Source organism: Lipophrys pholis (genome assembly GCF_963383615.2).
Source record: "Lipophrys pholis genome assembly, chromosome: 19".
NCBI lineage: Eukaryota > Metazoa > Chordata > Actinopteri > Blenniiformes > Blenniidae > Lipophrys > Lipophrys pholis.
In genome coordinates this window covers 11,315,261-11,603,618 of record NC_137647.1, presented here as the reverse complement: position 1 = coordinate 11,603,618, position 288,358 = coordinate 11,315,261, and the positions used below count along the sequence as shown (strand labels likewise).

At 41.8% G+C, this 288,358-nt stretch overlaps 11 protein-coding genes across 20 annotated transcripts in view; 7 read left to right on the top strand and 4 right to left on the bottom strand.

The window, feature by feature from the left end:
• The first annotated feature begins 6,782 nt into the window (after nucleotides 1–6,782).
• On the top strand, nucleotides 6,783–80,453 carry LOC308124968 (protein kinase C beta type). The gene is made up of 17 exons (XM_080488396.1): nucleotides 6,783–7,244; nucleotides 8,752–8,783; nucleotides 31,977–32,059; nucleotides 42,797–42,908; nucleotides 43,169–43,297; nucleotides 49,965–50,121; nucleotides 50,769–50,903; nucleotides 52,787–52,883; nucleotides 56,048–56,191; nucleotides 64,743–64,916; nucleotides 66,632–66,723; nucleotides 67,779–67,841; nucleotides 68,867–69,005; nucleotides 69,116–69,196; nucleotides 69,601–69,708; nucleotides 74,386–74,526; nucleotides 78,137–80,453. Exons 1-17 carry the CDS (start codon nucleotides 7,066–7,068, stop codon nucleotides 78,311–78,313), a joined length of 2,043 nt encoding a protein of 680 aa, XP_080344522.1. The 5' UTR covers nucleotides 6,783–7,065; the 3' UTR covers nucleotides 78,314–80,453.
• Nucleotides 80,454–104,604: 24,151 nt separating this feature from the next.
• Nucleotides 104,605–127,805, top strand: cacng3b (calcium channel, voltage-dependent, gamma subunit 3b; the record flags this gene model as incomplete). Its single annotated transcript, XM_080487163.1, has 4 exons — nucleotides 104,605–104,821; nucleotides 122,580–122,663; nucleotides 125,217–125,357; nucleotides 127,300–127,805. 4 exons carry the CDS (start codon nucleotides 104,605–104,607, stop codon nucleotides 127,803–127,805), a joined length of 948 nt encoding a protein of 315 aa, XP_080343289.1.
• Nucleotides 127,806–144,008: 16,203 nt separating this feature from the next.
• Nucleotides 144,009–164,126, top strand: LOC308124316 (uncharacterized protein; the record flags this gene model as incomplete). Its single annotated transcript, XM_080487235.1, has 20 exons — nucleotides 144,009–144,505; nucleotides 146,471–146,573; nucleotides 148,457–148,505; nucleotides 151,155–151,199; nucleotides 151,337–151,419; nucleotides 151,538–151,631; nucleotides 152,937–153,079; nucleotides 153,294–153,457; nucleotides 154,162–154,265; nucleotides 154,401–154,553; nucleotides 154,782–154,933; nucleotides 155,336–155,405; nucleotides 155,492–155,555; nucleotides 155,673–155,712; nucleotides 155,798–156,058; nucleotides 156,323–156,457; nucleotides 156,804–158,843; nucleotides 159,506–159,629; nucleotides 159,759–160,518; nucleotides 164,092–164,126. Exons 1-20 carry the CDS (start codon nucleotides 144,340–144,342, stop codon nucleotides 164,124–164,126), a joined length of 4,785 nt encoding a protein of 1,594 aa, XP_080343361.1. The 5' UTR covers nucleotides 144,009–144,339.
• A 19,429-nt stretch (nucleotides 164,127–183,555) lies between these two features.
• On the top strand, nucleotides 183,556–212,449 carry LOC308124499 (trinucleotide repeat-containing gene 6A protein-like). 5 transcript variants are annotated; one of them, XM_080487518.1, is made up of 26 exons: nucleotides 183,570–183,737; nucleotides 185,157–185,208; nucleotides 190,360–190,462; nucleotides 197,575–197,880; nucleotides 198,501–198,548; nucleotides 199,965–201,932; nucleotides 202,045–202,237; nucleotides 202,343–202,815; nucleotides 202,910–203,041; nucleotides 203,161–203,301; nucleotides 204,953–205,141; nucleotides 205,279–205,445; nucleotides 205,544–205,621; nucleotides 205,735–205,902; nucleotides 207,041–207,160; nucleotides 207,431–207,568; nucleotides 207,732–207,806; nucleotides 207,898–208,072; nucleotides 208,212–208,358; nucleotides 208,497–208,667; nucleotides 208,761–208,901; nucleotides 209,312–209,419; nucleotides 209,669–209,899; nucleotides 210,298–210,377; nucleotides 210,478–210,617; nucleotides 210,838–212,449. In XM_080487518.1, the coding sequence occupies exons 5-26, from the start codon at nucleotides 198,503–198,505 to the stop codon at nucleotides 211,184–211,186; spliced, it is 5,430 nt and encodes a 1,809-aa protein (XP_080343644.1). In that variant the 5' UTR covers nucleotides 183,570–183,737; nucleotides 185,157–185,208; nucleotides 190,360–190,462; nucleotides 197,575–197,880; nucleotides 198,501–198,502; the 3' UTR covers nucleotides 211,187–212,449. The 5 variants fall into 5 exon arrangements, with proteins under 5 accessions (XP_080343647.1, XP_080343646.1, XP_080343648.1 ...); XM_080487519.1 differs by lacking the exon at nucleotides 183,570–183,737 and adding an exon at nucleotides 184,032–184,708; XM_080487521.1 differs by lacking the exon at nucleotides 198,501–198,548 and having other exon boundaries at nucleotides 183,556–183,737.
• Nucleotides 212,450–217,986: 5,537 nt separating this feature from the next.
• ndufab1b (NADH:ubiquinone oxidoreductase subunit AB1b) lies at nucleotides 217,987–229,076 on the bottom strand. Of its 2 annotated transcripts, XM_080487526.1 has the most exons (7): nucleotides 228,788–229,076; nucleotides 224,119–224,223; nucleotides 220,744–220,893; nucleotides 219,466–219,585; nucleotides 219,180–219,267; nucleotides 218,363–218,467; nucleotides 217,987–218,280 (listed from the first exon to the last, which is right to left on the bottom strand). In XM_080487526.1, the coding sequence occupies exons 2-6, from the start codon at nucleotides 224,182–224,184 to the stop codon at nucleotides 218,376–218,378; spliced, it is 516 nt and encodes a 171-aa protein (XP_080343652.1). In that variant the 5' UTR covers nucleotides 224,185–224,223; nucleotides 228,788–229,076; the 3' UTR covers nucleotides 217,987–218,280; nucleotides 218,363–218,375. The 2 variants fall into 2 exon arrangements, with proteins under 2 accessions (XP_080343652.1, XP_080343653.1); XM_080487527.1 differs by lacking the exons at nucleotides 224,119–224,223; nucleotides 228,788–229,076 and having other exon boundaries at nucleotides 220,744–220,999.
• On the top strand, nucleotides 222,932–225,854 carry dctn5 (dynactin 5). Its single transcript, XM_080487525.1, has 6 exons — nucleotides 222,932–223,092; nucleotides 223,271–223,339; nucleotides 223,412–223,530; nucleotides 224,143–224,254; nucleotides 225,033–225,135; nucleotides 225,226–225,854. Exons 1-6 carry the CDS (start codon nucleotides 223,045–223,047, stop codon nucleotides 225,321–225,323), a joined length of 549 nt encoding a protein of 182 aa, XP_080343651.1. The 5' UTR covers nucleotides 222,932–223,044; the 3' UTR covers nucleotides 225,324–225,854.
• Nucleotides 229,063–235,021, bottom strand: hapstr1a (HUWE1 associated protein modifying stress responses a). Of its 2 annotated transcripts, XM_080487524.1 has the most exons (6): nucleotides 234,936–234,997; nucleotides 234,616–234,851; nucleotides 233,420–233,500; nucleotides 232,734–232,801; nucleotides 232,089–232,299; nucleotides 229,063–229,439 (listed from the first exon to the last, which is right to left on the bottom strand). In XM_080487524.1, exons 2-6 carry the CDS (start codon nucleotides 234,809–234,811, stop codon nucleotides 229,123–229,125), a joined length of 873 nt encoding a protein of 290 aa, XP_080343650.1. In that variant the 5' UTR covers nucleotides 234,812–234,851; nucleotides 234,936–234,997; the 3' UTR covers nucleotides 229,063–229,122. The 2 variants fall into 2 exon arrangements, with proteins under 2 accessions (XP_080343650.1, XP_080343649.1); XM_080487523.1 differs by having other exon boundaries at nucleotides 234,616–235,021.
• A 1,457-nt stretch (nucleotides 235,022–236,478) lies between these two features.
• Nucleotides 236,479–259,246, top strand: usp7 (ubiquitin specific peptidase 7 (herpes virus-associated)). Of its 4 annotated transcripts, none has more exons than XM_080488026.1 (31): nucleotides 236,479–237,668; nucleotides 241,473–241,577; nucleotides 242,168–242,366; nucleotides 243,794–243,932; nucleotides 244,135–244,223; nucleotides 244,334–244,442; nucleotides 244,763–244,893; nucleotides 245,224–245,278; nucleotides 245,361–245,441; nucleotides 245,820–245,910; nucleotides 246,091–246,173; nucleotides 246,599–246,708; nucleotides 247,245–247,422; nucleotides 248,284–248,428; nucleotides 248,588–248,718; nucleotides 249,824–249,958; nucleotides 250,448–250,549; nucleotides 251,456–251,561; nucleotides 251,739–251,831; nucleotides 251,969–252,036; nucleotides 252,293–252,393; nucleotides 253,754–253,907; nucleotides 254,237–254,304; nucleotides 254,790–254,892; nucleotides 255,368–255,445; nucleotides 255,526–255,626; nucleotides 256,314–256,413; nucleotides 256,670–256,789; nucleotides 256,891–256,962; nucleotides 257,049–257,139; nucleotides 258,061–259,246. In XM_080488026.1, exons 1-31 carry the CDS (start codon nucleotides 237,584–237,586, stop codon nucleotides 258,165–258,167), a joined length of 3,330 nt encoding a protein of 1,109 aa, XP_080344152.1. In that variant the 5' UTR covers nucleotides 236,479–237,583; the 3' UTR covers nucleotides 258,168–259,246. The 4 variants fall into 4 exon arrangements, with proteins under 4 accessions (XP_080344152.1, XP_080344151.1, XP_080344154.1 ...); XM_080488025.1 differs by having other exon boundaries at nucleotides 254,784–254,892; XM_080488028.1 differs by lacking the exon at nucleotides 236,479–237,668 and adding an exon at nucleotides 238,977–239,258.
• Nucleotides 259,247–263,661: 4,415 nt separating this feature from the next.
• litafd (LITAF domain containing) lies at nucleotides 263,662–270,437 on the bottom strand. The gene is made up of 5 exons (XM_080488625.1): nucleotides 270,367–270,437; nucleotides 265,929–265,984; nucleotides 265,760–265,825; nucleotides 265,451–265,637; nucleotides 263,662–264,773 (listed from the first exon to the last, which is right to left on the bottom strand). The coding sequence occupies exons 2-5, from the start codon at nucleotides 265,978–265,980 to the stop codon at nucleotides 264,656–264,658; spliced, it is 423 nt and encodes a 140-aa protein (XP_080344751.1). The 5' UTR covers nucleotides 265,981–265,984; nucleotides 270,367–270,437; the 3' UTR covers nucleotides 263,662–264,655.
• Nucleotides 270,438–277,637: 7,200 nt separating this feature from the next.
• slc2a6 (solute carrier family 2 member 6) lies at nucleotides 277,638–283,438 on the bottom strand (the record flags this gene model as incomplete). The annotated part of the gene is made up of 8 exons (XM_080487234.1): nucleotides 277,638–277,960; nucleotides 279,019–279,314; nucleotides 279,456–279,631; nucleotides 279,738–279,931; nucleotides 280,151–280,250; nucleotides 281,054–281,150; nucleotides 281,843–282,114; nucleotides 283,385–283,438. 8 exons carry the CDS (start codon nucleotides 283,436–283,438, stop codon nucleotides 277,638–277,640), a joined length of 1,512 nt encoding a protein of 503 aa, XP_080343360.1.
• A 1,112-nt stretch (nucleotides 283,439–284,550) lies between these two features.
• The window catches only part of ptx4 (pentraxin 4, long), a 4,108-nt gene continuing 300 nt past the window's right edge, over nucleotides 284,551–288,358 (top strand). Inside the window, exons 1-4 of the mRNA XM_080486970.1 lie at nucleotides 284,551–284,727; nucleotides 285,705–285,883; nucleotides 286,454–287,343; nucleotides 287,478–288,358. The exon at nucleotides 287,478–288,358 is cut by the window's right edge and continues 300 nt beyond it. Of these exons, the coding sequence (XP_080343096.1) occupies nucleotides 284,602–284,727; nucleotides 285,705–285,883; nucleotides 286,454–287,343; nucleotides 287,478–288,181 (1,899 nt within the window). The 5' untranslated portion in view covers nucleotides 284,551–284,601 and the 3' untranslated portion in view covers nucleotides 288,182–288,358. The remainder of the gene's footprint in view (nucleotides 284,728–285,704; nucleotides 285,884–286,453; nucleotides 287,344–287,477) is intronic.

Sequence of the window (288,358 nt, the reverse complement as noted above, 5' to 3'; positions counted from 1 at the left end):
ACTGTGTTGACGGAACGAAAACAGAATAAATATTCTTCTTCTTTTGAATTCTGTAAACGCAGATCATGCCTCATGACCAATATGCTATTCAGTCTCCCAAAAAGAGGTTGCATAAAAAATGTTGTCAATGGGGTAAAAATAAATCAACTATAGTGTGAGAATTCATTCAACTATCTCTGAAAGGTACGGTTGCTTAAATCATGATTTCGGTGTCTAAGCAGAATGCATGTGCCTTATATAATCGTTGTCTCACTGGCACGCGCACACACACACACACGCACGCACGCACGCACACACCACACACACACACACACACACACACACACACACACACACACACACACACACACACACACACACAGACGGCAGCGTATTAAATTTGTCGGCAGCAGAATGAGGGAGAGAGACACACATAATGAAAGTCAGGCCACACTCACCCCTTTTACATTGTAAAATAGATAACTATTTACTTTAACACACACACACACACACACACACACACACACACACACACACACACACACACACACACACACACACACACACACACCAGAGCTGCTATGCTGCTGGAGGTGTCAAACATCAACACAACACACACCCAGGCACACACACACACTTGCACACATACAAATGACCGCAGAGAGAGAGAGAGAGAGAGAGAGAGAGAGAGAGAGAGAGAGAGAGAGAAGTGGAGATATGCAAATGCAGTGTGAAAGCAGAAGAATCCGCTCGCTGTGGTTTCACATCACTAATGTTTGAGCTGTATTTAACCACTCTTAAATTGAGAGAGGGAAAGAGGCGGCAGGAAGACAGGGGGTGATAACAGTGAAGACAGGAGATAGAGAGAGAGAGAGAGAGAGAGAGAGAGAGTGAAAGAGTGAAACAGAAAAGGATAAGGGGAACTTGGTAAGTAAACAGAGACATGCTAAAGTTACGTAAGTGAGGTAACAGGGCCTGCTGGTGTGGGTCGGCCACATGCTTACCTTCGGTGATAAACAACAAACGGTCCGGGCACGAGAGGAACATGTGACAGTACTGAATGAAGACAAGCACTGAAAGAACAAACAGAATCTGAAGCCTTGTGTCTTAAGCATAATGGTTAATGTGAGAGTGTATGTGCATGCATTAGTGTAAACTGCATCGCGGCGCGCTGTAGTTTGTTCGATGGCGAAGGAAACAAGAGGTTTATGTAACAACCCTCTTCTTTTGTTGAGGCAAAAGATGAGAAAAATAGGACCATGGAACGAGAGAGGAAAGATGCTCAGCGAGAGAAGGTATATATATGTATATACATATACATATTTATACACATGGTTTCATCTGCTGCACTATCTACCCTTATCATCAGGGATCTGGAAGCGGGTGGACATCCTGCATCCTACAGTAAAAAGCATCACAGTTAAAACAAAGGACCCACGGAGCCCTGTCACCATAAAACAACAACATGACAAACACGATGGATGCTGTGGTTATCGACATGTTTTGCATCTTGGCGCTGGTGATCGAGAAGATCTTAGTTCACCATAAAAAAGCATCTAGTACATTTTGCAGGTTGTTTTTTTTTTTTTCCTGCAGGGGAACAAATTAATTTCAAACCACACGACCGCCCCCGGGGCAATAATGCTGGTTTGAGTTACACGAAGTGACAATATAACCACTTTTAGATTAACAAACGAGATAGAAAAGCCTATATAGATTACTGGCGTGGTTATTTTGTAAGGCACAAGTAAGACAGATGGTAAACTAATCAACATGGCAGTGTGGTGGGTAGCACAGTGGCCACACAACAAAGTTCCATGTATGAACCTTCAGGACCTTTCATGCCGTTTGAAGTTTCTCCGTGAGCCTGTGTGGGTGTGCTCCGACACCTCAACTTCCTTCCAAAAACCTCAGGCCTGTTGGTTGAGTTCGTTGTTGACTGCAACTTCTCTACTAACGTCAAGGTTGTGCATACGTAGATGGTGAGTTGATTCTCTGTGGTCGGACTGCGTTAATCTGTTGATCCGTTCCAAATATACCAAACCGGTAGCCCGCTTTTGAATGGAGGAGGCTCCAGCATCGTGTGATTGTAGTTTCTGGAGGTGTAGAAGATGGGTGGATGCTATCGGGGGTGACCTTTTAATGGGAGGTGAAGAATGAGGAGCAACACGATGCAGAGAAAAATCATTTAAGCCATTTGTATATTTTGGTCTTTTATAGGTTTTTAAAAAAAAATAAAAATTTAAATAATACATTTATACAGTTTCTATTTAAGATGAAGTCAGAGTTATTTTTTTGAACACACTAAAAAAAAAATAAAAAAAAAATCCTTGTATATACGTCAGTTTCCGTGCACTGATGGAAATCAAACGTATCGGTGGTAACGGTATAAGTGAAATGATGAGTCACTGTCAGAGTCTGTAGCCTATATTCGCACCGACTAATTCAGGTACTTGTAGGTTATGATTATGTCACTATCAGAGTCTCTCGATGCCTGTCACCATTGCAAATTAATCCGTCCTAATCATCTTACAGTCTGCGGGCCATCGAGACAGAAAATTATGTAAAAAAGGTAGGTAGGAGTGCATCTCATGTCAAAGATTGTATGAATAACTAAGTGAGGTAATCGGGACCAAAAAAAAGATCTAACCAGCTGGGATTTCGAGCTGGTGGCTAAATCTACTGTAAAGCTTGTATCGATGAGGCCGGTCTAAACTGCACCCACTGTTATCTGTCCTGAAGCTAAATCAATCTCATCTAGGTCATTCACGACCAGCTGACTGTGTGTGGAAAGCACGGACCAGCTGGGACTTTGCTTGTCACTGTCCCCAAATCAGGCCTTCAATTCTGGTGGAAAAATACTCTAAAAGACAGATAATCTGTTGGCGATTCATTAAATTTCTGCAACGTATGTATGTGCAATGAAGGCTGCATGAGCCATGTCCATGTTGAACTCCTGCCTCACACTAACTATCACTCCCACCTTCACGTATTCGTCCCCGATTTTCCGTCTGAAGAACTGCAGGTGTTTCTCTCCACAGTTCCTGTCCACCAAAGTCCACATCCACCTATATCAAATGACTCAGGCAGTCATGTGATTAATGGGTTTTATTCCAGAATATATACTAAATATATCTCTGAGAACTTTCTGGCACAAACTCCATCCAACAATCACAGATGATGATCCTTCAAAATCCCTTTGAAAGCAAAAGTCTTAAGATGAGTCAGAGCTCAACAACTGTGCACACTTCCAATGCCAGCACTTCCACTCTCAGAGAGTCAGGTTTTTTTTCTTTCCTTTTCTCCACAGTTTCTATTTATTTTTCCAAATACCTTCATTTCAGACATCATTGTTTGTGTTTACTGTGGACCGTATATAGAACTGCACTTCCTTGGCGTTTCACACGCTCCACTTGCACAACCTGCTCCGAAAACTGAAAACTAAAATGAAATAGGTCCAATTATGGAACTCGAATTTCTCCTTGTGAACACAATGCTTGTATGAGATATTCAAAACCCCCACTGTTGTCAGCGAGCTGTGTGCCGACCTTCAGTGTTGAAAACATGTTGAAGGCAGAGCCACTAGTGATATCAAGTAAAGAATTAAATCCTCAGTATGCTTGTACTGTTGCAATGGACCTGGACGTCACAAATGGGCAGGACCGCATGACCGTACCGGAGTCTATGTGATTTTAAACACTACTGGAAAATCCATCCCTCTGCAGAGAATTGCTTTTACAAATGTTCAAATGTTTCTTAAAATGCGCAAACCGCTACACGTCTGTGTGGCCACACGAGCGCGTAGTGATTAAGAGTCTCTGTGGTTTGTGTGTCCGGGTTGGGCTGGCAGGAGCTTTCTTGGTGTGCGTGGGTTTTCTGTGGCTGCTGTGGCTTCCTCCTCCAGTCCAGAACAATTAATATGAATCTGAACGGGGACTTTGAACAGCCCATAGGTAACATGTGGAATTGTCTATCTTTTGGTTTTCTCCTGGTCAGGCGAGTGTCAACTGGGAGCAGCTCTGAGTTCTTTAAAGGAGACATATCATGCTTTTAAATCCTTCCTTTTTACATATAAATCATACAGTTGTGGTCTATATAAAGCGGAACTGCAATGCTTGGGTCTGAATTCCTCATCATTATAGCTCCACAGGCCCCTTTTCTACCCCTTTTCTGATGTGCTTCTGAGAGCAACTCGTTTTGGGGCGGTCTCTTCATACCCCGCCTCCTCTCCAGGTTGCAGAGGTGACACTCGGTTCAACGCCACCCTGTTCGGCCATCTTTGTAGTTTGATAGAACAGATACAATTATCTAGCGGCGCAGAAACTTTATATTCACACATTATTTACAAAATGTCAACAACGGAAGATTTGTCCATCCAGCCATACATGTTGGAGCCAGAGTCGGACCCGGCGGAGCGAGATGAAAATGACGACGATGCACCTGAAGAACAACGTCTTCATATGGATGTAACGCAATGGTGTGTTACTATATTTACACTAACTTCTCCATCCATGCCCATTACTACAATACTGCCTGTATTACAACGACTATTTAACACAGAAGTTACATTATAATCTAAAACGAGCACACAGCGCTAACATATGAAGACGGTGCAACTGCTAATGCTAACAAAACAATGACAGGGACGTCTTATCATCACACTTTTTAGCGTTATATACAGCTTACCGAAGTGCTCTGTTCGTCGTCTCCATAGATAGAAGGAACTGACCGCTCAATCAGACGAAGTCTTTCGGCAAATCCTTCTTTATACTGGCGGAGGTTGCTGAAGCAGTTGTCCTTAAAGTGATTCGCGCACACAAAAATGACCTTACCCACAGATGTGGGTACATTTCTGTGAAAAATAAAACTCAACCAGGCACTTCGAAAAGGTTCTGATGCTGGGAGACGGTGTAACGAAGCTTGTGGGTTACTACATCCAACAACCGAACATTTCGACTTATCCTCTCGTAACTTCGGCACCCTTAGGTTGGACTACAAAATCGCAGCGAGAAACAAAAATGGCGGATTGCTCGAAGTGTCGATGTCCTAATTTGGCAGTTCCGCCGGGAATACTGTGACGTAATAGTTCAAAAAACGTAATAGAGAATAGAAAAATCGAAACGGATAGCAAAATATGACCAAAACAGAATATAAAGATATCAACGGAGCACCTGAAGAGACTACTTTGAACTTTTCTGTACTTCTAAACACTCTAAATATACAACAACATGCATTTAAGGGCTAAAAAAGTGGATTTAGCATGATATGTCCCCTTTAAAGAAGCATAGAGGATGGACGGAAACAAGGAAAGGATGACGTGAAATGTCGAAATGAACATTGTAAAAGGTCAAAAGTGGATAAGATCACACCTACTGTCCGTACCAGACGTGTGACGTACAACTAACCCACAGAGGTCATATTGTACTTAGAAAACTTGACTTTAGTTAAAGTAATATCAGTCTATATTCAGTATGACACAACATGGTCCGACAAAGCGCACTGTATTGATACATTCTAATGTGATTTGTATGTTTCAAACCGGTAAAGTTTCAGTTTCAGTGGGCTTCAGCCAGTCCCAGCAGACTATGACTGAAGATATTGTACACCCTGAACATGTTGGCAGTTCCATCATATAGCAAGTAGAGATACGGTCACACTGACATTCAAACCTAGAGGTACTTTCAGAATCGAGTGCGTACTTTTTTAGATTGTGGGAAGAAACTTGAGTACCAAGAGAAAACTCACAAATGTACAAGGAAAAAATGCAAACACCACACAATAGGTGTTTTTTCCCCCCCGTCCTGAAAACATGGTGACGCAGCAATGCTTGGGTTATGTACTTCATCTGGATTACCTCCAAAATATCACACTGTGATGTATTTCATTACAGTTTTGAGTAAACGCATGACCCACACACACACACACACGCACACACATAGAATGAAATAACAAAGAAAATGTGAGTCCTTATCAGCTTTTCCATGAGTCGTTATTTGCATACCTCTAGAAACACGTTTAGTCTTTCTCTCTTCCTCTTCCTCGCCAACACAGTGAAAACGGTTGAAGTTATGCGGATAGGCTGCACACAGCACAACGTAGCCGCCTTCAAAACCAATGATAATTTGAAATAAATCGTATGAACCACTTTATCCAAGGCAGGGTTGCAGGGCCCTGGATGGTGATTCCAGTTGACTGGGTGAAGGCAGGGTGCAGGTTTCCAGTCTCTCACAAGACATCAGTGTTACTTTCACCAAGTAGCCTGCATGTGTTTGAACACCGAAAGGTCCATCAGCCCAGCCTGTGATCCAAACTGGGCTTCTTGCTATGACGCAAGACTGTGAACTCTCTCTGTTAACCACTCTGCATACATCTTCCACCATACCTCTTCATCCAGTTCAGCCAGGTTGTGTGTGGATATAACCGATCCTAGGGGGTACGCCAGGTTTCCAGATCATCACATGTCAAAGAGCCAGCACAGAGAGACAGACAGCCATTTCAAATAGCCAAGTGAAAGCATTCAAACCCATGCAGCAAAAGGAGAACATGCAAACTCAGCACACCAAAAAAAAAAAAAATGGCTGGACACATCAATTTGTATTCTTTTCTTAATTGACCTACAAAAGGGTCATAACCCGAGAGGAGGATATTTCTAATAAGTGTGTTTCTGGTTGCTATGACGAATATATGTGCATCACGCATACAATCAATGTGTGGATAAGGCTCTCTCTCTCTCTCTGTTTCTCTCTCTCTCTCTCGCTCTCTCTCTCTCCCTCTGTTTCTCTCTCTCTCTCTCGCTCGCTCTCAGAGAGAAAAGAGGAAGCGGGCGGAAGGCAGCGAGCGCAGCTCCGGCAGCAGCAGCAGCAGCTCATATAATCAACTGGCGGACAAGATCACCAAAAAACAACAACCACAAAACGCGCAACAAACTGCAGATAACTGACCACCCTCTCATCCCCGCGGTTTTAAAAAAGACTCCCCTGACTTCCCAGCACTCCACTGGAAGGCGTGCTTGATTCTGATTCCCTGGCTCCGACCGGCGCTCGCGTCCAGGTGAACACAGACGGCTGCACGGACAAGCGCGCGGCGATGGCAGACTCGGCGGCGAACAACAGCGACGGGGAGGACGGACCCAGTCAGCCCGTGCGGGGCTTCGCGCGCCAGGGAGCGCTCCGGCAGAAGAACGTGCACGAGGTGAAGGACCACAAATTCATCGCGCGCTTCTTCAAGCAGCCCACCTTCTGCAGCCACTGCACCGACTTCATCTGGTGAGGAACGGCGCGCACGCACGGCGCAACTGCTTTTAACTTCATCCTATATCTTACAGTCCTTTGCCTGTTGCAGCTTTAAGATAAAGTTATAGGAGGTTCAGAAAGCATAACCTACTTGGATAGGTCTTAAATGATTAAAAAAAAAAAACTAAACATAAGATCCGTGTATGTTCAAAGAAGCGTCTTCTTGTGATTGATAGGGTTACATCATTAAGTTACAGCAAGAATAAAGAAAGTGGGACGGGTCCACTGGTTGCACAGCTTTCTCAAAATAAATATCGATTTCAGGATTATTCAGGGAACTTGTTGATACTAAATAGGAAATGCAGGGCAGGAGGAAAGACAGGGAAATGTGTGGGCGGCCGGTTTAAGAAAAGAAACCGCTGAAGATCATTGTTTGGTGGTATTAGGTAGGCAGAGAAGCTGAGCGGCTGTTAAAATTAAACACGATGCCCAAAAGCCTTGCGAAGCAATGAAGCGCAGCCAGCGGAGATAACCCGAGTGGTAACACAAGTGTTTCAAACGCTGACACGGCGGCTGACACAACTTCCACCTCACGCCTCCTCTCCTTCCTCCTGCTCCTTCCTTCTCTCCTCCTGTACAGACATGTCACCACGGAGCCCATCAGGGTTTACTAGACAGTCTTACAGCCCCTGCGCCGAAGGTTCTAAAATGATTTTCCAGCTCCGGTTTGGCCTAATTGGTCGTGTGTATTATTATCATCTGCGCTGTGCACTATTCCCCAAGCGGCTGTTATTTAAGTCCTGCGACAAGCTTTTTAATTTCTGAATGGCTAAACGATGTGACCTAGAAGACTGTGTTCGTGGGAGTCTAATGGGATGGCAACCACTGTTTGTAAATACCCCTGAAAAGAGGAACACTCTGAGCCCTATGTAAGTTGTTTGACCTGTTTAGATTGGGAATCTATCAATCTATCTGGGTCAATAAGCATAATGAAAAAGAACAATGGGCGCACTGAGTGATTTCACTCCCTGACAGATTATCTATTTGCAGGCACAATATGAAAATGACCTTAGCTGAGTGTGTGCATGTGTGTATGTGTGTGTGTGTGTGTGTGCACCTGCAGGCAACTGAGCATTCCCCATGCCACTAGGTGTGGCTGTCCTTGTTGCCCCAGGGCAGCTGAAAGCCCCTCCCATCAGATCAGTCTGTGTGTGACTGTGGTTGTACACTTAAGCTGGCCTCGGCACATTGTGCATGTAATTATTGCGTGTCCCCTTCACTTGCATTCTTCTGTAGGCGTGTTTGTGTGTGTCTATGAGGGAACTACTGTTTTGAATTGAAAACTTTAGTGCCGCAATAAAAAAAATAGAAAAAAAAAAGGCAGACTGTGTTTAACAAATGCCAGAAATCTTACTTGAGGTGAAAAAGGAGAGTGAATATAGTTTAGCAAGTGTTCTCTGTGTGAATCCTGTCAGTCTGCATATTTCAGTATCTTTTCTTTCTTTTTCTTTTTTTTTAACTTCGTTTGTTCTCTCTGCAGGGGTTTTGGCAAGCAGGGATTTCAGTGTCAAGGTAGGCCACACACACACACACACACACACACACACACACACACACACTAGACGGTGTTGCTCCGTATCCCTTACTGATCGAGTGTCAACGTGGTAGCCTTACCTTGGCCTTACCTTCTCCTAATTGTTTTTCTTTCCAGTGCCACTTATTGCCACTCTGCCACTCCTCTCTTTGAAAATTAATTTCTAGTCCTCTTTCTTCTCAGCAGTCTTCCAGGTTCAAACTATCGCTTGCTTTACATAAATGTATAAAACATGATCATTAATGTGAATGTTTTTTTTTTTTTTTTAATGTATTCTATTATAATACTGACGACAGCCGCTAAAATGAGGACATACATGTTTATGCAACGGTATTTGTGATGGATGACAGTGTTGTAGGTTTTAATAAACAGAATATCTAAAGCTCAATAGAAGCCTAAAGCTTGACAAGCCACTCAGTCCGCCTGGCATCTGATTCATTCAAACAGTAGCAGCCAGGCAATTTGTGTTTGTTGGGAACAAATAACAACAGCATGAAGTCTTCTGAGAAAAATAAAAACTAATAATTTTGCAACATGGAGTACGTGGTTCTGGTTCAGTTTAAAAAACAAAACAAAAAAAAAAACCTTTTTGGTTCGCTTTGCGATGCTCAAATTGTTTGGATTTATCGCTTCTTGTCAGACGAGTAACACAATAAAGTGTTTTCATCTTCCTTTAAACATCAGTGGAGAGGGAAAGCTCATACTCCTCAAACAAATATGCTATTTTTAGATGCGCAGTCTCTCAGGTTGTGAAGTGGGCACTTCCTTTTTTTCACACATAACACCAAACAAAAGTTATTTGACTAGTCAAACCAGGAAAAGCTGAATTATCACTGATAACATCTGATCTGTTTGCAGTCTTTGTGACCGTAAACTATGCGTCATTTCCACGATCGGACGAGTCGCAATGTGTTTAAAAAAAACTGTTGAACCATTCTTCACATACATGCACCCCGAATGTAGGATACGGTTTGTCTTTGTTCATGCTTGAATATATGACGTCAGCATTTCCTGCAGCGTTAAACATTTCACAAATATCTCATTTGATCACATGCTCGGTACAAACCACTTGGTCTCATTAGGGTTTCTGGACATTTCCGTGCCAATATTAACACAAGCGTTGTTGCATGAGCTGATGGGAAGAACTGGAATAAAATAACGATTTAACTATATTCTCGGGGAAACCGTCTAAAGCAGTTCGCATCTTTGATGATTTACCTTTTCTTCGTTGTCTGCCCCCTTTCTAAATATTGCCCTCCATCTCCATACTGTGCAGTAGAGACAGATTGAGCACCCACTTTGCAGCCCTTGCCACAGGAAATGACATAAGCTGTCGCACAAGCATGACAGAGATTGTGAGGGTGATTTGTATTTTTTCCCTTTTTTTTTTTCAGATTGCTTGAAGTCTGTTTTTTTTTTTTCCCACTGTACTAACAACCAACAGGATATTCAAGGATTTTTACGTCTCCTAGCAACAGTGAAACATTCAGACACAACCGTCTATATGGTGTAGGATGGAAGGGAGCCTTCTCAACACAGCAGTGGGTTCGCTGGTAATTAGCCAATGTGTATACGTACCGGGTCAATAGGATCCTTTAGGGGCCACATCTCCTGCACTGCAGGGGTCTTCTGGAGACTAAAAGGTGTTCAGTAGGTGTTTGTTGGTGGCACCTATGCATCCTGATACCAGAATGTGAAGAGGGCTGATTGACAGATGAATCAATGACGGGGAAAAAAAAAATGAGTACTTGAGATGTAAAATTTCTGATCCCACTGCAAGTCAATGATAAAACGAGTGTGTTTGAGAGTATGAGGGACTGGCTGTGCTCAGCAACAGTTCACGCCTACCTTTTTCTATCAGGTGTGTGTGTATATGTTCATGTGTTTGTGTATCCTGAGGTTTTTTTATTTTTTATTATCTGGAACAGGGTGCCACTTCCCAGCAGCTCGGGGAGAAAGGGAGTTCCTCCCCAAGGTCATGCAGGCAGACATTTCTTTCTTTCTTTCGTTCTACCTTTGTGAGCACGAACACTGACTTCATGGATTCAATGTATTTGAACCCTAAACCCCAAACCTGCTACCCCATTTAAAATGGTTTGGATCAACTAGAAATCTCATTTAAGCTTTTGTAATTTAGTCCAGAGAAAAAACTGAAATTATATATTTTGCAATATCGTGTGACATCTGAGAAAAACACATCTTTAGAATTTGAAAAAGAAAAAATGCACATCTGACATCAGTGATTGATGGTTTTTCATCGTTCACATTGTTTCTCATATTTTCCATAGAGTTGGCTCTGACTTTTGCCTGAACGAGTTTTGACTTGGAAAAACTATCACTGACTTGTTCTGATGCAAATGTTGAGACCACGTAATGATAATAGTCAGACGTGATATTATCCCTGTCACCAAATCACGTGCCAGGCTGATGTGATAAAATGACCCATGAAAAAGTCTCGCTTCATTAACTTGTATTTTCATGGCTTCGTCTCGGTCTGAATGATTATATACTGTGTAATGCACGTGGTTATGAATTTACGAGTGTTTATCATAAAGATTGGACTTTGTAACTTTGTAACGAATTTTCTATTTCCACAACTTTTAAAGTCTGTTGATGTTTCTTATGAACATATTAAAAGTTATATTAACTTAGACACAATCAATGTAATTTTGGTCCATATGTATTGGTACGATTTTACCGATTTTTCAGATATAAATCCAGAAGTCTGTAAGCGGAAGATTCAGTGAATACTGTGGTTTATATTGTTAGAGTTTTCTCAAACACCATACTAGGTTGCTTCGGTTCGCTCATATTTTGATCTGAAGAATATCTTTGTCCTCGAGGAAAGAAGAGTGTGAAGCTCTCAGTTGAATTTGCTTGCTGCCTTTCTTAAAGGGGCCGTCGCGGCCAGTCATTGCAGCTTACACTGTAGACTAGTTTTGACCAACGGTCAAGACCTAATCTGATGATAAAACATTTATAGTACACACACAAAAATACTGCACAGTAAACAATTCAAGTTTTAAAACTCATAACACTTCCCCCGCAAATCAAATCCCCTTTTAGATCTTCTGTATTGGACTGCAGTCGATTGTAATTTTTATGATCAGTTACTCTTTCAGTAATTAACGGGTTGGTTTCTAGATTGGTTGTTGAGTTCAACTAATGCTGCTGATTGTTTTTCACATTTTATTACCGAGTGCATTATTGGAGTGGCTGAATATCAATGTTATTGTTGCTATAAACAATGGGCTCTAAATGCCTCAGTGAGGCCGCCTTGTCTTTCATGGAAAAAAAGTGTCGAACCCGAAGCGCGCTAGCAGCTTATATTATGTAATATGGTGTTTCTAAGAAATGTGTATATGCGTGTGCGAGTGGGGCATATTTCATACTTCTCGGCGTTAAGTCTCTGAGTGTACGCACGTGTTTCATGTCCCATTTATTGAGCGAGTGAGCACTTATTTCCTTAATGGCTGCTTGTGCAAAATTGTGTGCACTCTTCGGTGTCCACGTGATTGGTTTTGTGTGTGCTTTTATGCACGTGTTTCTAAATCCGTGTGGTAATAAGTTGGGTTTCAGTTTGCAACAGGCCGTTGAGTGTCCTCCACTGTCTCATTACAGACGTAATGGACAAATTATCCCTTCGCAGAGCTCAAGAGAGACGGAGATGTAGGGGACACTGAGTGGCAGGATGTGGGAGAAGCGCTGGAAATGGCAGAGTGAGGAGGGAAAGAAGTAGGATTGGGTGGAAAAAGAAAATCAGAATGAAACGGCATGAAAAGATGGAAAGGGAAGGTGATGAGATGAGAAGAAGGCTTGGAGGCAGAAGCACAAGAAGACATAATGAATTAGTGGGGGTGGAATTCATAGAGGGAAGAGAGAGAGAGAGAGAGACAAAAGGGGGAAATAGTGAGTGGGAAGCATGTAGGAAGGAGGGAAGGATTGCATGAGATATCCTTTAAGGTTTAAGTCGCTCTTTCTAAAGTGCAAAGAAAATACATAAGTATAAAAAATATGTTGTACGTCCAACCAAAAAATCTTCAGTGGTGTTATAATTGAACATTATGTAATATGAATGATATATTCTACAGTGTGCACTGAGAGAATACGTACGAGGAATTCATAAAGGTTGAGGTAGAACAATGCGGGGCCGTAATTGAGGTGATGCACGCCAAGTTTCTCCACCATGCGTTCAATCCACTTTTGTGTTCAGCTTCCTAAAGAGACTGACTTTATAATGTGATGTGTTTAATGATTCGGCGAAGTCTGTAGCCGCATGCACACAGCTATCACTGACGATGCCTGAGAGACAATCTTTTGTGTGTGTGTGAAACCAAATTGGTCCGCTACTGCACATGAAGTGTACTCCAAAAAATAGAATAAATTATACGACGCAGATAGTCACAAAAAAGTGAATAGGTATGCAAAAAGAGCACTTTAGCAGAGAGGCAGTGTAAGATAATGTACAGAGGAAAGAGGTGGAAAAGAGATTAGAGAAGGGAAAAGGTAATATCTTTAATTAGACCCCAATCGGTGTTGTCCAAAAGGGTAAAAAATGCGTACTTGCCTTCATATATACCTACAAATCAAGAGCTTTGTTCAGTCTTCCTTTTGCCTCATGCCATCTTTTGTGTTTGGGTTTAAGCGGGTGTCTCTGGCTTTCACCAGAACACATCAGGCTGCTGTTGGGCACAATGCCCACAGTTCCTCCGGATTCACACTCTGCCTTTTCATGAGTCTCTTCAGGTTCAAGTGAGTGAGTGAATATTTGCAAACACTGGTGTCTGTTGGCAATGCCGAATGAAGCTCAGGTGCTGCTGCGACTCCAACCTGTGTGGGTGGGAGGTCTTAGGATCTTAAAACCTGCCTCCTACACATCCAAACACACTGGCACATGCACATGCTCTCACACACCAAATGCATGCACAGAACAAAATGGACCGTCATGTATGAGCACATTGAACATGCAGGTAGGGGGCGGGGGGGGGCACTGATCTGATGTGTATGACTGAGATCCTGGAGCAAAGTGGGATGCTGAAAAACATTGGACTTCATCATCCTGTCTTTGATTTTTTTTTTTCCTTTTTCTAACTCTTTGCTTCTTCTGACCTGCTGGTCTCTCCTTTCTAACTTTTCCTTTCTCTTTCATCTTCTTGTTTTAACCCTTCTCATCTTTGTGTGTGTGTGTGTGGTTTCTCATCCGCCTGCTGCCTTTACTTGGCTCTGTGGACAGCATGCTCTTCTTGCCCTTTTCTGTTCGTCCCCTCCCCACGTTTTACCTCTGTTCGACTCCCTACATCCCTTTCTAACTTCTTTCTCTCTTCTCTCGCTTTACTTACAGCCCCCCCCCCCACACACACACCCACCCACACACACACCTCTCAGTCTCCCCCTCTTTCTCTCAAGTGGCCGTGTGCTAGAAGCTGTGGGCTTTGATGCTTTTATAAATAGCTAAAGTGTTCCACTGAGAGTAACACCGGACGGATGGGTGGATGGGTGGATGGATGGAAAGGGGGCAGGAACCGGAGGGAGGGCTGGGTGTGTAGGTGTGAAGGGTGAACATTAAAAATCATTAGGAATACAGATTGAGGTTACCAAGGCAGACGGAGGTATTCATCACGAAGAATCGGAAAGAATTAATTAGTAATTACTGGAATGAAGCTGTGAGGTTTTCAGTGCTGATGTTATTCAGGACAGGAGTGCTGGTTTTTTTGGACAAAAATATGCCATATATATATTCCAAATCTTTTTTATTTTATTTTACTTGCCTGTTGCTACAGTCAACATACAGCATGCCAACTTCTCACAACCTCGACAGTTTTTAATTCAAAAAGAAAGTACAGAAGTAACACTTTGTATGCAAGCACTAATCATTCTGGTGGCCCTGATGACCGTTAAACTATCCAGTCACAGAAAAGACTCATTAGCGTTGGACACATTTGCAACTTGCACGTTGAAAAACACAGTCATATTGGAAAAAACTGCCAGATATTGAAAGGTGAGGTTATCCTGTAAAGAAAGATGGAAGCAGTCTCTCATCGCACATTCTTGACTATTCTACAGTCATAAGATCAAAACTTATCCATGGAACTTAAATAAGTCATAAGAAGAAGCTTAATTCTAAAATGTGAAATTCTTCTTTGTTGTTATGTTGTTCAGAGTTTACAGTGTAATGTGGAAATAATGTTTTTCTATTCACACCTTTAATCACAATATTTAAAAATTAAAAGGCAAAATGTACAGTATGTTATTGGTGTTACACATAAAACTAAGAAATAGACCTGTTAGATGATGGGAATGAGTTTGTCATGTTCAGTGAAAGTTGAGCACTTCAGATGAGGGAAATATTCACTGATTGCTGATTTTATTAATACAATGGCTTGTATACATGAGTGATAATAGATGTAATTTTCTTCAACTATTTAAAGACACATTCCTCCTCAGAGCGTTATCCATAGGAAGCATCTCGCAATTGATGTCATTTCCTCCTGAGATAGGAAGTAACCATACGATGCCACAACTACCGTCTTCTGAGCTCTTGACTGTCTCTGCGAATGCACTATTTCTTTCTCAAATGATACAGACATAGCGTTTTCCAGAGTTTCTTGAACTGTTGACATTGTGGGTGTTAGACTGGAGCTTGGATTTGAGAGGCTGCTCCTCTGTTACATACACAGTTTGGCTGAGAGTCTTAAAGAAGTTTAATGTAACAGGTTTCATAAATTAAGCACTTGTGCAGTTTATCTTCTCCTCATTTGATTTAGAAAACGCCACAATCAGTGCCGGCTTTAAATAACACACACTTTGCATCGCAAACCCTCGCAGCAGCTTTGTAACCGGTGCTTAATGCGAGTTCTTTAAGTTCATCTCCTGATCATTGTCGGTGCGCCGCTGACCTCGTCCACACAGATTTTCAAGGACTTTATTTGCAGTGTTTCCAAGCGTTTGTGTTGTATAACACCATTCCGCGGTCTTGCATGCCGTGTTACTGCCGTGCGTACACCTCTGATTGTGAGCTCCAGTCTACATATTGATGGGTCCAAAAATATTGCGGCATTATAGTGTATCGATTTGTCTGTCCTTCCCGCGGTGCTTTTCAGACACAATAAACGCACATCTGAAGCAACTAATGCTCGTGGCACACAGCAAGCATGGCATGAATCATATGTCTTAGGCGCAGGTCTTGCTCCGATTGTTGTTAGAGGAGAAGAGAGCGCCGTCTTATTGAAATAGATTTTTTTCTCTACATCTGAAGCCTTGGACTGAAGCATTTGTGTCCCGCGTCAACGCAGATATTCATAGTCATCGTATCTAAATGAACACGACGTCTCACATGCAGGAATGGAAAGGGATTTGGATTGCAGATACAGACACACTCGTATGTTCACACAATTCACAAGTGAGATGCATGTTTTTGGACTGTCGAAGGAAACCGCACAGGGGAATACCCTCGCATGCTCGGGGAGAACATGCAAACTCCACACAGGAAGGGCCCGGCCGGTATTTCAACCCATGACATTCTCGCTATGTGGCACGAATGCTTACTGCCGCTGCAGCCCACCCACGATCGTCTCACTTATAATTATAGTCATATTTATTGAATTGTGTGGTAAATTCATGCTTGAGAAAAGAAAAAAAAAAAGAGCAAATTAGGTTATCCTTTACAAAATGTGTTACTGTCAGTAATTTCAGGCATCTTTAAAAAATTTAATTTAAAAAATAATTCTGAGAATTTTATTGCTTTACATTATTAACTCTATTACCCAGAGTACTCAAATATAAGTAAGTACAAAAAGGGATTTCAGTGCATTCAGTGGTAACAGACAACCACAAATATGACATAAAACCAGTTGATCTTTTTTTAGTTTTTCTGTTTTTCTTGTCAGTAATTTGTCAGGATTTATTTTTTTTTCTTTCTGTCAATCAGTTTGCAGTTACACCCAGCTTGTTGACTCCCATAATTGTTTCTTCTTCTCAGTCTAATAACTTGTGTGTTAAGGTGGCGTCTTGTGTGTGACAAATATAAATGCATGCACACAATCAATGTTAGTCTGTGTGACATGAATGTGCGTGAAAGTTTCCTCTACTCTCGGTACAGAAAAAAAAAAGGTCCAGATTAGAAGTTATTAGGTTCGGTTTTGTGTGAGTTTGTGTTCCTGTTGTTATTCTACAGGTGTGCTTTTCTTAGACTAAATCGAAACTGACTTGCCACCAAGGAGCAGCTCCTCTTGCACTGATCTACTTTCACACACCCAAAGAGTCTAAACGTGTGTGTGTGTGTGTGTGTGTGTGTGTGTGTGTGTGTGTGTGTGTGTGTGTGTGTGTGTGTGTGTGTGTGTGTGTGTGTGTGTGTGTGTGTGTGTGTGTGTGTGTGTGTGTGTGTGTGTGTGTGTGTGTGTGTGTGTGTGTGTGTGTGTGTGTGTGTGTGTGTGTGTGTGTGTGTGTGTGTGTGTGTGTGTGTGTGTGTGTGTGTGTGTGTGTGTGTGTTCGATTGACAGTGTCTCCTTCAGGGCTCGGCTGTCCTTGCTGTTGACATTTGTGGCAATAGTACACCCGCTACTACGGTGACACCTTGGAGACACATCAGGGCAGATCACAGAGCCAATGCGGGTCAAGCTTGTTTGACATCCAACTCGCATAAACACAAACAAAGAAACTGGACTGTGGCTATCGCTGCCTAAATGTACGTCTTACCACTTTAAATCACTTTAAATTCTACATACTGTACCTTAATTGGCATTAGGATTTGTTGAAAGTCAGATGTATCATAAACCAGTATTCATTAATTTAATAAACTTTCATGAAAAGTTTCATGAGGCTGTATTTAAAGTCTCTTGCATGTATAATTTTTCTACTGAAGTATAAATGTCAGTTTATCTGGTTGTAACTTTTCAGTTGTGAAAATTGGATTTTTTTTTTCCTGTGTCTTGAACTAATTTATTGTTTGGTCATCTGATGTGGTTTTCCATTGCCAGGATGTGAGTGTGCTTTATGATCACTACAGTGTCACTGGGACATCTGTCTGCATTTTATTGCTCCTGTTATTGAACAAGGTAATTGCCTGTGACGTCTTTGATGTTTGTCTATCATATAATCAGTGATCATTCATGTTTATCTTGATGTTTTAGACAATATCTTTTATCTTTACTGCCGTAATAACAAGGCTGTAAGGTATACGAATGAACTGACATAAACTGCGATTCAGTTTGTAGCAGGTGTTTCTTGGAAGCCCTATTGGCTGTTTAATATCAAAACTGAAACATGATCATTTGAGTGATAACAATCTGTGTGTACCTTTTTAGATGTTTTTCAATGCCAGTTTTGATGACACATGATGGCAGAAGAAAACGTGTGCGTGTGCTTTAATTTCCACTGTTCCAACACTGTTGGAGGGCGGTTGTTAGTTGTCTGTAGCGTAGGGGATCTTTGAATTGATCTCTAGCCTATGCAGTCATGCCAAATTGGTGCTGATGATGTGATGAGCTAAATGCCTACCACATGAGTCATGGCTTGTAGGTGTGAAGGCCCACCTGGATTACTAACTGTGCAGGAGAAAAGCCGCTGTGCTGCTGTTGCGGGTCTGAAGGTGTTCTTTGAAGAGAGATGCAATTGTGTGATGGGTACGGCTCCAAACAGATAAACGGTGATATAATTTGTAGGACACGAGGTCATCCAGCTTCTGGGTTGTTCAACGTTTCGCAGGTTATTGTTGCACAAGCGTTTCAGTTTGAGATGAACTCTCCCAACCTGGTTGTGAAGGTTCTGCTCATCTTCCTCGGGGGTGTTATCGACGGTTACGGACCTCAACCACACGCTACACGTACAGAATTTGTTTTATGAGCAACAGTCTGGTGATGAATGTTCTGTTGCTGTGAGCTTCGTGTGCTGGAAATGTCAAGCTGGTTATCAAATAATTTTTATGTCGTGCTTGTGGTGGGCGTATTGTTTCTCAGTGACCTTATTGTGTGTTTAACCTGCAAGTATGCCAGGTAATAAAACAAAAATGATCTTGTCACTACTCTTGAGTAGTGCATCGTCCAGGTTTTGGGTTTGTTATGTGGCAGTAATGGGGGGATTGTGCGCGCATGTTCAATATCAGAATCAAGCGCTAAATCGGGGGACATTCCGCTTTCGGTTACTTTGTGTGTGTTGCGCTCTGATGGAGACCGGCTAACTATGTCACTGTTGCTCCTTAGATACTTTAACCCATTCATCTGCAGATGGTAACCTAGCAACAGGGACACGAGCCGACAGGGGTGCAGTTATCCCAGACCTCTTTTTTTTTTTTTCATCTCCCTCCATCTTTCTGTTTCTTTATTTGACTTCCTCCTTTTGTGCCACTCTCCCTTCTGATCTGTCATTTGGTCCCTGACATCTCTCGTCGCTGTGTCTCTCTGTTTGAACTCCAGCTGTCAGTCTCTCCTCTTCTCTCTCTTTTAATTGTTCCAATCCTTCTCAGAGTTTGTAACGTCCCTTCCTCTGACCCTTTTAGAAAATACCATCCACCTAATTTGAACCGTATTGTTGTCCTTCTTGTACTTTATGTAAATGAATGTAAGCAGCTTCGAACAGTAACATTTTTCTTTTTGTAATACGATGAAAGTCCCACTCAAATTTCAGTGGAAAGCCACAGGCAGGCAGGACAACTGATATTCAAGTGCGGCATTGAGTTGTTTGTTTGTGGTCTTAACTGTCATTATTATTACAAGAAATCCGAGCTGTCTCAAAGTAAACAGTTTCTGTTTGTATATGAGGTTGGGTTTGTGTGCACATGTGGAAAGGGGAACTGCCAAGAGGTTTTTTTTTTTTTTTTTTAGCCACACGCAACAATACAATACGTACGCCTGCATGCTCTATCTTCATCGCTCATCAATTAGCTTCAAACTGTGGGAGGAACAAAATCCACGCACTGGGAGAACATGCAAACTCCACACATATATCCCAGAACTGGACTCAAACAAGGTTCTTGCTTCGATGCGAGAGCGTTAACCACAACACCACAACACATACAACGTGTTTATTTAGATGAGCTTAAGTCTTAACTCTTCCCATGGCGGTTTTGTCAAACCACAGGCCATCTCCATCCACAATTTGGCCTGATTAGTTGCATTGACTTTGAAGCTATTATCTGATTAGTGTCTCCTTCCAGGCAGTTTCCAGCATGAGAGATTGTTATCGTGTCTCGGAATTTTCCAGTGGATCGATAAACAAAAGCCAATCAGGAGCAGATTCTGCTGCTTTCCTTCCACCGGTTTGAGTATTTTGTTGCCTTAGATGAATAATAAGCTGAATATGACATAATTATTTGTACTTACGAGGGCTGCATGGCATTAGGTGAGCAAGCGAGCGAATATTCGCTAATGTTCAGCATTGTGATAACAATATGATGACTTAAGTGGATAATGTTGTTGACTTACAATTTTCTTCTTCCAAATACCGGTGCCTTTTCTCTTTATCCGGACGGTCAATCGAGTAACACGTTCTAATTAGTTAATCCCATTTTTATTTTATTTTTAATTGCTATTTTGGGGTTCCACAGTATGAAAGCACAGTGCTCGGAAACATAATTTATTACTGATATTGCAATGCAAATAAATTTGTGATACGTTGTGCAGGCGTCGTCCTGAATAAGCTGTGCAATGTTCACATGTTGAATAAACGTTGAATTTATTCTCTTTCTATGGCAGAGTGTTAAATTCTGGTTCTGGATTGATACCGTCCTGCATTGTTTTCAGGAGCACCATCGCATCTAGTTGTAATCAGTGCATGATAATCAGGCTTTCAGCAGAGCTCAGACATGATTTATTCTTCAGACTGAGGTGTGTTGGAGCAGGGGGACATTGGGAGGTATGCTTGAAAAAATGGCCACCATCTATCGGGACTCAACAAAACAGCCCCATGGAAAAGAGCAGTATTGTTTGTATTGTTAAAGAGATTTTGCATGTTTTAAAGGCTTGCTGAGGTAATGGGGAGGAGTTAAAAACAACACGTATCCCGTCTCTACTTATCAATCTGTATCAACTGAGGCAAATGAATAAAGACAAAGATAGCTAAGCTTTAAACCCATAAACTGAAAAAAATAAATCATACATGTATGATTTCATGAGGATTTTCAGGAATGTTCTATATAATCTTAGCACAATTCTAAGCGTCTATACCCCAATCTTTCTATCTGTCAGCCGTATATGAATGGCTGATGGCAAGAGAACTACTGTAATGTCTGGACTATAAGCTGATACTTTTTTCACACGCTTTGAACCCTGCGGCTTAAACACTGATGCGGCTAATGTATGGATTTTCACGGTAACAGGCTTCATGCCCCCAGATTCTACTTCCCCATTTAGATACATGCTGCTAATCCAAAAAGTGATATTTCTGCCCTCCGTGACCCCGTCTGGTGCTGCTTTCCGTGGTCCACAACTCCGGCAGCTGACGGCCGTGAGTGAGGCGTTCAGGTTTATCACGTAACGCTTTCACGTAACAGATTATTGATGCATCCTACAATATTATATAGTTTGAACGTTCCATTTGAATTTGCTTTTTTTTTTTTTTTTTGCATACAAGAATGTTTGTGAGTTTTCTTTTACACAATTTTTGTTTCATTTAAAAGCCCCTTTGTCAGTAGCTGCACCAGAAATGTAAAAATAAGCTTCTTTAAATTCATGTTTCACATGGTATTTGTTGCAAACACATTATGCTGACTTGTTATTGCGCTGCATCCATGCTGTGTATTGTTCTACAAGTCCTTAAAAAAAAATAAATCTGTTGTGCAGTTTTTTCCTATGTGATAAACGGTACCATATTTACAACTTGTACTGAGTCCATTGTTCGGTGTTCAAACCTGTTAGTCTCATCGACTCTCCTGTTAATATCTGCAGCTCTCCATTCTCACCCCTCTGTGCTCTCTCTCCCACTCTCTCTCACTCATCCTCTTCATACCACCTCTTTCCCTCTGAGTTAATGAGCAAATCAGCAAATTAGATAAAACTACATGTGGAGGATAATGACCACCCTTCTGTGGATTAAATACAGGGGACACTGATATAAAGTGTACAGACTGTAAACATATTGTACACAGTCAAGCTTTCCATTTACTTATTCTTCCCTCCCCTCAGTTATTTTCTTGCTGTCTGGCCCAAAACAGCAGGTATTGTTTGCGGGGGAGTTTACAGAGAGTGTGAGAGCGAGAGTGAAGGGTGGAGGGAGTCACAGATGAGGGCAGGAAAAGGGAAGAAAAGTTGATGATTACAGGGTGAGGTGTGCATGTGTGTGTGTCTGCGTGTGTTGGCTGGACATGTTCAGCAGTTGCGGAGGTAGATGTACTTCTGCTATGAGAGCGAATAAAGAGCTCTCCACGCAGGCACACAAAAAACGCGCGCACACTCACTGCCGGTGCAAAGATTAACTGTGTAAATGTCATTTTTGCTATTACTGCTGCCTGAGATGCTGCTGGAATGATCATTGTCGGTACATAAACTGATATTTACATTGTTCTGATATGCTGCCCGGCGATGTGGTTATTAGGATCGGCTCATGCATGTTGCATTTTGTTGGTGTTTGAGTATCGTTGTTCCATTTATAAGAAACATGTGGAACCATATGCTTCCCCATCCTAACAAGTTCTATCAAGGTGCCAAAGGCAAGACACCGAACACCCACACTGCAGCAGATTGGTTCAGTCACAGGCTGTCTCCCGTGTCCGCAAGTTTGCAGCTGTATGAATGGAGCAGGAGTACTATAAGAGAGTTTCAGTAGCCTGCATGTTCCAAAACTGTGGCAGGCTAAGGACAACATTCTTGAGATAGTTAACAAGAACATTCTCACCACCACGTGGTTCATACAGGTCTCCGGCCAGTGCTCCCCCCAACACTTAAGGTGAAGGAAGAGAGCGTCTTATAGGCGGGGGGGGCGGTCCTCCGTCTGGATACTTCCTGTAACACACTCCTCGTCCTCTCTGGGCCAATCACAGTGGAGGACTCCTGACCCCCCCAGTCATCCTCCCATCTTGAAGGCGGACTCAAACCGCCAGCCTCCCAGCTGTCGGTTGAAGTCACTTCCTGGGTCCATGTTTACATAACAAAAGCTGTTGTCTCTGAATCACTGAGGCCAACATGGTGGCAGAGCACATAGAACAAGCTTCAAGTGAGAACAGTTCAAGAACAATTTATAGTGCATTGAGATTATAAAGAGAAAGAAATGATAGGAAAATCAAAAGAAAGAAGAATCCAGATTACAGAAATGAGAAAAGGAGATGAAGTGAATGAAACTGAATGAGTGGAGAAAAAAAAAAAAAAGCCATGGACGCGGATGAGTTAGAGGTTGGAGGTGTTGGATGGACCACGTAAAATCATTGTGTGCCAGAACAGCGCTGGCACAGAGCTGAACATGAAATTGAGCGGGGCATTAAGCCAGCCAGAATTTAGTGTCTCCTGAAAAAAAATGAGTTATACTGTTTGGTCTGTCAGTTTTTTTCTTCTTCTTTTTTTTCTTTCTATAAATGTAAGTCAAACTATTTAAAGGTATAACATTTTGGTAAATTATGTGAAGAATGAAATGCTATGAAATATATTTTACTTTTGGTTGATAATAAATTTGACAGCACAGTCTCCAAAAAATATATTCACACATATGAAAATGCTTATTAATGTTTTTGAAACTGACATATTTGTTATTGTAATTCTGCATAGTGTCATAGTGCTGAGCACGCTACATATTTATTTAGTGAGTCTTTCCAGATATATTTCTGTATCTGGAGCAGACATTGAAGAATGAGTCTCCAGATTGTCTGCTGTGGCTACAAAGAAGAAAGTTTGAAATGTGGTGCTATTTATAAAAAAAAAAAAGATTAAAAAAAGGTTTTCATTTTAATGGGTCAAATCTGATTGGACAAACTAAACAACCGCATCATAGATTTATTCTTTTTTTCACATTTGACTGTTAAAAATTTCCAAACGTTTGTAATTATAAACTCACAAACACTTCCTAGTGCTGAGTTTTCTCCTTTTATAAGCTTTACTGCAGCCGCCTCTATTTGCTGCTTGTCTGTGGATCTTTCTGCCCTCAGTTTTGTCATCAAGTGAAAGCCTGCTCGTTTGGGTAAAGGTGAGGTGGCCGATTCAACCATTTAGAACATTTACTTTTCTTTTTGTAAACCTTTGGGTTGCTTTCATGGTGTGTTATGGGTCATGAGACACTGTCAAGCACCCTTTTCATGCTTTCGCGGCAGGATCCGAGCAGAAAGTATCTCTCGGTACACTTAAGCATTGACGTGGCTGCTTCTGTGCTTCTTCCTCATCGATAAACCCCTGTGACCCAGCGGCATCTTCTCTTAGAGCAGGGGACGATCATTCCAGAAAAGAAGTCTGATCTGGACCTTTTGTTGTAACTCAATTTAGTTATTGGAAAGATTGATTGATTATTGATTTTGAAAACGATTCAGTGTTGACCAGTGACTAGCATGACTAGTTTTTGGTGATGGAGAGATTGAATCTGAATCTGCATCATCACCGGGTGTGTCTGTAAGCTTTTCTGTCCTTTCGCTGTAACTCTGATTCATCCTCAGAGGTGGAGACGAGGAGCCAGTTTTAAGAATGTAAAGCGTAGGAATGTACGGACATTCAAATGTAGAAGGCAAAAGTAAAAATGTACTCAAAAATGAAAACCCAGGTAAAGTACAGATACTTAAAGAATTTACATTGAATTACCATGACCAAAAAACAAATACTTTGTCTTAAACTCACTGTAGAACAAAAACTACAGGTAACAGACGCCACCATGAGCCGAAAATGAATAAACTTATCGAGTTGTCCGTGTCAGCTATTGGTGACATGCAACACGTGCATTTTACAGAGTGTCCTGAGAGAAGTGAATTCAAATGGGTGTTTGTTGCGTTATGCTGAAGCGTGATCATCTAAACTAACAGTTTGAGAAGAACGCCGTGAATCTCCACAGTCTCATGTGCGTTTTGTCCTCATTAAGTTTTGACATGTTTGAACCTCAACGTGAAAAAGGGGGCTTCTTCGAAAGTGTAATTGATTGTTTTGTTTTGTTTACACCATTGTTTGTCTTGCGATCACCGCCAGCTGAAGGTCACAGATTCCCTGCCAAGTGAAAGCTCTGTGTTTTTGTGCAGCGGCGTGAAAACTGATAGAGGTAGAAAGATGGAGGAGGAGAAAAGACAAGAGGAAGAAGGGATGGATTGATAGAAAGGAGCGAGAGAAAGAGGAGGAGTGTTATGGGTGTGCTGACTCACTCTGACCCTTCTCCCTGCTCCACCAGCGGCATCGTGGGTATTTATACATTGGCGTGGGCTGATCTCCCCCTTATATAAGCCCTTACACACACATACACACACAGACACGAGGGGAGGTGCCCAAGGTGAATGGTGTGTTTTGTTCAGATTATCGACTTTCTTTTTCTCGCTTTCGCCTCCTTATCATGTCGCTCCTCTTTTTGTCTTCCTCCTGTTGCACCGGCCTTCTTCTTTGAGTCTTTCACCCGGCTCCTCGGGACGTCTCCTCCTCTCTGAGACAGTAGGAAGAGCAGGAAACAGCAACAGTCGTCTAGCTCGCCACGCTGTTTTTACACCCTGTGCCAGGTCTGCAGGCTGTGCTCAGGGAAAAGATGTGATGCAGGTGTTTTGGAGTTAAAAAGCAGCAAAGACAGGCAGTCAGTATAACGGTCAGCGTGGAAATCAGATTGTCACGGCTCATGATTAGCAAGGTAATCACAATATTCCACACATTCACCCACAATACCAAATGTTGAATTGTGGTATGAGCATTCAGGAGCCAAACCAGTAGGAGCCAAGACCTTCACCAGTAGATTACGAAAGGCTTACAGTCAGAGGTTTGTGTTCCTATTAGAAAACCAAAGCCAGACAAAAATATCTATCCATCTTTCATCAATACTGTTTTGTCCAACTTGGTCATGGGGTGCTGGAGCCGATCCCAGCTCACAAACGTACGGAGGTTGTGTACACTCTGGGCATGTCCATCACGGGGCAAACACACACTCACATTCACACCTGCAATTGAGAGACACCAATTCACAAAATATGTATGTATTTGGACGGTGACAGGCAAACCGAGTACTTAGAAAACCTCAGTCACCTCAGTTTGAACGGACACAAATCCATCGTGTGCCGTGCCGTGTACAGCAGACATTAGACCGTAAACCTCTATAGATTGATAAAGAGTAAGTGAAGGTATAGCTTTGTACAGTCGGAGCGTTGAACCTGCATGGCCACTATTTGCGACAGCATCTAAATCTGGGACTTTTCTGTGCATCAGTGATTCTCATATGCACAAAGACATGCAGAAGCACACACACATTGTCTGCTCATTAGAGGGAAAGGCTGTTTATGACATTCAGTGTCCTGCCAACATTTCAGAGGAGAGGAGACGAGAGGAGACGAGAGGGAAGCGAAACAAAACCATTGAATAGCTGACTGGAAGTAAAAGAATTAGAGGAAATGAAAAGAGAGAAGGAAAAGGGAAGTACCGACAAAAATATAGTAAAGTATCTACTAGATCCCAACTTAAGTTCTCTTTTTAGCCTTATTACCTATTTTTTGATGAATCGGCAACCGCTTCAGATTTTGTGTGACCAATATTTCTATCAAAGTTAACTGAACCTAACTCTCTGTGTATATTAATACAACGTTATTGTAATGTAAAAAGGGTGTGCATGCTCTTGAATTGAAGCCCTCTTATTGATACGCAGAGAGGCTGGTGGGAAGATCTTATTGATTTACAACAATTTGTTACATAACGACGTCATGTGACTGTTGGGGCGGAATTGGAGCAACACGGGACACTTCAGAGCGCGGTGGCAGTCACAGTGTGTGTCATTGTGTGTGAGAGGGTCCAAAAGGGAACTTTGCATTCTTTTTCTATCGAAAGCAGGAGGAAATTAGAAATCAAATCAAACCAGGCTTAGAAATTGCGTCGTCCAAATGTGACGTAAAAAGCGACAGGATTGTGAATAAATGAAGTGTGCGTGCAGTGGCATGCCCCGTCCTGAGGGGAAAAGGCCTAAGAAAATCCCGGCATTTGGGACAATGTCGGAACGTGTTGACACTTGTATGGCAGTAGCACATTTCACACAAGAAATCACTGTAAATAGAAAGGTTGACATACGCAAAGCACCCAGCACCGTGAAATTACTTTATTTCAAGGTGCAGCTTTGAAAACCTATGTGACATTGGTGAGCTCGCTATGCACTGACTGCAGTCGGTAACTTTATGCCCAGCCCAACTCCACAGGTGCTCTCGAGAGCTGTAACATAAGCTGCAGTGATGTAACAAACCGATGAGCGATGGCGACATGAAAAGAGCCAGAGTCAGGGAGAAGGAGGAGAAAACTGTGTGGAGTATGTACATCACGCTGTTTGTGTTTGTGTACCTGTGCTTGTGTGTTTTCCATGGATATTTGATGTATACACTAAATAATGAAGACGCATGGGCAGGGCGCCAGGTACACAAGTGTCAGGCTGCAATCAGTACACAGAGGGCACGAAGAGGACAGAGCGGGGCGGGAGGATAACGACCGGGATTGTGTGCTGCTGGATTAGCTGGTGCCAGTGTTGGACTCTGACTAGTAGGAGGGTGTTTCATTTGAATGCTCTGCTCGCTTTACTAAAGCTAAACGATCACTCTTGCTCTCACACTCTCTGTAAACTCCACCCCCTCCCTCCCCAAACTACAAGAAGTCTGAATCAATCTTTAATTTGAACTAGAACTGTGCCACAGCTGCCGACTGAATGCATGCACGTTTAAAACGCATGACACAGTTTTCAGGCTTCAGCAGCGTTTATTCTTGAAAAACCGGTTTGGCCTCCTGAGATAGGATCTCACGGTTTCTCTGCTTGAATCTATACAACTGCAAACACAGAAGCCGCCAAAATGTCAGAAATAGAATCACCACACAACTCAGGGTGGGACTTCTTTAGGGCGTCTCCAAATCTGCTTGTGGTATTTTAGCGGCGGATTATTATTTGTACCGAAACTTACTTCAAATGGGGTTGAAGTTAATCTCAGAATGAATCATAGCTGTCTTTCAGGCGTCACGCAAAGTAAAGCAGACAGATTGTCATTGCCTTATCACCGGAGGACAACCATTTTTCTAATAAAGACACCATTTCTGTGTGACACCATTTCCTCCTGAATTCTGACCCATCTTTGGTTGCTGTTTGGGATGATTCATCAGTTAACAGTGAGCTATTACTAACACGATGGGGACACACACTAAGAGTCTACTGCGCGTATTTAATACTCAGTGCAAATGCGGCTCCTAACAACTGATAGCGACGAGCACATATTCATCTCCTGATAAGATTTTGGCAGAAGCCTTGTGTGCAATAAGCAGAGATTACATGCTATGTGAGCCACCTGTCTGTGGTGGGATTGTATTATGCGCCCTAAAAATAACAAAAGAACACAGCAGCAGGGTTTTCAAACCTGTTTTTTAAATTGTTTTAAATTTTAGTTTATAGCACATTTACCTCGTATTTCTTGAAGATACCGATGAACTAAAAATGCATCTGACCACATCCACGAGCCCATGCGTGCGCGTACCTGCACAAATAGCTATTACGACAGTGTCGGTGCTGCACGGGAAAGTGACGACTGCTTCAGTGTGAAACTAGGGAAGACACTCGAGCTGTATTTGGCGCCGCTTTGCACCAGGTGTAAGATAGGACCTGGAAACGCATGCCATCTGTCCCTCACCTCCCAAACCATGAATTGTCCTTTGAATGCAGACCTTTTCAGAGGTGGATGCTATTAATCCACACATACACCTGTGTGGGGGCATGTGCATATTTCATCCTATTTCTCACCGTGTTTGTCACCTGCCTATAGATGCATAGTGTCGGCTAAATGCATGCGTTGACGGTTAATCAAAGCAGTTCGGCTCTGATGCTATTTTTGTAAAGAGGCATTATTCAATTTGGCCCAATTGTCTCGGTGTTTAAAAAAACTTATAGAACGTGTTTATGTGCGTGCACCTGTGCGTGTGTTTTGGTTGGAAATTTGGCTCTCTCGCAGTTTCTCCAAAAGAACAGTTGCCTTGAAGCAATATGTGCACACAGCTCACACAGTTTCTAGCTGTACTCCCTCCCTGTGTTTTCAATCTGTGATACCATTGGAATGAGTGGGTGGTGTGTGTGTGTGTGTGTGTGTGCGTGTGGTGGGGGGTTCAGTGTATCGTTGCAGTGAGTGGGTGGCGTAACCAAAGCGAGGAGATTGTGTGGGAACGAAGTACCATTGAGGTGCACGTGATTTATGTGTGAGTCGCAAAAAGTGTCTTTGTGGTGATCAGGGTTCATTTTCCATTCGTTCAGTTAGAATTACTATGTTTAGAAACGGACCCCTAAAGTGTAAATGAAAGAAGAAGAAGAAAAAAAAAAAGGTTTTCTTTGATCATTTTAATAATTGTATCCACTTCTTGGTAATCTGTGAACCCTGTTGCATTGTATTGAATTTCATTGATGAACATACGCCTCCACTTTTCCGCCTATGCTTACGTGACGGCCCCGTTATGAATATTAAATAAGTCAAATCAAATAACCAACATGCAAATGCAGCAAATATTCACAAAGTGGCTGGAGACCATTTGTGTTTTCCAGAATGGCAAACATTATATGAAGTATTATCACTCGAGTGCTCGTCGACTTATTTTTGGCTGCTACTCAGAGTACCTGTTTGCTTTTTGGAAAATCTTTGTATTCCTCAGTCAACGTACACACTATGTAAATATGCTCTGGCACACTCTAAAGACTGCGTGTGTGTCTGTGATTGTGGGATATTTTTAACTTCTCCTGCTGGTCTTGCCTGTCAGAGGAGCTGACATTGATCAGGGTGGAGATGACAGGCTCGCTGTGCATCAAAGCTTCCACATGTTTCTGCACCGCCGATGGTTTCCGACCTGAAGAGTGAAGCCATGTTCTGCTTTTCATCTCATTTAGACCCCTGAATGTATACACTGCCTTTAATCTTTACTCAATGTCGATGCGTCTACATGTTAAACCTTTACAAAAAGGCAACCGCTTTTGTATTGCACTTCAAGATTTTTTTTTTTTATTTATTCTTTATTACATTTGTTGACACAACAAACTTCATAAACAGAAAACATTTTGTCATTAAGAGGACTTCCTGCATTTATTTAGCTTGAATACGAGGTTACATTTTACATTACATTTAGAAGGTGGCGTTATCCAGAGTGGCTGATAATGAGTCAACAGTGCGAGAGTGACAATAAAAGAGAGTGGGTGTTAAGACAGAGGCACACAATCCCTCTGTGCGTTTACCGTTGCTAAAGATTTTCAGGGGTTAAATGAGTTCTGCTTCTAACGGAGACGGCAAAGTAACCGCGCTCACGCCGAGCCTTCTGGCGAGAGCCGTCTGTCATTCAGCCTGAGCTTAAATTACGCCATTTATGTGAAATCGAAAGTAGATTTCGTCACCTTTAAGAAATGTCCTTAATTAGCTGGCATACAGTGCGCTATTATAATTGACTGAAGATAATTGTCACCTTTGTTTTGTATTTTGTCTTGTTTGTATCTTCGTGGCTTATGGTTTCTTTGTGAGTTTCTTGAACGTCGGTCTCCTTGTCGTTCTCCAGGTGGTTTCTTCATTTCTAATCTGTGTCTGACCAATCAGGTTCGTCATTGTCTTGGCAGGTTTTTATCAGTTACCAATATACAGTATATATATCACGACATGTGATTGTATTTAATATCCTTGGACTGGTCCTGTCTGTTCACATCTAGGCTCATGCTCCTGGGTATGTCTGTATCTTCAGGTTCATGGTTCGTGTCGTAGCTGGTGTCCGTCATGTTCCTCCTGTTCAAACCAGATGAGGCTGCAGCCATTCATCACCACTGCAGTGATCTGAATGGTTCGTTGCCATTCTCGACGCGTCCCACCGGCCCGGTGCGCCGCTTTGTGAACAATACACATCAGGTTGATTCTCGATGGTAGCCACGTCAAGCTGCTTAGAAGTAACTGAGTCAGACTCCAAGTTCTCAAACGAAAGCCATCGGTATCTGGTCTATTTCAAAATAAAACATCTGAATATCGGATCATATTTCACTATTAGTTTAACATGGGGGCAATAGGCCAGTAGTCAGAGACTCAAAAGTAGCGATATCTTGGAAAAATGATGATGACATGAACTGGTGCTTCTGAAAGTCTGTTTGTGTGAATCACTGGAAACTTTTCCTCTGCTCTCCAATGTCTTGTTGGCTTGTTGTGTATGTCATGATTACCCACTTTCATTGTTTCCACTAGTGACAAGCCCCACTCTTTGCATATGTAAATAAATATGCTTAACGTGTCTGGAAAACCTTCGATGTTCCTACTATTGTCTCGTCAGTTCCGTTTTAGAACAGTTTTTTTATTTACGACTTTTTCTTTTTTTTTTAATTACACCTGTCTGGATGATGTTCATTTCAGCACTGATCATGTATGTCCTGGTATGATACCATACCATCAGAGATGCTGGGTCTTGAACTGTGTGTATCTTCTTTCATCTGCAGGACACAGCGTACATGGTTTCCAAAAAAGAATTTCAGATCCTGACGTTAGCTTTTTGAGCTTTAACCCAGTGAAGCAGTGTTGTGGTCTCATTTACATGATGAACTGTGTCCACAGACGGTGATTTCTGGAAGTGTTCCTGAGCTCATGCAGTGGTTCAGTACAGAAGCCTACCTGTTATTAAAAAGGAACATTTTGAACATCTAGATTGACCCGAAGCAGATATTTATCCAGATTCCTTAAAGCAACTGATGATATCATGTACTGGTCTCATAAAGGTTTTTTACCAATAATGCCTCCAGGAGCAATTTCATAAGTTTATTACATAATTTTCTCTACCGCTCTAAAATGAGCTTTCACTCAGTTCTGTTACTGAATTTGACCAATTAACTGATAAAATGCTACTTCAGTATTTTTTTATTTTTTTATTTATTGCATTGTTACCTTTCCTTTATTATTTAGTCTCCTTCTAACAACTTATTTTAAATCCTTGGTCTAAGTATTTTCCATTTGCCTGACATACAATAACTATACCGCATTTGGTGTTCAAAGTTCTCCATTGAAGTAGAGTTTTTTTTCAGTACGGCGTTAACGTTGAAATAATTTTCCTTCTTTGATCTTTTTTTCTTTTCAGTGTGTTGTTTTGTGGTCCACAAACGCTGCCATGAGTTCGTCACGTTCTCCTGTCCAGGTGCTGATAAAGGACCTGCCTCAGATGTAAGTACAAATAAAATGTGCTTGCTCTAATATGGGACGCTCACGTGTGAGGACGACAAAGAGCACGAGTAGAGCAGGACACGAGGAGAGCGAGAGACGGCGATTGCTCAGTTGTTTTCAGTTCATGAGCTCCCGCCACCTGTCAACATCGGGGCTACAGTTGAGCAGCCTCCCAGGTTTTATTCTTCTCACTTTCCTCTTCCTGTCTTGACAGCTTTACTGTAACGTGACACTCTCACGCACCACGTCGTCTTTAATATTTACATCTGTTAGACTCACTATAGGACGCGTGATACTGTGGTCAGAGACACTTGAAGTATCAGCCTGTCATCGATTTTCAGTAATAAAAACATTGATCTCTACCCGTTAAAAAAGAAAGTTCTCCGAGTTGGACCTGTGCATATTCTCAGCGTGAAACGAGAGTGCGACTCACTAAAGTCCAGTGATGTTAAGGCCTTTTTCAGTAGGACTCTCTTATTTTGAAAGCAAAGTGACATCTTAGCAGGCACAACTTCCTGTAGAGAGTTTGCATGTTCTCTCTTGGGTTTTACACAAGCTCTCGTTCAGCTATACCTCAAGGGACTTTTTGTTAGCTTTAATCTTCGTGTGGCACATTTTGACTGCACTTCGTCACACGCGGCACCATCTGAGGGTAAAAGTTCTGCCCACTTCATATCATTAATTACCCATAAATGTTCTCTTCACCTTTTTGTCAGCTTTAACAGCGCAAGGTGCTGCTTAAGTGGCACTCAGTCAAGTTCTGTCCTTTCTCTGATTTCTATTCTTAATATGCAAATTATTCTCTTGTCTGTCCTTTCTAATGAGGAAAATTATTTGCCTATATTTTCTTTTAAGAGTACTCTCGGGACGCCATGTTCCTCCTCTCAAAAACCTCCCTTTAAGTTCCCCGGGCATGTCTTCACCACCCTCTGGAGTGCCCTTTCGGTCTGACAGTCACATTAAGTGAGCCACCCCCAGAGGAAATGCTGGTATTGGCTGTTTGGCTTCCTGTGGTGTGCTCTGTATAAGTGATAAGCCCCTGCAGTATTTCAACTAATTATATGGCTAACAACTGCCTTTTTGTTTTTCATCTGGCTTCTGTTGCTTTTTTTCCCCCCTCCCTTCTTTCCTGTTAGTGACTTTCGTCAATGACCAACCCATTGCCTGATCGTTGCCTGATCTGTGCTTATCAGAAAGCCTTTAGACTCATTTACGATTATTATTACTAATATTTAATCAGTTGTTATCATTTGCAATATTTCTAATAAGCTCTTTGTTTATTAGCTATAGGTATAGTGTGGCATACGCGCGTCTCCTTGTAAGTCCTAAATAGACACAGCCGGTACAGTGGGATATCTATGTTGTAACTGCGAATGCCTCATTAAACCCGTTCTGGTTCGTCCGATTTGATCTCTGCAGGTGTCCACATGAACCGACTCCTTTTATTCTTATTCTGCTGATACGCACCGGTCAGAGCCATGAGCAGTCACAGCTTTATTCATCCTTCGTTTTGCAGAATATTATTTGTAGTGTTGTTTTAAGATTTACTACACATGTACATGCATTTCAGTGATTTCTGCATAAATAGTAAAACATGTCAAATATAAATCACCTGCTTCTTCTTGCCCTCTCTTTCCTCTTGTTTCCTTGACCTTTTGCAACCCTCTGAAAACCTTTCTCTTCTTTTAGTGAATTGAAATGTCACCCCACACATCTCTAATTGCCTGCGTCCCTCTGTTCTCTGTAGTTCTATATTTGTCTTACATGCACAGAGCTATCTTTTCTATAAATCTCTCTTTCATTGTCTCCCTCTCCACCATACCTGACTCTGTTCTGTACATCCTCTATTTAAATGCCACTCTACCCAGGGGGCCTCTGCTCTTAATTACGGGGCCTCGCTACCCCCACCATGTCATCTCCTTAATGAGTTCATGGCTTTGCGACCCCGGTTCCTCCTCAGTGGGAATGTCGTGGAGCTCTCCAAATTTCAAAGGAAGACCTGCCATTATTTGTTCAGAGTTTAGTGAACGTGGTGAAGATTTTTAATCTCTTCACACACACACACACACACACACAGCTTTTTCAAGGTAAAACAGGGAATAATATATTGTACATAATATATATAATCATGTTATACATTCAGGTGTAACGAGTTTCCCTCTGGGATTAATAATGTATTTTCTATTCTAATCTATCATACTTACTGGATTATGGCAATAAATGCTCAGGTCACTCGTTTTCATATAACATTTTTTGTTCTAACCACAAGAAAAGGCACATTTTACTTTCACTGGGATCGTTTGATTTTGTGTAAAGCAAATCGGCGGACTGCGTTTTCCACAATAGTTTCACACATCAGCAATTCTCACATCAACCAGCCAGCCAACTTTCCATTGTGATCAAAAACCTTCATTTGCATAAGAAAAGAACTCCAAAAATGAAACAATTAACAGCAGTGTCTTCTAACGCCACTGAAATAAAGTGAAAGTGCATCGACTCCAGTTTCAACAAACAGTCAGCTAATCAACAAAACAAAAAAAAGATAAACTGGTTTGTAATTATAATTCCAACATGTGCAAACACTACTACTCGTAATTTTTTTGTGGGGTTAATGCCTATGATGTTTCCAAAAGTGGCCTGAATATTTCTTCTGAGGAAAGTTAGTAAAACTGTCGAGTGTGCAATTATGATTGTAGAGGTCGGTGCAGCTGCTCATCATCTCCCCCCCCCATCAGTGCAGCTTTTCACCGAATAAATCAGTTTAAAGTTAAAGGGAATCAAAAAAAGGAGACAGAGCTGCTCGACAGAGCCTCACAGTGAGTGAACACGGTGTGTTTTCCTGAAAGAATCTAGTCATACATGATTTTAGGCACTGTGATAATTCAGAATTACTGAACTAGCTTCAAGTCGTAAGTGCAATGTGACCAACTTGATCTATTTTCACACAAGCTGTGATATTAACAACTTCACAGACGCACAAAACAAACTTTTCTCCAGATTTTTGCGGCTGTGTTTTTCATTTCATGCTACTGAAGTAAACATTTAGTTTTTTTTTTGTTTTTTTTCATGATCATCACTGCAGTTGTAGAGAGATATAAAGTTCTGTTTTAGCATTCCGGTCCTTTTTTTAAATTTTTTTTAATTTATTATCTAAAGCTTATTTAACACAGTTGAGTCACATTTAAGAAAATTCTAACTAACTCCCTCAACAGAATTTCTCTGAATCCTTCAAGTCGACAATACCGAGAACGATGTTGCAACACACACACACACTGACAGAAAAAAAAAAAAAATGTTATCAGTATATTGTATCAGTGTAAGCAGCATTCAGGCTATTTTAGCTCCTGCCATTCCCTCCTTCCTCTCTGTCAGCGACGTATGTTTAAAAGGAGAATTCAATTATAGATCTGGGTTAATAGAGTGGGCTCCCTGTGGGAGAAGTCGAGGGATGAGATTGTCTAATGAAACCTACATTTGAGGCCCACAGCCTGGTATAGGAACGGTATAGGCCTCGGTCTGTGTGTGTGTGTGTTTGTGTGTAGTTCAGTGTGTGTGTGGGCATGAGAAGCCGAGGTACAGTGATTTATGCACACAAAGAGTGGCCGTTCTGAAGTAGTCTGACAATTAAGCGCAGAAAAAGGAAAGATAGTTACCTTGGTTTCCCTGATTATGCAGGCGTCTATCTGCTGGTGGTTATGTAATTTCAAGCATGGGATTTGGAAACATATTTTGCCTGACAGAAATGTAAAGTTGGTTTTATTTATAGCAGAAAATCACATGCTTCAAACGCGAGAACCCTCGCATCACATTCACACACATCAAAGGAAAACAGTTTATCATCCCCACATACACAACATTTGAATGATTTCATATTAACTTGCTTGCATACATAACATTAACAGAAAAAGTGTAGTCAGCCTGTTGAAAAACACAATGCATACAAACTAAATGTCTCATTTGCAGACATTGATTTCCTCTGAGCGCAGTTTGTTGCACAGAGGTGAAGCGGTATGTTAATGACTTCCACCCTGCAGTGTCTGTCACAGCGTGTGAGGAGCAGGTTACTCATTGGACTGTCTGTCACTAGGCTAACATCGCCGAACAGACTTTCACTCATTGACGTTAGACCTTATGCAATATCCTGCTTGGGTTACGTCCACCTTCTATAGCTGCCTCTCCCCAACGGCGGGCACGGGAGCTGCAGCCCATCCGAGAGCTGACGCGGGCCGGCAGGGCTCACGGAGTCACAGGCAACACAGGGAGAACATGCAGACTCCACGCTGAAGGCTCTTGTCCAGATTTATTCCAAAATGTTTGCGCTGTCATGCAACAGACTGAGCCACAGGGCAACTGTGTTGTACAAAATTTGGCTCGGTCGTCTTCTTCTCTCCTTTGGCCCGTCAGATTGTCAGAAAATCAGCTGTCAATCTAATCAGTTCAGTCGCCTGTCCATGAAGTTACACAAAGCTTATCTTTAGTGCTTAAATCGACTAAAGCAGGTTTTTAATTGTGTTCTGAAATTGCATGACAATGAGCTCCACTTTGAGAAATATGACGACGTCCACTTTTATACCAGAACTTGTATAACAACTCTTTCTCGTTGACCCTTTTTCTGAACTTAGTCAAAATTGTATTTTCCTGTACGCCGTTGTCTGATAACAATCTAACCACACCCACGTGGTGCTGTGGAGCAGCTCCAAATTTATATTTCAGGTTTTGTGATTAGACTGGAAGTCAAAGGAATATATGTGTGTGTGTGTGTGTGTGAAAGATACATTTGGCACAATAGTTGGGAAACGGATATGTCTCTCACTTTGCCAAAGCTGTTTCCCTTATGTTGAATTATTTTTGCTGTGCATACAAAACCCTCTATTAAATGTAATTTCTCCGAGAACATACGAGTCCTATTTAAAGCAATGAAGATATATTGAATAGTGTGTGTGTGTGTGTGTCCAGATGGTTAAACACAGCGCTGGAGTCAGGAGCTAACCTCAGAGAGAGAAGGATGCCTTACGAAGTGACGGATTGTGGGGAACAGATGTAGGGAGGGAAAACACGGAAGGAATTATATTCACAGTGAGCAACCTCAAGCTACCCTTCCCTTCTTTTGTTCTCCCTCTTTTATTTTCTTTTACCACTATTGTCCCTCAACTATATACAGATCCTGTTTTTACAATAATTATTGCGTTGCATTGCTTTTCCGATCGACAAAAAAAATAAAAAAATCAGTCAAATCTAATCTCACACCAGAAAGAGAATACATTTTTCCCCTCCACAAGTACAATTACTAGTCAGATAAACACAGTGGTGCCGCATTTGTTTTACAGATGGATCAGAACAGTGAAAACAGCGACTGCAGCCTCTGTCTATTATGTTTTGCTTTGTTCTTTTTTTTTGGAAAAGACAGAGCACAGCTTGGTATTGAATCAGAGTAGGCGGCGAGAACAAAAAAACGTCTCGGTGGTTTGTTTGCGCTCGCAGGAAACAACTACCCAAACTTTGTGAATAAGTTCATCTTAATGCGAGACAGGTTGGTGAACCTTGCGTCTTAAGATACGACTGTTACTTCAAAACCCTGTAAAGATGCGAGTTAACGGTACCGTGACTGAGAGCACCTCAGGAGCACTCAATTCTAGCAACTGTCAGAAAGAAAGGACTCTGTGTTTAACCCCCCCCCCCCCCCCTTAAAAAAAAGTGCAGTTCATTCATATTTTCAGGAACCAGTAGAGTGATGATATTGTGTTACAGTGGTCCGAACAAGAATTCAGAGTTTGCGTGTTCTCTCTTTGTGCCTGAGGGTTTTCTGTTTCCTCACCCATGTTTCAAAGCATGTGCTTGTTATGTTTATGGGTAGCGTAGTATTTTCCGAAGACGAGTGTGGCATATGGGTGGAATGAGTGGAATGAATAGATGAACCAGGAGAGTCCCGCCTGCGTAAAATCTACAATAAAACATTGTTTTGAATACACGAGAAATTAGAGATTTTTTATAAAAGAATAGCCGTGACGGTGTAGAAGCTAAACCAATGGTGGTGAACCAAAGTCCGAGTAAGTCTTGCCATTGAACTCTTTTTTTTTTTTTTTTGTTGATGAATTTATGTGTGAGCATCCACATAAACTTCACCATGATTTTCAGAAGTTTATACTATGTATATTCTTTCCTGGCTATTACCACATGGCACACCATAAAAAAATAAAAAGCTGTTCAATCAACTTGCATGCTGCTCCTACAGTGCAGTCAGTATGTAATGCAGTGTGGACGGCTTTTTGCCTCCAGAGAGAAAGTTCCTGGTTTGATTCAGGGCTTGGAGGAATTGTAATGTGAGTTTGAATGTTCTCCCTGTGTGTGTTTTCTCTGGCTCATCGAAAGTGTGCATTTGAGCTAAAGTGTCAATTCAGAATTGCTTGTTTGCATTAATGTGTGCGCGTGTCTGCGTGTTTACTCTGATGGGCTGGTAACCTGCCAAATTCCATGAACATTTTTATTTTAGGTTTAATTTTCAGCCACTGAAGGAAAACACAAAACTAAGGCTTAAATTTCCATAGTAACGGAGATTTATTTTTTCTGTTTGGTGAATACTTTTTTTGTGTGTGTTATTAACAGTTAAGGTGTTATTTAGTAAAAAAACAAAAAACAAAACAAATGTTATCTGCTTTAGTACATGCAGTTATTTCTCCATCCCACTTTAATACACATATTATCCAAGTCACGATTGTGAAGACAAACAAAACACACTGGAAAATTTGATCAAATGTTCCTGTTGTTAGAAGGTTAATATAATTTGAATGTTTGAAGAAATAAGTGTCCTACTTCACTTTTAGGTGTATATGGGCACAGTGGAATGAAATATGATAATCGCCACAAAAAGATGAATTCATCAGAGCACAAAATGTAAATGAAAGTCTGGGATCACAAGTTTCTAATTCAGTTCCATAAGCAATGAAAATGAAAATACAAGTGTGATATCAAGCAAAAGTTTCACAAGTTTAACTCCCTCCAGTCAGAAAGTCAGCGACCTCAGGAGAGTGAGTGGACGGTAGACAAAATCAATAAAGAAGAATAGTTTTCATGTCAGTGAGAGAGTGGGTGAGTGAGTGAATGGAGGCCATCCGGTCTGCTTGTCACACAGGATCATGGATTACGTGATTGGGGGGGGAGGGGGGTTCTGATGGATGCTGCTGGCAGAGAGTATTATGAACAGAGGAGTGTTAACTCAAAGCAAAATATAAGAAGACACTGAGAGAATACACAAAGACATGAAAACACAGAAAACACTGCAGGTCTTTGCGCTATAATGGGTCACTGCTGTTCACAATGCTGTGCTGATGATTTGAGCAGGCCTTCGCCAAAGGGCCACAGTAGGGCAGGACGAGGCGTACAAGCAAAGTCTTGGGAGGAAAAAGTGACAAAAAAAAAGCTAAAACAATTGAATGAGTTGACCTATGATAGCTCGTCACCTAAATTACACAGAAGGTAAGTCTTTGCAGCACTTTTAGACATTGAACACATTTTCAGTTAAGTAACCTCCAAGAAAAGCAGCTTTAAATCACACCAATTAACATGTTTTAGTTCTTTTTAAAAACAAAAAATTCATATCACATTTGCCCAGTTTGTCATTGCGAAGGGAGCTATGTGTTGGACAATTTAGCATTCATCAGCAACTTGGCTTTTTTTAGTGACAGTTTGGAAACTAATCCCGCCCAGGAAATAGTATTTTTATAGACAGGTTCGAGCCAAACTCTTTACTTGTTTTCTCTTTGTCTACTACTCACCAATCCATTAAAGATTGCCATTCAGTGGCCTTGTCGTTAAATACTGTGGTTGACTGACCAACAACTCGGGGACAAGGTGACATTATGAAATATTAAATATATTTAAGATACAATAGAAACACACAGACTTTGGGGAGGAGATTGGGATGAGACTTAAAATGACAAAACTAATTGATTAGCTCAACAAATTGGACATTGTGCTGTATTGGAATGACTTAAATAGACATTTAAACAAAAAAAAAGATATAAGCTGTTAGAAAAAAACAAAAACCTGTGTATTAATTTTGATTATAATTTCTTTTTATTGTGAATATAGTTGTATTGTGTGACACATGATTCATTCATTAAGTTCTTATGACGTTAGTTGTAAGTCAAATGGATGTGCACACACATTTTTGCCTGTTTGAATTAATCAGTCATTGTTAAAATCTTTTAACAATACGGTCTCCTTGATTGGAGATGCTCTGCAGCCAAGACTGCCTAACACATGTTATTGAAAGAAAAGGATTAAAGGAAGACTAACAAGAAGAAGCAGTGGAGATGAACTACTGACATAAATACAGCACCAGAAGGGTTTTAACAAAGAAAAAGTAACGTAAATTACTTTACAGGACAGAAAGAGAGAGAGGCTCTTAAACTGTCTATTCTTCTATGACTAAAGTGAAACACAATGAAACTCCAATAATTTCGTCATTAGTTTCATACTTGTAATTACTAAGTAACATGCTGCTGCCCAATAAGCTGTGACATTAGATTGATGTGTTACTTCACGAAGCAGAATTCCCAACAATGAAACCTGAATAACTGTAACCGACATCATCAGTACGTTTAATGTAACACACACATACAGACACAAATAAGAAACCAACAACAACAACAAAAAAAAAAAAGACAGGTTTTCCTTCAAGAAAAAGAGCCAGTTATGAAAAGGGTTGTCCTCATTTCCCTTTGCTTTTGTTTCTGAATCATCTTTGAGGTTTCAAGGCAAATGTAATGAAGAAGCTGGCAGCGACTCTCATCAGCCCTCATATTGCTGCCGCTCATCACTGGAGCCTCGGCAGCACAACGTTCCCTTGTTTTTTTTTCAGAACAACAAAAAAAAACAAAAAACTGGAGGTGGTCTTGTCCTTGAGAAGGATGAGAACCAGCAGGAGGAACAAACACACACAAATCCACATGCACAAATGCAAATACAGTGGCGTGAATACACACACTCCAAATTACAGGTACCTGTAAAATCAATAGAGATTTGAAAAGTACACACACACACACACACACACACACACACACACACTTGTGAAGACACCTTTGGGAAGCGGGGTATAATTCAGGCAGTGGCAGTCTAAATTGAACAGTACATCCAGGACAGGTGTGGGGGAGAGTTAAGAAATCTCTCATGTCACTCATGAGATGAAAAGACAAAAAAAAAAAAAATGTCCACATTGTGCTCGTGGTCAATAATCAATGTGATCTCTAATGAGAACTACCACGTATGTCGTGGAAGCACTTTCCAGTTAAGGATACCCTTTAAGAAATCCATACTCCATAGTGAATCAGCGGGTTTTGGCAACTGTGATGGATCCCCTTGGCAGAAATACTTCAACTCCTACGTGGAAATCTGCCCGCTTTATTGCACAACCTGGATCCCTCTCTGTAATCGCCACCCGTGGGTTCATGTTGCATGTGTTGGTGTGTGTGAGTGTCTATGCGAGTGTGAGCAGCCTCTCAGTGGCCCTCAGAGGCTGTGTGTGTGTGTGTGTGTGTGTGTGTGTGTGTGTGTGTGTGTGTGTGTGTGTGTGTGTGTGTGTGTGTGTGTGTGTGTGTGTGTGTGTGTGTGTGTGTGTGTGTGTGTGTGTGTGTGTGTGTGTGTGTGTGTGTGTGTGTGTGTGTGTGTGTGTGTGTGTGTGTGTGTGTGTGTGTGTGTGTGTGTGTGTGTGTGTGTGTGTGTGTGTGTGTGTGTGTGTGTGTGTGTGCGCGGCAAACTTGACACATTAGATAAAAATAGCTCGTACTTCCGCTCTAGTTGTGCCTCAGTTATGAATGTTCACCCAAAAAAAGAGGAAGAGGATTTTTTATTTTTTTTTATAGTCCATCCACAATACTGTAGTATCAACAGGGTAAAAAAACAAACAAGAAAAATAAGTTCGGCAGCTTTTCTGGTTGTTCGGCATTTGGCTCTATAGTGCGCATTTTTAAATGAAGAAAAAAAGATCCAAACCTATGACCTTTTGACTTCTAAATAAGAAGTCACGCACCACCCAAAGGTGGGTGGACGTGTGTCTGTATGCCCAAGTAAATGTCCCCAAACTGCCCCTTTAACGTTCAGTGTATGCAGAAGTGCGCATGATAGATATACGATTCACTTCCTCAAAGGCCTATTGAAATTCAAGTTCAACAGACTTGGTGGGAAAACTGTGTGCAAACAGTTTTTTGTGACCACAGGCACACACGCCTTTTCCCGTCATATCACAGACTTTGTGTCCTTTTAAAATGGATGTGAATGAAAGAATTGTGAGGATCAAATTACAGTGTCACTTCTCTCATGAACATCCTGCAAATGCCATATTGCTCACAGCCGGGAAATGCTTGGATTTTAAGAGAAAATTAAGATAAATGCTGCCGCCGAGAGATGAACAGTGAAGAGGTGGAAGAGAACAACCTCCATTTACAGTGTCTTCTGGTTCACACCATTCACTCTCTCTTTTCTTAACAGGCGTCTTTAATCCATATTTTATGTTGTTTGGATATGATCAATAATTAGAAACAAGTCTTTTACTTTGCATTTTTGAAGCCTCGATTGTCACTAGAATAAAATGAGACGTGATTCAGTATTGACTGCAGCAGTGTGTTTAACCTTGTTTTACTTGTTTTTTTACTCTCTCTCTCTCTCTCTCTCTCTCTCTCTCTCTCTCTCTCTCTCTCTCTCTCTCTCTCTCTCTCTCTCCCTCTCCCTCCCTCCCCCCAGGACCCGAGGGCAAAGCACAAGTTTAAGATCCACACCTACTCCAGCCCGACTTTCTGTGACCACTGTGGCTCTCTTCTCTACGGCCTCCTACACCAGGGCATGAGATGTGACCGTATGTGCTTTAAAACTTGACCCCATGCACTCTTGTCTGGCACTTCTGATTCTGACCGTGTATATTTTAGTAACTGAATCATGCATTCAATAGCCATAACTGCTGTTTCAACACATTTGAATACAGCAACCTTGTTGGCACACATCAACATAGAAAATACTGTATATTCATTCAATATACTATTTCATAACATTGAAAGTAGATTTCTCTCTCTCTCTCTCTCTCTCTCTCTCTCTCTCTCTCTCTCTCGTATTTTCCAGACTGTATGATGAACATCCACAAGCGGTGTGTGGCTAACGTGCCAAGCCTGTGTGGGACTGACCACACTGAGAGGAGAGGTCGCCTCCAGATCACCGCTGAGGTTAAGACCAATGTTCTCACTGTTACCAGTAAGTATAGCACAGAGAAACTTGTAGACTGACACATTCGACTTACACGTGTATCCCTCAGCTGCAGAGGGCGAACAGCAGTTATCTGTCTCCCTCTACTGTTGGACTGACGGAGGTGAAAGATGGGCCTGAAAGATGAGCTCAGACTCACTAATCAGTCTGTTCAGGGTCGGGATTTTCCCTTAATATCCTGATTTGCACTAATATATATGTGTGTATGTTGCAGGATCCATATTTGCATCAATACATACACTGAATATGATATATAAATGCTGGGAGTTACAGAGTCTCCTGCTCCACCTATGGCACTCCACCAGTCATAATTTCCCAGCCCTGTCTGTTAGGTAGCACTATTTACGGTAATCAATCACTTGGTTTTAAAAGAAATACACAGTTGAAACTGAATTACCTTTATTGCTTTCTGTACATCCATCACAGTCACATTGTGTTTCTCATAACCTGTTGCACCTCTGAATTATGGGCTCACCTTCCCGGGAGTCAGTGTTTATTTATGTTTGTGGGCATGAAGCTATATATGTAAAGCTGTGGATATAATAGAGAATCTGAAGAAACCGTCTAGAAGCTTAAACATACCTGAGAACCTGTCCATTGCTTTGGATAGTGGTGACAGTGGGCGTGACCGACGACGTGTGGTTTTACTCTAACGCTGAGGAAAGTCAGAGATCTGAGATTGGCGTGCACATTGAGAAAACAAAGGGGTTAAAATGAACATAAAGCCAGGTGAGTCTTAGTTGTAGGTCTTTCAGGTGTATTCTGGCTAAACACAAGTAAGCCTTCAGGATAGCAGTGGTTGTCTCTGGCATATTCACCACTGAACCAAAGATTTAATAGTCATAGAAATTCAGATTGAGTTGAAGATTTTATCACTATGTAAGCTTTATGTGGTTCCTTTGAGTGGAATATGCTTCTGTATTTACACTATAAACTCACTTTTTTTTTTTTTTGAAAAGTATGTCAGAGCTGCTTGTGTTTAATTAAAATTACAACGAAAATGTATTGCTTTACCTGCAGTGCCTGGTTGTACCTGCTGGTGGCAGCAGAGCATCACATTGATTTCGTTGAGCCAGTTACAGCTTTAAACTTCAAACTGTAAAAGATCATATTCTTTTTGTGATTATTTGGCTGCAAAGACACTTAGCTAACGTTTCTTTTATTAAATTACAGAAATGCTTTTGCTGCTGCAGTGGCAAGTCTACACAAACCAACAAAAACATGCTGTTTAGTCAAACTCTGAACCCATCTTGCTCTTGAGGCGCTAGGTTACCCACACACATCCTAAATAAACCTGCTCCGATTTCAGCCTTATCACAATCCATCAATAAGTTGTGAGTGACTCCCATGATCGTACATGTTTCTTTGGCCACATGACTGCGAAAATCTGCATCCTCTGCCATTTCTGTATATTATAGATATTACAAATATTGACTTCTCAAGGTGTTTACATGCATGTGCTTGTATCGGTGAGTGGGTGCTTCATTCTGTTTTATCCTTTTTTCTTTTCTATCTCTCCTTCACTCGATTCTCTCTTTGTGGTTCCCACGCTTGCAGACAGATCACTAGCTGGTAGTTACTGTGGGAAAGAAGGCAAGCTTATCACAAACACACACACTGCTGGGACAGCAGTATGAGCCCAAACCTGCTTTTGCTACTAAACAGAATACAGCTGAGTTAAATGGCAGAAATAACTTTTGAAAAATGAAGTACTCTATGTAAATATATTATACATATATAAAGTAATTTATTTTGTATTGCGCAGGCATTTAATAACATAGAATATTTAATTATTTGTGCCGAGTCGTGTCCTTTCTTTTGCGTTGATATTTCAGTTTTAAGGCAGATATAATAAGAACTTGTTTCCATGTAGTAAACTATCAGTTCCAAACAGTTGTAGAAGTAGTACTCATTTCTGTACACAGGGGTCAGTGTGGAGCCACCAATCCTTCACACCTTCATTGCAGTGATGTGGAGGGAAAAAAAAAAAATGTCACCACAGAAAACGAATTGCAGAACCACTAGGAATTATTCTACTGCTCAGGATCTGGTGGAAATGGCCACGATGCCGAGAAATGCATCTGTGCTGTGGACGTTAGTCGTGGATTTAATCGCAGTAATTGACTTTGATGTAAAGTGTCACTATATTGATCCATTTTAATTCAAACCCCCCCCCTCCCCTCTGTGGAGAGCTCTGGGTCATGGGCAGAACAGCGCCCATGGAAATGGAGGGGGATCAGCATCTTAGCTCAAGGACACTCCAGCCGGGAAAATGCAGTGGATGTTGAATTGGTGTCTTAAATGTTCCCGCCTGCATCCAATCTGCCTAACAGCTTCAACGTCTGACTGAACTTTGGCCTGATATACTGTCCGACTAAAGTTGCACAAGCATGCACAGTTTCAGTTGTTTCCCCTACCGATATATTTGGAGTTCTACTCTCATGGCAGATACTGTGTTTGGTGTCTGTCGAGCTCAGAGGTCTGCAACCTTTGTGAGCGAAAGAGCCATTTTTGTGGCTTTCCACCAAATTAAATTCACCTGGAGCCGCAAACCTTGTTTAAAATTAGGCTAACACAGCTTGTTCACATATAGTTATGACACAAAAATGATGACTCATGATGCATTTATAACATTTAAATTACAATTCAGGATGGCAAACATTTCATTTCCAGCTGTTTTTCTTCCTGATTTTTGGCTGTTTCACCCTTCATTTTCAGCTTTTTGGAGATAATTTTGACATTTTAGCCATTTGAACCATTTCGGCTCCTTTGTCATTAGTACTGCATGTTTTGTTTGTTTCTCCATTTTCATGCTTTTTTTGTTTTTCAAAGCTGTTTTTGCATTTCTTGTGGTTTGAGCGAGTTTTTCCCATTTTAGTTATTGTGCCTTTTTTAAAGCCCTTTTTAACCAAGATAAATGAGTCCTTTTGATATTGACTCTGGTGTGTAAATAGAATAAAGATAAGATACAATGTTGATGTACGTATAATTTTGAGTAAGGGAGCTTCAGGGAGCCACTAAAGAGCCACAGGTTGCAGACCCCTGGTCAAATAATAATAATGATAATAATAATAATAATAATAATTATAATGATGCATTGGTTATATATACTGCTTTTATGGACACTCAAAGACGCTTTACATTGCATTATTCATTCATTCCATACTCGATGGTGGTAAACTACGTAGGCTGACAGAAGCAAGGCTGCCATTTTGCGCCATCGGCCCCTCCGCCCACCACCAACAACTCACTCTGACACTGGTCTTGCGATTGTAGGACAACTCATCCATGGACAACTCGTCCACGGGCAGCACTCTCGGAGGACAACTCGTCCACAGATGAGATTTCCGATTTTTTGTTTTTGAGAAAATAAACCCTGTACAATGTACTTTTACATATTATTTCTAATTGATATTTTGTCATATATCTAGAACATATATATATATAGTATCATATGGCTTTGTTTCTCGTGAAGAATGGTCTTCTTTGCACACACCTGAACGCATCACTCAAAGCTGTCAGCTACGAAGCAGCGTTTTAACTTTTCAACTACACAGCCTATTTGTTTTCAGAAATACATTTTAATCATGCTTGGCATGTAACGTCGCTCCTGTATAGCTGGCCAGTCACCCTATGAGATAACATTTGTTTTGAAAACTTTTTCTATATATTTTTTCCATTTATTGTTGAAATGTTAAACATTAGTATTATATTATTGGCAGTATTCCCAAAGGATGCTGCCACGCTTACAGCACTTCCCACCCACTAACCCGTCCTTTAATCACTTCCTTAATATATATTTTTAAAAAAGCAGTACTCCTTATTGATGTTAAAGTTTGCAGGTTAAGCTATTTTTGTGTCGCGGTGTCTTATTAAAATCCAGTGGATTCAAACATAACTTAGAGGAACAATTAGGTCAATTTTGTGTCTGTATGAGTTTCCTCCAGGTAATCCGGTTTCCTCCCACCTCATCACATCATTAAATCTGGCACCATGAGGTCAAAACCAGAAGCCAAATCTAGTCATGATAATCTTTCTAAAAAAAAAAAGGAAACTGCTCATTTTATTTATTTTTGAATAGTTCTGGATTTGCATGTTGGCTTCACTGTAATGTTTTAGTAAATCACAGATCAGAAAGACGGTCTAAAGTGAGACGAAATGTTTGCAAACCAGCGATTCAGACTATTTATATGTTTTTTCTTCACAAGTTAGTTTTAAATGCTGTTTTTTTTGTCACATGTCCAAAGAGGGCAATGTGAGCTGATTAGCGCTCTTGCCCACCATAAAATGTGATTTTCTGCAAAGATTTTGCGGTCTAACTACTGGCAGACAGAAGCTGGATAGAACATACTAAATCCTGCTCGGATCCGATGAGGCTGTTTCACAGGGGAAAAGGTGCACTGCCAACACCCACGCTGCTCTGCACATATAGTATTCTGCTGTTACTGCACTCTTATCTCCACTGCCCCCCTGTCGAGTCACATGCATGCCTTATCTCTTGCCTCCCCTCTCACGCACACACATGCACACACACTTCAACATGTTCTTTGCAATTAGCACACACTGCTTGTCATAAAAAATTCCCATCACTACACACACCTGCGCATGCACAAGCAGCTCTATTCACTCACACAAAGACGCACACATCGTCCCCTTTTTTTTTTTTAATCCGACTGTCCTTTGAGACTATTTGGCATGCTACCCTCTTTACAGCCCTCCTCAACTTGCATTTGATGGTCACTTTAACAGGCATCATGTAATATTTATTGAGCTGCTCCACCGAGGCTTTAACGCAGGCCCTGGGTCTGTGCTGTGGTTAACCTCTTGGAGCTTGGCTTTAGAAGAATCCTCTGACAGCTTGAAGACCTCATCTCTGACATCTTGGGGGTTTCATTGCACCCTGAGCTCAAAATGAGCCTCTTATTTGAATCAGTGATGCATTTTTTTTCTTCCACACTTCAATTGGTAGATTTAGTGCATTCTGACTTTTATTGCACAAGCTTAATTTTTTTTTTCTTCTCACAACCATTTTCCTTTTCTAATTGAGTGCAATACAATAATATGTGCATATTTCAGTGCATATTTCAAAAATGCTCACATTACAGTAAAATATATACAACCTGTTAAATGTTAAAAGGAAAATGTTTTACGGTTTCATTGAAATTACTGGGAAAATTTAAGACGAGGGGGATATAAATTGGTGTCAACCTGCTTAACATTTCGACTTCCAGAACAATAGTGATGATGACTGTGGTTCTGTTTTTACAAGCTGTGACCTCATTAACTGCTTAAACAGCGTATAACTGTGTGAAAACAGTGAGAGTCCTGTGTTTGATCTACTTAAAGGTTTTGGGGCCTTACATTGACCTTCAGTTTAATGGTGTTTATAAGCATAATGAGACACTTGTTAGATGTGCGGTTTTCACACATCCACAAACCACTTCACACCAGGATATGTTGTAATTAAATCAAATCCAAATGGAGTGAGACCACTGTTGACAGTCTAAGGGAATAACTGCGATGAGAAGCACCGCTTTGATTAGGACCGAAGTTCCTCATTAAAGAAAGAAAACTCCCGAATATATCCCTGAGTGGAGAGACCCGAGCACAACACACAGGGATGTTGACATGAATCATATGTGTGAGCACATCCTGTGATAAAGAACGTTTCATTGATAGTTTCTTTCTTTATGAAGTTCCAGTATCTATTTAAGCAACATTATGAAAATGCAACAAAGCTTATCATTGTTTTCATCAGTTTTTTTTCTAATAATTAGATTATTGAGCTCCACAAGCTCAGTGAGTTTATCCGGTTTAGAAAAGGTTCCTGCATGCGATCATGTGTCGCGAGTGCAAGCTGCTTAAGACACAGCACCCCCGCTTGGAGTAATTGGATGTGACCCCACAACTTGACCAGCAACCGAAACTGCACACACACACACACACACACACGCACACGCACACGCACACGCACACACACATAACTTGACACGCCATCCATTCGCAGGGGGATTTTATACTCCTGGAATACAATTATAGCCCAATAACAGGCAGCCACAAAGGGAAGGATTAGTGTTGGAACTGGCAACCTTCATGTGTCTACATGGTCATTACAGGCAGATCTGGCAACCTCAGGGCTGTAACCCCCCTCACAGTGAAGGGGTTATTATATGTCGGAGTGTGTCCCTCGTGTTTGTCATGCCTAATTTGATTTGCTGGTTTCAGGGGAGTTTTGCTCAACACTCAAAATAACACTCAGCAGCCTGTTTAACAAGAGTACAGATTATTCACAACATGTTATGTGTGCATTTACAATAATAGCATTGCTGTTTTCGTTTCTTCTGTACAGTGGGGTAGTGTGAGGAGTAATTGACTCCCTCTGCATTATAATGTTGTCACTTCTGAGAAAGGTGGAATTCCAGCATCCTCAGATATCCTTGAAGTAGCAAGCAGAGTATGAAAATATCATAAATATGTGAATCTTACGGCGTTGTTTTGTTGTTTTTCTTATATAACTGGATTCCTGCCTTTGTTTATATTCTACAATGTTATGTGTTAAAATACCACGTAGAAATATCCAATTGTTTAATCTCCTATTTGTTTCCTTCTCTTTCCCGACCGTCTTTCTCTCTGTTTTGTCTGTTCGTCTTTTCAGTCAAAGAGGGAAAGAATCTAGTTCCAATGGACCCCAACGGGCTCTCAGACCCCTATGTGAAGCTTAAACTGATTCCAGATCCCCGCAGCGAGAGTAAACAGAAGACCAAGACCATAAAGTGCAGCCTCAACCCCACCTGGAATGAGACCTTTAAATTGTAAGGCTTTATCACAGCAAGTTAGGTGGTTTCTTATCTAATTTATCTGTCTGTCTTTCTCTCCCTTACTTCTCCTCACTTTCCTTTTACCTCTTTTTTCTTTATATATATATATATATATATATATCTTTCAGTCTGTAATGTTTTGGGACCATCACATCATGGTCACTGTTCAACAATGCATAACCTCTGGAGCGTAGATAAAAGCTTCAGTCTCCTGCCTTTATTTGTGTGAAATTTACTGTTTGTGGTAATTTACTTCATTTAGCTCTAATAACAATCTCAATTAGTTGCATAACGGTTTAGAAATTGTTATGTATCGTGGTGCAGTGTGAAAGGCACCTTATGTATTTATCCCACAAATCAAAATAAGAGATATGGATGGGTGTTAATGAGCTACTTCATGCTCATTGTCTCAGTAAATGATTGTACGACACACAGTGGATGAAAAACTTTGCAGATAATTTCTTCATTATTTGCATTTATGACCTTGATTGTCAGAGGAACGATTCTAAGCACCCATAAATTGTTCTGAGCACCAATTTTTCAATGACTTAGATAATAGCCAGTGACAGTATTAGTAATCCACATGCATGTGTCATTTTAAACCATTAACCAACTGTTGATTGTCCTTTCCCCTCTCCCAGCCACCTGAAGGAGTATGATAAGGACCGCCGTCTGTCGGTGGAGGTGTGGGACTGGGACCTGACCAGCCGTAATGACTTCATGGGATCACTGTCCTTTGGCATCTCAGAGCTCCAGAAACAAGGAGTGGATGGATGGTGAGATGAAAGGAGAAACGGAGCGATGAATAGTGGAGGAGGGTGGAGCGATACCAAGGCGTAGAAACAGCACCAGTAGAGGAGGAGGGAGAGTGAAGGTGACCTTGTTCATTATTGCACTGTAGGAGAAAATACTTTAGTTGGAGTTCTTCTTCTTTTATTCTGGTTATACTCAGTGCCAGAGCAACCCTACCCCATCTCTTTATCTCTGTGTCTTTATCTCTCCGCCACGCTCCCTCCCTCTGTAGCCCGGTCTCTATACCTCTCAGTCTTCCTCTCTTTTTGCTGACGCTGCCCTGTCAGGGTTTTTAATGAGATGCCAGCATTTGAGGTGGAATGGTGCAGGTAGAAAGATGCTATTAAAAACGCAATATCCAGAAAGAATTTGTGCAGGTGTACGTTTCATTCCCTTCGTCTGTCAGCACCAAAAAGGCGAAGTCACGCAGAGCAAGAGTGACACGAATGTGATATCCGATTCATCCATACATCTTCACCACAGCTTTATCCAGCTCAGGGTAGCAGGGTGCTGGAGCCAATCCTCCAGGATACACCCTGGACGGATCACCAGTCCAGGGGGGTCCACCAGACTCACACTCACATTCATACCCACTGGAAATTTATAGCCGCCAATTAACCTCAAATCTATTTTTTTTGGACTGTGGGAGGAAACTCGGAGATGACCCACACTGGCACAGGGAGAACAGCAATTTACTCATTGAGATACCCCAATGATACACTATTATCAACGTTGCTAGGAAATGTGCACACAGACTGGTGCATCATTTAGACTTATTTCCTTTAACATTCATCAAGTGTTTATAAATCATTATTCTTGTATAGACACACACTTTTAACCATAAGGTGTAGTTGAAGGATATTTTTAAACATCTGGACTTTAAAGTCAATATAAATATACCCCATTACATCCAAAACCATCAAACCTCTTTAAAAGTGGCTCAAAACTGACCCAGATCACACATATTTCATCAATTCTAGTTATAAATCTCTAAATGGGCTTTTGTCTGGTTGAGAGATTGCCTATCCAGCATTCAGTTTTATTCTCCTATAGTAGAAAGTGTTATTTACAAAAGAAGTACGTACAATTGGACATTTTTGGATGTATGACTAACAATATAGTTGCTTACTATTCCTTATAGGTTTCTTTAAATATTTATTACAGTGCCAATGTTCAAGCACCGTACAGATAAATAATTTTAGTTTTTATTAATTATTTCAGATGCTTTTTCCAATCTGTGAGACTCTATTTAAAATAGTATTCTGAGTAGAAACACTCAAATAACCCGAACTAAAATTATATGCTACCACATGTGTCATGCCATCGTTGAACAATTGTGTTCTGACGTTAAGTGAGATGATCCTCTTGTGTGACTGTTTCAGTGCAGGTTAGACTTTTTTGCTGTTTAGTTTTTACTTTTATTTAGCTTATTTCTTGTCATGCTATTCAACTTTTAATGTAAGTGTAATAGCATTGGTACATTTTCTTTCAAAATCAATGAAAGGTGCTGTTTAAGTTTGTTATGTTTACCCATTGTGGGATCCACAAGTCATAATGAGACAGTAATTATGGGTGTAACAGGAACATGGAGTTGAAAATATGCAATGTTAATTTTAGTTTTCAAAAAACGGAATCGTGTTGTCATTTTCTAAGACACAAGAATAGTTAATGTTTACTGATGAGATGAAAACAGAGATGACCATTGTTGCCGTCTGGTTTTGGGTGCATCCCCATAAAGGAGGCAGCTTTACTAAATAACTAATTATTCTTCAGGACAGGTGCTTTCTTCTTTGCAGCTTCACTTAAACACCTTAATTGTATAGACTAATTGGGAATTGATTTGACTGGAAATCTTCTCTCACTCCAGGTTTAAGCTGCTCTCCCAGGAAGAAGGCGAGTACTTCAACGTTCCTGTTTCTTTGGAGGGGGAAGAGGGCAACGAGGAGCTACGGCAGAAATTCGAGGTTCGTGTGTGTGTGTGTGTGTGTGTGTGTGTGTGTGTGTGTGTGTGTGTGTGTGTGTGTGTGTGTGTGTGTGTGTGTGTGTGTGTGTGTGTGTGTGTGTGTGTGTGTGTGTGTGTGTGTGTGTGTGTGTGTGTGTGTGTGTGTGTGTGTGTGTGTGTGTGTGTGTGTGTGTGTGGTAGTTTGTAAATGTGTGTGTGCTCTTTGCATCTGTGTGTGTCTGAGTGAGGGCCACTCTGGGAGAGCTGTTAGCAGTTGGCAGGCACACTTATAGTACCATCCGGTCTGGCACACTGCGGTGTGTGTGTGTGTGAGTGTGTGTTCTGTGTGTGTGTGTTCACTGACCAGTAGGCCCACTCATTAACACATTTGGCCAAGGTGATGATGACTCCTTTCTCTGTCTGTTTTTTTTTTCTTTCCTTTTTTGCTTCTTCTCCTTTCTTCTTCTCCTTCTGTCTTGCTTTCTCCAAACCACAAACATGAGAGACTCATTCTGAAATGTGTTAATCGCGGCATGAAGCAGTGATGTTTGAGGGTAATTTGGCTTTTGTTTCCTCAGCTGTCCTTGCTGTAGCCGCAGCTGTTGTCTCAGAGATAGGCGTCCGTTTTAAGTTCGGAAAAATTTCGAGATAAATGTTCTCGAATGATGGATGTTAAATGAAAAGAAGGGGGAAAAAAGTCAATATTTCTGAAGATTCGGCTCCTTACAATGATGTGTTTTTCGCCTTGATTTAAAGAAATAGTTTTGACTTTCTTGCTGAAACATGTCGATCTCATATCTGTGAAGGATGAAACCGTTTCCCATGCTGCAGGTCCTTGTACCAATGTAGGGAAATAAAACAGACTCCTTACTCATGTGTTTAGGAGTTTATAGTTTGGGTTCCATCATCCTTGTTTTTTTTTCTTTGTTGTCTTTTCCTTTTATTTGTTTAGTTATCCGCTCCGTCCTCTGTCACCTTCAATTTCCCCCCCTGTGTGTTTCTCTCTCTCTCTCTCTCTATCTGTTTTTTTTTCCCCCTCATCTCCTCAAGGTCACGGTCCTCAGACGATCACTGAGACACATTCTCAAGGGGGCAGCTATCACACCACACCACACACACCACACACACACATACACGCAGTATTTGACTCAAAGATGTCAAAGAGAAACAAAGTCACAGACAGACAAAGATTTCACTCCTGTAACACGAGCTGCTTGCCTCCATTTCACCTCGTCAACAATCACACACATACACACTGATAAATAATGCATGTTGAACGTATGCACGCTCACCAGCACATGCTCCCAAAACTGTGTTATTCGGAGGAATACAGGGAACAGGAGGCTGTTTTGATGTTGAAGCCAAGTTTTTATGCGTAAGCCCGGGCTTCTTCTCTAACTCAAAGCGTCGCCTTCGCTGGCCTGTTGCAGAGACGTTTCATCCTTCATTTTCAGGACTTCATCAATGATATCAATGGACTAGCAGTGTCTGTCCGACGTCTCTCATCAGCCTCGCTGCACCTTGCATTGATCTGAATGGATTTTGCTGAAGAAGGAACAAAGCAGCATGCGCTCCACATTTTAACCAGATACAGCCTGCAAAGTCATCGCCTCAGCAAAGTTGCTGTTGTTGTTTTTTCACAATCATGCGTTTCCATTCAAGCCTTTTTTTTTTAATTGCGATGCGCATCAAAATGTTTGGACATTTGGGCGTGGACAGAACCGGAGCGTGAGAGAGGAGCAGTAATCTCTCAAGGCTGCGAGAGTGTTGCCTTCAGCACGCTCTGCTGCTCACAGATATCTCACGTATCCCTCTGTGTGTTTGTGTGTGAGCGAGACAACAGATGGAGACAGAAACAGCCTTTTATCCATTGATGAGTCGAAGAGTGTATGAGTTGCATCCCGCACACACGGAAAACACACAAATAACAGCAGTACAGGAACTTTGAGAACCAGCAGCAGAGACATGACTGCAACTTCACAGGACAGAAGGAGCGCAGGGAGCTCCAATATGGATAAGTAACGATAAGATCAGATCAGATAGGACCTACTCATCCTGTACCTTCTTTCTTCGTGTGCCGGTATTCTGTTAATGTGTTGGGACCTTTTCTAAGCTGAAGCACGGCTTAACAGAGCAGCAAAATATAATAATAGAAGTTTCTTTTCGACAGGAAAAAAAGGAGAGGAGAGAATGACAAGATCGAGGCGGAGAATAAATTGAGATTGTCAGAAATGAAGTGCAGAGTGGTTAGAGGACACAGACAGCCAAAGTGGTGATAGACATGCATAAACGGATAGTTGGAGACACAGGCCAAATTCATGAAGATGAAGTTTGAAAATGAATTATTTTACAGAATGAGAAATTCTACGAAAACTTTTAGAGTGAGTGGGAGAGTCGAGCTGAAGGACAGTACGAAGGGAAGTGATGGCAGACGTGATTGAACAGAGTGGCAGACTCAAAGAGAGGTCATATCTATTATGGAAAGTGTGACATGGAGTGTAACGTGCCTACATGGAATAAATGGAGAAGAATGAAAAAAGGGTAGAAACCTTCCCTCTTCAACCCACTTCCCCTCCTGAAAATATTGGATGAGGCTTAAAAGCGGCTTTTTTTTTCCTGAAGTCGGTGATTTAATGAAAATGTGGCTTGAATGCTGGTTAATTTAAAACTGCGTCTCTGTGTAAAAGCTGTGTTTTATGAGTCCGGCTTTTCTCATCTCCCACGTTTGTTCAGTGTAGCATAATGACTCGAGTCATAATTCACTTACGAGAATAAGATTGGCCTTGTCTGAAATTCTCAAACAGCTTTTAAGTACAGCACTTTGAAAATCATTATTATTTTCCAGCGTGTGGTAAATTGAGTATACTTGCTATGTTTACTTAAAACATTGTAATTTCATTTAATAAGCCACTATGAAAATAGTGTAAAAATATGAGAGGAGATGCTTTTGTACCATCAAGTTCCTTGTACGTCGTCTCTTCATCCATTTTTATACGGCTTTATTTTTGCGGTGAGGAGTCAGGCTCCAATAGGCCTGCAGGTTAGAAACTCGTGCTTCTTACTGTCAGACAAACACGCTTCATCGTCACAACATTTTAGAAAGCTCAGATGAATTAGAGTTTGCGTTCTCACGTCTTTAATTTTCTTTCCCTCATGATGTGGTCGTGTCCTCTGTCCTCCACGCAGAGGGCGAAGATCGGTCCAGGCAAGAACACAGACGGCAAGTCGGCCAATGCTGCATCTCGGTTCGACTCCAATGGCAATCAAGACCGCATGAAGCTGTCCGACTTCAACTTCCTGATGGTGCTGGGCAAGGGGAGCTTCGGCAAGGTGAGGGCTTTATGTGTTTCAATGTCTCTTTGTTTTTTCTTCATCCCATTTTGTACAGATTCGGGGTTTTAAAGTGTGTATAAACTTGGCACCACACAAGGAATCTAAATGTCACTTCAGCCATTGTGACAATGGAGCGCCAGTGGTTGTGTACTTTTATCTTTACAATCATGTAAATAAAACTGTAATTTCTTCATTTACAATCGGATGCACCACTTTACTGGAACTCACTCTACTCCCTAATAGGGTCCAAGAGTGTTTTTGTGGCACTTCTGTCTGTTAGTTTAAAAGTAAGAATTTTTGTGTCATATTTTATTTTGTATTTCAGACGGGAATTGTTTCATGTTTGAATAATTTTGAAGCTGCTAACTTGAAGATTTCTTTTTCCTCCTCATGCACTTTATTTTTTTGTTGTAGTCATTAGTTTTAGCTTGTTGTATTACATTTGGCAAATTATTTGATTCTTAATGAAATGCACACACATTAAAGACGCATATACTTTCCTGTATCAAATAGTGCACTTCGGGAAACACTTGTGCACAGCTTGTATATGCAACAATAAGAGCTTTTCGTCACAGAGATTAAGTGTCTAAGAGGTAGAACCAAAATATTGCTGGAAGATTGTTACACCAGACAAAAACATGATGGTTTAAACTGAGGCAACACATAAAAAAAAAACAATCGCAAAATCTATAATGCTTGAAGCTTGCTAACAGTGCAGTGCCTTCATAATTCACCAATCTCTTGTTGTCATGACGTCACATCCTAATGTACTGTCATCACAATTCGCAGTCAGTTACGGACTTCGATCTTTTCCTTCTGGGCTGAAACAATCAAAGATCAAGTGCATGGCAAATATTTTAGTGATATCTACTATTGTAAGAGTCTGTTTGGTCCTTTTATTGCGTGTCGGTTTGACTCAGCATTTCAGCTCAAGCAGAGAGGGGAAAATGGACAGAGATGGAAAGAATTAGAGGAGATGAAACACAGGTAGAAGAAGACAGATGCAGCGAAAGAGGTGGAGAGGATGACATGGCAAGTAAGAAATGAAAGGAGAGAAAGACAGAGATGTGAGGCATGGTGACAGTGTTGACATGAATGAATTGAGGGAGAGGCAACAGCATCAGACTGAATGAGAAGTGGGAGAATGAGAAAGGAGGGGGGAACCTGCGAGGGGGGGGGGGGGGGGGGGGACTGACATGAATGAATGAAAATGGAGGCAAGAAACAGAACGAACGGGGAGATATGGTGGAAGAGAAAGACAGGAAGCAGGAGGGGGGGAAATGGGTAAAAGATGAGTGGAGCAGGATGGAGAGAGAGAGGGAGAGAGAGAGAGAGACAGAGCATTGTCTATGTATCAGACCTGTATGCCGGCTGCCTGTTTCCATGGTAACAGGCATTTAAAGCTACTCTGATGCGTCATTGTAGAGAGCCTGAGTTGAGACTGGATCATTACTGGAATACCCAAATCACACATGCATGAACACGTAACCACAGCTTTCTGAAACACGCATGCACACCTGTAAGGACACAGAGAGTGGAGAAGCATGTAGTTTGTCTTGAGGTGCACAGAGACACATACACATGTACGACCATTACATGCACTCCCCACACCCTAATCCCCGTGCAGTCTCACCACACATTTTCACAAAGTGGAGGACACAAGCTCTCCTAAGTAGAAACACACATCCAGAAATGGATCCTCGTGTGACATGAGCATCATTTGAAATCATTTAAAATTTGTGTGGGAATCTGGTACCTTCATTGTTTCTCTGTACACCACAGCGTTGGAGGACATCTGCATCACAATATCGCCGCAGCAGTTCTCTGTGGACATGCTTGGATTGTGATAGTAACACACGCACACGTGTCTCATGGGCATATGCGGGCAAGGGCATGTCTTATTGTGATCTGTATTGTCATTTCCCCATATACGCATACGCATATCACACAGGAGCAGTCAGTTGTGAAGACACAAGCAAGCATGGAAGCTGTTTAATAATCATTTCATGATTCTAATCATATTATGGGAATCATTTTTTTGCAAGGGCACTTTTACATTTAAACCCAGTATGTTGGGCAGTGATGATTTATTCTATGTTACTGCTCTCTACTTTTTTTTTTTTTGAAAATAAATCAATACATTCTGGCATACAAATGACAAACCATATTTGCATATGTGCTGTGTCCATCCATTTTCCATACTGTTTTATCAAACTAAGAGTTGCAGGGTGATGAGCCAGATCGTGAATGACGATAGCTGAATGCAGGATGTATGCAGGACTGAATGTACAACAGTCCATCACAGGGCAAAAAGGGAGAGACAGACTCACATTTACACTTCTGCGCAACTTTAGAGGAACCGACTTTCCTCAATTGTGGGTTTTTTAGCTGTAGGAGGAATTTTTAATACCCATGGAGGACTTGAAAACATACAAAAGTCCTAAAACCTTGGCTTGAAGTGGGAATATTCTCACTATGAGGTAAGAATGCTAACCACTGCCCGTTGAGTCATTTGTTAATATTTAATTAGAGGGGGTCAGAAACCTCAAGCATAGGTGCCCCTGTTGGCAAAATCCCAGCTTTATCATGAGCACACTGATGAATCCCCTCTCTGTATATACAGTGTTTACAATCAGCTGTCATCATCACAAATCCCTGCAAAAATCTCTCAGCGCAAATGAGATGCACAAACATCGATGAAAAGGAGTTTTGGATGTGTGGATTTCAATTGCATTTGGCAATTTTGCCAGGGATTTGCTGCCATAGCAAGTGAACATGTATTGTTAATTCAGTGAGTTTTATAGCAAAGTCATTCGGCAGCCATGATAACCTTCAGTTGCGTGAAAACGATGGCTTTTGACAACCTAAACCAGGGGTGTCAAACTCATTTTAAGCCAAGTGGGCCGGACCAGTGAATTTGCTGTACAATGACCTTTGAATAGAAATTGTTCAACGCTCACAAGACCTGAAGAAGTTGCACATCTTAAACATTTTAATATTATACTGATGCCTGGTGAAAAATACACTGAATTGTCCAATCCAATCTATTGGTATGGATTGATGTTACTGTTACTTTGTCAACAAGGTAACTAGTTTACACTGATACATCATTGATCATCATTGATCGGCTCACAGCTCAGTGTTGTGTAATGTCCACTTCTACTAAACACTGCAGTCCTCAGTCAAGTGAGTTACTTCTCTGGAGTCAATGTCTTCTTTTTACACCTTGTAATCTCATCCTGAACGGACAGTTTTGGTCCACAGTCCTTGTCTTTCACACCTCTGGCTTAAACTATCTCTTGTAAATTCATGATTATAGTGCCTTTTAAAAAATAAATAAATAGTTTGCACATGTTTGGTGTGTAGTGAGGACTAATAATACTTTGCAAATTTCTTTCTTGATATGAGACTTCCCATTTGAATTAAATGTAGATTTGTTTCGTGCTGATGTTGCAGGATGACACTGCATTTGTCCTACTTGGCAGTTTAGATGAGCCAACAATGTCTTATTGTTTGCTTTGTCTGGCTCTAAAAAAAAAACAAACAAGAGAATTGAGAATGCCCTCGTGCTTTGTCAGCAATGCACATATAATATGTGGCTTGAGTGTTTTTGCACAGAAGATTTGTGAAAGAATGGATCGCTTTCAGGAGCTCAGTGAATTCCTTCGTAGCACAGGGATAGCTCGCCGGCTGTGCGATACGCCGTAAGATTTCCACGTTACTGTTAGTAGTACTATAACAGAGTGGAAGCGATTGGGAACAATAGAAACCCGGGTACGGAAAATCCCAGAGCGGGGCCAGCGGACGCTGAGGCGCACAGTGCGCAGAGGTGGTCTTACTGTCTGTGTGCGATTGTGCGACATTTGCAACAAACATTCACCTGTGGGATCACCAGCAGACTTCAGTATGTGGGCTGCTCATCCCACAAATGCGTGGTGCCTTTTAAAAGGGAACTAAATAGATTGATTGCGAAGAAGCATTGTTACAACAAAGAATTGATCCATCTAAAACAAATGTCCACCACTAGAGTGAAAGAAAAATATTATCCAAGAAAACATTTTTCCACAGTGGAAACAATCAACACGTACTCCATGTATAATACATGACAATTTAGAATAATACACATCGCTCACTGCGACATACAACACAGTGCAATTTCATGCAGTGCAACAGAGTGTGGGTATATTAAATTTGCCTGGATAAATTCACTCTGCAAGGTCAGCAGAGAAAACGCAGAAGCGTCATTTACGACACATGACAGCTAATATCCTCCGGACTGCTTTCTGGCAAATGACCCTGAACAAGTTTCCTGGATAAAACAGCGACACACGCCACAGTTCATTCTGTAATACAGCGATACACTTTATGAATGGCAGAGTGACACCGCTCTCCTTGAGTGAAGCACTTTATCTCCATGTGATCATTAAATCCATCAGGTAAATATTATGACACCGAGAAGGTGAAAGGAACATCAGTGTTCAGATTTCTAGGTTTGTCTCCCCAGAGACCATCCATCTATGATCTGTAGAGCCATTAGACTATTGAGGAGACATTTTTGTGTCCTCCTTCTCTTCGGCTCATCTTGTCTTTGTCCTTGTGGTTGTGTGAAATGAACTTGGGGCCAGATGGCGTCTTCCTTTCTGTTTCAACTTCACTGGGTTTGTATTTACATGGAGTCACACTGCTGCCATATGCACCGAGTCCACGCATGCAGTCAAAGAGAAACATTCAACTTTCAGATTTTAATGCAGATTCTTAAACTGCCCCCTCCCCCCACACATACACACACACACACAGACTCACACACTGCAGAAACACACATTACCACCCACAGACACACGCACACGGCTGCACACACACATACAACTGTGTCTCTTTGTCCATCTGTGCTGCACTCCCTGTAGAATACCGAACTTGATAACCCCGCCACATTATCATACCTGAATATTTATAAGACATAAACAGCAAAGTTGGGAAGTTTCTGATCTCTAAGGAGAGAAAGACTGACATAAGGTCACCCTTTTTTTTTTTTTTAAGGATTTTAAAAGAATAATGCATGTGATATGTTTCTCTTTCCATCATTGAGATGACACTTATCTACAGTAACTTACACAGAGTTATTTGTTATTTTCTTGTGGGTGTTCTGCGGCGTGATTCTGTTTGCACACAAGCAGCTGATGGGGAGGGGGAAAATATGTCTGCAGTTCATCTAAAATCTAAAGTATCATGCAGCTCTGGGGTAATTATTATATTAAACACATCAATGAAATAATCTAACAAAGCTGTACAGGAGCTGTTGAGCAGCATAACATTTTAAATGCACGAGGCCCATTCTGTGCATTCTGCAAAGATGTGGAATAAAAGGTTTTAATATAAAGTGCACAGTAGAATGGAAGATGCCTTGTTCTTGCCCCAAAACTCAATTAGCCTTGTGGGAACTACAAACACAGCATACTTGTAGTTTAATAGAAAGCACAGCGGTTTTCCTTCATCTTGCCTGGTTTTAAGATATCTTTTTTTTTTTTTTTTTTTTTAAAGTAGTGTAGTTACACATGTCAAAGAGAAAACCTAATCTCAACTTGTAATTCACAAAAGTAACTTCTGTAGTTTCTTACTCTGTTTAAGTAATTCTGGGAGGGAAAAAGTTTTACGCTGCTCTGTTACTGTCACAATAACCGTTAATCCTCCCTGGTCATTTTCCTGCTGCTACACAGGGTTGCTTTCTCTTCTAAATTCCAGATTTTAGCAGATTTTAGCACTGGTCACGAGTCTCCTTCAACTTTTCCAAGATGACCGGCGAGCTGAGACCTGGCCCACATTCGGCCAGCTATTTGTCGCAACAACAGGGTTTCGTCAGAAAAAAAAAAAAAAAAAAGAAAGAAAATATAATAGAAAAACTCAAAACCAAATAAATCCGAGAGAGAAGAGCACAGGATACAGTGAGTAGCAGAGCTGAACGAGAAAGACGAAGCGGCAGCATTTACTCTTTGTGTGAGTAGATTTTAGCAGCATAAGCCCGACCTTGGATACAAGGCATTAATACTGCAGAGGACGTACACGTCCATACACGTGCAGCAGCGCAGAGCGAGTCGTCTCACAGTGGCTTGTTTGGATCCGTCTGATCTGCCTCGGTTGGTTGTATCTCACGCGTGTGACCACACACTGAATTAAAACTGACCCACTGTGTTTGTCTGATTTCAATGTCCCGACCTGCATGTTATCAGTCGCAATACCCGAAACTGTATGATTACAGTGCAATATAGGGTCTTATTTTTGAGTACATACAGGTCCCCCCCCCCCCCCGCAACCAGAAATGCCAACTTCACATTTTGCCTTTCTCATCCCGAGTCAATCTTTCTCCTCCTTTTTAATCCCGCTCCCTTTGCCCGTCCACCTTCCTTTATCGTTATCCAAGCCCAAACTGTGCACCCTGAAGATCCTTAAAACAGAGGTTTGAATAATCTCCACCTCCCTTCTCTTTTTCTTTGTTCTTGGTTCCCTTATGTGTCCTCTGTGAAGTTCATAAAGGACAAAGGAAAGCCAAACAGCTATAAAAATCCGCGAGCACTAAATGATCTTGGTGACATTGTCAGAAAGTTAGAGACAAATCCACCTTCAGCTCAGGTCTTCCAGCCATAAGCACTTTTCCATTATCTCACATAATCTTTACATTTAACAGTGGAACATTTTTAATATGTAAACTTTATCATTTAAACGAACGAAAATTGCTTTTCTAGCTATTCACTGTATTTTTTTTAATGGACTAGTGTTTCAGCTCTGAGCTGTCTCACCTGTATTTTTCATGTTTCCAGCTGACTCATTCTGAAAGAATTATGCGTAGGGAGCGAGGATGCATTAAATTTATCATACCATTCTGGCTTCAACGTTTAATATATTGAATAACTCGCATCCTTTTGTATTTTTTCGGGAAACTTTACTAACCCTGCAGACATGGATAGTCATGTTGTCATTGTCGCATAACCATGACTGTCTTTTGTACATTATAATAACCATATAGTTTGACAATACTAATAATGCATGTCGCAATTGATTGTCATTGGCTTAATACTGAGCCATGGTAAAAAAAAAAGCAAAAGCACTGTCAAAAGGCCTGTGCACTTTGTGAATCTGGAAAAGAATACAAGCAGATACACACAGTTTACAAAATGCCACTTAATGTTTTCAGAGAAGTGGATTAAAGGTCGTGTGTCCAACTCAGTCGACCCTTCAGTGTCTGCAGGAAGAATAGAAGTGAAAATTCTGGAATGGCCTCCTCCTGCCCTCTATCTTTGAGCTACTTTTGAGAGCTGTTCGACATGTATTTCTTCCAAAGAAATTTACAGGATCTGGAGACATTCGGCCAAGAAGAAATGCAACGTGAGAAAACGAGAGAGTGATAGGACTTGTTGACGGCTGCCACAAAAACTCCACGGCGGTACTGATGCTAAGGGGGGCTGTGCTCCATAATAACAACAAAGGCAGGCAAACCTATTAAGAGAGATTTTTAAGAGGGACCGGGTAATTTTGTCCTTGGTCTGATCATTTCTGTTTTCCTTTTTGAAATTCTGCCTGTGGAAGTGTTTTTAAGAAAGACTCTGATCCCCCAAAAAGTACTCAATGCTGTGCAAGGATTTTTTTAATGGCACCGATGTTTATAAGTGTGAGAAAGAATAGGTGAATGTATTTGTCCTGTTTTGCCCAAATGATTTGCGATTGTGTTGGTCTCACCATCTCACTGTTTACTCCGAAGCCGTAAAATGTGATGTACAAGTTAAATCTGGTTCCATTTCCTGTTTAGCTCTGCTGGTAAGTACCAGATATTCAGCTAAAACAAATCACACTACTGCACACTGCTTCAGCATACGGACAGATCCTCAACTTGACGAGTCTCCCGCTCAATTCCTGGTCACTGAACTGTGATTGGATGCGCTCCGTTCAATCTCTGAAGGGGTCGCTTCTCTGTTGCAGCCATGGTGAATAACCACCGTGTTACCACACTGACACAAAATCCAGGGAGATGCACGCCCCCCCCCCCCCCCCCTGTGTGTGTGTGTGTGTTTCTGTGCTTGAACTCACTAGACAATTCTCTCACAATCCCAAGAACTTTTCTCACAATGACGTGTAATAAAACGTGTTCCTTGCTTCTTTTTCTTTTCTCGTCTGCTCCTCTAGCCTAGTTTTCTGTCCTCTAGTCACATCTTAAAAAGTGATGAATTGAGGGTTTTAGTTTTTTTTTTTTGCTTTTGTCCTTTTTGTCTTTATTCCTACCTTGACTGTCTAACCCAAAACAGTCAGAGAAGCTTTCCTTGATTGCTTCACTCGCCGTCCTCTACAATTCCTTCCCTGTCTCTCTCGCTCTGCCTGCCTCTCCCATATCGCTTTCTCTCCCCTTTCTCTCCTTTTCCTCCGCCGTGCCCTTCTTTTCTCTGTCAGTTTAAATCAACGACAGGGAGACCTGTGCGTCTTGAAGATTTTGAATATTGATGAATTTGTCTTTTGTGCATTTCACATCTGTCCTCGCTGTGTTTTCTCTTTGTGCCACTCAAAGGTGATGCTGGCGGAGCGTAAAGGGACGGAGGACCTGTACGCAATAAAGATCCTGAAGAAGGACGTTGTGATCCAAGATGATGACGTGGAGTGCACCATGGTGGAGAAGAGAGTCTTAGCGTTGGCCGGAAAACCTCCATTCCTGACGCAGCTGCACTCGACCTTTCAGACTATGGTGCGTGCATCAAAATTTCAAGAAAAGATTTTACTGTTGTTTAAGTTAAAAAAATAAATAATAAATAAAAATGTTCTTGCATCATAGAAGCTAATTGTGATTTATTTGCTGTAATACAGCAAAATGTATGAATACTTTAGTGTTGGAAGAGATCTGCTTCACAAGAAAACCAACACGGTGATTCCATTTCCAGCTGTTCCCACACACAGACGCTTCCTTTTCTCTGAGGATGAACTCTTTAAGTTGACACAGGGTATCAGGGTTCAGCTCTTATTCGGTCCATTGCTTCTATGCAGCCATATTCCATGGAACCCTCTTGGTGCACTCATATTTTTTTGACCTATTCATCTTCCTCATTAGCCCGATACTTCGCAGTTTTTTTGTAAGCTTGTGTAACATTATGACACAATCAAAGCAAATACAGCTGAGCTATTTTTAAGACATTATACTCTTTAAGTTCATGATATCAATCACATTTTAGTTCAGTGGTCACATACAGTCCAATTCCATCCTGAGTGTGGCAGGCCAGTAAAATAGTGCCATAATAACCTAGAGATTTAAACTTTTCTTTGTTGTGGCACAGAGTGTACGTGAGGATTTAATGAAACCTTCTGCTGTAAAATGTCTGAATGAATGTCTTTATTGTTGTAAATCAGATTGTTGGTAATATCCCGTAAAGAATGGCAAAATATTGTATGTGCTTGTTTGATCACGAAAGCAGCCACACTCTGAACTGTATAAACAAAGAAACAACATCTTTTAAAAGCTGAACCGACACCACTGGTCGGCTTCGACACTGTCACGATATGTTATCACAAGTGAGCCACCGTGCGACATCCTGCTGAAGGGCACAGCTGCACTGCTGGTGAGCTCTGTGGTCTTAACAGGAGCCACCTTGCCTGCTGCCACCAGCTCACAGCTGGAATACACAGGCTGAATTCAAATTTGATTCATGCTCATCTCCTGACGTATAATCCATACTACACTGAAGATGAGTCAACACAGGAGTAAATATAGCTCTCTGCTTTCACACTTAACTCCGAGTGCATTTCATTTACATCCCCGCGCCTCATCGCTGCATGTTTTTTTTGTCCATCGTTGAATCAATTTGGGGTTCGACTAGACAAATAAAGCTAACCCAGTCTACACACATGCAAAACCGACAAATGTTATGTATACACCAACAGGATACATGATGGATATAGTGTGGAGAACACACACTCATGCAGTTGAGTTTGAATCACACATACACTGCAACTGCTCATATGACTTATCAGGCAGTGCAGGCCCTGACACACAATGTTTTAGCACTCTCTCTTGCACGCACACACACTCACACTCACACACACAGCCATACAATAAATCCCTTCACTTTTTCTCACATATTACACCTTATTGGCAATTTCTGTGGATAACAGAGGACAATAGGTCCTTAAATTGATGCCACTGTGCTCACCCAGCTGACAAACTACATTTTCTCTCTTTTCTGTATCCTTCCCTGTACATTTTTACTCCTTCAGTCATCTTTTTTCTGTTTCTCTCCTTTGACCTTCTTGTATTTGTCCCATCTCCACCCCCTGAAAATCCTCTCCCTCCACAGCATTTGACACTCTTTTTATTTTTTTCTCTCTCCCCCATCTAATTCCTCTGTGATCTATCATCTTTTATGAAAACTGACCTTTCTTTCTCCGTCTGCCTCTCCTCTGTCTCCGTAGGACCGTTTGTATTTTGTCATGGAGTACATAAACGGGGGAGATCTCATGTATCAGATCCAGCAGGTCGGCAAGTTCAAAGAGCCCCATGCTGTGTAAGTAAACACCACACATGCTCTCCACTATCTTATGCACTCATCTCCCCAAAATCCCAACCCCATTCAAATGGATGTTTCACAGGTAAACTGTAGTGCTTTTTAAAAAAAATAGAAATAAAAATTGTGAATAAGCCATCAGCGCTTTGACAGGCTCGGGTGATGGATGAGCAATCTGAGCAGAGCCTCGGGGTGAAATATGTTGTTTGCCCCGATGCACGCCGCAGCCCTCAAGAACTTCAAAGGAACGCAAGTAATCCAGCAGCTCCTGAGAGTTTTCAGTGTGTGGTACAATACCTCTAAAACTGCAGAATATAATTAAGGTGGCTGGCAAGATCACTGGTGTCAAGCCGAACCAGCGGGCTGACATATTTGACAAGCGGGTTGTCTGGGAAGCGAGAGCCTTGGAGAAGTTAGCCCTTCATCTACTTCATAGGGAATTAGAGTTTCTTCCCTCTGGCACAAGGTTTAGACTGCTGAAGGGCAAGTCGAAGTGGATGAGGAACTCTTTTATCTAAGGCCATCTGCTTATTCTCCTTGGTTTAATTTATTTATCAGACAATAGTCGGGGTATTCTGCGCCATGGATGAGGATCTTGCCTTGAACTTTGGCTCAGAGTCATGTCTCTTTGTATTTTCCCTCCATTCAAGCTCATCATCTAACGGGCACGACGAGTTAGTCACCGCACTGTGGCTGGACATAATTCTGCCTCACAGAAACAACAGTGAATGAGCTCCGAACAAGCCTACCTTGTTTTTCATGTATCCCCCACACCTCCACAAAGCCTTGTGACATATTTAGCAAACATTTTATAAACACACACTGACTGTGCACACTTAATACAAACATAGTTGACTGATTGGTCAGTCTGACCAGACTTGTGTTGATCTTATCAGCTGCTCTCTGGCCTTGAAAAGACAGCACTGACCTTTACTTTGACACACTCGCACATACGCAAACACATCATTCCCGTTTCCCTGCAGTCTTTTCTCTTTGCCCCCTTCTAATTGCTGTTATTGTTTCTTCTATTTTTGTGTATGTGTGTGTGTGTGTAGATTCTACGCAGCAGAGATAGCCATTGGTCTGTTTTTCCTGCATCTAAAGGGCATCATCTACAGGTGACATTCATGCTTGACACGCCGAATTCATAACAACAAACTAAGTGCAGTTAACAGCAGACTAATAAGAGCTTCATGCATCTAAATGTGGCCTCCTTCACATTTCACAGGGACAGTGCAGTATTATCTGTTGGGATATCCATTGATCCATGAACATACATGCAAACCAAAATCTGATATTTATTATTAATTATTAGTTACAACACAACCCCAAAAAAAACATGTTTTGATAGTCCATTAAGAATTGCTAGAGTGACAAATGATAAAAAGTATCAGGTCAACGCACTTTGATATGATCTACTACATTCACCCACACACACCTGCCATGCAAGGTGCTCAGCAGTCGGTGTGTTGCAACAGCGAAAAGCAACCAACAACACAATGCAGGCTCAGGGACAAAACGGAGAAGACAGTGAGGAAAGATTGCAGACAATAGAGATAACCTCCTGAGAGATTGACCAGAGCATATCAAATCACAGTCCAGACAATAATGGAAATGGAGGAAGGAGATGAAATGATCACATCAATTCATCAAGTAAAGAAAAGAGCAATCAAATACACCCTATCCCAGCAGTCTAAACCTACAGTATGAATTTTCAGTATCAACCTCTCTACAAGCCAAACTACTGAGCAACTGTTGGGTTAAGTTTTGCCTTTTAAAGGTACACTTTGGTTTTGACCACTCTCAGCCCTCAGAGCTGTATTTTTAAAGCACTCAAATCATCCACGAGCCAAATCTCTTCAGTTCATAAAAGCACTCCCCAGAGCTTCTTTGCCCACTGACAGATTCCTGCAGACTAATGCTTTTGGTTTAACATCAGTACCAAGTTGAACATGATATGTATTCATCTGTAATATTCAGAGAGGAGAGTAAAGTCAGATTAATCCTGATACATTCTTGGCGATTGCTGAAGATATTTAAGACAAGAAGGCTTGGGATTTTACAAAATCAGAGTAGTACATGTGGGGTTGAAAAGGGATTCCCACTATCTAACCCGTTGTGATGTTGTTGAATGGACCTGTAGAGACCTGAAGCTGGACAATGTCATGCTGGACTGTGAGGGTCACATCAAGATTGCAGACTTTGGTATGTGCAAAGAAAATATGCTGGATGGAGTCACCACCAAGACCTTCTGTGGGACACCCGACTACATTGCTCCTGAGGTACAGCGTGTTGACTGGTTTATGTCTTGATACTGAATGGCCATTAAACAAGTATTATTTCTAAGTAATCAAAATAAGGTTTGTAACCTTTCTGCCTTTTAATTTTCCAGATTATAGCCTACCAACCTTATGGGAAATCAGTGGACTGGTGGGCTTTTGGAGTTTTGCTCTATGAGATGTTGGCTGGACAGGTTAGTCTTTGTGTGTCTGCGTTGGTTTTCATTAAACTCACATTGACAAAATAAATAAAACCGTTTTTGAAACTGCATAAATGCACAAGTGAAGCTCATCGTCCTGCAGCACCTGAATGTGAGTAAAACAAACACTCTCAAGTGAAAGGTTAGCTAATGAATTCTATCCTATAATGAGTTTTCCTCTCATGTCATTAATAATTGTTAAGAATAAATGTGACATTTGCAAAACCTTAACATCTCATCTGGAGTGGATATAGACACATTTGTAAGTGATAAAGGCCGTCAGGGTTTTTGATTTCCGTGGGTTCAAACAAAAAAAACCTTTCAACGATCCCCGATTAAATCCCCTCGATTTGTCCTGTGCTGCCTCTCCCTCACGCCTCTCCTTTCCTCCTCTCCAGCCACCGTTTGATGGTGAGGATGAAGATGAGTTATTTCAGTCCATCATGGAGCATCATGTCTCCTATCCCAAGTCAATGTCCAAGGAAGCTGTCGCAATCTGCAAAGGGGTAAGTGTAGTGCGTGTGGGAACACACACACACACACACACACACACACACACACACACACACACACACACACACACACACACACACACACACACAGAGGCAATCTGTATGCTGCAAGTCCTCTTTCTCATGCTCAACTTTGCCCACTCCTCACAAAATCTGTCTTTTGCACTCGCTTGCCTCTGCTCACCTTCACACACACACACACACACACACACACACACACACACACACACACACACACACACACACACAGACGGCAGCGTATTAAATTTGTCGGCAGCAGAATGAGGGAGAGGGAGGAGGTGAATGAAGGGAGGAGGAGAACGAAGGGACATCACAATTATCTGCATAATTAAAGCCATTGTGTGGGAACATTTATTTGGAGTGAAACAACATTATTCACTCTCATTATCTGTCCTGCTTCCATCTCACCCTCCGTTTCACTCTGTGTCATAACGCTCCTCTCGCTCGTCCTCCCCTCTCTCTCTACAGTGTTCATTGTTTGGCCATTGTTTCGCCTTTTCATTGTACTTCCACCATATCTCTCAATCTCTCTGACACACACACACACACACACACACACACACACACACACACACACACACACACACACACACACACACACACACACACACACACACACACTGGATTGCTCTAATAAATTAAGCCTGTGCAGTGTGCCCAGCTCTTCGGAAACGACCGGCCAGCCCCAGAAGATGCTCTGATACTTCCCAACAATAGTTTTAGTCCTTTTCTGGGGTTCTAAACTTGAGAGACCGCGACACGCTGGCCTCACAATATTTTACATGTATTTTAATGTTGTGTGAAGATGAAGGTTAGTATTTGGCACACGGAAGGGAGGAAACACGTTGGGTCTGATTTAGTAAAATCCTGTATGAAACATGCTAATTTGCATGGTCACACAAATTAATTGTGCTTTTGTTTTGAGTGCTTTGTCAATAAAGAACAATACCATGACAACAGCCCATATTGAAATGAGGGTTTTTGCATCCATTCTTGATTAGTAGTGATCGGATGCAGCACAATGTGACACTATGGATTTCGACTTTGTTTAGGAATTCTGAAACATCAGAGCGTTACAGCAAAGAAATCTGAATTTGGCAAACAGCAACTCTATTAGCATACACTCCTCCCAGTGTTTTGCGCAATCTGGGAGCCGTGCCCATTATTCCATAGTCAAGAAAGCACTTCATGGATTGGGTGTGTTATTTTACACGGCTGTCAGGCACAATCCTTAGTACATCCCGTTTGTAGATCAGCTTCACCTTCAACATGTGGGTGAGCGTAATATCGAGTTTACCCTGGTCTTTCTCCACCAAACCTTTAGTAGATCAGGCTCAGTGTGACTTGTAATGCTGTACAAATATGCACATGTTTGTAGGATTACTAGTTATTAGTAACAATATGGCGGACACAACTCATTTGATGAAGTGAAGGAATCCCAACCCCCGAGCCTCGTCAGAGTTGACGTGGAGAATAAGGCCAAAACAGTGTTTATTCGGGGTCAGACGAAGTGTATGGAATTAAAGTAAGCCTGCGTCCTGACTGTGTATGTGAGTTGATTACTGCTATAAATGGATCGGGTCCTCTCAATGAAACCCATTTCTCTCTGTCTCATCTGCTAACTTTACGCTTCACCGATCATGGCAAACGACGCACGAGCACACGCACGAGCACACGCACGAGCACACGCACGAGCACACGTACGAGCACACACACGAGCACACACACACACAGATCGGGAGAGGTTGAGACCCACATCCAGTCCTTTTTCACATGGTAGTTTTAGGGTTTAGAGGATTTCTTCAACATTAAGGATCGAACAAAGCTCTGCTGAGAGTCAGAAGTCTTGTCTTTAACAATTAATGTACATTACTGATGCACAAACTACAAAAATGCGTAAAATATGCCTTTTTAATCATAATAAATGAAATGCATTGTTGTTTTTTTAATGAAAGTGGGAGAAAGAAACACACACTTTCAAGTTTCACTTCCCCAGTTATTTTGAAAAAGGTCTGTTTTTATGAGACCTTTGATAAACCTAGAACACACACGTCAACGCCCATAGATACTGTAAGTTTATATTGAGATAAACTTGTCTATATCAGAAATTTAAAGGCAAAGGTATTAACAGCCAAATTAATGACAACTATGTAGACTGAGATACACACACCCACGCACACTCGCACATGGTGCTGTGTTATGTATTAGTGATGATTACTGGGGTTGTAGTGCTACAACAGTGGATCTTCAGTGGAGCATGAAGGCTCGCCTCCGTCCACCCCCTCAGCTCCCACTGCGCCCTGCCAGCACTGCCTGGGTTAAGTCACTGTAAGTGTGGGGGGTGTACGAGCCAAGACTACAAGAACCCTTACTTTGTAATGGCTACAAGATATTTCCATTTTGAAAAATAAAATAAATAAATAAATCATTTGGGATGTGAAGTTGAATTGTATGTATTACGTAAACATGCTGGTGGTTTGCTGTCCCATGAAGAAAATGGACCTAAAAAAGTGATATAGAGACGTCTCTCAAATATTCTGATTCTTTTATATTTGTAATTATATGATAATTGAGGTAATCGCACTTGTCTGTTTTTGATTGTGGAAGGAGAAGGGAGTGTTTGCAAAAAGTGCACACATGCATGTGGAGAACATGCAAACTCCACACAGAGTATTCTTGCAGCACTGTGCAGCCAGTACAGCGTATTTCAACCTTAAAATAAACATATAGCCAAGTTATAAGCTCACTGATCGCAAAAACAAACCCCCTGATAATAATTACAGCTGATGTTCTAGATTGTTATATGTGATTGTCAAAGTGTATCTACTGCGAGTCAGTTTACTGTGTATCCGTAGATTCTGCTGTTGTTAAATGTCTCACTCAAATTCTGCCTCGACCTGTTTGAGTTTGGAAGCTTTGTGCCACAATATATTATAGTATTATATTATAGTATTTCTCTCACTAACGCACACTAACACGACACAACAACATTCGTTGCTTGTAGGGTTAGAAAAAAAAGAAAAAAAGCCGACTCTACAGTATGTAACACATATTTGTATATAACACGTTAAAATATGTGTCATAATCTTGCAAAAAAAAAAAAAAAAGTGAAACAGACGAGAGAAGACATTGTACACCTTGAAAATGGTAAGGAATGAAATTTTGTGTGGTCATGCACTCGTGCGTGCGTGCGTGCGTGCGCGCTCAGTGTAATGTTGACTGACCCTTGGAAAATGTTATTCTCTCTCTAATGTAATGAGTTATGACTGCTGCTCCTTAGGGAGGCACACCCCGCCTACACACACACACACACACACACACACACACTCTCTGACGTCACTAAACTTGATGCGTTTCTTCAGTTTTTGTCTGGACAGACATTGTAAACGGTCCTTAATTATGCCTGCGGACAACGGCTGCGGTATAAGAGGGAAAAATACAACAGCTATTCATTTGTCTGCAGGCTGTAATGTGGCGAATTATTTTTGGTCCCAGAGGAGCGGCATCTGAGATGACGTGTGGCGGTATACTGTATGTGGATGGCAAAGAAATTACAATCAAGAGACACTAAGAATTTTATTGAGATCTTTTTATGAACTGAGCTGAATGAAACAATCATAGTCTGAAACTCTGAGGGGAAGAGACAGGAATAAATGAGATGAAACTTTAATGATTCCAGAGGGGAAATTTGGGGCATTGCAGCAACACACTGTTGAGTGCAGATCAGATTCAGACCATGCAGGTTAGCATTATACCTGTTGTAAATGTTACAAAGTGATAATGAATTACTGAAATACGAAACATAAAAAAAAAGGGTTTTGGGATATGTATATATATATATATATATATATATATATTTCTGAACTCATTCTCAATTTTCATCATATGAATACCTCTTATCAACAGTTTTTGGATATGTTGATACAGAATAACCGGGATAGATTATATGAATTGTGATTCCATGAGATACTTGTAGCACCAAACACTGCATGACGGTACATTTTCTACACACTTTCTACTTAATGACCTGCATAAACCTGCATAAAAACACATTTCCATAACAAACATTTGCATTTTGAATCTAATGCCAGTTCAAACATGTTGGCCATCTTGTATGCTTTGGCCTCATGCCTCCACACAGTGGTAGTGATAAAAGACATGCTGTGTTGTTGTTTTTACATTTTCATTCAAACCAAATCCCTTTAGCACTTTAAAGTTATTTCGGATTCTGACAAGGTGTTAATGTGATACCTTAGCACCACTTTGAGTGGTTTTCCTAAAATCCTGCAGTCTTCCCGGTTATGATATTGATGAACAGCTAGTAGGTGCTATTCATCGTAACATTTATAAATTTGCTTTGTATCTTAAATGTTTAATTGAACTCTATTACACAATCGCATACAGTACATTCACTTTTAAAATGGTCATTTGTTTCATCTTCCACTCATATATTTTTATAATGATTTTGCTATGAGTTAAACATAATGGTAATAACGATCCTTTTGAAATCACACATATTTAAAACCACTGCAACATATGGAAGGAATGTATAGAATTTACAAATTCACCCCATAACTTTTTTTCCCAACATAAACAATATAGTTGGGGAAACAGGAGTTATGTACAGTAATCATCTCCCGTTTTTTTCAGCTGATGACAAAGCATCCGGCGAAACGACTGGGCTGTGGCCCTGAAGGGGAGCGAGACATCAGGGAGCACAGCTTTTTCCGCTACATGGACTGGGAGAAACTGGAGAACAAGGAGGTGCAGCCGCCTTTCAAACCCAAATCCGTAAGTCTGACCGCCTCGAAACCCCACGTGACCACAAGTTAGGACGTACGAAGCACCCGAGCGGGAAGAGTGAATACATGCTCGACGCATGAGTGCCGACCAGGAAAGATTAGAGTGATCTGCATTACTGTGCTTCCCAATTTTACTCGTCTTTCCTTCTCCCGGTCTAACTTTCTCTGTTTCCTTTCAACGCGTAGCTCTGTCTCCCCCTATCTTTTCACTTTCAATGTGACGTCTGTCTCTCTCCCCTCCCCGTGTGAGACAGTGTGCACAGGTAAGTTGGGACGTTGTGATGATGACGGTGGAGAATGTTGATGAAAGCGGAGCTGGTGATGATCATATACAGTATCGCCATAAATGTTGATGTTAGAGGGAGATAATGAGACGGGTGCAGTGATAATTCCTCCGTGGATGGAGAAAGGGAGTGAATACTGTGGACTGGACGTACAAACGAGTTTGTTGGTGGCGACTCTTTTAAGCGTGCACACACAGAGCTGGTGTCTGCTGCCTGGTGCAGTTGCATTCTTCTGAAACCTGAAAGGGATTTTGTTTTCTGTGGGGGTGAGACTGAGTTCAGACTAAACCTCCAGGGAATACGTCCACGTCCGTACAGCTTCCGCTAAAGTGACTTGGAAGTACTGTGTTTGTGTTTTGCATTACTGGAATAGTTTTGTTGTTGTTTTTTTTGTTATAAGAAAAAAAATGTGTTTGATCATAACGAGAGTCGGAATGATGTCATCTAATACTCAGCCTTGTAGGCACATAATATGTACACATACTCCGCCTTAGGCCATAATGCGGCTAGTTTTTCTGATTTGCAGCTTTCTCTGGGTTGTGCGTGATTGGAGGAGCCTATGCTGCGGTCTTTCTGTCTGCTTCTGTGTGTCTGTGCACATTCCAACCTGGCTACTGGAACGCTGGCGTTCTGCTGTAGACTTCTCTGATGTGGGGAATGACATATGTTTTCTCATCTCTTCTCTACTTTTTCTCTTCTATCTCCTCAATGTGTGTTTGATCTCGTCTTTCTAATTTCTCTTGTCTTTCATGCCTCTGCCCTGTCACTTGCTTCTTCTCTCTCTCTCTCTCTCTCTCTCTCTCTCTCTCTCTCTCTCTTGCATACTCTTTCTTAGATCTGGAACTGTTTTGCTTAGTCTACATAAGCATTTGAGGTGCAGTTTATCTGAAAATGGTTTTTTGATCCTCTATGGTGCCATGTTATTGGACCTTTTTTTTTTTTTTTAAGCAAATACAGATTTAAAGTCTGTGTAAAGCAGTAAAAAAATGTGCTTTAAATTCATCACCACCAACATTATTGTGCAACTAGGATCTCAGACATATTTAAAAGGTAAGAGATTTATAGAAAATTGCGACACAAAGCCATAAAAGAAAAGGTACAACAATACAGTGAGTTTTACCTTCTAACAGCAATAACTACATATTGAAAAGCTGACTTTTCACCTAGTTAACAACATACATACATATGTATACAACAGTTGTTGCACACATATAGTCCCAATATTGCCAGACAGGAAGGAGAAGCCGCTTTACCCAGAGTAAAGTGTATGACATATTTCAACATTGTTTTCCTCTAAATTTGCTTTACACCGACTTTTTTTCAGAGCATTTTATTTGTGACGAAAACCCAGCTTTAATCATTTTTCTTTGAAGAGTTGATGTTCGTGTGCCGTGTTGTTCCCGAAAGGTGCATGATGCTCGTTCTACTTTCCTGATTGTTCCTGATGACTCTTGTCGTACGAGCTGGGTACCTTTTGCAGGCCGCGTGTGACCTGGGTGGGAATGGGAGCGTATGAACGTGTGAATGACCAACTGACCAAACGACAGACCGACTGGCGGGCTGGTTTAATAATTCATCCAACACATGAGAGTTGTTCATGCCATCGCCACAGACTTCCATTTAAAACTGTGACCATCCTCGTTCATCTGTCCTTTAATCTACTGTTAGTCTCCATCCACCGTCATCGTCCAAACAGATGTCATCCACCCTATCCACATCTTCACCACTCCATCTGTTTGCTGTGACCGTGCATCACCCCATCTGTCCTTTCACATTTTATTTGTCCTCTTTGTGTTCAGTTTTTTTTTTTTTTTTTTTGTATGTTTCTGTTTATTTGCATGCTCTGAGGCCCAATCTCAAGTCAAACCTGTCCTGGAGTGCACCACAGAAACCTTTTCCTCAAAATCCTGGAAAATCTGGAGCCATGTCGTGATGACATTTATTCCCGTAAACTTTGTGGCACTTATTTCATCTGCTCCCCCGCCCCAAAAAAACTGGTTAAAACAAATGCAAGTAATTAGCTGCAAATACTATCCGACCCTGGTGTATTGCTCATTTCACAGGTTTCCCCAAACCATAAAGAGTCTGGCTTAATTTCATTTCGTTTTCTGAGTAACAGGGATTTAATGAGTTTGTAGTTTTCCTCTGGGTGATGTTGTCAGAGGACACCGAATCCTTGTTGTGTTAATTAAAGCTCAGTGATGGAGATGGGGGGTAAAAAAATAAAATCGTTGGGCCTAAAGTCCCTGCGAGGCATACTTGTCGGGAAAATATTGTTTTCAAGTTAATAACTTGTTTTAAATACTTAGGCGAACGCACGTCTCAGGGGTATATCAGCTTTTTTGCTTTCCAGTGGTCAGAAGACAGAAATGAGTGGACTTAAATGAACAATTACTTCCTTTTTTTTTTTTTTTAGCAAATTGCTTGTTGAAGAAAACAAGCTCCACCTAATGTGGAATTGAAAATAATTTTTTCAGTCATTTCCCTGTAGGCAGAATAGTGAGGAGTTTCATTGGATCGTGATGAAGATGTCCCAATAAAGTATTGATCATATAATATTTGGGCAAACTGTGTGTCCAAAAAAAGTTTTAAATGTAAATATAGACAAAATGCAATGATTTTTCGAAATTTCATAACGACATACTTTATTCCCAATAGAACATAAAACTAAATATTTGCTCAATTTCAGTTGGCAGCAAAAAAAAAAAAAAAAGCCGTCTTTCGCTTTGAGCCTTCAAGAAAATCCCATTTACTTTTATATTATATAAGTTAGAAACAATCAATTCAGAGGAGATTTCAAAAAAAGAAGCTATTTGTGTTTGGGATGGTTTGGTCGGTGTTCTTCATCACCCAAAACTGGCAGCCCCGTGCGAGACACAGGCATGGCCCCATGTTGGATGTAGTGCACTGCCACAGGTTGCTTGAGACGTCAGTGGCCCTGTTGTGTTAAGAATTTTGAGTTGGAGATGCTTCAAATATCTGAACAAGGAGAACGTACCTGAGGCGTGCTTTATTTATCCTCCAGTGAGAGCGGCTGGCGACGCGGCGCTCTCTCCCACGGGTGCAGGAGCATTAAATGAAGCACACCTCGAGTGCAGACACTTGTTCTGATAGTTGAAACCATGTTCGAGTGACGGTCATCTCACGCCCTGGTTCAACCTGCCATTCCCCTTCTTTTGTTCTCCTCTCCTTCTTCACCCCCCCCCCCCTCCCCCCCACCCAACCTCAATCCATCCATTCCTCTCCATCCCCGCTCTACCCCTCCCCAATCCACCCCTCCCCCCGCACTCCATCCCTCCCCGCCCTCCTTAACAGTGCGGACGTGAAGCTGAGAACTTTGACCGTTTTTTCACACGCCACCCGCCGGTGCTGACCCCTCCTGACGAGGAAGTGATTCAGAACTTGGATCAAGACGAGTTCCAGGGATTCTCCTTTATCAACCCGGAGTTCCCAGGAGCTGATGCTACCAGCCCTGCCACAGAGCAGGCTTGATTCCCTGATTTCAGCTTCTGCATGGGCACATGAAGACACACACACACACACACACACACACACACACACACACACACACACACACACACACACACACACACACACACACACACACACACACACACAATTATATCCTTGAAATTATTTGTGTGACAGCCGTCAAAATGTCATTAACCTGAAACACAGAATTAACTCTGATCACATATAACACAGATTTGTTCACTACCCTGTTGCCACCTTGATGAAGTGTTGATCCCCGTCTGGGGATTCAAATATATGATTGCATGAATTGTAGCACTCTAGTGGAAATATCCAGCTCCCCAAACTGCTCTCAAACAAAGTGATCATGTTTCTAGAGTATGCAACCAAATTATTGCTACACGTAGGATTCAGAGTTAACTTTTTTCTTGGCTTTGCTTTTCAAGGGTCTTATTACTTTGAACCAATGGGGTGTAATATTCTGCATGGCACCGTACATGACATTTGAAGAAAATGATTTGCCACATGCTTTTTTTTTTTTAATCAGACTTATTTTGCATTTATGGTAATTCTCAACCTGTGCTCCTTGCAGTGTGAACAAAGAGTGTGTGTTTAATTTACCATTATATGATCAAAATAATGGTTCAAAATTAACTGTGACCTTTCACATTTGACTTTAAAATGGGGAAAAAACTAAACATTCAGACAATTACCACACCATTTTTTTTTGGGGGGGGGGGAACAAAATGTTTTTTTTAAAGATGGGTAACATTACTGCATAGTAGTGTTGCCACCCCAGCTGACAAACAACACAACTGCAAGTTTTGATGTGTAAAATAGCTTCAGTGTTCTGACTTTTATGTTGGGTGAAAATTGTGTTTTAACTTTTCTTTTATTCATTCCATTGTTTTTCCAGCAATTTTTAGTTAGGCCCGTAATTATTTGTGTGCTTTTTATTGAGTGTACAATAATATTAGTGTCTGTTTAATCCTTATCTTAGCTAAAACCGGAATGCTTGACATACATGCATGAGTTGCTATATCAAAAGTAGCCCAGGACCTTCTCTCCCGACTGCATTTTAATTCTCAGAAAGTATTACCTCAACAGGTGGGTCGATACTAGTAAAATGCAGTGGGGAAATTTAGTTTTTTTATAGAAGGTTTGAGTCAGTAAAAATAGACAATACTATTTCTTATACTCCTATTATCTAGTATTTAAGCATTGAAACAGACTAGCAGTGTTTTACAAAGGCATGATTCCAATACCCAGGTGTTTGTTTACAGTGTGTGTATGCGCCTGCACATCAATGCTCAAAGTGTGAACGAGCACTGTGTACGAAAGTGCAGATTTGCATTCGTACGTGTGTCTGCGCTGCCTTCGCAGCGTCTCGCCCGGCCTTGTGTTTACGTTTGTGCGTATGACAGTGTCGGCAGCCTCCCGTCATATCAGGCAGTATTAGTAAGATCCACTTGACCTCCAACCAGCCACTCTGGAGGTTGCACAAGAGGACAGATGTAGTTTGAATGAGCTTATTTAGATTTCAAGGAGCTGCAGCCCTAAATTTTGTTGTCTCTACATTGTCATCGGCTGCCGATTTAAATCTTAAACTTCCCAGAAAGCCCAGCGTTGGAGCCGTGCAAGGTCTGTTGGGCCAAGCACTCTGTTTTTAATCAGAGTGATGTATTTATCCTGTGCTTCTGAAAAAAAGACAAAGCTAAAAAAAATATTCCTAGTATTGACTAAAGCAAAACCTCATCAATGGGATGAATATATGATTTGACGTAAAGTTTGTGTCGAGCTTTTTAGCAGCAGTGTTTTAACTCACTGTGATCCGCGTCTTTCAAGTAGCCCTCTTTTTATGTGGGATGATAATATCCATCCTAAGAAATGCTGAACCACGTGGGCACAGGTCAAAAGGAGATTTACTGAAGCAGAAAAGTAGGCTGATTGGAAGATTTGAAGCAATCGCTTACAATTCTGCCAATGCGGTCAAGGTATTGGTTCATCTGTTCCAGTGTGACAGAGAACAGTGTCTGTACTTTGTGTTTCATTCTCATCATTCCAGAGATTATTTTCTTCAAAATGGGCAAATGTGACTACACACATATCCACAACTGAAAATGTCAGTCCTGCACTTGTAATGATAGATGCTGATGGGGAGAAAAAAAAAAAAAACACCTTTCGGAGTTCAATTCCAATGAGACTGGTTTCAGTTAAGTTAAGTATTGCTTTGCTTCTGAGGCCATTGCACCACAGTACAGTACAGTACAGTTCATTACACTACACTACAGTACCGTACAGTATGGTACAGTACAGTTCATTACACCACAGTACAGTACCATACACCAGAGTACAGTGCAGTATAGTTCAGTAAACCACAGTTCTGACCATCAAGCTGTTTCATTGAACACCGCAGACAATAGTTCAAAATCATAAATCATCTAAATCACAATTAGTCTTCTCAAGTTAATTCACTCTTTTAGGGCCGATTGGAAAGCTCACAAAGGTCTTTTAAGTTCCAGTTCTTTTGTTTTCTCGTACCTGTAATAGTTTTTACATTAGCACTAATTGACAGTGGTGTCTGTTGCTGTTGCTGTTGTCTCTGTCTTGAGGCATGTTTGGTTAAACTTTCCTCAGGTCTGACTGTGTTTGGCTTCCACTTTAGATTTATATTTTCTTTTTTCTTTTTTTTTTTCTTCCACTGAAAATTGAGCTGCAGGAGTGCAGTCGTAGAGTTTTTCTTCATTTGAACACTTATCTGGTCTGGTGAGGGACGTGACAGCCTCCGCTGTCATGGCTGTGGCCAAGATATTATCAGGGAGGTAATAACAGACATCTCAGAATATCATCAGGAAAGATCAGAGCTCAATAGTGGATCTATCGCAGAGAAAAGCCACACTGATGGACTCTCGGTTCCCCAACCTGATAGCAATTTGATTTTGCTGGTTTATGCCCTGAGAAAGGGTTAGTAGAAAGCTAATGTACCAAAAGCCCTATCAGGAAATCACAGTGGAAAAGTCAGCACTGAGGATTATTGTATCCTTTGGTGACTTTGCTGCTGAATACTTTCACACGGCGTCCCATAAACACTTAAATAGATCATGTTAGAGGATTTTGGGAGGGTAAGTAGTGATTTACATCCGGACATGGTGTGTCCTGTCAGCTTTTTAACCTGCTATTGTGTTTTTATAACTGGATGAACCCCATTATCTCCAAGACGTCCACTGTTGTGTCGCACCACGATTGTGAGTATTTATCTCAGTCATTGTTATCCTGCATTTTAACAGCAACAGAATATACTTACACATATATACCTATACATAAACATATATTAGTGTCAAATGTTGATATTAACCGATTATTCTACATGTTGTCAGTATTTAGAGGGTGGAGAGGAGGAAGGGTCGTACTCCTGGATTGGTGTTTCCGTTTCCATAATTTTGTTCCTACTGAAGGAAAAGATAAATGAACTGCATGAAAAAAAAGAGCTTTTGTTTGACCTTATTAGACAAAACTTATATGCATTTAACATATTAGGATGGTCCATGTTTTTTGTGTCAGCAGTGCTTCAAAGGTGTGATCCAAGCTGTTATGTGCGCTGTGTGGAAAATGCATATTTATATCAAAAAAAAAGGAGAAAAAAAAAATGCTTTTCACAATGCTTTCCATGTGCCAAAATTTTCTTTTTCTTTTTTGTTTTCCATAAAAAGAGATACATACCTAAAATAAAGAATTTAAAATATTAAATGTCGTTTTCAATCTGTTTTTTAGGACATTTATTTTGTATGTTTTTTAATAATGTAGGTTTTTGCATTGACTGAGGCTTTTTCCGCACTTGTGTATCTTTTGATATGTTTAAGGTGTTTTTTTTCAACCTCTTATTCACATGAAACTGAAAGATTACTTCCTGAGACAAACACACAATGTTTTGTAAAACAAGATCTGGTGGCAAAACACAGAAGACGGTGAGCGGATAACGATAGGAGTGATGGAGGATGACCGGCAGGTAATGCAGAAGCAGGAAGGCGAGAGAAGCAATGAGCGGCAACGAAGGAATGATCGGAGGAGAGAGGAATAGGTGTTTGGAAGAAGGGACAGTAGTGGGGAGGGAAAGATGGAGGGAGGAGACGAGGATGCAAAGCGAAGCTCTGTGAGGCGAGGCAGGCGGCTACAACAGGCTGTGCATATTTCATGGCTGCCACTTATCATAAGAGCCTTTCTCTGATGGGGGAGCGTAGGTCTGATGACTTCAAGGAAATAACATGCAGAACACGGCCTACATACACACAGCCCTGCTGAGCCACTCAGCCGCTTCCCGCCGCCTTTAAAGCTGCTCACAATCCACTGTAGCGGAGCTGCCGCTGCTGCTCTGACAAGCCGCACATTTACTTTTAATAACTGTATGTTGCACCACTTACTTCTCCCGGTACATTATATTGTTAACAAGTATGGACATACACCAGACTGAGTGGTTGAGAGTCTCACCGTGTGATAGGAAGCAGCATGAAAACGCTGGAAATAAAGTGAGCTTTAGAATTTCTAACTGAATGGAAATACTACTGCAGTGAGTATAAGTGATCAGACGTGTTTGGATTGGTGCAGTCTCACACTGAACTCACAGCTGAAATAGCTGTGGTTCGATTCATGGCTTCGGGGGTTATTTTTTTGTGGAGGTTGCATGTTCACCATTAGCGTTGGTGGGTTTTCCCCAGGTATACTGCAGAAAGACATGAATCATAAAAAGAACAGGCGGTATCTGTTGGGTAAACTTGTTCAAACTTACCGTGTTGAAGCTCAGACTGACCCACATTGAACACAAGAATAGATGCTTACAGTCATTCAAACATGCAGATTGAAACAAACTACTCTCTGGAACTGCTCTATATGTATTTGATTTTGTAGCATGTGATTTCTAACAAGTCTTTTCCACTGCAATAATCAACACTGATTTACACAAGCATATGTAGTATTCCAAATTAATACTATATGGCGTTAAACTTTTCAAGACTGACCTTCCTGATATGTGTTTACAGTAGAGCGGCATCATGTTTTATCGCAGTGTCTCCGCTCCATTAACAATTTTAAAGTGGTTTTCCCAAACTGATAAATGATTTATTTTTAGGTTAATAGTTTGACATTTGAGGGAATACCCTAAATCACTTTCATGTCTTGAGGTGGAAGAGAATTTCACTCTACGAAAGATCCCTGAGATTTCACTCCGGTGTCGATTAAAACTGAAGCAAGTGCCAACAGCAAACTAGATTTTCATTAACATCGAAAACTGTGCGAAATAGATATTGCAATTTAATCAAATATTCCTACCAGCACTACTGATGTACAGTACTTAACATGTTTTATCCTAATTTGTTATGAAATTCCAGGGTGGGGGGTGGGGGGTTTGGGATCCTGACTTTATGGCAGAAGCAGTTACTGTTGTATGAAAGGTGATTAAATGGATGGAAACAATGAAAAACCTTGTGGATCGAGATAGGTTTTTCTCCAGGTCCAATCTGGGTTCTGTATGAAGAGCTTAAATAGACTAGTAAGAGTACTGGATAAGACAACTCACTCTGGTATTGTAAGGTGCCAGATGAGTGAGGATTGAGTTCCCGTCGATGGTGTAGCTGTCCTATTCTTTTGTTTTGTGATTTGCCTATGTCCGCAAAAGTCACTCTGAATTCAGGGAAAGAAAAAAATTTAAAACATAGTGAGTAGTTTGCAAACTTTTTTCCCTGAGCCCCCCCCCCCCCCACAACATTGTCTTTAATAAAGCTGTTATCACCCTTTATAATCTGCATCGCCAAAAAAGTCAACTGCAGCGTTATCCACCACCTTCCTCTTTCTCCCAACAACCAACAACAGGAGCCTTCAAAAAAGAAAAGAAATGGGCAGTTTGCCAAGTCTGCTCTAAATTTGAGAAGGTGTCTTGTCGTGTGTATGTCTTTTGGCGTGCAAATTCAATTTTGACTGTCGGAGTAGGCAAAAGTCTCAGATTCTCCATTGTGCTCTCTGGCCCCACCCCAGTAGGTTTAATCCCCTAATAATCAGTGTTTTGTTTTTGTTTTTGTCTTCTTTTTTTTTTTTTTCTTACCCAGGTCCCTTGTTGGCACTGTGATGACATTGATATAACTTAATTAAGCCTGAGGGCACACAGCAATGACCAGGAGTCTTAATGCTGGACTGATCCACAATCTTGTTGCTATAGTTAAAGGGATTTCAGGTAACTAAAAATAATGTGTCAATGCTGACAACAGCACTTCAGCCAGATCTTTCCCAAGCTTGTTCGAAAAGTACAATATCTATATAAATATAAACAGTAAGAGTCTATGGTAGTTATAGTCTTACATATGTGTAATATATCCCCGAATCCCTGATTATACATATTATTATACATATTTAGCTTTGATTTTCACTTTTGTCGCCCACAACCTGAATAAAAGAGCCCACATCAGTCTTTGTTCACTGAACGCTGACATTGTAATGCAACTGCATTTTGTGAAAATGTATTCTAAAGCAATTCCGGCTCCCGTGCAACAGTAAGTTGCAGCACGTAAGCTGTATAAAGTTTGCAGTGGAGTACATGTAATAGCCAGTGTACACAGTAAGCCGCAGCACTGCTGGAGTGTATGTGATAATTAATTCCAAATGTTGCAGCCTCCAAATTAAAGCCAGTGGCTTCAGCACAAAGCAGCCTGCGCTTATCAGCCCAAAACAGGTCAGCGTTCGATACCGCCTTTCATTCACCCTCCTCTCCTCTTCACCTCCCCTTTCCTCTGTGCCTCCCACTCTCCCCGCATCCTCAGCTGACATCGGCTCGTCTCCCGCTAATCCTCTCGTTACTGAAAAGAGATGGGATGAGAGAGAGAGACCGAGAGAGAGAGAGAGAGAGAGAGAGAGAGAGGGGACAGAGGCAGGAAGGCAAAAGAGAGGGAAGGGAGGTGCATTTAGGCAAAGGCTAAATTGAACACTTGGAGTCATGTTTCTCTATTAAAGCCAGCGCCTCTGGAACACAGTGATGTGAAACGTTATGTGTGTTTGCCCTAATGCCTCTGTATAGTCTAATCTTTCTATCTATGCATCTATACCAAGGGCCAATGATATTTATCTTACCCCGTCCTTTGCTGCATCTCGTTTCCTCCTCTCTTTTTTTCCCCCCCTCTGCATATCTCTGTCTCTCTGCCTTGCAGCATTAACTGCAACTGAAGCGTGCTGAGATGGAACACATTATGAGCTGGCCTACATGGCTGGCAGCTGTGTGTATATGTGTGTTAGAGGGAGGGAGAGAGGGAGGGAGGGAGGCTGTGTCTGTGTGCACGGTGAATAACTCTGTGTGTGTGTGTGTGTGTGTGTGTGTGTGTGCACACGCGTGCACATCAGTGAATTTTCACAGTTCTGGATACATAAATACATACATATGGATTTGTGTGATTTTGTGTCCACTTATCTCAAATGCATGTTGGTAACCTAATTTGAGTGCCGTAGAGCTGAGAATATGTGCACTGTTCATGACGCTTGATGATAGATTCATGTTTCAGTGCGGTATGCTTCGCTCCACACGTTCATGCAACTGAACGTCCTCTGACTTGGCGTGGTTTTCTTCCGTGTACAGCGCTCCGGTAGGAAGTCGTGCTCATAACGTGGGATGCTCCGCAGGAGGCATTTCACAGGAAGCAATTTTTAAAGCCGCAGCCACTGTTGCATCTCATTAGACATGTATGTGCATTTATCCATGAATAACCACTTCAAAGGGCCATTTAAAACACTGCTTTCAGGAAAATGATATTGGTAAAGATATTTCCTTCAACTTTTGCTTTGATGTTGACTTTGAGAGTCGCGAAACAAAGCACCACGTGAAATGACATTTACAGTCTCAAATAGAAGTTGCAGCATTTGATTAGTTGATTTAGCTGACCAACGAAGCAGAATCTATTTATGTGGCGCAAGACAGAGGAGAAGCATTCACTTTATTCATGATACAAATGCTTTTTAGGATGTCCTATATAGTCACTATGATGTTTCTCAACACACACCTTGAAGATCCAGCCTTGCGATGTGACAGATGTTAGTGCATTAGACCTGTTTGTGGGAGAGGATTAGCCGATGTAGTCATAATTTCTAAGTTATTGTCTCACTCTTTGATTACAGTTGACTGAATGGGGCGTTTATTTGTTTCACTGAGTCTATGAAGTTAAACCGTGAGTACAAAGAGGATGTAATGTATACAAATACAAATATAAAGATGCAATATTTATACAATAGATGTGTATTGGATGATTGTGTTCGAGAAACTCACATATCTCCTCACAATTTTTCACTAAAGACCAAACCTATAGTTAATAAACGCTAAACTGACATTTCACATGTAAAGTTAATCCGACCACATCCATAGCATGAGTCTGAGGAGGGTCAGCTTTATGGGATGTCGTGAGCAGGGACGAGATGTGCCCCATCATCTTTAAAGTTCTCATCTGCCCTGCTCCTGATGCTTTTGGTGCCACCATCCTCTTCCTCACTTCGGAAAAATGGTTGTAATGCCTAAAGCTGGTTAAGAGAAAAGTGTGACATGAACATTACTAGAAACTCCTCTTTGATCCTGCTTCACATCTCTCCTCGCTGCTCTTCATGGGATTTGAACCGCGGCTTCAGGTGTGTCTTTTTTCAGATACAGTATATGGTAATATGATGAACTGCCGAGAAATACTGATTCCTCACTTAGTTTGTTTAAAATCTTGCTCATAGTCCCTAAAATCACAGACAGAATGGGGATGAAAAAAGGTGGTTAATTGTACATTCAAGAACAACAAGGACGTCCTCCTGAACACACCGACTCAGACATTGGCATATACTCACACTCCAAAAAGTGATTGTGGCGATGGAACTCTTCAGCCAAATTCAATCCACTTCTTCCTCTCAGTTGATGAAAAATGAATAAGGAAATGCAAAATTCTAACATTTTTTTCTCATTAGTTAGATGTAACTGCAGAAAAACCGAATATGTGCAAAACATTCCTCGACAATGACGAGTCATCGAGGGCTCGATCTGCAGAATAATCAAACAGCTCTCCATGAAGAAATGTATTGTGACGGTATGAGTGAGTGAAATACATATACAAAGATCAAACAAGCCAATTGGTGAGCTTAAGGTAGCACTGTAAACATACAATACATCTTTCACTTAGTTTTTGTTTTATTGTAAAGTCCAATTTTCATTTTCACTTCAGTTCATGTCAATGTTTTTATGAACTATAATTAGCTTATCAAGCATTTCATGGATGGAAATATTCCAATATTTTTGCAACTGTTTGTTTAATGTAAATATCGAGCACAATTTATGAACAGATAAAACGAATAAATAATACATAAAAAATAATATATCAATGAATAATACATAAGCACATTTTCAACCTTAAACACTTTCAAACAACACAGATTTATTGATAGATCGACAGAGAACACATCAATTACTCCTACAGGTAATGAAAATACTCTATAAAAAGAGCTTTACAGTGAGACTGATGCAGAGGCAGCTCACCTCTGAAACACTCATTCTAACAATTTGTTGTTTCAATGTATTTGTATCACTCAGAAACACAAATCTAATCGAATTCAGGTCAAGGTGCTTATAGTTTGGCTTATTATAGATACAGATCTGGTAAATGTGTGAAACCATTGCATTAACTTATCGTTATGGTATGCTATGGATAGGGACGTTCTTCCAAATAGCTGCTATCTTCTGCCGTGAGGGGTGACTTGAATGGGGCACTGGAAAGATGAATGCACGTATGGTACTCAAAGTGATTTACTGAGTGAAGCGCTAAACCGAGTGTGGCACCGCCGTTGCTCTTCTTCGGGGACCATCCTACGCAGCAATATGTTTGTGTGAACACCATCCCCCCCCCCCCGGTGATTGTGCACATGCTTTGCGGTACCATGAGTGCACATAACATGTGGAGCCCCAATAATCCTCAGCCATGTCAGTGCATCGGTGTGTGTGTGTGTGTGTGTGTCTGAATCAAACGGCAGCCGCTCTACTTTACCGCAGCTAACGTGCCGTTCCCCTCCCCCCACTCGCGAACACACACACACTCCTCCATCTTTAACAGCCTGTTCTCTCATTTCTCTCCTTCATCCGTACACAAACTGAGCCAAGCAGTGAATTAACAATTCCCTGCCCCAGAGAAACCCTCTTACTACTACTACTACTGCCACTGTGACTGAACACACGCACGCACCCACGCCTACACACAGCAATCCCTCACCTCCAAAGTCACAGCTCCTGTTGCTCTCAAGTTGATTTCTTCTGTCTTGACGTGCTGTCTGCCATTTAACAACTTTGTTTTTTCTTCCATGTGGGTCAGACTCTACTCGCTCTTGCTCTCCCTTTATTTCTGTAAACTCTCCTTATTTTGAAATGCCTCACACTATTCTTAACATTTATTTGGGAAATGTTCCCCTCTCATAGTTCATAAGTCTTATAAAACAGCATGAAAAGAGAAGGGTGCTGTGCTTGTTTGTATTTTCTGTGAAGACCCACACACCAGCAGCAGCAAAACAAGCAGACAGATAACACTGCCGTTCTATTTTGCACAGAAGGAAAGCCACTAAAACAGCTTTTTTTGTTGTTGTTGTAGATACACACCGTTACTTAGCATGTCCAACCTGCTGTACAAACATCTTCTCTTGTTGGGTGATAGCACAGCTCCTGTACGCTTACGTAGCTATCGCAGCGTAAAAACTGTAAGAACTTTATTCTACGTGCAGTGTTTTCATGATAACATATAGAAATATGCATTTAATACCTGAAGAGGGACTGGATGTTCAAGTGAGGAATAAATGGAAATAACAAAAGGACTGTCTATGTAATGGGCAGGTGGGTGAAGATGGTGTCTTGATGGGCCATGACAATTATTAATCCATTCATCTTCCAAGATTTTCAAGGTTGTGTGAATTATGATTCAATGAGCCTTGGTTATTCATGACTCATTTTTCCTTCCTTGGGTCACTTCTGGTAGAAACTGGACTGGGAACACTGTGATAAAGGTGCAGATTTAGGAATGCTTTGAGGCAGATGTCCAGCCGTAACAATCTGGCTTCTGTCAAGTTTTTCAACTGCCTGCTCCTGCTCATGACAACAAGTTTAGGGTTAATATGTTTAGTTTCTGCTCCATATGTCCCGTCCGCTAGCAGGTGCCACGATGAAGAGATGTTCAGAAGCTGCATTCATGTTGTCAGTTTTTCCTGTAAATGAACTATTTTCACTTCGCAGCGCAGATTGTATTGTTTACAGGACCCGTGAATGAAGTGATCAGACGTGCAGGTTTATATGTACCAAGAGTATTAGTAAGCAGCTCAATCCCTCAATGTTTTGCACTGTGATGTTGACCGTTTGTGATATGTGCACACGTGATCTCACGACACAGCTCCACCTGGAAGCCCACTAGTATGGATTTGTCAAGTACGTAAGTAATCTAGTTGTGTTTCTTCACAATCAACCAAGAACCGTTCTCCTTGTTCAGAGTCTGATCAGGAAGAGACGAGCATGTAACTTTGTTTGCATGATGTAAAAGCATCTCTTTTGCTTTGCCACTGCTATATGTTCAACTCTCTGTGCATGAAGACTCACAATGGTGAAATGCGAAGTAGATATGTACACAAGACTTTGTCACGCCATTTACATGAACTTGATCGGATCATAAACAGGGTTACACTACCCACCAATGATAAATTCAATTAGGAAAGACCAATACAATCAGAAGTGTCGTGTGAAACTCTTATTATTCAGACCATCTCTTAACCTGATAACTCTGGATCCTTATTGGAATAAACCCGGTTGTGGAGGGAATAGGTAAAGCTGAGAAATCCCCACATCATTATTCCCCATCAACTTTCCTCATATCAAAATCTGACCACAAGCCATCTTAGACGCACAGTCTCTCTGATGGACACTGGGACAGAGTTGAGGAGTTCACTCCACCTGGTGGGCCTGCTAGTTGAAAGGGACCACTCAAGTGCAACAATCGGCTGTGGAGGGTTTTCAGCTCTACTCATCCTGGAACAGAAAGTTACTCCAGTCAACCCTCCAACAGAAACTCTGTTTTAACTCTTACCTGGGGAAACATGCCATTTGTTTGGTCATGAAAGAGCCACGACTCTATATGTGAAGTGTATACCACCTTTTCCCCAACCAGCAGCCAACCCCTCATGTGCCTGTTGAAGACTTCGACGTGAGGGTCCCAGAGGATAAAAAACAGAGACATCAGCATCCGGCTCGTGTACTTGATGACGCCCTCCTGCCCACAGCTGCGCTTTAACACATTACCCATGAAGGAAATAATGTGACAGGCAGTCTACAAATTGTAGTAATGTTGTGAGATATAGTTCTGATAAATGTGCTAATTATTCCGGACAAGATTCTTTTAACGGTGATTTCACAGTTTTGTAAGTAAACATTTGCAGTATGAACAATCCATTAAAGAAGAGAGGAGACACCGGAGCGGAATTAGAGGTTTAAAATGACTGTTCTATATTTAATACGTCCTGTGAGGTTATTTAAAGTTGCAACTTTTTTTTCCATTAATTAATCTGCTGACTTGAATTATCTTCATTGTTTACCTGGTAATATAAACAGATACAAACACCAACATGTCCAAATCAAAACAATCTGAGTTTGGAAGAAGAAGAAAAAAGCGGTGATCCAACACAAACTAACAGCAGTGCTTTCTCCTCTCCTCCCCAATCCATCCCACAATCCTCCAATCATTTTTTTTTTTGTTTCTTCTGTCTTTGTTCCCTCCTGTCACACCTTCATAATCTCCACACACTCCACACGCAGAAAACCCGCCGAGACACCTGTAACTTCGACAAGGAGTTCACCAAGATGCCGGTGGACTTGACGCCAACAGACAAGCTCTTCATCATGAACCTGGACCAGGACGAGTTCCTCGGCTTCTCCTACACCAACCCTGAATACGTGGCCCCCGCAAACTAACAACGGATCACACTGATGGACTGGTAGAAAACAAGATTTCAGAGTTGATGGGAGGGCAAATGTCTGTTTTATTTTTCTGGGCGGGGGGTTTGTTGTTGTTGTTGTTTTTATTTAGAAAGTGTGTCAATTCATGTCATCATGAGAGAAAAATATCACAATGCCAAACTTATGTCAGGCCCCGGATACCTAAGATTTGGGTGAAGTGAATCAGAAATGTCACAGGACTTAGTTTTGTGCCAAAGCAAAGGTGGCTTAGTACATTTCAACTAAATTTAATAAGATGTATTACAACTGAAAAGAAAGCAGAGTCCGTATAATGAAACCCAGCTCGGCAAGTTCTCCCTGTTTTCCCATAAGAACACAATTTCATTTGTTGCTTTGTTGCTTTGTTTAAAGCATTTGATTAATTTCTACAGCAAATATTCCAATTTGATTGATGTTTAGCTGAAGTATTGTGATAAGATCTCTTGCATTACTCCGCAAGCTTCACTACATCATCGAAACATCTCAATTGAGTCATTTGTACCATATTTACCACGTAATGTCTCAAGTAAACCCAGGAAGCATCCAAGCAGCAGTCTCAGCCACTGGTAGAAGATTTTCCAGAGGTTCTTAAAATTACTATCGGTAATTAGTGATGTTGAATGTAGAGTATTGACCTGAGTAAGTGTGGAGTCCATTTCTTTTCAGTGGCACAGTCCTCATGTTCACTTTTCTTCTCTGTCTTTACATCCCCAATAGGGACCAAGTCCACACCGCACAATTGAAATGCACACTTGGTGTATCTCAATTAGCAAGTGATTTTATCAGCATTTGATTGGTGGACTATGGTGTTCAATGTGTAAAGTTTTAAATAATTTCATGTTGTCTCCGTGTAAAAATGTCTCGCAGGAAACCTTGATAGCTCCCTGAAGATGACCAACGGTATTCACGTCTACATTTCGCTGTAAGTGGCGTCATCTTTTTGGCACATATGGAAAACAGGGGTGTTAGCGTCAGTGGTTCTCCTGCACTCGGTAGTCATCTTCACATGCAGCAAAAACCAACAGTGGCACAACTCGTGCAACTATTGTGTCTTGACCATGGCTGCCTCTTTCAGCCAGCTTGTATCCCATCATGAGTTACACTGGGTGTCTTACATAGAGGAATATGGCCAATGAGCACATTTTTCATTTCTTTCTTTTTCCTTTCTCAATCTCAAATGTTCTCACTTCTCATTACCTACTTCATTCCATGGGTTGCTTGTTTGTTTGTTTTGGCCTGAATCCGTACGTCAGATGAGGCCTCAGTCGGAGCTCAGTGTGATGTAGAGTAGCAAGCTTGGCACTGCAGCAGTCTTCAATCGAGCATGCACATAGACACACACACACACACACACACACAGAAGAATGAGATGCTTTGACAACCCCCGAGTGAGTAATTTCACAAACAGCAATAATAACAACAGCAAGGCTGCTTCTTTTTTTTTTTTTTCTTTCTTCATTTCTTTGGTTTTGCACCTCCTTCCTCTAATCCATCCAACCATAAGAGTGCGTTGGTGCTGTTTGTGTGTACATAAATACATGTGGATTTATTGATAAGAGTGTGTGTGTGTGTGTGTGTGTGTGTGTGTGTGTGTGTGTGTGTGTGTGTGTGTGTGTGTGTGTGTGTGTGTGTGTGTGTGTGTGTGTGTGTGTGTGTGTGTGTGTGTGTGTGTGTGTGTGTGTGTGTGTGTGTGTGTGTGTGTGTGTGTGTGTGTGTGTGTAAAGCCAATTATTTCAAATTCAGCTGAATTTCAGGAAATCTGCCTTCTAGCTTCAAACCACATTACACTGGCTATAATGCTAACACACACACACACACACACACACACACACACACACACACACACACACACACACACACACACACACCCACTGTCTGATGCATGACTGAGGAGGGTTGGAATTATTAGGTGAAGCGTAACAAGGCGGACAATGACTGTGAAATGTTCGCTCCTGGAGGCACACAAGACATATACTGTAGGTCCATTGCACAGGCCTAGATTTTCCCCTTCTTTAATCAGCACACACAGTACCCTCATGCATACTATATAAAGTGCACATGCCTATATTGTACATATTTATAAATATGCACTCAGAACCCTCCTTGAGTCCTTCACCTTTGGGGAAATTTTACTCTGCAGTCTTTTTGTTGTGTTTCGATGTTGTACAATATAATATGCATAAAGTAGAATCCGTGTTTTGACCTGTCAGCATACGCTGTATATTGCTTTGCTCAGGAGTGTAAATATCTCCCAACATGAATGAAGCCTAATCTTGATATCTGACATCTGGAGCGGTCATTCCTGAATCATTGGAAAGCACTTGACAGCTGACCACCTGTTCGTATGACTGAGTGAATAAACCAGTGTGTCGCTCCACATGCATGTACATGGCAAATGTTAAGTACTGTAGAATTTAGCATAGGTCTTTCTGTACCTTTGATAAGGAATCTGTAGTCTCTGGCACAGTCAGAAGTTGGCAGCCTCGATGTCGACTGACTAAACAGCACAGAAATGTTAGAACAGATGCAGATCTACAATAATACACAAGCTTTTTGTTCATAAGATGCTCCGTCCTTCACACGAGAAGAAAAAAAATGACCTTCAGCCAGTACACACTTATGTTTGGTGTTAAAACTCACTCTTCAGGACTTCGAGGATTTATACTATGCATGCATCTCTTTCTCTCTCTCTTCATATCTTATTCCATATGAAATGGATTTATTCTGTACTAACTGTTGAACTGGTGTGTGATAATGACTTTAATAGACATTAACGGTTTATGACAAATGTACGTCTCATGTCATTGCGACTTATTTGCTAAGTATTAACAAGGACTGTGTTCTGCTTTATATGTACATATATAAATAGTTTCCAAGGTGTAAGAGTCTTCCATTTACACGGCTTCATTTCAAGTATTGACATCTTTAAGGGTAGAAATCATGCATATGAGTTGCAATAGGAGTTTTGAAAATACAGCAGACAAATACATGTGCTGACTTGAAGATATTATGACGTTTTTATTTTAAAGTAACAACTGTTTTAAAGTTCGACCCCCTCACACATTCTAAAGACCCAGCAGGATGGACAGTACTGGCCGAAGAAAGTCCTCCATCCTTCCTCCCTTTCTTCCTTTCCGACCTTTTCTTTGATTGCACCTTACTATCTGTCTGTTTATTTTCAGTTCTGACCTTTTTCTCTCTCCTTCCCTCCTTCTTTTTCTCATTGTCTTTTCCTATCCTCATTTTCTCTTCTCTTGACCTTTATTCTCCTCTCTAGGTTTTTTTTTTTTTCCTTTGGTCAACCTCCCCACCATATTCTATTCTTCTCTTCTCTTCTCTTCTCTTCTCTTCTCTTCTCTTCTCTTCTCTTCTCTTCTCTTCTCTTCTCTTCTCTCCTCTTCTCTTCTCTTCTCTTCTCTTCTCTTCTCTTCTCTTCTCCATGCTAAGATTTTAGCCGATCAGGCCGATTCACATTAAACTTGACATCTCACGAGGCCCTGCTCGAGTTCAATTTAAAATTTGATGGCTGCCATTCGAACGTACTTTTGCTTTAACTTTTCTCCTGGCTTACATGCAACGATTCAATAACACAAAGAGATTGTATTCCTGTTTTAAATGCACAGAACAGCAAAGATAGCGTGAGAGGCAAGTAAGAATGTCTTTTGTGAGATAGTTCATTTCTAAGAATTTCTGTATTGTGATGTTTTTAATTGTAGAATAATAAATCATGTTGGAAAATCTGCTGAAGGCTTTGCGGGGTTTTTCTTTTTCAGATAATCTTTTTCAATTATCATATAGGTTCCGTCGCTCTTGTTTCCCAATGTAGCTTATTATCGCTGTGGGACAAAGAAAGTCTTGTTTCTCCATAGAAGGAGGTCACAACTATAAAGTACTTAAAGAATCATCTTGTTGTAAATCCATCTCTATAGTAATTTTGTGCTGTGTGCATGGGTTGCAATTTTTAGGTTGAGTGTTTTCACCTGGAGAAGGGCGTGGTCTCTGAGTTTAGATTTTGATCATTTGAGTTAATTATATTCAGAGCATGCGTTTGCTGAATGAACACATTACTTGGTCACTTTTGTGTAAGGTTTTGCAGAAAGAGTTTTTAATATTTAGACATGTGGAAACAGATGAATTGTGTTTTTAGATATAGGAAATGTGTGTGTGCTTTTGGGAATGACGAAAAGGTTTGGGTCTTTGTGCTGCAGGAGCCACGTTTTGTGTTTTAGCAATCGAGAAAAACTGTAAACACAGATATTTGGCTAAAACTAGTGTATGAAGGAACATTTGGCTGAACTAAGGGAGGAAAGGTGTTACCAGTGCGTATACCATATGTTCTTACAGTCACCATCATCGTCTGGGATTCCTTGAGTCTTTGACGTAAAGAACGACAAACTTTATAACCAAGCATGTACACACTTACAAATGTCACATCTCCAGATGTTTTCGAGGTGCGGTTCATTCTCGGAGTATGCTCAGACAGTTGAGGTGAGGTGTTCAGTGATATTTTGACTTATTTCTGACATTCCCATTTGAAACAAAAAGTCTTCGGTCTTTCTTCATTGGATAATTGTCACTAGATAGCGTAGTATGCAAGCATCGCATAATACATACGTCTATGGGGAACAGTAGCTGTCAATAGTGCCAAATGTTCACTCTGAAGTCCAGCATACAGCCAAATATTCTTTAAACTTTAAAAAAAATGTTTAGACAGTTTTCTTATTCATGCATCTTACCCTGTGCTGTGACAAAAATCCTAAGGATGTGGGTGAAGGTGGGTGAACAACTTTTAGTATTTTCACTTGGCATTTTTGGTAAACTGGTGTGTGGTCCAACTCATACTCCTCACCCAGAAAACTCTCGAACACCCCAGTTCACTGTTTTAGTATCTCAAGGGTCTAGTGTTGTTAGGCTGCCTCTAACATGTTTGGGAAGGTGAGGTAGATATACCAGCTTGTACACACCATGCCGATGTGGTCCTGATTTCTTTACATTATATTTTCATATGTGTATTTCAATATTAAAATGTTTTTTTATTTTTTATTAAAGCAGTTATTATCCATACTGGTGAATCACAACAGACCAATGATTAACATATCTTTGCGATCATGTTATGTTTATGTACCTATATTCAAAATGAATTGTGTTATGCAGTACAACCATACAGAAACCTGAACTTGAGAGTGATATTGTTGCTCAAATAAACAACTAGTAGCTGTATCATCACAAGCGCCAGGACAACAAGACCATAAAAAAACATGTTTAGTTGAACTTTCTTTGTTTGTTAATGGAGTGTTAATGTAAACGGAAAAAACTGAGATCAAGATCAAGAACAAGATCAACTGGGACCCGCTCATCCGCTCAGACCTACAGACTGTCGACGTCGGAAGTCGTCACTGACATGATGTGAGTTTCATTCATATTTCTTGTGAGTACTAAAACACACAGAGAATAATGAGGTACCTGTTCAAGATGTGTTGTGAAGGCTTTGACAGCATATTACGGCTGTGCATACTTTAGACAGGCAATCTGCCGTCTCTTTACATTACATTTACACACTCGCACAATGTGCGCTTTCTTTACAACATCTTCATATTCCTCTGTGATGATGATAAGAAGTAATAATAACAACAACAACAATAATAATAATATTAATCCCCATCCTGACATCAACTAAAGAAAGGAAGACATGAAATGGAAGGAGATAAAAGTGACAAAATGAAATTTAAAACAAGTATGAAGACTGGAAGGGACAGTGATGAAAGACAACGAAGCAGGAGATGAACAACAAATAGGGACACAGTGGGAAAGTTGTTTACCGTACACCTCGTCCACAGACATAGTCTCATATGTAAAGAACAAGAAAAGCCAGTATTTTTAGGCTACTGATGTGCATTTGATCCTGTTAAGAATACACAAACTACTGTGAAAATACCTAATGGCCTGTCGTGAAAAACAGGAACTCTCCTTGAAGATAATAAACATAAAATAAGATAAATGTGTCTTTACATACTGCAAATGTATATACACTCAAATAGTTTTCTATGCTGCAAATAGAACGAACATGAATGTGGACGTGCTTAGAAAATACACTCTGAAAAGGCAACGACACATCCTGTAGGGTGTACTTCTGTCCTGCCACACTGCGACTGCAAGCATCATGCTAACAGCGGCGTCATATGTTTATATAGATTTGAAATCAAACTAGCTGCTGTTATTGATGGAAGAAACGGTTGACGGAGAGACGGACTGCATGACAAAAGCACGCAGCAGCACACTGGGGAGGGATGAAAAAGAAAACTGACAAAAAAGAAAAGAATCTCTTATTTATTTCAGTCAGTGGATCTTAAAAATGCTCAAGAGGCAAGCATGACAGAGGAGCTTATTGGATTTATTTCTCTCTCTCTCTCTCTCTCTCTCTCTCTCTCTCTCTCTCTCTCTCTGCCCTACAGACATTTTCATTAGGCAAACATATTAGACACACTTTCACCGCATCAAACACGTGCCTTCACAATTAAGATCTTTTCGCGCTCTGCATTTCCTTGCTTCATTCACCCTCTGCTACAGATCTCTCCTCATCGATCCTATACTGTATATAAGTGCACCGTCTAGCTTCACTTCTTTATATCACTGTAGCATGTATTATACTGTCACCGCCGCATACAGCTGGGATAAGGACAAAGGAACAAGGAATGAGGCTGATTGAAAGCCCTGGGGAGGAATCCAGGGGTCTCACCAAGACATTTCTACACATAATACTCCAATACCATCATTGTCTTCATTGCTGATGACAGCTTTGTGATGGCTCTGAAAATCACTGCAAAAGAAAAAAAAAACGAAAGAAGAAGAAGCTGAAGGCTTGTTGCTTTCATAGATGGTGTCACCTACAGTTGCACTGTTACAGCCCTAAGAGATTGAGTGTGGCTTGTGGGGAAGTTGGAGCCTAATAAACTATAGTGAACAATAAGTGTGACAGGTGGGGTAAAAGCCTCTAAACACCACATCTCTGATATTATATTTTATCATGAACCCCAACGGCTTTACCAACAAAATCTTTTTTATTCTAAATTGTTCAGGAAGACCAACGTCGACCAAGATTTCCGATTTAGCCTGAGCCTGCGACTGAATTGTGTGATCTTGGACTGAATCATATGGCTCTCGCTCTCACTGCGTGTGAAATGGCGGCTCAGTTTTGGGGGATTTTAAAGTTTTTGATATGTTTCTTGTCTGCCGGTGAAATGGCTTTCGTCACTGATAAAGGGGTTAGATTTGATTTTACCTGTGATGAAACCGCGATAAAAGATGGAAGATCAGCAGAAGATGGCTCAAGTCAGCCACAGAAATGATAGATCCTCTAAATACAACACACTTTAATTGGTTGTGCATGCATACTTCTAAAGTCATCACTGACCCTGCACATCAATGTGTTCTGATTGGCATTCAGTTGATGATTAAGCTGAATTTCCAAAAAGAAATCTGACGAGAAAAAATCAAAGTTTTGTTTTCTGCCAAATGAGCTGGCATATGTCTGAAAATGTCGAGTTCTCATTAATATATACAGACCAACACAGACACACTCACATGGACCATTTCCTTGGGCTCTGTCTGTGGACTTTAAAGCCATAAATCACAGTTTTGACATATTAGCACCATGCCAGATTCACGCCACATCACCATATGTCGTCCCTCTGGCTTGAAGTCGTTTCCATCTGGTAAAGCACACACAAACACTGATGTGAATCTAAACACATTCTGTGCACAAAACACAAAAACGTGCCTCGTAATACACGTACAGATAATGGAATTGCAACGTTTGCAGTCACGGATTACACAGAAAAGAGCATCATTTGCTCATAATTTGCTTAGTGTAAAAACAACTCTTCATCTCATTGTAACTCTGATTTTAGAGTAAAATTCATGCAAATGTGTGGGATTCTGTCCTCACCCACACCAACTGTGAGAGCACCAAGGTCGCTCCTCATGCAGCATGTTTGTGTTGCCAGTCGTTTTGCACTTCCTCCTCTTCTGCTCTCTTCCCCCCAACAGTTTATCTTTCACTCTCTAATTTCTCTGTGGTTTTCAGTTTCCTTTAACTTCTTCCTCTTCTTGCCTTTTCTCCTCCTCCTGCTCTCCCTCCCCCTCGTCTTCCTGGTCTCTGAACACTGGCCAGAGGCGTGAGAAGGTTCCAGCTCACTGAGCAGAGAGCCTGCAGTCTTCCTCCTCCTCCTCCTCCTCCTCCTCTTCCTCCGTATGAGATCCACCCCATTTCTCTCTCCTCATCCTTCTGTTCTGTTTCCAACACCAGGAGGAGAAGAGAGGAGGGGATTGTGATAAATAAATAAAAAAAAGAAGGAAGACAGAGTGATAAAGGGCAAGCACAGGACACTCTGGTGGTTGTACACTTCATGTCCCATGATGCTTTTCACCTCAAGGGCCCTTGAGCCCGCTCTCTCCCTGCTGCCTAGCAACACCGGGGCCATAAGCCAACTGGTATCTGACTTTGGATAGAAGTTATTCTTTTTTCCGAAAAGTATCGTCATCAGCCTTCACTGTACAAGAGATAGATATTTAAAGAAACTGAGCACAGAATGAAATGTTGCAGAGAAAAAAGAAACAACAATGATCTACACCACTTATTGCTAAGAAATTGACAGCAGCAGCCATTTCCTGTTTTATTGTCTGTATTCCCTAAATGATTATAATAAGCTATATATGTTGTGATTCTGTTTACTTCTTTATACAGGGTTTTATTGAAATAATGAAAGATTAAATATGTCATAACAAATAAATAGGCAGGCCAGTGCCTCCAAGACTTTAACCTTAGTTGCTTTTCTGAAAGTAACCTCTGCCTCAACCTGATCCTTTCAGTTACTAGTGTCTCCACTACCTGTGTGATTTGTAACTTTCGCAACACTGGAGATGAGACCAAACAGCCATCTTCCTATCAAGATCAATAACTTCTTTATTAACTGGATTTTGCCTCATAATTCCATTGTATGTACGGTGGCTGTTTTACCGTGGTAGTGACATGAACACTAGTGCCATGGCAACGGGGTGCTCTATGATGAGTACTAACCTACAAAATATGCAGATTTTCACAGCCACATTAACACACCTGCTGTTCCAACCACATCTGCTACCGGATTTAGATTGTACAACTTATCCTGATGGAGTTCAAGATGAAGGGTCCCTGTTCTGACTCAGAGGAAGGTATTAAGAGTGAGTCAGAGATCGTGCTTGACACACTTCAAGAAGGAAACTTCCTCCAAGAGTTCCAAACATGGCAAATGAGCTCAGGGTTACTGCAAATTAGAGGAGGATAATGACCAAATTCAAATCACATTTCGCTTCATTTTGTGTTCACAGATTTTTGTGATCTCGCTTTGTTCTTTTTCGAGGAGAATTTAGCCTCATCAAGTAAAAACTGTTGCACCTCATGCATTTGAACAGATGTTGCGTGACGGCACAGTCTCACAAATATTTGCTTAACTACCTCGATGAAAGCGCTTGGATGTTTCTCAAGCTTTCGCAATGCTGGACCTGTCCAGCATGGAGATCAGTCCAGTGTTTCCCAGCCCTGGTTATGGAGAGACACATGTTTTGATTCTCTCTGAGCCAACACACCTGATTCACTGGAATGGCTTGATATCAGGTTTTAGCAGAGCTTGTAAATAGGCCATTCAATTGAATCAGATGTGGTGCAGCAGTGACACATCTCTAACAAATTTGACTGGGGGTCTCTCATGACCTTGCTTTAATTAAATGTGAAACACGTTTTTTCAGATATGTTTATCTCCAGGTCTTTGTTATAACACAGTGGCTGCGTCATTTCATCTTGAATTGGAATAATGTGGGTGTGAATGAGGGAGCCAGCACATTTATACTAATTGTTTACACCTCACAGCCCTGTCGTGTTGGTGTTGTGGGACGTCTCCAGCGGGCAAAAAGAGGGGCTCTCATGCTGTTAAAAATATTCTATAGAAAAAATGGCCACAAAGCGCATGCATGACCCAGATTTAGCACAAAATAAAACAAACATATGCCCCTGCCTGAATTTCTGAGTAAACTGAAAGAATTCCATTCTGACTATAAAAGGTTGGATTTGTACAGCCGCTATGTGAATGTACAAGTTACAGTAACACAATGTACCTACAGCAAGAAGAATTTCAGACAGGGTGGCTAAAATAAGGTTGTATATTTGTATTAACGCCATTAGGATGTTATTTTTTCCTTCATCTTCAACCTCCTTTTACCTCTACTTGTACTTTCCACACTTGTTGACTGGATCTCCCCTCCCCTCATCTTCCCTCTATCATGCCTCATCTACGTCTTTTATCCTCAACTTTCCCTCCTTCCTCTCCTCCTATAAAGTCATTCCTCTTCCTCTTCCCTCTTTCTGCTCCAGCCTCCATGCCTCCCTCCCTCCTGTCTCTTACCAGAGGTGAAACGCTGTACTTCTCTTCCTGAAGTCATTTCTATGTTAATGAGTCTGCTTGTGAGATAACAGGCAGCGAGGGCCTCGGACACACACACACACACACACACACACACACACACACACACACACACACACACACACACACACACACACACACACACACACACACACACACACACACACACACACAGGCAGAGCAAGTGAGAAAAATGATAGGACCTGTCACTCTCGCTGTTGATCTGTTCATGCATTTATTTATCTGTAATCCTTCTCCTCCTCCCCTCTCTCTCTTTCTCCACACCTACTCTCCCTCTGTTTGCTTCTTTAATGCTTCAATTCTCATATTTCCTCCATTGTTTCCTTTGCAGTCAATACAACAGCTTCCAGTTTTGTCAGCTAAACAGCTGGCCACCCAATTCAATTCAACTCCAGCCTGACAGACAGTCTATAAATTAGTTTGTAAATTATAGCACTTAAAATATTGAACTAAAACCCGGCAAGCGGCTACTATTTGAGGGCTGTAAAGGCTGCTCATCCAGGAGACAGAAAACATTGTATAGTGAAGGCCTGACAAAGAGACAGAAGGGTCTATATATATGGGTATCTCCACTAACATACCAACTTGCATATTAAAAGAGAGGGGGGTGTATATACATTGAGTCGTTTCTGCAGTCTTGTCATTCCTTTAATGGTCTCCAGTGAGCGAGACATGCTTCCATTCGTTGTGCTTTAAACAGCCAATGCGGCGAGCTTTGAAACATTCAGATCTGCTCAGCCGCCCGATCCTCATATGTACACACTCCACACACTGAGTCACGTGAACACGCGGAGCATGCGTCCGCCCACAGAGCCTGCACACTCGCTGCCGTGCGTCCACGTGCGCACACGCACTCCAGCGTGTTAAGTGAAGTATGAAGCGCACGCGGCGCCTTGTGGTGGAGCCTTCGCTGGAGTGGAAACATTAAAAACGGTCCGTGGCTCTTTAAGTGGCGTCTCTGCTTCTCTCCCGGGCGCGATTCTCCATGCATCGCTTGCCAATCTCTCTCTCTCTCTCTCTCTCTCTCTCTCTCTCTCTCTCTCTCTCTCTCTCTCTCTCTCGCTCGCTCGCTCGCTCGCTCTCGCTCTAACTAATCAGTGCAGTGCAGGAGCTGCTGGCCCCACGCAGGCGAAGAAGAAGAGAGGAAAACAGGAAAAACAGAGGGAATGGAAAGGCTTCAAATCAGCACCAAGGACAGCGCTCAGAAGCAGGGACAGCGCTCCTGACGCAACGAGGACAAGCTGCAAGCCTCGGAACCAAAACACTGAAATCTGCCTGAGAGCCATCCCACTATCAGTGTGTTCAAACTTTTGAGTAGATACGATCCCATTTCCAGATTTATATTCCATAATCACATCCACTCCCGTGCTTTGCTCACATAAAGGTGGTCGCGCACCTTCACTCCCAGTGAACCGGGGACCCTCCATCTCTCTTATAAAGACTGCGGTGCGGCGGTGGGCGGGACCTGCAGCCAGGAAGCTCCGTGATTAGTTCCTGAAGGGCGCTGTCACCCATCGACCCGGTCCAACCCAATCCGAGCCGAGCCGTGCGCCCCAGGCGGAGTTGGAGGAGACGCGCGGTTAATTTTAGTTTGTGTTGGTTGGACAGAGGGGAGGAGGAGGAGGAAGAAGAAGAAGAAGAGGAGGAGGACAAGGAGGAGAAGGAGGCGACGGCTGTCATTTTTTTTATTTGTACCAACGGGCACATTTCTTGGGAGCAAACCGAGGCGGATGGAACCGTCCTGCATGCTCATTATCAGGCGTGTTGTCGCCTGTTTGTTCCGGTTGTTGCAGAGTGGCGGGGATCGATTTGACCATTTTGGGAGGGAGAAAACATTTTAACTGGATCTTGATGCCTCTTCAAGCCATGCTGCGAGTCTCCCCACTGCAGATCATCTGAGATAAAGGTTTGGACCAATCCGATCTGTGAAGCGTTTCCACTGGACAACGACATGGGGAGAAAAACATGCCAGTGAGTCAACAGCTGGAGAGGAAACCACACGAAGGATCACCCGCTTCAGAGCGACGGCATGGGCTTTATTCATCGATGGTTCGTTGAGTGAGTAACAGAAAATCCTCTGGCCGACTCTTATTTCGGACCTGATCCAAGGAGGAGATCTTCACGGAATCCAGCTGTGAGTTACAATACTGCTTCATGCTGCGGGTTGACACCAGCGAAGAAAACAAACGACCCCTATTTATGTTGATGTTTTAAAGATGGAGTCCCCACACAGAGACTCTGGCTGTTAAGGGTTAATGCTTTGAAATAAAGGGGGCTATTTTGAAAAAAATTATAGGGGAAAAGGCAAAAGTTGAAGGGAAAAGGAGAAGCTCGCCCTGTTTCACTCCAGGACAACCACAATCGGTATGGACGGTCGGGGGGGAGGAGAGGAGGAATGAGGCATCTCCTCTCTGAATGAGAGTGGGCAGTGTGGTGTAGTTGGGGACAACCGGTGGTCGTTTATCCGCCGGTGTGCGTGTTTGTGTGTGCCTGTGCGTGTGTGTATAAGGATGGCGGTGGTGAAAACCGGTTTTTGATGCGCGAGAAAGTGACGTGCCACCCTCCCACCTTCTCGCCCTTTGCCACGAGCCTCCTGTCAACTCACCCAAGTACTTGGTGATCTGTGCACCTTTACGCGCGGGCTTTGCGCGTATCTCTGAGTGCCTGTTTGCTCACCCAGACCCTGCAAGTCTCGCGGGATATAAAGGAAATAAAAGGGTGATTGCAAAAAATATAGGAGGAAAAAACACCCCCCCCCCCCCCCCCCCCCCAAACAAAAAAAACAAAAAAAAACACACAGATTAAGACAAACAGGAGCCGCCTATATGAAGATGCTGATGTGTGACCGCGGCGTCCAGATGCTCGTGACGACGGTGGGCGCGTTCGCCGCCTTCAGCCTCATGACCATCGCCGTCGGTACCGACTACTGGCTGTACTCGCGCGGGGTCTGCCGCGTGAAGAGCAGCGGCGACAACGACACGAGCCGCAAGAACGAGGAGGTGATGACGCACTCCGGCCTCTGGCGAACCTGCTGTCTGGAAGGTACGTGATCAGTCTGACTGACTGGCTGCATGTCTGTCTGTCTGTCTGTCGGTCGGTCGGTCTGTGCGCGTGTCTGTCTCCCTTATGTGTCTGTGTGTGTGCGTGTGCATGCGCCTGTGTGTGCGTTCCTCTGTCCCTGGCTCTTCACGCGAAAACACACCCTGTCTCCGTTGCTGTCTGCTTCCATCTAATACCATTGGTGCACCCAGTGTGTGTGCAGATGTGTGTGTGTGTGTGTGCAGAGTGTGACAGCATCCTATAATCCCTGTTACTCAGTTCTTAAGAAGCTGTTCTTCCCTGGGTTCACCCTTGCATCTCTCGCTCCACCACAGAATAGAGTACAATAGAAGAGATGTGACTGTCATCATGCTGCATAGCTGAAGGTACAAATAAAGCCCAAACAGGCACAAACACAGACAGCTGGCAGCGTTATCAGCCAGTCAGCTGCACCCTCACCACCAAGTACCTCAATCTCCAATGATGCCAGGAATCCGGCACACAATGTTGTCGGAATTCTTGTTTTCGTGTCGCTGGAAGTCATGAATTAAAGCCTTTTGACAGGGTTTTGTAGCCTGAGTGGTTCTGCGACTGGGTGTTCATTTGACTACTACCTGTTGACTGAAAGCAGTCGTCTTTTTTGCTGCAGTAGTTATGTAGAGCACAGAAAAAAAATAAAGGTAAACAAAAATACGTGGATTTGTGTTTTTGCAGATATTGTTGATGCGTTTTCTTTGATACAAAACATTTTGGAAATTACTCCATGGGCTGCTACACTCACCACATACGTGTGGATATTGTTCTTTGTTAAACCTGAGGACCCTGTAGTCATATCTAGTGGAGGAATTCTCCCAATTTGATGGTCAACATTGTTTAAATGAGCGGATTGTAAAAGAAACCCCATTTGCATACTTGTGTTTGTATGTCAATGTGCACATCATGTGAACATCAACCCATCTGCTATAACACGTTAGAAGGCCAACAGAGAGCCAGACGACCACACACTCACATTCACGGTCACACCTGGAAAAAAAACATTTAAAGGGGTGTTTCTTCCAGGAACAATACTGTATCAATTTGGCCTCCAAGCTTCCTAATTTCTCTCACAGAATGACATCACTTACCTGGAAAAACTATAAAGTAGCAAGTAGTCTAGCACAATATAAGTCAGAAAACAGTATGGATGCAGTGAGGTGTGTTCTATCCACAGGAACAGCAGACGTTCTTACACACACTTTAGTTTTTGTGCTGGAAAAACAATATTAAAATAGTGTTTATGCAAACATGTCACACTTTGCGCTGCCTGTGTAAATTGGGATCCTCAGGATTCCACCAGAACACTGACCTGGACTGGATCTGTACTTACTTCCACTCCACAACTCAGAAGATTCCCAAAGTTGGAGGTAAATGTGAAGCAGCACAACTCTTTAAAGAGCAGCTAACAAAAGACATAGTGTACACAACAATCCATTTATCTTCTAAACTGCTTTAACCAAATCAGGGTCAAAGGGTGCTGGAGTTAATTCCAATATGATTATGGGTGAAGGCAGAGTACACCCCGAACACATCGTCAGTCCATCCCAGAACAAACACAGAGAGGCAGACACACACTGACATATTAATACAAAGGAGCGATTCACAGTCGGCTGCTGGTTGTTTGCTACACGACTAATTTAGCATAGTTTTTGAAGAAGAAGAATTCCAGTCATGACGATAGTGTAAAAGACATGCACACACAGAAATATAAAGCCCTACATTGGTTTATTTCTGCTTGGCTCAGATTATTGTGGGTCATGTAGTTAACACAGACCTGGATGCAAGCCTCTGCAGCTCTGCTGCGGCCCGCTGATCTGTCTTTCTAAAATACTACCATCATCAGAGGGCTCGTTCTCCAGAAACCATGAATGTTTGGACGAAATTTCCTGGCACCCGAGAGCGGTAGCACAGTCTTGACCGAGGTAGTAAACCAACCGGCCAACACGGCCTTCCCTAGAGTCACTGGTGCACACAGCTAAACCCACAGTGGTTTGGAGAAACAGCTTTCTTCCCACAACAGCTGGATCTAAACATAACATGCAGCAGAATACTAGAACACCACAGGTGACTCTTGAATTTATTTGTGTTTTGCAATAAACCTGTAAAAAGATGTGGCATTTTATGAGAAAATTATAAAGTTTTCTGGAGATAGAATTTGCCTCTGTGGTTAGTAGTTAGCTCTACTTTCTGTGTCAGAAGAGAAAGTAGCTGAAAGGTGCAAGTGAGAACACCAAGAGTAAATTATTCAACTTGAATATGTCCCTATAAGACCATGACTATTGGTTGACAATTATTTCTTTAAAGCAAATTTTTCACATTTGTGACGAGTCAAACATCACAGAAAATATGGATTATTCCGGAATTGTGTTTCAATGTGATGTATTCAGTGAAAAAGATCATCTCTAATTCTGTGCAGCAAGTAATTATTTATATTGTAAAATATATATAAAAAATGATGCATTGCCTTCGGTGTGTGTGTGTGTGTGTGTGTGTGTGTGTGTGTGTGTGTGTGTGTGTGTGTGTGTGTGTGTGTGTGTGTGTGTGTGTGTGTGTGTGTGTGTGTGTGTGTGTGTGTGTGTGTGTGTGTGTGTGTGTGTGTGTGTGTGTGTGTGTGTGTGTGTGTGTGTGTGTGTGTGTGTGTGTGTGTGTGTTTATCGCAAGATCCAACCATTTCATTCTGGAGGGCATGGAAGGCTATTAGAGAAGCCAGATGGCACAGGTATCAGGCTTTATTGAAAACACATCCTCATTTGCATAAACACACACAAACACACACACACATATATGCACTTTTAATTGGATGAATAAAAAGACAAGTCCAAGGATATTCCCAAGCCACCAAATAAGGAAAGCTTAGGGAGCAGTAGGCCAAGTTAACACAATGTCAGCACAATGACATGCACACACTGACACACACCGAAAGGCTCACATGCGAGAAACACAGGAACATGCAGATGTACAGTACATGTAGGCACCCATGCAAACTTAAAACAATTATGCACTTGAAGTGAAGTTCTCTTACCTCTTTTGTTATTCTGTCCATCTTATCCCCATTCCACTCATTCCCAGGTTCCTGGTCGCCTCGCTTTTATAATTTATGAATGCCTCATAAACCATCAGGAAGTGGATGTCTGTACATGTGGAATCCACTCTGCCCGACATCGGCAAATGAGTGAAAGAATGAGAGAGGGGGCCCTCGCGAAACATATATGCGGTATCCTTGCAGTGAATGCACGGATCAGCCACGCTGGGCAGAATATAATATTCAGCACAATTTATTTAACAGTCATTATGGGGGTAGAGGGGAAAAGGCTCTGCGATTCATCTTGTCGCTTCAAAGAAAACAATAAAAAAAAAAAATTATACTTACTCTAAACATAATTTACAAATGAGCTAATAATGAGCTGTAATTGAACTGACCCCATTTACATGGTGTTATCTGGAGATCTTATCTGGATAAAGGAAAATGTGTCTTAATAAAAGTCCTGGTTCATTGTTTTTGGTTAGTTTTATTTTTGTTTTTTCTTCAGAGTGACTTAAGCAAGGTGTGAATGCAGCTTTTACAATTTAGTCATTTAAAATGAGGAACTCAATCTCATCCCGTTTTAAGCCCAGTTCCTTGTTTCCCGCCTCTCTAAAACCCTTCAGCCATGGCTCCACATGAGCTATCGCTCTTAATCTGTGTTTTACACGATGACTTGATATCCATTTGAAAAGTTCCTTTTGGGTTTATCTGTCTTATGACTGGATTTCGGGAAATGTATAATGAGAAAGTGCTTCAGCACCATTTTTTTCCAGACATCTCCAACTTTCAATGTGTGACACTTATTTGGTATTACTGTGTGTTTTTGACGATACTAAGAAGCTGAAGTTACAAATGTGTGACACATTCGTCTGAGCTTATGCTCATACTGCAGCGGTCCTGGATGCTAATAAATCTCTATTTTCCTGTCTTATAGTAGTTTTGAAAGTACGTATGCTAAATCCTGTCAGCTGCAAAGGGCGGTAATGAAATGGTTAAGTTCCAAAATCCCCCTCAACACAGTTACACCCCTATCAAGTTTCTGTGTCTCTTTTACTGCTTGTTGGCTCTCTGATTGGCTGATGCTTTTACCGAATGATTGAATAATTCTAAAGTGAGTCACGTTTTTTCATCTTGGTAGCTTTGTATTGACGGGTAGCTGTATTAGAGGTGTTATGGTGGGCCGTGCTGATGGAAAACATACAACATAAGCATGTCTTTGTGACATGACAGCCATACGAATGTGTTAAAAGACCCATCTGCTAAAAAAAACATTTCTTTGTGAGTTGAATAGTTTCACAGTCTTGATTTTGGTTTATTTTCTGTTGTTTTACCGTAAGCGTCAGGGAACTTTGGAAAAATGCGTAATGTCCAAACTGCAAATCACACACAATGCAGTTCAGGTAACAGGACAGGACATTAATTACAGGGGAGGGAATGCAAAATTGTGAATGGGGGAGAATTATGTACGGTGTTGTGGGTTTCAATGTGTGATGCTATCCGTGCGGTTTTTCTGCCAGCTGAGTGTGTGTGTGGTCACGTTGGGAATTCTTGCACGCAGTGAGTGTTTGTGTCTCTGCAGGTGCACTGAAGTGTTGTGATAAATGAGCATGAGGAAGCCAGGAAATGAGAGCAGGGATGAGGCAGGGGAGTGGATGGAGGACAAAAACAAAGCATGAATGACGAGAAACCAGAATGTGCCGTGAATGAAACAGGACGAGGGGTGGGTGGGGGGGTTGGGGGTTGGGGGGGGGGGGGGGGCGAGCGAGCGAGCGGGTGGTCGGAAAAGTGATGGATGAGCTGTGCGTGGCCTCTGTTGCAGGTGAATCTCCAGAGAGTGTTTGACCACATCGGAGCTCCGAATGATCACCTGGCAATAGAAAGAAGGGTTTTTAAAAAGAGATGGGGGTGAGACTGGTTACTCAGGTGGCTGCAGGAAGAAGGGGGAAATGAGAGAAGACGGGGGGTGGGGGTCGTGGAATGAAGAACGGAGCGAAATAAAGTGGCTACAGAATTGTGAGACGGGCATTAATTAAAGATGTGGGGTGGTTAAAAAGAAGAAGAAAAAGAAAAACAATCAGCTTACAGAGAGGGACTCAAGGGATAATGATAGAGGAGGTAAGAGAAAGGGTTTGGAGATCATTTGAGAATTATGAAGAAAAAAGCCGAGGAGATGAGAAAAAGGGGCTGGATGAAGAAAGGAGGCATTACTAATATGGGCGAGTAAAGAGATTGAACAAAAGAGGTAGAAACCTCTTGAAAAAAATGGTTTGCAAAGGTGGATTAAATTGAAAGCTTTTCCACAGACAGCATCAAACAATGCACTAAACATGTGGAAACTGATTTTACATGTCGAATAAACACATTTTAGATGCTGCCACACAAACAAACGAAATGAAAGCAACGATTCAACGAGTATAAGAATATACCAATTCTAAGCAATAGACCTGGTTTGAAAGGGTTAAATAATGAGGTAAAGGACTGAAGTGTGGTGAGCAATTGAATGTGACATGCAAACTTTATTGTGATAGAATATAAAAGAAATATGTTGAGTGCAGCAGCCTTTTTGTCGCTGAAGATCTTTCCATTTAATTGGGATGTCTCTACATTTCAAGTTGGTATTTTCTTAACACACATGCTTTTAAATACAGCTTAGCATTTGGCAATTATAAAATCAATTGTTTATTGACCCCTCCCACAGTAGAAAGAAGCAGAGAGGATCGGATTCAAACCCTAGGGTCAGTTAAGGGGTGACACAAGTAAAATGCAACAAACACTGTCCTGACAAAGTCATAAATCCACCCAATTACCTCAAATGCGTCTTTCTGGTTTGTGGGTGCAAAGCAGAGTAACGTACAATCAACTCGCAGGGAGAACACGCAAACTCTGCACAACAAGGCACCAAAGCTTGTGGGTGCTAACCATTTCTACCAATGATTGTAAAAACCAAGAGTCAAATGTGTCCAAACCAAGGAAGTAATGACCCAAATTTTTTTTTAAATAAATTCAAATGCCTTGTCAGAATGGGGCGTGTGATGATAAAGAACGATATTGATGAAGCCAATAGTTTACCTGCCGAAAACCTGCAACTCAGTGCTGTGTGACCCAGCAGGTATTCTGTTCAGTGTCACTCAGTTCATCGTTACATTCTCTGACTTGAGTTTTTCAGATATTAATTTATGCTCCTTAGGGATGGAGCTGTTCTTCACAGAGAGAATATTTATAATTGCCTTAAGTGTTATGCACTTTAAATGTAGTTTTACTGAAAGATCCCTGTCCAAAATCACCCTGCTTTGAATATTTTTCCATGGAAAATGTTAGATTTTCATGCTTTTATACACATTTTCCATGTACCATTTTAAGATACTGTAACTCTTCTTTTGTTTTTTTTTGCTATGCTTATGTTGCCTTTTTGAATTAACAATTACTTCTAAAAGGCTTATAATAGTATAAATCCTGATAGGTGCACAAGTCTTAAATTTTAGGCAAGAACACAAAGGTGTTCTGATAAACTGAAAACAGACACACAACAGCAGAAGTCTTTCCCTTTACTGACGTTCAGACAAGATACATTTTGTGACAAGTGGGCATATTTCTTTATAGTACTAAAACTACTTGAACACACCTCTTTATGGACCTCTCGTCTCTTGAATTGTCTCCATTTCCTGAGGACATATAATCTCTTCAACACCTTACAGGAAGTTCTTCACATGTAACACGTTCATGGGTAAACTAATGAGGTTTCGAGTTAAAAGTCAAAGGTCGAGATCATGACGTGATTGTACAATTTCTTGTTAAATCTCTCTGTGATGCGCCTCTGGTGGTGCAGTTTCGACCCAGGTTTGAATTCCAGTTGAGAACGAGGTTGTAATGACATGTCATGGCCATCCCCGACAGAAAGCGGCTGAATAGATATTAGTATTGTCTGTTATGTAGTCTCCACTTTGCTGTAACATTGAGTTCTGAAAGTGTTCATGGCGTGTATGTCTCTTTGTATTTTTCCAAAAACTCCTTGGAGGAAGGATGGGTATATTTTATGTCCTGTTGGTGTGTGTAAAAATAATTTAGGTAGGCAACAGTGATCCTCTAAAAGACCCTTTTGTTTCACAAAAGTTTATGTTTTGAGATCGAGCCTGTTGGTATAATCGTCTTGTGTCCAAACACTTCTAGCCGTGCACTGAGCAACAGTCACTGAAACGAGCTTATAAGGCGACAGTGAAAGACAAGAGGAGATGAGTGGAGGAACGTAATGGGATGAATGAGTGTGTTTTGTAAATGTGAGTAGAAAAATAAGACAGACTAAAAGAGAGACGGCGAGATTTGAAACAAGCGCATACAGTAGATGTTTTTGAGAAAAGGGGAGAAGACATGGGTGTTTGAGGAAGAACAAACTGAGAAAAGGGGGGGGGGGGGGGAGAAGAGAGGGAACAAGAGGAGGTGTGCAACCGAGCAGAACCTGCCTCGTTCTCTTTCATCAGCCATCACCGTGGAAACTAGCCTCTTCCTCTCTCTCTCCCTCTCTCACAGCTTCTCTCTTCCTTGCCTGCAAAGAGGTAATCAGAGAGAGCGAGCGAGGTAGAGGCACAGCGAGAAGAGGAGGGAGAGAGAGGGAAAGCGGCACAGTCACCCAGACTGAGCTGTCAGAGGCGCTCCGAGGAAACAAGCAGTCCAATTTGCTCTGCTTTTCAACTTTCTTTCCTGTCCCCTGCTCACTCCCTCCTCTGCCGTTATCTAGTTGACAAAACCATTTAAATTTTGACTGTGTGGGTTTCTGTGTGCACGCTGTTGGCTCTGCACGGGCCACTCGCATACAGCTTTGGGAGTACATGCCAACTGATGGGGGTTAGTTCACCCCACACTGAAGCAACGCTCCCCGCAAAAACCGCAGCGCCGATCGTTTGTTCAAACATTCAGAAAGGCCATGTTTTCATTTTAGGAGCACTTGGGCTTTGCCGACGCCTAAAAACCAGCAGAGAAAAGCTGCATGAATTTTCCATATGTTTCATGTCTATGATTTGAATCATTTCTTGACTTTAATCAAGATTTTGACATTGACAAGATATCAGCCAATCAATTGTTTTCTTTAGACCAAATGTATCTAGATTGCGTGCTAAAGAAAGTTCATGTCTGAACCCTCAAACTCCGTCTCCACCCTTGAAGTCACATTCACAGGTTTTTAGTTGTTTATTTAGTGAAATTATTTCAGTTTCCAACTGTGACCATACTTGTATTGCCATTTTCTGGTCTGGACCGAGGTAGAAAGAGAAAGGCAGGATTCCATTTCACAGGATGTGATGGTCTGTCACATCTTGTTAGACGCTTTCGGTTTGTTTAAACTTCTATAAAACTGCACTAGAGTTTGTGTGAAAGTCCTTTCCCTCCGAGAGAATTTAGTTTGACGCATACTCAGTTTCAGGTAAGACCAAGCATGCGTTGGTCCATCACAGAGCAAACACATGCACACACACATGTGCACACACACTCTACCGTCCTCGGGAGTTAGAGTCATCCAAATCGGCAGACCAACAATGAGCTACACACGCTCACGTCTGTGGACAATGTGAAGTCGCCAATTAATTTATCATGCAGATTATTGAAGTTGAATCAAATGCTGCACAAATCATACAAACTGTCCACAGAACAGTTTGAACAGAGGTCCTCTCACTCTTAGGGTTCGGGTTAGGGTCAACCCGTCAATGGCAATAGGTGTCCTAAATGAATCTTCGCCTTCAACTGATCACTCTTTGTTGGATGTGATTGCACAAGTTGTCTCAATGTTCTTTGTGGGAATGTTGTGTTTTAATGGGATTCAGTAGTTGACCGACTCCAGCGCTGGCCTCTGCAGTGCACGTGCACGGTACACGCAGGAGAGAGTTAGATCAAGGACAAACATCTGGCACCTCATGGCTAGTTTGTCACAGTCATGGGGTCGATCTGGACTCACAGAGTTGTTTTTGTTTGTCTCCTTTTTGACCTTGTTTTGAGGCACCATTTTTTTTGCGGGGGAAAATGGTCCATGTTTAGTATGCCTCCCACATCCCTCGCCTGTAATGCAACAAAAAGAATGAGATTTATAAAGGAAAGAAATGCATGTTCTTTTGTATATGTTAATATAAATTTCAATAAGATATTATAATTAACATGTAGTGTGTTTATATAGATTTTTAGTATCATGAAGCACTCTGGATAGAATAGGCATTATTATTATTATTATTATTATTATTATTATTATTATTATTATTATTATTATTATTATTATTATTATTATTATTATGACTAACAGTCTAAAAACATTTGTCAGGATGCTCACACAGGTAGACAATTACTCACACTTTGACCTCCACCCTACATCGGCTGTGTCCCACAATGCCTTGTGGTTGCAGATGCCTTCGATATGTATGTTCACTTCGATAGATGTGCTCACTGTGCATGTGGGAAAGTCGTTTTGTCCATGTATGCACGTTCCTTGCATGTGTACATCAATTTGCCGTTCGATCAACTGTCAAAAAACTGTGAATGAGTGACCGATTTGTGGCTTTGTCTTTGTAAGACAAATCATATGCACCCGCCACACGGGCTCACAGTTGACTGCCCAGATACAGAGTCTTATATGTTGTATCAGATCATCCTTTTGCACGCTCCCAGTTGCTATTCGTCACGTGTAAGTGCGATCACATTGTCAACTGTATGTCAAACTGTTTACCACAGAGCAAATGAAGATATTGCTGCGTAGAGCACTATGAGCAATGACTCATAAAATGCGTTACATAGCACTTCTATATCACATACATGCTAATAGATGATAACGAATCACAGCGGCTGATCTGAGAGTTGTTGCTATAAAAAAAACGTGTTCGGTGGCATGTGCAGTGGTATTGTGGTTTTCACTCTTGCTTCATATGTAGAATGTCCTCAAGCTCAGGTCAGGCTGGTGGGCCTTTCCACATGGAGTTTGCATGCATGTTCATGGTGTACTCTCTCACTGTAACTGGCGACTCTAAATAGCTGCGTGTGTCTGATTCTTGGTGTTTGTAATGGACTGAGTGTATCCTGCCGCTACCTGGATAGACGTTTATTTTGTAGACAATTATTGTGTATTCTATTAAAATACAAACATATTAGGTTGTCCTCTAATACGGATGAATATCCCACTTTTAATTTGACTTTTCACTAAATGTAATAGGTAGGTCTTCCGAGCAACCTTTCAGTGTGAAGGTGGACAGATAGAAGACCTCAGTTGCTACAGAAACTTCTGCCCACTTGAAGCTTGACCAAATGACTTTTGTTGCATCTTCTTAAGGGATATAATTAAAAGTCTCATCGGTAAGCCTTCTTTAAGAGATTTGAACCCATTCAACTAGAATTTCTGAAATGAAAAAGCTCCAAAAGCACTGTTGTATGGAGCAACATAACGGTGTTTTTTTTCCCGTCCTGAACGAGACAAAGGTGTAGGTCTGTTTGAACGATCTCATTAATCTTCTGCGACTCAAAAAAGATTTTCTTTTGGAGGAATGTGGGCACTGATTTTAATTAAGCAATATCTTAATCCCATAAGCTCATATTGAGGGGTTTTAGTTTAACCAGCCACTTGAGTGCCCTGCATTTGAATTTTATATATGCTCTCCTTGTCGGCATGCTGTTTGTGTGGTTGTTTGCTTTAAACAACTTTTTAAACGTTAGGCACATTTTGACAGTAAACCTATTGCATGACCATGAAAAAAAACTCATAACTAAGTCATTTCATTGATAAGATTTACACGTCAAATTAATGAAATATTAGTTTTTTTTCTATTATGCTTCTATGTGAAATGAACAAATGAAGACTCCTAAACTTCCTTTAAGGTACTTTATTCACTATTGCTCAGAGTTTTTGCTTTTAGTCTCTCTATGTCTATTTCTGCTTTTCTCTTTTACCTCTAAATGTGAGCCAACAAGTTGAGGGATATTCAAATAAGCCACCGTGACCTGAAAGGCTAATATTGTTGAAGTCCAGGGCTATAGTATAATCAGCCTGAATTAACATTTGTTCGCACAATACGTCAGCTGAGAGAGAGGGGAAAACGTGAACCAAGACAATCAAAGGACCACTGAGTAAAGAGATGTCAGTGGTTAGAACTAAGATTAAATGAAAAAGAAAAAACAACGGTGAGATAGGGTGGATGTATTCAAACTTACAGCCGCATATAGCATGGATTTTTAATAGTTTCCATTTTCTGACCTGTGTGTGTGCGTGTGTATGTGTGCACGCGCGTACGTGCGTGTGCGCGTGTGCGTATAGGTGGTGTCATAGGCTGGTTGTGACACTTGACATAAGTCTATGTGACAGCATCTGACTCACTTTGTGATACAGCATTTCGAAGGTAGCTCACCAAAGTATCACTGAGGGGTAAAAAAATATGTGACTCATACGTGCCAACCTACACACACACACACACACACACACACACACACACACACACACACACACACACACACACACACACACACACACACACACACACACACGTTTCTTTCAGCTACATCAGCACAAGAGCATTGACAATGCGTTTGACTGACAGTGATCCAGATCTGGACTGTTGGACTGCTACCTGGTCCTTTTTATTTATCTCTCTCCAGTGATTGCTGAGGTTGTTTTCTTGTGTGCCGTGACAAGCTGCAGGCCTCCAAACTGGAACAGGACAAGGCAGAATTAAAACAATGAAAGTGACGGATACACAACAGTTTAAAAATGCTGCAGAATCCTACATGCCACTCCAAATGTGTAATATGTAATATGTGTCCATCTGAAATTGCGACCAGTGGATGTTATAAAAGCTTTCACTGTCCTGCAGCGGCTACAAAAACAATTATCTTATTTTTCAACTACCTCCTAATATATAGATATATCTAAATACAAATATCTAAATTTGCTTCAATGCCTCCTAATTGGAGCAGGCTGGATACCCCCAAAAAAATACTCAATGTTTTTCTTATTCGCACAAAACACTCAATGCAAAAAATATAGTGTTTTGAGTCCGTGTTAACTTAGTTGTTTACTCGCGTCTGAGGCACTCAGTCCATGTGTTCCTTCTGAGGACATGAATCTTTAAAAACTGTTCAGTATCAACAGACGCCGGACTGTTTTAACTCAAGCAGAAACCAACAACTGATGATATCCCGAAAGAAAGAAATATTCTTAAAGCTCCTGGATCGCATGATATATACTGACTAGAATAGAATCTTACCTGTTTAGCAGATTATTATTCAGATTCAAAAAATTATGTAAATGAGTGTGTCAAAGACTCTTTGTTTTTTTTGCTCTTTCAGAAGCATTTTTGTTCACAAGGTCAGATTGTCATTTCCTACATAAGAATATAATTGCATGTTGTGAATGTGTGACTACCAAGCAGTAAGGAAAGTGAAAGCTTTTGCTCTCAAATGAAACCAGCTGCTGTGTAATGACAACAAACCGATGGTTTGACAGCTTACTGGTGTGAAATAAAAGAGGTTTCAATCATTTGTGACCGTTGCTGTCCCCATGTGAGGGATAAGTTAATATTGATGTTATTGCTGACCCGTGGAGCTGGAGATGCACATTGGCTTACTGCTGAAGATGTTTCTATTGACTCTAAAGATATACTCAAACGTGGGCTGCAAATTACTTGCACGACTGATGATTTGGCTCAAATCTAAATTGTGAGTGTCTATGATAATGTGCATCCTTTAGATAGCAGAACACTGTGCAGTTGTCTTACGGCCTGTTTTAGGGTCAGTCATGCAAGCTTTTGATTTAGCTTTTAAATTAGCCTCAAGATGTCAACACCTCATTCACGTGTAGCATCGAGTTAACCGGGTTGGGCACCGGATGAGAAATAGACAGCCCTTTGAATGGTTTCGCACTGTGAGTGTGAATATAAACCCGTCGTCCTGTTTGCCTGAGAGGGTAAATACATCTTTCTCTTTAAAACATATTTTTCCACTATATATATATATTTTTAAGTTTTTTCCTCTATTGACCTTTATTTAGTAATTCACTTCTTATCTTTCAGTTGACTGTAAATGTACACATTAAAGCTTGTTTTTGAATGTATGTGCGTGTGTGCATGTGTGTCTGTGTGTGTGTGGGTGGGTGCCTGAAAGAAACCTAATGTGTGGTTTGTTACTCACACATAATTGTAATGAGGACACTGACCTGGAGGTCCAATACACTTGTCCTAATGATGTGTGTGTGTGTGTGTGTGTGTGTGTGTGTGTGTGTGTGTGTGTGTGTGTGTGTGTGTGTGTGTGTGTGTGTGTGTGTGTGTGTGTGTGTGTGTGTGTGTGTGTGTGTGTGTGTGTGTGTGTGGTTGTGTGAGTGAGTGGACGTAGGTTGCTTTTCCAGTTATTTTTAGCCGGAGTCTGTTTTCTATGAAGTACAAGTAAGAATGACATCATCATGCGCTCAAGTGTATTTTAACGAGAGGCTATGTGAGTAGGCAGTATCTGCAGGTGTGTGTGTGTGTGTGTGTGTGTGTGTGTGTGTGTGTGTGTGTGTGTGTGTGTGTGTGTGTGTGTGTGTGTGTGTGTGTGTGTGTGTGTGTGTGTGTGTGTGTGTGTGTGTGTGTGTTTTGGCTTTTAACTATGTATATTCAGCTGTAATTTAGATCCTGTTCTAAAGAAAGATAAATAAAAAACTAATCTATTTACATGTTCCCAGCTCCCTTCCTCACTATGTAGCGTGCGTGCGTGCGTGCGTGCGTGCGTGCGTGCGTGCGTGCGTGCGTGCGTGCGTGCGTGCGTGCGTGCGTGCGTGCGTGCGTGCGTGCGTGTTCATAAGCTTCACCCATATTTTACTTTGTTGAGACCGTTTGCTGCTCCATACATCAAAACGGTTCGATACGAGCCCGTTCATTTAAAAGCCAGGAGGTATAATGAATTTCCCAGCCGCCTGGCACAAGGCAGCTCTGATTGATGATGTTTTACACCTTGATGCATCCAATCGCAACAGCTCAACTCACAGTTACCTTCTGTGACTCTGCTTGTGTTATCCAGTTCAGCAGGGCCACATTAAACAGGAGAATGGTTTTCTGTGTTTTTCCTGTTGTCAACAGTTCTGATATAGCTTATCCTCTTTTGTTGAAAAGCTATTACAACACATCACTGAGTCACACATACAGTATATGTGTGCGTTGGTGCGTACGTGGCGTGCGTGCGGACGACAAATCAGTGCTTGTTGCTTATATTAATGCTGATCATAGATATAGACTGAAGTAAATATTTTTCTTGAGTGATATCACTCATTTCATGGATGATAAACTATTAGTAGGTACTAAAAATTAACAGGCTCTTTTAGGTTAAATTCACTCAGTGAATGTCTCGTTCTGTCTGACAAACACGACACACTCGCCAAAATGTTCCGTTTTCAATCAAATCAGTTTATTTCACTGTGACACACTGGCTGCTGGGATTCCCGGAACTTCACAGTAGAAATTAAATGAATGAGTACATATGAATAAGAAAATGTATATGACATTAGACTATGATTTTTTTGTAAAACAACAAAAACAAACAAACTACAAACCAGTATCAAACTCTACTGCTGCGCTCAAGATGCAATAATCTACCTCTTCAGCTAAATTATTGTTACTGCAGGGGATCAATCACTCATTTCTGTCTCCCAGAAAATAGATGTCTCAATGCCATACACATACAGTACCTTTCCTCGAGTATAGTCATTTTTGTAAGAATGTGAGATTTCCTGTCTTTTTATAATGAAGGATATAAACGCCTGTTGGGATCCACTGAGCATAAAATGGATTGTAAGCAACCAGCTGAAGGGTTTTCCTGTCTGCGTCGTGTTTCTCTTCAAAAATGACTAATCCACTAATCCAGTATAAGGTATTCTGAGAAAACATGTATTGAACTCACTTCACAAACTGCACCCTAATTATGATGGAATGTGGTGTCTTACTGCATAATTTAGATATCTGGTTATAAAAATTGAATTGCTAAAAAGAATTCTACAAAACTAGTCTTTTGATGTCTGTACAGTTATACTTGACAGTAGAAGCTGTCCTGAATGGAGCTTGTCCTGTATTTCCCAGTGTGAGTGAGGAAAGGCGACACTAATCTGGTGTGGATGTTCTCAAGCTGGATGGACTAAAGGGCAAAAAGGTTATTTTAAAAAAGACTTCAACAGTTTGCATTTCATTTGCAATAATAACTTGTATTCGCTTCAGTTTTCCAAAACCTATTAAATGTGAGATTAAAACTGTTTTACAGCTCTTCTTCTTCTCTATTGCATGATTTAGATACTGCTCCAATACACCTCAGTCAGGTGAATGGACTGTCGATGAGATTTTAATTTTTCTGTAATTTACTTTAACAATTCTCTCCATTGTAGAATTCGAAGGGAGTCTGACGTTAGAACTGGTGGGACCGACAAATGGTTATCAAAACAGCTTCTGATTTGCTGAATTGCGACTGTTTGTGAAGATTAATATGTGTTAAACTATGTCTGAATTTGACACTATAAGAATCAGGATGTCAAAGGAAGTAATTAATAAAAATATCCAAGTGCTGCATGTGAGAACATTTACATAGATGTTACTATGCCTCCCCTCGTGTTTCGTCGTTGAATAAGTGTATCACTGTAAATGATAGTAAGGTATCCATTCATATGAAAATTTTACAAATTATTACTTTATTAAGTCTCGAAGCAAAAAGATCCTGTAAAAGTCTTTTCTTTTTCTTGTCAATCAGTGTCTCAATCAGAGGTTACTTTCAGTCTCTGACTGCATGAGATGGATGAATCAATTTATGAATGATTTTCTGAGTGTGGGTACTGGAAAGAAGCTCTTCATGTGCAAAGAAGCAATTAGGTTGAGTCGTTCATTTGTTCGTTGCCAGCCTCCATCCTCTCGTTTCTCTCTAATTCTCCTGTGGCGTTTCACCACCAAACTTCTTTCAACTGGCACTTCCTCTCTCTTCATCCTTCTTCATCTCTCTCTCTCGCTGCTCCCCCACTTCATTCCTCCTCAGTCCCGCTCTCTTTCATAGCCCCTGTGGTGTTGACCATGTGTGAATGGGACTGAATGATGGGTGGGAAAGAGGCTGCATGCAGTGTAGTCACACACACACACACACACACACACACAGTGCACGCTACGCACAAAATCGCAGCTCCATGCTCACGAGGGACAGCTTGTGTGTGTGTGTGTGTGTGTGTGTGTGTGTGTGTGTGTGTGTGTGTGTGTGTGTGTGTGTGTGTGTGTGTGTGTGTGTGTGTGTGTGTGTGTGTGTGTGTGTGTGTGTGTGTGTGTGTGTGTGTGTGTCGAGAAGGATGAGTCACTCTCTGCATGACACACGGTAAACTCGTAGGAGACTGCATCCTCGTCAATACCACACACGCGCGCACACACACACGAACACACACACACACACGCACACACACACACACACACACACAGCACCCAGATAAATGAGGCTTTTACTTACGTCCATGATTGATAGTATTCATGTATTGTTTTAATGAGCTTGGTCTGTGTTTGTACACTTGATGTCTGCAGTTTATCGGCTGTATGCAGTCTTATACCTTTGCTTGTGTGTGTGTGTGTGTGTGTGTGTGTGTGTGTGTGTGTGTGTGTGTGTGTGTGTGTGTGTGTGTGTGTGTGTGTGTGTGTGTGTGTGTGTGTGTGTGTGTGTGTGTGTGTGTGTGTGTGTGCTGGTTGTGATAAGGCTTTTCATTAGTGTTTTCCACACATAGCCTGGAGGCTACAGCTCTGTCTTGCTTCATCTGTCATCCCTCTGTCTCTCTTTGTTTCTCTCTCGCTGCTTGTTTTTCTGTTTTTGTCGTTTCCACATCCACTTGTGTTCATGTTCCGTCTGCCAAAATTGTGATTTGATGCAGTGCAATTACAACGAGAAGTGACTGAATGGCAGCCCCTATATCTACTGGCATAGGGTTCATGTTTGACATTTTAATTTCTAAATTGTTTTAATCAAAAACATAACTGAGACATTAAGTTGCTCACCAAAGTGGTTGTACCCATTAGCACAGTGCAAACCCCAGTGTGCATCGTGTGTGTTTCTGCCACACATTCATATAAGATGTGGCTAAAATTTAATTTAATAAAAAAAATTGAGGATCAAAAAAAAAAAAGAAAGGCTTCACATGAGCGGATATGCATTGGTTTGGGACCAGTGTTGCATAAATTTGTATATTTTATCCATCAATAATTAAAAAATAGAAATGTAGTGGAGGCCCAAATCATACTACTATGGTGATGTCTGAAATGTATACATTTTTTAGTATAATACATTTGAGGCTCCTCTTCATTTCCTGCCAACAGACACATCAGTGAAGTACTTTAAACTTTTATAGGAGACTTAAATCAACACACGTGATCTAAGTGGGTGATAAATGATGAAGCTCTCGTTGGCGTGAATAAATTTTTCCTCCACTGACAATTTATAAAACACAAGGAATTAAGCTGCTGCTTTTGTGTTTTTATTGCTCAAAAGTAGAATTTCACCATATGTGTGTGTGTGTGTGTGTGTGTGTGTGTGTGTGTGTGTGTGTGTGTGTGTGTGTGTGTGTGTGTGTGTGTGTGTGTGTGTGTGTGTGTGTGTGTGTGTGTGTGTGTGTGTGTGTGTGTGAAAGAATCATTCATCCTGCTCATGAATATTTTCTTCTTATGAAATAACAAAGATCCGGCATGATCTGTGTGTGTGTTTCGTCTGCAGGAACCTTCAGAGGTGTGTGCAAGAAGATCGATCACTTCCCCGAGGATGCTGACTATGAAGCAGATGCTGCTGAATACCTCCTTCGTAAGTTTTGACAGCGGCGCAGTGTGCGTGCATATGCAAGCAGATCCACAGTTTTTACGGGACGGTGATGCCATTTTTACAGCCGGTCTGACACACTATACATCCCAGCTGACTGGTCGGAGGAAGGATACACCCAGTCCATCACAGGGCGAGCACAGAGAAGCTCACACACACACTCACATTCATAACTAATTTCAATTTCGCAATCTCAGAGAGCTTTTAGGATCTGCCTTTCGCACTCTTTACACCACATGGAAATTCAAAGATAATGATAAATCCACCAACCTTGGGATTGGAGGATGACCTGGACTACCATGTGTTCAGTTACGCTCAAGCCTTTCAGTGGATGATGCCCATTCAGTTGCTTTATTTGTCTCAAGCTATTCAATGACCCTGTCACTATCTCATCTCGTGTTCTACTTGGGGACAAACAGCAAGTTTTCAGATGTATGGAGGCCAGATTGGACAGGAAGAGCCTGCCAGGAGAAATGAGGAGGAAACTTGTCTCCTCCGGGGCTTGAAGTCTGAGCCCCCACAGACTAATGACACTTTTGATGTGTCCTTTTAGAAATGATGGACAGAGATTTCTGAGGGAAACATGCAAGAATAAAGCTCTTTAAAAAACTACCAGGTAACACAACAAGTCAAAGTTGCTTCATTTGATTTACCTTAAACATGAAATACCAGAGGTGAAAATAGTACAACTACTGGTATGTTGCTTCGGTTACACTAACAGAGACTGTTAAGACTGTTAACAGAGACAAAATACTGTATTTTCTGTAATTAATGCAATGTCAATGATGACCAATATATTCAATTTACCTTCATGAAATATTCACATTCAATTTATGTAGCATTTAGTTTTATGAACAAACTTTAAAGTACAGCAGAAATTGCTTATTTTGATAATCACATTTTTGGCAGAGTAACATATTTGATTACTTCAAACTGTAGACACACCCAGTAGAAAGTTGTGACTTCACATGTGAAATAGATTACTCGATGTAACTTATGCAGGTAGCGTGAGTAAAATGACATACTCCAAATACGAAGACACTACTGAATTACATATATTTGAGAATTTCTTTTTCATTATTCCCATCCCTGTTGAATAAATGTATCTTATTGGCTCTCATATTCATATTATTATTGTCTGTATCTTTAAGCATATCTGCAGTTGACCTGACTTTTCTTTAATTAAACTGAATGAATCTGGATTTATCTAAAAGGTTGAGTTGGGTACATTTGGTAGAGAGGAATTCCAATCTGATGGGATTATATAAGGGAGAAAGTTGTCAGAGTGGCTGCAAATGTGAGCTTGTGTTCATCTCTGCAGACGGGAGATTAATGAACGTGTCGGATATAATGAAAAAACAACTTGTAAATAAATAGGAAGATTGTATCGGGAAACACATAAGAAACATTTTTTTTGATGAGAAAATGACAAGACGTGAAACGTGGGGCAACCTCGTTTTATCCAAACACAGCCCAAGCGTAATAGGACAGAAGGATAAAAGATGCAGCTACAAAGATAGAGAGAGAAGGGATGTGGTGAAGAGCAGAATGGAGGGGGCTCTCTGTTCTTCCTCCTCGCTCTGTAAACAGACAGTAAAGATGGACGCAGTGGCGAGAGGAGAAAAAAAAAAACAGCACCAAGAAAGAAAAAAAAAAAGAGAGGAAAATGGATTCAGCCTGTGCCTCTTTTTCATAGCTCCACTGAACACAGAGTAACATCCCCAGAGGCGCCCAATTAGATCACAGGCCTCAGAGGCAGCCAGCCAATAAGGAGCAGGGACCTAGTGACCGGCATTTCATACAGCCCAGGGGTGTGGGCCACAGGGGCGGGGTTTGTTCACTCTTCTGCTGCAGCTGTCAGTCAAGGAGAAATCCCCCCCCCCCCCCCGCCCCCCCAAAAAAAACAAAATAAGATTAACGCGAATGTGAAATACAATTACTGATTTGGATAAATATTTTACAAGGACTCACCTGTAAAGGATGAGTACTACTCAGCTTTACACCACGGTCTATAAATACACCGCTCGGCAAGCTGTCTGCAAACATCCTTCAATATGTTATCACATCGCGCACACATATGGGGGCTCTGACAAATATTTCACTCCTAGTGCAGCCTCGCTTTCACATTCATCTTCTCCGCTATTCATTATTTTTTTGCCTTGCATATGTCAGCGCCGCTCTCCATCTGTCTTGGTTTTTGTCCATCTTTTCCTTCCCCATCCGTCTCTCGCACTCTCACTCTTCCTAGCAGGGTCTCTGAATGCTTTAACATGTTCTGAATTCAGACTCAGTCAGGCATGTGGCAGCACACTGGCCTCATGCGCGGCTCGCCTGTGAGCGTGTGTGTTTGTGTGTGTGTGTGCGGGCAGACAGTGTGCGCGCCATTCATTTCCTGTTGTTTGAGTTCTGTTGTTCATCTTTCAAGGTGAAATTTATCACAGACTTCAGGATTCTGAAAGGCAACCTGTCGCCAGAGCACCAAATGTCTTTATGAAAGTGCTTCAACTCTTCCTCTCCATGTGTGTATATTGTGTGCAGGTGCTGTGCGTGCCTCCAGTATCTTTCCCATCATGAGTGTGGGCCTGCTGTTCCTCGGGGGGCTCTGTGTGGCGGCCAGTGAGTTTTACAGGAGCCGACACAACGTCATCCTCAGTGCAGGAATCTTCTTCGTCTCTGCAGGTTAGTCACCACCGGGCCTGTGTGTGTGTGTGTGTGTGTGTGTGTGTGTGTGTGTGTGTGTGTGTGTGTGTGTGTGTGTGTGTGTGTGTGTGTGTGTGTGTGTGTGTGTGTGTGTGTGTGTGTGTGTGTGTGTGTGTGTGTGTGTGTGTGTGTGTGTGTGTGTGTGTGTGTGTGTGTCTCTGGGTATTTATCACTGTTGTAGGGACCTGAAGTCACATTATGGGAAGTCGACTTCCTTGTGATAAAGGTAAGGACAGCCACACCAGCCACAATGATCCTCAGGCTGTGGAAAAGTACATATTTTCCTGATGTTGGAAGGAAGCTTTTTTAGAAAATGCTGTGGCCTGGATCACTGCTTTCTCAGTTTATTCTCTGTGTTGTACGGATTGTGCCTACCTTGGGCCTGGACTTGTTGTTTTTGTTGATGCACTGGAAATATGTGGATCACTGTTTGCTTTCTTTAAATATATAAATAAATCACCTTCTCTCAGCCCCAGCCGGCTTGTTTCCAACATATCATGTTGAGTTTACCTTTTTTGGTTCTCCTGTGGTCTCCTGCAATTAGTTATCAGACAGCGAATAATAAAATACATCTGCCCAGACAACGTACCAAGTTATATTTTAAGAAACTAGGAAAGAAACTTCACTACTGTATTCAAGAAGTAACGGACTTGTACCCAAGTTCTCTCTGCTGTGCAAATTTTCAAGCATTATATCCAGATTTAGGAATGAATATGTGTAACTCTTACAGCTGCAATGAAGATATATTCACACATAAATAATCAAACTTCTCATGCACACTTTTATTTTTACAGATTATCTTTACAAACAAGAATGATTTGGGTGAAAGGAGTTTATCTGTCATGTTTGAATCGTGTGTTCGTGCAGCTGTGGCACCAGTTGACACCACGGGCAAGGTGCAGCATTCCAATATTTGTTGAGGAGCCCCTTCAGGCATCTAAAGCACACAGAAGTGCCCGTGTGTGACGCTAAAGTGGGTGCGATGGGGCACAGAGTAGTTGATTAATCAATCAGCAAGATCGCCATGACGGCAATGTGATAAACTGTGAGGATGCTAGAATGTAAACACGCATAATTCAGCCCATGATGCCGACACTTGGAGTCGGTCATACACTCTCAACGTAACACGCAACATACACGCACGTTTACCCCCGACGCACACGCAGGGGGGGTGAAAATTGCCGTTCAGTGCGATGTTTAAGGTCCCACTGGGTCTTGTTGCAAATTCATGAAGCTAAATTGGTAATAATTTACCACAAGTATGTGGAGCTGTTTCTGGTTAATTACAGATGGCTAATTGTCCTCATTCTGTGGATCCCACCACACTGCATGAACACAGTACTCTGGACCAATGATATGGAATAAGAGAGACCAGCTGTGTGCTTTGACTCTCTCTCTCGTGTTTCATTCAATCTCCTCTCCCTTCATAGTCAACATTTGGTTTATTTCACTGGGTTTCTTCCTGATTTTTCATCACTTTCCTCCACTTGTTCTGTGTTTTTTTTTTATTTCTTTTTTTTTTATATTTTATTCACTCTTATTTGCGCTGGCACCAATTTCAAGTCAACATTGCAGGGATCAACTTTGTAACGTAGTTCATTTAGACAACCATAAACTCTGAGATAAACAATTTTGTTAATGCCATTTTATGTCAATGTGTTCACTTATTACACATCAGCATATATATTTTTTTATTTTTTTTATTTTATTTTATTTTGTTTTTTATTTATTTGTCCATAGATACCAAAATATGTTCAAAAACGGCATCTTTTACCTTGTAGATGAGAAAAAATCCTGGCTGGGTTCTAATGAAATTTGATGAAGATGATTTTAGATCCCAAAGAATGTCCAGCCACGTAGAGATTCTTCATCCTCATGTATAACTTGTTTTTTCTCAGACTTTGTTTTCTTTCTCTTCCAGGACTCAGTAACATCATTGGGATTATCGTCTATATCTCAGCAAACTCTGGTGACCCAGGCCAGAGTGACAGCAAGAAGTCCTACTCCTATGGCTGGTCCTTCTATTTTGGCGCCCTTTCATTCATCATGGCAGAAATGGTCGGCGTGCTGGCTGTGCACATGTTCATCGAGAAGCACCGTAAGCTACGGGCCAAGTCTCGCACTGAGCTCATCAAAAAATCCGCCTTCAGCCGTATCCCTTCCTATCGCTATCGCTTCCGGCGCCGTTCAAGCGTGCGTTCTTCCGAAGCCCCCAGCCGTGACGCCTCGCCACTCGGGAAAGGCGGTTACACGGGGCCCGCTGCCTCCGAGATGCCCATGTACACGCTGAACCCACGAGAGGCCGGCAACGCAGGAACCAAACCTGGTATGGGTGGGCTGCTCAACTCGGATCGGGAGTTCCTCCAGAGCAGCACGCTCACTAAAGACTACAGCAAGGACCCCAACCGCAGGACCACGCCTGTCTGAGAGGTGCTGGCTGTAGATATCGCCCAGTTAGAGAATCAAAGAGGAGGATGAGACATGCAGGGGGCATACGAGTAAAAGCAGGGGACACACAGGGTTAAGGGGTGGGACGGGGGTTTGATAAACTTTGACTGTGAACTGTGAACTTTTAGCCTTTGAACTGTGAATCCTGAGCCCTGTGAGAGTTTCAGTGTGTGTAGCAGGGTCAATGTTGATGGAGAAGTTGTTCCCAACTCCACTTCACCACATATCACTGTAGTCATACCTGTAACTCCTTATAAAAGAGGGCGCATTCAATTTATGCTCATAAGCTTTATGTTCATAAATTGACATTCTGGCATTTTGTAAAGAGGAAAACGGTTTAAAAGATTATTGTGAGTGGTCTCCAGTTTGGGACAACTTCTTCAGACAATTAAACTAATGTGAATTTAAGGAGGAGAAGAAAGAGGCGATGGACAGTGTGTGATCTTTGACCTTTGACCTCTTTTCTCCAGACGTTTTGGGTAGCAGCAGAGTTGGATCAGTGAAGGAAGCAGCCTTAGAGCTCCACGCTGACTCCCTGATTGTTCTACTGTTTAAAAGTGAGGCGATTACAACACCTCGCCGTTGGGATTGATTCATTTTCAGTTCAGTTGGATCTAAAACAGAAACTGAAGATACGGTTGGTCCATTTATGGCAGCACATCTGTGGCACTTGTATTTTTTTTCTATTGATATTGTGTATATATATATAGTCCTTTCATATTGTTTGATTTTGTCATGGAAAAGCTCACTTCACGACTGCCTGAACTGAACTTGAATTGAGCCCTTTCACAGTGACCTTCACCCTCATCTCTCTGATCGCTGCTCAACTGTTAGATCGGCAAATTGGGTTTGATGAGTGGGCACAAAGTCAACGAACCGCAGATCAGCTGTTGGATGCTGGGTAGAAAAGGTGCGATCGAAGGAAACTAATGAATCTCTCTTAGATGGTGACGTTACATCCATCAGTGCTTCCTTTCATTTATGTTTTCTTACACTTCATGTTCTCTTCCAATTCCTTTCTTCGCCTACGACTCAAAGAGACGATCAAATGCTTGTCAGTCTGTCTGCCTTCACCTTTCACCTGTCACCTCTCACATCTTTCATCTTTCTGTGTAGCCCCATCACTCGCCTCACCGGCACCCTCCGCGCATCCTCTCACCTTGTCTTTCCTCTCCCCAGAGGGACTAGATTTAGGTCTTCCGCTGGTGGCGTCTGTAGACTAGTTAGGTTTTTCCGGAGGTTGTTGGTTCAGGGTACCATGGAGAGGAGACCGCTGAGCTGTGAATATGCTTTAAGGCAGTGCCAAAAAGACATTAAACAAAAGAAACAAAAAAAAGTTTTTTTTGTTGTCCCACTACCTCTTGGTGAGCATCTTTTTTTGATGAATTCATTATGAACTTGTCTCGACTTGCCAGAAAAACTGTAAAAATTTCCGTTGCGGAACGAAAACAAGAGAAAACTCTCACCTTCGGTCTAAAGTAGACGTCTCTCCAGTGGGGGATCAGTTTGTATGAGGCCCGCTATTCAAAGATAGCGAGATGGAATTGGAGGAGACCCTTTGCGTCATTTCATCTCGCTCCATCCCTTCAGCCGCCAATCACAGCCTCCTTGCTCCACTCTATCCTCCTTCCCACGCGCACGTCCTGTACACATCTGCACAGACACACACGTACACAGAACCCAGACACATCTTTGGACATGTGTACTCGACAGCAATCGCGCTGCAACATTTCCACAGTTTTCAGCTCAGGCGAGATCAGACACACGAATGTGAGAAACAACAGGACTCACTGCGGGGAAGAAAAGCAGGCGGAGACTCTTTAGCGATGTGATCTGTGAGTAAAGCAGAACAGAGAAGTGAAAACAGTGTGAAATGAGAGAAGCAACAACCGGAGAAAGGTGTTGTGGATTTTGTGCCAGAAAAGTGGAATCACTGTGTTTTTAGAGCTCTAATCACGCTCTCTAAACGGAGACGTTGACGCGCAATGCTTATCAATCGTCGGTTCTTCTTACTAGTCGCGCATTCAAATTTGCGTAGGATCCCCCCCCCCCCCCCCCCCCCCCCACCCAAAAAAGTTGACAATTTGTTGCTGCCTTGAGATTGATGTAAGAGCAGAGAAAAGCAACCCCCCCCCCTCGGCCAGAAACAATCATAACCACCGCCCAGAAAAAAGGCCCACTCTCTGAGTCTGAATTGACCACATCACTGAATCATACACACATCAGTATGTATGCACACGCACGCGACGTGGAGAGGCTGTGACAGCGTGAAGGCGAAAGGCGAAATAGACGAGAGACAGAGAGCGAGGCGGAGCTGAGAGGAGGAGCACGAGTACAATTTTTCACGGCATTTTTCTCCACCTTTTCCTGTGACTGTGAGTAACAAGTGAGTGTGAAACTCCAGGAAGGGGGGGGAAAAAATGCATTTTTGTTCTTTACCTCCCGAAGCCACCAGTGCACTGTTTTGTATAAAGATAAGATGAAACAACACCACGCTGATACACGCTACTTTGACAGTTATTACCCTGATAATAAAAGATGTTTCAAACCTCAGTCACACTGTTTAATTTATGATGCTGCTGTTTTATCTCCGGTCTTTTACGCCATATTGGGAGTTTAAAGGGACATTGCTACGGACTTGCTCTCGCTGTCCTCCACATGTAAATATTAATTTTGCAAGCGAGCTACAACATCAGCAGTTGTCATTGGGCTGTGAAATGGGGGGAAAAAAACGGCTTTTCTTCAAGCAAGGGCTTTTAATTTTTAAAGGACAGGAGCACACAAGGGCTTTTTATGCTCAGCACTGCAGCAAATGTCGTTTTAAGGGTGTTTTGCGGGAGGAAGGGGAAGAAAAGGCAAAGTACATTTGCACGGAAACAACTGTTTTCTAACCAGCTGAATAGCTAACCAATATTATGACACGCTTCATGCAAAAGAGAAGCAGAGGCGGAGAAAATCCAACAACTGTACTCTCCTACTCGGCTGCTTATTTATTTGTAATTTTTTTTTTTTGGCTTACTTTAGTTTAGATGAGTAACTTTCTAAGAGGTGAAGAATATAGCCTTAAGCAATGGTAGGATTAATTAGAAATTATTTTTGAGTTGCTTAAGATTCAAACATATATCAGCAAAATATGATTAATCATACTTGGTGCCAAATATTACTCAAAATGTGTATCATGGCCTCCAGGTTAGCTTTAGATCATAGGTTTGCTGCTGTGACTACTCTTTTCTGCATAAGACGCACTGACTCAGCAGTAGTAGCTATGTAACTCAGCACATCAGGGGCCCCTCAGATCCTGAGGGTCTGTTAGGAGGTCACAGTATAGAACTGCCATCCATGAGCCATGTCAGCATTGACCATTCAAACCATGCATGCCATATCCATTTGCTTCCAGTGCTTACATTCGCTGTATTCAAGTCGAGTCTCAAATAGCACCCTAAACTCTAAACTCCGTCGGGACACTTGACTGCTACATTAAAGACGCCTTACAAGGGTGTGTGGGCCCATAAGCCTGTGCTGTATTGATGTTTACTCCAAAAGAGCAACGGGTGTTTTTTGAGACTTCGACAGCTGTCCTTCTCTTCTACCACCATACAGCTTTGATACTCTGGTATCAACAAATAATTGTATTAGTTAAAAAAGAGAAAAAAAGAGAAAAAAAAAAAAAGAATATTCTATTCTAAAGGTGCCACTGTGCAGAGGATGACTCTGTCACGTATTATAGTTATTAATCTATTCACTGGGGTGGGGGATTGATCGCAGGGAGGAGAGTTGGGAAGCGAGGGTCGTAGTCTTTCTAATATAATCTTATCCTAGTTTCATTTTCTACTGCGATGTGGTTGTGAGGTTGTGTTGCTTTGATCACATCTGAAGCCTCTGACAGGAGGGACACAGGAGGAGGCGGTGGGGCAATCAGACGATCGCTCGTGGACTGAATCCTCACCTCACTGGTGCCACAGGACACTTTGAACACTTGCCAGCGGGACACTCAGCACCACAAAACACACACACACACACACACACACACACACGCACACACACACACACACACACACACACACACACGCACACACACACTATACTTAGGAGGATGGTTAACCCAGTGCAGTCAGCAGCGATCTGTTAACAGAAATCCAACTATTTAAACAGATCAAACGTATCTCACAAAAAACTGTTTTATTTGAAAATGTTAAAAATGGATCGATTACTTCATTTGTTATTCGAACAATATCACTTTTTAAGTCTCATTCAAGTCCCTTAAGCCTTTGCAAGGCACTTCCTAATATGTGTGCAAGTTGAACACTGAGGTGCTCGTAAAGGATATTTTTACACTCCAAAAAAATATACCAATGCAAAGTAATCGAAAACTGCCCAAAATAACACATATTATACAACTGAATTTGGAAAAAACTCAGTCTTAAAGATTGCCTTGACATCATTGAGTACTGCTGTCTTACCACATTGACATTTATTAGTAATCAAAATTCATTTAAACCTTAACTGTAAGCTGTCTGTGGGTTATTGGTCCCCTCAAGTGCACACACACACGCACACACACACACACGCACGCACACACACACACACACACACACACACACACACACACACACACACACACACACACACACACACACACACACACACACACACACACACACACACACACACGCACACACAGCTCTGCCCAGTGCATTGTGAGGGGCGGAAGTGTGTCCCGTTAAAAGAAAAATCACTGTGTCATGTTTGGTGTTTCTTTGGGAGAAAAACAACAAACTGTTACTGACACGCCGCTGTTGTGTCGCTCCACGCCGGAACTTCAAGTACACTGAGCCAGCTAATCGAACACGGAGGAACTGCTTGAGAAATGTTAAATTAATGAAATAGTTTGGAAACAAACACTATAAGCACTCCACACTTTGCACTTACAACCAACACACACAGACACACACATACACATAAGAAACAAGGTCACTGTGTGAGGAGGGCTTATAGGTGGAGTTATGTGCCTGCATGTTTGTGTGTGTTAATATTCACATGTGTGTGTTTGTGTGCTTGTGTGCAGTTAGCCTCTCCTCACCCATGCACCCAGTGCCTGCCTGTCCTGCCTTCAGACAGCTCCGAGATCAGCCATGGGGCTTCCAGTATAACCTCCTCTGCATTCCCACGACCTGTGAAGGTTGCACCGGGATCAGTTTTAGAGCTAACTGCCCCAATCATTCCTCAGCAGACGCAGCCATACAAGCTAATTGGACTGTTTTGGATTCAGAGGGTTTTAGTGGTCTTTTTTTTTTCTTTTTTCCCTCCTCTCCTTTTATTTTAAACATCTGGCTGGACTGTTGGCTCTTTTTATTTTATTTTTTTTGTTTTCAGACCTGCAGTACTGACTTCTTTTCCCACCTCGTCTCTGCCTGTGAGGCTGATTTTAGGATCGGCAGAGGGGACTCAGAAAGATAGACAAAAATCTATCGAGTTCCTGGTGACGACCGGTCCTGAATCAGCCCAATCTGGAGTAGCCTGCTGTTCCCCGTGGACTTAAACTTCTCTAAATTAGACAAACAGAAGAGAAAACCCACTTGTGTGGCCTGCAAGATGTGCTTCTGAAACTGATGATATTTCACATCCATCTGATTTGAGGTCTTCCCACTTGCACTGCTATTTGAATGAAACTGTTAAGGGAGGGGTGGCAATAAAAGGAGAGAGAGTAGACCGTTACCTTATTGGTTTAAGTTCCCTAAAGGGAATCTGTGATTAAAACAGCAGCCATTATTTTAAGAATTATTCTGGCCTTGGTGAATATTAAAGCTGTTTTTCTGTTTGTTGTGCCAACCTTTAGCCCTTTAGCTAAAGGCACTCTGTACCTGTCTTGTATTTTACATATATCATTCTGACAGGGAGTACAGAGCGATTAAAATCTCCTTTTTATGATCTTGCCTCAAGCCCTGCGTTCAGACAGTGCTGTTTACATAGCTTAGAGAGTATATCTGAAGCTGGCACAGTTGACTGACCACAGATGAAAGGCCCGAAACAGAGAGATGTTTTACTGAGTGGAAGAGTTTTGCTGAGCATCAGGTACTTCCAGGCTCCTCCTTGCAGAAATGCATGCAGTGATGTAGCTGGACTTTTAAAAATTATTTTTGCCAGAAACAACAAAATCACACTCCGTCCTTCACAAAACAATGTAAATCTGTTTTTAATGATCTTTGCAGAGACGTCACAGAGCCGTTTCTACATTATGATACACTTCTACTGAATTGGCGATCAGACTTTTGTATGATTGAAACTCGAAGAAAGCCATGCCCTTCGAAGTCTAAAACTGAGACACTGACATAACGCGTGAAGTCAGGCTACTAGCGGCATCAGAAACCTGTGAAATCAAACCACAGTCCACTGGCGTGGCTGTTATCTGTGCCAGCAGCATGGCTTCATGAATGGCAAAGCCAATCTGTTGACAAATTTGGTTCAGGCTGTAGTTTCTAGGTGACGTTTTAAAAGGTATTTGACTGGATTATCAATTTGGGACTGACATTCATTTCCCAATTAAGGTGAATCGTAGCACCTTCTGTAATCCCATTTACACGGAAAATTGGTATTACTGGCCTTTGTCGATTTCTAAACAACTGGTTTAAATTATTCATCTCCAGGCTAACTCAGTTGTATTTTATGGGAAAGCATGAATAAATGCTGGAGACTTCAAAGAGAAAGTGAGAGAAACAAAATCTCACCTTTATATAGCCAGGTTGCTCTTTACCTCGACTCAAAGAAATAACTGTTTTGTATCTGAAGGTACAAAAATCTGACATGAAATGCATTTATCACCGACTGCGTAGGAAGATATCACATTGGTAATCAGTTAGTTTTACTTATGTATCTAATAACTTAATCAACAAGGTCAAAATTCTCAGAAAATAATCACTAAGATTATGATTTCGGGTGGAATTTAAGCATCAGTTTTCGTGATGAAGCGTCTGGTTTCATCCTCTCTCCCACTTTCTCCTGTGTGTTCTATTGCATGGCTGGTCCACTACATACAGATTATATCTTGTTTTCTATAATAACTGTAGTTGGGCCTTTATATTGCATTTCTGTTGGACTGATTAAAAAATCCCACAGCTATTTGTCTGGGTTTACAACAGTTAACGCCACTGTTTAGTTAATAGCCACAAACATGCAAACATGAGTACCATTTCTTTAGCACTAATATGCAGCTATACTACATATTATTACATTATGAGCATTAGTCTTGCACTTTAAACAAAAGTATAGCCACTCACAAATGCTCGTATGGTTAGAGACTTTGCTATTTACGGTTAATTACAGAACATTTTATTTATTTCAGTGAATAAAATTCAGTAGCCTGACGTTGCCCATTTCAAACTGACCTGAGGACTGTTAGAAAATGCCAGAGCAGAAACTCAGGAGACGAGTCCATGACATTTAAAATCTTTACTGTTTTTATAACTTGCTTTTATGGCTTGTGTTTGCTGTTATTCAGACTAAACAGTATAAAAGTAAAAGATCCAGATATCCTGTTGGATCATACTGGATGTGGAGCGGTGGTATGAAGAACAACATGAGTTGTTGTTATTTTATTTTATTTTATTTCAGGGAGTGTATCTTGCAGGAACTGTAGCAGTTTGCTTCAAGATGTAACAGTTCAGATGGAGATGAGCATGATAAATAGCAAACAGATGTTACTCTGTGTGTCTTTAAGGGTCACACTGGGGAGTGTGAGTATTTCCTTGCAGCAGGGATGAAAGTAGAAAATGAAAGCCTGAAGTGAAATGTGCAGCTGGAACCTCAAGTAGCATTAAAAAAAATCCCAAGAAATGTGGGTCATAATTTAAAAAAAAAAAACCCACCCAAAATCACAATGGCGGGTGATTTGAAGCTTGAAGGTGTTTTTGAAATCAATGTTGGTGGACAGTTTTTTTTTTTATTCTGCTCCATACCTCTGAGCCCTATCATAAGATACTGAGCACTCTACAAACAAATACGGCCAGACACACACACACACACACACACACACACACACACACACACACACACACACACAGACACACACACACACACACATGCATGCAGAAACATGCTGGCACTGACATTTGTCTTTTTATACTCAGCAACACTGATTGCATAACTCCCACAGCTCGCACACACACACACACACACACACACACACACACACACACACACACACACACACACACACACACACACACACACACACACACACACACACACACACACACACACACACACACACACATATCTGCCAGCCAGTTTCACTGTATACTTTATAATGTAAACCTCCAACCAACAGCAGTCTGATACGGACGTATGCTGTGAATAAAAGCACACTTTTACTTACATGGTATAAATATGATTACCTATATTAGAATATTATATACAGTATAATGATTAGAAAATAAAAAGTCACCTTTTCAAAGTGCCTGTGGTGAGTTCATTCTGTATTTTAATGTGTGTAATGTGTGTATGTAAATGTATATGTGGTTCTGTTCATTGTTACTACACACACACACACACACACACACACACACACACACACACACACACACACACACACACACACACACACACACACACACACACACTCACACAGAAACACATCCTCAGTGACACGTCATACAAAAAATTACACTCACTTCTCTTTGTCATTCGTCGCCAACCGACATAAACCTGTACAATACTGATGGGGAGACGTGCACATACAGTGCACGCACTCCATTCTCAACCTGCACGCACACATACAGACACACGAGATGCATATCAGCTCTGCTGTGTCAATCGCTCTGAATTAGCCATCTGATAGATAAAGCTTCTGCTTATCTCCACAGCCACCACGCAGATGTGCAAAAGACAGAGAGATGGGAGGCGGGAGGAAGATGGGAGTTAAGAGGGGAAATGGGAGGGAGAGAGAAAAAGTTAATGAGGTGACTGGAGGATGTTCCAGCTTCGAGGAGTTTGAAGGTGATGGAGAAAAAGCAGTCTAATAAGGACTGCCTGCATGCGTTCGTGCGTGCGTGCGAGCAAGCGTGCTGGTCAGCAGAGTCTAAAGTGGGCTCAATCTAAAGCTCCAGCTGGATGAGGGTGAAGTTGTGTTCCATGGAAGAAATGCATATCCACTGTCTACGCTGAGACATAATGACACAGTGCTGGAGAGACGACGATGTTAAACCTGGGGCCAACACTGAGCACCTTACTTTAACAACCACCGTGTTCAAACGAATGCAACACGGTTTATTTTGCTTAACCCACTGTTGGGTCAAACCTGGTTAGCATAATTAAACAGTGTGTTGTAGTCGCTTGCTATTAGGTCGTCATTGCAATTGAGAACCGCTCCTAAAATGACTTACCTGTTTATTCAGCTCCAGACATCAACTTTTCAATCAAGTTTAATTTCATTACATTTAGTCCTATTGTGAACTGTGAGAAGCACTTGGAATTGTTTTCACTTGCATGAAAGATGTTATTCAAATCCATCCATCTAACTTCTATACAGCAGTCAGACATAGAATTTAGACTCACTTTATTAACGTCAAATGCATGTAATAGGATCGTGCACGGGAAACTAGAGTACCCAGACGAAACCCGCTGACAGGGAGAACATGCAAACTCCATGCAAGGCCCGTCAAGCCCAGCCTGGTCCAGGACCTGGGAACCTTGAGGCAAAAGTGGTAACCACAATACTGTACATCTGATATACAAATAAGGTTTAACTGAACTGAGCACTAACTTAACTCACGAAGCAAACACACAGTTGGGTAAAAGACCTTGTAAAATATTAGCTCATACTCACAAAGGCCAGTTAATTGTCAGAGTCGGCGAGCACAAGCCACTCATCACATTAAACAACAGATTTCTGATATTTTATCACTGTTTTGTCGTCTCTCAGGACCACCTTATGCAATGGATGTTCAGATCAATGAACAAAGATCCAAGGACTGGATGATGGATTTCAATTTATCAGGTAACCGTTTTTAATACAATCCGTTGAGTATTAAATGAGCTGATATCTGCCAGTGGCAGTACTAAACTGAGAAACAGAAATGCTGTTCTCTTGCTTAGAACGTGAATCAGAGGCCAGCTATTCAGAGCTCATGCACTCAAATTGTAAGCATCCAAATCACTGAGCAATCAGACCAGTCCGACAGATTCAGGTTTAAACCCATTCCTGCCTGATCAGAGCGGTAGCTTTAGATTTTGTCGAAAACCTTTCTTTTGAACATTTTGACCACTGCATTATCTTCCAACGCGAACGAGACCAGGACCTCAAGCTCACCAGTTAAGTTTATGGAATGCATTTGAATTATCTCCAGGACCTTTTGTTTCTTATTCATGCACCAATGCACGGTGTGTGAAGAGATGGAACGATGGAGGCAATCGCAGCTCACTATGGGCGAGGGCAGGAACACCCTGGACACAGACCGCCACACACACTCATTAAGATTTAAAAAAGTCCAAATCTGATGGGGTTGATTTATGTCACCACTGACCCGTCTTGTTTTAGCTGTTGTAGGTTCTGCAATAGGTCCCCTCTTCAACACCATTACCTTGTGTCTTTCTCCTAAATCCTGTCTTTTCTCCTCAGTACAACAAGGATAAATGTTTTGGATCTGCGTTTCCTGGTTTAACTTTCAGCATCACTATTTTACATTTTTTCTTGCTGAATGTTGTTCTCTTTCCTTTTCTTTATCTTTAGCTCAGCTGGAGGATTCTTCCTGTTTGAAAAGAAAAGGTCTTTCCTCTCCACTGACACTCGTGCTTCCTCAAGTAGGATTTACTGAAATTGATGCTGCAGAAATAATTCTGAATCCCATTGACATAGCGGCATGATGAGCCTGAATATTAACGCCAAACGAGGTTGGAGTCGGCCCCGCATCTTGAGTGACATCTGAGAAATGAGTTTGCGTTAATGTTCGCCTTACATCACATATACTGTCGACCCTGGTTCATTTGAGATCGGTTTCTATATGGGCTACCAGCTCAGTATCACTTGAGAGGAGGGCAGTGTAATATAAGAGGGAAGGTTTCAGAGGAGAGCTCAGATTCACCTGATGAATATTCATAACGCTGACGTCACAGATGGAGCACCGCGTCGTCGTTATAGAGATTAAAGTGGATGACGGGATTATGGGAGAGCCTCCGCGCCACACTTGGATTGGCTGCCGCTCTACATTTGTTCCTCTAAACTGCCTCTATATGTGCCATTTCGTCACTCAATCGCTCACGTCTTTCATCTTGTCTGTTGAGCAGAGATATTGTGACCATCGCCCACGTGTCAGTCTTCCATTTTTCTTCTTCCACTTTTCACCCTGGCTCTCCGTGCAGTTTTTTTTTTTTTCTTCTCCCTGTGATCCTCTTAGCCATTTCCCCTCTGCCATATTGTTCTGTTTTGAAATCCCACCCTCCTATCAAACAGCGTGCTACTGTAGTAATTGCTTTCTTCAGCTCCATTGGCCCAATGAGAGAAAACAGTCCTTTATGCTAATAGCCCATAAAAGACACTGAGCGTTCAACAGCAGAAAATCTACATGAGATTATTTTATAACCAGACAGTATTGGCTTATCTAAAAACACTGGCTAAATATAAAACACTCCAGAAGGGTGTATCACCGAGTCACTGGTTTACTTTAGTGATATTGTAACAGACAACACCCCAGTGCCGCGCATTACCGCACAAACACAAGACTGTGTATGGATCTCAGATAAAGCAGCTGTTTGTGACTCAATGAGGCTCAGAGGGAGAGTTGCAGATACCTTTGATGTCTTAATCATCCATTCATCTATCTTCATTTGTGTTAGTGTGCGTGTGTGTCGTCTTGGATTTCTCTTGTTGTAGGACACGGCAGACCTGTGGCCAGTGCCGATCCCCCGGCCACAGAGCCTCAATTCGTATTTAAGCACAAAAAGTAGCTCAGCTATGTACTGTACTCTGCAGTGACTAGATCCTGAGCAACTCACAAATGTTTCTGGGGACACGCCCAGAGCAGCAGAAGATTTTCGATACAGTGTAAATAATAGAACAATGGAGCTTGATTGACTGCAGATTGCTCGAAGAAAACTTTAAAAACATTAAAAACACTCCACACCTTGACCACTTCTGCTGCCTGAATATTCATTTATTCCCTTTGCATCCACGTTTTTATTTATTTATTCATTTGGCATGAAGACATTTTGTATATTTCACTTTGTGTCCTTCTTTGTCCAGGGGATGTTCTGCAGCACATTACAAGTCGACAATATCCTAAGGAGATATTCAAGAGTCTGGGTATTATATTGTGGTTTTAGAGCAAACACTGGGATTGGTTTAAGGTGATGGTATGGGGCCAAAAGTAAAATACTTAACTGAAGAGGTCCGAAGTTTACCCTCCTCTTAGTTAAACGTTGGCTGAGATCAGCCATCTCAACCCTGACTTGGACGAAGCAGGTATGGAAGCTTGATGGATTAATAGATGGATGATTCATATCAGCTCTGCGGTTGACTGGTGACCTTTTCATTATGTACCCTGTCTTCCCCCATTGTTAGAGAGAGGCTGCAAATTTAACTTGGATTAAGCAAAGAAGATTTTATGGATTGGAGAATTTTTTTTCCTACTGTGCCCCGTGCATCAAGAACACTTTATTATACATACATCATAATGTTAATTTGCACCTCAGGGCACGGTATCTACTTTCCAGTGAATTTCATTTATCAACTGTCAGATCATGAACACTAAGAGTCCACAGCCATGCTAGTGGCTCTCGGGACTGGCTGATGTCCATATTGGGATGTGTGTGTTGGCCCGATTCAAAGTCACTTCTTTAGTCATTTCATCTGTTTTACATAAGTTTGGCCTCAAACCAAAGAACTGGCTGAACGGAATGTTTGGCCTGAAGTCACCGATGGAGTTATAGGGTGAGAGTTCTCAATCGGTTCATCCTGAAGGGAAGGTGAAGGACTTTAGTAAAAAACACCATGAAACGCATCAGTCTTGTAACGGAAAAAGTACAACTGTACGTGCAAAACAGCCACTTAACAGTAGTAGGAATCCATCAAGCGTATACACACACACACACACACACACATACACACACACACACAAATCCAGTTACCATGCATGCTGCAATATGTATGTGCGGGGAAAAGCCTTTCTGTGTTAATTTATATGTGTTTTGGGACTTTGTGCATATGTGGGTTGTTTCCAGGTAAACTGTCTCTTCGTGTTTGCCTTGTGACCGACTGGAGACCAGTATACTGTGTCTCTGCACCAAGGTCAGCTGGGATACACTCAAACAACGCTGAGTTGGAAAAAGTGGGCGGAATGGGAACGAGAAATAGAAAAATGAAGGAGAAGAAAGAGGGCGAGTGTTGAAGGTTTGTTAGCAGAGCCAACAGTGTCACGGTGTTTCCAGTATTGTTGCCCTTTGCTTTAAGACTTCCTGTATTACCTGACTTCTGTGCAGAAGGAACAAAAAAGGTCATTCATTTGGAAAAAGAGATCAACAATACTTCTTAATGAAAGTAGTGAATTTATTTTACTTCTTTTACTTTTCGAAGTAAAAACTAAATCTAGATCTTGCTGTATTGTATGGATATATTAAAACATAAATTGGTTATACATTTGAAAATGGTTAATTTCTGATGTTGTTTGAACCGAGGACCACTTGATCTTTGCAGTGGCGGCTTGCTCGTGGCCAATAGGTGTAGATGAGGTTAACTGTAACATAATAAATTATTCCTTAAAGAAACCACTTCAATCCACTATTTATATGCATTTCTAGAAGTCTTACACAACAGCCATGGGACAGGATTATGTCACACAGATTAAATTTGTATTCATCAACCAACCATTTGCCATTTTTCATAATTACTGCAAAAATGTCCAATTTACTCGATGTTTGTGCAGAAACATATTTCCACAGACGAACACAGCAGCTCTCTATTACGCTCAAACTAAAACACATCATATGCCGTCCTCAATTTAAACATGCATAACCACACACACGCTCCAAGCTGAGGATATAATTGTTTCCAAGCAGCTCTTTGATGGCTGAGTCACTGAACATATCCTGTATCATATCACGATGAGAAGAACATCAGTTTAAAGGCAGCAGCTGTTTCCCTTTCATCCTCTCCCTCTTCTTTTTTTTTTTTTTTTCCTTCTGCATCTCTCCATCCTCCCACCGCTTTCACAATGGTGAGCTAAGCCAGGGAAGATAGGGCAAATCCCTCCTCTAAGCAGAGCAGGCAGGAGAGAAAGAAACCGAGCGAGCGGCTGAGGAGAGCACAACACTTCCTCAAACACTCTTCTCTCATCTGTGCTTTCTCTACGTTCTTTCATCTGATCTTGGCCACACACCTGACTGTCCAGTATTGCCCTTTTCGTTCGGATATTCGTTTGTATTTCTCTCCCACAAACCTATGGTAGTGATCGACGAGTTGTCTGGACCACACTATCTAACTTATGGTTGTAGGGAGAACATGCTCACTCCGCTCAAAGAGGCTCCTGGCCGGACTCAGACCAGGGATACTCTCACTGTGAGCCGACAGCAGGATATTTGCCTGCTATGACCAGAGTTCACATTAAAATAGAAAACTCTAGTTTCTGTCATAAAATCTTTTAAAGGCTTGTGTTGAATTTGTTCGATTCAAGCATTTGATATGAATGGTTTTGACATAATCAAACATTTCAGATGAGCACTTGTGTATTGGGGATTTAATATGATATATGCTGGAAACTAAACAAGATCAAATCTTAAAGTGTTCACTTAGTTGTTCCCACATTAATTGATAATATTTGAATAAAACATAAAGTAAAAAGAAAACAGGTGATGATTATACAAGGAATGCCAAATGTACTCAATACATCAGTTGATTTTTTATTTTTCTATTTTTTTTATCAAAGAGCATTTGCAAAGGGAATTGGTGTTGTCACATACACCCCCCATAAAATCCTACTTTTTCTTGAAATATTCAAGAAGAAAGCAGCTGTTTATTAGCAACTGTGGAAACCTTGGCAATCCATCCATCCCTCTCCTTCTGTATACCTGCTTCATCCAGACTATAGAGTGCTCAAACTATGAATTTATCCATTCAGAAAATGTAATTGTCAGATTTTCATTAGGTTTAGGATTCAAATGTAACTGTCACGAAAGTAAATTAAATTCCAGGAAATCATCCAGTAAGTTCTGATATGTACCAATGTGTGGGAGACATATGATATTGTAAAGATAGTCTGTATCGACCTTTGAAAACTCCAAATTTGCTTTTTTTGTCTTAGTGCAGGATATCGAATGAACATGTTAGACCATCAAGTTAATTCACTCATAAATCTACCAGCTTGTAAAAACTGCAGTGCGTTCTGATACATTGTGCTTTGTCTCCCTCTGCAGGATGATTTACACTGCACGCTGACAAAACTGCAGATTGTGTCCATTTGTTTAACCTCCATCAAAATCACGCTTGAATTAGTAGATAACTGTAATAGATGAATGAAACTGTGGCTTTTTTTTGTGTGTGTGGCTTAGTGAATTTAATAAGCTTGACTGCTTGGAAGTGTGACTTCAACGGGCATTGCAGCGCAATGTATTTATTTATTTAGTTGAAAAGGCCAAACCTGCAACAGAACAACAAGATGGATAAGGATGTTAATGAGGTGTTAAATGTGTTTTGAATGCAGCCTTCTGCTCACCTGTTGTCCCCTGAGCTGGAAGAAGCTCTCTAAGGAGGCAATGTGCTGCGTTCATGGATTCAGTGAAAAATTATTTCTTGATCCTGAAGAAGTAAAAATATTAAAGAAAACAACGAAGACAGTAAAATATCTGAATAAGGCATGAAAGCCTAAATGTTCCATAAGTTACTGTACAAGTGACTTTGTGTCACCTCGTGCTTGTTCAGGTTGAATATGTAAATTATCTTTATTTGTTCCGTTGTCCTGTTGGTATTTGTTTATTCTGTCGGTGTTTTCTAAAACGTCCCACTCTATTTATAATTTGAAGTTGTATTTTCATGCTATGTTGTGTTTTAAATAAAATAAAATATTTTCCTTTAATCTTTATGTTGCGAGTGTTGAACCAGTCTCGCGTTAGGTGTGACACTGTTGTGTCGGAGCTTGCCGGCGGTCACGTGAACGCCGCATCAGCCGGTGCGCGCTGTGTGCTGACGAGCCGTTGCTTTGTGGGAACAGCTGGTGGTTTCTGTCAGCCAACTCCTCGGATTCACACAGCGGCCGCTCGGCGCGAATAAAAGTTCAATTTAGACTCGAAAACCGGTCGCTCTCGCTGTGATTCCAGTCCCTGCCGCTGTCCCGGCAGATGTTGGGGGATGCCAACCCGCGGACGTCACTTTATGAGCCAGTTTGATTAATTAGCGTCCGTTAGCCGTGGCGCACAAGAAGTAACGCTCCTCCCTGCTAAAACACCTGCTAACGGACATTATCTATTCCAGGGAAGCACATCGCAGAGGGGGAGGAAAACAAAACAAAAAAAAAACCCAGCTTCTGTTCTGATCATGGCTCACGTCCACTATAAATTCTCCTCCAAGCTGAGCTACGACATGGTGGTGTTTGACGGCCCGCACACCACGCTGAGCGAGCTGAAGAAGCAGATCATGGGCAAGGAGAAGCTGCGAGCCGCGGACTGCGACCTGCAGATCACCAACGCGCAGACCAAGCAAGGTAACCAAGTTAAAAACATAGGCGCGGAGCGACTGTGTTTATGGCGACTTGTGTGAACTTTGGATGACACGTGGTGACTGTTTGTCAGCTGTTTGGTGGGAGGGCGGGTTGCGTCACCTCGGTCTGTGCGTTTTTGACTGGGGTGGGGGTCCAGAAAAGTCACGCCGGGACAAAAGGTGGGTGCCGGCCGATTGAATAGAGCGCATTCCTGCTGCCTCGTGGACCTAATAAACCGCCTGATGGTGGTGGGGCAGCTCTCCCACGAGAGGTGGGGGTTAAAAATAGTAAAGGTAAGATCAGGAGGCATGCCCATAAGGTTAGAGTGCCGTTAGACACACACACACACACACACACACACACACACACACACACACACACACACACACCTTGAAAGCAAAATAATCACATTAACTGCTGCAGCAACACTATCATTACAATAATTAAACGGGGCAAACGAGGAACACCAGTGTCATGCAGATTAAACATGATAAATATCACCTTTGGAGAGTCAACATCTCCCAGATAAGATTCGAATTAGGTTGTGAAACAGGCCTTGTAATGAGTTTTCAGAGTGCAGCCACCATGTAAGAGAAGACTCATGATTCAGAGATTATAAATGGAGGTTACAAAAGGACTCATGTGGTGGGACAATGCACCATCATGCAGAACACTGCAGTCTCTACAAAATAGTATACAGGTGGATTAAAAATTGAAAAGTTGACATGGCACTTTATTTCTACACGCATAACATGGACTAAAAGGTTTAGAGAATTTCAAAGAGGGAGTTTTCATTGCTTTGGCTGAGAGAAATAAACATTTTTAACTCGGAAGTTTTCTGGTTTAAGTCTTTTTGCAGATCGGTCATTACTATTGGTCCTCAACTCCAGCAGCTCAGAGCATTAGAAAGGGGATCCCACTTCAAACTGGTGCCAGATCAGTCGTGCAAATCTCAAGGAAACTGTCAAAAAGCCAATTTTTTTTTTTTTTTGATGTCCTCTAAAACGTGGCGAAAAAACATCTAATCTTGCACATCCATTTTGAGATTTGGAATTTCCACCATTTTAATTCACTGGACAAACTACCTGTTTTTCCATTTCATTCCAATTTTTTTAAAGACGGCATTATTGAAGTGTGCCTTAGACAAAATACAAAGAATTTTAGGTTTACGAAAAGGAGAACAAAAAGATTCAAAGCAACTGAAAAATGAAACGAAACATGTGACACAAAATCGTGAAGGCAACGACATGATCACAGAGAAACGTAAAGTAACAAAAGGTAGAAACACAATTGTTCAACTGTGACCCCATGCAGACTGTAGACAATATGACTAAATGACATTTTTAAGTAATACAAAATGACCTAAAATACTGCGACATGATCAAAAGCTCTACAATCCTGAGACATGATTTAGTGTAAAATGCAGCCTCTCTGGTGGCTTGACTTTTTACTTATTTAACTTTTGTTGCAATGAAAAAAGGCAACAGATTGACTTGAATTTGTACTTTACTTAAATGTGCTCAAAGATCTTGCCGTCTTCTTTTTCTTTTTCTTTTTTTTACCCTTTATTTAAACGGCTGTTCCCATTGAGACGCTCGGCCTCACTTGCAGCCGCAGTGTTTCTCCTCAGGGATCACCATTCTCACGTGCATGTTTTCAAATTCACAATCACACGACTGCCTCGTTTCTAGCGTTGGTAAGGTAAGTATCGCTCACTGCCTTATCCCTGCTCCGTGTTGTTATGTCTGCTGCTCTTACCAAAACACCGCAGTCCCCAGTGAATAACTTCAACACTTCACACTCCCAAGCCGCGAAGAGAACCAAAAACCTAATTGAGTCATTTCTTTACGGTTTACCAACAACAAATGAGTGGTTTACTTTTTAAACACCACCTGAGTTTAAACATTATTGTATGATAATCATGTTATCCTAAATATAATGTGGGTATAATTTGTGTATCTCGCTCAGAGTACACGGGTGACGACGATCTGATAGCTAAAGGCTCTTCGGTCATCGTCCGAAGGATCCCCATCATTGGAGCCAGGCGGAGCTCCAACAAGTCCAACAACATGTAAGTGTGTCATTTTGAGAGGTGGGGGGTGGCAGCTGCTTTCTTGTAGCGTTTATCGGTGTTGATATTCCTGTGATAGCAACAGCTCCACCCCGCCCGAGCCTGCTCCACCCGGGCACTTACAAGTCGACCTCTTAGCTGTTTATTGTCCCTCCAACAAGAGATTGAAGAGAAACGAGCCAGATTACGAGTGGGCACTGGCGATAGTCTGTGAAGATCAAGAAGTTCGGCCTCAGCAGGCGTCCAGGCTAATGGAGGTGTCGTCGTGGTACTGGAAAGAAATGTGTTTCCCACAGAAAATACAAAATAAAACATACAATATCACTGGATGAGCCGCTCTTATCACAGGGACTGAAAGAAAATCTACACAGATATACTTTAGTCTTGTGTGGCAACACCTGTTGCTGTATCCCTTTTTTTTTTTTTATTGTCACATGATTAAATCTGAGTTTCTTTAATAAAAAAAAAGCTGATAGAAGAGAGGAAAGCACATATCTGCACCTACACAGTGAGGGATTACCCAGATATTAGCCCGGCTTACATAGGGGAGCCAGGGGTGTTGTGGGTTTTCTGCTTGGAAAGCAGAACCTCGCTGGAACAGACTAACGGCCATGTGATTAGCCCCGTCAGCACCATGCACACCCGGGGAGGGGAATGAGGGCGAAAGCGTGTTTTAACTATATGGGAAAGATCCAATGCAATATACCAATCCGAGCCCTACAGACGTTTATTATGTTTTAAGCATGATTATGAGTTTTTATAAATCAGTGCACCTGTAGACAGAGATCAGTGAGTATCTAGTATCAGGCTGTCCTTGTGCCATAATTTGCATCTGCTTTCTGTTTCTCATTTGTGATGTACAGGAGAAGGCACACTAGACTGAGATGACTCAGAGTTCTCAGTTCCACAAAGGGTAGCTCAATAAACTTAGAAAGTATAGTTCATGTTCAGTGTAAGCCTTCTGATACAATTCTTCCACAAAGAGGCTGATTTGAACCCAGCCTGGCGGCGTGTGACGGTGCGCGTTCATTTCGAAACAGCTTGAGCTGCAGTCGAGAAAAGCGTTATATTTATTTATTTGTTTTTTATTGTTGGAAAAGTCTTTTTGAAAACTTGTACTTTATCACAATTTGTCTGAACTACAGAATTGGGTATGTATTAACTCGTGAAACAGAATGACCTTATTTGAAAAGGTCAGGATTGCCGTGCAATCTATCGTCCAGGATCCACTTGAACGCTTCATGTAGTTAATGGGTGCCGCTGTCGTTACGTGGTTTCACAATGAAACCTGTGAAGACGGCCCGAGGGAGCCTCGGGAGATGTTTCAGTTTCTTGATAATTAGTGAGGTGTTCGTCCGGTTTGACAAGAAAACCTGAGCAAAATTCTCATTCTTTGATTCTGGAGTTTTTCCCCCACCTAAGCCTACTTTCCTGAATCACTCCATTCATAGTTAAACCAAACAAGTTCCCGTTCACTATGGACTCACTCTGGTTGTAATGAAACTTTTGTCGAGTCCATTTACTTTCAGAAAATGTTATTCGGAGTTTTCAAATGGTGCAGACATCCTCCAGAGTTAGTGTAATATGAAATACCCTTTGTGTGGCACTGTCTTCAATCTGTGGAAGCAGAGATGGAACTTACACCCCAAAGATTAGCTGCAGAAGATCCGTCCGACACAGACGGCTGAAGCCTCGTATTAAGTTTGGCTGAACTTTAGACGTAGATTGGATTTCTGTCCTGGATCACTTACGCCGAAAGTGCTTCCTTGATATCAAGTAATATCACAGTAAGGGCAGTATTTACATCCGGGCTTGTCATTTTAACGAGGAGTTGGGAACAGATTGCATTGTCACTGCGGACTGTGGGTTTCTTTTCGTTTCAGCCAGCGATCAGACGTCCAGCTTCCCCATGCCTTTGGAGCCAGCAGAGCCGTACGTAGCCCAAAAAAAAAAAATACACTGCAAAATGCTCTGAATGTGATGTTATCTAATGTGATGTCATCTGAAATATCTGACAGACTGGTGTACATTGGTTCCACAATATTTTCACAAATGAGACTCAAGATGTTTATGATAATAAATGAAAACCACTATTCCAAAAGAATATTTATAATAAAAATAAAAAAAAAGGGGGGTTTATATTCGGTTAACAAAAAGAGGTAAAACGACACACAGCTGGTTTATTTGACATGAAGGCCGGCAGCGGTTAAATGAATCTGCTGCATCATCAGTCAGTGTTTATTCTATTGGTCGAGTCAGAGGGAGGTGAAGGCTGCGCGGGCGGCTTGGAACATTATCACACTGACCAGCGAGTCGCAGCTGATAAACCCAACTGCTGTTTCACCACGCTGGTGCGCAGAGTCTCACCACAGGTCGCCCAACCGTTTGTCAGGGAAATGGAAAAACCTGTATGGTTTAGATGTAATGAGGCTTTCGTGCAGTTAAGTCACAGGTTTACCATCAAAGTTTAGAAACACATGGCATCCGTTACTGAAAACACAAGTCTTAAAAACACATTATTCAAGCTCGACTTGCAGCAGTTGAGGTTTCTCCAAAAGCTCACGCCTCAATAACCGAGTGCTGTGTTGTTGTTGTTGTTTTTTTTTTTTTTTCTTGTGCTCCAGTCATCTAAAAGCTTTTACTTTGCTGCAGTCTGAATTGGTGTGCACTGACCTGATTCTCTCTCTGGTTTCTCAGTAGAAGTGTCTGCCACCCTTCTTTAGTACTTTCAGTTTGTTTACAGTTTTTTTTTGTTTTTTGTTTTTCAAACCAATAAAATTTCCAGTTTGCACGAAGGTGTTTTGTGTATTGATTATATGCGTGAGACAATGATACTGATACGGTTACAGCTGTAAATTGGTACACGAGACCATCAGACGTTTCTAATCTATGGTGAAAAGTTTGGGTTCATACTTTACTTTGGTAAAACCAAAGCTCAAACACAGGCTGTCTTCTAATATTTGCTTTTAAAGCACTTCATATAGTTTAATTTGAGTTTTTATTGTCCAAGACTTTTATATTTATTTTATTTTATGCGGAGCTTTTCAGATTGCACTTTGTGAAGGTTACTATGTAAACAAGACGATGCTCCCTCACTGAAAAGGAGAACATCCAGGAATTTATTTTTATTTATTTATTTTTTTTTAAGAAGCTTGATACAAATCTGCAAAAGCAGATCAGTTCTGCTTGATGCACCAGCTCAGATATTTTGTTAAAGCAAAAATTGTTTTCTCATTAGTTGGCTGATTTAATAGGTACATTTTGTTGCATTTATTTAATCAATAAGTGGTGATAGTATTTTAACGCAGGTCTGCACTTTTTTTTATTTTATTATTTTGTTTTTAGATCTTAAAGTTCAATTTATGATTTTTTTTGGGGGGGGGATGAGCGTTTTTGGTCAGTCTGAATAAAGTTTATTAGGTTAAATGATGTTATAAGGGCAACAAAAGAAAAATAAGATATCCAGACTTTTATCATTGGCATTTAATGTCACACGTCTATTCGTGTGTGTGCTATTGGTTGTACAGGGGATTTGTTGATTTATTAAAATGTTTCAATGTAGAATGTTTTCTTAAGCCAAAATCTTATCTCAGAAGATCGATGAGCATAATCACTATTAAATACTAGTGTGCAGATGCATCATCGGATTGATTTAATGTAGCTTCCATTAGACAAAAAGCAGAAATTCAAACAATATAACATTGATGTTTCAAGTAAGTTCTTGACGAGAACAAGAGTTATTTGTAGATGTCAGTGGTGGCAGGGATATTTTAGTTTTTAAGGTCTCAAAGTCATTTAACTTCAGGGGCCACTAAAAAACACAATTGGATCTGAAGTGGGCCGGAAAGTTAAAAAGAGACAACACTGACATATAAATACTAAGAACTGCAACATTTTCCTTCGTTTTAATGCCCAAAAATTCAAGTGGATGCTGACTTTTACATTTGATGCACTTTTTACAAAATGGCATCAATCTTACATTTTTATTGAAAGAAAAAAAAAAAGTGATCTCACTTCCTTGTGAACAGGTTCTCTTCAGAGTGATGTGGCCAAGTTTTTCTGCAGCCTTCATTGTGCACATTTCTCTTTTGTGACATTGAAACAAACAAAAATAATACTCGGAAATAAACTGAATTCATAGGAAGCGGTCATTTTAGCTCGAAAGCAGATTTGATCAAATCTATAGCTCGTTTCTAAGGGGGGGACTGGCTTGGAACAGCCTGGCAGAAATTCTCTGAGGAGGATCGGCGAAATCTATTATTCAGACTAACTGGAAATCGGTGCTCAATGCTGGTATAATTTTTATGCCATCTGAATAACTCTGCTAAAAGTTGCGAATCTGAAAGGGAACAGTGGCTTTTCATGCCCCGCAGCACATCCCCCTGAGGCACGGGGTTGCAGCCTCAAGGTTAGAAGGAAAGCAACTTTGTTTCTCGATCATTTTTTTTTTCAATCCTTTGGCATCGTCTTTGCTGGAGTTTTGGTCAGATTGTTTATTCACAAAAACGTTTTGCACATACAGGGAAGCTTATTAATCTTGTCCAGAGACATTCACCTTCTCGTCTCGTCTATATTTAACAGATGGACGAGCAGAAATCAACCAGCACCTTGTCCTTCTTTTCCAAGGTATGCACTCAATCTTTTTTTTCTTTTTTTATATATATATATTTCATATTTATCTTGTATTTTGTTTATTTCAATTAAACCCGACTTGATGTCTTGGTGTCTATTTGAAAACCTAACATTTCTGCATGTACATGCAGATGGCTAACCTGGCCGACGCAGACGTGCCAGAGGAGGATAAGCTCAAAGTTCTGATGAGTCAGTCTATCTGCGACTCCATGAAGTGAGTCAAGTCTGCTCCCAGATATTTTACCGGCTTTTCCTTGTCATCTCTGCTCTTATTTTCCCGCTCTCTCTTGTTTGCTACATTATTTTCTTTTATTCCCTCGCTCTTTATCCAGTTTGACCAAGAAGTCTGGCAGCCTTCCTGGGAGCTACACTTGTTATCGCTGTGGACTTTCTGGACACCACATCAGGAACTGTCCGACAATTGGGGTAAGTATCCTTATTATCTTTAATTCCGGTGACGGTCTAACTGCAATCCATGTTCAGCTGAATTCTTTGTGCAGTATGGACAATAAAGGATTGTTTCCATGTCTGCAAGACTTCTTTCAGGATTAGTCCCACATTAATCTAGTCAAAACACTTTTTTTTTTTTTTTTTCAATCAATACCATTTAGGCCCATGAGACTGTCATCAAGAATAGTTTCTCACTTGTCAGGTTTGTTAAACTACTTTTCACGAGTGGCCCCTTTAATGTTATTGTTGTCCTGAAACAAGCAGTTCTAATTTCAAGACTTGACTCGCTAACATAGATAAATAGTCGTCACTGCAGCCCAAATATATCTCCACAGTTCGGAACAGACAGACACAACCTGCTCGATGAAGGAGTGTAAAGAAAAAAACACGAGTAGGACTTATGAAAGACAAGGAAGTCCTTGGAGGCGCATATACGTCATCAGATCTCTAAGTTCACACTGCAGGGAAATGAGACCCAATTCAGATTTTTTTCCTACACAGGCTTAGATGTGGGCTGGTTTTTATTGAGGTGTGTGGGTTTTACATTGTTTGGGCTGGAAACGGTGAGTGACATCTGGCAATCCGGCTGCTGACGGCGTGCCATGCGTGACTTCACATCGTCTAATGCACCTGCGCTCTGGGGCCTGAAGACATCCGGTCTGACCACGTTCACACGGCAGGTCGCATGTGAAATGATCGCGCAAAAAAAACGGATCCCAGCAAAAAAATCGTAATTGAGAATGAAGACCTGCGGTGTGAACGTAGCCATAGACGCACAAAAACCTAAACTGACATGATTTGTTGCCTCTAACAACTAACTTCCCTAATTCCAAGTTAAAGATATGCAATCTGCATGAACATCATGCGATTTTCTTACCGGTTACCCTTACCCTAATGTTGTACTCTTAGCATGACTTGACAGAAATAGTTGCACTGTAAAATTAACTAACTTAACTCTCTTTATCTGTGATGTCGCCTATATATCGCAAGGTAACTCTAACGCCACTTGATATCGTACTATTGCAATAACCAAGTTATTGGGTTGTTATATTTACATATCATCAATACATTTCCGAGACCTACAGGATATTACGCATGGACTGGATGAAGGCATCCAAGCGTTGATCTCCTACAAGTAGCCACAAATCTTGCTCCACAAAGAAACTGTTATTGGTTGAGTCGTCTTTATGTGCGGGAGCCTTCAGTGGACCCGTATGTAGTTAATCAACGCTGTCGTGGATCGGTTAACTGTATATACTGTGTCTGTGTGCGTCTTGTCAGCAAGATAAAAATGCTGAGGCTCCTCTGAAGATAAAGAAGAGCACGGGCATCCCTCGTTCCTTCATGGTTGAGGTGGACGACCCCAGCATAAAAGGAGCCATGCTCACCAACTGTGGACGCTACGCTATTCCTGCTATAGACGCGTGAGTATAGATAATAGTGTTGTGTTTAAGGTTTTTTTTTAAAGAAATGAGTTTGGGACATAAAAGTTTGTTTACTTTCTGGCTAAGAGATCATTGTCCAAAATGTGTGCTTAAAATCTCATATAAAGACAAGAGCGTTTCTATCCTAATGGCTCATTTGTAGACGCTTGCATGAAAAGTTCACCCACTTACTTACATTGTTGTCTGTCTGCAGTGAAGCGTATGCGATTGGTAAAAAGGAAAAGCCTCCATTTTTTGTGCAAGAGTTAGAAAGTGAGGAAGATCCCATACCTGACGAGCTCCTGTGTGTGATCTGTCGTGACCTGCTGTGTGATTCGGTGGTCATCCCCTGCTGCGGAAACAGCTACTGTGATGACTGTGAGTATCTCGCACGTAGAAAATTGATAAAAAGCAGTTGTGCACTGAAAGATATGCACTGCCAATATGTCTGTTGATATTATCCTCGTGTTTTCGCAGCATTGAATAATAAGTGTCCACGTTGTAACGGGTCAGGAGTTTCACCGCGGGAATACGGGGATTGCTCATATTTTCATCAATTCCCGCAAATCAGTCTTTCATAGTGCTAGAAATTCCTGCACACAGCGCTGTGTATGTGTGGAGAAGCCCGCAGAGAGAGAGGGAGAGAGAGAATCACAGGGTTTTACCTCTGTTGATAAAAGTATTTTATCGGTTATTTGCTGATTAGGATTCTGAGGAGGAAGATTTCTCAGCCACGGAGTGCAGAAGGCGGTGTTACGTGATGCACCTGAGCGCATCACTCACTGCCGACAGCTCAGGTACTGGAGTTGTGGACCACGGAAAGCAGCACAAGACGAGGTCGCGAAGAGCAGAAATATCACTTTTAGGGCAAGTTTTGGAGAAGCAGAGGCGCTCAAAACAGCATGTATCTGCATGCGGAAGTAGAACCTGGCGGCGTGAAGCCTGTTAACCCGTAAAAGTCCATAAATTAGCTGTGTCGTTTTATGTCAGTTCAAAGCGTCTGAAAAAAGTAGCAGCTTATAGTCCGGAAATTATGGGACTCTTCTGGCTTTACATGTCCACTCTTGTTCTGACTCCCTCAGGTATTCGCACCACTTTGCTGGATTCAGACGATCATGTCTGCCCCACGTGCAGCCAGTCAGACGTCTCCCCCGACACACTGATAGCCAATAAATTTCTCAGACAGGTAAATGAAGGCGAAAGAATTCAAGACAAATCTATAAATAGGAAGATGTTTTTTTTTGGTTTTTTTTCTGTAATGTGTATCACTTGGAACTATTTCTGTCTCCAGAAATTAACTGATCTGTTTCTGTCAATGCAGGCTGTAAACACTTTTAAGAAAGAGCGAGGTTACGCCAACAAAAAGCAGCCTGCAGCCACCCCGTCCCAGAATTTAAACCCAACACCAAAACCTGTCCCCACCACGCCTCTTCCCTCAGCATTGAAGCCTCAGCATTCACGCTTCAGACAGCAGGTGAACTTCATAATGATGTGTTTCATCTGGGAGGATGACAACCTTCTGTCTGTGATTGAGGAGCAAACAGAATAATGACTGTTTTTGTCAAAGTGACAGCACTTCTGTTAAAATCACTTTGAACATTGAAATAAATACATTCATATTTATCATCTTTTTGTTTAGAAATTCCATCCTTTTTTTTTGGTCATTTCTTTACGCTTCATTTTTGGTGTTCCTTTTTTGTAGGATTCCCTCCAGGCTTATCCTAAACCTGCAAAGACGCCACCATTATCTCAGGTGCCTGTGGCTCCTCCCGCAGCAACATGTCCTGCGTCTGTTGACAGCACACCCAGTGTCTCCTCAGAGTCGGTGGACAATAACCAAGAGATGTCACCCAAGTACGTGAACACACAAATATCATTGATTCACATGTGTTTGTGGTGTCGGATAATTATGACTTTGTCCAAGTTTGGGCTCAACTATCGTGGAATTCACTAAAAGAAACAGATTTAATGTTCATTCTGTGTTTACACACTTTGTATCTGTCAGCTTTGGCTTGTTCAAATAACTGTAATGCTGAGCTTCAGACAAACACTGAGCCTACTCCTGAGTGAAACTCCTCAAGCTGATTTTGCTACTGCACAATAGCTGAAGAACAATTTCTACATGTTGCGGGCTGTCAACGACGCATAATTCACATCATAATCATAAAGTGTCTTCTATATGAGTGTGTATTTTCAATAAGCTGAAGCTGCTTTTTTTCAAGGCTACTAAATAAACATTCTGAACTACGTTCTCAGGGACAACTCCCCATCTTCGTGTGTTTCGAGCAAAGATCCCACTGCTGCTCCATCCCAGCTGGCACCACTGGTGAGCGCAGGAACACACACACACACATACACACACAATATAGCAATATGAAGACACGTTATTGAATCTTGTTCGCGACTGTCTAGGGTAACGACATTTCAATGGCAGAGCAGCCTCAGAGCGTCGGTGTGAATCAGCAAGCGTCCTCAGGTGAGTGTGTAATGAGTGCTTCTGTTGTGTATAACATATCAGCTATGTTATTGTACTCAATCGAACAGCGCATTGATCAATAAAAGACCTAAAACTGCTTTTTCTTTGGCTCCACAGGTTCCGCAGAACACTCCAAGCCATCAACCAGTCTGAATAGGTCAATAAACTATTTGTATTTCACTTAATTTACTGGTCTCTATTCAGTTTAAAAGTCTTTTAAAACTCGCTGTCTTTCCTTGCAGCTCGGCTTCCTCTGCAGGTTGTCCCACTGGAAGCTGGAATGAATCTATCAAGCAGCATCCTACTCCTCCATCTCCCTATGCCGCTTCCATTTTTCATATGAACCTACCCGCCCACCAGTCTAACGGCTGTTTCCCTCCTGGATACCCTCCCACCACACCCATCTGGACACCCGCAGCCCTCCAGGGCTCCATCATCCCCTCCCTCTGCTCCCCCACCCCCTCCGTACCCATGGAGTGGTACAGGCATCAGAGAAAGGAAAGGTAGAAAATGTTATTGGTCTGCTGTTATAAAATGTGTTGAATCATACACTTTGAATACTGAAGTTGCTTTGAGATGACAACATGCATAAACAAGTGAAAATGTTTCCCTCATTCTTTAAAATATCACCATGATTACTGGGGTTGTAAATCCACTAAACACTCCTGAACATTCTGCTTTAACTGAAGCACCAAAATGCAACTATAAGAAACGGGAAGAAGGGGAGGCTTTTCATTATCTGATCACACTTTCTTTTTGTCACACAGTTCACCTCACAGATCTTCCAGCAGCAGACGCTCCTCCGGTCATTCTAAAGCAAAGTCCAAGTCTTCTCAGTACTACTCTCACTCTTCGAGTCGTTCTGAATCCCGCTCTCGCTCCAGATCCAAAGGCAGATCGAGGTATTTTGTCCGTCTTTCAGAAGAGACGTATGGGTTTTTTGTATGTTCTGTATGTCTGTTTGAAATGCATTACATTTCCGATTTTACTTGGTTGATCTTCTTTGGTGTACGATGTTAAATATCCTCATTTCAGAAGGGCAACATCTTTTAAACAATGCTATGTGAATATGTTCAGATACGTTTACATTACTCAATGGCTTTTTTCAGACGACCAAATTCCAACAGAGTATTTTCTATTATGTTGAGAACAGGAGGAGTCATGTGTCTCAGGTGTCCTTGAATTCACAGATACACACATAATTTTTGATTTAATTAAAATTGTATGAATTTGTTGGGGTTTTTTCAGGCATCGCTCTCCGTACTCCCGTCGCAGGGACCACCACTCCCGCCCCTCTTCTTCCTATATCTTTGGTTACAAACGCTCACATTCCCCTACACCTTCTTCCTCATCTTCTCCTCGAGGGAGTTACCAGTCTAAGTCCAAGTCACCTACAGACCACCGGAGAAACCGCCATCACAGCAAAAGGTCATCTTCGAGCATCAGGCGGCGAGGAGAACGCTCCAGAAAGGACGCAGCGGGCGCAAGCCAGCAAGCTGAGCAGCGAATTCAGAGTAGCAACTTGGAGCTGGACAGAGACCGCTATTTGCAGTGGAAGAAGGAGTACACAGAGTGGTGTGAGAAATATTTCAGCAGCTATGTCAGCCATTTCCACCAGCTACCTTTTCCTCCCTTACCGGGTCCCCCTCCTACTTGTCCTCAGTGGGAGGACAAAGAAGGAATGACAAAAAATTCTCAAGCCTCTTGTTCCAACTACCAAACACAAGGGAGACGCACCAGTGGGAGGGACGCCCGGTCCCCTTCGTCGGACTCGTCCAGTTACAGTCGCTCCCCTCCATCTCATTCTTCAAGCGAGAGTCACTCAACCCCGTCTCAGTCACCCAGTCAATCGTCTCCTTCTCATAAGGAGAGTCACTGCTGTTCACCTCCTTCTCAGTCATCCAGCGATGGCCTCTCCGCACAATCTGAAGATAGAACTCAAACGGGGACTTCTGAGAGCTGCACTGACAATAACAGCCACCTGCCAGTCACACAATCTGAAAGAGCGGACACCCAACAGCTGACGCTGAAAAATGTGGAGGAGTCTGATCTCCTGAAACAAGAGCAAAGGGAGGTGAAAACGCAAGAGTTAGAAAGACGGGAGGGGTCATCATCTCCTCATGCTGCATGCGACTCTGAAGATGAAAGCGAGAACAAGGAGAAGATCAAGATGGAAATACCAGCCTGTGGTCATGAAGTATCAAATTCCATTGACACCTTAGAGTCGGTCCAACAACTCCTCACACCAGATAGAAGTCAAGACAAGCATCATGAGAAAAAAGATAAAGAAGAGAAGAATCTGGAAAAGGAAAAAGCAAAGAAGAGAGACAAAGACTCCCATTCTGGGCGAGTTGAAGATGGACCACACAAAGTAAAGACCAGGAAAGAGCCTAACTTGGTGGACCCATATAGAAAAGAAAGCTCTGAAAGCAGGAGAGGGCATGACTCTAGATCAGCATGGAATAGAAAAAGAAAAGTGACAGACCTTCAAAGAAGTGACAGAGAGAGGAGTCCTGCTGTGAAGCATCAAAGCAGCAAATGCCATGAAACTAAAACCGCACAAAATCCTGAAAGCCAAAAGAGTGACTCTCCAAAGCCACTCGAGGTAAAGAAACAGAAAAAAGAGAACAACCCGGGGCTTCGGACAAAGGCGGACATCTGGGAGGGAGGGATCAAGCTAAAACCACAGAAGAAGATAAACATCAACATCAACCTGGACGTGAAGAGAAAAGATGAAAGTATCGATCGACAGGACTTGTCTAATTTAGAAAGCATTAAGGAGAAAACGCAGGAAAGCACAGAGCGTGTTCTGGTTAAAGAGGAGACGATTAACGAAGCTCAGGCTGAAACTGAAGCAAATGAAAAGAAAGAGGCCATCAAAGAGGAGGAGACTTTGTTTACAGAAGCAACAAAACCAGAAGAAGTTGAAGTTGCACAGATATGGGACCAAACTTGTGTCACAGACGCCGGCAAGGTGATCTTGGATGAAACTAAAGTTGGCGATGAACCCGAGGAGGACTTCACTTTGTGGCACTGTGCACTCAGTGGTGCAAAGGAGATGGACGGAGAGGCAGAAGCAGAGACTGAGGGCATCAGCCATCAAGGTCATCCAATGGAAGAGTTGGCCACCAGTTCCCAGAAAGGAGAAGAAAACCCATGCAAGAGGATCGGAGGTGAAACAATGAAGGAGAAAAGAAGCGTGTGGGGAGAAGAGGATCCCAACATGTTGACCCCACAAGCGAGCAAAGACGAGACTCACCCCGAGCAACTGACCGCAGCAGACGACGAGTAAGTCTATTATTGCTGCGTTCCTACAATCTGTAGTTCTTATTAAAAACGATGAAACACACAACTACTCTACTTTAAACGTTTCAGAATAACCAGGAGAATGTTGCGTTTAGCTCGAGTGAATTGGAAACAAAAGCATCCTGTGTTTGAACATATGCGTTTTACAAATAAAACTAGTAGTTTCAAACATGATTGTCTTACTCAATAGCACACAATGAATCCAAACAGGATTGAACAATATTTGTCAAAAATACAGTGAGAATAAACATATTGTGATAACGTTTGTGAGTATATCCTTTTACAGCATTATAGTATTTTATTGTTCAGTATTTCAAGTAGTTGTTTTGAAAGTGTTAAGGCTTTTATTTAAAGCTTTTTATTCAAGGTTATTTGAACAAAGAAAACATCCCAACAGACATCAGATGCATAGACTGGAAAAAGTACACAACAAAAAGCTTCCCAGTCGGCACATTAAAAAAAGCTTAAGTTTAACACTCAACACAAAAAAAACCCACAGTCATCAGTTGGATGCAGATTTGTGAACATTTAATTTTTTCTTTCAATCTAAATAAAATCTGTTAATATTCACAGGTTTTTATCCTTCGCCTGCTGTATTTTGTGTGTTGATTAGCTTCTTTTTTTTATTTTTTTTTTTTACACAGCGTGCACAGTGTAGTGGGCAGATGTGGAGCTGAAGAGAGTGGCGAGAGGAGAAATGTGAAAAATCTAGAGGAAAAGCCACCGGGCCAAGCTGCAGATGGAAGAAACCAGCGGGTTCTCATGCAGGTACGTCTCCCAGAGCAGCTTGTGCAAAAGGTCAAGATGATATTTCAGTGTTATTTAAGTAAAACTACGTCACGTTAAAGCAGAGATGTTAGTGAATTTGTCTTGTGCCGTTTGTCTGGTCATTCCCAGGTGTTTGGCTCCAAATGGGAGAGGGGGGAGGAAGAAGAGCAGGATGAAGGAGGGGTTGGAGTTCACACTCCCACTCCGCCTGTGGCTCTGAGTCAACCGTCTGTGACAGTGACCATCAGGGAAATGGAGGGAGACGATGGCCCACACAGACAGAGGTCAACGGAGATGGAAAGAGAGCAGGACAGAGTGATGGTGATGGAGAAAGACCAGGAGGCGCAAAGAAGCGACAAAGCGTCTGCATCAAACAGAGGTGTGGTTCCCTCTGGTGGCAAAGACCAAACTAGCAGCGTGTCGTATTCACACAGAGACTCTGGGGGAGACCGGAAGCAGGAGGAGGAGAGGAAGAAATCAAAGGAGCACAAAAGAGAGAAGGAAAAAGTCAGGAGCAGGGATAGAGATTTGGAGCGCAGCAGCGTTTCTCCGGCGAAAAAGGGAAAAATCTCATCTCACTCGTCAACATCACATGAGAGAGAACGAGAAGGCAGCTCCAGGAGCTCCTCCGGCATCACGAGCCGGCGAAGCAGCACCGGGAGAAGATCCACTGATCCGCCCGATGAAACTCCAAAGAAGCCATCGAGAGACGCTTCACCGGCCTGGAAAAGCAGCCACCAAGAGCCATCAAGAACCTACAGACAGCAATCCAGGTCAGCGGGGAGTCACCACTCATCTCCCTCCTCCCACCGACACAGCAAAGACAGAGACCTGCCCCCCCTTGAATCCTCTGCAGAGTCCCCAACCCGGGGATGGGTGCAGAGCAAAAGTAGAAATGAAAGCAAAAGAGATCAAAAGGAGAGGGAGCTAAATAAAGTGAATAAAACCAAAACGTGCAGCAAATCAGGAAGAGATCATCGAGAGATCGCCGATCAAGAACGAGTCAGGAGGCGTGAGGAGGAGGTCTTTTATAAACGGTATGGAGAAACCAAACTGGGGAGACGATGAGAACAAGATAAACACACTATATGAGACAGTTCATGCTGGACCTGAAATAAAGATGAGTTGTTACTTTGATTAAAAAAAAAGTGAAATTTACTTGAATTTTTTTTTTTTGACCAAAAGGTGCCTGGACTCTCCTTTTTTTTTCTTTTTTTTTTTCTTTTTTTTTGGTGCCTTCGTACTTTTCCAATCGCCTTAAGTTCTACCTTATTTAATATGTATCATCCAAAATGTGAATGAACAAGGTGTGAAGGAGAAGTGTACTTGATAATGAATGTAAATCAAACCAAAGGTCAAACTTTTACACTCTAGAACATTTTTTTTTTCAGTTCAAGGGATTCTGCACATATAGCAACCGGCTCACATCTCCCAGCGTGAACGATCTGGATCTGTAATGCAACTTGAATTAATGAAAGAAATGTTGCATCTTGAAGAGACGTCTCTCAGTAATTTGATTTCCTTCGCACACAGAGGAGTGCTTCTCGATTTTCATTGAGAAGAGATTGTAGTTCTTTTAATCAGATACTGTGAATACTTGTGGTTTCAGACGTTGTTATATAATTTCTTTTTTTCTTTTTCTTTTTTTTTTATGTTTCATCCAAAACAAACTGACGAATTTATTTACCTGACTGACTTTCAGGGTTGTTGTTTTTTCCTGCTTTGAAGGGAATAAATAAAAAAAAAGACACATTGTTTTGTGGGGGTTTTTTTCTGATCAAATATATTTTGCTGCTTCTGAGTGATTTGATATCCTTTATAGATGGGTAACTCTACAGGAAGGTGGTGAAACCAGCTATTTTGTTTGGTTTTGAGATGGTGGCACTTTCCCAAATAAAAGAGGGACTTAACAAAAATTTGGAGCTAAAACTGCAGAGACAATATTTTTTTTTTCCACTAATAGTGCCTGTACTTAAATATGAAATGAAACAATGTCAAGTTTTTAATTCTTTTGCAGTTTTAGTAAAGGTTAGTGGACATTAAATATATCTCTAAGTAACATTAGCATGCTGTCAGAATGGATTTCTTAAAACAAGGCTGCAGAAATTGTGTGTTGAGAATCAACAGACTTTCCCCCCCCCCCACAATTTAACCTTAAATCTGTTGCAGATTTAGACTAAATCAAAACATAAGTTACAAATACATTGGTTCCATTGAAACGGGACATTGTTTTTTGGTCATTTGCCCTCGCAAGCATTCGAAACGTCGATTACAAGCGAAAGGTTTGGGGAATTCAATCTTGGTTCCGACAGAAATGTTTACAAAAATGTGATTTATTCCGCAAACGTTATCATTTTTGTGCTTTATGAATTACCTCTTGCCTTGCCTCAGAATGTTCTATTTACCTTGAGGTATGTTAAAAAAATTTAACTGCAGTTTTATTTCTTTTTTTTTTTTTTTTATATATAATATATAATTTATATATGATAAATAACAGCGCGAGTACAAACATCAATTGTATATATATATATTGGATTTTTCATGAAGTCTGTGGGAGCTGCACCGTGTTTGTGATCCTGTCTTTCAAGATTTGATCACTTTTTTTTTTTTAAAGAATTCCGTTTGATTACAAAAGAATTAAATAACACTTTTATGCATTCATTTTTCTACACCACTTCATCCAGCTGACTTGGACGTGTACCACCAGAGGGTGCTATGATTTTTTTGTTTGTTTGTTTGTTTGTTTGTTTGTTTGTTTTAATCATTTACCTACCTAAAGAGACGAATAGTTGGTGTAAAACCCTGAGATCTTTCTGTGCACGGACGGGAGAGATAAAACGGAGAACACGTTCATCTGGTTCTCTCCACTCCGCTTTGGTTCAGAAACAACTCATACAAGTGAATCTGGTGAGTGGATTTTCACTGTTTGTAACGTTGGAAAAAAACTGTTTTATCATTTAAAGGTACAGATGAAACAGGTCAGTAGAGATGTCTGTGCTGCTTTACTTGTTTTCTCCCCTTTCTCATTTTTATCAAACATGATAATAAACCTGTCAATCTGATGTATTTGTTCCTCTGCTTGCTGTCGTCTCTCTATCTCATTTCCTCTGCCCCCTCTGTTTTATTTCAGGCATTGTGTTCTCCTCCCATCCAAGCAGCCTTCCATGTAACCTCAGACAGATTGAACACAGTGAAGCCCGCCTCTCCCCTCATCTGCCTCCTTGCCTGAATGCCAGGTAAACAAGTCATTTTCTGGCTTCACTTCCTCATTGTACAACAGTCCTGGCTCGCAAAGCGAAGAAAAAAAAAACATATCAGAAGAAGCCACTGTAACTATGAACAGAGTCGTTTTAGTCGCCGTCACTTTTCAGACAGATTGGTGTGTCTTTACCCTGTTGGGCTTTTTTTGTAACTATAAACATGAAAGATGTGTGCAATATGCCTTCTGTCTGTTCTGGCTTGGGCTTTTGTTCCCACTGCGGGAGTTAGTGTGTGTGCGTGTTTGTGTTGATGCTTGAAGTGTATCCAGCCTTTTGCTTGCTTCATTAGCTCACTACAAGGGAGACATGGCAGCGATCCAGCTCCTCTGTCTTTCGTTCTGTCTCTCCTGTGTTCTGCTGCTGTGAGAGCAATCACTCACCATCGAGCCAAGGCATGCTGGGACTGAGCCGTGGAAATGTGGGTGCGGGATGCCCGACTTGGCTCCGGTCCAAATCGTTCATGGAGGGATGCAAGGACACTCGGGACAGACGGACACCTCTGAGGTATCCTCTCCCTTTGGCACCACTGCATGACGTCCACGGCGGATGCGAAACTTCATGCAGTGGATTCTCGCTGCATCTGTTTCGTCGTGTCGTCTGATTGCTTTTGCACTGTTGTCGCCCTGTCTGAGATTAGTGTCCATCTGTGCTCGGTTGAGTGTATGCAAGACTGCAAAGGTGGTGGTGGTGGTGGTGGTGGGGGTATGAAGTAAACTAACAGGCAGTAGCAGACTGCAGCTGTGTTCAGCCGACAAGCCAGCAGACAAATGAAAGAAATCAAGAATTGTGACAAAGAGACACTGTGAAAGGTAGTCAAATATATAACAATATACAGCAGATTAGGTTGTGCTTAAGTTGTGAATTAAAAAATTTTAAAAACAGGACCATCTGACCAGCACACAAAGGCATCAGAAGAGTTGAGACATCAGACAGACAAAGATCCCGGCAGGCAGAAGGACACAGACAGGTGGACGTCAAGAGCAGCATCCCTCCTGCTCTGCCCAGGATCAGAGGCGAGGTACCCATCCATTTTTTCCTGCTCTCCTCCCTCCTCTGCCACCTCGCCATTCACAACGTTTTGTTTGTTCCGGTGGTCCTATTTTTAGCCTTCTTGTTTTGTCTTTCTTTCTTCTTCCTTTCTTTGCTGCTCTATTTCGCTCGTCTGTGTCTCCTTCCCTCCTTTGTGCCTGTGATGTGTGCAGACGTCTCAGGGCGCCATGCCAACACTGCCTGGTGAACACCACGGTGTGTGTGTGTGTGTGTGTGTGTGTGTGTGTGTGTGTGTGTGTGTGTGTGTGTGTGTGTGTGTGTGTGTGTGTGTGTGTGTGTGTGTGTGTGTGTGTGTGTGTGTGTGTGTGTGTGTGTGTGTGTGTGTGTGTGTGTGTGTGTGTGTGTGTGTGTGTGTGTGTGTGTTTGCCGACTGCCTTGTTTAGAGTTGGCGGCAGCTGCAAATACTTGTTTGTGGATTTACACGCATGTGGTTATTGAGTAAAGACCCACGACAGGCCTGTATTTGAGGATTACTAAAGTCTGAGTCTTTGTATGATGTTGTGGAGGAAAAACAATCTTTAAAGTCGTGTACTTCATGTTTGTAGAAGAATGAAAATGTTGACCGTGAATGAGAAACAGGCGCTGTTTCATCAGCAAAAAGGAAAAAAAGCATGATATAATGAATATAACTGGCGTAAACATTGTGGTCCTTCACTGTGCTTTAGCTTTAAATTGCGATTTTGGCATGTTCAAGGTCACATGGACATAATTTGCCTGGTATTTCTCAGTTTGTGTGTTTATGAATCGACTTGGAAGTTCCAGCACTTTTGAATGCGCTGACAAGAAGAGCTGCTGACACTGTTTTGACAATGTTGGTGGCTTTGTTTATCACTGTGGGTGCAGTCATTTCATATAAACATATCAAATTATGACTGTAGCCCTTCGAGTGAATTGAAGTAAATGCATCTACTGAAGTACAAAAATTAGTTCATCATATCCTAAAGTCAACTCAAAGAATTCAAACGGTTCTAGGTTGAAGTGGAGTGACGAGCAGTGGCTGCAGTTAGACGACAAAAGAATTAATACATGCAATTTGTGCTGAAAGAAACCCAAAAAAATGGGGGGGGGGGGGGGGGGGGTTATACAGTGTGAGTTGAATTTATAAAAAGCAACAAGCAGGGACTAATTTCTTTTTTTAAAATAGAAAGTAACAAAAAATCTTGTAATAAATGTCATTATAAAAAACCTAAAAGAAGAAAGCAACATATAAAAGTTACTGATACGGTTGCAGATACACTTATAGTGTGTACTTTTAAATTAAAATCCTCTTCACTTATCATCAGAATTGATTGTTTAAGGATCAGCTGTGGACAATTGTATATTTTAATGTTAAATTACAGGAACTCCAGTATTGAACCACAATGTACTGGTTAGTGTGAGGAAACCAGTGCAGGTTTTTCACTCTCAATGCATGAAAGGTAAGAGCTCTCAATTCACTTAGATGATGTTAAAGACGATTTGCATGATGGTTTTTCCAGTCTGCTTGTGGTTTAGCTTAAGGGAGGAAGAAGTTTGATCCCTCCAAGTGACAGATATAACTCAACAAATGAGGCAATGCTTATTATGTGTAAAATCTTATTTTGTCCTGAAGAGGAACAATTATGAAAAACGAGCTGGTGGCTTTTCAAGTTATGAGCTACAGCGGCGCATGCATTTGCATTAATGCCAAATATTCATAACTGGATTCATATTTGTATTTATTTAGGAGTAAATGTGCAGATTACATTACGGTCATCTCCTATACACGAGCAATATTAAACATATGTAGCAGTGAGTCAGTGCGTGGGAAAACACGTAAAAACATTACCATTATCGACAGAGTGAAGAGCCGGGTCAAATTCCCGCATAGGAGTTCATAAAAACAGTTGAATGAAGTGACTGTGCAAGAGAGAATAAATAAGTAGCTCAATGCAGAAAGAACCATTTCTGTCTGAGGGTCGAAGGTCAAGCTGCGGCAAAACCTGTCAGCCATTCAGTGCCTTCGGACAAGGACTCATCACATTAGCAGGAGCAAACAGAGTGGGCTCTGTGCTGCCTTACAGTTTTACAGCGGATTAGAGGCCTCTTTGGACCCACTGACCTTGCAGAAATAACAACACTGTGAGTTTCATTCAGCTGTTACATGACCTTCCCGTTGCGAAGTCACAAGCACCAAGTCTTGGATCTGATTACCTTTAGTGGAGATCGTAGGACAGCTCGTCAGTGAAATAGTAGTGAAGATTAAAAGTCCTAAAGCCTCATTATGATTTCTTTTAATTAGATTTTTTTAAGTAAAATAAAAAAAAGCAAATAAAAAAGATAAATTTGCTGATCTAGTTGCTCATGCTGCCAAATTAAAATATTCTTATGACAGACATCAAATGATAGATACATCAATGTGAATGCGTAGTGTGTTTTCCCTGTCCCCTCTTCTCAATATTTCATAGAAAAGTCCATTGGTGGCAGATGTTTCTTTGCTAGTGATGGAATGTGTGTGTGTGTGTGTGCGTGCGTGCGTGCGTGCGTGCGTGCGTGCGTGCGTGCGTGCGTGCGTGCGTGCGTGCGTGCGTGCGTGCGTGTGTGTGTGTGTGTTCATGGCAGCAGTTGTAATTGTATGTATGCAAATTTGGAGGGCTTCTGTGTGTTTTAATCTAGAATGGTACTTAACATTTCTAATGTGTCATCAGAACATGCTCCCAGTGTGTGTGTGTGAATGTGCGTGTGCACGTGTGCATGTGCGTGCATGTGTATTGTGTTTTCACACTCCTGCCTGGCCTTGTCTGTGACCACAACTGTGGGCAGAATAACAATGAGGGTCACAGGCGACTACCCAGATTGTGTGAATCTGTGTGTGTGTGTGTGTGTGTGTGTGTGTGTGTGTGTGTGTGTGTGTGTGTGTGTGTGTGTGTGTGTGTGTGTGTGTGTGTGTGTGTGTGTGTGTGTGTGTGTGTGTGTGTGTGTGTGTGTGTGTGTGTCTTTGCCAAGGGCTAGTGCTGCCCTATTGAGTTTAAGAACAGATTTAAATCCCTCTCTCCTCCTCTCCTCTCAGCCAGGTTGCACACATTTCCTCGACACCTTTTTTTGTGTGAACACAGTGAAAATGGTTTTGAACATTTTGTTCAATGAAAAAAAAGAAATTAGCACTCTTCCTGTTTTCTAAAGAAACAAGTCGTTTATTATCAACTGCATTTGGAGAAAATCTTTGCATCAGTCTTCTGTGCTGCTTGGATCCCTGATGATCATGTCTGAAGGCAACACACACACACACACACACACACACACACTCTGAAGAGATCTCAAATGCATGATTTTGAAAGGTAGGTGGAAACTGAAGTAACATAGAAATTAAAACTCCACACAGACCCAGACCCAGAACCTTGGAAAGTCACCAACCCTAACCCGGTTTTAATGCATGTATGTGGAAGCTAATAAATGCTTTAGCGATATGAAAATTAAAATGTTGTATCCACAATAAACTGACATTAAATCTCTTTTGAAATATCAAATTAATGAAATACTTTTATTTAAAGCAATTGTCTAGTGATATAAGCTAGATGTTTTTGTAAGTTGATTTACAGTGTACCAATAAAATATAGTACAACAACAATCTACCCCAGCGAAGCAATCTATAACTATTTTTGAAAACTGGTTGGAACAAAACTTAGCTTTTTTGATGTTATGAATGGGAAAACCTTTGGCCAAAACTCCAATCTTTTGATTTTGAGGAATGTCATAAGATCGTCTCTGCTTCCTTGAAATTACAGCAGGAGGTTGTAAGACATCTAAAGAGAGGTTACCCGCTGCAAGGTGTTCTTTTAAAAATAGAATATTATTTTATCAGAAAAGATGGAGGCAAGAGGGTGTCGATAGTGAGGAAAATAGTAAGGAAAAAGTGATATGTGTACAGAGAAAGCGCGATGTCAAGAGATAGCGGTAAAAATGTAAAGATTCCTGCTGTGATGTATGTGAAACTAACGCGACTCTTGAAGGTTTGCATTTCTGTTAGTTCATGCCACCTCTTTATGTTAGTGCAAGCATTTCATACGTGTATCTTTGACCGCTTCCTTGTGTGTGGATCAGTGTGAGGTCCAGCGGTCCAAAGCATTCAGATCAGTCTTTTCCTCAAGGAGTGCACAGGTCATGCATATTTATTAACAACAACCCTCTCTGCCCCCCTTTTCTCTTTCTCTTTGTCACTCTGTTGATTTGTATGTTCAACACACACCAGAGGGCAGACTGACAACTGTGCTGTCTAGACACCTGATTTATAGTTGTGTGTGTGTGTGTGTGTGTGTGTGTGTGTGTGTGTGTGTGTGTGTGTGTGTGTGTGTGTGTGTGTGTGTGTGTGTGTGTGTGTGTGTGTGTGTGTGTGTGTGTGTGTGTGTGTGTGTGTGTGTGTGTGTGTGTGTGTGTGTGTGTGTGTGTGTGCTAAATATTTCATGTGAAAAGTCAGGAGAGACTCAGGTAGACCTTGGGTCGAGTTGTTCTCCTTATTGTCTCTCTATTCTATTGGGCTGAGAATAGTCACCGAGTAATGAGTTACTGAAAAGAAAAATAAATAAATAAAGTAATCCTACTACTTCTATAAAAGAAAAACTAGTAAGTGTAGTGAATTCTCTTTAGTGTGCCTTGAGCACAGACAGATATGACTTATGTCACCAACACATAGCATTCAGTGTTTCTGTGTGCGTGTCCATGTGGGTGCAAGCATGCGAGTGTGTGCATGTGTGTGTGTGTGTGCATTGTGTTATACTCCTGATTGGGCCAAGTGGGTTAATTTGTGTGTCCATGGCAACGGCTTGCAGAGGGGAGGTTAAAGGGGAGGTTATGGGAAATATGTAAATTTGCGTTCTCTCTTGTCATCGGTCTAAAGATGAAGCAGCAACATTGTGGCACTCACGTACACTTTTTTTTTTTTTTTTTTACATTATATTTTACACTAAGAACTTTCACACTAGACTTTAGTAGCGCTGAGTTGGGATCACATTTAATCTGTCCACAAATTAAAACTTTAAGACTAGTCAATTTGATTCAAAAACAAAATCACAACAGAGAAGATCACATTGTTTTCAGGCCAAACATATTCCATTAACTTTCTCAAGCCAAGATCTTGCGAGGTTTATTGTCGCTATGCGCTGTGTTAAATGATATTGAAACGGCCTGTGTGTGGCCTGTGCATGGCTGGCTCCACTGGAAGCAGCCACCGTCATTCAATGAAGGTTAATATCCAAATTAGTTTAACTGAAGGTTAATCGATTTCAAATCAAGCGTTGCTCCAGTTTAGTGATAATACGCTATTGATTTTACAGCCTACTTGCTATGTTATTTTTTATTTTCAAATTACTGACAAACTATGTAAGTTTCCAACATCTCATTTCATTTACAAATTGTAGTCCACTCGTGTAGGCTGCTGTTTGACAACTCTATAACTACAAATGTGACTCCTCGGGATACTTCTTCTAACAAAAAGGCCTTTTGCATGTGTAAATAGAGGTAGAAAGTCGTTTTCTGCCTTAAGGCACATCCCCTATGCAAATGAAGCGCCTTTTATTCACATAATGTTAAAATGCAGCAGAGAGACTGATTAAATCTAATGAGGTTTTATTTATGTCTGTGGGCACTTCATATAGTAAAATCAAGACATTGATATGAAATGGAAATTTTGGTGTTTAACAACAGTCCCGTCTGTGTTTATGATGTTGCATTGTTTTCTTCAGCTGTGCTAGTTAACATCTTGATTTGGGGGAAAAAAGTTGTTTGTGTGCAAGTTATTACAGCCTAATGCACAGTCAGTTGTACTTGTTACTGCAGTAACAATGCATTGTTGTTGTTTTTTTTACATTTTTTTCTGGTATTTTCATTGTAGTGTGGTTTGTTTCATTAATTTTATTTCTTGTGTTCTTAAAATGCACCGGGTGATAAGAGGTGAAACAGGCTGCACTGGGCTCCACATGGAGTTGAATTGGATCGTTGGATGGCGACCAGATGTGGGCTTAGGAGTTATTCCAACTAGAAAAACTGAATAGTGAAGACTGTGTGTGTGTGTGTGTGTGTGTGTGTGTGTGTGTGTGTGTGTGTGTGTGTGTGTGTGTGTGTGTGTGTGTGTGTGTGTGTGTGTGTGTGTGTGTGTGTGTGTGTGTGTGTGTGTGTGTGTGTGTGTGTGCCAGGCTGCTGCTGGTGTGAACCAGCCAAACAATTGTCCCGTTGCCATTGATATGGAGATGGGGAGAGAGAGAGAGAGAGAGAGAGAGAGAGAGAGAGAGAGAGAGAGAGAGAGAGAGAGAGAGAGAGAGAGAGAGAGAGAGTAATCGTGCAGCAGAATCAGATATGCTGCTTTTTAAAGGAAGAATGGCTGTGAAATTAGAAGAAATTTGTCATTCCATCCTAATTTGAAGAAGATAATCAGAGAAAAATAACAAATTTATTTGCGATACATGACAGGATAACTTGATTTGTGGTAGTCGTCTATGTCCTGGAAAAGGTGCACCCCTCTTCTGATGAATATTGCAAAATGTATAATTTGCCTATAAATATGGACGCAGCGTGGGCTGAGTAACTGTAATTAACCTTTTATGAGGCTAATAACTATGCATGGCAGCTTCATCCAGGATCTTGCAGAGTAATTCTGGAATATTGATGACACACAGAAACAAGATGAGATAGTTGTGACAACCAGTGGCATACATGTTGCCGTTTTTTTGGAGATGTTATGACAAAGAATAGATATATTTAAGGTACTTACTCAAAGATAAAACACATTCGGATATGGAATATCAGTGCTTACTTGCAACCTTTCTCATGAATTCCTATTGGAAGAATGTTTTCCAATTCGTTATCAATGGCATTCTTAGAGTGACCATGGTGACCCAATCTTGAAATGTCAGTCAACTACATAGCTGCACTTTGCTTACTGGGCAGTACTTTAATCGGTGAATTGTTTAATTACATGCATTTCAATAAGTAATCAAGTAATAAAAGGTTGTTATTGCTTGAATCTGAAGCAGCTCACATGACTGCTATGAGTTGTATAAAGCATTTCTGAATGAAAATGAATGAATTATAAACTCAAACATTCTCTCTCTCTCTCTCTCTGTCTTTCTTTCTTTCTCTCTCTCTCTCCATTCCTCTTCTAATCTCCACTTATTTTTGTCCTTTGTGCTCACTGAGATGTGAAATCTGCGCAGCCCCTCCTCCTGTTAGTTTCTCTTTCTCTTGTACTGTTTCTTTTAAACCTCTCTCTGCCTCGCTCCCTCAAGTTCACACACTCTGTGACTGTCACTGCTGGTCTTTTGTTCCTGACAGAACGAGAACCAATTGCTATTTGGCGCCGGGCCAAGAGTCCAGCCGCGGCGGGGGGGGGGGGGGGGGGGGGGGGGGGGGGAAGAACACATGACTGTATATATTCATTCACACATGCCTGTACTGTGCAGACACAGTGATGGATCATTTGGTATTTTCAATAACAGTTCATCAGGAAATCTTTTCATAATTCCTCCATTCGTTTAATTTCATGTGGGCATTTTAAAATAGAAGCTGATTATAATACGAATCCATTCGGGCTGGCTATATTCTCCGAGTTTCTTAGTGACTCTGAGCTCAGACTCGCGGAAATGTTTACTGTGACCGTAATGACAAAGAAAGAATTGACGCTATAAATAAACCTGAGTCACCTTCTTCTGACTCCTTCATTATGCATCTTACAGGGCATCATGCATTGTTTACTCATGAGATAATGAAGCTTAAATAAAGCAGATCTTTTTCAGGTGCATGCATAGACTAAAGTAAAACTACATGACAAGAGGACATATGACTCACTTCTGTAATATTTTGCGCAGCGATATTTTCACAGGGAAAGATCAGGACTTCTGTTGCGCCTGTGCTCTGACTGACGCAGAAGTAGACCTACACACATAAATAACCCCTTCTGACAGCCAGAGAGGATGTGGACTGATGTTTAAACCATCACCTTCACTGTTTCCAAGCAACTATACTGACGGCGTCTTTGAACCCTGCCAAGTCTTTGAAAGAATAATTTTCCAGGCGAAAATATCACCGGGGCAGAAGACGGGCTCGTTATTCTCCAGGTAGAAGACTGTCGCTGCTTTCCATTTGCCTCCAATGTTTGGATTCTTAACCTACAATGAAATGTGGCTTTGGAGCTTTCTATAATATTTCAGTGTTGTGGGGCAGAAGTTTAAGGCAGGGTGAAATTACCGAAGGAAACTGTAGAAAACTACAAATCTCAATGTGGATTTTTTTATTTTATTTTATTTTATTCCAGCTCTTCTCTGATTTGCGGTTTTTGTGATAAACTGGATGCTACAATATGTATTTTGTCAACACAGTGGCAGTACTCTAACGGTCATAGATTTGAACATTGCAAGTCAGACAACAGTATAGACACGTCCGCTGAAGCCTTGCTTGCACTCGCTGAAGCGTACAATAAAATAATAGATGGTGAATTACATGACTTTATTTGCTCAGGCAACATTGTGACTCGGTGGTATGAGTCACTGAAAGGAGTGAAAAACTTCTGTGTGCTGTAAAAACAACATTAAATCCTGTCACACCGCATGAAGACTTCTTGAAAATTAAACTTAGGATCACTCGGCATCCTTTTGTTTACATCACAGCAGTTTATAAGAAGGCGTATTAATAGGCATTCAAACACAAGTCATCTGAACTATTTAACTAACAAAGACTGACTGAGTGAGTGCAGCAGAACCTGCAGAGACTTGTTGATAAGAGTCCTCTTAAAAAAAAAAAAAAAAAAGTAAATTGCATCAAAAGGATACTTCAGAATGATTACAGATAGGACGACTTTCTTGAATTAATCTAATGTGGAAATGTTTGTGTGTGTCTGTAACACAATGCTGTTATGAATAAATCATGTAGACAGAAACCCTACACATACACACACAGACGTAACACACACTTTTACAACCCACTTCTTTCCGTTTTATACACAGAGTTTTTGTCTCCCTTTCAGGGTTGTCTGCCGGTTTAATAGCATGACTAACCAGGTTTTATTGGAGAACTCTTAAAGACAAGATAGAGGGGGGGAGGAAGTGTCAGGTTGTGCCGTGGTGAAGAGATGAAGGGCAAAAGAATTCAAAAACAACAGGAAGACATGAAGAACAATGCACTGGGGGGAGAAAAAAGTGGGAATGAAATTTTATTGTCATGTTTGTATGGACTAATGAATAATTCACGGCTTGTACGAAATGTTGGAATCCACCCAGAAGCCCTAAAAAGCAACATACGTTTCCGCTGAAGTCCACATCCTGAAGGCAGTCCCTCAAAGAGAAGACCACAAAGACATGTAATCCTATTTGTTCTGTCCATATAAAATGTGAGTGGCTCTAACTTCTTCTGATGAGCTATGACAGGACATCAGGGTCACAGTAAGTTGAGAAAATACAAATATGAAGGTTGTTTTGTTCCAAAGATAGTATCAAACATCACGAATAAAAACCAATAATAATGAAAATATTTAGCATTTTGACTTTGATTTACAAAATGTACAATAAATTTAAAAAAATAATCCTAATTCAATGTGTTGTTTTATGCTAACACTAAGAGTTAAACTTATAATTTTTAAAACTTTCCCTCCTTTCTCTTTCTGAGCTACTTGTCTAAGCTTTTATTGGTCTTGGCTTGAAGAGGAATGTGAAGGTCACTGTTGTAACAAGCTACCAGGCGAATACCTTCCGTCCTCGGAATCGGACTCAGAGGTGAGAAACAACCGTGAAGTTGTTAATCTGAGCGTGTGCCGATGAGCCGGGCCGGGAGGAAAGGAGGGCGCGAGACGCACAGAAATCTACTTCCTGTAGTTCCTGTGTGTGCACAGTCACTGTGTTCAACTGCTGACACACCAGCGAACCCTGATTTGGTCCTTAATTCAGACCGAGGTCCATTTTTCCAAAAAACAATAAATGCAGAGGCAACTTAGGACACACAGCTGTTGGTTTACCAGTTATCGTTTCACCAAACTCCTGTTGGATTAGGCAAAATAAAATAAAGATTTAAACAAAAGAAGAAGAAAAAGAAAAATTTGCATGGCATTAGTATTAAATAAAAAATGGCTGACAATTTGAGTGTTTCTTAGCTGTTTTGTTGCCATTTTGTCACTAGCCGGTCTGGCTTCAACTGAACTACTAAAACTAATTACTAAATGTAACTAATTTAATTAAAAAATCAATTAACTGATTTAATTAACTAATTTAACTAATTAGTAACACAGTGGTGACAGTGGAGCTGATGTGGCACAACTACCCTACAGTATTATGGTTTTAGGCATAGATGCAAAAGTAATGGATTAGTCACCAAGTAATGACTTACTGAGAATAAAAAGAGAAGAATAATCCCACCACTTTTTTTTATATATTAACTAACAAGGGTAATCAATGTTTTTAGCCCCTTGACCACAGACAGAAATGTGTTATACGTGCGTGCGTGTTTGGGGCGATTGCACAGAGCCAATCATCCATCTCAGACCTTCAGAGAATAAGAGGAGAAATGAATATCTAAATGACAGTTGCTCCATCATGAGAAATGTAATCTGCATGGCTAACCAAAGGTCTTCTGCCCATTTAGTGTCTGCGTCTGTGTGTGTGCGCACGATTGTCTGCGTGCGCACCTTCCTGCAGAAATATGATGCATTGCATCTGGAACCTGCTATGGCGTTCCCATGGTAACGCCCGTCACGCTGACAGGCCCCCGTTGCTGGCGCGCGCGCACACACACGGTGGTAATGAGAGAGAGACTGGCAGCATGCCAGGACAATCTACACAAACCCCTTCCCCCCATGCACTGGAACATTCTGTGCGCACTCACACACACACACACACACACACACAAAACGCTTTCACACACACTTGGTGTAGGGCTGCTCGGGTGGCGTGGCATGGGGGGTTGTAGCAGTGTGCATGCATGTCTTTTTCTCTTTGTATGGGTAGATTTCACTCTGAAATCACTGGGACGTGTTTCTGTCCCTGGGACGTTCGGTCTGTGTTTGAGAACACTTATTGCGGGTCAAACGAGGTGAAGTCGACTTCACGGCAAGACAGTGGAGAGTAAAATCAATAATCACAGTTTGACTGGATTTCTGTAGTCACTACGTGTTGTGTTGAGTTTAGATGTGGTCAAAACCATTTACTGTGGCCTCTTTAAGAGCTCTCTTTCCCCACTGTTCTTTATCCAGCATGTCTGTACCTTTGCCCCCTCCCATCGCATCATTCTCCTCTTTGTCATTCACACTTTGAAGTGGAGTTTCACTCACTGAACACACGCACACACGCACACACACGCACACACACACACACACACACACACACACACACACACACACACAACACACACACACACACACACACACACACACTAGTCCTCAGTTCAGGTCTTCATTGCCACACACAGGAGAATGCGCATTACAGCACAACCTCAACCACAAATGTAAAGTTTGTCAAATCACTAGTCAATCTTGTTCAGGCTCAGATATTTCACATTCACTTTCTTAACTGGTCTATGCAAATCGAGGCAACAGAATCAGTCTGGTGGCCTTTTTCTTTTTATGACGGTGAGCAGCAGCCCCAATACCACAAACTACTCATCTGTGTTCTGACTCAGATACTGACGTCTCATACTGTGAAACCCAAAGAATAAACAGTTCGGCTCATCTATGAAGCATGTTGACCTCCTTCACTGTCAAGCATGAGTTATTTAGCTCAGTTTCTCTCTCTCTCTCTCTCTCTCTCTCTGAAAAAAGTGGCTCTAGGTCATGTGACAAAATCACCTTTTACTGACAGATATAAACAGACATATTGTTTCACAATGTTATCCCGCCTGAGCTATAATTTTCCTGAAATTAAAAATGAACTAAAGGAAAAGAAGCTCATTTTAAACAAGTGCATTTCTTATAATAAAACCTTGTAGTTGTCCATCATGATAAATAGTCAAATGGTAATGGAATAAATTAATGAATGCCTGCAAATGAGCCCCAGCTGCTTTCCGTAGGTCATGAAAACATCCATCATTTTCGGGAGGGTCAAGTGAAGCTGATCATGGAAGTTAAATGCAATGACACACCTGTGCCATCTTTGTATGGACTTATAAAACACAGGATGCCGTTATTTGTGATCAATGAAAGGGAATACTATTGAATATATTGAAAGAGTTGAGCAAAGTATTAGCCTTAGCACCCGGGCGGAAGAGAATTGCAACTATTTCCCCTTCTAATGCGAAAAGCTAATCTTTTTGGCATATGACACTGTTTGAAGCAACGTGATTCTCAACAAAGCAAATCAAAATATTGAGCTTTTCAAACAACGGTTTTGTCCTTTCAGTGCAGCCCGTTTAGGCAAAGTTACACTCCTATTCTAGTTGATCTTTTCTCCCCTTCCCGGCACCACCACAGAGAGATATGTGCTCCGCACAGTTGAAAGGCTTCACTTTGCCACCATCACAGCAAAGTCGATCTCACAATGTCTGATACTGTATGTTAGCATGGGACTCTGTGTGTGTGTGTGTGTGTGTGTGTGTGTGTGTGTGTGTGTGTGTGTGTGTGTGTGTGTGTGTGTGTATGTGTGTGTGTGGACTTGTATGCAGTTGCATGTGGCATACAATTTATCAGTGTTTGTTCCTGAGCCCACAGTCACTTCTCTCTGCATGGTATGGTATGCAGACTGGGGAGGAATGGCAATAAGACCAGCCAATCACTGTTCTCTGTGACCACTGATCTGCATGAGCTCCTGCAGTAATCGAGGTACAAGGCCAGCATCGGATCAGCGATATGAATACAAATGAGGATGAATTTAAATAAATGGGTACATTTGAATGTGTTACACTGGCAGCCCGCACGCTTATCAACACTATCTGTATATTCAAGACTCGGTGATGGATTACAGGGACATATATGGAAATAATGTAATCGCATTTCTGTTTGTATGTTGCAGAAAACATTCTGTGGATGTGCAGTGTGTGCATGCCAAAGAAGGTCTGCAAGGTTGAATGAAAGTCACCTGCATAAAAGAAAATCACAAGCAAAACAGCTGATGGATTAGGTTGGTCTCTGCTCGTTGCATGTCTGTGTGCATGTTTCTGTGTGACTGCACTGGGAGCTGGAGGGGGAGTGGGGGATGAATGTTCAGGTAATTGGTTGAAGACCAGGTGTAATTTTAGCCCCAACAAATCCATTTCAAAGCTGGCACCCTGTCTGGGGGGAGCGGGAAGCATATCTGAAAGACCGAGCTTCACCGAGGATGAATTCAAATTCAAAATTGTGGTAAAGTGACTGGTTAAAGTTTGTACTTTTTCCACTTAATGACTTCATGTGATAAATTGCATAATATAACTGGTAGTGTTCAAATATTACAAACATTTTTTTTTCTTTTTTTTTTTCACAAACCCTGTTCAAGGTGGAGTTTATCTGCTTGGCCCTTCTGTGTGAGCCCCACTGAGTATGAGGGGATGTGGTCTCGACATTGTTAACAGAGTTTTGAGGACTGGTGTTTGCACTGTCATGTTGGTTTCTGATTTCCACCTTCTTCCGGGGATCCGCACCCATGAACAAGTACCTATACTTTATCATCGACCCAGCTCCAAAAGACCTCCAAAATCCAAATCCGTTCATTATATCGATCATAGAGTACAGTGAGAGCATGTGTTCATGGAGAATAAAATTGATTTGTGTTGAAACAGATTCATAAGTGTGATTGTTATTGAGAGGTCCGATGTTATTTTCTTTTTAACTTTTCTGGTTGTGCTGGTCAGTGTGTAAATAGTTTATTCACTTTGCTGTGTCAATATTATTGAACTCTATTGAACAGGTGAGTCTACATTGAATGCACTGCTCATATGCAATGTTATTTGTATTTCTAGGGCACAAACAGAAGTCAAGGCTGCATCTTTTGGCATCATTTCCTTGGATCTTGGTTCAACACTCACATATTATTATGTCTCGTGAATCCGAAGGTTTCTTAGTGCTTTTATTTAAACAGTTCAACTAAAAATGAGTAGGTGTGCAAATTACTGCGGAAATTTGTGATTTAAAATATATATATATATATGCAGTTCACAAATTAAAACGATGCAGATAAATGACCCTGTGCAATTCAGTAAGAAAAATGAAGATGAAAGTTCAAATTGTGTCTGAACACTGGTCAAAAGATTTGGATGAGTTAAGTTTTCCATTAACAAAAAATAAATAAATAAATAAATAAATCACCACTGGTTCTAGAAATGCAACAATAAGGCTGAAGTTGGCTGCACAAAGTGGCAGCCAGGTGAGGCTGGAAAAATGCACTGTTTGCACATTGAGCGTGCACACACAGTCACACACTCTGCAGTACTGTGAACACTGCAGCTTACTAGTGTGCACGTCTGTACTCAGGACAAGCCTATTACTACTTGACATGCAAATCTCTTTTCTGACCTTCTTCTGTCTGTCAGTCTGTCTCCCTCATAGACTCTACCCCCCCCCCCCCCCACACACACACACACACACACACATTCTCTCTCTCCCAGCTCACATCCCTCTTTTTTCTCTCTTGCACTCACACTTCAGTTCGATTTTCTTTGCCTCATTCTTTCTCTAAAGAATTATAGTCTTCCCGTTTTTTTTTTTTAACATCCATTCTAAATTCTTTGGCTGATCGCTGTGACCAGTCTGTCTTCCTGTTAGAGATACAAACTGCAGTTTGGCTCCATCCAAGGAGTCACAATATGAAAACACTTTTATGCGTTGTGCATGTGCCTTTGTTTGACTCACTTTGTGAGGTCCAGAAATGGGATGCAACGTACACTTGCAGGATGCTGACCTGCCTCCAAGAGGTCAACTGATTTTAAGGTTTAAGGGGCGAAGGTTACAATTAGGCCTGAGTTAGGTCTAGACACTTAGTTTTGATAGTTGTGTTTGGGGAAAAGAGGTTAAGAATTATGTCAACAGAGTTGTATAATTTCCATAGCCAGTGCTCTGTCAGTAAACGTGGCTATACGTGAGTGTGTGTGTGTGTGTTCCCAGAGCCTTTTTCTTGCATTTGAAATGTGGATGTTTGAGTATTCAATCCTTGGTTTTCTCTGCCTACGCTGCTCTGTCTGTCAAGGTTACTTGCCTCTTCACAGTCCATTACCAACTTCTTTGACTGCACCGCTCCAGTTTCCTCCCAGTAAAAACCCCCATGCTTACATTACGGTTTTTCTCTCTAAATTATATCATATAATCATCACATTTTATTTCCTTTCTACGTTTTCAAATGGTCACATTTGTGCACCTTTTTTTTCCAGGCTTTTGAAACCAAAAAAAAGGTTTTTGAAATGCTTTCTGTACTCTAGTTCTTTTTACAGATCTTCTCCTGCCATTTTCTGCAAATTTGATATCTCATATGTGTGCATCTGTACTTTTTTAGCCTTGTGGGATCTAGATTTCACGCTACTTTGCACTAGTATATTCTGAAGGACGGGAACCTTTTCAATCAAGTCAGAATAGGACCTGCTTTCTTTACAAAGTGAACCCTTTATCCATATTTCTTGGCACAATTTCACCCGGTGGAAAGCTGTGATAATAACAAGTGAGGCTGCTCTGAATTAAAAAAAAAAGAAAAAAAAACTTGCAGCGTTGTGAAACAACATCCTTTTTGAAACCAGCAATAAGGCTTTCACCCTCACTTTTTGATTTGGTTTCACTACCGAATGCCACAACTAGAACTTTGTGCATATTTACCAAAGGCCTTGCTACCTGATATCAGCCCGATGAGCCGGTACGCTTTGATGTTTGTTTGAACGTGAATGTCAAAGTGTCCCAAACCCTCAGCATGTCAGTGCATCCTGTTGAGCTGTTATTTTAATATTTATTTTTATATGTAATGAATTTCATTAAGAAGTTGAAATGCAGCACAACATCAAACATACATTAAAAACATATGGAAGTGTATTCAAATCGATGCTGTATATTTTTGTTAAGTCACGATATTGTCTTAACATGTAAAAATATGCATTACGATCAACTACATTCGTAAAAGCTGCTCACGTCCCGGCACATCTTGTGCAGTGGAAACGGAGCCAAACATAAAACAATTTCACATGAGTGGGAGTGTTGATGTTTTGACTTTTAGCACAGCTGTGAATTGTCATAAATGATTTTAGCCTTGGTGATGCTCAATACAACAACATGACCTCTGGTCTTTTATTGCTTTTATACACAAATCAGCCACAACAATACGGTCAACCTTTTGCAGCCCCACATCCGTCAGACTGTGATTTTACTGCGCATAAGAATTTTGGGCTACTGAACTTGATCATAACCGGCTCAACGCATTTTGATTGTTACAGTGACCACTGCAGATCAGGGACCACCAATAAAAGAGCTGCAGATAGGCAGATGCATTGAATCACTCATCTAGCCATTACAATTTTTACACAAATCCTCATGTTGGACAGTTTTCGACATCGAACACATCAACTTTTGGGCCATGTCATTCAATTGTTGCGTAATATATCCACCCCACATGATCAGTGTTTTTACTTAATTTGCCAGGTGTCATAATGTTTCGGCTAATTGGTGAGAATAGTTGTATACAAACCAGTTATTGCTTGACAGAAATTAAAAATTATGTAATAATTGAATCCATCTTCTACAATGCTTGATACAGTCCAGGGTGATGTGGCGCTGTACTTGTTCCCCGCTCAATGGTGAGGGCAGGAATAATCACATTCACACCAACGGGCAATTCAAACTGCCCACTTAACCTCAATCGCTTCTAGTTTGAACTATATAGGAAGAAACTGAAGTACCCACACACGCATGGAGAGAACATTTTAACTTACCGCAGAGAGACCCCCGGCTGCACTCAAATGGTAGATACTGTTGCTGTGAGGCGAGACCACTAACCACAATGCTACCATGAGCCAAGGAATTATTTATTTATTTGATGAATCATTTGTTTTGGCTGTGCAGACACAAATAGTGTCGCTACAAAACAATGAAGCAACTGTTGGAAACCGTCCAAAGCCACCATGAAACAATTTTATTATTTATACGTATTTATACATTTCCATTTCATGTGCAACCAGACAACGAACGATTGTCACTATTGTCAGACTTGTCAAACAAGAATTAGCCATTCTCAGTTTCATTAAAGGCTTTTCAAACACTATAAGCTCTGACGTGTCCAAGTGTTGTTATGCTGAATGTCTCCAGATTCTTCTGTTGGAACTAATTGTTGTGCGTACACCGTCACGAGTTGGAAACCTGTCAGTACCAAAGCTTCTGGTGGTATTTGGCAGCGGTCTTTCAACGCTGCTTTTGGAAGCGCACCCACTTCTCTGTATACTGTATAATCTAATCTTCTTGTCTGTGATACCTGCTCAAATAAAATCGTTACTTGGCAGCAGATGAACCATGCCTCTCACTCGGCGTCACAGTCAAATATGGTCAGATAACAGCGGCAATTTGTGCACAAGGCTGGGGCTTGTTTTTGCCATAGGTGGGTCAATGGTCACTGCTTTGCACACACGGGTTGCTGCTCGCTCCTGTAAGCAGGGACAGCCTTTGTCTCGCTGGTGAAACGTTGGCAGATTCCACGCTGTATTTGTTTCTCTGCTGTTCAGGCATCTCTCTCTCTTTCCTTTCTTTTCTCTGCTCTTTCTCTTTCACCTCTTTTAATGGTTGTTTCCTTACAGGGCAGCCATTGCCATGCACGGATGGTTAAGTGAACTTTGTGATTAAAGTGGGGAGATGCTGAAATTATCCACATTATTTTTTGTGTTGTAAGGAGAGAGTTTAACATTCTGCATGCAACAAAACCTGAAATATTATAAAACCAGAGTTGTACATAATGAGAATTCTGTTGCACTTGTGCTTTCATGGCTACTTTTTGAATTGATCTTTTGTCACTTTTTAAAGTCAGCAAAATGAAATAAAAGAAAGACAGAAAGAAAGAACATTTATTACAGGGTCACATAATCAAAAGTTAAGTACCTGTCTAGATACGTAGAACAACTATTCAGCGATTAGTTTTTTCAGCCATTGTTTTTTCACGCACTATTATTACTTTGAAAGAAATGTGAAAGAACTAGGAAATTACCAAGTATGATCACTTGTTAAAGGTTAAGTGGAATTATCAGCTTGAGAAATATGTAATAATCCATCCATCCATCAATCTTCCATACCGCTTATCCTGTTCAGGGTCGCAGGGCACTGGAGCTGATCCCAGCTTACTATGGGCGAGTCCAGGATACACTTTGGTCAGGTCACCTGTCTATTGCAGAGCTAATAATTTGTTTCTTACCTTTTACAATTTGGTCGCAATCCAACTGTGAACTGTGAAACAACATGGCAGAGCTAATCATCGTTCAAACAAAATCAAACTAGTGTACGTTTTGAAAGATATGTCCAACATTTCAATAAGTTATATTTAGGGTACTTCTGTTTTGCAAATATTATGACATATAGTAGGACAATGGTGGTCAATAACCTGTAAACCAGACATGGACATCCGCTGGTCCCGATTTTCCTTTTTTTTTGGTCCCTGTCAAAATCATTTTAAACAATGCAGATACACGGAGGAAGGTCATTAACCACACTTGAACTCAGTATCAATTGCAATTCATTCTCAAATACAAACTTAATGGACAAATTTTGATGATTAATTGTTTAACAAATAGCTTAAGAATAGCAGACACAACACAACACTGAGACCCAAGCTGAGATATCGGTGATGCTGCCATGAAAGATGGATAATTCTTCGCGAAAAAACTTGCATTCAACTAAACCATGCCGTCATGGTGAGTTTGTAAAAACTTGCATACATTTTCTTGGACAATTCACCTCATTTTGCACCAGAAGGTATCATTGAAATTGGCTTTATGTTGACATTGTGGTAGTAATTGTTTGGTTTTGCAAAAATATAAATATTTTCTTCACATATACTCTGTGTCATAACAAAGACAAACATTCAACTTTAAATGTAAAGCTTATTATGATACTGTTTGACCTGTCAAGCCCAATTAAGATAAAATTGGGCTGTACGTAACCCCTGAAATAAAATGTGCAATAGCAGCATTTTTAAAAAGTTGCGTATTCCTCCTTCTACACAGAGAAAGAGTTTAAGTCAGAGCATTTTTGAAAAGTTGCACCTTGGGTGCCGTTATAAAAGTTTTGTTTACAGTAGCTTGGAGCACCCTTGTAGTGTAAATGGTACCCAAAAGACAATCAATATTTTATTCCTTCTTTGAAAAATTCACAAATATTCTTGGTGATTTGGCCGGATTGGAGAATCTTGTGGGTCGATTTTGGCCCACAGCCCTTATGTTTGATACCCCTGCAGTATGAAATTTTAATGAATGCCACTTAAATGTTGAATCTTTGAAAACAGACTTAAAAAAAAAACGACTTTATTCACTGGTACAAATAAACGATTAAAATTAGTGAATGTTTCTCGTCGTGATTCATGTCTTTGTCTTGTTGCGTCGTGCTTCTTTCTGTTTGTTTACTGAGGCGTTTTCCTCATTACTTCGAATCGCATACTTTTACTCTCTTCTCCTCGTGATAAAATGTGTTTATCTTTGGTTGTTTGGTTTTTTTTCCTCAGTGAGAGGAAGTGGTGAACGTATTTCCTGCAGAGAGAGCGAGAGAGAGAGAGAGAGAGCGAGAGACAGAGAGAGAGAGACACCAGTGAAAGAAGGTTGGCCAGCAGCGACTGAAGAAAATGGCGATCTCACAGGATGAATGCCTCCCCTCGTAGATGCTGCAAACGCGTTGATTTTCTTTAGCCTTACAGTCGGCTTTCTTTTTCCACTCTGTTGCACTTTATACTTCAATGAGGTGAGCTTGCTTCCGCCGTGTTTTCTCGTCGTTTGTGCTCCGTTTCGTGCGGTCCCGTGTTCGGCGGACAGAGTCCCCGGGAGCAGAGACACCGGAGCCGGGGGAGATAAGTTCAACAGCCGCTGTTGTTTTCGTTAGCCGAGCGGAGGTAGGGGTGAGGGGGGTTATTCGTGAAGCCGGCTTGGTTACAAACGCATCGACGGAGGGTTTGCGTTTGCTTGCAAATTGGTGCATATTTGACTGATTTCCGAGGTAAACGCCTGTGTTTATAGTCGGCTTAACCTTGTGCTAACTAGTGCGAGTCCTGGTTAACGCCAGCCAGCTGTGTCTGCGTTTGTTCTGGAGCCCCGCACCGTTTCTCTTCACGCCGCGTCGCGTTTGCTCCCCGATCGTTTGTTTCAGCGGCGGCACACAAATTGCGGCGTGATTGGGATCCGTGTGCCGACGTGTTTATACGAACAACTCCCACCGCATCCGCTGCATTTCGAAGAAGACTGATGGAAGTTAACTAGCCGCTCCGTAGCGTTAGCTCGTAGCATAGCATGCTAATTCTTGACGACGCAGGTCGCGCGACGGCGATATCGGTCGCCCGTTTGCTCTTTCAGCTTGCTCACATTGGAGTAACGCCGGTCGAAATGTACGTATCGGTGCTTATGTTGCAGGGAAACGTGTTGCATTAAGGTGTATTTTTGCGGTTAGATCGTGAAACCTGCAGGTTTAACCCCCTCTGTCGGCGGGACGGGGCAGCTGGTTAGCTAAACCAGACCTCCGCTCTCCTGCCTTTCTGCTCCCGATCGACGCACTTCTGCACGGACGTCGCCCACGCGACAAAACCTCGTTGGAGTTCGATCGCATCGACTTTATGTTCGATGCACAGCTGATGTCGTTGTTTCGAGACCACATTGGAGAGAAGAAAGAGGGAGAAAAAATGAAACCCCAGCAGGCTCGCGAGGAGCCATGTTGGTTAAGCTGTAAGTCAGGCAACAGCTGAGATAATGGCCGATCAGGACCCGAGCTGTAACTTTGACCTACACACACACACACACACACACACTCACTCGGGTCTTTTATCACTCTCTCGCGTCCAACTCGGAGAAGCTGAGTTTGAGGAGACCCTTTATCATGTAATGCAGTCCAACCTGCATTTCCACATTGACTCGTTCAAGTAGTTTTTTTAAGGGCTAATTACTGACGAGACTTGTTTGTTTCTGTACGCTGGGTGAGGTGCGTGCCTGCGCGCACTAAAAACACATTAGATTCAATCACTCCAGACATTTCAACAGGAACATCAGCTTATGTATTTTTGTGTGTGAATTAATGTTTTACCGTTATATTGCCGGTCACAAGTGCTTTTTTTTTTTTATGGCAGTGTGTGGCTGTACCAGAGATTAGTCCTCTTATCTCATCTTTTTCTTTCAGAGATTCGGAATTGGAAGCTGTTGCCACCAAAGAAACTGAAGCATCTTAACAGGTCAGTGTGCCACCAAACGCATGCAACCATTTGCAAGTCTTTCAGACATGCACAGCTTACTGCATTAAAGTTTATAGCATCAGCAAGTTCCACCTTTTCAATGTATGTGCTTTTTGTTGTACGTTCACGGAATAGTCTCCCTTTTAAAAGCTGTGAGCTTATCCTGCCGCTTACCATTTGTGGATGGCTTGAATTCTAGTGTGGGCTAATGTTTACACCTCATTAAATATTAACCAGCTTAGAGTAAGCAACAGGAACACCCCTTTTGTCAATCAGTACTGTGCCATAGTGCGCCAGTATTAACTTTTATCAAGATTCTTACAGGATAGATGTGAACTGCATTCATTTTCGATGGAGGTATACTAAAGTCACCACGACCTATAACTATTTGTGAACTTTCATGTTCTGTCTTTGTATTAGGCAACTACAGGGTTGTGTGTGGGTGGGTCTCTGTCTGTGTGTGTGTCTTTGTTGGTGGTTGTGGGTGGGGGGTGGGGGTGTCTCCTGCTTATGCAAGCACATGCAGTTCCGTTTGAATTGAATTGGAGGGTCTAGGTTGGTCTAGGCTGCATTGTGCTGAGTAAGCTTTGCTGTTTTAAAATCGCTAAAAGAGAAGCCAGAGTCCTGATGTTTTGTGTGTGGAAAGGTGTTTGTGTGGCTCATTGTGTCCATACAGTTGGTCCACAATGGAGCTTTGGGCCACAACACAATCCAAAGACCCCATATGACTTGGAATTGTAGTAAGAGCCTACATCTTTTCATAGATTATCTGAATGATTTGGTGTTATTGGAATTAGGCCATAGCCATCGTCTGAAGTGTCTTTTTAAAAATGATTGTCATTGGACTTGTACGGTTTCTTTGTTGTGCTGGTTTGTTTTGGGGTTGGTTGCTAAAGCCCGCTGAAAGTGTTTCACTTTTTCCAAGCATTGGGGCAGATTTTCCCATCGTGGTTGAAACACACTGCTGCTTCGGTAATCTGAGGGGAAATGGTACTTAAATTCATAGATGTATTCATGTGAGCAATTACAGACTTTTGCTGCAAACGGGAATGTGTGTATTTCCTAGGTTTTGGAAAGTGCTCCCTCTATTATGTTTAAGAAAAATGCACTGTTTGGAGATCGGCGTGGTTAATGTTTATATTAGGTCTGTGAGTTTGATTCTTTTGTGGCTCCGGTGACAATTACAGTCTCCGTGGCAAAAACCCGAAGTGCTCCGATCCAAAGATGTTCTGCATGAATAAAACAACAGTCATTCGGTAAACAGAAGATTCTCAATTCACTTCAGATTCCCACAAATCCAGTTCCTGCTTGTAGACCTTTCACATTCCTGAAGCCGGCTCTGTTGAAGATCTATATTACACCTCTTTACTTTCACTTTTGGTTATATGCACTCATATGCTGCCGGAGTTTTGTAACAACTGTGGTGTGTGTATTCTCCAGCACATCTCTGCAAATCTTGTTCATACGTAGCAGGGGAGTCTTAATATGCACAGAATGGGTTCTCGGCTCTGCTTCCAAATATCGCCGCAGCACATTTTCACTCGTGTGAGGAAAACTATGTCTCCACAAGAGGTTAAAATTTGAGCTCTAACTCCTTTCTGAAGTAGCCCAGATGAGCATTTCATGTTTTGAATTTAATACTGCAGTGCTATAAATTCCCAAGATGTTGCGACATTGCTCCATTGGTTGGATATCAGGTAGTTGATTATTGGCTCCCTCGGCAATAAAGCCACACCTGCAGATGGTCCTGAGACTGAAACAATCACGGATCTGAACCGGCGCATTTTGAAGCATTCGACCTTTGCAGGCACAGACAGGACGCGAGCCACCCAAAACCAGTTCTACGTAAACAAGTAGTGGAGCTGCGCAGCTCGACCGGAGTGTGTTTGGCTTTGCTCTTTGAATCATAGTGTTGTAACACGACTTGGTCAGAAACGGGTCGATGGTTATGCAGAAGTTTGACCTTGTGTTAGTTTTTTTATTTTTAGACATGCTCTGCATTTGAAAAATGACATGAAAATGTAAAAATTTTAACGTCTACATATCGAAACCTTTCATGCCTGATCACATCTCATTATATTGGGGAGGGGGGGGGGGTGATAGAGAAAACCCGCCTGTCATTTTTGCACAGAGACACACTAAACATTTCCTTTGTTTTTAATTTTAGCTTTGTGACACCAAGCACAAACCTCAACTCTGAAACCAGCCCCTCCCTTCTCTGCCAGCAGCACCACTTTAATTGCCTCTCTTTTTTTTTTTTTCCTCCCAGAAATATCATACTCTGCCTTTCTTAAGTTACCATGACCTGAAATGAACTAGCCTCGTTTTGTCTGCACAAAAGCGGCGGGTGTGATGCAGCACGGCTGGAAATGTCACATCTTGCGACGTCAGATGCACAAGGCTTCTGCTGTAAGGCTGTTTGCGATCACGGGATTCTTGTTGTCATCCACTAATTGAGCGATGGCTTCCCCTGAACGCCGCTTTCGGTGCTGAACCGCCGTGAGAACACGCTAATGCAAATTAATGTAAATGATGCGCTGTTGTACATGCAAATTAGCCATGCGGCTACCTTCTGGCTTTTGTTCTACAAGAGCGGAGAGCTATCTGCCTCTCTTGGCGTGTACGTGCTCATGTGCAGCAGTTCGTCTGAGTGCGCGTCTGGGGTTTTTCTCTGAAAATGGCCTCTTCCACAAGGCTGCGTACCGAATCAATACTGTCTCCTGCAAATTTAAGCAGCCTCGCTATCTCCGCCGCACGACTACTCCTACAGGAAGCGGCAGTCAAACGCTTCAGATTTTTTGCTCTCTTAACTCTTCCGAAACTCGGATATTGTGTGATTATTTTTAACCTTTTTCAATAGCTATAAAAGGGTTTGGAGAGAGGACCAGTGGGCGGCGGTGAGATCTGTGGTATTCTGCAAACCCAACAAAAGTGTCTTTGAACGCCTGTTAAAACAAGTGAAGGGAGTAGATACCTACTTCAAGAAATGCAAATGCCATATTTAGAGATATTTCAGGAGAGCAGTCCTTCTCCTGCTGTTCAGTGATGTCTATTGTACCTTTAAAAAAAAACAAATCTGATATAGGGTAACACGCACTGTGTGGAGGACTTTCTGTTCAGAGTTTGCATGTGCTCCCTCTGTCTATTTTGGGTTTCTCTAGTTTACTTCCAACATGCAAAAGCATGTATTTTAAGCTAATTGCTGATTCTAAATCTGCCCATAGGTGAGTGTGTTTGGGAGTGACTTTCTGTGTTTGATCGGCTCCAGCGTATCCCAAGTTAAATAAAGGTGTACGGATGTGAACGTTCAAAGTAGTTTTATGAAAGAAAATATTTGTTCTGGATGCAGGATCTTCGTTGGCTACCATTACCACTATCAGACAGTTTAAACGGTGTCACTCACACTTGAATGACTCGGGCACTGGAAGAGAAAGTGAATCAATTTGAAGAATCTCTCACTCTGTCGTATTTTGGTGCATGCAAAACTTTCCTGAGGAGGAGCGGGACACTAAAATAAGTACCAGAAGTCTAGCACTTCTCAGACTGTGAGAGGCCAACTTCTTATGTAACGGGGGTTGATTTATTACAGTGGCGTATTTACTGACTCATTAAAAAACAACGAGAGCAAACGTGGTCTGTGTATTTAAGTAGAGTGAAACAAAAGTTTGCAGTAAGTAGCAGCATTTTTTTTTTTTTTTTTTTAAACGGAGCAAAAAGTTGGCCACCCGCTACTGATAAAGTAACTGTTTTAAGAAGAGTAAATCATTTAGTTTTTTAGTAGTATCTGGCTATAAAGCTAGCCAAGCCGCCAACTGCATTTGCAGTCACGGTTGGCTTTCTTTCCTTTTCTTTCCTTCCTCTGGTTCTTCGTGCCTTCTTCGTGTTCAGCCTTTCTCCTAGTTTGGTGACTTGCTGTGCCTCCGCCCTCCGTCAGCTGTATTTGTCGGGGGATGGGCAATTGTCGGCCCATTCATAAACAGATGCTGCCCGCGGTGCGTATGCATGCACTCCAGGAGGCCCCCACCATGCTCTCCTGTTGTTTTTGTTGAACCCAGGGCCATCTGCTGAAGCACTTGATGGTTGGAAATGAGAGGAGGAAGGGGAGGAGGGTGAAGTGTGGGAACGGAGGAGATGGGGTGGTAAGTGAAGGTGGCAGCCAAGGAAGCAGGAGTGTAACTGAGAGGGTGTTTAGTTGGATTTAATCAGATCAGTGCAGGCGGCTAATGTTGTGCGGCGTTTTAACTTGTTGGCCAGAAGATTTCTGGACAGTTCACAATGTGTAGTATAGGACATGGATATGTCAACAAAATATATTTTGTACCCGATGCAAACGCAACATACCCATTGTGACACGTGGCTGATTTTCAACGTTTGGGTGATAAAATGCATGCATGTAATTTAGTGGTTGCATTTCAAAGTAGATCCCCCAGTGTCCGCATCTCAAAAATTAGGCTCCATACTTTTTTTTTTTTTTTTTTTTTTTTTTTTTTTTATGTGCTGGTGTGTTATCGATTTGAAATGGTGCCAGATGATCACACTTTGAATGATGCTGTGGGTCTGTTTCAACTGTTTCTGTGTGTGTGTGTGTGTGTGTGTGTTGGGGCAAAGCTAAGGTAAGTGCTGTGCTGTAATCCCATTATGAGATTAAACTGCAGCCTGCAGCTTTCCCCTGCAGGCTAAATGGCTCACCTACCAGAGCCAGTGCAGCTAAACTTAACACGTACCAAAGGAGAGGCCCAAGTCTGATTACAAGCTAATAAGACACTAATGAGAAGATGCCGCTTCACATTTTCTTTTATTTTTGCAAACAGTGGCGTAAAAGCTTTATTACAAATGTGTGCAACCAACCAGTATGTCTAGTTCATTTTGAGATACATTTGAGGCTGCACCAATTTCATCAAGTATAAATCTTATCATTGATTTTGTATTTTCTTGTGTGTTTTTTTTTAATTTTTTTTATTGTGAAGTGTTTTCAATCTTTGGGGTTTTTAATGAGTTTATATATATATATATATATATATATGTGTATGCATTGCAACGTATTTTAACCTTTGCTACTTTAAACGGCGCCAGATTTTAGAGGTGATTTAATGAAAAAAAAAGTAATGAGAGCAGGTACAGTGAATAAGTGTGGCCTCCTGTTGTTTGCAGGGAACACACCCACAGAGGGAAAACCAGTGGATGGAAGAGAGAGAGAGAGACAGACAGAGTGTGACAAGGAAGGAGGATAAGAAGATACAGGCCTGGACAAAAGGTGAGCAGAGATGTCAGGAAACCTGAGTTATTTGTGTCCCGAGTTCAGTCCACTAGTTAAAACTAGAGAAGTTTATTTTTAAGTTTACTTAATGAAAGTCATTAATTGGGGGAAATAAAATACAATCTTGTGAAATGTTGACATATGGTCCCACTGTCGGGTGATGGAGGATGATGCAGTTGCTTAGCAAAAGCTATTTTTATTGATTTCTTGTTGCTCCAGTACTTGTGCTCTGTGGGGATGAATCATCCTCAGCTTCTTTAAGGAGCTTCCACTTCCACTTCCACACAGCTATTTATCTATATTGTGTGATGTGCCATTAAAACTAGTGCTGCTCCTCGTGTTCAATAGGCTTGTTTTGTCCAGGACTAAACAGAATTCTGCGCAATAAGCAGATGTGAGTAATATTGCATCTCGACAGAGTTTTGCTCTGGGTAGTAATAAATCATTACGGAAAGCTTAAAGTAGTGCTGCAGTTTTTTTTGTTGTTTCAACATGGAAGGTAACTCTGAATAAGACTTAATTCACTTAGTGCAGCTTTAACAAAATAAAATAGCTCAAAGGAGAGAAACCAATCCAAACAGAAATAAGTGAAGCTATTAATTTGTCTCTGGATTATCTCTGCTGTCTTACAGTCTCTCTGCCCCTGTAGTGCAGTGTGCCTTACTCTAATGGCAGCTCGGGTGTACTTTGCCTTGTGACGTAGGCGTGTTTTTCCATTCGAATTGCCTTTAGTTTCCACTGTGTTGCCTTAGTTGGGGCCTTCTACTGTTACAAGTGAAACTACTGTCATGACTACTGTAGGCAGGAAGTGCCATTGTGACCATTTCTGACATTGAGTTTCATTTTCTCCTCTTTTTTTTTGGTTGCTCAGTATACCTCTCACGTGGTTTTTTATCTTTTGTATTTCCAGTTCGCCCTATTTCTGCATTGATGGAAATTGTACAGGCATTTAATCCAGAGTTTTTCTTCCATGATCACATTTACAACAAGAGTTGAACTGTTTTCCTGAAGGGCATGTGTTTTGTCTTCAGTGTTTTATTATAGTAGGAGTCTATAAAACAATGTCAACCACCCCCTAGGTTCAGTTAATTTGACTGGGAATCCATGTTTAATAGTTACTGTGGTTACAAAAGAATATCTCAAGACAAAAGGTGTTTTTTTTTGCAGTTCCAGTCATCAAGTAAACCATTTAAATTCTTTGTCAAAAGTAGTAATTCAGGGCTCCGATACTTCCTGCAGCAATAAAAACATTCTTTATCAGTATCACACTCACAAAATCAGGATAATATGGACAAGATTGATCTAAATAAATGGATCTGCCAGTGATGATCATCACGTTTTTCCAACTGGTCACTGCCTTTCCTTGTTTTAAAGCTGTCAGGACAGCAGACAGAAGTGAGCCGAAAATAGTCTTCTCGCCTTCAGGATGACGACTTTGTGTAGATATGAGAATCTGGCATTGTGTGACACGAAGTGTAGCATAATCTGCAAAAAATCTACTGTGATCGCCTCGTTTATATGAAAGATTAAACCAAAGACTTGCATTAAACTATTTTGTAGAGGAAATAGATCTTTGGTGGGCATTGAAAAGTTATTTTGAGATCAAATGGAGCAAGCCAAATAACTATAAACCTGACGTCGGCACATTTGCACGCAGGTCTGACTTTGAGTGTGGGTGCCCCTTCAAGCCCCTCCCAAAGTTGACATGGCTGTGGTGGACAGTGACAAGTGTGCTTATCTGCTTCTGCACACATTTCTACTTCACATGTAATCTCATGGATTGCACACGGTGTTTTTTGCAGACGTGCGCGACCCAGTTGCACCTGTAGTCCCACAATGTAAATGACACTTGCTTAACACTTCCTCATGCTCTTAATTTTTTGAAGTTCATCTCGACCAAAATGGGAAAAGTTGAAGCTGTAGAAGGCTTTGCTATTGGATTAAAAGGTAGTGTGTTTGTATCTGTAAGACAGACACAGGCATGTGCTCCTGGCGCTGATGTCATCTTGCTTGGACAAGCCCAGTGGAGTTGTGAGTGTTTAGGAATGTCACCATGACAACAGTGTCTTCCTTAAGTCGGGTTGGTTCAGCCCCTCGGTGTATTTGGGATGCGTCGTCCTGAAAAATAAGTAGCAATCAGACTAACAATGCAGAAGTGAGGGGGGCTCACTGTGTATTATTGGCTGATAAACAAGAAAACTACATCATTCGTGGACCTTCTGAACATGCCTTGCACAAGAAAAGGTCACAAATAACCCGACTCTGGGCGAAGATCTCTTTCTCAATGCTCTTCATTTTTTTTGTGTGTGTTTGCCAGCAGGAGGGCGGGTCCCCTTTTTGCATACAGAGAATGAAGTGGACTTTTATTTATATTTTCCTCTCGTCGGTCGCATTAGTCATCACATTGGCAACAAAGTCTGCAAGTCAGAGAGATGTTGCTTGTCTTGCATTGCTTACAGAGGAGCACAACCAGCGTGGTTTCCACAGACACAGTATGTGTCTGGTAAAATAAAGGTTGCATCTGAAAAAAATCTCTAGCTCCATCTAATTTTTCATGGCTGCTTTAGTGCCACTGATAACATAGTTACCTATTTCCAATTCTTTCCCACATAAGATTATAGCGTCTTGGTTTATCAAGTCTCTAACAGGAGAACAGTAACTAGTCTTTTTCTTATACAGCTAACTACTTACAACAAAGAGAGAGAAACATTTTATTTAATGCGTACAAATTATATATTAATTTGTTGTGATTTGTTCTCCCCACAATAATGCAACAGTAAAAAAAAGAAAAAAGAACTGGAATTGAAACTGTTGTTTGTCATTTAAAATGTGCATTTGATAATGAGCTTGCCATTACATTTTATTTTATCCAGAAATAAACACTTAATAGATATTAAAAAAGAATTCCAAGTTGCACATTGTGCTGTTGAGTGACCTTAAATCACCGCAGGCAGAATTCCTTACCACCGTCAACCGCTGGTAATCTTTATTTGGTCTTAATTAGCGCACTGGTGTTAACCTTTTATAGAGTGCTGCACTCTTTTAGGACAAAAGTATTTGAGGACTCCACCCTGGCCTGCACAGTTTAGCCTTTGTCTGCAGTGTGCAAGTGTTAATTTGTAAAGGCCACGCAGTATTCAGCGTAGTTTGTGTTATTGTTATCTCCCCATGGTTTTTCTCATTAATGTAAGTTCAGGCAAATAAAATCAGCTGTTAACGCTTGATCCTTGTTGGCTGTTGTGAAGAAAAACGATATTAAGTGAATCGGCCTGCAGCACGCTCTGCATTATTTAACCCGTTGAAATGCCAGTCGCTTTAGTTTGTTCATGCTTTTCAAAAAAGCTAAAGAGGTCAGTTATTGATTCGTCTGCATCCTTTAAAAACTCAGAAGAGGAAGGCGAATCTAGAAGCTTCAGAACAGCATTATTCGACTTTTTGCTCAGCCATTGTTTTTCCATCTGAATTCATTTCTCCTAAGAAGTGTTTGTTTGCTTGTGCTTCAGTTCACTGCACCTGAAGAGATACACTTGACACATTTTATTGTTGAAAGAACTGTGTAGTCAATATCACGTTGGTTTGCATGTTTGTTTCTTTTCTATTCCTCTTAAACTGCCCACTCATCATTCCACTCTTTTTTGTTTCTCCCTATTGAGTATTGACTTTTGTTTTATGGGGGCTTGTTGTGTTTTTACAGTGATTCAAATGTTTAAAAATACGGAAGCTTTAGGCTACAAAGCGCCGTGCTTCAAATAGATCTGCAGTTGCATAGCAACAGCAGGACACATGAAAAGTGCCTCGAGCTAAACGACGTTCGGTTGACAGTCAAATTAGGCTAAACAGTTCTCTTTGTAACTTTATGCGTATTGTTGTGAATGTGTAGGCACTTATCCTTTTGATGAATTTCATGTATATCTTTGGTTGCCATTAGATCCTTTGGTGGTTTTCCAAATCATTAAAACAGCTTAAATGTCGGGTTTACTCATTCTGGGCGGTGAGAATAAAAAAAGAAAATCAAAAAACTAAGTTGATATGTTGGAAAGCAGGCTGAAAACATTCCTGCTTAATTGAATCACTTTTAATATGTTGTGTGCGCTGCCTTTCGAAAGTCTTTAAGACGCACTCTGCTCGACTTGAGGAAGTTTTGCACATGTCAGAAGCTGCAGCTGCATTCCTCTCACTTCAGCCTCAGTGACGAGCCTTTCAATCGGCTCCTCCACCTTCACATTCCACTCTTTCTATTTGCCTTCGTGACTTCATCGTTAGCGTTTTATATCTGCTCGTCTTGTTTTATTGTTCACATGTCTACCTTCTCATTGGCTTTGCACCTTGTCCCGGTATCGCCCCCACCTCCCCCACTGCCCCCCCCCCCCCCCCCCGCCCCTTTTTTTTTTTTTTCTGTGTGTAAGACGATAGCAGCAGTCAAGTTGCTGCCAACTCCAGAGGCCCTCATGAGAGCTGTTCTCAGATGGAAGCCGGGCGAAAGAGGAACAAACTGTACTCTTATGCGCTCAACAGCAGCAGTGGACATGCTTGTATACCCGGGGGTCGAGCCACGTTAACCCTTGCATCGATAATATGGTGTCCAACAGATAAGATCTGTGTGGTAAAAACATTTTACAGATATGCATCTCTGTGGCAAATCAGTCGTCACAGTTGCCCAATTATTTTTTCAAATTCGGTCAGCGTTTTGTTCAAAAACACCTTCAAATATTCATCAAAGGTTATGAAAGGAAAAGCGCTCTGCCCATGTTGTTTGTTTTCATCTGGACAAATAAATAATCTAGAAGACTGTTCAGAACTACATAATATAAAACAAATGAAATCTTTACTCTGTGTACTTTGAACTAATTCAAATGAACTTTCATCGCAAAATAGTTATTTGTTATTCTTTTTATCTTACAATTGAGTAATTTATCTTTAAACTGTCATACATTATTCTGTGTAGACAAATTGTCCAAACTCGGGTCAAACAACAGAGAATGACCTTCAGACTGCGATCTGGAACTCAAAAGTACTGGCTCAGTCGGTGAGTGCTGGCACTAGTAACATGTTAGACTTGTCCTTATTAATCTGATTCACTCCACCTTATAAGGGTAAATGGTTTCTCCACATAGCTGCTTTGTTTCAGATGCTTTGGGGTTGACAGAAGTCTTTCCATGGTGAAGGGTCGAGTCAAGAGTCATGAGAGTAAACAACCCCATTTGCTGGAAGGGGCTTGACTTTCACTGGTGTGTCTTAAGGAGGTGTATACAGTAGTTTTTGTCTGTTGCTCTAGCTCTCTTAATCTTTTTTTTGGTGGGGCCTGGTTGTTCTTTATCCTCAAAATGAATTTGAGCCACTTTCTTTGGAGCCTTGGCGTGATGATTTCATTATTGTCTATTTTTCTGATTGGTTCCAGACGGTGTTTGAGCAGCTCCCTGGCAGGGTGCGTGCCGAGATGCTGGCAGGATGCCCAGTTTTAGCGAGTGAGCTGAGTTAATAAAGGCGGGGTTTTGGCCTGACTTTTAATTTGTCTGGTCAGTGTGTTGTGTAGTTATATCACACTGGTTATTAGTTTGTGTTCATGGTAAAGTCTTCCTTCATTGTATTTCAGTACATTCAGATGCACCTTTTATATTATATTCTTTATCTTCAGTGTGTGTGTGTGTGTACACACTACCAATCAAAAGTTTAGAAACATTTTCTCATTCAGTGTTTTTTTTATTTATTTTCTTGACTACTTACATTGTAGATTCTCACTGAAGAAACTATGAATGAACATATATGCAATTATGTACTAAACAGAAGTGTGAAATAGCTCTAAACATGTTTTATATTTTAGATAGGTTATAGTAGCCACCCTTTGCTTTGTTTGACAGAGCTGCAAACACTTGGCCTTCTCTCAATAAGCCTCATCAGGTAGTCACCTCATGAAATTCATGACCACCCACTCGGTATCGGCAAGTAGCTAAAGGTTGGTGCTCGTCCTAAAGTGGTGTCAGCGCACATAAAGAGAAAAAGTTTATGAATTTGATCTCCGTGCACATGCATGCTTCTCGCGTCTGCACATTCGCTTGTCGTCCACACATGGATTTGTTTGTTCTCTTATCAAGCTGGCTGGTGAACGGAGTGGTTGCTATTTGAACTGGAGAATTATAAATAGACCTGTGTACTGCTTCAGCCGGCAGAGAGAACGAACACTCTTGCTAACCTGCACAAGAAAAGGTCAGAAGACGAGCGCGCACACGTTGCTTCTTCTTGCTGTCAAGTACACAAGTGTATTTTCTCTGAAGGAGGTCTGCGTCCGTCTCGAGCCGTTGGTTGATTCTTGACTTTGTCGTTTAGTTTGTTGTATTGTTTTCAACTACTTTTCACATGGTCCTAAATTGTTGTCACTTCACTGTATCTCTTGCTCTGCATCAGGATAAGAGCTTTTCCTTACCTTCACGTCCTCGCACATATTTGCTGACTTTAAGCCTGTTGTATAACCCTAATCTAGTCTGACCCACGGACGCTCACCCCACCCACTCAATAAGAAGAGGTGTTTGGGGCGCTCAGCCTCTCTTTCTTCTCGGTGCATTTGTGGGTCGGTCACATACTCGTCCTACTATGTAATCTGTGGGATATAAAAACACCATTACAGGTTGACAAGGTGTTCGGATGACTGTTTGGCACTGAGTCAAACAGGACAGGGTCTTCCTCAGTTATTTCTAAACATAACTGCAATAGCATGGTGCCACCACAGGCACAGAGACAATTGAGATCATTTCCAAAAGTATTAATGCAGTGAAATTCAGTGACCATATTTGAACTCCGTATCAACTGCATGTCTGCCTTAAATATTGTAAAACAAAATGTATTTTAAGAAAAATGTATATATTGCAGGAAATTCATTCAGTTGGCTTTATGCATTTAATTAGCTGCTACAATTCTCATTTATTTTTAAATGCATCCATTAGGCCATTTTGATTCTATTTTTCCTCAACTGAGAGGCAATTGTTAGCTCCAGAAATTTCAAAACACCAGTTTGGATTGGTGGCCGTCCTTAACATTGTTTGATTTACAGACTGGTCATCTCTGACAATGATAACAAGTTGTTGTATTTTTTGTCTCTTTGTCCTTCTCTACAGTGCCAGAGCACACCAAGTCAAGACAGACTCCTTAACCTGAACCACACCCCCTTAGCCCCCTCCCCACTTATCGCATATACACACACAAATCCAGTCCTCAGCGATGCCAAGGGGGCCTGATCAGGCTGCCGCCCGCTCTGAAAAGCCCTGCCTCTTCACCTCAAACCTTTGAGGCTGTGCTCTCTGAGCTTTGACTTTTGACCTCCCCAAGCGTCGACCTGGGAACTAGAGGTCACCTGTTCTCCACTCAACCTGAGGACACATCCCTGCCCAGCCAGGAGCCGCAGCCACCAGCGGCAATTCAAGGTAATTGGAAAAAAGAAAAGGGCACAGGCATTGTTGCACGATGAGCTGGCTGTATACTCACAGCTGCTCACAGGAACAAAAGCCTACACAGCCACACTCTCTGCCAAGGCATCCCATTCTTAAAGAAATGCCTAAAATTTCACTTGCATTCAACTGAAGTGGCAACTTGCGGGTGTTTTCTCACTCAAGAGTACAAAACCATGGAAAACAGTCATCAAGACTGATGAAAGCCTTTGCTAAAGAGATTATTATAGTTGGTTAATGATCTTCATTGATTGTTGAAAACATCTGTACTTCAGAATAAGTATCGGGATATTAAGGAAATGTTGCTTACTGTGATATTAACACAACACTTGATTCGCTTTGCAAACATTTCCTCGGTCATGTATTTACTAGCGACTGGGGATCATAAACCCAACAGCGTCTGTTCTAATGCTACTGAACTTGCGAGTCCTTCTTTGAACTTTTCCCACTTTGCACTCGTCCTTGTTTTTATTTCTATTTGCATGACTTTTATTGGATAATCTATTTAACTATTTCTAACTTCTTTGCCTGTCATTTTTCTGTGTCTGTCTAACCCTTTCTACCTCCGTTTGACCGCCTTCTCTCTCTGTTTCCAGGCATGGCTCCCATTCGGGATTCCGTCAGCCACTCCCCTAATCAAACAGGTGATGACATGATGCCTTCACTTTTAGCTCGTCCATCCTTTTATGCTCGTCTTTTCTACTGTCTTCATTTCACTTTCTGCCGAGAATCTGTGTACACCCAGTGTGACCCGACCTTGAGCAATGATTCATATTGTTCATGTCATATTGGTGAGAAAGAGATATGAATGAGGAAGCAACTAGGTGTCAAAAGGTTCAAGAAGAGACTTGGCAAACAAATGCCATGCACAGCAAAAACTGGCAACCATTTAATATGTGTGAGATTTAACAGTGAGAAACTGTTTTGAGCTTAAAGAAATGAACATGCGTTCAATTGGTTTAAGAGCAGCATTAACAGATCAGTTCGACTGGTGCATAATTCAGTTTGGGTAGGAAAGAACGATCAGTGCTTGTATCTAAATACTAGAGCAGTACCAACCCGCCTAATGCTCCACATTCTGCACTATATAATTTATTGGACATTACATGAGCAGGGGACGACTATTGTAAAGCGTCCCAACTGTTTCTAGAAGATGACAAAGTGCTATTTAGTATCAAAATCCATTTAATCATGGTACTGTCACTACACTCCTTTTTATATCAACTAAACTGAAAGCACTTTTTTATATGTTAAGCTGTTTTTTTTTTTTCATTGTTTTGAGAACTGTCAATGTCGCGTAATTCTATAATTAATGGTAACTTAAAATCTATTTTGATTCCCATCTATTTGCTGTGAATGCATTACATCAGCAAAAAAGACTGAGTGACGGACAGCTGGGAAAAACTACAATACGCTTGTTAAATTAAGGTCACCATAAACACGCAAGATTTAGCGACACAGACGTTTTTTAAATGATTGTGTGGTTCATAGCCAAGGAACTCAGATTTTGTTTGAAGTCTACCTTTATGGAGATAATCTGGTTGTAAATTACAGACCTGACAAACACGATTTAAAAGGTCTAAATAGGTCTCTCTTTTTTTTTTTCCAGTTGTTGCTGTCTTGTCTCCTTTGCTCGCTCTTTGCTTCACTTCCTTCTGCCATTCCTCCTTTCACACTCGGTTGTTCCCTGCTCTATGCCCTCCGTCTCTCCTCTCCCGCTGATGGTCATCCTCTGCCTCACTGAGTCGTAGTTTATAGCTTTGGCATGGTTTTGGTTCCTGCTGTGGTGACAAAATGGTGGCAGCTGTGTCCAAATGAAGGCCTGGCATTGAGTACATCCACAGCAGTCTCCTCGCCAAAAAAGGAGAAAGGAAATAAAAAGCAAATGTGTAAAAGGGATTTAAAGAGTCACTCAGACATTTTGTTGAATATATTATAGTTTATTATACTAAAAATGGATCAGCCAATGGCCCAATCCAATGATTTTCCTTCTAAATTAGAGTTGTTGTGTTTTTTTCCATCTAATTGGGTTCGCCTCTCTGTCTACCTTGTTTCCCCAGGCTTGGAGCATCCTGGGCTGGACTCGCAGTATGAGCCTTCCCCCTGGTCCTCTGGCTCTCCATGCAACAGTGACAGCAACAGTAACTGGGGCAAAGTCCTAGTGGACGGAAGCAGTGACCAACCCAATAACCCCTCTTCCACCAGCTCGTCCATCTGGCCACCCTCCTCCTCTTCATTTTCTTGTTCCTCTTCCTCTTCCTCCTCTGGCTGTGGATCAGGATCAGACCCTGAGTTGGCATCAGAATGCATGGACGCAGATTCTAACTCCTCAATTGGCTCAGAGAAAAACCTTGCTGCTGTTGCTGTGACAACAGTGATGATGATGTCAGCAAATGCTTCTTCCTCTGCATCTTCTACAGCTTCTTCACCCACCTCTTCTCTGACTTCTACCATGATGGTCGGTGTTTCTCTGAATGGAGATAGCAATGGCAACAGTAGGCAAGTGATTGGCGGAGGTCTGGGAATAATCAGCAGTCCAAATAATGGAAATAACACCACTGGGCCCTCAAACTACACTGTGGCTGGGGCCAACAGTATTGGCAGCAATAACATTAGTAACCACAACAAGCTTGTCACCAACAGTGGTGCCTGGGGTGCCCAATCAGGAAGCAATGCCATCACCACTGGTGGCAGCACCCCTTGCATCAATGGCGGGTTAAACCCAAACACTTTAAACCCAAATGCCAACCATGGTGCCTGGCCACAAATTCCAAGCCCGGTGTCCCAGGGCCAGCGGCCTGCACAGGCTCAAGGGATTTCCAAAATGGGTATGGCTCCCCAACAGAGCCAGTTGTTGGGCTGGGGTGGCATGGCAGCTCCAGAAAATAGCAGTATGATGGAAGACACTGAGGTGAATAATGGTACAACTAGCGGCAAGGTATTAGGAAGCAGCAACAGTGGAAATGGTGGCCTGCAGCCTGCCAACCTTAACACTGAATCCAATGGACCAAATAACACTATCATGATGAATACTACTACTACTACTACTACTAACGCCACAATGACCTCTAGTCCACCAAACTCCACCGCCTCACCCCAACTCAGCGGGAATTGTTCCTGGGAATCCATTGGTGGAGGGAATAGGGGTCCGCTGGCCAATGGAAATCCCTCATCAGACCCCCAACACCCCCAAGGAGACTTGGGAGCTGCTCCGGCATTCGGTACGCCTTGGGGCGCAGCTACCTACCCTGTAGATAAGGGCCCCCCAAATGCAGACACTGTGAACCCCCAAATCTCCTCTACTGCTGCTTACAAAAGTAATAATAACCACAATAACACTGGGGCCCCACACTGGGATCAGGGGCCCAATAGCAACCCAAACCAGCCTCAGAGTTGGGGTGTTGGCTCAAATCAAATCCCAGGCTCTGTTGGCCAAACACCTGGAAATGGCAACCAAACTACAATGGGTCCTCCAGCAGCGATACCTCGCCCATGGGGGAGCAGTGCATCCTCTTCTTCCTCATCCTCATCGTCGTCCTCTCTATCAAACAATAAGATGTCAAATGGACCATGGGGATCAACAACTTCTAGCAACCTTACAGATACTGCAAGTCATAAAGGAACAACGGCCAGCAATGGCTGGAAGAGCCTGGAGGATGATGCCATGGGTATGGGAGGAGGCGGAAGTCAGAGTTTGGGAAGTGTCTCTGGAGGTTGGGGTCGTTCTGGTGGAAGTGAGGGAAGCGCTGAGAGCTCCGGAGGCCGATCCAGCTCTGACAGAGAACAGCAAAAAGCAGGAAGTCGCAGGAAAGTTAGCAACCCTGCAGTCGTTCTTTCTGCCATGACTGATGTTGACCCAAGAGTTCTGTCTAACACTGGATGGGGTCAGACGCCTGTACGGCAGAACACTGCCTGGGATGTCAGTGCACCAAATAACAAGATTTCCAGAGTAGATGAAAGAAAGCATACCAGCGCAAGCTCCGGCTGGGGCTCAGCGACACAGGCAGCTCCTTCCCAGACACCAGGAGGTAAGGTCATATTGTGCATGCAGCTCTCCATTTTTTTTAAATTGGTGCATTAATAGTATAAAGATCAAATTTGCCATTTCAAATAATTGATTCACCTCTTCTGTTTCTGCAGGCTGGGGAGGTGGGCCAAGCAGCTCAGGCTTGGATACAGGATGTTCTGGCTGGGGAGAGCAGAGGCCAAACTCTGGTTGGGACAACAAAGCCCAGTCAAATGGAGGAGGTGGGCAGAGTAACTGGCAAGATGGGTCCGGCTACAAAGGTGGCAGTAGTAACACCTGGACTAACAACATTAACAAAGACGACAGGTAATTTAGAACCCTAGTGCCAATTATCTTATTGTAGTTTTAGTTTTTTTTTACATCAGATGTTTATTTCATATATGATGTTTAACCTGCATTGGTTTTCTTCAGATCCAATACCTGGACTAATGGCCCTAAACCACAGCAGGGATGGGGTTCTAATGGTGGGAATGCAAGTGAAACCTGGGGAGGAAGTGGAAATGGCACTCAAGCCACGGGCAACAACCACTGGGGCGAGCCCCAAAAAGGTGCAGGCTCAGCGGGATGGGACAGCGACAGCGACCGCTCTGGCTCCGGATGTTGGAGTGAGCCAAGCCGAACCACTACCAGCAGCGGTAACACCTGGGTCGGGAGTGGCGGTTCAAATACTCCAGACCAGAGCACTCCAAACCCCGGCTCCAACTGGGGAGACTCGACTCACAGATCTCATGCTCAGAATAACAGTCAGGGCTGGGGTGAGCCTACGAAGAACAACCACGGAGGCCAGAATTGGAGTGAACCAAATCCTAAGCCTTCTAATGAGTGGGGAAAAACTCCTGAATCTAACATGTCCAGAGGCAATCAAGGATCCGTCAAGCCCACAGGTAATTAACTTTTTACAATCTTGTACGTGGCATAGACTTTGCAGTGGGTGAAAATTATATCCATTGCTCACTCTTATTCATTATATCTTTTCAGGCTGGCTGGGAGGACCCATACCCACTACAGGTCAGAAGGAAGAATCGGCAACTGGGTGGGAAGAACCATCCCCAGAATCCATCCGTCGTAAGATGGAGATTGATGATGGAACTTCAGCCTGGGGAGATCCTGGTAAATACTCAAGTCTCTTTAAAGTTCTGCAGATATTTCTGTACAAGTCCTGCATAAATTTTTTTTAATATGACCGCTCAGATTTTTCGGCTCATAATGTAATCGCTCTCTCCTCTTAGGCAAATATGGCGGCGAATCTGTCAACAAGTGGAACAGGACCGGTCAATCAGAGCAGGAGGCCATGAGCTCACCCTCTCAGCACCAGCCGCACCCAGCACACAACTCAGTGCAGCATAATAACCAGGAGAAAAACACTTCTTGTAAGTTCAAATATTCATCTATTCACGCAAGTATGAACACACACAATGAAAGCACCTCCATTGGAATATACGTGTTACTTCTGCTATGAGAATAAACAGACATGTAAGTCGTTCTGCCCAGGGAAAGTCATCTGTACTGCAGGCTCAAAGTTGTTGCTCTCAGTTTCCATTCACATAGTCTGCTCCCATCTGACTTGTTCTGCTTTATTACCTTCCATCAAAACATTATCTGCATACTTTAAAATTCTAATCTCAGACATAGGGTGGTGACTCATGCTTCATTCAGATTGTTGTTTTTACTTCAGTATTAATATGCAGGTTACCTGCAAGGACATTGGATAGTTTCTAAAATGGTACAAACATGCAGGTTTAAGCTTACTGGTACTTGTTAAAACCACCATGTCTATATGGGATTGAAGAAACGGGATTCTGTAAAACTGAGTAATAAAGTGTGGACACACACACAAATGTATGCACAAGGAAAGACCATTTGATCAAACACATGGAGAGAAAGCAAACAAGTTCAGCCATTCTGCCCATCTCCCGACAGTGTTGTCTATGTTGAGGGCTTTTTGTGAAGCCAGTTGAGTCATCTCTTTGGAATGCTAAGAGCATCGATTTTTCTCTTCCCTCATTTGTCTATTTCTCCTCCCTTTCTCACTCGCCCGCCAATTCTGCCTGCTGTAGGAATACAAGCTTTTGTTGGGTTTCAGGAGAGCAGCTCAAAAGAGACTGAGTGGCAGAGGAGGAGGTCTGGTGACTTGGTAATAGGAACAGTTCCAATGTAAGATGGGAACACTGAAACGAGCAGAGCAGCTTTTCAGTAGAAGGGGCCTGAGCAGGAGGGGCTGTCGGGGTTATTCAAGGTTCCTGGTATAGTGAACTAACTGGAGCAGCTAAGTAACTGACTAGGACGTGCGGGCCAGCTATCCAGCCACTGAACTGAGAGTATAATTGGTGGGATGTGATTCTTTTTTTTTTCGTTGTTTTTTTTTTTGCTTTATTTTTCTAAATATTGAAAAGAAAAAAAATAGGAAATTGAATTTGAGATTAACTCATGATCAACTCAAAGCCAAATTAACAGAGGAATGGATCAGTCCATGCAAAATTGTTTTAAATCATTCACCAAAACTAAATGCACACGTGTGGACTTCTGCCCCAGTTTGTTGTGCCTTCGTCCATTAGTGGGTTTGTGAATCTACCTCTGGCTGTGTGCGTGCTTCTCTGTGGTATTATGTGCATGTACTTGTATGCGAGCTCAGCCAGTCACATGAGAAACATTGGACCCTGAGGCCACCCCCATGATCTGGCCTATTTTTACAGAGGTATTGCTGGTATCCCCACTCATGTAAAAAGAAGAAAGCAGAGGTTCTGGGTGGTCAGCTGTAACAAGAGCCTTTGAACTTACACTTGCACTTTCTTTAACACCTGTAGCCCAGCATTTTGAAAAGGTAAAAGGGCAATATTGGACATTGACACAAACTAGAGTTAAACTGTTATGAATGACACAACACAAGAACCCCTGGGGACTTGACTCAATTTCCTTGAGTACGCTCCTTGAGTCAAGCAGAGTTAAAGAGTGAAGCATTGTTGTAGTGAAGAAGACGGTTTTTGGCTTTAACTCTAATGAGATCTTCTTTTTTTCCTCCAGTTTGGTCTGACTCGTACCCTCAGCAGAAGGAGTCCTCATCGTGGCGGGAGCCTACTTCTGCTCCTCCTGTGACGGTGGACAATGGGACTTCTGCCTGGGGAAAGCCCTTGAACAGCAACTCTGGCTGGGAAGGACCCAACAGGGACAGCAGAGAATCTGTGTCCGGATGGAGCGGCCAGCCTAAACCTGGTAGGTGCAGTCGGATCCATTAGTCCAGTTCAACCTCATTGAAAGAGTTAAATCCTCCTGAATCATATGCACAACATGATTGTTTAAAGTTGTGGACGCACTGTGCACCTGTTGCAGTAAGACATGTTGTTTTCTAGCTCAAGGTCCTAAGCCCATGGAGACGTGGTGTGGTGAGGATGTGTCCATGAGTAACAGCTGGGACCAAGAGGAGGAAGTGGAGATTGGCATGTGGAACAACAACCAACATGACAACCGCTCCCACGACCAAAACACCTGGAACTACAAACATAAAGGCTCCAATAAGGTCTGCTCACAGTCTCTTTTTATATTTATTCAATGTACTTGTATTTTAAGCTTAAATACATCTAAATCACTATTTTCTTTTTTCTCAATGTGTTTCAGATGAACAAACCTATCAACAAGCAGGATGAACCCTGGATGAAACCGTTCATCAATCAATTCAATAACATGAATTTCTCTGTAAGGATTAGCATACACACTGTTGAGTGTAATGAACCTGTGTCGATGCTTTAAAGCTCGTCCTTTTGTAAATAAAACACCTGAACGCCCATTTCTTGTATTTCCTCTTGCAGAGAGACTCTCCTGATGATTCCATGAAGCAGGGATCAGGGATGGTGCAGGACAAGCGTATGGACATGGGAAGTATGGGAGACTTCAATGGAGTAATGGGGAAGAACCACGGGTCGAGACTCCAGCTCCACAAGGAGTCTGCCATGGATCGCAGTAATTACTATGACAAGGTGAATAACAAGATAACCGTAGTCTACTCGAATACTGTTCATAGGAGACTTGCTGTCATGAGGTAGAGGAGTGAAAAGATCTTGCCTGACATCTAGTGGCGGCTCGGCCCAGTTGTACCCCACAGTGGCGGTTGTGATGCATTGCATGGGATGTGGCCTTTTGAGGAAGAGATCTCATTTGAAACCTTTGGTTTACATGGTGTTCTCATTATCTCCACTGATAATTATTTGGCCAGGTCGTTTTTTTTGAACTACAAAAATATTGAGACCATTCACATTAACTAATTGGATAATAATAATAATAATAGGAAGCCTGTAAGATGAATAATTATCCAATAGCAAGGTTTCTTTCATAGTATTGACAAACTGCTCCAGGCTTGTTGTTCCTGCTGTTTCCCCTTTAGAGCTAAACGCTGCTCCTTTCATCCCCTTGTCCTTCCTGTCGTGTTCTTCCTATAATGCCTTTTCAGACGGCAATGACCTCTATCCACTTCATACTTTCTCTCTGCCACCAAGTACAGCCATTTTCTGTTTTCACCATCTTTTTCTTTCCTCTCAATCCTTGCCCTCTTTTGAAAATAAATTAACTCTCTTCTCCCTTTTCTTATTTCCTCTCTGTGCTTCTTTGGCTGCTGCTGCTGCTGCTTCCTGTCCTTCTCTGCTTGCTGTCCATCGGCTGTACTCCTCCTGGCCTTGCTTGTGCAGCTCTCCCCCTCTGCTTACGATAGTCCAGCTTCTGATGAACACTCCTCCAATCAAAGCATGAGCATCTCCGCTTCTAATTCTGCTCAGCCTATGCCCCGCTCCAACTCTGGGCCATCTCCGTCCCACTCTAGTTCTGGGTCAGTTCGGCAGGTGAGTTTGGAAGGGATGACAAAGAAACGGTCTTTCCCACGACCAAAAAACATTTCAGATACTAGAATCTGCCATCTGATGTAAAGAAATCAAATATTATTCACTATATTGACTGTTTCTCCTGCTTTTAACACTGACTGTGCTTTCAAATCCATTCCAGAAGAATTAATTTGTCTTGTTCCAATTCTTGTTGCATCACATTAAGTATGGGTATAAACAGTTCTAAGTTGTCTCATCTTGTTTGATCACTAACGTGTGTGTGTTTTGTGTTTTACCTGCACAGAATGTAAACCCTATGTTAGGTGGCAACAGCGTAGCACAGGGCCGTGGCGGCCCCCAGTCCCAGCCACTTCCTCAACCCAATCTCCGTAACCAAGTGCCTCCACCTATCCTGCCCTCTCAGGTAACAAACGCACAAGTTCAAATAGCAAATATGAATCATTGATGACTCTTTAAGTGTTACTTGTTTTTGTTTTTTTTCTCTAAATAAATGTGATTGAGGATCTGACAAGTCATTTTTTTAAATTGCCAAATTTAACGTATTGCATGTATGAGAACATATATAGATGTTGATTTAAGAGTATTGGAACAGTTGTTTGTTTTTTTTGTTTTTTTTTGACACTTCAATAGTTTGAATGTCATTACATTAACTCTGTATCTTGTATGTGTGCAGGTCCCTCCATCCCTGTTGAAGTACCCAGGAGGTAACGGGGGTCTGAACCCTCTGTTCGGCCCTCAGCAGGTGGCTGTTCTCAATCAACTCTCGCAACTCAACCAGCTGTCACAGCTCAACCAGATCAACCAGCTACAGGTAAGCTTCAATCATGTTCTAAGACCTTTAATTTCAATTCATAGTTGCGCTGCTGCACTGAATTTAAGATCTAAATTTCATAATACCGTACAAAGGTTTGTTTCTATGAATACGATAGTACTGCCTGTATTCACAGCATTTGTTTCTCCTGGTCTGTCTGCAGCGTCTCCTCCTCCAGCAGCAGCAGCAGAAGGCTCAGAGCCAGAGACCAATGCCAGTGGGACGTCCGTCTGAACCGGTGCGTGTGATTTAAACTGTCAGTGTAATGAAGGTAGATTCATCATACTGTGTCTTATTTTACTTATTTACTCGTTAATTTTTTTTTTCAGACGCGTCCTATCGGCTCGTCTCCATCAATGATGCAGCCACCACGACACCTGGACCCCTCTCTCATGAAACAAGCCCCGCCACTTAAACCATACCTGGATAACTACATGTCCCACAATACACCTGAGATGCAGAAGGATAATAGTGCTCTTGGATCCTTCAGCAACTTCCCTTTAAGTAAGTTGGCTTCTGCCTATTATTTTCATCTTTATTGTGCGGTCATGTGTGTTTAAGTCACATTCATCATTGTATTTCAGTTTTGTTTCCTGACAGCTTAAGTTATAGTGGCTGTCTTTGTGGTTCTCTCTCGCATCAGGCTTGAACTCTAACCTGAATGTATCCCTGGACATGGGTGTTGGTGGTGGTAATGGTGGCGGTGGAGCTGTGAGCTACAAAGAGCCACCCCAGTCCAGACTGAAGAAACTTTGGGCTACTGACCCTCTGGAGCAGAACAGCAAACCTGGTACGGAAGCTGTTTGATTGTAAATAATAATCTGTGCATTTGAGGTGAACATCAGGTATTAAGAAGCGCTTGGAAGCTGTACAATGTAAACCAGTTAAATTTGTAGTGACCTTGACTCTGTTTGCTTTCCTCCCGCAGGTGCTATGTCGTCTGGGCTGCGTCTTGAGGACTCTTCCTTCTATGACTTTCTGACTCCTGGCCCGTCTCCCCTGAGTCCTCCTGGCCAATCAATCGGCTCGGTGGGCGATGGCTGGCCACCCCGTGCCAACTCCCCCCCGCCCCATGGAAACACTGTCGCCTGGCCCCCAGGTACACCTGCACCTCACGTGCTACAGCGCAGCGTGTGAACCTTTTGAAGATGCTAACTGCTGCATGTTGCTGTGTGCATCTTTTCGTTTGCAGAGTTCCGACCCGGGGAACCTTGGAAAGGTTACCCTAACATTGACCCTGAGACTGACCCTTTTGTGACCCCCGGCAGTGTCATCAACAACCTCTCCATCAACACCGTCCGTGACACAGACCACCTCAGGGACAGGAACAACGGTGGGACAGATATAAAAACACAGAGACAGACTTCCATTCTGTGTCTCTTCTTAATATAAATATTCAGCTTTAATTAAGTCACATGATATAGAATGCTAAAAGAATAACTTTTTATAGATTATCAACAATCAATTAAAGCTATGAAACAAGATGTATTGTGTAACATAAGTATCAAATTATTTCCTAACAGTGGGGTAAACATGTAACCAACCATATTGCCGCATATTGTAGTTAATCAAAATTGAGGCTGAATGGACTCTGCCATGTGGCCTATTGGCACCGGACTCCCAGGTTTGGCTGTTGAGCCACTTTTTGTGTGTCTTGTCTTTAAAGATGTAAATCAGGAGACTGAAGGTATCCCTCCGACAGAGCAGACCTGAACACTAACCTTGCATGCTGCTTCTTTCCAGGGCCATCCTCATCACTGAACACCACGATGCCTTCTAACAGTGCCTGGTCATCCATTCGTGCCTCCAGCCACAGCGGTTCCCTCACCAGTACAGCACAAAGCACTTCAGGTACGCTCCATATTCAGTAAACTAATCCCAATCCCCCATCTGCCCCCACTTCTCAACCTCAGACAGAAGAATACAGTCTTTCATATTTGAAGTAGAATCTAAAGTTAGTATGGAATTGATGTTTGCTCATGTGAGCTACAAAGGAAATACAGCAGCATTTGGGTAGTTTTGTTGTTGAAGAGCCTTTTCTTTTACTTAGAAATGTCCATGAAATTTGTAAACCTTTAGTTTCCTTCTGCCCCTTCGCAGCCAGACCCAGTGAGTCGAAGTGGTCTCCCGGCAGCGGTTCTGTGTCCAACTCCTCCCTTGCCCATGAGCTGTGGAAGGTCCCCCTGCCTCCCAAGGCGCTGTCTGTGGCAACCCCCTCCAGGCCACCACCTGGCCTCACCAGCCAGAAGCCCAGCCCCGCCTCCTCCGGCTGGGACGGCTCTGCCCTGAGGCTGGGCGGCTGGGGCTCCACTGAGTCCAGATACACACCTGGTGAGAGAGGAGGGAGACCGCCGTGCAGTACAGCTAGCTGTAGTACAGACGCTCGAATTACTGGAGTCTTCAAAGGTTTATCCTCATCATTGTTACGTCACTAAATGGTGTTCAGTGGTAACACAGGAAGGGGGATATTTGCACAAACCTCACTTGTTTGTTTTAATACACACGGGTGCATGCTACAGAAGCTCACATCATACAGAAACTGTTGTTTTAAACTGGACTTCAAGAGCCCGATGTTTTATGTGAGCATAGCTGGTTTTGATCACTTTGGACACTTTGCTCTGGATTTCCCTTCATTAACTTGGTAGGAGATGTAGCGTATACAGCTTCCTTTTATGTTTCATGTCGTACCTTCTTAAGATTTGCAGATTTCATATAGTTTGTTTTGGCAGGCACCAGCTGGGGCGACAGCAGCAGCAGCAGCAGCTCAGGGAGAACCCAATGGCTCGTCCTGAAGAATCTCACACCTCAGGTACTCCACTGCACAGACGCATCATTTCATTGTGTCTTACGGTTAAGGTAAGTCGGCGGTTGCTTTGGTTCTCCACTGACTGTTTTTTTTGTTCTTGCAGATTGACGGCTCCACACTGAGGACCCTGTGCATGCAGCACGGCCCTCTGATCACATTCCACCTCAACCTGCCGCACGGTAACGCAGTGGTATGCTACAGCTCCAAGGATGAGGCCGCCAAGGCCCAGAAGAGCCTGCACATGTAAGGGCGTCCCACCTCTTTACAACCACTCACCTGTAAATAAACGAGGCTCGTAGACGAGAGAATGCTTCATTAATCTCTGTTTAAGTTTAAGCGAAGCTGGTGAAGTTTGTCGCCCTTGTCCCGGGCGAGAAGTGTGATGTGTTTGTTGCAGCTGCTGGTTGGTTTGTTTCAGACTCGCCCTCACACTCTCTCTCTCACTCTCACCCGCTCTCTGCAGGTGTGTTTTGGGGAACACTACTATTCTGGCTGAGTTTGCCAGCGAGGAGGAAATCAACCGTTTCTTTGCACAAGGGCAGTCTTTAGCCACTCCCTCCTCCAGCTGGCAGGCCATTGGCTCCTCTCAGAGCAGAATGGATCAGTCTCACCCCTTCCCCAGCCGCGCTCCTGAGCCCAGCCAGTGGAACAGCAGTGATCTCCACAGCTCCTCCCTCTGGGGCGGGCCCAACTATTCCAGTAGCCTGTGGGGGAACCCCAGTGGCACAGAGGCAGGGAGGATCAGCAGCCCTTCTCCAATCAGCTCCTTCCTCCCGGTGGATCACCTGACAGGTGGAGGGGACTCCATGTGAACCGCCTCCGCCAATCAAAGCAGGCTGGGTGAAGGGTCAGTAGAGAATTATCAATAATCAGCAAAAGAAAATGGAGGGAAGAAAAAAAAAAAAGTAGTTATGAATGCTATGGCACTAGTTGGACTCTTTCTCACTTAACAGATATTCAACAAAACGGGGTCTGCCCTGTGGAAAACAAGTTACGTTTCTCTCTCTGCACATATGTCCACTTTGTTTTAGCCCAAAAACATATCAGTCGAAATACTTGAATCATGCAGGCCAATTCTATAATGTGAACGGATGGATATTTGCTTCCAGGTAGTGCTCTTTCAGACGGGGGAAAAAAAAAAAAAAAAAAGCTTCAATCGAGCTCATTATTATATATATTTTTTTGTTTCATTTGTCATGTTTATTTTGAATTCCAATTCTTTTTATTTTTAAAGTTTTCTTTTTTGTTTTCTTTTGTTTTGCTGACAATGTTGGAGTATGAGAGCTTTTTTAACTTTGCACTGAATGTGGTTTTTTCTCAGTATATATAATCTGCAATATAGAGGGAGCAGCCAGTTTTTCCAGTGTAGCTGTTTACTCATTGAGGTCCTTACCGTGCGTGTGTGCGTGCGTGCGTGCGTGGGAGTACTTTGTGTGTGCGTGCGTGCGTGCATGTGTGTGATTGCGAGTTGCAACCGAGTACGTGTGCGTTCCTCTCTGCCTTGGCACGCCTACCTTACTGCGTTGTCGTGGAGTTCAAGATCAACAGATAGTTTAAGAATAAAACCTGACGTAGGAGGAATATCTGGTGATATTAAAAGTGACATTAAAATGGAAAGAAAAAAAAAAAGTATTGCACCAATTTTTGTTTTAAAACTAAAGAACGTTGAGCTCTGCAGTGCAAAGGACTGTAGCCGCAGCTGGGACTAGCAAGCCCCGCCCACCCTAATATAGGAGGCGGGCCTATCTAGCAAGCCCTCCCTTTTTGCCCCCACCCACCCACCCCCACCCTCCCCTGAGTGGGGAAACTAGGAGGGAACAGCACTTTCAGAATAGGCTTTCAATGTTTTGGAGGTGCCACACTGCAACCTCTTGTTTACAAGACTTAGGAGGCGGAACGTGTGTTCATTCTTCATTTTAAAGAGAAGATGGAAAAGAAAAAAAGAAAAAATGCACAAAAAAAAAAAATTAAAAAACCCACAAAAAAAAATACTCGAGAAAAATGATAAAATATAAAATCAACAAAAAAAAAACAAAAAAAAAAAACTTATTGAGGATGAAGACGATGCTTTGTAACTCTGGGAATTCGGATCAGTGTTTTTGGCCATGGCGTTGGTTATTTGAACTATTCCTCTTTGTCTGCTAAATAACCAGCAATGGTTCTCAGGAAATCAAGCCAGTTTTCCCCCCCTTGTAGTGGAATTAAAAAAAACAAAAAAAAAAAACAAAAACCAACAAAAAAAAAAAAACTACTACTCCTTGTAGGAAAGGAAAATCCAATTTCTAGCACTGAAAACTATGTATAGGTCTGTAAAGTTCTTTCTTTCTTTTTTTTTTTTTTTTTTTTTTTTCTCTGCCAAATAACTGCTTTAAAGCTGGAGAAGCTCAACACACTGCTTTCAATATGCTGTCTCGATGGAAGGGGAGGCTCCTAATGGGGGGAGGGGGGGTGGCGGACGCTCCCTCCCTCCCTCCTCCTCTTCCTCCACTCCTTCACTCCACTGATGAAAAAAAAAAAAAAAAAGAAGAAGAAGAAATCCTAAAGTGGGGGAGTGTTAATAGTGTGAGTGTGTGACCGTCAGTGGAAAATAAAATGTTCTGTCTCGTCAGACTTCTAAACCAAGAGAAAGGCGAACCTGTATCTATGCATACTGTAGCCTCTCACGTTCACATGGCCTACTGAGAGGTGTTCTTTTATTTCCCATGTCTCACACAATGTTTTAAATGTTTCAAGTACAACAAAAATATGACTTTCTTTTTTTTCTTTTTTTTTTTTAAAAGGAAAAAAAAAAAACAAAGAAAAGAAAATTGCTCTCGTCGCCACAGATGTGTTTAAAGAAATAGGAAAGAAGAAAGAAAAAAAAAAAGTCTTTAAAATCTCATTTTGGTTGAAGATAATATTTTAACAGTGCAAAAGTCGTCCACATTTCATTGCCTTGATCCTAATTGTGTCCGAAGATGCAACAACAAGTCAAGTGGCTTCTACCTGTTTACAAATAGAATATGATTGTATTGTTGTACTGTTTTTGGTTTATTATTTTTCCCTCTTCCTTCGGGTCCGGGGAGGGCGGGGTTACTCATCTGAAGTTCCTCATGTGATTAAGTGTGTGTGTGTACCAGCAGATGTGAGTTCTACAGCTGGAGTGTGTGTGTGTGAGTGAAGAGTGTGAATGTAAATCCACCAGTGGTGTTTTCTTTTAGATTTTAATTTTTTTGTTTTGTTTTGTTTTTTTGGTCAACAAAAATACAAGCGTGAAAAATAGATTTACCTACCAGTGATTGTTTAGTTACTATGATGCACAATTATTTTTTTTTGAGGAATAACTAAAAACGACAACAAAAAAAAGTGCGTGAGTGAGAAGTCAGCATTAGCGAAGCCATGGACCTTAACTTTCTTTTTCTTCATCGTATTTTAAATCTTTTTTTCGTGCGTGTGTGTGTGTGCGCGCGCGTGTGTGTGTGTACATTTCCCCCCCCCCCCCTCTGATATAGGGTTTTATTTCAGAAGTACTAGAAGCGTTGGCTTTAGTTGTTTTTAAGTTTAGCCGTGAATATTTAACAACTTCTGAGCATCTCTGTTGTGAGACAAAACCTTGAGTATTAGCCAGACGTGACAGTGGTGTGTGCCAGTATTGAACCGCTCTCTACCAAATAATTCAATCATACAAAATATTAGTTTACTTAATTCCAGATCTCTTTGCTTAAACTATATATAGATATATATATATATATATATCTTATTGTTTTTGTCTCGTTGAACAATTGTTATCCAGTGGAACATCCGAACTGTGTTTGTTTGTTTTCTTTTTCTTTTTGAGTCGACTTAATTTGACAAATTGAACTGAGGAGCCTTGGATTTTGCACTTGGCGGGTTGGAGGAGAAGGCGGAGCCGCGACGGCCGGACAGATTCTCGCGTCTTGTCTAAGAGAGAGAGAGAGAGAGAGATAGAGAGGTGTGCCTGTGAGTGTATTGTGACAGGGTAACGTGTGTGTGTGTGTTTGTGTGGAAAAGGAGAAAGATGGTGCTTTGTTGATCCCAGCCAGGCGAGCAGGAGAAGACGGAGCGGCGCGTCGCGCCACCCTCCGGGTTTACCTCTCCCCTGCTCGCGCTGGGCCGGCCGGCCGGTCGGAGCGGCGACCTCGCCACGCCGCCCGCACCGGGCCAGAATGTAGCTGCAACGGTTTATTTTGTTTTGTTTTTTTCTTTTGTTTTTAAATCGTATAAACGGCAGCGGAGCCTCGGTCTGCCTTCTGCGGCACCCGATCAGCCTCACGGCGGAGGGACGAGAGCGATCTGTCCGTTTGCGTGCCGAGCTTGACTGAAAACGAGGCGAGGCTTCCTGTCGGGGAGGGGCTGTGACTTTGCGGCGGCTTTTCAGGGACTCTGGGAGGCTTAGTTTTTCCTTTTTTAATATATTATCTTTTACACTCGCTCAACTCCAAAACTTCAGCACAGGAGAGGAGACGCAGAACTGACCGGAGGGAGCTCGTCTCGACTCCCTCCCACTCGAATGACTTCTTCACTTTGTTCAGATTTTAGCAGCGCGTCTGTTTCCGGACCCCCCCCCCCCGCTGCATCTCTTACTTATCGTAATCCTTTGGTGGGCGGAGCCTCTCGGGAGGTCGCACGACCCTGCTGTTAGAGAAGGGACAAGCAACGTCTGTAAAGCGCCTCTCATTCAAGTCCATGTTACTGTCTGTGGTCGCCAGCTTATTATCTCGCTCCATTTCTGTCCACCGTTTGTGTGTGTGTGTGTGGAAATATGCAAAAAAAAACAAAAAAACAACCCAGTGTTGTGCAGAAGAGGTGTGTGTAACACATTATCATGCCAAATCAAGGAGGGAGGGTGAGCGAGAGGGAAGGAAAGGGATTGATACTTTTTTTTTGGTTGTGTGCATTTGTGTATTTAAAAAGCTGGACAATGTTAAATGCTTGAAGATATTTAAACAAAACCAACAACAACAAAAAAAAAAAAGACTCCTTGTCATTCGCAAAAAGGATGATGTGAGGAAAAAAAACCTTTTTTTTTTTCCCAGTTAGTGAAATCCGCCACGAGCAATGTACAATCCCCAGGGCTGCCAAGCAGCTTCCCGACGGGGGGGAGGACAGAAGGACGGAGGGGTGGAGGGAAGCTGGCTGGTGATACGCTACTACTTTTTAATATTTAAGAAAAGAAAAAAAAAAATGTGACTCTTTGTTTCTCTTAACTATCCTGTGAGTAAATGCTATATTATATCATAACACACACCTGACGGCTCCTACAGTTATTAAAAAAAAAAAAGAAAGAAAATAAGCGCTAAAAGGCTTTTTTTTTTTTTTTTGGAAAACAAAAAGAAAAACCACCAAAAAAAAAACCACAAAAGAGAAAAAAAAAACAAACACAAAAACTGTGAGAATCTGCTGTCGTTTTTTTTTTTTTTGTCGTTTTACATTTTAGTATGAAACACAAACAAACCCTGAAAAGCTTTAGTCTAACCAGCACAAAGACGTGGGGTGGGGGGGTTATCGGGGAGGGGGGGGGGGGGGGGGGGTTGCTCAGAGAGACTATGCAGTGGAGTGTTGAACCCAGGCTTCCATGTCCACCTTGGGTTTTGTGTTTTTTTTTTTTTTTTTGCCGTCTTTTAAAGTAAAATAATAATCCCATCATCTTAAAAAGAAAGAAACTCAGCTGAGATGGGATTCCCAATAATATTCCTCAAACATGTCGTGCCATCGTTGAATCGTACTTCTAGTACTACTACTACTAATAATAATGATGAAAACTGAAAAAAAGAAAAAAAAAAAAAAAAACAAACACCTTTATTACCTACCGCCGGGCCAGTTGTAGCAGGGGAGGAGGACAGGTTAAGATTTGCAAAGTCCATTTGTTTATTTTCACAGCTTGCCTCGTGTCCGAGAAGCCGCGGGGCGTCGAGGCCGGTGAAACTGCAAATTTTACACAACTATGATGTTTTTTATAGAGATTCTATCAATCCACAGTGTGTAGTTGGATCACCTGTAAAACCTATTATGCACATTGCTTTGGGAGACTGTTGAAACTATATATAATATATATATATATGAGAATCTAAGCGTACAGTGTCTATAATCAACTGGGGGAAGTCTTCCTCTTACAAAACAAAACGGGAAGTACCTTTTTATTTTCAAATGTCTTCCTTGGGTCATCAAAGGATTTTATCTTAAACTTCGGTGGAATCTGCACTTTTTGAAGGACAATCTTTATTTGTATGGGTATAAAAATTGACAGAAACAAAGTCGCCTGATATTACATGGTATAGAAAACCAACTCCAGTGTGCTCTAATAATGAATGTCTCCTCTGATGCTGTCTACTCCTTTGGTTTCATTTAATCTTTTTATTCTCCTTCCCTTTGTTGCTTGGTTTGTTCTGTATTATTTTCCTTTTATTTTCATTTTTTATTTTATTTTTTTCTTCTGGATTTTAGTGCTCTTCAGAGTATCTGTACTAAGGTGTAGAGTAGTAGGTAGTAGGTCTTCTGTTGGCTGTACTCGTATACTGATTACTGTTTGTAACCCACCGGCTCCTGCGGCCGGTGTACAAAGCTGTATAACTTGGGTACAACCCTCAATAAAAGACTAACAATGGCGCTGCTCTACGACTCCTTATTTCCACCACTTTAGGGGAAGAAAACATGGCCGCCGTCCATCGCAAAGATTTTAACCTCAAAAAGAGCCAAAACAGCGCTGCGACCCTTTTTGATGCCTTTATTTTGTATTTATCTTGAATCAGTAATGGGTATTTTAAAGGCTATCTGGTTCAAATATGCTCAATGATGTGTTGTTGAAAGTAATGCGAGTTTTGAAATGTAAAGCTCAAAGTTTAGGGACAGGAGCCATGCGTCCCGAGTTTTGTTTTATTTCAAGTTTTTGCTCAGTCTTTCAGCATTCGCTCTCCAAAAATGTCTCGTCTGGACAATAAGGTGTAAGTGAGGTCTGACACTTTCCCTGCTGAGGCCCCGCTTCACATCGAGCTCTCGTTCATCTCCTGTTAATCCACAATCTCAACTGTTGTCCTCTGGTAGATGTTTCAAAGTCCAATCCAAACAACCTTTTTCTGATGGAGCCAAAACACACAATCTGAGGTCAAATACTGTGAGAATGTAAAGTGACTTGGCTGTGTATGTCACTCAAACACAACCTTGTGATTAGAAGGCAATAACGGCGCTCTTGTGAAATTACTCACTATTCCAAACTTGAAGGTTTTGATTAAACATTTTAAGTCACTTTGTAGGTGTGTGTTGGGCCGCCTCTGGGGGCGCTAGAGAGCTTCAAGTGGTTGCAGCCACTGGAAAGAATTCAAAGGAACGCCCTCGCCGACGATGAGTTGTACTTTGAATTTATGAAAAATGACTGGAGGGTGAAACTAGTTCGACTACATATAAATCAGAGTTCCAAAATGTTCTTCGAATCACAAGGAAGTGCAGGGTTCAACCATAAAGGACAACTGAATAATTCTGTACCTTTGTGACTTGACAATTAAGCCTTTCCTTGATTTGATATAGTCTGTTAATACTGAATATTTCTAAGGTGGGAAACATTTAACCAGCAGTCTGGACGTCCACCTTGAAGAGAGCCGACCAGCAGAAACCAAACTGTACAGCGTGCATCTTTATTGATCTATTCAAAAGAAATCATACATCTGCACCACAGGATGGCGTGACAAGAACAAATCCAAATTGTGATAGAACTTTTGTTTATTATTGACTTATCTCCACCCCCCCCCCAAAAAAAAAGTTCATTTAAATACAGTCAAACACAAGACACGGCGGGCGGCGCCGGCGATGTCTCACGGGACACGAGAGCTGACGAGGTGGAGCGGGGGGGGGGCTTCTGGTATGGCTGCTGCAGGAGGACGTCCTGTGGGGTGGTGGTAGGGGGGCTCACCCTCTGTGGGAGGAGGGTGAAGTAAACCATCAGCACTAAACAAAACACTCAGTGTGTGTGTGAGACCTCGGCTCAGCAGACCGACCTGTGTGAGCAGATTATTCGTAAACGTCCTTCTTGTCTGCGATGTACTGTACAATCTCCTCAGGAGTCATCAGCTTCTCCGCTTCTGCGTCTGGAATCTCAAAACCTGCGGCAGCGACGACAAGCACACGTCAACGCCCGTCCCTCCTCGCGCCCTCGCAGCAGCCACCGACATTTTCATCACTAAACTCAGCAAGCTGGAGGTTGTCTGGTACTTCAGGTACGAACACAAAACGAAATGTTAATGATACAGACGTCTGCATGTTTTCACCACCTCACCCTCACTGTAATGCGACTGCTGCCATCTGCAGTGCATTTCTGGGTCTAGTCCTTGGTTTGACAAAACACCAATTGAATAGAGCTTATTCTTTCAAATCTTGGTAAATTTATCCAGATTAAATCCACTTTTTTACCGGTTAATGCCACTAAAAGAAAAACTATTTTCTAGTAAAAAAAAAAATGAATTCAAAGGTTTCATATTTAGCACCTCATTGTCTTTTCGATCGTTATTTTATTCCAACACTGCAGCCTCAGTTGACGGCTTTAAGCAGCAGATCATAACTTTTTATAACTTCGTCTGAACATGTGCATTTATGTTCATTAATATATGTTTTTTTCATTTATACTTCTTTGTAACAAAAGCGCTCTATAATCAATTATCAGCAAATGGGTTCAACAGGAAGTGACGCCTGCTCAATCAGCATGTCAAAGCACAAAATAAAACACTGGGAAATGTGGCTTCCCCACAATGAGATTGAAACTAGTTTTTCAAAACAAAATGCAGGTTTCCAGAGCTTGCAGGTTAAAGGGGGTCTCACCAAACTCATCCTCCATGGCCATGATGATCTCCACCTGGTCCAAGCTGTCCAATCCCAGATCTTTCATGAAGTGGGAGGCTGTCTGCAGCTGGAAAACACAATCCGCTGGATTCATCCCGCGGGCACTCACACATACAAAGCTACATGCAAACACAGTTTCTGGCTTTTGTTTGACAGACCGCAAAAAATGTTCCACATCATATATTGTACAAGCAGCAGGGCTACAGAAAATTCGTCCATCTTTCATGCGGCGCTCGGGTCTGATGGCGTTTTTCGCCATACTCACCTTCTCTGGGTTGATCTTGTCGTAGAGCTTGAGAACATACATGACGCGTTCTTTGATGGATTCTAGGGTGAGAGGAGGCAGGCCCCCATAGCGTCGGCACAACACGCTCACTGAGGAGATCTGAGGAGGGAAGGAAAACATCAGACCTCCCAGAGTCACACGTAGCCAAGACATTAAAGCTTATAGGACGTATAGGCCTTCACAGGGCTCACGCATCTTCATCTTAAAAGCTTATTATTGTCTTCATTGTACATTTGGTTAATAAGATCAGTTCAGACGTTTTCATTTGGTCTGCAAATAACAGCGACAACAACAATCCATGAAAAATAATCGGCATCAAGCAATTCATATTTAGACTTTAAAAAAATTCGATCTGACGTGTTTGATGTCATTGTTTTTATATGGAACTGCATACCTGCATGTAATTTTAATCCTAGTCTCCTCTGAATGAAATAGGATTAAGGCAGCGGTTATCAAAAGGGTCATAGGGGGCAACAGGTGGTCAGGGAAATGGTAAAAAACTGTGGTGAAGGGAATGCCTTCTCCAAGAAAAGGGTGAATATAAAAAATTGGTAAAGTTTATTACAAGACATCTTAATGAATGAATTTGTTTCTACTGTAGATTATAGAATAATCTTTAGTAAAGAATTAAATGTATAAACAGTCGCAGACTATTACTTAAAGATTTTCAATTCAATGAGGAGAATTGTACTTTTTCTTGTCCATGAATCCTACAAGATTAAAAGATTACGTAACCCAGCTTTCATCCATAAATTAGTATTTGAGTTTACAGAGCCTCATTAGTCTTCAAAGTTTAAGAAGCTAAACGTAAACATGACCGGATCACCGGTTACTTAACCTCCCGAGAGAGAGCAGCAGACAGAAAAGTGTGCATTTGAGGGAGAACAATTTCGAAAAGATGTGTGCCGGCTCGGTGTGTGGTTACTCTGCAGGATGCAGGAGTGTGAAGTTAGTTTGGAGGTGAAACCAGGGTTGTTTTGCGGGTCGGAGGAGTCCAACAACACAGGCGTCCCTGAACGCACCAGCTAACACGTGAGCTAACGGCTAACATCCAAACATGTCTGTCGTGACATCAAACCGCCACGTTTCGGAGATTTAGTGAATCCAGGCCGGACTGCCACAGCCGCGAACACCCGCCTCCAGCTAACCCCCCACTGTCCTCTGACACGGCGGGCTGTCTGCGGGTCTCTCCGGCCCGGCGGCTTTGAAAGACATCGGTAGGTCACCAGCTAGGCCACAATGTGAGCGGGGACTCACCCGGCTCTGGTCGAGCCACCGCGACCTCCGGCTGTCTGCGGCCAACGACAGGGGCCGGTGGAGGGCTGTCACCGGAGCGGCAGCGGCTCTGAGGGCGAGGTTGCCGGGACAGAGCCTCAGCGAGGGTCGGGCGAAGGAGCGGACGCACTGCTGCAGGACACGAGCCGCCATGACGGAATGAGAGGCAGGGAGGCGCGCGCAGCGAGGAAGAAGAAACAGGGGTCAAGGGCTTCGTCTGGCGCATGCGCACTACATCATCTGTATTCGTTTTAGGCGTTTAGTTTTTCACTGTGGTATTCGCCACATACACGCTTTGTAATTGTTCCATAATTTTAACAAGATATTCTATTAGATACCATTAACATAAACTAATCAATTCAAATAATATGAAGTTTATCTGGCTGTATATTTCTCAATGTATTTTAGAGTACTGCAGAACCTGCTAAACATTCTCTTTGTTGCACATGTGCTATTAAGTAGGAAACGCGAGCACAGATAGTCAAATTTCACATACTCTATTGATCTCTGGGTAAATGTTAAGGAAAATATTCCTCTGCATTCAACCCATCCTAGTCATAGTTTTTGATTGTTTTTTGATTATCATTAGTTCCAGACAAACCAAAACCATGGAATGAAATAAAATAGAGAACATTTGAAAATGATCAGATATTGTGTAATTAATGGCATGTTAAATATTATGTCAATTTCAGAATAAATGCTTTTTCTGTTTGTATTTTTATTTTGCTTTTCATTTAAGAGAAAGCAAATGTAATTTAGAATGTTTATTTTTGAATTACATAAAGTGAGAATGAATATACAATATAGATGTGTTTTTGTCCTCGTAGTTAAACTGTGAAATATTCTCTGTGAGCTTGATTCTAGTAGTTCACTATCGACTTTTAAAACAGCTGTTAATTACAAAATAATTAAGTGTTACAGTTCAGACTGAAGATGACTGAAAGGGGATATCATTGATGATGTCACCCTTGGGTTATCTTCATTAGATCTTTATTCAATTTTCTTTCTTTTTGCCATTGGTTTTGTCATTTGGGCTTTTGTTTATAAGTTGCACACATTCTAGGTTATTCATAGAATTTATAGGCTAGGAATAAATAAACATGGCTTCTGCCTATTCTTAACTTGGTCAGTTGAAGTGAACTCTCTATGTTGGTGTTTGTGTTTTCTATATGTTGAATTATGACCAGAAAAATCCACCATTCATAAAAATAGAAACACATTTAAAAAAAAAAAAAACTGTGTAAACACGCCTATCAAGACATATTTTACATACTTAGATGCATACACATAGAAAGCTATCTATAGGACATGCATCTATTTTACCATGTCTGTAAAGGGGTATGAAGAAGTTAAACTTATTTGATATGACCCTGTCTTCATAGTTAACTTGAGCTACACATTCTGGAAGAAGTGTGCTCGACCTGCTGGGGGTCAAGGTCATGCTCAGGGATTCATAGTAGTAACCTTCCAGCAGTGTCAGTCTCCTTACAACTCTAAAACCAACAAACAAAAGCTTGCTTCATTAGTCTTGGGCCACCCCTGCCTAGCTGGATAATATTTTGGTTTCCAAAAAAAGGACACTTGGCCCAGCCACGGATTAGTTAAATGGTTGTTGTTTCGATGCCTTAAAATTTCAGTATATTGGAAATATGCCTCCTCTGTATTAAAAGATAATTAAAAAGACCACAGGATATTTTCATGGATGTACAGCATGCCCTCCAGACACCCCAGACAGGACATGAAAAGTCTGTTTAAAAGAGAACATTTGGTCACCCAAACTTAAATGGCTACAACGTTTCAGTTGTAAGAGTGTCAAAAATAACTATCTCAGAATGTGGCTTTGGTGAATGTGAGTACATACTCCTCATTCCACATGAGATGTTGACATGTAAACTCTTGCACGAGTGTCATTACAGAACTGAGACTATCACCCTTATTAAAGTCTGTACTATGTAATTTAATGCCTTGACAATACTAAACGCCACCCAATCGTCACATATGAAGAACGGCTGTGTTCTTCTGTTAGTCTTCAGCCATGACTTCAACTATTAACAAGAGTATGTATGTATGTATGTATGTATGTATTTATTTATTTATTTATTTCTGTCGCGCAAGTGCGTGCGCTCTCTTGTTTCGTTGTGAGGACAACGTGATGCCGTCACTTCCGGTCATGCGCTTCGACACTCTCGGGGTGTGCGGCTGGGAACAGAAATAGATGATTTAAATGCTCTTTATGCCCGAATAATACAGACTGTTTTGGACGGTTCTACAAAGTCTACAGCCATGGAGTTGTCTGAGATACTGTACAACAAAGCGGAGTACATAGAGACGGTAATGTTCGTGTTTTCCGGGCTCTCAGAGCTCGCTGTTTGCGAGCCGGAGCCGGAGCTGGGCGTTGGACTGCTGAAGTCATTGTGTTTAATGTGCATGAAACTGAGATACACTAGCAGGCTTTTTATACAAGTCCTGGTCGTTATTTTTGTTTTATGTTTTGGTTTTTTGTTTTCAGGCCTCTGGCAATAAAGTAAGCAGACAGTCTGTGCTGTGTGGCAGTCAAAACATCGTCCTCAACGGGAAAGTGAGTGAGAATCCAAACCTCAACGATGTAGATTGTTAAATGTTAGTTAAGGTGTTTTGTGTCCCTTTTCAGACTATTGTCATGAATGACTGCATCATCAGAGGAGACCTGGCCAATGTCAGGGTGGGGAGACACTGCGTGGTGAAGAGCAGGAGTGTCATCAGACCACCTTTCAAAAAGTTCAGCAAAGGGTAAATAACGCCTCAGCCCCTTCACAGAGACGACGCGTGTTCCAACACAAATAGAACTCAGAATTAGAATATATCCCATGTGTTTAGCAGATTCAAGTTTGCAGAATATATTTTTGGGCCACTTTTTCCCAGGAAAACTTTAAAATATCTGCCAGTTTTACGATCTGACAAGTGTGTTTTTGATGGTACAAAAAACCCACAGGACACATGACTGAATCTGTCTCTGGTTAGACTATCGGCTGGACTGACCTGGTTGTTGAATAGTATATGTACAAAAAACTCTGTTTATTAATTTTCTGTTCATTTATGAATGTTGTTGATATAATTAATGCTCGAGGAGTTGTGGTTATGAGAAGTATGCACGCTAACTATCGTCAGCAATGACAGAATAAGAGAAAAAGGTTTGACTTATATTTATTGCCAAAAGTATTTTACTCATGAATGGAAATGCTCCAACTGCATCGACAGTAAATTAACTTTTTGTACTCAAGCATATATTTTTTTTATAAATCAATCATACGTTGTTAACGGTGCAAATATTTCTGTCTCTCTCGCTATATTCAGCTTGGTGTCTGGGCCTTAAACAACCTTATTGTCGTCTTTCCTCTCCAGAGTGGCCTTCTTCCCTCTGCACATCGGCGACCACGTCTTCATCGAGGAGGACTGCGTGGTCAACGCAGCGCAGATCGGTTCCTACGTCCACATCGGCAAGAACTGTGTCATAGTGAGTACGACGAAACCCTGAACACAAATAAGCCCTTTGACAGTGTAAGGAAACTATTGCTCGAGGGGATGGAACTCTGTTGGAGAGACACAGACGCTGTGTTCTCCGGTTGCCGGCGGTCATATTGTCACATGGCGGTCATGTTCAGAATAACTGCATAGCAGGGGAAAGAAAAGTGCAGGCAGACGGCCTCACTTTAACGTCAGAATAAAAATGCATGTATTGTGATTGTATGTTAACATGCAAACAAAGTGAAGTGGATCTCTGCGCGGTGCAACAAATATAAAGAGTCACACAGTGAACACGTTCCAAAATTAAAAATATGGTGTCGTAACAGATTTGTGATTGTAACTTATAACATCTTGCATGATGTGCTGAAAGACAAGAGGCCTGTACTGGGACACAGTAATAACAAACTGCGGGTATTACTTAACACAGCTGGATATCAACCTGGTAACCTGGGCCAGGTTATTTCAATCCAGCTCCGTGCGTGTTCACATAAGCAGGATGACTGTAGTTTTATACGACCAGGCGCAGACAGAGCTGGACCCGTCACCATGGAGACCATCATAAATTTAATACAAAAATGTGCACGTTTCAAAATAGAATAAATATTGCATGTTTTTGTTGATCAATACTATTAACAGTTTAAAGTAAACTATGCTCCAGGAGATAAAACTTGTGTGGTTAATTTGGAAATGTGTGTATCTTATCACATCCTAACTGTATTCGACTCTAAAAAGATATTAGGCTTAACTTGCCAGGGTGCTGTGTGCAGGGTCGTCGGTGTGTGTTAAAGGACTGCTGCAAGATCTTAGACAACACTGTGCTTCCTCCCGAGACGGTGGTTCCTCCTTTCACGGTCTTCTCTGGATGCCCAGGTCTCTCTCAAACACACACACACTCTCAGTCCTCCCTCAACATTGGACCGCCTTTGACCCATTTCCTCTGTGGCGGTTTCACGCCCTCAGGTCTGTTTTCTGGAGAGCTCCCAGAATGCACGCAGGACCTGATGATTGACGTGACCAAGAGCTACTACCAGAAGTTCCTGCCCCTCAGCCAGATCTGAGTCCGACTCCCCACGGAAGCTCATCCTGCACGCCGCCAGATGTTGACGAACTCTGAGAGCTCTCTTGATCCTTCATCTCCCAGAGGACTCCAGCTTCAATGCTCATCGATGACAATGCCATGATTGAAGCACATGGTGATTAAACTTTTGACAAAGCTGAAAAGAACCACTTCAGCTCCAAATTGCCCAGAAGTGAAAGTTTAAAATCTCGCCGGAGGAGCTGGAAGGGATGCAGGAACGCGGCTTATACTGTTCAACACTCACGGACCAAAACTACAGTTTCTGGAGGATGCCGGCTGTACGTGTGTAGTTTGTATTCACACTTCCTTCAGAAGACAGAGCAGCGTTAAGTTTTTAATGTGGATCAATGTTTGTTTTCACCTTTATGTACTTTGTGTTTAATTTAATGGGAAAGCTTTGTGTTTCACACCTCCATCTGCGAGGTCAAGTCGAAGTCCTCCGTCATCGGTGTACAGCTGTTAACATTGCAAATACTGAAGTATAGAAATAAATGACAATGCTTAAAATACTAGCCAAGTGTTTATCTTGTCTTGTGTGGAGATATAATTTTCTCAGTCCAAAGATCATGACTAAATCCACATCCTCCATTTAGACTTCTGGTAAAAACCTTTTAAAGGGAAAAGTCCAACAGAAATTTTAGTTAAAAAAAAAAAGGAGCTGATGATACCACTCGCTAAAAAATGTCAAGGCACGAGCCTGGAGGTTTTACCAAGTTACCTCATTTCAAAGTTGTTCCCAAATTGGACCTCTGACGCCCTCTAGCGGTGGGCAAGAGCTCTTGGTTTACTGGTTGCTCTTCCAGTGGGCAGAAACGTCATTTCGATGTTTTATTTTATTTTTTAAACATTGAAAGCCTGTTCCCTGTGCCTGAACAATTGCCTCATAATTACTTTATTTAAAACACTAATGCCATCTGTTAGATATTCAACCAACTTCATTTGTGTGAGAAGTTGTTTTTTTTAGCGTCAGCCGATGACTCGTCCCAGTCACTTCACAAAATCTCAAAGACCAAACCTGAAAATATCCAGAAACCAACTTTTAATGAAACATTGTCCATCCTGTCCAAATGCAATTCAATGGTTTTATTTATTTTTACAATGTGAACCACATATATCATACCAACAATTAAATGTTAAGTATATAGATTAGCCATTTGTTATTTTTATTTTATTTTTTTAAAACAAATAAGTATGAAGAAACAGCTGATAATAGTGTTGGCTTCAGAGACATGTGGCATGAATCAGCCTTTTGAGAGGATGGTGGATGAAGGCTGCGACTGGCTCAGGGGGGAAGAAACCAAAAACAAGCGCCTCTTCTTTTGTAACCGAGCGACGGTCAACGCTGCAGGACGAACAGAGGGAACGACTTCTGCTCCTCAACTAAACCTTTTAAAACTCCTTTGCTGGGCTTCAGCGCCTTCCCTTTAACTGGCCGCTCGTGCTACAGGAACGAGCGGCTTTCCTCCGGTTTGTTGACGAGCGTGCAGACGGGCACGCCCCACACTCTCAACTGCAACGGACCCAAGATGCGACCGCTCCCGTTCAGGAAACGAAAAGAAAAACTCGCCACACCGGTGACAGCTGAAGCTCCCCACAGCTTACAGGACACGTTTTACCGTCTCGCAAACCCGCTTCCAAAAAAAAGCTCTTCCCGGGGAAAGTTCAGAGGATTCTACCCAGACGCAGAACTTCATAGAGATAGAATCCACTCACTCTGGTTCTTTTCCCCTCGCGGACCTGAACACGATCATGTAGAAATGGAAAAGCCAACAGATAATGATTTAAAAAAAGAAAAAAAAAGAAAAGAAATTTGTGACCAAAATTGAACAGAAGTTTTAAAAACTGGCATGCATTACACGAACTAAAGAAAACTTATTTTTCAGGCCATTAAAAGTCAAGCGGGAGTCAGGATAACATGAGGCGGGGAAAAAAAAAAAAAACGAAAGAAAAAAGAAGGGAGAAGCATTAACGTCTCACTAGTGAGCTGTGGAGGAACTACAGGTAGAGAATATCCTCGGTGTTTCACACACGGGGGAGCTCGCTGTATCGCCACATTATCACTCTTCGTCGCTGGACAAGCGGATGACACATTTGCAGGATCGCTTCCATTTGAGCTTCCAGTGCCAAATTAAACCACAATCCAACATTAAGAGGACCGAGTTCAGTTCCAAATAATCTTTAGTTAATGGCCCCACAGGAAATAGAAATAGAAATGGGTACAGTACCAGTTTACATTGCGCTTCAGACTCGTGACTGAAATGTCTCCTGTACTTGTCCCCTTCACTGAAATCAGCCTGAACCATGTCGACACTAAAGCCAATCACAGTTTATCGACATCTTTTCCTACAGAGAGCAGACACTGTCTATGTAATCATCCAATCGGTTTTGTGTGCAACGGGGGGGGGGGGCATGTGGCACTTCTCACAGTATTACTGTGATTTTAAACTGTCATTAGAGCCCCGATTATCTTCAATTAACCCGCGGTGGAGTCGACACAGATGCTTTAAAACACGATCTAATACTTAAAAAGATGTGTGCGAGTGCTCCTTTTGTTTTAGCGTGTTTCAGCACCCGTGAATGACTCGCACTACTTTACGTGTGGAACAAACCACAGCGTGGACCTGTTTAGGGCTGGGCAGGGTTACGACTGGAATAGAGTAGAATGGAAGAGCTGATTTGTCTGCATGAGTTAAAGAGGTGAAAGCTAGGTGCAAAAAAAAAAAAAAAAGAAAATCCTTATTCCAACTCAACAGAATCATCGCGACCACAAAACAGCAGCTGCTTTCATCATAGCAGTAGTGTAAAGTGAGGAGACTGGACTGTCTGCAAAACTGTAAAAACAAAGTGAAGGGAAGGAGGAAAAAAAAAAAAAAAAAAAGCTAAATTAGCTTGGCTACTGCAGCTGCAAACAGTGGCAACAAATCTATGATTTTAACACTGGCGGCTAAAGAATCGAGAACAAAAAGAAATGATCAGGGGCTGAAGTGTAATGGAGCCACTCTTGAGGCAGAGCAGTAATATCAGAGAGTAACATCTGAACGTCTAAATAATATTAACCTGCTGTTGGTAGTTTGATGCCTTCAACTCAGGGGCTCCAAAAAAACAACAACCTGGTTACAAGAGGCGAAGTCACACGTGTACTCCAACTAGGTGATTGAGCTCCACCACTGATAGGCAACATCAAGTCTGAGCTGCAATGATGAAGTAACAGAACGAGTTTGAGGCGAGGGGGGTGGGGGTGTGGGGTGGGGGTGAGTCAGTCTCTGGCAGAGTCGGATCACCCATTTGGCGAGCAACTTAATCCTCTGAGTGAAACGATTTGATCATGGCCCTCACTTCCTTATTAAGGTGGTGGGTGAGGATGAGTGAGGTTACAGGAGGGAAGGGCACACGCGTGTCAAAAGATCAAGTGGCTTTTATCTGGTCGCGCGGCGCGTGTTCGACCTTTCACAACGGTCTTCAGTCGGCGGCCGTCTCCGTTGTCACCTTTCCGGGGCAGCGGTGCCTGAGGAGTGTGTGACGATGTCCGGGGGATTCGCGGTCAAACACTCGCCAAGCGTTCTGATTGTACATCAGTGATTTGAAGAACTGTGCTGAGAAAAGGAAACAAGGAGCAGATTTCATTCACGCGACAGACCAACCTGAGCACCTTCAGTCCCCGTTTTAAGTTTTCAGCTCTGAACGTCGGTCTGTGTATCTGTAAGCCCGTCTATCCTTCCCTCCCGTCGCTGGCACTGAAGCCGACGCCCCACACCCTTCACACGCAGGCAGGCGGCAGGTCAGATCATCCTGTTGCGTTTGTGCGTTGGGGAGTCCGTGATGACGTCGCTGCACTGGGTGGAGTTTCGTTTCCTGGTTCCTCCCCCTCCGGCGGAGGCGGAGCCTGTAGAGTCCAGATGCAGCGCCATCTCCTCGGCAATGAAAGTGTTCAGGTCCACGTCCTGGAGGCCGTTGCGCCTGCTGCGGCACACCGGCCCCGAGCCTGAAGAACCGCCTCCGCTCGCGCCGCCTCCATTGCTGCTGCTCCCGCTCACGTGTGTGGGAGACCCGGGAGCGCCGGAGCGCACACTGATGCTCGCCATGGCGCCGCTCAGACCTGCAGGAGGACAGAAGCGCTGATAAGATACGTTCATCTTTACAACAAATAACTTTCTTAGGCCATTAAAATTGATAGTCATTGAAATACGTCTCAGGGAGAGAGTGGTTATACACACAGTGGAAATATGAGCAGGAAAAGTCTGTCATGTTTCCGCTAATTACAAAATCTGCAGGTGAACCACATTTCAATCCTACTCTCTACCTTCTCCACAGATCTACTTTCACTACTCATCTCATATCCGTGTTTTTATTGATCAAAATGGGTATTATCCAATTAAACACTGGATAAGAAGCCTTATGGTGAACTCGCGTTACTCTACATTGGAACTTCAAACTCAGTTCATGTTGGATTATTGTGGCGAGATCTTTTTCCAGCTAAGACCCTATGGACGGTCCACCAAACTGAAAACAGAAGTTAAAACAGCAGCAGGGATGCATCTGTTATACACATTATGTTAAAGTGGGAGGACACGAAACTGCTTTCAAGTCCATAACGGCCTGTTTTTGCTCCACGTCGCACACAGAGTTCAGACTTGACGAGTGTTCCAACATCAACGTGGTCCACTAGTGTGATTCAATCCACGGCGGCATGGCGGCATTCACACTGCGCTGATTCCACTGCACCAAAATGCAACAAGTGCGAAACCATCTGTAGAACTCGATCTGAGCAAAGACGTATGAAACATTAAAAACCAAGTCGCTGGAAAGCTGAATAACTAAACGTCTATTAATACCAATCCAGTTAGCATCTCTGGCACAAGCTGTGCATCAAAGCAGATACCTAATCTGAGGAGCAAACAAAATGACCGACACTTTCTGTTCGCTCCTAAAAACATGAGCAGCTAGAATGGAATTATTTCATGATGGTGAAGGAGAGCAAGTAAACACATCTTTGACAAGACTGATATTTCACTCATTTGTCTCCACTTTGGATTTCGGGAGCAAACAAAACTCAGGACTCAACCTGAAGCAGCCGTCCCACAAAAACACTGCCGAGCCCCGGTCGTCAAAAACCTGATCTGAACAAAATCACTGCCGCGCCAATAAAAACAAACACCGGTTGCAGGAGCACTGCTGTTGGACAGAGTGACTGTAACTTAAGAGAAATGTGACAATTACAACAACGCAAATTATATCGCAACACCATCTTTAACCACAGTGCAGTACGTTCTGTGCCCCTGCCCTCTAGTTTTATTGCAACATGATGAATGCGACTGGTTCGCAAAACCACATATCCAAGAACTTGTAGTTTAGATTACGTCCTTTGGCCAATTTGAAAAATACACTAATAGAAGCGACAACATTCAAGCAACACATCAGGAGTGAAATACAAAAGGCATTTGATGACTCAGAGACACTGGAACCACCTGACAGACACTGAGCTTGTATTTCTGTAACTTAAGCCACCAAATGCCCAACATGATCCAGCCTAACCTTAGGTACACTCTGGAACGGCCCCTTTAAAATGTGAATCCACTGACAACACTGGATGTTCATTGACAGCACAACACACGACCAACATTAACACAAATCCAGGAGGTAAACAGTATTTTTGATAGTCACGTGTTCCCTCTCTAATGAACACACACACACATTGGGGGTTAGAGTGAGGCCCTCTTTTACCTCTGGATCATGCTCGCTCACACACACACACCACCTGTAAAACAACCTTATCTCTGAGCCACATGTGGCCAAGCGTGATGGCTGAAGGACAAGCGTGGTATCATAAACACACAGTGCGTCTCTCTTGCCGCCGCCTGTACAGCACAGACAGGAGAGCGACACCACTTGCTTTTGAGGAATTTCAATAAACAATGTTGTGACCAGCAGGACCTGTAAACACTTTTTAAACTGACAGAGTGAGCTTGAAGTTACTCTACCAGAAAAACTCTTTCAAACATACTTCCCATAAGAAGGTCTCACTTCTGCACAGAGAATAAACCAATACACCAAAACAGGACCATTACCACTCATTTCCATAAATTCTCAAGCCGCAGTTCTCTAAATCCATCACACCAAAGTCGATATGTTTACAAACAAACTCGAATTTCTAGCCATCAAACTGTGTTTATGTATCACTGACTGACGTCATCTCTGGAAACCTGCTGCATGGGTTTTCGGGGATATCAAAGACTTTCTCAAAGAAAAGAGTATTCAAGCCAGGAGAATAGTCTTAACTGTAGTGAAACTGAACGTTAATCATTTTTCAAGTGCGAATCAAGATCAAGTGTACAACCGGTATCTTGTTTCGCTTCGGGATTCTTCGGGAGTTTGTGACCACGAAGATGTCAACAAACCCAAAGATGTTCCGTGAAATTTAAATGCTGAAAATACTTGTTTGTATGAGTGTAATGACAAATTTCTTTCAGAAAGGTATTGACAACGTATTGGAGATGTACATCAACAACTGAAACTGGGTCCTAAATTTTTCATTTTTCCCACGTGGATTCTGGTAAAGGAACTCTAAAAGTGAACACACATTAACAGTGATGTAGCATCGGCAGCCTTTTATTAGTAACCATCAGAAACACTGAATTGTATCCGACACCACCGTGGTTACCTGGGACGTCAATAATTTGGAATGGTTCAGCTAGAATGACCCCCGGTGTGTCTGTGTCAACACTGGCATGCACTTCCTGTTACTCACCATGTAGTGCTATGGCCTCTCTGAAGGGCTGGAGGTCTGCTTCCACAGATGAGCCTGTCTCTGTTGGTGAATTGGCCCGGCTGGGGGCCACCATGCTCAGTCGAGGGTTAGCCCTGCTACTTCTGTGCGGTGGTGCTTTGCCGCACAGGAAGCTGATAAGGTCCTCCCGACGGATCGTTCTCCGGCGCTTTTTCACCCAGGCCAACATGTCCTGCAGTCAAATATAATCGTGGACCATCCATCAGTTATTGAAAATCTATTTTCAACCCACCTTTTCTCTATGGCCTTCAACAACACGTGAGCTGTTGACTTTTCATTCTAGTCAGTTTTTAGTCTTTTATATTACCCATGTTTTTATCCCTTTTAACTGAATTAGTTTTATTATATCGTCTAACTTTTATCTGTTTTGTGGAAAGGTGTGTACTGTGCACTTTTACATTTTATGTATTCTTTGTACAGCACATTTGTCGACTGGGGTGTCTTAAATGAGCTTTATAAAAAAAATGTTTTAAACAAACATTGATGCATGAATAAATTCTGTCAGTCAAACAAAATGTAGTGTGGAAACACTCATTTTCTTGTAGTATAATGTACAATTAATCCATCTACAAAAGAACATGAGAAAGGAACAGAGAAAAGACTTGCCTTATTACGACGCTGATGCCCCGCCTGTATCCCCCGATCGAAGCTTCTCTGATGGGCATCCACACTCTCTGCAACATTAAAATATAAAATATGTTCAAACCAAATCCAACATGCATAGCATCTTAGCAGCAATTTAGCAAAACCAAAGATCATAGCTAGTGAATACTACAGTCAGTATTCATATAGAACAAGTAAGAAAAACAAACTGACTGGTAACTTCAAATCAGGAGAAAGTTACTTTCAGAAGCTGCAAGATACACGGGATTTGCTCAAACTCTGACTTAAAGTGTTGTTTTCAAAATCCCTCCATCTATTCTGCAGCTTTATCCAATTTAGGGTTGTGGGGTGGAGAAGCCAATCCCACCTAACTAAAGGCAAAAGGACACCAGTCCTTCGAAATCTGTCATTGTTAGACATATTTCAATGTTTACCGATTCAGCCCCTGAACAGATTAAAACCTGCAAGATGGTTAAACAAAATAAAAAAAATCAATACAGAGCTTAAAAAGCTCATAATGTGCACGCCTGTTGACTGTTTGATGGAGTCCGTCAATAAAAACATGTCTGCAGTTGCAGGCACATTGATAATCAGTGTCCATGTTGATGGAGAAGCACAAACACAACTGCAGGTATAGAGTAGCAGACAGATCAATAAATCCTTCAAGTGAGAAGGATGTGGCTACTTACCTTTGTAAAGGTTGGTGACTGCTGTAGCAGCATTCTGAAATGGCACCCACAATGACAGGCCCTGCTGATGGCATACTCTGTCTGTGGCAACAAAGGAGGGGGGGAAACATTTTTATTTTTTTAGATATATACATATTCTTTGTGATAAGACAAATCAATTCAACCAACAGCAACGGCAAAAAAAAAAATCCCAGTGAGTCCCACACAGCATGGTGACTACCAGGGTTGAGGTGAAGATCATTTTCATTCGCCATTTTGTCTTGCATCTACAATTGCAGGGACAGGGTTTAGCATAAAAATAACTGTCAGCCAGCACTAGATGGCCAGCTTGGCAGCGGCTTGTTTAGAGAGAGAGCACCGACACACCAACTTAACTGCCTTCTCAGCAGGAAAGTTGCAGAGCCATGTCGAACATACATGCCAAACATAGCCACACGGCGAGCGGGTCCACATCTTGTCCACTTTGCCCTGCGACGAGCACTGACAGACTCGAGCGAGAGCAAAGAGTGGACAACTCAACAACTCTTAAAAACGAACCAATATTATCCTCGCCATCTTGTGATTATTAGGCTCGCTAATGTTAGTGTGCGTCTGTTTGCACCGACTCAGCGGAGGACGGGGCCGTTCGAGCTCGACAGCTCGTGATTTTTTTTAAATTTAATTTTTGTACATGTACTTCTTGACACGGCCCACCAGGCCGGTGCGACCTGTAAACATACGTTAAACACTGACAGGAGAGAGACTGTCATCTGGGAATGTCGCGTAGCTACGATTGTTGTTACCATCGCCATTTTGTAACTAGCCTCGCTAACGTTAGGTTAGCGTCCAGCTGCTGCCCAAGTTAAAGTGTCAACACGGACAAAAGTAGTCGCCAGAGACGCAGCTGCCACCTCGGCCACTCGATCAAACCGGTGCCGTTGAGCTTTCGACGTCGGCGTGATCAAAATAAGTTTCAGACCATAACTAATTCGGCGGTCGGCTAACACGGGCTAGCTCCATTTAGCGTCGCGAAATCAGCTGTAAACGTTAATATCCGCGTAACAGGCGAGCGAGTCCGCCACCAGGCGAGTTATTAGTGACCCACAAAACAGACCCGTTAACGTCAGTGCACCGGGCTGTGAACACCCAAGCTGCCGACACACGAGCCGACTGTAACACGGAATAGAGTGCCGTTATAGACGGACGCTGGTCTCCACCTTTGTATAACTGTGCCACCGCGGTGGCGGAGTTCTGGAAGAGATGCCACAGTTTATCCTGCTCGTTGTCGGCCTCCTCCTCGCTCAGCTCCCTCTGCTCCGCTTCGGCCAAACACTGCCGCTCCCATTTTGAGAACCAGTGCTCGGGTCCGTGTTCCTGTATCTCCGAGTCTCCGTCTTCCCTCTTCTCCTCCATTTAATGCTCCAAAAACTCCAAGAAAATTGGCTTTTAATTTCTGAAGGATGAATATGAGGTCACGGAGTGAACAGTTATATGAACTAAATCATAAACAATGTTGTAATTATTTGCTATTTCGCACCACGATGCTGCGCTGGTACCGCTACTGTCATCTTTGGAGATAAGCCTAGCCAACTAGTTTTCCTAGTTGCCGACGTTGGAATATATACAATACAGACTACCGTGTTGTGTACTTTGTTCCACCCACTTCTGTAAAATGCACCCACCTATTGGTTAAAAGTACACTATAGGGCGGGCTTCAAATATCTACTCAGATTTTGATTGGCTGACGACGCGTCCGTCGTCGCATTGACACAAAAGAACCTTGGTGAAATTTCTCCATTACTGAAGTTTGCAAGAGAGTGCATAATATAATATAATATAATATAATATAATATAATATAATATAATATAATATAATATAATATAATATAATATTATATTATATTATATTATATAATATGTGTGTTTAATAAGAAATAAATTTATCACAGGTAATCAATACTTTTTTTTAGAAATTATAAAATCCTGTGGCACAATAAACCATCCACCATCTTTTATCCAACTTAAGGAGCCGATCCCAGCCGACTGTAGTTGAAGGGTGACATAAACAAGTGATAAAGAGATACAAAAGCACAATGGTGTCTAGTGTAGGACTGTTTATTTCCACTGGATGGTGCCATTTAATAAAAACCAATTTCTGTCACAGACGCTCTTATTTTAGCATTATCAAACATAACATCCACCTATTTCGTAAAAAGAATAATATTGAATACTATTTGCAGGAAAGTAAAGCTGCACTGTGACAAATATAAAGCTTTAGGTTACCTGTTCAAGGATTTAAGGTATTCTCAAGTAAAGAAACTTTACAATGACCGTTGATTATGTTTTCAAATTCCTGTTAAAAAAAAGGCCTAAATCTTAAAATAGTTCACAGGTTAAATATCTTTATTTATCTATAATCAATTAGAATTTGCATTATGAAATTATTCGGCAAATCTATGACTCAAATTAGTGCATATTTATTCGCGATATGAGAGTGAAATTAATATTTTAAATTAACATTAGTGCAGACAGCGTCAGTCTATGTAGTAGTAATATAGCTGAATAAAAGGTTCTTCATTTTGGGCAAATACACCTTAAACCAAATAGCAGATTAAATACTTCAGATAGTTTAACTAAAAATGTAATGATGTCCTACTTTACTCTATAACCACATTTTACATTTGAAAGTTTATTAAATCCCGTTTTGATGATGAAATATTAAAATTGCACCTATACTCAGAAAATTAATCTGTTCAATTTAGACCAAGACTTCGCTCGGATTAAAAATAAACATTGCATGCGCCACGAGTCGTACAGTTGAGCTTTTTAGGGATTTAGCCAATCTGTTTTAAATATGCTAAAAATATACAATAACAATACTTTTGTTTAAAAAGGGGAAATTAAGTTGGAAGTTATTAAAAAATAATTTATTGGGGCAATACAGATTGATGCGGATCGTGGTTTAAATAGTTTTTTAAAATAATTTCTTTGTTAATTTTCTGAATACACGTTGGGAATTAACGTCATTATAGTTAGCGTTTTTGTTTGTTTACACATTTCTGAAAGCTTGTATCGGGCCCGTTCCAGCAGATTTCACCAGGATGGTTGTTTGTTTGTTTTTTTCTCTTGGTGTGACAATGAATTTTAGTTTTGTGTGAGTGATGTGCTTGTTGGTGGACTGTCTGGTCTGAGTGATGTTCCTCGGCCTGGAGGAGAGCCTGCCTGCCCGCTTGCCTGCCTGCCGGGGATGGGCCGTGTTTGGATCTCCATGCGGATGTGACATTTCAGAGAAGAGCGCGACCGCCATTTTGAGCTTTCCCTCAGACTCCACACATCACAGAGCAACGGGAGGAGCGAGAGGAGAGCCGCACCGCGACGCGCAGGCTAAACGCTGTATGACCGGGCACATTCCTCGCCGCACCGCCAGAGGTTAGCTAGAAATGCACCGAGTTGACGCGCTTCGTCGTTGATCGTTTTAGGGGCGGTTTAGGGGGAAACTGGTTTATGTCGGGCCACAGCTGTGCTATTCCGTGTTGGAAACTGGTTTGAATGGATAGCTTTTTCCTCCGCTCTCCCCCAGACGAGGGACAATCGGAGGAGCGCACGGACTGGGGATATCGCAGACAAAGTTGTTGAATGTGTCTCTAGCAAATGAGCCTTTGTTTTTATTGTTGCAGCAATCTTACTGTTTGGCTACCCAGTGTCAGGTAGCTCAGACAGGCCAGCTCGAAACAGCCTATTTGTTCCTCACGGTGCGAGTCGTGCTGCGAGTTCTCACACTGCCCCACATTTCCCGGGGTAGAGCCGGATTGATTTAGCTAATTTCAGCGGGCCTCCCTCCCCGGAGCCCCAGTCCAGCCATCTCAATCCCTCGCACCCACCTAAAACGCCGAGATTGGGCGAATAGCGAGCAAATACGTCCGCGTTTCTCTACCCGCTCCCCCGCCGACCTCCCCTCCTCACTCCCCGGCGCTGACAGCGGACAAGGCCGAGGTCGCAACAGAGCAGGCCCGGCCGCCGAGGCTCGACCTGTCCACCCCACCTCCGCATCCCACCACACCTCACCAGCTGTCCAGAACCCGGTTCCCCGTCGAGCCGACCCTGGACCAGGTCGAGGACAACAGAGATAACCGGCAGCACCGCACCACCACCACCACCACCACCACAACAACAACAGCTGCCAACATGAACCACCACCACCACACGCAGCAGCAGCAACAGAAAGCCGGCGAGCAGCAGCTCAGTGAGCCGGAGGACATGGAGATGGAAGGTAAGCAGTGGCCCTGGTGGAAGTCAACACGTCTCTGCGCTGAATTGTGTTTTGCACTTGAGCAACTGGGCTGAAAAACGAGTTTTGTCTGTGCAGACCGGACCTAAACATCACAGTAAACACGCAGGCCCGAAGCTAGCTCGGATAGCCGGTCGCATTTCTGCTGATTGTGCGTCCGTTGCAGCATACTTGTGTGGAGCTGACCTCATTTTGCGTTATAAGCAAGCGGTGCGTTTACATCTTTTTAGACGTTGCAGTTAAATTCCACCCGCACATAAGATCGAGTCCCTGTACTTTGACGCCATTAAAGATCAGCTTCGTCAGCCATTCATTCAACAAACGTTATTTCTAAATAAACCGTCCGGGATGGTTGTTGCTGTGACTTTCCCGGTGCCGTCTGCTAAATCACCGCATGCACATTCGCCGGACCTGCGGCCAGTCGATACCATAACTGTTTGTAAACACTACACTTCGTGGTCTTCTGTTAACGTAGATCAATGGCAGGGTTAAACGTAATCTCTCTACTTTCTTTTTTTTTTTTTTTTTTTTACAGTTTTGTATGCGCAGTTGTATGACAGTTGTATGCGCCCGCGTGTCTCTTTAGATGTAAACAAAATAAATGAACATAAAAGCCACCAGAAGTTGCATTAACGTTGCATACGGCATTAAAATTTAGTTTAACATTTCAGAGAAAAATGTTACGCCGGCCGCGAAAATCCGGTGCGTTAGCATCGTGTGTGGTGGCTTGAACGTTCAATGCGGGTCTCGAGAGGTAGCGAGAGAGATCCGATATCTAAAGGGTGAACTCTCCCTGCTGGCCATTTTGTACCTTGCGGCCATTAATATTAGTAAATGGAAATTTTACTGCATGGCCAACGGGGCCGCGTGGAACGAATATTACCGTATGTGGCCTTTAAAACTCGTTAAACGCAATTAGCATTGCTAGCGTGACAGCTAGTCGCGAGCTAGTCATTTTAGCTCGCAGGCCCGCGTCGTTTCGTGTGTTCGTGGGCTAGCGTGCTAGTTAGCTCCCGGCTAACCCTCACGGAGGGGGTGTGTGGCGTTCCAAAATGGAGGCTTGTATTTTGCATCGTTCGATTTGGGCAATCGCCGAATGTTAGGCCTCGCCAGCTTCCCCCCCCCCACCCCCGCGTAATTCTCCCAACCCTCTGTAGATTCTCCTCAGCGTTACAATGCATTGACTTTATAGGGACATTGCTCAGCTAAGTTTCATCATAGCTGGCCGACTGGACCACGTAATTCCAGCTTATGTTGGCTAATAAAGGCCCGCAGACGGATCTGGTGTTTGCTCGGTTGCTAGCAGAAGCGCAGATGCGTCAATCCCGAATTTGCTGAACAGCTCGTCGTGCGCCGTGTTTAGCACCCCTGCCTTCGGGAACAATGGCAATCCCAACCACCCCGCGTTAACGATCCCGTTATTTCGTAAACTTGATGTGTTGACATTTGTCAGGACGTTGCGATAATCGCGCGACAGTGCTGGCAAGTAACGGTAGTCGCCGCTGCGGGTAAGCCAGGCCCGCACACGGACGGCGCGGGGATTTGCTGCTTCATTGTATGGAGGACCAAAAGGCATGGAGCTCGCCATTTTTAATGATCTGTGTTTTTGTTAGTCCGATTTCGACTCCGGGCCAGTGTGTTGCAAGTATTTTACGCACCGATCATCCACCCAGCCCGCATTTTATATTAAGTTTACACGTATGTCAACTTTATGCCTAGTAGACAGTGGATGGAGCCCTCTGCCTCACTGCGTCATTCAGTATGGTGATTGTGTTATTTGTGCTCTCACACTCAGCCTGTTATTCACCCACACGTACTCGTTTGTCTTTTTTTGCATTCATTTGCGAATATACCGTAATTTTAAAACCCAGTTTTCCCGTCATGGAGTTTAATCCTTGATGCAGCGATTGCAGGTGCACATGTTATACCCTCTCCACTTTAGGGGCTTGTTAACCATTCTTTGGTTCTCCATCAGTGCACTGCAGCCTTACAAGGGCAGTGAAAACAAGTTGTCATAATAAAACATCTAACTTTCTCTTATGGGCCATGGCAACAGACCCACACTGCATTTCCTTTATGGTGCAAGACTACACAGTTGCAGCAGTTTAACCTGTCCTACAAATGTAATATTTTTTGTTCTTTTGTTTTATTAAAGGGTTATTTCAACTGATGATAACTCATTGTTTCTATTCCATCATTCAGTGTATTATTACTGTGAAATGTCATTTGAATGGTTGTGTGTTTTTTTTTTTAAATTCAGAAGTAGATTCGACAGTGTTAAAGTCACAATTCAATCCTAATGTTTTGACTCCATCAGTCAGTATTACCTCTGAAAGTCGGGAACATATCCAAGCTTGGTCTGATGCACCAAAAAGGCATTCTCTCTACTTCACTGCAACAGGATGAGTTGTGCGATGTGTCTGAAGCTGTCGGTTTTATTTGAATTAATGTATATTATAGGGAAACATTTCAAATTATGATAGAAAGCAGTTGTTCCACTTCCAGTCTAAAAGCTGAGGACTTTAAAAGATTAAGACAGATTAGAATATTTTCTTTCAGTTTTCAGAATGGATAAACGATAAAGGTTACTGTTGCAGTTCAACTCTAGTGGGGATTTCGAGCTGCTATTGTATTTATTTTTTCTGAACTATTAATAGGAATTGTCTTAAATTCTTTGAAATAAGTGATGTTTATGTCAGAGGCACTAACTCCTACATCCAGTTCTGACTCGTACAGATTTTACAGACAGGCTTATTGATACTCACTTTCACATTCTCCAGTAGATTTATCTGGTCGACGTGACAAGATTCTCATAGAGTTGACTGACAGACCCCATTAGCTGGGTTTAATCCATTTGGGGAAACAAGGTCAGCTTCCCAAAGGACCCGGCCAGTAAGTTTACTTGCACAACTGTGCCTGTTGGAAGACAAGGAGCACGGCTGCACATGAAGTGCTTTTTCACAAATTGACTGACACGGCAGCACATTTGATGACAGCGATCATGCTGGCGCTGTTGTTAAGCTCAAATCTGGCTTCTGTAGCATCATTGTCAGCATCGCAGGGTTTAGACAGACTTTTCCCTCTCCTGGAAGTCAGCTCAAAGCTCCTCTGATTCTGTCATTGCCGTGTTTTGATAGCTTGTGCAGTGAGCCGCCTCATTTAGCTGGGATAAATTGTGTCCTCTGTGCACGTGTGCTTTGTTTGAGTGATGACTTGTAGCTTAATCCTGCAGTGTGTCCATAATTACCTAGCCCGCTCTTGCACTGCTTGGTCTTTTGTTAGGTATACAGGCACAGACGCACTGCTCAGAGAGTGGGGGAAAGAGGACTTCTCATGATGTCTTAGCAGGATGGTTCCAATACATGAAAGAAAAGGGGATGAGAACCCTCCCAAGTTATGCCTCTGCCAAAATATTTCATTAGCTCTATGAATAAACATTCTACAGTACAAAAAAGTTTAAAGAGTTAGTCCTTTACAAAAAATATGTTATTGTTTTGTCTTTTAACACATTGTCTAAATACACATCTTCAGTCTCTTAGAGATCCTGTGTTTGTTCTTAAATAATTTGAAAGCTTCTGTAGGACCTTCTTTGTTCAACTCTGCTTATTGGCCATGTGTTTTTGCTTTTTGCCTCCACATTTCTAAAGCTTTTGTCATCTGTAGCACCGCAAAAGCGCTAGTATGAAAAATGAGACGTCTGTTCTATCTGTCAGTTTGCTGCTGTACACACACACACACACACACACACACACACCCTCTGATCATATTGTGTTTCTCTCTTTGTAGCTGGGGATACAGATGACCCTCCAAGAATCCCGGCCAACCCAGTGATCAATGGTAATGTGGCCATGGCAGATGGACACAACAATACAGAGGAGGACATGGAGGATGGTGAGAAGGATGTGGACTAACACAAACACTTCATCTCATTCTTTTTCAAACTTGTACTGTGACTAAAAAGGAAGGTAGCAAGGGCAGAATGAAACACAAAATGTCCATATTGATATGTATTTAGGATTTTGTATGTTTATACTTTTCTGGATAAAGCTTTAAAAAAAAAAAAAAAAGTTGACCACAGCGTATTTGCACTGACATTGCAAGCATCGTGTCGTCTAGTAACAGATGAGGAACATGCTCAAGCATGAGTAGAAACATGTCAGCTATGATCAGTGAGTGAGACATAGTTGCTTTAAAATTTGATTTTATAGCATGAATATAAAAGACACAAAGACTTCACCATGATACATTATATACATTTCATGCTCGAACTGACTTGAGTAAAAAGCTCAGAAATATATGCAGAGCTGGCTCTTGTGTATTTCTGTTCTTGGAGTGTGAGTGCGTCAACATGAAGACAGACGGTCATGACTCCCGTCACACTGTGGCAGTATTTACCAAACTGTAGGCCCTTTTGGGCACAGGGTAATTTTATTCTGAATTCTCATCTGCTTTCCTTCTGACTGTCCTCCCTGCGTTCACAGACACCAGTTGGCGGTCAGAGGCAACTTTCCGATTTGTTGTAGAGCGCTTCAGCCGCCTGAGCGAGTCTGTGCTCAGCCCGTCCTGTTTTGTTCGGAACCTGCCATGGAAGATCATGGTCATGCCTCGCTTCTATCCTGACCGGCCGCACCAGAAGAGCGTGGGCTTCTTTCTGCAGTGCAACGCCGAGTCTGACTCCACGTAAGTGTCCTTTCTGTTCAGGGTGCATGGCGGAACTACCTGTGGTTGTTATTAAACTTTCCCTGTTGTGAACGGCCGCAGTCAGTTGTGTTGTGGGTTGCTACAGGTGTTGTTCCGCTTCATAATTTACATAATTTACTTGACAAATGAAATATGTTTCTTCAGTGCTCACAAATAAGGCGTCCTCCTGTTTAACGCGGAGCAATGATAGGATGTAATTTGTTTGCATTTGCAGAAAGATAAGGCAGAACGGTAAACATCAAATATGGATGATGTTTGAATGTACAAAGGTGGGCACAGGAACCGAATCAAAACTACAGATTACAAGTACAATTATGATGGAGGGAGAAACTGAGAGACTGCAGAGTTCAGGTGCTCACGACTGCAGACTTTTAGTGTTGCTCAGCGCAGCCATTTAATGCTGTAATGCTGCAGTGTCGGTACATGTTATCGGCAAGGCTAGCTCGTGCTATTTGTGAACACAAAAACATTTTAAATAGTTATGCTTTCCAGGTCGAGGACATGATTGATTTTCTATCCAGCTAAAGTGTGTCTTGGAGATGTATTCCGACAACATGATGCTGCCTCATAGTGTGTGTTTGTTTTGATTACATCAATCTAATGTGGTGAAAGGAAACCGGCTCACATTAGACCGTCCAGCCATCTTACCGTTTGTTACTAGATCACTGATCAAGATGTCAAATGAAGGTGTTCAGTAGTACCTTTCTCTTTGCTGTGACAACAGTTGGTAATCAACATGCCTGTAACCGGCTTCCTTCACACACCTTATCCTCCCTGTGGTATTATACCTTCTTTGTGAATACTGCAATCTTCATTCAAGTGTTTATTTTTCCTTTCGTCTTCTCTGTTGATTGACAGGACTACGTACTGAGGAAAACTTTTCAGTGAAATGTTATTCACTTATTTGCTTGTATTTTTCATTTTGTAGGTTCTGTACCGACGCTCAAAGCCTTTTTGATCGTTTTGGTACATTTGTCCCAGCTTTTTTCGGGGCTGTAATTTCTGTTAAGTCTGCAAGGCAATTTACAGATAGAATAGGGTTGCTTTGAGGTTGTTTACATCTACATGTTAAGATTTATGTTTCGTGCAAGATGAGACTAGATGAGCAGTCATCCACATCATTGTCACTTTTTATGGCTGTAGGGAGGTAAATCTGCATCCAAGGCCGTATTGTTTCATTACCTGCGTTTTGTGTTCTTTTTGTTAAAACAGTCATGTATCATGAAGATCTTTTCTCTTAAGGCACAAGTTATGTGTCTTTTGCCATCTTAGCATAAAAGAACTTGCATGATTTCTTTATTTTCATGTACCAAAATGAACATTGGAGAAAGCAAAGCTGTCTGATATCTCTCGCTGTACGAATACATCCTTTAAACCTTGCACGCCTCGTTTTGTTGATGTTTCAGGTCATGGTCTTGCCATGCACAGGCCATGCTGAAGATCATCAACTACAAAGACGACGAGAAGTCATTCAGCCGCAGGATCAGTCACCTGTTCTTCCACAAAGAGAACGACTGGGGTTTCTCCAACTTCATGTCCTGGAGTGTAAGTACAAAAATGCCTGCTTTAATTCACACTAGCAACAAGATCATCGTTTTAGCTTAGAAATTAACCATTAAACAGTCGTAGCACATTGTGACAGATGTATTTCATGTATTTGATTTGCCCCATGAATTGAATTTATTTTTTACCTGTGAGACTTTTGTCTCCTCCTGTCTAAAAAGGTTTTTGTGGTGCTTTGTTTCAGGATGTGACTGACCCAGAGAGAGGCTTCATCGACGATGACAAAGTCACATTTGAAGTCTACGTCCAGGCTGATGCCCCACATGGAGTGGCGTATGTGGAATTCTCTCTTGAAGCTTTCGGCATTGATCCCAGACAGCCTTTTCTTTGTAATTCAGGCTTTGATTTATTAATGTAATATTATTTCCTTTCTGTATAACCAGCTGGGACTCAAAGAAACACACAGGATATGTTGGACTGAAGAACCAGGGAGCCACCTGCTACATGAATAGCCTGCTACAGACACTCTTCTTCACAAACCAGCTACGGCGGGTACGGCTATATTCTTATTTCAGTAGTTTTCATAGTAACGCGGGTGCTTTAATTTTCATGGAACCCATTAGGAGTAACCCGCCGGATTCTGACAGATAATGAAGGAACAAGATGGGGTCACAACCTGCTGGCCTGCTCATAAAATCTGCTATCTGCTTTTATTTAGTTGCTGATGCACATCATTGTGCTTCATTGAGGTTGCCGATCTTTCTGTCAGAAGCTCGACATCAGAATGTTAGGAAATCTGTAGGCCTCAGTTTTGAGAGCATTTGTTGTCCTTTTGTCGTGCTGTGAATGATCATGACGCTTTCTTTTCCCAGGCGGTCTACATGATGCCTACAGAAGGGGATGACTCGTCCAAGAGCGTTCCTCTGGCACTGCAGAGGGTTTTCTATGAGCTGCAACACAGCGACAAGCCTGTTGGCACCAAGAAACTCACCAAGTCCTTCGGGTCAGTTGTACTATTTATTGACTGACGAGATGTGTTTTGCCTTTAAACCATGAAATAGTAAAACAAAGGTTTTACAATTTTTTGTTGGCACAGTGACATAACTGTCATAACTGGTATATTTGTCAAACTGGATGTATTGCACCATCTCACATGTATCTGCTGGATATGTCTGAATCACATGTTGAGAAGATGGGGAAAAAGTACTTGCCCTACTATTTATTCAGTAGTTAATGGTGAAATCTCATAATTTAAATGTAAAAACGTATTTAAGAAGTCTTTTTTTGCTTGAGTTTATGTCTTAACTGCCTCGTTGTGTGTTTTCATGTGAAGATGGGAAACACTAGATAGCTTCATGCAACACGATGTTCAGGAGTTGTGCAGAGTGGTGAGTTTCCTCAGACTGACATATTTATGCACGCATGTGTGCGCTTGCTGAATGATTACTGATACGTGCATGTGTGCTACAGCTCCTGGACAATGTGGAGAACAAAATGAAAGGAACTTGTGTTGAGGGAACGATCCCGAAGCTGTTCAGAGGAAAAATGGTGGTATGTATTCTCTTAGTTTTCTTTTTCTAGTCCACTTCACTTAATAGTTTAGGCCATATGTCTTGTGTATTTATAAAGATCCCACTTTGACTTATTTATAGTTTGAAAAAAATATAAAATAAAAACCTTCGTTGATACAGGTTTCCACACTTTTTTTTTTTTCTGCTTGGTGAGTTCCTCGCAGCATGTATCATTCTGTACCTTCTGTAAACATGGTGACAAAGTAGGCTAACTTTGTACAGGATGTAGCCTGAAGGAATGTCTGTGTAAGAATAGAATGAGGTTAAATCAAGATTTGACCCCTTTGAAAAATGTTTTGGGCTTATTGTATCCTACATTCTGACTCATGAGGCTGTGTGTGTGTGTGTTACTTTGCAGTCGTATATCCAGTGTAAGCATGTGGACTACCGATCTGAACGGATAGAGGACTACTATGATATTCAGCTTAGCATAAAAGGAAAGAAAAACAGTGAGTAGCAGTACCACTTCTTGCTTTTCCTCCATAAATCACTTTAATGTTATTTTTTTTATTTATTGGTAGCTTTATTTCACCGTTATTTCTGGATCAGTGTTCAGGTCTCAGTTTGCATGTTCTTGTTGTCTGTATGGGTATCCGCTTAACTTAATTCATGTTCTTGGCCTTTTTCAGTCTTCGAGTCGTTCAAAGATTATGTTGCAACTGAACAGTTAGATGGGGACAACAAATATGATGCAGGAGAGCACGGGCTTCAGGTGAGTGTTAGATCCTCAGTATTGATTTTTTTTTTTATTGCGTTTATCTTTGTTTTGCTCAGTTTTACTTTTGTATTATTTCCAGATCATTTGAAGGACAGTTACTTTGCCAGATGATTGTGTGCAGTTGAAAATCCAGCCTATTGTTGGAGCTTGAAAAACACTTTCTTCTGCATTTGTGCATTGAATTGAGTTGAATAGCTTGAGAAAGCGTTTTGAATGACACAAAAAAAAAAAATTCTTAAAGGAAAGTCAGTTGTTGCTTGCTTTGAAAAGAGTAACAGCTTTAAATTCAAACAAGAAAATCTGAGAAACGAGTGGCTCCATTTTTTTTGCTTTTAAGGCGTGTTGAGAAATAGAAGACCGACTGACTGTCAATGCGATGCTCTGAACTGGTGTCTGACGTGTTTCCGTTTGCTCTGCAGGAAGCCGAAAAAGGAGTCAAGTTCCTCACCTTTCCTCCGATTCTTCATCTGCAGCTGATGAGGTTCATGTACGATCCACAGACTGACCAAAATATCAAGATTAATGACCGGTAGGACATGCTTTATATTGGTTTCAACAACTATCCAGGAGGGATGATTCCACGGCACACTTAGACAGTCGCTGTGTCAGGAGCTGCTACTTGGACATAGTTGAAGAGAATCTGGTTCATTTTAACAAGAGAAGAAAAAGTCGATTTTCCAAAATGTCACTTGAGCAGCCGCTCTCTAAAGAGCAAGTCCTGACCTCCTGCTCCATGACAGTGAGAAAGGAACTCCTGGAGATGATTTCCTGTTGTCCTTATCATATTATGCAATGCTTCGTGGGCACTAATGATGATGGCGATCCATTAAAATGATGTGAGACTTTCAGAACACAAACACACACACAGCCTTCTCAAAAAGAAAATTTTCAACACTGTTGTTTGAATAAGCCGAGTTTTCCTCCTGATGCTGCCACAGGCATTTACCTAGGCCCCTGCGGTTATGTAAATGTGCCCCCCCCCAATTCTCTCATTTATGCCTTCGTCTGGTCCTCCCACTGCATCCATCTGTGCACACTGCATCTTGACTTTCCTCTCCTCAACAGATTTGAGTTTCCAGACCAGTTACCTCTGGATGAGTTTCTCCAGAAGCCAGACTCCAAGGACCCAGCCAATTACATCCTTCACGCAGTGCTAGTGCACAGCGGGGACAACCATGGCGGTCACTATGTCGTCTATCTTAACCCTAAAGGAGACGGCAAAGTGAGTGTCAAGGAACCAATAGTGAGAACAATTTTTTTTATGCACCTTTCACCAAATAGTTAGTGGGAGTGGAATTTTGGCAGAGTAGATGGGCTTCACATTTTTTGGGCTTAAGTTAAGGGAGCACTGCATGCCTTTCCACTTCTAACCAACACCAGCACATTTGAGTACTGTCAGTTGATATGAAACACTTTAGATAATGTAGACATGTTGTCATAACATCTTGTTGTATAAATTGTAATATTTATCTTGTTGTTTAGAGACACGATAAATTATGGATATGCAGACAGTGTTGCTGTTTATAGACGCTCTAAATTTACATTTGCATATTAAGAAGTCGAGCTACAAAATTAAGTGGTACGTAAAAGTGATGTACTTGGGCGCAGTCGTCTTAGTCAGTGTAATTTAGAAACCTGCTCCCATTCGCAAAGCAAATATAGAGCAGCGTCCTGACAGATGGGTCACGTACCACCTGTTGCCAAACAAAGGGGTGCTTTAAAACCAGGGTTTTATTAGATAAGCTATATAATGAAGATTGCTTTGCCATGTCAGAAGAGAGCGGACTGGCGACACTTTCTACAGCGTAGTTCAGACCAAACTGGACTTTTTCCCCCCTTTATTCTGTAGTTAGATGAATTATTGTACGAGTCTCTGATTAGTTGATCAATTTATTAACCAAAGACAGACGCAATAGATGCATAAAATGTTTTATTTTAGTGTAAAAAATATAGTTTACTTATGGGGTTCCGTCAAAGTATTTCAGTGATTTAAAGTCAATGATTGTCTTAAGTGCTTTCTGGTTTTCTCTTTTTCTATTCCCCTCTTCTTTGTCCCCTTCATTTCTGCCCTTGAACCCTTTCCTTCACCATTCAACCTTGGCAGTGGTGTAAATTTGATGATGACGTAGTCTCACGGTGCACCAAGGAAGAGGCCATAGAACACAACTACGGTGGACACGACGACGACCTCTCAGTCCGCCACTGCACCAACGCCTACATGTTGGTTTACATCCGCGAGTCCAAGCTCAGTGAGTACTATACTTCCTCCTTCTGCTTGAAGTTTGCAAAGCTTTTCTGTCTTTAGCGTGTCAGCCGTGTATTTGGGATGCAGTATGATCGCAAATAAAGTAAAAAAAAAAAAAAAGACCTTATGTAGTTTCTGATTTGTAATTCCTCTTGTGTCCTAGGCGAGGTGCTCCAGCCAATGACCGACGTGGACATCCCTCAGCAGTTGGTGGAGCGTCTGCAGGAAGAAAAGAGGGTGGAGGCACAGAAGAGGAAGGAGCGTCAAGAGGCTCACCTCTACATGCAGGTCCAGGTAGGAAACCAGAAAGGCTGCTAAAGTGCTTCTTCATTGATTGAATTGCACTGGTCCATTGTTGCTTGGTACAAATCAATTTTACAGCACATGATTAAACATGTCTGCACACACAGTACTATGCAAACTAGAAAGACTTTGCTATGAATATAGTAGTGGTAATCAACTTGATCGGTACAGCAGGAATTTAATTGTTAATTGAGCTGTGGGCACAGGGTTCCGGCATAAAGCTTTATAATTTTAACATTGAATTACATTTGGTTGTTAATATTTAACATGAAAATGTCAGGAATTGTTTGAATGATGTGTTATATTTGATGCAGAGCAGAATTAAAGTATATTTGATACTGCATGGCAATAACAAGTAGCTTCTTATTCTTATGTTAAGTTAAAACCTTGGAATAAACCTACCACCTTTTATAACACTGTGTCAATAATTTTCATGAATAAAACGTATATATTCAAGACTTTTAGTTTTATGACACATGGACGTTAGTGTCTCTGTTTTTTTGTGGTATTTACAAGCAATTCATCCTCTAATGGTGTTGGACATAAACTATTTTGAATATTGTCTAATTTGAGAATTTGTGGGCATCAGTAGTATGCCATCCAAACAAGAGGGAACGTACAAAATGAGCCTCATCAGTGTGAAAAGCACGTTCACTGTTTACTACAACTATTTTCTATAAAACCAAGTCAGGCGCTCTCGTTCCCATCTGTTTTGCACGGTGCAGTTGAAATAGGAACGATAGAATGTGTTCATGCAGGTTATTCTCTTTAAAAAAACAAACAACTATCAGGTTAACACTATTTGCTTTCCTCCACAAAACATTCTAATGTTTAAATTCTATTATCGCCTCTTTTGGAGTATGAAATGTGTTCTTATCTGCTTTTTCAATCAGTGGTGCCACTTTAAACACAACACACAGCTACTTTAATACTTCCCTTGAAGCTCTTTTACATTTTTAAAATCTCTGAACTCAATTACTCAAATATAATATAGCAAATAGCCGGGTTACTGCAAAGAAACTTCATGTTCTCATTTTGCTTGTTTTTAATACTGTTTGGTTATATCGGAGTTTGTTCATCTCCTTTTTTTGAATAGATGGTGACAGAGGACCAGTTCTGTGGTCATCAGGGCAACGACATGTACGACGAGGAAAAAGTCAAATACACAGTCTTCAAAGTCCTGAAGAGCTCCACGCTGCAAGAGTTTGTGCAGAATCTCTCCCAGACTATGGTGAGCGTCTCGGGGAGGGCATGCATGTATGTCGATATTGACGTATGCTATCACTACAGATGTCTGCAGATTTGGTGAACTCCTGCCAAATAGAAACCTTGAATTTAGAGGACTCACTAAACCTGTCTGTGTTTGAAGCAAATGACTTAAGGTGGAGCTTAATTATACTACTATACTGTAAGCGATTATCACACACCGCACTGCACATTGAATCACTGCTCTGAACACTCAGGGTCTGTAGGAGATGGCTTCTTGATTATCCTGTTCCTTCACAATATATAGTCTAGAATAACCTGGTAACCATGTAGATCCCAGGCGTATTGTTTATATTCCCTACCGTTGATCATCTCGCTGCAAAGATGGAGAAAAATAAGTGACACAAATTTTGAATTCTACTCCTGAATAGTGTTGCTTGAGCTCTTGTGTCATGTTGTGTCTGTAGCAGACAGAAAATAAAAACACATTGACTGACACGCTGATGTGCTGCAGGGTTTCCCCCAGGAGCAGATGAGGTTGTGGCCCATGCAGGCCCGAAGCAACGGCACAAAGCGGCCTGCCATGCTCGACTACGAGGCTGACTGCAACAAATCGGTAGGTTTGAGTGTGTTTGCACGGCATGCAGGGGTATTTTTCCCTTAGTTTTGTCTTACTTTGGCATTCTGCTGTTGTGATCACTCTTGAGAGCTGTAAGAAACGGTAGTCTTTTTGATATGTAAAGGAGTTTAATTGTTTGTGTATCTCGGTGTCGGTTTAAGTATTACACACCATTTTGGCATTGATCGTGTGCCACTCGAGCTGATCCCAGCTGGCCTCGAATTACCACAAAGCTGTTTTAGGACTGTGGGAGGAAACCGGAGTAACAGGAGAAAAGCCATGCACGCACAGTGACAACATGCAAACTCCAGAGTTGAAGATATTCTTACTCTGAGGCGGCAGTGCTGAGCACTACACACTAATCAATTAAATGAAAGTTATTAGACGATGCTGGTTGTGCTTTAAAAGAAAAATAGGTGCCGTTACCTTTTTATAATAATAATGTTAATGGTGTCTTTATTTATCATGCACCTTTAAAAACATTTACAAAGTGCTTAGACAAAGTAACAAATCAAGCAAATCAAAAAGATAGGATCCACTACCAATTAAATAAAAGAACAAAAAGATAGCAGTGAATAAATGGAGCCAATACATTTACACTTAGAAACGGTGACATAACATCAGTGCTTGCTCAGTTAATTTGAATTCGGTAGGATTTTATAGCAGCACATCACTTTAATGTATAGAAGTGCTGTTTTAAACGTGGTCAGTAATTCTGCAAGTCTTAGACAGCCCTGACAGAAAAAGCTTAAAAGGCATAACATGATATGCTCTTTCGGGTAATGACTGTAATCTGACGAGAAATCTTAAAATCAACTGATTGTTGGCAGTTTTTACCTTTTTATTAGCCTTGTAAATGAGCTCAGTGGCAAAGGTTTCCAAATGTAAATGTTTCTTCTTCAGATGATCGACTTGAGTGACAATGAGAACCCCTGGACAATATTTCTGGAGACGGTGGATCCAGAGATGGCAGCCAGCGGGGCCACACTACCCAAGTTCGACAAAGACCGTAAGTCATGCACATCCAGCCTCATGACGGTGCCCACACCCTTCATGTTTCTCGTTGGACTTGAAATGCTGCTTCGCAGGTTCAAATCACTGACGTGACAGAAATGCACTGATGCCATAATGTGACTTTGTTTCAAGGATCTGCTGCAGCTGAACTTTGCTTCTCGCTCCTTTTCAGATGATGTCATGTTGTTTTTGAAGATGTATGACCCCAAAACCAGAAGCTTAAATTATTGTGGACATATCTACACCCCTATATCCTGCAAAATAAGTGAGTGCTATGTGAAAACATGCGTCATTCAATTATCGGATAAAGCCAATTATTCTTGGTTGTCTTCTGTCGATGGCAGAAATGCTTGAATTGAAAGATGAATTACTTTGTTGTTGCTCTCTTCTCGCTGTAACCAGGAGACCTGCTTCCAGTCATGTGTGAGAGAGCAGGGTTTCAGCAGGAAACTAGCCTTATCCTCTATGAGGTGAGCTATTTATATATTGGACTCACTTTCTGGCACACTCCTCTGTATTTTCTTCCTCACTTGCTTTTTCACACTCTCGCATAGAGACAGACCAACATCTCTCCGGCTTTCTTGTGCACACTTTCACGCCGTCACATGCAGAATATCTCCTTTTCTGTACACTTAATTTGTTTAAACATCCCACACCAAATCCTTGCAATGTAATCGTTTGACCGATGAGGTTTGACATCATCCCCCTCGATGCTGTGTTTTCCAGGAAGTAAAGCCCAATCTAACAGAGCGGATACAGGACTATGATGTCTCTCTGGACAAGGCCCTGGATGAGCTCATGGACGGGGACATCATTGTCTTCCAGAAGTGAGTTTTACGGGTCGCATTCCATGCAAGTTTTACATTTGTTGCGACTCGGAACAATTACATAATCATATTCTTTGCGGACATGCTGTCTGACCAAGTAGCTGTGCTAAAGAAATGTCCTTCCCTACATGATGTGTCCAGATGTTTGATTGTTTAATCAGGGTCTGGACCTCATTCATGGGCAAAAAGAATCGTAAAGACCATCAGTGGTCTCATCCAGGCAAATAAGAGAAGCAGATAAAGTCACAATAAACTTCTTCTGCATTAAACACCAAGCTGTCCTAACTTCCTCTTCTTAACCACACAGTTTAGCTAACTTGTTTAAATGTGTAAGATTGCTCCTAAATTGATGTTAGTGCTCATGAAAGGTCGCGTTCAAGAACTTATTTGCTTCGAGATTGATGATTGGTTAAAAATGGGCCCAAACATCTGAATACTGTACAATATAACCAAGGTGGAAACACAATGTAGCCGCAGTTTAATGAGAGTCGAGAAAGTAGCTCGTCTAATAGCTGCGATTACGTGGACCACACGTTTTCCAGTGAAACGGCGATTCAATTAAAAGCACACCACGTAAACACTTTATTGATATTCCAATGATTGAAGTTACCGTCGGATCAGACAAAGTGGTGGGACGGTGTTTATGAGCCCCTCAGTCTACGGCACATAGGGACATTTCACACATAGTGTTTTTGTGAAACATGAAAGTAGCAAAGCACAAATGGTTCTTTCCCGAAATGACGGCGCTATTTCAGTTTTTAAAGAATCCCAAAAGGAAAGATAAGCTGTGTTAGTGAGGCTAACAAATCTATCCTTACTGGCCGATTGTTGGGACAGATTAATCAAATTATACTTAGTACTGATAAACATTTTGGAGAAGCATGCGTGGATGGATTAACAGTAGTACGTTTAATGCATAGTAAGAACATTAAATGCTTGGTTGACTATGAATGAGAAGACTGCAGGAGTGATTCCTATTAAACCAATTAAATTGCCTCCACTCATCTCTGGTGATCTCAGTTTAACGTGCACAATTTGAGATATTCTCTAATCTTATTCACGTTTATTCCTCAACATATCTTAATAAAGCGTCAGAAACATGTGGGTGATTTGGCGACTCAACAAGAACGAACTGGAAGTTGTGTTTGGTTCAACGCATGTATGAGACGCAGCCCAGGGTAGAATTATTCTCACTCGGGGTTGAAGATCTGGAAGTTTTTAATAAATTCTAAGTAACCTATAAATTCTGAATTAGTTCACATCTGTCTTCTATTCGGTTGCTTTTATTGCTTCCCACTATAAACGCTGCACATTCGGCTCCTCAATTATATTTCCTCTGCCCCCCCCCCCAAACTAACAGGGACGACCCAGAGAACGACAGCAGTGAGCTGCCGACGGCCAAGGACTATTTCCGGGATCTCTACCACCGGGTGGATGTCATTTTCTGTGACAAGACCATCCACAACGACCCCGGCTTTGTGGTCACACTGTCGAACCGCATGAACTATTTCCAGGTACGCTCAGTGGAGGTGTTGCTTTTTTATTTCACGATGGAGGAGTTGGAATTGGGTGATTACTGCGTGTTTGCATTAGCTCGGGTGAAAGGGAACCGACGGTACTCTTTCATCCTAACATATACTGACTGTTCAGATATGGAGGGGATGGATTGCTCTTTTATGCAAGGGGTGAATAAAAAGGGAAATTCTCAGTTTGGTGTATTAGAAAACGTTTCTTTTTAAGTGTTTTCCCCCGTCCTGTTGGCATTTCAGCGCAGTGAAGACGATGAAGTGCGACAGGCCCCCAGTGAGAGTCGCCCCTAATGGCTGTGTTGTGTGTTTGTCAGGTGGCGAAGACGGTAGCGCAGAGGTTGAACACGGACCCCATGCTGCTGCAGTTCTTCAAGTCACAGGGGTAGGAGGCTTGTCTCATCCATACATGCAAAAGAAGTGCATGCTCTGTGACCGTAACAACAATATAGCATCTATTCATAAGCAGTTGTGCTCGAGCCAGCAAATGAATTGCCTGACTTTTAACTTAGACATACTCTATTGAGATGATGCTCAGTTAAATCCTGTTGAATCTGTATTTTCTGATCATTTCAAACTGTTAGTCTTCAGTTGTCAGTAGAAATGTTGCGTAACCTGTCCCCCCCCACCTGTCTTTGTTGTTTTCCTCTTACTCCTCCCTCTCTGGCTCTATCTCGGCTTCCCTCCCTCTCTCCTGCACCGCTCCAAATTTTCTTGCCTTACCCTGCTGTTCACCCCACTCTCCCCCTTTTCTCTCCTTGTCCACTCTGCTGTTTTCTCTCTCTGCCCCCCCTCTCCGTCGCTCTGTTGCCCCCACACTCCCCTCCGTTGTCCTCCCCCCCTGCCTGGTGGTGTGGTGGCCAGGTACAGGGACGGTCCAGGAAATCCTCTCAGACACAACTATGAGGGAACGCTGCGGGACCTGCTGCAATTCTTCAAACCTCGTCAGCCCAAGAAACTCTACTACCAGCAGGTGGGCTCTTCTCTCACTCTTCTTATGTGTCCGTGTTTCGCAAAGAATCACCTGGACTCCATGTAATACTGTGTCATTATGTCATTATTCCTTAAACGATCTTTGATCACATGATAAACTCACATCAGTTGAAAAATAGGTTTTGTCGGACTTGAAATGTTTTTTTTTTTTTGTTTGTTTGTTTTTTCTTGCCTGAAGGTTTAACACACATCTGGTTATGATCAATGAAGACCATTTGATTTGGAATAACTGTTTTCATCATCCATGCTGATGCCGAAGCAGCTGCTCATAAGTGAAGCCACTCCTTTTTGTTAACGATGGTTTAAGTCAAGCTACCAAGTTAATTAGGGCCAACTTTTGTATCACGAACACAAATGAAGACATTTCTGTTCTAGGGGGTGATTGCAACTCCAAATATAAGCATTTTAATCAGCAACGTATTGAGGTTTTTTTCCCCTCTCTTTTGTGTCTCCAGCTGAAGATGAAGATTACGGACTTTGAGAACAGGAAGAGTTTTAAATCCATATGGCTCAACAGTCAGTTCAGAGAGGAGGTAAAACACATTCACACACCGAGTTAAAAGTTTATGCGATTCCAGCGATGATGTGACGGAACACATTGCGTCTGTTGCAGGAGATCACCCTCTACCCTGACAAGCACGGCTGTGTGCGGGACCTTTTGGAAGAATGTAAAAAGGCAGTGGAGCTGTCTGAAAAAGGCTCAGAGAAGCTCAGGTATGGAGTGTGCTCGCTGTCTGAACGCAAAAGTGAATCATTCGCTTATGATGGGCTACATTTTGATAATCTGGTGGGACTGGTTGTATGGAGGCGTGCGGTGGAGAAATCCAAACCCACCACAGCTGGACTTTCAGATAATTCAGTTTTGTTTTCTGGGATCACATGTTCTGTGTTTTTATCCATGTTGTGCACGTGAGTCCACAGTAGTTTCAGATTTTGAAGTATTGTAGTATTTTTCTGAACTGAGTCCAGAGTGAATTCATACTTGAGTATTTTTGTAGTGAAAGTTATCGTACATCAGAGTGTATCTTGGTTCAATCACAGCAGGGGTTTTTTTCAGCCTTAGGCAGGAAATTAGTTACAGTTGTGCAGAAATATAATATATTGACAATATCAGAAGCACATGTGGTATTTTCTTTTTGTATCTTTTCTTCTTTTTTTACTGGGCAGTTATAGTCATGGTCTGGTGTTATTCTCAACGCAGAAACTCCCGCCTGTACCCCCTTATCTTAAATTCTTAACCCTGCCGACATTGACAGTGCTGGGACGCCGCCTCCTGTTATTTATGTTGAATTCTTTTCATGTAATCCTTCATGTAATGTGATTTTCTGCTCTGAAAAATGTGTTTTTTGAACTATTTTACAATTGCTTTTGTGTGTGTCGTCTCTGTCTCTCCCTCCGCAGGCTGTTAGAGATAGTAAGCTATAAAATCCTCGGGGTGCACCAGGAGGACGAGCTGCTAGAATGTTTATCTCCTGCTGCCAGCCGCACCTTCAGAATAGAGGTGAGTGTCTGTTGTTACTGTCTCTGCGGGTTATTTTTAGATATTTCCCTTCCTTTCCACTTAATGAACTGAGTCTGACTCACTTGTTCAAAGCTGAGCTGCCGCCTCGACCTCCACCAGCTGGAAGTTTGTAACAGTTATGAGGCCGACAGCTTCCTCCCCTGAACACATCGCAGCACAATGAAAACATCAACCACCAGATGTCGCCATAGGTGCACTTTTCATTTGATCTTTTTTTTTTTCTTTCCTCACACAGGAAATTCCTCTAGACCAGGTGGACTTGGACAAGGACAGCGAAATGCTCATCCCTGTCGCTCACTTCCACAAGGAAGTCTTTGGCACCTTTGGGATTCCCTTCTTGCTCAAGATCAGACAGGTTTGTTTCTGCTGCTTTCTCTCGCTCTTTCTCTCTCTCTCTCTCTCTTTCGCTCTCTCTCGCTCTCATTTGCTTGTTTCACACCTGCCGTCTCTCTGCAGGGTGAGTCGTTTCGGGAGGTAATGAGGAGGATCCAGACCATGCTGGACATCCAGGAGAAAGAATTTGAAAAGGTACTCTTCATTAAAACCTTGTTTCATTGAGTTCTTTATCCATTCATCCTCACCTCAAGTTAAAATCTGTCTCCGTGTGTTCTCAGTTCAAGTTTGCGATTGTGATGATGGGCCGGCATCAGTACATCACTGAGGATGAGTACGAGGTGAACCTGAAGGACTTTGAACCACAGCCAGGTATGTCCTTCCTCTGGTGCTGAAAGGAGTGCTACTAATGTTGGTTTGATGCTGCTTGAATACACCCAGACTCATAAGCGTCACAATAACGGATCCTCTGGTGTTTGACTGTTTGGTTTGTCACGTGTGTCGTCTAGTTGACATGTTTCAGCTGCTCCCTTCCACCGAGGCCCCATTGATTTGACCAGATATGTTTCTGACCCATCCCGAGCATTTGGGGATTAATCCTTTAAAGACTCGTTGATTTTAAACATTGGAATACCATGGGCTCATTTTTAAATGAACTTTATAAAGTAACTAGAAAATGAACAACAACAAAAAAAAAAAGAATGATTTCTAAGTAGATTTCTTTAAAACACCCTCTTGACGTGTCTCATGCATTATTTCGTGCCATGGTCCTTCTGTGTTTGTTTTTTACGGGAGGAAAAAGTCTCTGAAATACAGCGTAAGGTTATCATGGAGCTGTTTGGGGTTACAATGAGACATTTTACTAAGACAAAATGTCAATTTAAATATTTGTGTTAAGATGGTCGTAAAGCTCAAATAAAAAAACCAACCTACTTATTTTTAATAGGTAGTGCTAATGTGTTATTAACATATTGAAAGTTTATGAATAAAATCACCGGCTTGATTAGAAAGGTGAAATTAATTACCACATACAGCCACTTGGGGGCAACAGAGATTTTAAGTGAGGCATAAATTCCTCATCAAGAGGACCATTTTAAGTAAATCATTTTAAGATTTGATAGTGTTTAGTTAATTATGTTAATACCATAATATGTATTTCATATGGTGGTTCATTTCGATTATTTTCGGGGGCGTTGTGACTGTCTGTGCTGTTTCTGCCGCTCTTCATCACTCCTCGGTGTCGAGCCGAGCCGAGCCGCGTCTCACCTCCTCTCCGATGTGTATCCTCACCAGGTAACATGTCCCACCCGCGCCCCTGGCTCGGGTTGGATCATTTCAACAAAGCTCCAAAGAGAGGTCGCTACACCTACCTGGAGAAAGCAATCAAGATCCACAACTAAAAACGCAGCCCCGCCCCCTCCCCATCCTCCTCTTCCTCTGAGTCCTCCTCCTCTCCTGCTCCACCTCCCTACCTACTTTAACAAACCATAACCACAGACTGTAACCAACCGTGTGCGCGCCCGCGTGTGTAAGCGTGTTTGTGTGCAAGAGACCGTTTGGGTGTGTGCGCTTGTGCGTGTGTGTGTGCGTGTGTGTAATCATCACTTTTAACAGGCCGCCTGGACACCTCTACAGCTCTACACCGGCACTACGTCTTTAGTGACACGGATCTCGCTGCAGCTGATGGATTATTCGTCAACCACAAAATAAATTGCACCAACCACCTCCTGACTGTTTATTTTGTTTTCTTTTTTTCATTTTTTCTTTTTTTTTTTTAAGCGTCTCCAGTATGTTTGAGGCTATTTGGTTGTTTTTCTGGCTTCTCTACCCATTGCCTGCTTTTTGTTGCCTGTTTGGAAGTGGGAGAGATGAAGTTGTATTTTAAGTTAAGAAAGTGAAGAGGGGAGAGGATCTTTTGTGTGGGATGGGGGGGTGGGGGTGGGGTTCTTCCCTTTTTTCTCAATACGTCACTCAACTGTTTTCCTTCACTTTTTCTGAGGGGTAGTTTTTAAATAGAGTTGTTGAAAGAGGCGCCGCGCTACTTGTGTGCAGTTTGATGGGAGGATGTTCACGAGGACTGACTTAAAAAAAGAGAGAGGGGGCCGACAGCCTTTTTTTTTTTTTTTTTCTTTCTTTTTCTTTTGCAGAGGAAATGTGTTTTTGCAACAAAAAAAAAACTAGTGAGCTGGCATCCACCACCAAGCTCTTGAGTCTCCACCACCAAGCTCTCGACCCCCCCATCCCCATCAGTTCTTATTTTCCCCTCCTCCATCCTATAGTGCAACAAAAAAAACAAAACAAAAAAAAAAAAAACAGTATTTCTGAGTTTACACACAATTCTTTCTCTCTTAGTTTGGTTGGAGGGAGAAGTTATGGATTTTTTTTTTTTGTCTCTTTCTGCAGATCTTGTATAATAAAATGAAAGAAAAAAAAATCTGCAAAATGGCATCTGTTTAAAAATAAATTGGGGGAAAAATGAGGCGAGCTGTCTGTATTTCATCTTGAGCGTCGGAGGTTTCTCAGGACTGGCAAAATGTACATTTTTTTTTTTTTTTTGGGGGGGGGGTGGTTGCTTGGTTGATTTTTAAGGAACACACACATGCACGAACAATACGCCATTTGACTTTCTCTCAATTTTCTTTCTTTAGTTTTCTTTGGGGGATTTGGGGGCGGGGGGGGGGGGGGGGGGGGGTGTTCAATGTTTTTTTCCTCAGTCATTCCTCCTCTGATCGCAAACACGCACACACGAGCTTGGTCTCCCTCCTGTCGTCCCTGTTGACTGAACCTGGCTGGGAGGCGTGACCGCGCTGTGCTTGGTAGGGAGCTGCAGACACTTAGAGCCCCGCAGGTTTGAGGGATTGTGTAGAGACAAAAACCAGCAAATGTAAAACACTTTAAGCCCTATCGATTAATTTTTTTTATGTTTTTGTTTTTTCTCCCTTTTAATTTTAAAGCACAGATGGAATGCACCCCCCCATAATAGCGCATAGCTGGCTCTGTAAAGACAACATTTAAGAATTGTATATTTAAAACTATGAACGTGTAAAATTAAAGAGAAACACACGCCTTTGTTGTTGGGTACAGAAGGAGCCAGGTGTTCATATTTCTTGTGTGTAGGTTTCTTTTTTTCTTTTCATTTTTTTTTTGAGTTCCTGATGTACCATTGACAATTTTCTTTTTCTGTTACATTTTGATTGATTGTTTTTTTTTTTTCTTCTCAAAAACTAACTGCATTGGTTTGTCTTGTTATAAAAAAAAAAAAAGAAATGCAGTACAAAGATAACCTGCAGAATCACACCTTAATTTGATCTTTTCCAGTTTAAAATCCTCAGTGTAGCAGCAGTGTACGACAACTATTCCTGTATATTGCCTTTTTGCTGGAAAATGTATGTTGAATAAAATTTTCTATAAAAACAAGCACACAATTCTGCTACTTTTCCGTAACTGGTGTTCAGCCCGGATGAATTTTGGAGAAATTGTGTAACAGAGAAGGACATTTGGGATCGTTTACATCAGTGCTGTCTTTATGATTTCCAAGCAAGAGTCTTGCATACTGGACCCGCCTACTAAGTCCTATTTTATGTGCTAGATTAAACACTGAAACCATTCCCAGCTCTAACATAAGCATAAAAACAAGTCCACAATACAAACTGCAATGCTTCACCTAGGAATGGACTTTGTATCTCTGAATACGAGAAGATAAAGTTATCATTATACTTAAAACATGTAAATTTGAAAAGGAGTGAGAGGAACTACAAATGTATTCTTTTCCATAGTTCCACAACACAAAATAAAAAACACAAACGCACATCATTATGCACCTTCTGTGAATTCTAACATTAAGAATTCTTCATTTCAATCGCAGAAACAAATCAGAATTGGTAATCATTTTGTAATGTTTTTGGCCTTAATATTTGTGCTGTTTCTACTTTCACCCAATCTATGAATATGAATCATTTTGACTTTCAAAGTAATGCATTAGTGTCATCCAGATAACCAACCTTAACCTCTTATGATGTTTGAAAAAGAAAAAACATGTATTCAAGACTTGGCCTTTAAGTGAAATAATGATGATTAAGTCCAGGTTGGAGCCTTTGTGATTTAAGTTTGGATTTCCCAGGATGCTCCCTAGTTGAAATACCAAGTGACTCAAAATATAGTTGAAGGGTTTAACTTAGTTTATATTTACCACTTGTACAGGGCAACAGTATTTATTGAACCTATTTAAGTTTGACCTAATGACAATAACTTCCAAAAATCTTTGTGAGAAGGGCGTGACGAAAAGCATCGCTGCAGTCCTCTGCTTGTCTTTTCAGACTGATGTGTTGCTGGCCGGTTCGTTCGACAAGAGAGTCACCATGTATGACCCCCAGAGGTGAGGCTGACGAAGGTTTTACGAACCCATAAGAGCAGTGTCATGCGATACTGTGATTCTCAGAGGAAATCGAATTAATAATTATGTGTGAGATTCTTTTTTTCATAAGGAAACTCCTTATCAAGACAAAATACTTTGTCCTGAGACTAATTTCATTCTGATCTTTCCACAGCTGATAACTCGCTCATTAAAAGCCTCGGTCTTCATGGCAGCCCTGTGATGTCGCTTGCGGCAGATGACAAATACATCACCTCTGGGGCTAAAGGCCACACTGTGGCTGTCTACGACCGCAGGGCAATTTCTTTCATTACTGATTTCATATTATTCATCCATACCTGGCATAACTGCAGTGGCTTGCAAGAAGATGAGGCTGGTGTCCAATTACAAACACTCGATGCTGCATGTCAGCAAGCTCATCTCTGTGAGAAAAGATTTATAATAGAAGCTGTACAAGCAATACAATCAGTACAGTACAGCAAAACTAACAGATTTTTCTACTCGTAGCTGGAGTCTTATTTGATGTCCATGAGCCACAGTGGCAGTGAGGTGTGGGGAGGAGACAGCAGTGGCATGCTCCATTCCTTCTCCATGCAGTCTGGTACTTTGGAGCTTGTGTCAAACTTTGATGCGGGACACACAGACCTGATCACCGGAAAAGGCACCACAGTTACAGCATTTCATTCGACCGTGGTGAGTGTTACATGACTTCATTCATCAAGGAATGTGTCCCCCCCCCCAAAAAAACAGCCTCCTCCTGAAAGCTTATTTCAAGCGTGAGGAAAAATCCATGAACCTCATTTGGAATATTCTTCTTGTTTGTCTTGTCAGGTGTACGTCAATGAGGAATATCCGAGAACAACGGGGAGAAGGACTCGGCCTTCAGGGGAAAATCTGTGTGATGATCGGCGTTAACCCCGCAGGCGTGGTGCAGGTGAGTTCCTGTGCTTTGAATCCAAGGTTTAGATAAATGTTAGAACTCAGAAGTAACAAATCCTTTCTGTGCAGGATTTCATCTTCTTCTGTGATGCTGTGGCCTCCTGGGTTAACAGCGAGGATGACCCGAGAGACATGTTTCATAAGGTGAGCGCATTAACCGCACGCATGTAGAGTAGCCAGTGTCTGAACCACACTCCGGGATGAACACTCAACAGACATTCCAAATGTCTGTTGAGTGTTCAAATGTTTATTTTTTTTTCTTAAACTTGAAATAATGGATAGCTGGACACAGAAGCAGACAGATTCATGGAGTATTGTGGACTGGTTGACTTTGATGGTTTGTCCTGTCCCCCAAGTTCTTCATTCTTCATACTAATATGTCACAATGGGTTTAACGCGTTAGGTAAGATAACGGCTTTAAACCCTCAGGACAATAAAGGCAGCTGTAGAGGTTTGACACAACACAATAAACTCCTGAAAGACACACACTTTTGACATGATTGTTGAAATGATTTATAAAAAACGTTGTTGTCCTGTCATTGCATTGCTTTATTATCCTTTTCTGTTTTTTTGTTTGTTTGTTTTTTTGTATTTTTCCTTCAAATGATCTTTGCCATTGAAAACCAAACTAAAATCTCTTCAATCAGCCAGTTAGAGGAAAACAAAGACTTATTTTCTGTGGTGATGTTTTTAAAGCATTATCCTTCATTCATTCGTACTTGTCTAACAAAGCAGTACAGAAACTGCTTGATTCGAGCTGCTATCTGGCACATTGGTCACTTTTGTGGACTTGACACGTAAAACATTTACGTGATCTTCTTGGGCTTTTAAAATACTTCTTTTCTTTAAAAGGCATTACTTTAAAATAACAGGTGATCTGTGTTCGTCTCTTGGTAAAATAGCAAAACAATGTTTTAGCAAAGTCCAATCGGGCCTTTCTATTGTTGAGGCTTCTGAGTGTCTTGCACCGTGATGCAGTCCCGGGCAGCAGCTGCTACCAGAGCAAGTGAGGGGTAGAGGAGGGAGGATTTTAAAGGGCACCCACACTGCTGGTGTAGCGCCCACGATGGATACTATCTCGTTATTTTCCCCACAGCTCATCCAAAACTTAGTGACCTCTGACCTCTCAAAAGAAAAAGCAGAAAAATGGACAAAGTCATAGAGAATCACAGTAAGGTGTCATCGGTATATTTATTTTTATTAGAGAAAATCTGTTTTAAAATAGTAAATAATAGTGACTATAGATATCCATGCATACTCCGTTTCATTCGGGGGGGGGGGGGCAGTGTGAGAGGAGACATTTTTCCAGTTTTCTCTTTACAAATATGAAAATACCACAAACCTAAAATATTTTTTCGGTAAGCTCAAACGGAAGAAAGAAATAAGAACAAAGAAAAGAAAAGAAAAAAACAAACAAAAAGAGTATAAAACTATAATTCTATAAGACACTCACTGGTAACGTCATGAGGAACATCTGTACGATGTAACCCCGATCGAATTCAGCAGCTCTGTGATAAATGTGACTTATTTTTATTATTGACACAGTGAGAAATACATTTTAATGTTCAATTCCAATGAGGCTGTTGTTGTCCAGACATCAGGTTAATCTCAGTTTGAAGGCAGAGCTGCAGTTCCTTGTACCTGATGAGGCGGCTTGTGACGTTAGTTTCTTTTTTGTTAGTTTTTTTTTTTTTTTTTTTCTCTCTGCAGTGCAACAAACGCTAGTGTCGGATGTTTAATCACTGGTGTGAAGGTGAAGATTCGTACGAGCTATACAAAGTTCTGTACTGTATTTACAGTGACGTCATGCGAGCGGCTGCTCCAGTGTAACAGTTAGAGGGGGCATTGCCTGACCAGCAACACGTACTGACTATGTATATACAGTAGGTTAATTTTAATGGAGTGGACTACAAAGGTGCAAAAAAAATGAACCCCAGTGGCAACACGGGTTTATTTATCAACAACTGCAGAGGAATATATATATATATATATATATATATTTGTACGGTTGCCCTTTGTGCTGGTTTATTATACTTCATAGGGGGCTGTTTGAGGTTGAACGTTGAGGTTTGAAAATGATAATCTGATTGGACATCTCATCAATTTGTTTTCTAAATGCACAATCCCTTTAAAGCACAAACTATTTGATGAAGTCTATGCACAGGCCTTCATTTTAACAACACTTATGTATGCAAGAACGCTACAAAGTTTGACAGAAGGTGTGACGGTTGACGTAACAGCTCCTAAAAAAAAATGAAAGTGCACAGGGTGTGCTTTGGAGCACTAAAAGTCAACAACGATGTGATATTTGAGTTCTGACAATACAGTCGCCCCCCCAGTCTCTTTGCTAACAGTATGATGCAATGCAGAAGTTGTTCGTGTCCTATTTGGCCTCGGCTAATGCTGTGGCTCGTCCACAGAAATAAGCTGTGCTGTGCATGCGACCCGCGTCTGTCAGTGTCAGAAAAAAAATGATAGAATGGCACGACGGCTCGTTTAATCTTCATCCCAAACAGAGACGGCGGCGGCAGGATGGTATTGCTTATTTCTATGGGTTCGTTTGTGCCCTCAGCGGTGTCATTTACAGCATTTTCTCTTCTCGACGTGGAGGACTCTTTTGCAGATGGGGCAAGTGTGCTGGGCGTCCTTGAACTTTTTCACGAAGAATGGGATCAGGCAGCAGCAGAGGACTAACCTGTAACACACACACACACACACACACACACACACACACATACACAACGTTAGAATATTTATACCACGTTTACCATTTATTATTATTATGCATTTTCATCCATCCATCCATTCATCCTTAATGCCGGCTTTATCCAAGTCAGGGTTCGGGGTTACAGAGGCGTATTCCCGTCGTGATTTTGTGAAAGGCAGTCACCTGCTCACTCACTGGCATTTTAAACACGCAAACTTCACACAGTAAATCAAACGCTGAGCCATGTTTACCTAACATGCACTGTCTTAAAAATCATGAATAACGAAGAGATAACAAAGAAAATGAAGGGAAATGTTTTGTTTTTTTTGTTTTTTTAAGAATGACTATTTTTTGGGAAAGCTTAGCTTCTGACTAACACTGTGTTTTTTGCTGTTTGGCCATAATGTGACGCACTGCAACGCTGTGAGATTCAGGTAGAAACTTCGTATCTATTTCTTCTCTACCATAAACTTTATTGGAAAAAAAAAAAACTGCAGTAAAATCCAGACCCTAAATGAAATTATGTATATTTGAACAAGAAAGAACCAACGTCATGAAAAGAGACCCTGTCCAGTCGCTACTCTTCCATTCACCCATTAGTTAGTTGGAGAAAGTAGGACTAGATTATGGACGAATGGAGGAATTGCCAGGTAGTGCACACTTACCCAAGGCAGATGAAGAGTAAGCACATCAGCCAGGCATATTTCCCCACTTTGTACTCCACGTTGGTCCTGACCTGCTGCTGGCACGAGGAGCAGGTTGTTGTGCCGGACTTAAATCCCAGCCCCGTTTCGTAGCTCACGTACTTACTCCTGCCATCAGGGTCACTGTTTAATCCAGAGGTGTTGATCACTGTGGAGGAGGAGGAGGAGGAGGAGGAGGAGAGATGGAATTAGAATTCAACCATGCACTTGAATAAATTTAATCTCAGAGTTTGGATTGAGGTGTCAGAATGACATCAGGTGTGAGATTACCTGGCCTAGCGGTTTCCTGGGGGTGGAACGGCGAGTGGACTTTATAAAGCTTCACGTCATCTTGTGCTGGACCGGCCAGGGCGGGAGGAGAGAGAGGATGAAACAATTTTAAATTGACATGGCTGAGCCAGTGATGTTGATGTGCAAGTGCAGGTGCTTTGGTACTTACATGGTATGATGTAAGGAGGGAGGTCTGTCCCCTGAGATCCATCTGCACTCATTGTGCTGCCAAAACACAACAAAATAAGATGTTAACTTTAATGAATGGCACAGCTTGGACTCACATACCACTTTAAACACACTTCAGGCCTTGTATCCTCTCGTTGTTTTTAATTTCACGTTTCCTATTTTACAACAGATGCAATGTTGCATGTGGCCACCAGATGACGCCACAAACACGTGGTTGGCTCTGATGAACCTGCTGCTGGATGCATGGTTCATCCACAGACATCCATCAGTCATCAGCCCAGTGTTCATTCATACATGCTGCATTGTGAGGATGTTTCTTGTCAGAGTCCCGAGGAAACGCCTGAGGGTGTGACTGAGGACAGACAGGTGGAGGTTTTCAGGTGTGGTCCGACCGAAACAGTTTCTATCGTCTTTGTTCACAAAGAAACGCTTGGCGAGTGATTAAACATATATCTATAAGATTCAAATCACCTTTCAGGTTAAAGGCTTTTTATTTTTTTTTATTTTTTTTTAAATCCACTTTGGAAATGATTGAGTCTTTCTTATTTCATCAAGATGTGTTCACTTTGGCTTTATTCTCCATTACTGTTTAAAATACACAATTGTCTCTTAAATTGTGTAACATTTATGGGCCATTTTACATTTAATATTTTATTCTACTCCAGAAAAACGTGGAGCAGGTCTGTACTAATTCAGAATGATAGATTTGAAGACACCATTACATATTAGAAACAAAACATCTAAAGACTTACTTTTGCAGGGCCGTACAATCTGAATGCCTGCAGGGTTTGTTTTTTTTTTGCAATAAAACTCATCACATGAGGCCTTTTTGCCTTGAAATTCAATAAATCCAGTGACACACATACTAACTAGTTATGCATTTCGATGTTTACATCAAAACTGACCCCACACTGCATGCGATCGGAACATTTGTTAGTTTCCAGCCGATCGCTCCCACAATTTTTTGAACAGGAGAAAGATCGTCCACATAAATGAATGCATGAGAAATGTAATTAATGTTCTAAATGGTTCTGATATTGTTAGTTATCACGTGTATTTGTTTGTCTGTCATGAAACTCCGCTGGTCTTTTGTCTCTGAAAAATCCCCCAACTAAACCGGTGAGATTACTCTTATGTAAAAACCAATCTGACAAAGTTAGTTACCCTCATCTATTATCCAGTTAATAGAAAATCAAATATGTGCACAGTGTAACGTGGGATGAATGTTTTGGCCATTGTGAAGCAGGACTGCAGTCAATAGTTTCTGCTTTCGTATTGTGTAACAGAAGAAAAGTTTTATTTTGTGGTTGCTGATGTATTAAATAGGAGATTAAGGCTTTCATACGTACTAATATGATGTAGCTCATTAAAACATGCCCTGTTCCCTCCACCTCACCTCTGATGCTGCTTTTATTCTTCGTTTATCTGCGTTAATACCCATAAAACATCAATCCTGTGGTGAAAATAGTCAAAACTGCACGTTAACATGCCTTTTATTCAGTATTTCCTCGATAAACCACCGTAAAAACATGAATCTTCATGACTTACAGTCCCGACTCTTCCTCTGTGATCAATTCAAAGCTCACACTCCCATACAATACATACATACAAAACACTCCAGCTCTGCCATCACCTAACGTCCACAGAGTTGCGTTTTCCAGGACTTAACACTGACTTCAATCACTCGGTTGAACCGCCTGAACAAAACTTTCCACTCATCTAAACCAAAACTTCCACCCTAAAATGTCATAAATTACAATACAAGTGCTTGTTTTTTGTTTAGTTTTTTGCTTTGAAAATGAAGACAATCCCTCCTGACGTGACTGTGTTTACAGGTTTAAGCCTCTACAACTCCATTAACACAGACACAGTGTGTGTGAGCCTGGTGAGCTTGAGTTCCCCCATTAGTTTTTACACACACTGAGCTTCAACCACAGTTCATGACTTTAGTTGCCGTGGTTTTAGTTCTGCAGAAGATGAAGATGACTGACTGCTTTGTCGCCGTGTCAAACACAGACACACACAGTGAAAACCTGTATCCACCCATATGGTGGTGCAGGAATGCCACCAAGCAGCATGCTTCGCTCCCTCTGAGTCACAGACCCAAGGGTGTGACGGCCCCAGACTCCTGCTGCTGGTTCTGACCCGACCCCATGCGGAACCACGGAGCACAGATCCACCGGTCCTCTGTACGGCGGGTCTCACCCACTGCAGTGATTCTGTTGGTGTTTCACCAAAAAGTGAGTGGAACAACCCGAGCAACCGAAGTGTGAATATTAATCTAAATTGCATATTCTCATTTGTCCAGAGAGGAAGCATCTTGAATCAGGTTGCTGGATTTTGTCATATGGTGAAGCCACAACTGACGCAGATGCCCTGGTTCAATTTGTTTTGACAAACTGTCTGTAAAGTACAAGATTAATGTTATATTTTTGTCTTTTCTTGCTGTCTCTGTATGTCACAATTCTTTGTGATTGTTTAGCTCGGCGCACTGATCTTCCCTCACTAGTTGGCTCTGTTCCACTTGCACTCGGAACAACTGGAAAGACACCGATTGAAAAAAAAACAATTGGGTGTGTTGGTTTCGGGTTTGTCAAGGAAATGATTGGTTGTATAAATATGTTCACAGAAGCTTTTGGAGCGCTGACTTCTCTGGTTACTTAACATGTCCGTGGTCTGAATGACCGAACTGTTCTGGATTTGGCCGCAGAGGTCGTGGTCATGCTGCTTTTCATGAGCAGATAAGTCCACAATCAGACGTGGCTTGTGGTGATGGAGGCAGAGACTGGGTGCGGCTTTTAGAAAATCCACCTGCACCATTGTTCAGATCTTTTCAAACCAAAATGGAGAAAAGCTCAACAAGAACTCCTGGGAAACTAAGTTGGGCCTAATAACTGAGAGGAACAAGTAGAGAAAAAACGAGACCAAGAAAAACGAGACAATCATCCATCTCATGCAAGGGAAACTGGAAACAGCGAGGGTTTCGAGTGATAACCTGCTGGGGAGTGGGTTTTTTCCACGAATATTAAAAAGTAGAGTTGCGATGAGTTCAGTGACGCGGGCCGATTTTACACAAAGACAAGTGAACACCCTGAAACACGCAGTCAGAGGTGTGGTCTCTGGTCTGGTCAAACCTGACTCTTTCTCAATGTGTGTGTGTGTGTGTGTGTGTGTGTGTGTGTGTGTGTGTGTGTGTGTGTGTGTGTGTGTGTGTGTGTGTGTGTGTGTGTGTGTGTGTGTGTGTGTGTGTGTGTGTGTGTGTGTGTGTGTGTGTGTGTGTGTGTGTGTGTGTGTGAGAGCAGAGAGGGAGGAATGATCAGCTGATGAAAGAGGGGAACATTTCAAACAAGAAATGACTTTTATCTCTTCTTTCATCTTGATCCGATTCTATTTTAGTTCTATCAGGTAAATATCAAGTAGACACAGGAGAGTCTTTAACAACTTAAAGGAATCATTTGAAGAATATTCACACACACACACACACACACACACACACACACACACACACACACACACACACACACACACACACACACACACACACACACACACACACACACACACACACACACACACACACACACACACACACACACACACACACACACACACACACAAAAAACTTGAATTTTGAGTCACTGAGACAAATTTCTACCAACTACAATTAAAACTGTAATAAAACTCTTCAAGATAACTTGTATTGCTTTACCTTTGTATCCCAATGTTTTCTGTTTTAAATTCTAAATCCATTCATATACTGTTACTCATATTTCCACATTTACTTTCCAAACAGGTCAGAACAATGAAACGTTTGCAGGCCGTCGATTTTGTTGAAATGACAAATTTCCCTATTCCGAAAAAGGGACAGTTTTATTTTAGATTTTTAAAAAGTGACAACATCTGAATCTTAAATTGGTTTTATGTGTCACAATATAACAACATAACCAGATACATTTGTTTAATCTGGCAACATCCAATAACTAGACAAAAAACCCTAAAATGTTCTGTTAAAAAATGAGCTTAAGTCCAGATACTTCAAATAAAAGCTTTTTATTTTTAACCATAAAATGTTTGTCCTCACAGATTCCAACGGTAATTCCACTGCAGGGTAAATCTGAACCCACCGCTCATTATGTTTGTGCAGTGAAAAGAAAAATGTATTTATGTCAGAGCGTCTTAGATGATGCACAGAAAGAAAGTTTGAAATGAATGGCAAAAAAAATGTAGCCAATCTTCCTAATCCGGGCCCTCGTGAAAGAACAAGTGCTAAACTATCCAGGTGGGTGACAATAAACAAGCTCATTTGAAAGATCAAAACTTTTTTTTCTTTTTGTGCAAATTAAAGCAACGAGCAGCCCAGTTCTGTGCAGCTGTTTGTGCAATCAGTTCATGTCTGCAGCAGTGATTTGCAGTCTTACCTTGGCGCGGTGTTGTAGTCAGTATGCAGAGGCGTCTGGAGACTGCTGCTGATGTAGAGTCCCGACAGGTTGTATCTGACAGCTCCAGCTGCCTCACCTGTACCTCCACAAGCCTCTCCCGGCCCGCCCACGGCCCCGCCCTCCACAACAAAGACACCAACATGCAGCCGGAGTGAGTCACTGCCGCAGGCTTTACAGACGTGTTTAATTTGTCCTTTGTTTCTCCAAAATGATGGAGGGAGTGTTTCTGTGTGAGTGTATCGTTTTCTATAGAGAGAGAGAGAGAGAGAGAGAGAGAGAGAGAGAGAGAGAAAAACAAAACCTGTTTGGGGTTTTTGGGGATTGGTGTTGCTGAGCTGAGTGTCAAACAGCTTCTGGGTGGTGAAGCATTGTTTTTTTTAATGGAATGTGACCGAGGGGGTATCTACAAACAACAAATAGTATTTGTTGACATATCTTCACTCACAAAATTATAAGAATTCAGAGTATGTTCAGCAGAAATGATCCAATAGAGGAGGAGGTGAAACACTGTTATTGAGATTTAAAAAATAAATTAAAAAATCCCAATTCCAGCAACATGGGGACTTTCTGTGATGGGGCTTATGGACTTGTTCAATGTAGGAGTTACCAAGAAGCATTGCTTCCTTCTCTCATTATTAAAAGCACATAATACATGACGTAAGAAAATATTCAACAGCTTTATTTTGTGAATCATAACACACTTCAATGGACACACTCAGAGAGCCAAATGGTAATCACTACCAAAAACGACGATTTAGTCCAGAGAAGGTCATTTTAAAGAAAACACAAGTGGATTTGGTATATTTCAGTGTGTATGTATTGGAACTGTTACTGCAGTCAGTACAGACGACAACAACAACAAACATTTTGTTTTTAAAGCACAGTATCTAGTGGAGGGTTGTGGGCTACTGAAGCAGATCTAAACTAACTAAAGACAAAGGGATTTTAGATTAAAGAAAAATAACTATAAATGTGAAAAAAAACAGATGCAGAGGAAGAACATGCAAACTCTGGAGACATTTTCTCCAAGTTCTCTACTCTCTACTTCAGAACCCCCCCCCCCCCCCCCCCCCCCCCCCCCCCCCCATGTCTGTCTCCATGTCTTTCTGAAGCAGCTCTACAGAACATGTGGCGTCTTCTCCCGTTTCAATGAGGCTGAGACAGTGGCTTGTGTTTTGTCAGCAATAAAACCATGACACGTTGTGTAATTTAATCCGTTTTTTCTTTTCTTTTCTTCCTTCTATGAAGGTGGTGCACTTTTTGAAACGAAATTTGGAATTTTCTCCGCCTGGTTTTCACTCTTGCAATGTTAACATCACAGAATATCTGCTGAAAAGATGTGTCAGAAAGTCGGGAGCAGGCCAGTTGAGCCACATTTTTCTGGAGTTGGTAATTGGATCAAAGTACCTCAGGAGCTTTAGTACCAAAGCACACAGACGCTGCCCCGCATGTAAAGGAGACCGGTTGTAATTTCAAGCAATTTTCCACTTTTTTCCACAGAACAGTTTTATCAAAAAAAAACAACAACACTGATGAAATTGTCCCAGCAAACCTTTTGTCTTTACTATTACTGCACTGCAGCACAAACTCACATTCAGGACTTTGGCATCGAAACAAGATGAAACATTTTACTGTCGTTAATATTTGAAAGCAGACAAAAGATGCTTTCCTGTAATTTAAGATTGTTGGCTGTAAAATTCACCCCACGTCTGTTTTGTGGCGTTGGTAAATGCAAACGAAAAAAAGTCAGCCTGGTAACGTGAACGTAGTTTTGATAATCAGCATCTTGCTCATTTTTTTCATTCTTTCTCCCCCGAAAACACCCATTTGGAGGATCTATAATAAAGGTGTGTGTGGAAAAGTGGGGTGTTGTCTTCGTGCTACGATGACGATGTCAAGTGGGTGAGGTTGTCCTTCTGTGTGTGTGTCTATCAATGTGTTAGTGTATCTGAGTGTGTGTGTGTGTGTGTGTGTGTGTGTGTGTGTGTGTGTGTGTGTGTGTGTGTGTGTGTGTGTGTGTGTGTTTCGATAGTCCAGATGAACAACATTCCAGTAAGAAGGCTGATCCTCGAAGAGTTTAGCATTCTTTAAAAAGGCTGAGGTGTGTGTGTGTGTGTGTGTGTGTGTGTGTGTGTGTGTGTGTGTGTGTGTGTGTGTGTGTGTGTGTGTAAACTATGACATTCTTCACATTTCAGAGAAGGCATCCATCCCCTTTGACCAAAACTTACATCATGTAAATGCTGATTGATACTGATACAAAATTTCTTGGTCAAAACTTGTTTATTCTGAGTGTAAACCTGATTTTCATATTGTTTTTTTTTTTTTTGTTTTTTTTTAAACCAAGCAAAAAGGTCAAATCAAAATCAAAAGATGCAACGCATCAAATAATGACACTCAAAACATCAGGGAGCCTGCAAATGTTGCAGAGAAATGAAAGGATTTGAGAAGCAGACGACAGGGTGACCAGTCACCTTCAGCATTCTGTCGGACGTTTAGACGCCGACTTGAAAGGAGGGACCCGCCCTTTCATTATAAAAGGGTCAAACGCACTGGGAATGCACCTTGAAAGAAAGCCAATGGGCTAATGGATCAGCCACCGTTCAAATCTGGTCCTAGTCCCTGTTAATGGCCCACAATACGCTGTAGTTCGCACAAACTGAGAGAATTGTTGAAAAACAGCATTTCACAAAATCTTATGGACATATTTTATTTTGTTTCTGGGTTCCGGGTTAGGAGTGGCAGGAGTGGAGCGGTTGGTTTACGAGGTAAAGTTTGGACGACGTCTTCCTGTGGGGAGTTTGCAAGTTCCCCCTGTGGGCCTGGAGTTCAGAAATGTTTGTTGGGCGACTGAAGATGCAAAAACTGTTGTTGATTTGTATGTGTGTTGTTCAGGCACTGTGTAATCTCTGTTATGGACCGAATAGCCTTTCTGGGATCGACCCTGTCGTTAGTAAGAGCTTCAAATAAATTCCAGGCAGTTTGATTTGAATTCTACATTCAAGGTGCAGCTGTGTGTCATGTGAAAATAGCATTTCCAGCATATTGTTGGCCCCGAGGTGAAGCATTTTCGAAGTAACCTGGTATTTAAAATGTCCAATTAAAAAAACCAGACAGAGAGTAGTCAGTATATTTTCTTCATCTGTATCTTTAAATATTTTAAGAAAAACGTGTATAAGGACAACGGGGTCGCTGCACGATCCGCCACAGGACAAACACACATTTAACAATTAACCTCAAACTACTCAAAACTCCAAGACGTATAATCTCAGGGCCTCCTCCCAGGCGGAGGTGCCTGGTAAACCCGTAATGGGAGACGCCTCAGGTGGCCTCCTCGTCTGATTCCCAACCCACCTCAGGTGGCTCTCACTGGTTCATTACGGTTCATTACGACGCCCCAGAAGGACAACGCCATCTGCAAAAAGCACAGACACTACCTCGCTCTAAAAAAAAAAAAATAATAAAAAAAAAAGCATATCTTGAGACCAAACAAAAAAGTAGGAGTAATTACAGAAAACCAATGCAGGCACCGGGGAGAACATGCAAACTCTGCACAAACGTTCTGGCCTGAGCGCCTTGTTGTGAGAAGGGCAGTGCCAACCTCACAATAAAAACAAAGAGGTACAACATGTCTGGCAGCTCTTAACCTGATACGCCGCTGCTTTTACTCCAAACAAAACTCCCACTTCATCAGCAGTATACCAGAGAACCTAATGCAGGCATTAAAGGTGAAGTGTCTTCATTTTATGAAGACAATCACGTGCGAAACCAGCGTTAGTAATGGAGTGGTGAGTGAAGTGTGTGTGTGTGTGTGTGTCAAATCCTGACTGACGGTGACAGAACAAGAAGACAATCAGACAAGGGAGGGGGCAGAGGAATGGAGGCGTGTATGAACAGAAATACAAAAATAGTCTCTGACTCAGCGGGTATATATACACTGAACGGAAGTGTTTGTTCATTCGGTGGCTCCTTCTCTCTGTTTGCTTCTGCATCAGGACGTCCTTTATTTAGAGCATTCAGGCCTTCTGGTGAGGAAAATAAACAAATGTCTACATTTGTTGGTGATGTTACAAGAAATAAATCCTTTTTCCCCCCCCTGTGGTAAATAAGAATAATCTTCACCCACCTGCATCCAACATGATTCAACATTAAATCTCCCAGATAATGAGGAGAGCGTCATGTCTGACATGGACGTTTTAACATGTGTGGTGTCTTCAGACCATCCCCATCAGGTATTACCGGATGTAAATTATTTCAGGAATGTGTTCGTCTATCGAGCTCATTCATGGTTTGCTGAGCTGTTAAAAACATGGAAAATGGTTTTTCAAACTGGATTCTGTCATCATCAGTATTTAATTATTGACAAAAACAAATCTTAATCTGTTGCTAAGTCTGTGTGTGGTTAACAACCATGGACACTGTAAACCTTCATAATGTGATCAGTTCAGTGTTACTGCTCTTTTCTTGACTTCACACTGTCATATTTACAACTTGTTCCTGATTAGTGAATAAAAAACGTCATATTTTTGATTTAAATCATTAAATAGTCTTTTACAGACAACTCCATGTTTGATTGACGTAGTACCAAAGTTTAAACTAACATCAGAAATACACTGTTGGATCTCTAAATGAATAATTTCTGATGTGAAACGTGAGCCGGGTGGCAGGTTAATTTTTACACAAGAATATTTGAAATACAGTAGACCACCATGTACCATAGTTTAACTCATGCCCACTGCCGCCATGTAGCTGAATATGAATATTTTATCTACCTTGTGTTTTCTACCTTTGTTGTATATAACATTGTCTTTATTCACATTGTGTGCTATATGTGTGAAGATAGTAAGAACCTAATTCATGCATTTTTTTTACTTCTAAACTAGATTATTGTTATTTTCTATCATCGCAGTGTCTGAATAACTACCTAAGACGTCACATCACTCCAATATCAGCTTCTCTTCATTGACTTCCTGTGAAATCTAGAATAGAATTTAAAATCATTATTTTAGCTTATAAAGCTCCTAACAACCTGGTTCCATCGTATCTTGGCTCTTAATCCTAAACTACCTCAGAAGAACACTTAGTTCTCAGAGTTCTGCTTACTTGAGGTTCCTAGGTTGGTTTTTTTTTGTGTTTTTTTTGTTTTTTTTTAAAGTAGAATGGGTGGCAGAGCTTTCAGCTATCAGGCTGCTCTCATGTTGACCCAGATTCTAGTTTCAGTTAAGGAGGCTGATGCAGTCTTTAGTTTGAAGGTTAGACTTTTCTGCATGATAAAGTTTACAGTTTGGGCTGGTTTAGGCCACCCTGAACTATCTTCTAGTGAAGCTCCTGTAGATTTAGACAGCTCGGAAACCCACACTGAACGTAATTTATCGCCCTCTATCCAGTGATGTTTCACTAATAGATGTAATTAACCCCCACATCTCGCTCTCTTTCTGTAAAATACACCATTCAATTCGATTGTAATTAAAAAGAAAATTTCAATTGACCATATTATTGTCTACACAGGGACCAGACAACTATATTTGAATTTGTAGTCTACATGGTAAGAATGACAATAAAAAAACAAACAAACACAATTGCTGGTGTAACATTAAGAAGAGCAGTATTTAAATGGTCTGGATATATCTAGGGACTGACGCTCACTAGTCTGGACTCAAGTTAAAATAAATCAATGAATCAATAAATAAAATAGAGGAACATTTTGAGTGTTGTTCTTTGTGCAATTCCAAAGATATTTCACCAGTCCATCAGAGGGTAAGCACGGAGTTTTTGGACTGTGGGAAGAAAGAAGAGTACAAGTAGAAAAACTCGACACAAGTAGAACTCCTGCCATGAGGCGACTGTGCTAACCACTGCACCGATGTGTACACCCGAAGCAGCTCCCGGTGGCATGTGACCTGGCTGGGTAAGCCACGTCAATCCTGCTATCACATCCTGTCCTCTTTTTCATACTAAGTGAAGCTGATGAACCAGTTTTCTTTCTCGATACCTGCTTGTTCACGTGATCAGCAATCTTTTTTTTTTTTTTTGCATTATTTTTTTTTACTACATTTGCTCTTTGTTGTCATTCTGTCTACGTCTGTGTACGGTAGACTTCAACAAATAATTCTCCATATTTCTGGGGAAAGAAAAACAACCTCACAAACTACTCGGAACATGCCCACGTGGGTCGACGTTTCATGGTGGGATTAAACGCTTACAGCGGGACCGCACCACTCAGAAAACAGCACTGTCATCTTGTTTTGAAAACCTTTCCAGTGAACTGACATGGCGCTAAAAGTACTTCTGAAATGTCATTCGAATGGCCATGTGGAGATATATATATATATTTATTCATAAACCTTCTGTGACAACCATATCGTAATGATATTTCCCTGAAGCATTTAACACAAAAACACACTCTAAACATATTACAGGAACATGAAATGCATGTTTTATGTGATATGAAGCGTTGATAAAGTAGGTGAACATACAACAGGGTGTGTGGCGTGTTCCTGTAAAATCATGTCAGTTTGGAAACGAGTGATTTATTTTCAGGCGTCACAAAGGTCCCTTACTTGGTTGGTTTAAATCCCTGTTTGTTCTGTTTCAGTCATTGTTGCATTAGTTTCATCTGTGTGCATCGACCATGATTGCCACATGCTTTTTCTTCTGTCTGAACCCTCTGTAAACATTGATTGGTTCCACTGACTCGCACTGTGCTGCAAACACAAAACATTCCGAATTTTCCAAACACATCTTGTTGAGTCAGCGAATAAAATGTGCCTGAATGGAAAATATACACTATGTCAGTTCAGCCTCGATTGTAGCCGTGCCCCGCATGTTTTAGATGTCTTCCCCGTTTCCTCATCTCGTTTATAGGAATGAGTCATAGCTTGATAATGGCACAGACATTTTGATCCAGTGTGTTGTAGCAGCGAGACATTTAAAATATGCTGGGCACGACCAGTGAACTCCGATAAAGACGTGTTTTATAACAATCGGAGTATACACGAACAATACAGAAGCCTGTTTCTTATTGGGAGCACTGTTGATCATCTGGAAAGCTATTTGGCTCTGACATGTCATGAAGGTCCAAAGAGACCGGCTTCCTGACCAAATAGAATATATTCCGTTTTTGATTATTATTATTATTATTATTATTATTATTATTATTATTATTATTATTATTATTATTATTATGTAAATGTGTGTCAGTTAGTGTAGTTCACAACAATCTGTGCAGTGTATTTTTCCATCACAGCTTGACCTCAGCTGGACTCTGCTCTGGATTGACCCCGATTGATGGCGAACTGTCCCGTCCTGAAAAAGTTCTCAATCTCCTCCAGTGAGCGGCCGCGAGTCTCTGGGATGCAAGTAGCGTTGAAGAGCAGGCAGAGGACGCACACCACGGTGAAGCCCAGGTAGGCCACGTACAGGCACCCGTGCATGAGGTGAGTGAAGGCTTGCGTGAGTGCAAAGGCTGTCAACCAGCTGGCGGTGACACACACGCCCGAGGCCACGCCCCTGGCAACCAGTGGCAACACCTCGGACATCAGCAACCATGTGATTGGGCCCCATCCCATGGCGTATCCTAGGAGACAATAAAGAGGGTGAAACACCCCCAATTAAAGTGGATGATGCATGAGGCAGGTACAGACTGTTACGAGGGATGTTTTGTCAGGGCACAGTCACAGCCGGTCGAGGAGGTTGTACGTCATTTACGTTTACTTCTATTGTTCTACACACGAACAAAGGAAATGAGCAATATCCATCAGTCTAATTAACCCAGTGTGACTAGACTGCTATTTCACACTGTTTTTCTTTGCAGTAGGTGTGACATATTGACAACTTATTTTATTGTACATCATTTTGTCACTGAAAGGATATGCATTTCAGTGTACAATGAGTTTAAGAACTGGTGTGGGGCAAGCTGCCGAAAATGACTACTTGATTACATTTACAAGTCCATAAAAGTGGTGGGGTTACTTTACTAGTTACTGAAGATAAAAGTAATGAGCCACTCTAAAAAAGGTACTTGTGCATTTTAATTGTCTCTCCATTACAATGTCTCTATAATGTGCACACCGTAGGTGGTAAACACAAGTTATATTGGTGTCTTTGGGTCAGTTCGTCACTTTTAACCCTTAATCAGGCAGTTCCAAGGTTCAACGTTCAATCCTCCATCTCATCCTGATGATTTAAAGTTATTAGGTAAAATAACAATATTACAATCACTGAGCTATGTAGTGTCCACAAAAAGGAGGATGTGTATGACCATTTTTTAATATATCAGCTAAAAAGTAAGTTGTGTTCGTTTTTTGGGTTTTTTTTTGCATCGCTAATGGAACAACAATGATACTCAAACTTTGTGCAGTAGAATCACTAAACACGGGATGTGATGTTAAACTGTCCATTGGGCTAAAGGTTGTTGTTACATGAGGTTTCCTGATTGAGAGTGACGTGGGAGCTGTGGATATGGGAAAGATGTACATTTTGGGACACATCACAATAAATGGTAAATTTTTAGATTTTTGTCAATTTTATATACAAATACGTATATATAATTTCTTTCTATAGCCACAACACCACTGGAGGTAGAAGCATGGTTAAATACTCATAGTTATGCAATGAGAAGCTTTTAAAACTCACCAAATATGAAAACAATAGTGCTGACGAGATGGATGAGTCCTGCTGATGTTGGCTGGCTGCCCTCTAAAGTGCTTCCGATGTCACTTTGAAGGCCAGAGACCGAAGTCGTGGTGTTTAGAGGGACGGGGCCTAGTGAACAATCTGGGTTGTAAAACGTCATGGTCAGAGTCAGAGTGGACAGGAACATCAGCATGCTGGAAATGTACAGCAGGGTTTTGCGCCCCGCTTTGTCCATCAAACAGGCAGCCACAGCCACAGAGAGGAGGCGGACTCCACCCACAATGGCAGCATCAAACCTGACAGAGAAAGAGCACGGGTGTGTCAGGAAATCTGATGTGAACAGACCTCATAGATTCGATGCGTTCATCTTTGTCTCGAGCACTATGCAACCACCAGAAAAACAAACAGTTTGTGAGAAATAGAATATGATGGTGCACCTTGGCTGCACGGAGACTTGACTCTCGGCAAAGATGGACTCCAGGTAGACCAGAATAGGTGTTATTCCGGTCAATTGCTGCAAAAATCGCATCCCCACAGAGATGAGGATTGGCCGGTAGTACATGGGTGCAGTCAGCTGCGACCAGGTTATTCTCGTCTGTGTGTCGATGCTGTGCTGCAATTGGAAACAATAACATGGGAATAAGGTGCGGTGCACAAATGACCTCCGGATTCATTGTTGATGCAGAAAAATTATTATGAATAAGCGGCTTGTCTTGTACCTGTATATCACTGAGCTCCCTGTGAATGTTGAAGCTACTTCCCCTGAGCCAGCGCAGGGCCTGCTCAGCCTGCTTCAGCTGGCCCAGGGAGAGGAGCCTTCTGGGGGAGGAGGGCATGAACGCCAGCAGCACAACCATCAAGAGGGGGATAACTCCACCGGCAACTGCCAGCCACCGCCACGATACTCCCAACGCTGTGAGACATAAGAAATGCTGAGCAATAAAACAAAAAACAAAAAAAGCCAGGCATTGAACATACAGTACATCACAGAGAACACACATCAACGTCACACATGACTTAATGCTTCTGCAGTAATTACCAAAAGTACCGGACAGAATATAAATACATGTGGATAAAGTAGTGAATATCTGTTATTTCAGACGTCAGTGCATCAATGTTAGTGAGTTCCTACCGAGAGTGTAAAGTGCCAGCGAGCCAAACACAGCTGTGATCTGTGGGCAGGAGCCAAGAGCTCCTCTCACCCCTCCATGAGAGATCTCAGAGATGTAAACCTGTACCGGGAACACACAGAGGACATATAGTCACAGGAACATATGCTGTCTATATAATAATGTTAATATTGAAATATTTAATTGACAAGTATGTCTTTCTGGGCCGTCAGAGGTTGGTGTCTCTGCTTTTTGCTGATAAAGTTTTTGCCCATCACACCAGGCGCTGGAACAGCTCAAGAGTGTAAAGCAAGTAAGCGTCTCCAATCATGAGTCCCTGGTTCTCTCGCTGCTGTGGTGAAGAGGAGGCGGAGGTGTAAAGCAAAGCTCTATGTTAACTGTTCAGTCTGCATTCCCAGCCTCACCTATAGTCATAAACTTTCGGTCAAGATCAGGAGAATGAAATTGTGAATACAATCAATTTCAGTTGAGGTAATTACATTTTGGTGGCCTACCATTAGAGCTCTACTGAATCCCATTAGAGGGTTGGCCTATGGAAGTTGCAGGACAAAGTGAGGATTTGGGCTTCTTTGCTCTTAATGGTGATTGTTTTTCTTCGCAAAATATTTTTTAAGATGAATACATTTTTTATTTATAATGGTTCATTATTATTTTGATGCAGGATCTTCAGCTCATTACAATACATTTTCCTCAAGTCGCAAAATGGTTGCTTTGACTACTGTAACCCTAATGTAAGTTTAGAGCTGAGAAAATCGTTCTATGTTTTTACATGATTTTTTTTTTTTGACAGATATTCTATCTATCTAATATCTAATAACTTCATAAGTTTCATTTTTCAGAAGGAATTGTTCACCTGACTAATGCAGGTAAAAAGCGTGGGAACATCTGAATCAGTGGTAACCTACAGGAATAGATGCTGCAGTTATTCCTCCGGCAACGCCAGTAAGGAACCGACCAAAATGGAGCATCCACAAATCCACAGCTCCTCCCATCAGCAGGTACCTGAGACACACACACCCACATCCACACATCAGTTTCATTTAACTCAGTACTGAGCTGTTGCAGTCATTACTCAGCAGTTTTAAGGAGCTCCTAAATTTGTGAAACACTAAGTTTTATTCATTATAAAAATGTTAATAATGGGCTTATATTGGACACACACACACAAAAAAGAAATCCACACAAAGATATACAGAATTTTACAAGGATGTCGCTTATGAGCGACGATTAATTTTATCACTACATCGAGTTAAGCACCAGTAAAAAGAAATGTCTATTTCATTAGTTTCCGTTCATTGTTTTTTTTGCAAATTGGTACAGCATACATAAAACAGAAATTAAATAAAAGGTGCAACGTTGTTTAGGTGTCAAAATGTTTGTACACTGAAGTTCAAATATGACCTGTTGAAATTCTTGATCATTCATAATGATGCAATGAAAGAAAATGTTTGTTCTGCTGTGCTCAAATAGGATAATTTGCTGGTATGCTTTTAATGGAAATGAGTTTGGCAAAACCTATAAAAAATACACCCCCCCCCAGTGCTCTCTAAATCATTTATTAAGACATAACATTTATGTCAGATATACTGTAATGGTCTATTTTCCCACTACCACTGAAAAGATTAATTGTGTTAAAGTGAGTAAAATAATAAGACACCTAAAATACTGCAGAATTGCCTGGTTTTTATACTCACCCGACAGTTGAGGGGACAGCCGACATCATGATGCTCAGTTTCCTTCCAGTCAGGTCATTGAGCAGCATGGCCCCCAGCCCGCCTGCGGCAGCACCCAGAGAGTAGATGGATCCAAACCAGGCTGCTTGCACGTCGTCCATCTTGAGCCGGGGCTCCGCATCACGACCAGTGAACTGGGGCAGGACAGGAGACGAGTAGACCAGCGAGTAACCGAAGCTGAAGTTCCCCAGGACAGCCGAGAACACGGCCAGGAACAACTTGGAGTTATTAATCTGAGGTCAGAGTGGGTGGACAGCGGTTAAAATCCACGAGATCCACATACAGAGTGAAGAAAAGATGAGAATAGTTTTTCATTCAGACTTTTGTTCAGTTATATGTGAACCAGTCTGCCGAGAGTAAAGTTGACCTAACACAGCCGTGGAGGGGAATTCTGTGATACTAGTCTTTTTTTTAAATCTTTATTTCGGACATACAAATTTAAAAAGAAAAAAAATACATTTACATCAATAAAACAAACAAACAAATAAAAACGACAGTACATTTGGACTCAATAGTCTCCATTTAACAAGCAAACCCTCACAAAGATGAACTATTCTACCTCTCAAGAATCAGTTCTTTATAACTTTTTTAAAAAATGATCTCTATCTGATATTTATTTTATCTCTGTTCCCCATTAATATCACAGCTTTACTCCACAGACGGTGACACAGAAACATTTCCGACTACTGCTACACTTTATGAATCTTGAGATGTCACTTCCCTCTAAAACCAAAACCACTCATTATTAAAGAGAACGTTTTATTTTGTTTTATTATTTGAACGGCTTTAAACTCCAGCAGATCAATGAATTCTAAAGTTGTTGCTTGTAGAAATAATGAGTTAGTGTGCTCCGGAAAACTCACCTCATGAACCATTCTTATTGCTCTGTTCTTTAATATACAGATTTTTTTTTGGTAACAAAGTTGCCTTCGTATTTATGTGTTATATGAGTTGTCCAACAAATTTTGTGGGCAATAATTATTCCAAAAATTTGTTTTGATTCACCCGCTCTATATCTACTGTACATCTCTGACACCACCGTCTGTACATTTATCTGATTTAATGCTTTACATTTACCAAATTTCATTATTTTGGTTTTACACAGGTTAAACAAAGATTTATTTTTGTCAAACCGTAATTTCATTTTCTTTAGTTCTGAAGTGATTAGTTTCAAAAGTTGCTGCAACTCCTCACCAGTACATAAGCTATTCGTGTCATCAGCAAATAATACAAATTGTACTAGTTCAGACCCTTTACATATGTCATTGATGTACATAACGAACGGTTTAGGTCCCAACACTGAGCCCTGTGGGACGCCACACACGATATACAGACAGTCAGAATAACAGTCTCCCATCTTAACAAACTGTGCCTTATCTTCATTACAAACTAAACGATAACAAAAAATTGAGTGATTAAGTTTTTACCATGTTAAATCAAACAATCACAGACTGATTGAGCACACTAGTAATAACTAGACATAATTTGTTAACTCTTACAAACCCCGGAGTTGGATAATGTTCGTCCTCTGTTCAGCAGTGGAGTCTCTTCATCCATGTTCACAACAGTTTGGTGAAAAACAGCAGCCTTACTTATTTGTTTTATCCTTCAAGATCTGGGACTCAGTATATTCTGCGGAAAGAAGAGAATATCAAAATATTCTAAAAATAAAAAATAATTACTAAACTCCTGGGGAAGATGTCAGTCTGCCGAAGTCTAAAGGGTTTTTGTCCTTTCCGTTCTGTTCCTGTGACAAACGCGATGGTACTGAGGATGTTGTGCAGTTGCTGGATTTCCAGTCTGACAAAATGAAAAACAGGAAGCTGAACATGGGAAGGCTGGTGTTTGAAATAAAAAGTGAAACTAAAATCTCTTCTACACTTTGAATTGGTCCATCCTGCCCTTGCGTGAGGTTTCTGTTTGAAATGAACACGCAGTGCACTCAAAATCCCACATTTTACATTTATATGTGTGTCATCAGTGAAAACAACTTGGCAGCCAAGCTCTGTTGTTCAAATCAGTTCACTGCTTTCAACGTCACAAGTGTAAATGGGGCCATTATTTCCCAACCAGTCATAAAGAGAAAGCAGGAGAAGATCATTTTGATACCCTGAATCAGGGGAAGAAGAAATTTACCAGCAGTATTTCCCTCACCATACGCATCATGAGATGTGTGGGCTGAACTGCTTCATTACAACCGCATGCAAAATACAAAAATTCCAAAGCTTTAAAAAGAAACCTCATGCACATTTGCTTAGTAAAACATTTCAACATATCAATGTGCCATAATCACCTATAAGTACAGGAGCATCTGTTTCAGCTTGAATAGCTATTGAATAAAACATATCCATCTGATTTAATGTATATCGTGTCAAAACCAACACATTCACCTCAGGGCAGTTTTACAGCGAAAAAACCAACATTTCCACTTGTTGTGAACAGTTTTCATTTGTTTTGACGCACAAAGAAAAACTAAGAACCTGCTTTATCAATCTGTGTTTCCTCTCAGCTCCCTGGGGATGTTGTGGAAAGTGGAAAGTGTTTCTTCCCTCCAGTATGTGGGAGTGCATTTCTTACTTGTGTATGTGTGTGTGTGTGAGAGTTTATGAAGGCCAGCCCTCTTGAGATTTCCCTTTTTCTGATCTATGTTTTCTCTCACCTCCACACTTCCAGACAGAGACCCAGGACAACAGTTGCACACATTCCTGCTCAGCTGCACCATGGGCAGCTTCACGACCAGCTGCTGGCCCCAAGTCCTACTTCATATGCTTCTGCTGCAGCTTCAGTCTGCAAAGGTGCAGGCGGCTGACCCGATGTCTTTGAAACTCAGACGACTCAATGAACAGGTCAGTTTAAAGTTAACTGCATGCTTGTGCTGGTGCAAGCGCGCGTGTTTGTGTTTACATCAAGTATGTGCGTGTTCTACCATTAGTAGTTGCAGTTGTGGTTGGGCAGGTCGTCCCTTCATCAGTATGAAACATCATTACCTAATGCATGGACCACTGCAAAGATTATAATTTTTCAATTATGATTATAACTGAATTTCCATCATAAGCCATTGAAGTATGTCATGACATGTAGCACTCGTGAGGACAAGTTAATAAATATGAGTGGAGTTTCTAAAAAATATGGAGTAACTGCTTTAAAAAGCAACTCTTACTATTGTATGTCTTTACTCAGATGCTTAAAATATGCTCAGAAATGTATTATTGAAACAACAGCTGAGCTGTCCATACCTTATAATGACTGATTCATGCATTAAGTGTATGTAGCTGACACTGAATCAGTTATGCAGAGAAAGATGCTCTATAAAGTTGATGTTAGCCGTTCTTGAAATACATGGAAATATAAACTTTTGAGACTGAGCTCATGCTTATGTATGTAATGTTGTTGATGCGTCACATGCACTGCACATATAAAGCTACTCCCAACGATGATAGTATTGTATGTATTTGTATGACATCTAATCTGAAAATAGTTGACAATCATTTTGTATGTTACCATATATCTGTGACAACAATAAAAAGCTTAATATTAATCACATTTTATAAATATTTAATATATTAAAAAAAGAAGCTGAATGGTGGAAAACTGAAGAAATGATGAGTCATGCTCATTTAACGCCTTCGCACACATAGAAGTAAAGGTGTTATATTAATCACACAATTTGAATGTGTTGAAAGAAGTAAAACCCAATCATTGGACAACACCGATGTGTCGTGTGTGTTCTTCTCATGATATTCAGTATTTTCTTATTGTTCAAAAGCTGCTTCCAAACTGCTGCTAAAAGACTCATAAAATACATTTCTTCCATCTCTGTTAGTTTCATCAGTTCAAGGCTTCGGCTCAAGCCCGCTTAGACACGTTGGCCCTGAACCAAGACAGAACCTCCTCGCAGGGGCAGAAGAGTCGTGTGCAGCCCTTGAACAACCATTCCCATCACATGTCACGGGACCTTGTGCAACTCAAGCGAAGTACAGCACTGGACATAGACGCTATCAGGTATGAGCTGTGCAACGATGACTGCTCATTACGCATATACATATGTGCGTGTGGACGGACACAGCCAAGACGTGTCCCTGGAGACGGGTTGGATGTGGATGGAAAAGTAATTCTGGAAGGCAAAAACAAATATGGAGACAAAAGGAGTTGAACGTAGAATTTAATGAATAAATTGGACCAAATTGGTACAAACATACATTTTCCTAATATTTCTTGGTAAGAAACTTATTGGCCAATACATTAGGAACAGCTCAATATGATATAATATCCTGCCTAATGTCTCAGTAAACTCCAAGATCAAGAATGAGTATATGATTATTATGATTATATGCTATCTGCTTAGTGAAGATCTTAGGTTGAACAAATAGTTTTTAAATTGGTGAAAACAGTTTATGTAAAAATATGTAACAAAATGGCAGATGAGTATGTGCAAGCATCTAATAACTAATAAGATTTTACCACAAGCCTATTTGATGGTAGATAGATATTGTATGTTTTTAACATGTTTTGAAATGGTAAAAAAAAAAGTTACAGTATGTCATCAACATCTTTCTCAAATATTCATTCCAGAGAGTGGAGTAGGAAGCTTGAGAAGAGGAATAAGCGAATGGATGCTCGATTGGCACTGATGGAGAGGAAGTTAAGAGAAAAGTGTCAGCACACCCGGAAACCGATACCAAATCCTGGTGTGGACTTCTCAAACTTTACCTTGGAGCTTCAAAGCCAAGAGGAGAGGCTGGTTGCTCTACAAACCCACCACGATGAGCTGCTCCTTGGATTAAAGGGGTTCCAGGAATCCATGAACGAACAGGCCCTGCGTGTATCTCAGCTAGAAGGACAGCTCAGTAAAGTCTTTCAGGGGACTGCAAAGGTTGAAGTCGGAGGGCCTACCAGCTCCCACATTACTGCAGAGAAACCCTATGACTCACAAAGAAGGACGATGAATAGAGGAGGGATGTCCGGAAGGATACCGGAGCGACACATGCAGCCAAGATCAGAAAGTGTTGGTCAATCTGATACGTATTTACAAGCCAAGTCCCATCAGTTACATGAAACAAACCAGCCTGATTCTCACTTAAAGCCCCATGTCCAGCATCCAGAACCAGAATCTGACCTTGATTTTTCCGTTCTGACAAGGACCTCTCCAAATAAGCAAGAGCATATCCAGGTTCAGTCTCCCTCGTACCTTCAGAGACGAACCCGTTTACCAGACCAAGAGCACACATCCTTGATGCAGCCGCTGTCACATCGTTCATCCCGTCCTGATCATAAAAACCCCCTGCAGGACAGGATGAGGCTGGGGGGCACACACAGTCCAAACATTCACCCTCGGGGGAGAGATGAAGGACAGGAAAGGGAAAGTGACACAAACCTGGAGTCTTCAGTAATCCGGGATTTCTTGCAAATTCCTGTGAGACACAAGATCCCCGATCAGCCGCTGCCTAGGAAGGATGCAGTCAGTAAGTAAACGTAACTGTGCTTTTCCACAGTGTTGACTGAGGTGCCACACATTATACAGTATATTGCATTGAAAATGTTGCATCATCGTGGTTGTATTAGATTGACAGTACCTTCTCTCTCCCTCTTTGTGCAGTTTGTAATGTGGACTCCATGCTGCTGTTCCCTTCGGCGTCAGCAGAGAATTATGTCACCTTCTCTGTGGGTCTCCCGAACCTTCCTGAACTTTCTCTGTGCCTGTGGCTCCGGGTGGAGGCTGCACATGTCGGCACACTGCTTTCCTATGCCACAGACGACAATGACAACCAGCTTGTCCTGTATGGACGCAGATCTTCGACCCTCTCCACACCGTTTCCTCTGTCTTCTCACCCATCCTACTCCTTCCCTCCACCCTCCGCATTTTCCTCCCCCTCACTGGACTTTGTCATTGGAGACCCAGTCTATCGTCGTCTTCCTGTGGCTTCACTTCTGGATACTCGCTGGCACCACCTATGTGTGGTGTGGTCGTCTATCCAGGGTCGTTTCTGGCACTACAGCGATCGCTACCTCACCTCCTCGGGTTCTAAATTCAGGAAGGGCTGGGAGATTCCTGGAGGAGGATCCGTGGTGCTTGGACAGGAGCAGGACACTGTTGGTGGGGGATTCGACCCTGCAGAGGGTTTTGCTGGACAAATAGCTGGGTTCAGGGTGTGGAACCGGGTACTGAGTTCTTCAGAGGTAGAAGGGGTGGCCAACGGCAGAGGTGTGCCTAGAGGAGTGGTGCTCGGAATGGAGGACATAAAGGAGGTCCACGGAGCTGTGGAGCAGGTTGCATGCGAGTGTTTAGAGCACTGTGTCTGAATGTTGATGTTTGATGCATGGACACTAAAGTTCAGTGAAGTTCTGAAGGCATGTGAAATACACACAAACGTTTGTGTGATGATTGTTTGTTGTAACAATTCTTCTTGTCATTTAATAATTTACCGTATTACGTAATTACCCTTTTGAATTATGCCACATCTGTAAGGAGCATAAATC

Bases quoted from the DNA above. Each gene is read 5' to 3' on its own strand.
- LOC308124968 (XM_080488396.1), top strand. From the start codon at position 7,066: ATGGCAGACTCGGCGGCGAACAACAGCGACGGGGAGGACGGACCCAGT. The intron at 42,909-43,168 runs GTATGTGCTTTA...CGTATTTTCCAG, and splicing joins CCAGGGCATGAGATGTGACC to ACTGTATGATGAACATCCAC. The intron at 52,884-56,047 runs GTTCGTGTGTGT...TCCTCCACGCAG, and splicing joins AGCTACGGCAGAAATTCGAG to AGGGCGAAGATCGGTCCAGG.
- LOC308124499 (XM_080487520.1), top strand. From the start codon at position 198,503: ATGGCTCCCATTCGGGATTCCGTCAGCCACTCCCCTAATCAAACAG. The intron at 208,668-208,760 runs GTACACCTGCAC...TTTCGTTTGCAG, and splicing joins CACTGTCGCCTGGCCCCCAG to AGTTCCGACCCGGGGAACCT. The intron at 210,618-210,837 runs GTAAGGGCGTCC...CGCTCTCTGCAG, and splicing joins GCCCAGAAGAGCCTGCACAT to GTGTGTTTTGGGGAACACTA.
- dctn5 (XM_080487525.1), top strand. From the start codon at position 223,045: ATGGAGTTGTCTGAGATACTGTACAACAAAGCGGAGTACATAGAGACG. The intron at 223,531-224,142 runs GTAAATAACGCC...TTTCCTCTCCAG, and splicing joins TTCAAAAAGTTCAGCAAAGG to AGTGGCCTTCTTCCCTCTGC. The intron at 225,136-225,225 runs GTCTCTCTCAAA...TCACGCCCTCAG, and splicing joins GGTCTTCTCTGGATGCCCAG to GTCTGTTTTCTGGAGAGCTC.
- ndufab1b (XM_080487526.1), bottom strand. From the start codon at position 224,184: ATGAAGACGTGGTCGCCGATGTGCAGAGGGAAGAAGGCCACTCTGGAG. The intron at 220,894-224,118 runs GTTGTTTAAGGC...CGTGTCCTGCAG, and splicing joins AGAGGAAAGACGACAATAAG to CAGTGCGTCCGCTCCTTCGC. The intron at 219,586-220,743 runs GTGAGTCCCCGC...TTCCCTCCTCAG, and splicing joins GGTGGCTCGACCAGAGCCGG to ATCTCCTCAGTGAGCGTGTT.
- hapstr1a (XM_080487523.1), bottom strand. From the start codon at position 234,811: ATGGAGGAGAAGAGGGAAGACGGAGACTCGGAGATACAGGAACACGGA. The intron at 233,501-234,615 runs GTGGAGACCAGC...TTGTTGCCACAG, and splicing joins GGTGGCACAGTTATACAAAG to ACAGAGTATGCCATCAGCAG. The intron at 232,802-233,419 runs GTAAGTAGCCAC...TTAATGTTGCAG, and splicing joins AGTCACCAACCTTTACAAAG to AGAGTGTGGATGCCCATCAG.
- usp7 (XM_080488025.1), top strand. From the start codon at position 237,584: ATGAACCACCACCACCACACGCAGCAGCAGCAACAGAAAGCCGGCGAG. The intron at 245,279-245,360 runs GTGAGTTTCCTC...TGTGTGCTACAG, and splicing joins TTCAGGAGTTGTGCAGAGTG to CTCCTGGACAATGTGGAGAA. The intron at 254,893-255,367 runs GTGGGCTCTTCT...TTGTGTCTCCAG, and splicing joins AGAAACTCTACTACCAGCAG to CTGAAGATGAAGATTACGGA.
- litafd (XM_080488625.1), bottom strand. From the start codon at position 265,980: ATGAGTGCAGATGGATCTCAGGGGACAGACCTCCCTCCTTACATCATA. The intron at 265,638-265,759 runs GTAATCTCACAC...CCTCCTCCACAG, and splicing joins CCAGGAAACCGCTAGGCCAG to TGATCAACACCTCTGGATTA. The intron at 264,774-265,450 runs GTAAGTGTGCAC...TGTGTGTTACAG, and splicing joins TTACTCTTCATCTGCCTTGG to GTTAGTCCTCTGCTGCTGCC.